Consider the following 288,358-nt stretch of genomic DNA (forward strand, 5'->3'; position numbering starts at 1 on the left):
TCAGGGTTCTTTCTGCCCGAGGCTGCGGCCTGGGTGGGTGTGTGTATGAGAAGCTCCTGGTTGCTAGGCCTGAAGCCTATCCAGGAGGCATGCTGGCTGCTAGGTCCACTTAAGACCTATCCAGCAGTTCAGGGTTCCACAAAGGAGGAGCAGCCAAGGTTAAGCCTAAAGCCTGGGGAGGAACCACGTGTGTTAGAGGCTCGGCCTGAAGGGAGCCTGTTGGTGGTCGGAGGTGAAGGAGAAGCAGTTACCAGAGACCAGTTTGGAAGGGATGAAGTTCTGAAGGAGTACCAGAGAAAACGCTTCACTAGCCAGGGACAATTAAGTAGTGGGAAAGCTTCAGTAGAGATTCATCTGGAAAAGCAACGGGTAGCTGTGAGTAAAGCTTGAAGGAGTACGGTGGGTAGCTGTAAGTAAATCTTGAAGATAAATTACAGTGGTTAGCTGTGGGTGAAGCTCAGGAATCCAGTGGGTGGCTGAGTGTCCAAGAGGTCTAATGAAAGATGGTGAGCTGAGCTTAAGGATCTACAGTGGGATACTGTGAGTTGAGCTGGAAGATCTGCAGTGGGTTGCTGTGAGTTAAACTGGAAGATCTACAGTAGGATACTGTGAGAGAATTTGTTGCTAGAAGACAGCGGTTGCTACAAGATACAGATTGCTGCATTCAGCTTAAAGGCCCTCGTTCTGTATTGCTGTCTGCCTAGTTCTATTTTTGTCTGCAGAGATTGCCTTAATTGCTATTGCATTTGCCTAAGGGTGTCCTGTGCCCTAAACCCTCTCTTCACAATGTTCCTGTTAAGAGAAATAAAACACTTTGTTAATTTTTACAAAAAGTGACTGGCACCCAATCTTTTCACCTTGCACCATACCCATTATGCCTAGTAACCTGCACCCTGAGGAGGAATGTCAGTTCTCCCTGGCTCTGGGGGTCACCATTAGGCCCTTGGAAGTCGGGGAGACCCCTACATTTTGACACCCATCGTGGTGCTCAACATCATTTTGCTGTGGTCGCCCCTGGCAACGGACTGCAACTACACAAGGATTTTATCTAGCTCCGTGGGAAAGTGGCAAGTAACATCTTTATTTCTCAGAGACTGTGTTATTATTCTTGTAAACTTTGTGGGGAAGAACTTAAGTGTCTTTTTGCTCTTGGGAGAGTGTCATCCTGGTCTTTGTCATTTTACACCAGTACTACAGGGGTTAAGGCAGACTCCATTATAGTTTTGATATACTGCTGGAGACAAGAGGGGGGCACTGAAGTTACAGAAGATCGTGTGAACCAATCCCTTGGCAGGGGGAGGAGCCATTGCTCTGCAGAGGAGGAGAAGACGCCGCCGCCGAGCGTACCACCACTGCTGATACACGTGCCGCGACACTGCTACCCAGAGGAGGATATGGTGGACTGGGAAATTTATTTTCCGGGCATCAGCCCTGGCCTGAGTGGGCCGAAGAGTGTCATTATTGATACCAGAGTGCGGTATGAAAGGTAGCCTTGTGTTCTACACTGCAGGAGGCTATGAAGCGATTGGGCTGGTATGTGCCAAGTGTTCCAGCCTAGCTATAAACTTTGGACCTGGATTATCTGCGGGCACTGCGGAGAATCACTACTGGAGGTGGTTTCGCTGGCCCTACCTCCACGGGCGCTACAGATGAACTGGGACAAGAATGTCGCCATTTTGGCTCAGGAAGCTCCTGAAAACCCTGCTGCTGTCTCTCGGCTTACTGAAGTTGCTGCTCCTTCAACAATAGTAGCTGCTCCGAAGTCAAGTATTCCAGTTATCTCCCGGGGCGGCGGTCAGGCCCACCTACATGCCCTGATGATGGAACCTCCTGGGGAGAAGACAACTGAACCTGGTAAGCCTGATGTGGGTTAGGGGAGCATGCCCGTGGGGATTGTGAGACCTGAGGCCACTAAAGGAGTAGTGTTTGGACAGTCTGTTGGTATCAGTGTGAAACGCAACCTATTCCCAGCCAAAGAGTGTTCTACTGAATCAGACTCTGATATCTTGTCCGATCGAATATCAGAACTATTTTCAGACTCCATGTCTGACAGCGATCTTAAACAACCATGTGAGCTTGAGGGGGAGGAAGTTCCCTCTGCTGTTAAAACTTTCAGCCTTAAACCTGAATTGTCAGCTGCTGCATCACCGGCCATATGACTTGCAAGTTCATTGGAGGGAGAGCAGTGGGCACACCGGGCTAGAACCCCTAAAGCTTTGCTGCCAGAGTGTTCTTCATCCAGATATCCCGAAAACCTGACACCATTGCCAGACACCAGGTTAAATTGCAAGGAGTTGTTATGCGAAAAGTAGTTGAGGAATATGAATATCTATACCCTTATGTGCCTGAAAGTTTGGAAGCTGAAATTCAATGTAAACGGGTGCAGTGGATTGATGTTGCTATTCGTAAGTGTTTGAAAAGTCCTATCCATTGTGATCTAAAGAAGTTGTCACCTAGACATGTTGGAAATTATACAAATGTTCTACAAACCTGGGACTACGACCGCTACATTAACTCAGACCATGTTGTCATCCGACGGCCCAACCAGGAGGATGTGCAACACTATATCACTACTATTGGCTCAACTGTTATTGACCCTCGTTATTATTGGTAAAGAAATGGAAAAGATGTTGAATGTTGAACCCAGTGAAAGTGGAACCCAGAGCCATGCTCAGTTTGTCGGTTTCAGTTCCACCGGAAGTTGCTCTACAGTTGAAAGAAGTCGATGTGGGGACAATCCTGCTTGCGCTGTCATTGTTGGACTGTGTTCCTGATACTAGTAGTTGGTGTGGGGGTGCTCTAAGAAAAAAAGAAAATTACATACTGGCCTGTACCTTGGAATTGCCAGTATGCCTCACTCTTCACAGAGAGATGCTGATATGCTGCCTTGGATTATCAGTATGTCATGTTCTTCATATGTGCAGAAACGCGATCTGTCCCTGGCTGGGCTAAAGACAGGCTGAGATCTGTTAATGTGCAAGGGGACTTTGTTGTTTTGGAAGAGGAAAAGTTCTTTGTGATTACAGTCCCTTGCATGTTTGTGTGGCTAAAGGTGCATGCTAAATGTAGCCATGCATACCATTCCAGAAGTTTGCTGGAAAGTTATTGACCAAGTTGCTGCACTGCAAGTAAAATGCCTATTGAACTTTGGGACTCAAAGGACCATGGCATATTTAGTTAGGTAGGATGTGCTTTGTCAACGGGACAAGTCATTACCTTCGCCTTGGATTGAATGGACTGATTTGTTCTACATGGACTCTTCTCTCCTTTTACTGGCCACCAGATGACGTGAGTGTGCCATTCTGAGTGAATCATAAGTTCTACTTCTACATGGTTCAATCAGGAGCATACCAAGCGGTTGGCGAGACCGGCGCCCGCCAGGGGCGAAGGCCTGGGGGGGGCACAAATTGGTAGGCCGTGGCACTGGGCGCAACATGGGGGGGATCCCGCACCAGTTTGTGTCACTGTGTGTCCCCTACGATCCAGCCGCCATGTTGCGCCAGCTGGCGCCCTGTGATTGGGCGAATGTGGTCATGTGTTGCGGAGGGGCTGGCCAGTGGATCACTCATACAGTGAGCGAGTGATCGATGGACTGGAGAACAAAAAAAAGAGGTGTGTGTGAGCCTGTGAGGGAGCCATCTCAGGCTGGAGCAGCCGCAGGTCAGCAGCAGTTAGGGAGAGCATGTAAGGGGTTAAAAGATGAATCCTGCAGCTGCTACTGTAGGTATTTGGCATGTCGAATGCCCTGAGGGATGGAGTGGGTCTGTGGGTGCTGCATTCATGGCAATACAGTGGGTGCTGCATTCATGGCAATACAGTGGGTGCTGCAGTCATGGCAATGGGGCGGGTTCTGCAGTCATGGCAATGGGGCGGGTGCTGCAGTCATGGCAATGGGGCGGGTGCTGCAGTCATGGCAATGGGGCGGGTGCTGCAGTCATGGCAATACGGTGGGTGCTGCATTCATGGCAATACGGTGGGTGCTGCATTCATGGCAATACGGTGGGTGCTGCATTCATGGCAATACGGTGGGTGCTGCAGTCATGGCAATGGAGTGGGTGCTGCAGTCATGGCAATGGAGTGGGTGCTGCAGTCATGGCAATGGAGTGGGTGTTTCATTCATGGCAATACAGTGGGTGCTGCAGACATGGCAATACGGTGGGTGCTGCATTCATGGCAATACGGTGGGTTCTGCATTCATGGCAATACGGTGGGCACTGCATCTGACTACTATGTTTATATGCATTATCTTTTTTCAAAAGTCAAAACAATTGAAAAGGGACTTTATTGATCAATACTTGATATACGCCTTCACAAATGGATAGAGATTCCTTTAAATGTTTACAATGTTTAAATCTACTGCCTGTGGGTTTCTGGAAATATACTGCTGTTGCGGGGTAGTGTGTGCTGAGAGGTTGATTGAGTGTGTGTTTGAATGATGTTAGTTTCTGTTTTTGGGGTATTTATGTTTTCTCCAGACTGCTTAAGCATTCATTTATTCACTGTCTGAACTAAGCTGCTTTTAATCCATCTGTTTTCTGAATCCATTTTTTATGTTGGTAACATATTCAACTGGGAATATAGAATTTGGAACTTAGAATTTAGAACTCGGAATTCCGAACTCGGAATTCCGAACTCGGAATTCCGAACTCGGAATTCCGAACTCGGAATTCCGAACTCGGAATTCCGAACTCGGAATTCCGAACTCGGAATTCCGAACTCGGAATTCCGAACTCGGAATTCCGAACTTGGAATTTGGAATTAACACGGAAGTTGGAACTCGGGATTTGGGATTCGGAACTCAGAATTTAAAATGTGGGATTTCACATTTGGATATTGGAATTCAGAACTTGGAAACTTAGAATTTGGAAGTTGGTGCTGCTGGAGAAGGCGTTGCGCCTCATGCCTGGTCTCTCTCTTCTTCCCCTGTGGCTGTCCTGCACGCTGTGTGTGTGTGTGATTTCTTCCCCCTCCCTACTGCCTCTGCAGAGCGGTAAGCCTGTGAGAGCTAAAGCGGAGGATCACCCTAAAGTGGGCCTTCCGCTCATTGGAACCCTCCCCCCCTCCGGCGCCACAATTGGCACCTTTCAGGGGGGAGGGGGGTGCAGGTACCTGTACAGTACAGGTATCTGCACCCACTTCCGGCGTAGATTCTGCAGAAGGTACGCCCCTTTCCGCAGAATCTACACCCCTTTCTGAAGGTCCCCCGCTGCCTGCTGGGAAACACACGGATCCCAGAGACAGCGGGGACCATCCTCATTGCGCAGCGCGACTCGCGCATGCGCAGTAGGGAACCGGGAAATGAAGCCGAAAGGCTCCACTTCCTGATTCCCATACCCAAGATGGCGGCGGCAGCACCCGAGAGACGATCGCGAGATCGGCTTCAGGTGCCGACATCGCGGGCGCGCTGGGCAGGTAAGTGGCATTATTTTAAAAGTCAGCAGATGCAGTATTTGTAGCTGCTGGCTTTAAAAAAAAAAAAAAAAAACGGCGGACTCCCGCTTTAACAAGACATGATAATACAGCAGCACCTTCCCTCCCTCCTGGATGTGGCAACCACATAGGATATGGGAAATACAGTTCAGAAGTAGAGCTGCACTGTGAAAGTGATTAGAGATGTGAACTACAAGAACCAAGAACACTTTGTAATAGGAGGAGAAATGAGCACGATTTTCTCCTGGACTTTTGAGAGGAGCTTAAAGCGGGAGTCCACCGGGACTCCGCGTTTTTTTTTTTTTTTAAAAAGCCAGCAGCTACAAATACTGCAGCTGCTGACTTTTAAATAGTGACACTTACCTGTCCAGCGTGCCCGCGATGTCGGCACCCGAAGCCGATCGCTCGCTCGGCTGCCGGGTCCCGCCGCCATCTTGGGTATGGGAATTAGGAAATGGAGCCTTTCGGCTTCATTTCCCGGTTCCCTACTGCGCATGCGCGAGCCGCGCGGCGCAATCCGGACGGTCCCCGCTGCCTCTGGGAGCTGTGTGTTTCCCAGCAGGCAGCGGGGCACTTGCTGAAGGGGGCGGGCGCTGCGGAACGTACGCCCCGTTCCGCAGAGAGCTAGCCCGGAAGTGGGTGCAGTTACCTGGATTATCCAGGTAACTGCACCCCCCTCCCCCCTGAAAGGTGCCGATTGTGGCGCCGGAGGGGGGGGGGATTCCGATGAGCGGAGGTCCATTTTAGGGTGGACCTCCGCTTTAATCTTGCTGCTCGGGACTGGAGCTGAAGAGACCCGTTTGCTTGTGTCCTAGTGCCTAGTTTCCCAGCCTATATGCAAGATATAGAATATATATATATATATATATTTTTATACACAGATATATACACACATACAGCATCTCACAAAAGTGAGTACACCCCTCACATCTTTGTAAATATTTTTTCATGTGAAAACACTGAAGAAATAACACTTTGCTACAATGTAAAGTAGTGAGCGTACAGCTTGTATAACAGTGTAAATTTGTTGTCACTGCAAAAGAACGCAACAAACAGCCATTAATGTCTAAACCACTGGCAACAAAACTGAAAATGCCCAAATTCAACCCAAAGTGTCAATATTTTGTGTGGCCACCATTATTTTCCAGCACTTCCTTAACCCTCTTGGGCATGGAGTTCACCAGAGCTTCACAGGTTGCCACTGGAGTCCTCTTCCACTCCTCCATGATGACATCACAAAGCTGGTAGATGTTGGAGACCTTGCACTATTCCACCTTCCGTTTGAGGATACCCCACAGATACCCGCTCAATGGGGTTTAGGTCTGGAGACGTGCTTGGCCAGTCCATCACCTTTGCCCTCAGCTTCTTTAGCAAGGCAGCGGTCATCTTAGAGGTGTGTTTGGGGTAGTTTTCATGATGGAATACTGCCCTAGGGCTCAGTCTCCAAAGGGAGGGAATCATGCTCTCTGCTTCAGTATGTCACAGTACATGTTGGCATTCATGGTTCCCTCAATGAACTGTAACTCCCCAGTGCTGGCAGTACTCATGCAGCCACAGACCAAGCTGCACTGTGGCAAGCTACTCTTTTATTCAGATCCTCAGAGAGTTATTTGCCATGAGGTGCCATGTTGAACTTTCATTGACCAGTATGAGACAGTGAGAGAGATAACACTAAATTTAACACACCTGCTCCCCATTCACACCTGAGACCATGTAGCACCAACGAGCCACATGACACTGGGGAGGGAAAATGGCTAATTGGGCCCAATTTGGACATTTTTCATGTAGGGGAGTACTCACTTTTGTTGCCAGCAGTTTAGACATTAGTGCCTGTGTGTTGAGTTATTTTGAGAGGACAGCAAATTTACACTGTTATACAAGCTGTACACTCACTACTTTAAATTGTAGCAAACTGTCATTTGTTCAGTGTTGTCACATGAAAAAAATAAATAAATATTATATATATATATATATATATATATGATTAGCTCTGAATGACAGTCAGCAAACAGGCACTTTCTTAACCACTTCCCGACCGTCGCATGCTGATGTACATCGGCAGAATGACACAGACAGGCAAATGGGCGAACTTGTACATCCCTTTAAATTTGCCGCCTTGCCATCGCGTACGCGCCGGCCGGGACCTCCGTGAGTCAGGTCATGGGTCCCGCGGACTCGACCGCTGCGGGGATACCCGCAATCGCCTCACGGAGAGGAAGAACGGGGAAATGCTAATGTAAACAAGCATCTCCCCGTTCTGCCTAGTCACAGTTTCACTGATCTCTGCTCCCTGTCATTGGGAGCAGAGATCAGTGATGTGTCACACACAGCCACTCCCCCCACAGTTAGAAAGACTCCCCATTACTAGTAAGAAAAAAACATTGTTAATAAAAATGACATAGAACTATCCCCAATTTTGTAAACGCTATCTTTTGCACAAACCAAACGCTTATTGTGATTTTTTTTTAACAAAAATATGTAGAAGGATACATATCGGCCTAAACTGAGGGAAAAAAATTTTTTTATACATTTTTGGGGGAAATTTATTATAGTAAAATGTAAAAAAATTATGTGTTTTTCAAAATTGTCGCTCTCTTTTTGTTTATAGCGCAAAAAATAAAAACCACAGGGGTGATCAAATACCACCAAAAGAAAGCTCTATTTGTGGGAAAAAAGGAGGTCAATTTTGTTTGGGAGCCACGTCGCACGACCGCGCAATTGTCAGTTAAAGCAACACAGTGCCGAATTGCAAAAAGTGCTATGGTCTTTGGCCAGCAAAATGGTCCAGGACTTAAGTCAGGGCTCGACAAAACCCGGCCGCCAGGTCGCATTTGCGACTAGATTTAGCGACCTGGCACCTGGGGCAGCACAGCTGGGGGTATCCTGTCTCCGTGGACCCCCCCGGTGTGCCAGCTTAACATGATATATATTTTTTATTCTAACACCCTAGAGAATAAAATGGTGGTCGTTGCATTACTGTCTGTCACACTGTATTTGCACAGCGGACTTACAAGTGCACTTTTTTGGGGAAAAATAATTTATTTAATAAAAAAAAAATAAGACAACAGTAAAGTTAGCCCAATTTTTTTTTATATTGTGAAAGATAATGTTACGCCGAGTAAATCGATACCCAACATGTCATGCTTCAAAATTGCGCCCGCTCATGGAATGGCGACAAACTTTTACCCTTTAAAATCTCCATAGGTGACGTTTAAAAAATTCTACAGGTTGAACGTTTTAAGTTACAGAGAAGGTCTGGGGCTAGAATTATTGCTCTCACTCGTCCGATCGCAGCGATACCTCACATGTGTGGTTTGAACACTGCTTTCATATGCGTTCGCTTCTGCATGCAAGCTTGGCGGGACAGGGCGCGTTTAAAATTTTTATTCTTATTTTAACTTTTATTTTTTTCACTGTTCTTTAAAAAAAAAAAAAATGTGTGTCACTTTTATTCCTATTACAAGGAATGTAAAAATCCCTTGTAATAGAAAAAAGCATGACAGGTCCTCTTATATATGAGATCTGGGGGGTCAGAGAGACCTCACATCTCATATTTACACTAAAATGCAATTTAAAAAAAAATGTGTCATTTGAAAAAAATTAAATAAATAAAATGTCCCGCTAAGAGCTATGGGCAATGACTTGGAGACAGGTGGGGGACTGGGGGCTATCTTCCCCTCACTCGTCTCCATGTCAGGCCAGGGACAGGTCCAGATTGCCATCACGGACCTGGCTCCTAACTTTTTAAGCTGGCTCCTAGATTCCAAGCAAATTTGTCAACCCCTGGCTTAAGTGGTTAAAAATTTAGCGGATGCCAGGTTTATTTGCAGGAGGTTTGCAAAGTAATAACAAACAGTAAATTAAATCCTTGCTGTCCGGCGCCAACTAAACAAATAGTCTCTTCTCTATACAGTGAGGGGCTGGTCCCAGTCACTCACAAAACATACGGAAAAGCAAACCTTTTTTAGTCCAACAGCCAGAGCTCCTCCCACTTAGGTTCCTTCCTGAGTCTCAAAACCAGAGTGCTGCTGTGCTCTCTTCCTAGATATTTAAAGTCCAGCTGACTGTGGACTCCAGTGGACCCGAACATCTGGACCGGAATCCAGCCTGCCACAGAGGCTGCAAAACCCGGGCCGGATTCCGGTTTAGTCCCTTACAATGGAACGAATGCAAGGTGAAATGTACCTATTATCATGTATCTCACCTTGCATACCGTCACAATATATATATATATATATATATATATCCCTCATCGACTATACAGAGAGGCAAGCCTGATCGCTCAGAGTGCGAGCATATTGATCGGCAACTTGGGTTCCTCACCCGACTAGAGACCCTGCGTCGGCTGTACTCCTAGTACTCCACCCCAGCCGGTCAGGCTGGCGTCTGTTGTGATTACAGCCCAATGCAGAGGTAGGAATGACTTCCCAGACCTCAGTCACCAGAGCAGAGTCCCTGACTGACTGGGTCACCTGAATCTGCCGATCCAGGGATAAAGGAGATATGTCCCATTGTGTCAATATCTCCTTCTGCAAGACTCTGGTGGAAAATGGGTGTACAGTACCGCTTTAAAGGAGGTCACCAAGAGGCCCAGAACTCGCATGCATGAAAGCAGCGACAACCACCTGCGGTTCAGCAATAGTTTTACCGCGGCTCTGAGAGTGCAGTTTGTTTGACGGGAGAAAACTCTTGCTTCCATGAAGTCCAGTGGTAAGCCTAGGCACTCCAGCGCTGAGTCGGTATGAACACTGACTTTTTTAGGTTCAACAGCCACCCAAATACCTGCAGGGTTGCATGGTGATCACCACATACTCCTTCAATTCTGAGGCGGAAGTTGCTCTCAGAAGGAGGTCGTCCTGTAACTTACGATTGCGATCCCGCGTTGTCTCAACAATGCCAAAATTGAAGTCAATACCTTGGTAAGGGCCCGGGATGCTGAAGCCAAGCCAAAAAGGGGGAGCCACAAACTGGTAGTGGGCTTCCCCGACTGCATTTCGCAGAACCCTCTGATGCCTGACACATATGGGTATGTGCGGGTACGCATCCTGGATGTCCAAAGATGCCAGGGAGTCCCCCTGATGGAGTGCAGCGACAACTGAGCGAACTGATTTCACACTGAGCCTCTGTACTTAAACAAAGCAATTGAGGCTTTTTAGGTCCAAGCTTGGACGTACCCCTTCCTTCTTTGGGGACTAGAAATAGATTGGAGTAGAACCCCTGGAAACTTTCCAACACCGGAACAGACACTATCACTCTGAGGTTTAGCAGGTCCCATACTGCCCCCATGGGGCCTCCCAGCGAGCCGGGAGTAAGGGCATGCTGGAAGGGAAGAGTCGTTAGTTGGTCAAGAGAGGACCTCTATCTTGTAGCCAAGGAAATCAGTTTGCAGACCCACTGGCCATATAGCCGAGAGACCCACCGGGCTGCAACCTCCCGAAGGCGACCTACCCACCCGTATGACGGGCAGGGGCAAACCTTCATGCGGTAACACCTTTCCCGCAGGCATGTTAGGCTTGCAGTTCCAGGGACGCTTTTCCTGTTGGACTAGGAGCATTTTGCCGAAGTCTCGGACTGACGGAGAAGCCTCTTTTGAGCGGAAAATGAGGGCCTTTGCCTGTGGCGTGGCTCCTTGGTCTTCCTGGCCTATGGGAGCAAGGTAATCTTCCCACCTGTGACATTCTTAATAATATCATCCAACTAGGCTCCAAAGAGCTCACCAAGGGTAAATCCGTCAAGGCTTTTTTAAAATGCCTGGTCACCACTGCTGACACTGAAACCATGGATAGGAGAGGAAACATATCCAAAGCCACATTCCAAGGTACTTACGACCATGCACTAACTGGTCTGCTAGTTCCACGCAGACAGGAGTAGCCTGCTGCTTCTCCATTTTGCGGTGCAAAGTTTTGCCCATTCAGTAAGTGTCTGAGATACAAGTGCTGTGGTCAGTACTGGTCGTATTGCTGACCCCCCAACCATAAATAAGGAATGGACCACTGCCTCGGTTCCTGCCCGTGGAATCCTAAAACACAGGAACCTCTTCTACCGGGATCGTGGTTACTTTTGTTTAACCTGGATACTGGGGGGTCTATGACCAGAGGAGCCGACCATTATTTAGGAAGGCTCTCCTCAGGGGGAAACGCACTGCCATGCATTTTGGGAACTAAAAAGGTCTGTTGTGGTCGCCCTATTCATGTAAATGAACGTGCTAAGGACCGCTGACAAGCGTCCAGAGGCACTGCGCTGTCTGCAGGCGAAGCGGTTGCAATTGCCAGGATCTCGGGGGGAAGAAACACCAGTTTCTGAAGCCATGCTAACCCTACCCTGCCTGCCACCTGTTGGGGACTTAGGACAGTGATGGTCCCACCCTACTGCTGCACCATCCTGTCCGAGTTCTGCGCTGTCCAGCTAGGTGTGCCCGTGTCATGTGTCAGCTCCCAAGTGCTTGTGAGAGAAAACACTGCTGTGCTGAGCCTCAAGAAACAGCGCTGAGGCATGAAAAACATGTTTAGGCTACAACAAAATGGCCGCTGAGCATCCAGTACAAGGGATATAATCACAGGGAAAATGGCCACGAAACTACAGAAAGATGGTTACCAACCATGCTTCTCCCTGGTCACACCAAAAATGGCCGCCGAACAATGTATGCAGAGAAGGATAATGAAACACAGGCAGAGGAAATAGCGGCAAACAGCGCTACAGCGATCAGCAGACACAGACCTCCAGACACCCAGGGGAGAGACAACAGACATCCAGGGCACAGCCAAACAGCGCAGCCCCCCACCCAAGATGAGAGCCCCCTGAGGGGGCCCCTGTCTATGTGGCACACACACCGCTCAGCAGCCCATGCAGCATCCCCCACAAGGGGGGTAGGGAAGATAGGGGCAGGGAGAGAGGAGAGGGAGGTGAGGGACCCCCAAATCGACCTCCCACAGAATGCCCAGCTGCTCAGCCCCACCGAGGCAGGGAGAGCTGTACTTACCAGTCCTGACGAGCTAGGGAATATTCCATCACAGACCCACTCTCCGATCAGTACAGGGTGGCTGCTGGCCCGGCACACTGTGAAGCAGACATCAGTAGCCCGGTCATATGTGTGTCCTGGAGCATTACGCTCACCGGCCACCCCTGGAGCCTGGGGGGCATGTCGTGGCCGACCCAGAGCGCAGCTCTGGTCTGCCCACGCTCCCTGGCCAGGCTGGGGAGACTACAAGGATAAGGGTATCCATCCTGTCACCCAGCTGGCTGTTGATAGCAGATCACAGGATCTTAATCTTGCGCAAAAAGGCAAACTTCTGCAGAAAAAAATCTACGGACCGATGGGCCCGCAGGGCGGAACTAGAGAGTTCTGTTTTTTGTAAATGTTAACATGTTCTGCCTAGTCCTCTCCTGAAGGTGGCGTAACAACCCAATGGTCAAGAATAAAGGAGCTGTGTCAGTAGGTGAACTTAAGAGAAATATTGATTTTAACTTAAGAAACAAGTGTCAGAAAAAGATTTAGACTTTTAGTGGTTAAACTTCCTGCATTTACAGGTTGTTAAAAACCTGGCAGACTGCCTGGATTTTTTCTTTACACACAGAAGTTTATCCCTTTGATCTAAAAAGGAAGAGTTAGTTACAATGTTTCATTTTAAAAGCTTGACAGACTGTCCAGATGTTTTCTTTTGACAGCTGAGTGAGCAGATAAGTCTCTCCACTTGTTACATGAAAGAATCGGCAAACTCTGCAGTAGACATGGTCATGGGGGTTGAATCGAGATCTCGATTTTTTAACGATTAATTGTGCAGCTCTATCAGAGATTGCCCGCTGTAACAGCTTTCGTTTGAATTGCCCGGTATTTCCAGGAGCTCACCATCACACAGTCCCTCCCCCTGGCCCGAAGCCTTTGATAACGTCACATGTCCCAGCATTGGACCGGTGTTCTGTCTATCAAAGGCATCAGGCCAGGAGGTGGGACTGTGTGACGGTGAGCTCCGAGATTGGGCAATTCTAATGAAAGCTGTTATAGTGGGCAATCCCGCTCTGTGATGATCTGGCCAGCTCGCTTGTTCCCCTCCTCTCTCTCTTCCCCTGGCTGGAAGAACGGCTCCCATTTTTAACCCTGCCTGCCGGCAGTGCTTCCCCTCCGGAGCAGCCCCACACTTGCCAGCAATCATTTTCCACTCAAGTAGGTGTACAGGCAGATTAACATACCTGTACGTTGCCCTTTAACAGGAGGCTTGCGGGTTCGCGCGCGTGCCTGCTGGGAGCTCCGCGATCGCGGGTCCCATGGACTCAATGTCCGCGGAGATACCTGCAATCGTCTCACAGAGAGGAAGAACGGGGAAATGCTAATGTAAACAAGCATCTCACCGTTCTGCTTAATGACACTGTCACTGATCAGCTCTCCCTGTAATCGGGAGCATGATGAGTGTTGTGTGACACACAGCCCCTCCCCCCCACCGTTAGAATCCCTTGGGACTAGGGATGAGCTCAGGCGTGTTCCCATGGTCCACGTGCACAGCCCGCCAGGAAGTCAGCGCAGCGCTGCACTAATCACAGGCAGTGAGACATTGCTCGATTTTTGCAGCCGCACATCGTGGAAATGTCTCACTGCCAGTGATTAGCGCAGCGCTACGCCGACTTCCTGGCGGGCTCTGCAAGTGGACCATGGGAACACGCCTGAGCTCATCCCTACCTAGGACACACGTAATCACTGCAGCACCACCTAGTGGTCAACTCCTTCACTGCCAGTCACATTTACACAGTAATCAATGCATTTTTAATTGCACTGATCGCTGTATAAATGTGAATGGTCCCGAAATCGTACCAAAAGTGTCCAATGTGTCCGCCATAATGTCGCAGTCCCGATAAAAATCACTGATCTCAGCCATTACTAGTAAAAAAAAAAAAATATATAATAAAAATGCCATAAAACTATCCCCTATTTGGTAGACGCTATAACTTTTGCGCAAACCAATAAATAAAGGCTTATTGCGATTTTTTTTTACCAAAAATATGTAGAAGAATACGTATCGGCCTAAACTGAGGGGGAAAAAAATTTCATATATTTTTTGGAGATATTTATTATAGCAAAAAGTAAAAAAAAATGCGTTTATTTCAAAATTTCGCCATTTTTTTTTATAGCGCAAAAAAATAAAAAAGGCAGAGGTGATCAAATACCACCAAAAGAAAGCTCTATTTGTGGGTGGAAAAAAAGGATGTCAATTTTGTTTGGGAGCCACGTCGCATGGCTGCGCAATTGTTATTTAAAGCAACTCAGTGCCGAATCGCAAAAAACGCTCTGGTCTTTGGCCAGCCAAATGGTCTTAAGTGGTTAAACAACACATTCTGTATAGAAGTATGTAGCTCACACCCAGAAGGGGACATTTGATTTCTTCTCCATACCTGAGAGAGAAGGAAAGGCTAGTATATCTGTGTGAGTCAGGGGGTTGGCGTTCATGCTCAGTATATGAGGACAGCACAGACATGGAGAGGTCGCATCTTCTCCATACAGACACATGTCCACGTGGTGCCTCTGTTGTCCCCATGTAGACGAAGCGAAACTCCCTCGTCCAATTAGAACCGCGCAAGAAAGGAGTGCCCGCCCCGTGCAGCACACGTGACCCGGAAGAGGAAGAAAAATGGCGGCTGAGAGGGCGAAGTGGTTGGTGGTGGGGGGAGGAATCGCTGGAGTCACCTGTGCCGAGCAAGTGAGAACCCCGGGTGGGGGGTTTGTTATTGTCTGTCGCCTGCGCGTGTCGCAGGACAAAGAAAGAGCAATATCAGAGAGAGAGAAAAATTTGATTATTAAAAGTTCATCTCCAGATATGTCCACATATAGACTGGACCCATTGAGGGCACAGGACTTCAGATCAGCTGTAGCAGACTATTTGGGTGCAATAGGGAAGAGTGGAACGTTGTATGGGAATTCTATTTGTGTCTGTGACACCTGAGAGGATTTCTCTTCCTGTGTCCCCCTGAGAGGATTTCTCCTCTCTTCCTTTGCCCTGTCACAAGTTCTGTTGAGCCCTTGTTCTGCCAAAACAGCCAACTCATCGAGCTCTCCAACCACGTCACTTCCGGTTATTATCCAGCATCAGTAATTGAAGATTTAGACGAGTTGGCTGTTTTGGCACACCACCGGCAGCGAATACACTCCGGTACACGACAAGTTGGCTGTTTTGATAGAACGGCTGAGCAGGAAAAAAGTTGTCACCGCCTTGGAGGTGGCCATGTTGGTTATTAGCAGGTGAACTAACAATGTCCACTCATTATATGTGGTCGTAGATTTCGATGAGTTGGCTGTTTTGACAGAACACCCTCACTAATAGTAAGCACATTCCTGTTATGACCGCTTCCCAGGATGCCATACAAATACTGGAACTGAACACTGTCACATGAGGGATGGGAGTCATTAACCCTTCATAAGCTCAAATAGTGATTGACATGGAGCTTAAAGGGGGTCTACCCATCAGGTGCTGTCCATATGACCAGGGTGATGGGCTAGGAATAGGCTCAGGCGCGTTCGGATCGCAGTCCCAACCCACCTGAAAAATCCCACCAGAAAGCCTTCATCGCACACTGCCAATCAGACAGCAAAGCATTTCCTGTCCCTCAGCTGCATATACACACGCCGTGACTAGGCTGCTCATGATTGGCTGTGTGCAGTGACAGTTTCCTGGTGGGTTTGCTCAGGTGGGTTGGGACTAGGATCTGAACACCCCTGAGCCTATCTCTAGTGATGGCATTAGTCACATGGTTTTTGCTGAATAAATGAGAGTTGGGGTCACCTGTATGTGACAGGCCAGATTGTTCTGGCTCAGAGATGAAGAGGTTAATCCTTTATTATGTAGAGAAATCATTTCCATTCTTCCACTCTCTTTCTGGAGTCAAAAAATAGGCCACCCCTTCCCGAGTGGAGTCAGGACACAGTCTTTCCCCTTGCTTCCAGCCTGGGTGGAGTCAGAACATATTCCCCTCCCCCTCTGCTCCCCTCCTGGGTGGAGTCGGGACACATTTTGTACCCTTCTACTCCTTTCCTGGAAGAAGTCAGGATACATTTCCTTCTCCTTTGCTTCCCTCCTGGGTGGAGTCAGAACACAGCCTTTCCCCCTTTGTTTCCTTCCTGGGTGGAGTTAGAACACAGGCTACCCTGCTCCCTCCACACTCCCACTGGGTGGAGTCATAACAGTTTTTCCCTCTCCCTACACTTTCCTCCTAAGTGGAGTTAGCACACAGTCCTTCTCCATCTGCTCTCCTTCTGGGTAGAGTCAGCACACCTATAGTCTGTCCCCATCTGCTCTCCTCCTGGGTGGAGTCAGTACACAGTCCTTCCCCGTCCGCTCTCCTCCTGGGTGGGGTCAGCACACCTATAGTCCTTCCCCATCCGCTCTCCTCTGGGTGGAGTCAGCGCACCTATAGTCCTTCCCCATCCGCTCTCCTCTGGGTGGAGTCAGCGCACCTATAGTCCTTCCCCATCCTCACTCCTCCTGGGAGTAGTCAGCACACAGTCCTTCCCCATCCTCACTCCTCCTGGGTGGAGTCAGTACACTGCCCTTCCCGATCCGCTCTCCTCCTGGGTGGAGTCAGCACACCTATAGTCCTTCCCCCCCCCATCCTCACTCCTCCTGGGTGGAGTCCGCACACAGTCCTTCCCCATCCTCCTCCTGAGTGGAGTCAGTACACCTATAGTCCTTCCCCATCCTCACTCCTCCTGGGAGTAGTCAGCACACAGTCCTTCCCCATTCTCACTCCTCCTAGGTGGAGTCAGTACACTGCCCTTCCCCATCCGCTCTCCTCCTGGGTGGAGTCAGCACACCTATAGTCCTTCCCCCCCATCCTCACTCCTCCTGGATGGAGTCTGCACACAGTCCTTCCCCATCCTCCTCCTGAGTGGAGTCAGTACACAGTCCTTCCCCATCCGCTCTCCTGGGTGGAATCAGCACACCTATAGTCCTTTCCCATCCTCACTCCTCCTGGGTGGAGTCAGCACACAGTCCTTCCCCATCTGCTCTCCTCCTGGGTGTAGTCAGCACACCTATAGTCCTTCCCCATCCTCACTCCTCCTGGGTGGAGTCAGCACACAGTCCTTCCCCATCCTCACTCCTCCTGGGTGGAGTCAGCACACAGTCCTTCCCCATCTGCTCTCCTCTTGGGTGGAGTCAGCACACCTATAGCCCTCCCCATCTGCTCTCCTACTGGGTGGAGTCAGAACACAGTTTGTCCTTCTCTCCCTGTATTTTCCTACTAGGTGAAGTCACCACACAGTCCTCCCCCCTCTGCTCTCCTGGGTGGAGTCACATCTGCACACACATTAATTGTTATTCTCTGTTCTTAGCTTGCACTTCAGTGTACAGAGGACAATGTCTTTCTGCTGACCGCTGCTCCACTCATTAAAGCTGCTACCAACGTGAAGCAGGTGAGAAGCCGCTAATTTACATACATGCTTATTCCTATCCAGTTGCACCCCTATAATCGATATTCCTTTCTGTGTCAGGTGTTGAGGACTCTGGAGGAGTTTGATGTGGAGGAAAAGGAAAGCAGCTCACTGGAGAGACAATACCCCAACATCAAAGTTATCAGTTCTGCTGTCAGAGAGTTAAAGACCGAGCAGCAGGTGAGCTATTTATTATTATCATTATTATTCTTATACAGGGTTTATGTAACACTAACATTTTATGCAGAGCTTTACAATCTAAAAAGGGAGAGAGTTCAGTTGCATTAATATTCAATAAAGAAGGATTAGGAAAGCTCTGCTCATGGACCACACAATCAAAAAGGGAGGGAGAGGTGGTACAAACGTTAATAGCTGTGGGGGATGATCTGATGGAGGCGGTCGAAGTTCAGTTTTTAGGTGGAGACAGGATAGGCTTCCTTAATAAATACATTTTCAGGCATCACCTAAATACATTTTTAGGGAAGGCAGACAGGGTAGGAGATAACGGGACAGAATGGGGTATGGAGTTCCATAGGATGGGAGAGGTTCTGGAGAAGTCCTGGAGATAAGCATGGGAGTTGGTGACGAGGGAGCTAGAGAGCAGGAGGTCTTGGGAGGAGTGGATGATTTGTGCAATATATTGAAAAGAGTTTGGTGATGTAGCTAGAGGTAGTGCCGTGGATTGCTTTTTACGAGGATATAAAAGACAGACAGCTTTTTGAAGACCCTCTCGTATGTTGTTGTTAGTATTTTGATTTTTATATGTTGGGCTAGTGGAATTTAGTGGGGGGATTGGCAGAGAATGGCAGCAGCCACAGATGGGTTAATAAAGTGGCTGAGTCTAGCAGCAGCATTCACGGTGGACTGGAGGGTGGGTAGGTCTGTGTAGAGGTAGGCCTGTAAGAGTTGAAGTTGTGAAGGTGGGAGATAACCTAGGAGTGAATTTGTTGTTTTGTGGTGGTGTTAGTTAAGAAGAGGCAAATTTTGGAAACGTTATGGAGGTTAAAGTGGAAAGATTTAGTTGTGCTATGGATCTCAGTGATAAAGTGGGGCATCTGGGAGGAGGAAATATGAGTTCAGTTTTAAGACAGCTTGAGTTTGACGAAGTGGTGTGACATCCATGCTGATATGTCCCTCCAGTAAATTGGTGACACATGAGGAGATAAAGGGGTGAGCTGAGGAGTAGAAGGATAGATCTGGGTGTCGTCTGTGTAGAGGTGGCATTGGAAGCCCTAGGTGGATATTAGATATGGGCTTTCGGCGTGTTTGTAATCAAAGTCACAACCCACCTGCCCGATCCTGCCAGGAAGCTCACACTGCACACTGCTAATCATGGGCAGTGACACAATTCCTGGTCTGTGCATAATATCAGGTTATGTGCACTTTTGTTGTCTCTTTGAATGTGAGCTGCAGCAGTGCCTGTGATGTCTTTTATTTATCGCTTCCCAGCAGCTACGAGGAACTTCCTCTGATCACAGAGGGAGGGTTTGATCGTGAACATTGTAATAGATAGTGTTCATCCTGAGAACTACAGATACACATACAAGACCTGTCTGTAAGGAGGAACATTCACCTTCCTGCATTTGGTTTTATTCACTGCACAATATTTTCCCCATTAACACTCAGAAAATGTATTCAATAAGGGAATGGTGATGACTCTGTGGCCTCTTAGCAGGCACCTTTGGTCTACATGCACTCCAGGGATGGCTGCAGGGAGGGTTTCCTGATGGTGGTGAGTAGAGATGTGCTCGGGCGTGTTTGAAATCCCACATGCCTGATCCCGTCAGGAAGCCAACACTGTACAGTGCTAATCACAGGCAGTGAGACATTTTTTGGTCTGCAGTGTCGGCTTCCTGACGGGATCAGGATTTGGGTTTCAAACACGCCTGAGCTCATCTCTAGTGGTGAGTGGACCATGTCTGTGTAATGTTTGTTGAAACACCCACCTGTTGTCTTCATTAGAAGCCCTGTAATAGTGTGACAATGCAGGAAATTGTTTAGGGAGACAGGGACAAATTGTTGTTGCTCTTCATGGCAGGATAACTAGGGATTCATTTACCTTGCAAAATTTAAAGTATTGAAGATGACGTTTGAAATTACATTAACCACTTCACGCAAATCGCTGTACCTGTACGTTGGTACTTTTATGCTAAATACTGTATTTTCAGGAACGCCATGCATTTCTTTTTAAGATAAAAGTGGTCTCTGTGGTGGATTCACCGCAAAATCACTTTTATCGATGGCGGGAGAGGGCCCCTCCTGCCACGCTGAGGTTGCCTCCGCCATTTTTCTCAGCCGTCGGTAGCAGTGGAGCCGATCTGTTCCTCTCCCCTCACTGCTTGGATGCTGAGTGAGGGAAAGATGAACTCCGCTTGGCTCCATAGCATTGTAGGGCGGAAGCGACTTCAAACATCACTTCCGCCCAATGCTGTTAACCGCTTGCCGACCAGCACACAACGATGTACGTCGGCACAATGGCACAGCTGTACCTGTACGGCCCCTTTAAATCGCGGGCTAGTGGGCGTGCCTGCGGGTCCCGCGTACTTAATGGTCCCAAAATAGTGTCCAAATTGGTTTCAAAAGTGTCTGATGTGTCCACCGCAATGTCACAGTCACGATAAAAATCGCTGCCATTACTAATAAAAAAAAATTATAATAAAAATGCCATAAATTTCCTATTTTGTAGATGGTATCAATTTTGCGCAAACTAATCAATGTATGCTTATTTTTTTTTTTTTTCAAAAAATATGTAGAAGAATACATATTGGCCTAAACTGAGGAACAAATTTAGTTTTTTTTTTATATATTTTTTTGGGGGGATATTTATTATAGCAAAAAGTAAAAAATATTGCATTTTTTTTCAAAATTGTCGCTATTTCTTTGTTTATAGTGCAAAAAAAACAAACAAAAAAAAACGCAGAGGTGGTCAAATACAACCAAAAGAAAGCTCTATTTGTAGGAAAAAAAGGACGTAAATTTTGTTTGGGTGCAACGTCGCATGACCATGCAATTGTCAGGTAAAGTGATGCTGTGCCGTATCGCAAAAAGTGCTCTGGTCATGAAGGGGGTAAATCCTTCCGGGGCTGAAGTGGTTAAAGATGAATTTTTACTTTTTTTTTTTTATTGCATTTTAGTGTAAATTTGAGATCTGAGGTCTTTTTGACCCCCAGATCTCACATTTAAGAGGTCCTGTCATATTTTATTTTATTTTTTTATTAAAGCGCCCTGTCCCGCTAAGCTCACACGCAGAAGCGAGCACATACGTAAGTCACGCCCGCATATGAAAACGGTGTTCAAACCACACATGAGGTATCGCCGCGATCGTTACAGCGAGAACAATAATTCTAGCCCTAGTCCTCCTCTATAACTCAAAACTGGTAACCTGTAGAAATTTTTAAAAATCGCCAATGGAGACTTTTAAGTGTCAAAGTTTGTCGCCATTCCACGAGTGGGCGCAATTTTGCAATAAGATAACTTTAAGATACTGTTATCTTATTTTTTAACTCAAAAAGTGTATTCCTTTCCAAAAAAACTGCGCTTGTAAGACCACTGAGCAAATACGGTGTGACTTAAAGTACTGCAATTACCGCCGTTTTATTCTCTAGGGCAGGGGTGCCCAACCAGTGGCCCGTTGAGCCCTCTGATGTGGCCCGCGGAGCACTCTGATGTGGCCCGCGGAGCCCTCTGATGTGGCCCGCGGCCTCCTGCTCTGGGATGGCTGGTTGGCAAGCCCAAATCACAGGTTCCTGACCCAGCATCCCAGAGCATCAGTGTTGTGAATGAAGCCAGTGGTAGAGGAAGCAATCGGTTGCATAGCAGAGCCACATAAGACGATGCTTCCTGTATAGCGCCATCTCCTGTCACAGGCGGAGTGATACCAAATGCACTCCGCCTGGAACAGCAACAACTGGCGATACCCAAATTGAAGACTTATTAAAGGTATTTTTAATACTATAATCACAGTGTATATATGGGCATATCTTTTCTGCAGTGGTTACCAGGCTGTGTTCAAACTGCACTGAGCCATAGACCTCTGTTATTACCTACGGGTTTGGTGCGCTTCCAGAAAGTGCACAACACCTGCAGGATATAATAGAATTCTATGGCAAAGTGCAGCTAACCCACAGAAAAGCCAGAGGTGCACTGCTCTGGGTAGACCACAGCACATCAGTGTGAAAGCAATCTTGGGTCCCTTTCATATGATCGGTCCGACCCAATCAGACCCTCCATTCACCTCTATGGAGCGGCAAATGTAAACAGACTTGTGTCTGTTTACACCTGCATACCTACAATCCGATCCGCTAAAAGAAAAAAAACTGTCTGGGGATCTGTCCTCTTTCATCTGGGCAGATTGGAGGGCCCATAAAGTAGAGTGGGCTATGTCCATGTCTTTGTCTGCTCTGCATATGCAGGGTGGACATGGACCTGTCATCCGCTCATTGTGGCCCGTGACTGGTTACCAAGTTGCTTAAGTGGCCCTTGCTCTTCAAAAGGTTGGGCACCCCTGCTCTAGGGTGTCTAAAAATATATATAAATATATATAATGTTTGGGAGTTCTAAATAATTCTCTAGCAAAAATAAAAGATTTTAACTTGTAAGAAAAGAGTCTTGATCCTTAAGTGGTTAACAAGGTAAAGCTTCTATGAGATTTTAATGATTGGGTTGGCTTCTACCTTACCTCTACCATAGGAAGTCTGGGGGGTGAAATTGAGTGTGGCCATGCTCAACTTCTACAGGAAATGTAGAGATACGTTTCTATTTAATTCTCTACATCTACTGATCCCTTCGCAGTTACTGTTATTTTCTTTTTTAACGTACATAAAACTGGTTAAAAATACATGTAAACAGAAACGTTTATCAGTTTACGGGAAAGCAACGGTACCCAGGTAGACAGCTGCTGTTTTATCCCTTTTTTATTCCCATGCCCTGATGAGTGTGGCTATTTAACTGGTAAAACATTTGATGGTGATCATAGGAAATAGACAGTGCCTTCTCTATCTTTTTATATGTATTTAAAAACAGATCACAACAAAGTGCTGTTTTTGCCTGAATTTTTATCAGTATGACGGTAATGAATATCAAGCTGTTACTTTAAAAATGGTAATCGGATTTAAAGAGCCAGCAAAGGTGGTACACCCACATACTGTAAAGTGTCTGCTGCAATACCCTCCCATATCTCACTATTGGTCTGTGAGACTGTCCTTCATAGTTATGGGTCAATAGTAAGGTCGGAGGGCAAAGGCTTCAAGCAGAAGTTGAGTCTGCTTATTTCTTGACTTCGTTGTTTCCTCCTTTCCCCCTTCATCAACATGCTAATTAAGTTTTTAAGTAAAACCTTTCTATTTTCATTACGCACTTTACTAGTCTATTATAATGTTGTGATTAGACTATAGTGATGTCACCACTAGATCTGTGCTTTTCTATGCAGTGCAGACAGAACATGGCTGGTGGAAGCGGGTGGCAAGATGCTTTATATCACAGCACCTTGCCTCAGGACTCCTCTTAGTACTCCCCAGTTCGGGGGCAAGCAGTGGGCTGGCTCTTGGAAGGAGTTCTACAAATATCAAATTGCCTTGGTAGAGTGATGTCAGTCTAGAGGAGTGGGTATTGGGAAGGAAAGGACTAGATGATACTGGATGTGCTTCAGCAACCAAATATCTTTCTACAGCTTCTAAAACACACTGAGAGTAGCTCAGAGAGTAGTGAAATCAAAGTAAGGATGCAGTTCGGCTCTCAACCACAGGAGCTGGTTTGGATATCTGTGCTCACCGAGTGTTGAAGCTCCCAGAATGTCAGGCTCTTGGATAACTGTGCACAGTATACGAGGCCCTTGCATTACCTATATGTGTCTCCTTGCTGTATCTACTATCTGATCACAAGGACCCTTTATTGTCCCCAATGTTCAATTTTCTGATGTATATAAACTGTTTCCAGCAAGTGATTACAGAGGATGGAAGACATTACACCTATGACAGGCTGTGTCTGTGTGCTGGAGCCAGGCCCAAGCTCATCAACGATGGGAACCCCTATGTGCTGGGGATACGTGACACAGACAGTGCTAAGGTATGTGGCCGCTGAGTGAAGCTGTGCAATTGGCTGTGTAATGGGGTAATATATGAGAGCCCCCAGTGAACAAACTTATTAACCACAAACCAGGAGTTATAACATAAATAAAACACAGAACTCTACACTGTTAGAAAAGTCCATTATCTGAACAATTAGACTGTGCCTTATTGTAAATAGCATGATTCTTAGCTGAGCAAACAAAAGATGCAGGGGAGATTTTCTTCATTGATATCTGATAAAGTTTTAATGTATACAGCATTAAGTTCCCGAAGGCCCATCTATATTGAGAATTTTTGTTTGAAACGTTGAGTGGGGGGGGGGGGGGGGGTGTAGGGGGCTGTAGAGCTCACACTTGGAATTAATTAGTGAGTTGGGGGAGAGGTTTATTTTTTTGGTTCAGAGATTTTTTTTATTTTTTTTTCAATGATGTTTAGCTAAAGTTGTATATGTAAAGCTGCTGCCCCTTGGTGGCATGGACAGGCAGTGCACATTCTGTTCTGCTTTATAGACTAGCCATAGCTTATGTATGTGTATATATAAACACACAGTGCTAAAATACATAGGACAGGTCTATAAATGTATGATAATAGTAGCAGGTCACTGTATTGGGACGTTGAAATGTAAACTCTTCTGGTGCAGAGACTGATGTGACTGGCTCAGTGTTCTCTAAATAACACTGCAGAATATGTCAAAGCTATAAAAATGTATAATTCTAATAATGTGTCACTTTGGTGGGGAAATATAACAACTTTGTCGTTCTCTCCTTCCTGGATTTCAGACTTTCCAGTGTCGCCTGGCCAAGGCTAAACGGGTGGTTATAGTGGGGAACGGAGGAATCGCACTGGAACTGGTGTAAGTGTCTCTGTATGTCATGTCAGTGCACACAGGAAGAGTTTTATACTAACAGATGTCACATTTACAGTAAACTGATTTTAATTCAGCATGTGAATTTGCCTCCTGTTGCTCTCCGTGGTGCTGTCATTTGTTTTTGACAGTTTCAGCAATAGAGGAACAACTGTTGAAATTAGGGGTGCACCGAATGGGTTTTTTGGTGCCGAAACCGATACCGAAAATGAAAAATACACTAGGCCGAAAACCGAAACCGATACCGAAACAGCACCGATACCGAAAATGACTGTTTTTAAAAAATATTTTCATACATCAGATGGTCAGAGACTGAGGACATATTACAGGAGATGGTCAGAGACTGCGGGCATGGTACAGGAGCTGGTCAGAGACTGCAGGCATGGTACAGGAGATGGTCAGAGGCTGCAGGCATGGTACAGGAGATGGTCAGAGACTGCAGGCATGGTACAGGAGATGGTCAGAGACTGCAGGCATGGTACAGGAGATGGTCAGAGACTGCAGACATGGTACAGGAGATGGTCAGACTGCAGACATGGTACAGGAGCTGGTCAGAGACTGCAGGCATGATACAGGAGCTGGTCAGAGACTGCAGGCATGGTACAGGAGCTGGTCAGAGACTGCAGGCATGGTACAGGAGATGGTCAGAGACTGCAGACATGGTACAGGAGCTGGTCAGAGACTGCAGACATGGTACAGGAGCTGGTCAGAGACTGCAGACATGGTACAGGAGCTGGTCAGAGACTGCAGACATGGTACAGGAGATGGTCAGAGACTGCAGACATGGTACAGGAGCTGGTCAGAGACTGCAGGCATGGTACAGGAGCTGGTCAGAGATTGCGGACATGCTACAGGAGATCAATGCAGCCTCACTGTGCCAGCAGCCTACCAGTGCCCGCCATGTAGCCTGCCTGTGCCTCACCAGTGCATATAAACATACACATATAAAAACGCGTGCACACACACACACACACACACATATAAAACATACAACACACATATAACACATACATGCGCACATACACACTTAACACACATACATATAAACATGCACACACAACACACATACATATAAACATGCACACACAACATACATACATACATACATATAAACATGCACACACAACATACATACATACATATAAACATGCACACACAACATGCATACATATAAACATGCACACACAACATACATACATATAAACATACATACATACATATAAACATGTACATACATAAACATGCACATACATATACATATTATATACATACATACATACATACATACACATATAACACACATACATACAACACACACAACACACAGGCATACAAACATATATAGACAGTCTTTTTTTAAAATTGGCAGCTGCAGCTCTTCATTAATCTCCATGCTGGGTACTGCACTCTAGGGGGAGGCAGAGAGCACAGCACACACTGCTAGACGCCTCTGCTTTGGTTTCACTTTCACAGTGAACATCGTGCCCAGCTCCTGCACAGCCGATTTACACATCGGCTGAGGAGACATATGCAGCCACCGCTGTGGAGAGGGGGACTTTAGAGCGAGACCCCACAGGCTGACTGCAGCATAGGTGAGGAGGGAGGGGAGCAGGAGAGCTAAAGATAGAAGGACACCCCCCCAGTGATGGGCGGCACCGGGGGCGGGGCCAAGCCCCGCCCCATTTTCGGCACCAGTATCGGCGGAAATTCTCTTTCGGCTTTTTGCCGAAAGGGCCATTTTCGGCCGATATGTTTTGGCGGCCGAAATTTCGGTGCATCCCTAGTTGAAATGTTTTTATTTTACTTTAAGTGGGAAAATACGGCATGACTCGTCTTAGGCAGTTCCAGCCCAGTTAGCCAGGTGTTAAGCCAAGTTTGCTCAGAGCAAGGGCAAAGTGAGTATGAAGGTTTCTGTTGCTATTAACCCATATGGCATTTATATCTTGAGAAAGAGAGGTTTCTCTATTAAAGGGATCATCCCCATAAAAGCACCAGTGCTGATGGGTCTGTTGACAATCCAATTGCCCAGGAGAGGTTGCTGACAAGAAGGTGCCACCTATCTGTCCTATGAGGGTAAGTAAGTGGTTGCCTCCTTACTGATGAACTTGGACCCCTAACCATTTCACTGTGTGTATGGGTGTCAAAAAGTTAATCGCAGACACATGCAATTAGAAATGTACAGTGCCTTGCGAAAGTATTCGGCCCCCTTGAACTTTTCAACCTTTTGCCACATTTCAGGCTTCAAACATAAAGATATAACATTTTTTTTTTTTTTGTGAAGAATCACCAACAAGTGGGACACAATTGTGAAGTGGAACGAAATCTATTGGATTTTTGAAACTTTTTTAACTAATAAAAAAATGAAAAGTGGGGCGTGCAAAATTATTCGGCCCCCTTGCGTTAATACTTTGTAGAGCCACCTTTTGCTGCGATTACAGCTGCAAGTCGCTTGGGGTATGTCTCTATGGCCGCGTACACACGCGGGGACTGTTCGCCCAACTTTGTCCGTCAAACAGTTTCGGCAAACAGTCCGCTCAAAATTAGCATGGACGGACATGGCCACACACGACGGACGAACAGTTTGCTGAAACCGTGCGCGATGACGTGAACGGCACGTACGACGGGACGAAAAATACGACGTCCTATACACTGCATTATAACTTTCGGCGTGTAAATCCTTTCTGAGCATGCGCGGAACTTAGTTTGACGAACAAGCCTACACACGAGGGGACTGTTCGCTGAAACAAGGTTTCAGCGGACAGTTTTTCGGAATTTCCGAAAAACCTTGTTCAGCGGACTGTTCGCTGAAACTGTCCGCTGAAAGCCCACACACGAGCGGACTGTTTGCCGAAACACTGTTCAGCGGACAAAGTTGGGCGAACAGTCCCCGCGTGTGTACGCGGCCTATCAGTTTTGTACATCGAGAGACTGAAATTCTTGCCCATTCTTCCTTGCAAAACAGCTCGAGCTCAGTGAGGTTGGATGGAGAGCTTTTGTGAACAGCAGTTTTCAGCTCTTTCCACAGATTCTCGATTGGATTCAGGTCTGGACTTTGACTTGGCCATTCTAACACCTGGATACGTTTATTTGTGAACCATTCCTTTGTAGATTTTGCTGTATGTTTGGGATCATTGTCTTGTTGGAAGATAAATCTCCATCCCAGTTTCAGGTCTTTTGCAGACTCCAACAGGTTTTCATCCAGAATGGTCCTGTATTTGGCTGCATCCATCTTCCCCTCAATTTTAACCATCTTCCCTGTCCCTGCTGAAGAAAAGCAGGCCCAAACCATGATGCTGCCACCACCATGTTTGACAGTGGGGATGGTGTGTTGAGGGTGATGAGCTGTGTTGCTTTTACGCCAAACATATCGTTTTGCATTGTGGGCAAAAAGTTTGATTTTGGTTTCATCTGACCAGAGCACCTTCTTCCACATGTTTGGTGTGTCTCCCAGGTGGCTTGTGGCAAACTTTAGACAAGACTTTTTATGGATATCTTTGAGAAATGGCTTTCTTCTTGCCAGATTTGTGCAGTTTACGACTGATTGTTGTCCTATGGACAGACTCTCCCACCTCAGCTGTAGTTCTCTGCAGTTCATCCAGAGTGATCATGGGCCTCTTGGCTGCATCTCTGATCAGTCTTCTCCTTGTCTGAGCTGAAAGTTTAGAGGGACGGCCAGGTCTTGTTAGATTTGCAGTGGTCTGATACTCCTTCCATTTCAAAATGATCGCTTGCACAGTGCTCCTTGGGATGTTTAAAGCTTGGGAAATCTTTTTGTATCCAAATCCGGCTTTAAACTTCTCCACAACAGTATTACGGACCTGCCTGGTGTGTTCCTTGGTCTTCATGATGCTCTTTCAACAGAACCCTGAGACTATCACAGAGCAGGTGCATTTATACAGAGACTTGATTACACACAGGTGGATTCTATTTATCACCATCAGTCATTTAGGACAACATTGGATCATTCAGAGATCCTCGCTGAACTTCTGGAGTGAGTTTGCTGCACTGAAAGTAAAGCGGCCGAATAATTTTGCACGCACCACTTTTCAGTTTTTTATTTGCTAAAAAAAGTTTAAAATATCCAATAGATTTCGTTCCACTTCACAATTGTGTCCCACTTGTTGGTGATTCTTCACAAAAAATTTAAATTTTATATCTTTATGTTTGAAGCCTGAAATGTGGCAAAAGGTTGAAAAGTTCAAGGGGGGTGAATACTTTCGCAAGGCACTGTATTTAACTAATACATTTCAGGTCACAGAGACACTAAAAAATGACCCCCCCTAGCAGGATGCTTAGAAATGTAGCACAAAGAGACGGGGAGTGGCCGGATGTGAGAGGGTGTGAGAGGGAGGAGTGCTTGGAGAGGTGAGAGTGGAGAGGCTTGTGATGTGAGCGGCTCTCCGGTAGACTCCTACCCCGTGCGTTGGCGTTGCACTAGCCGAAGTAAGCTTGCTGGGTGAAAGCTGGAGGACGTCGGGAAGGGCCGAGGAGCCGAGGAACGACGGAAACTTCCGGAAACGGCCGAGCATTGCCGAATACTGCCGACCACTGCCGAGCCCCGCTGAGCCCCGTCGAGGTACCCGGAAGCAGTGAGAGACGGACGGGTCCCGGGGTGAACGAACAGGAAGACAGAGCTGTATGGTCCCGAACAGCACCCGCGGAGAGGGCGGAGAGAGGCTGGGGAGAGGAGACACATCTTCAGGGAAAGTGCTTGTGTGAAACCTGGCACCTGAGACCCTCTAGGGACGGCATCGAGACACGAGGCATGAGGCATGAGGTATGAGAAATAGCTGTGGGGGGTAGAAGAACAGTAAAGTGGAGAGATAAAGGACTGATTACTGTGATTCGAAAAATTTCCCCCCTGTATAAGCTAAGGACTGATGCTGTAATTATTTCTCGAGCATGCCATATACAGGACTATTTATATATGTATTTGAAAACCTTGGTTGCCCCCTCATACAATAGTGGCCTCAGGAACACTAGTGACCCCTTTTTTTTTTGTTTCCCCTCCTCCTCCCCCCCCCCCCTGCAAAGTAAGAGACTGGTGCCTTCTTTTTCTTGGGAGGACGATGGAAAGCTGACTTGACTATACATACTTGGTACACCCAGGGTAGGAGGCCTCCCCCCCCCTCTTTTTCATCATCCCTACTCCTCGGCTATAAGCTCTAAATATAAGCTTGACCTGCTGATACCGCCTGTTTATACATATAGAGACTCCTAGTAAGATGTCAAGACGGCGAGGAGAGGAGCAGGCAGCACAGGAAAATGGGGGGGCTCAACAGCTTCGCTCCTCTAAGGAAAAGACTGCCCAGGCAGCACAGGCTGCTGCAACTAAGTTAGAACGGTATGCCCGCACCCCAGGTCAGTCCCCGGGGAAGGGGGAACAGCTGACACAGACACTGCAACAGATGCAGTCACTGCAAGTAAAATCTCACCAGGGGGGGGCGGTGGACAGGAAGAGCCAAGGACACACAGGCCCAACTATGGTCGTGGTATCAGGTCAAAAGAGCGCAAGTAGGCGCCAGGGGGTGGCTCAGAGTGAAAGTGATGCTGGCACCGGGAGTAGCCCTATGACTGAGGAGGACCCCACACTAAGGGACGTTCTGCAAGCTGTCAATGTGTGTAAAACCTCGCTGGGAGAACTTTGTGGGCAATTTAAAAACATGCAGGAGGAACTGTCATTGATTAGGCAGGATATACAGAGAACAGGGGAAAGAATGGAAGAATTGGAGACAAGGGTAAGTCAAATGGAAGATGACTTACACCCACTGAGAGAAGAGGTCAAAAACATGCGAAAGCAACTGCATAATCATAACACCGGTATGGATGAAATAGAAAATAGGCTTCGGAGGGATAACATCAGGCTGCTGGGGCTACCCGAGAGATGTGAAGGCTCCGAACAGATAAAGTTCTTAGAATCCTGGTTTAGTGAACTATTTGGAAGAGAGAGTTTTTCATCTTTTTTCTCTATAGAACGGGCCCACCGAGTCCCCTTTAAAGCTCCTCCCCCCGGGGGGCGCCCTAGACCTATGATCCTGAAATTCTTTAATTACAATGACAAGGTGACTCTGATGCGCAAGGCGAGAGAGATGGGCAACATCACATATAATGGAGCAAGGATCTCTCTGTACCCAGATTACTCACTGGAATTGCAGAGGCGAAGAGCCGAATTTTTGGAAGTCAAACGTACTTTACGGACTCATAAGATTACGTATGCACTTTTATATCCTGCACGGTTGAGAATAACAGCGCTTGGTGGTACCCAGTTGTTTGATTCTCCAGCGGAAGTAATTTCATGGCTGGAAGCAAATAAGGGATTATTGTAGAGTGCAAATAAGTTGGGGGGTGGTGGGGGTTTGAGATAATAACGCACGGGGGGGGGAGAGTCGGGGGGGTGGAGGGTTTAATTGGGGTTTGAATCTAGGATGGACAGGGTGAAAGGGGAAGAGGATAATCATTTATTCTTTTTCTTTGATGTTTTCGCTTTCACTTTTATTCACTTCTGTATGAGGGAAAAGTGGTATGAGAATAGGAAGTTGGAGGAGGAGAGGGATAGAAGAGATGAATGTTTAAAGGTCACGTGTAATCCCCTAGGGGAACACCTAGGTAGGTGGAGGATGGGGGGGGGGTGGTCGGGCGGAGGGAGAGGGGGGAGAGGGGGGAGGGGGGGGGAGAGGGGGGGGGGGGAAAGGATCAAAAAAGTCTGGAAAACCACAACAGTGTTAATGTTGAAGTTAATATAGTTTGCACACAGATATCAATTCAAAAGGGAAATCACGGGATTTATTATAAAAGAGGAAGGAAATTTGTAAGAATCTTCACTTTAAGTGAGAGTAGAATTAGTACAAGGGGAATGAAACACTACAGGGGCTTCTCCCCGATAATTTATGTGTTCGCACTTTGGTTGTTTTTCAATAATTTTGTTACTGTTCTTACACTGAGTGATGCAGGATAAAATACTTAATATAGCCTCTTGGAATGTTAGAGGCCTGGGTAGTCCAGTTAAAAGAGCGGTAGTCCTCTCCATGCTGGAGAGATATGGGATCGGACTAGCCTGCCTGCAGGAGACACATTTAACTAAGATAACAACATCGCAACTTAAAAACAGGAGGTATCAGGCTCAGTACCACTCTACTCACACTTCCTACTCGAGGGGAGTGAGTGTGATGATAGGAGCTGGGGTGAGATTCTCCTGCAGGCAGGCTAGTATTGATGAATTGGGTCGCTACGTTTTTCTGTATTGCACCTTGGAGGATAGATTGTATGTTCTGGCCGGGGTTTATATACCGCCCCCGTTTAAAATGGAGGTGGTGTACAAGCTCACAAATTTTTTGGTAGACAAGGAGGATGTACCAGTCATAATAATGGGAGACTTCAATGAAGTGCTTGATTGTCGGATAGACAGATTCCCAATTAGGTCTCAGGGGGTAGGGATAACGAGACTAAGCCAATTCTTGAAGGAGATTGGATTAATGGATTTGTGGAGGGTGAGGAACGCGAACACTAAGCAATACTCTTGCTGTTCGAGCTCGTACTCAACACTCTCCAGGATAGACTTGGTATTAGGGAATGAAGAAGCACTACAAAATGTGAGGAAGATCGAGTATATGCCCAGAGGGATATCGGACCACTCGCCTTTGATAATAGCATTGAGTACTGGTAGGAGGGAAGAGAGGATGGGGAGTTGGAGAATTAGTCCATTTTGGCTCGAGTTAATGAAAGATGTAGAAGAAGTTTTAAAGAAATTAAAAGAATTTATAATGTTTAACAAAAAAACAGCCCCAATTGATATAACCTGGGATGCATTAAAAGCATTTGTTAGAGGAATACTGATTCAACAGGTGGTTAAAATCAAACAAAAATCTAGAAGCTGGGAGGAAAGAATCAGGAAAGAAGTAATAGAGGCAGAGGTTAACTATGTTAAGGATCCAACACCTGAGAAACAGGTAATATGGTTAAATAAACAACAAGGGTATAAATCTGTGATTATAAAAAGAGAAGAAAATAAACGCATCTTTCAGAAACAGTGTAGCTTTGGAGATGGAGAGGGGGTAGGGAGAATGTTGGCTCGCCTTGTGAAAGCCAACTCCCCCCCCTCCTCCATCTCAATGATTAAGTCCATGGATGGGACAGTTACCACCAATGGGAAGGAGATAGTTGAGATCTTTAGGGCCTATTATGAGGATTTATATAGAACACGGGATCAAAGGAAGGAAGAAGATATGTTAGCCTTCCTGGAGAAAGCGATGCCCCCAACCCTTACCCAAGAAGAGAGAGAGGATTTAGAGGCCCCTATAACTTTAGGTGAACTACGCCAGGCAGTGGCCGGTATGGCCTCCCAAAAATCCCCAGGACCAGATGGGCTCCCAGTGGAGGTATACAAGAAGTACAGCGAGATCTTACTTCCGGAGTTGCTCAGAACGTTGGAAGGGGCAAAATTGGCGGGGAGATTACCTGCATCTATGATGGAGGCGATTATTATCGTGATTCCTAAAGAAGGGAAGGATCCCCGGGATGTAGCGTCATATAGGCCAATATCGCTTTTATGCTCTGATATCAAAATATTAGCCAAAGTGCTCTCTAATAGACTGAATAAAGTAATTAATAGGCTTATACACCCGGATCAGACGGGATTTATAAAGGGTAGATCAACTAGTATGAACATAAGAAGGGCATTCTTGAATATACAAACCCCAGCGGAGAGAGGAGGTTCAAGGGCCATTTTGTCCTTAGACATGGCTAAGGCTTTTGATAGTTTAGAGTGGAGGTACCTATGGCGCATCCTGGAAGGGTGTGGATTTGGACCCATATTTATAGGGTGGATTAAAATGATGTATGGAGCACCTAGCGCAAAAATAAGGATTAATGGGAATCAGTCCGGAAAACTTGAAATGAGCAGAGGCACGAGACAGGGATGTCCACTCTCCCCGTTGCTCTTTGCGCTGGCGATGGAGCCGCTGGCAATAGCCGTCAGGTCACATCCTGAGATAACTGGGTTTCAAAGGGGGGGAGGTAGAGAGGAGAGGATCGCCCTATATGCGGACGATGTTCTCCTCTTTTTGGGAGATACTGGGCAATCGCTTGAGAAAGTAATCAAAGTGGTAGAAAAGTTTGGAGGCTTTACGGGGTTATTAATAAACTGGGGGAAATCAGAACTGCTCCAGGTTGATGGCCTGAGGGATGTGACCGCATCAGGGATTCCACAAATGGAGGTAGTAGTGGCATTGAAATATCTAGGCATATATTTAACATCAGATGTTAGCCAATATGTGGATAGGAATGTGGGTCCGTTGTTGAGCAAATTTAAGAAGAACTGCGACGCCTGGAGTCGGCTTCCCCTGTCAGCGGCAGGCCGATGCAGTCTAATCAAGATGATATGGCTGCCACAATTGTTATACATACTGCATAACGCACCAGTTTGGATATGTAAGAAGTGGTTTAGAAAAATTGAAACTCTCTTCCGGGAGTTAATTTGGAAAAAGGGAAAGGCGAGAATTCGGCTGCAGGCGTTGCAGTTACCAACAGATAGAGGGGGAGCGGCGGTGCCCAGCCCTAGGAACTACTACCTAGCAGCACAGCTACAACACATGGTGGATAGCGATCAGAAAGAGGTGGGTAATTTAAATAGGGGGGGGAGGTTGATAGAAACCCCGCATGAAACCCTGACTGATGCTTTAGAGGCGAATTCCTTTAAGTATAAGGTCCCTACAATAGTAATGATGCGGAAAATATGGATAACGGTAAAAAAACGGACAGGATGCAGGGAATGGTCAGAATACACGCCCCTATGGGATAATAAGAACTTGCAGGAGGTATTGTCAGTAGGAAAAATTAATGTATGGGAGAGGAAAGGGATAACAAGACTGGGTCAACTATATGAGGATGGAACTCTGAAGTCATTTATGGACTTAAAAGAGGAATATAGCATACCCCAACAGACATTTTTCCGATATTTACAAATCAGGCATGCCCTGGAAGCACAATTTGGCTCCCAGACACCTGTACTGGACAGGACATCACTAGCACAGAAGATAAACTCGATGGATAAGTCCAGGGGGTTTATCTCGGCCATGTATGAATCATTATGTAAAAATCCTAATGGGGAAACCGACCTGGTTAAACAAAAGGAGAAATGGGAGGAAGACATAGGTGTAATGTCTGATGAACAGTGGAAGAGAGTATTGGAGCTTGGGCCACTAACCTCAATTTCCCCATCACAAAAAATATCGCATTTAATGTTGATACACCGAGCCTATTTTACCCCCAAAAAGCTGTTTAGGTTCGGTAAGAGGACAGATGCTAATTGTCCTAGATGTGGTGGCTTTGGAGACCTCATACACATGGTGTGGAGGTGTCCAAAGCTATTCCGGTACTGGGAGGAAATAGTTGAAACTATAAACAGAATATTTGGGACAAAGCTGGACCTAGATCCAGGTACATGTATACTGGGTTATAGGAGAAACCGGGGGGAAGGGTGGAATATAACAACTGTAGTTACACAATGTTTGTTTCAAGCGCGGAAGTTGATAGCGCAAAGGTGGCAGGCGACGGAAGCACCCCTATTGAGTGATTGGACCCAAGTTATCAATGAGCTGGTGTGGAAGGAAAGAACGGTATATATACGTAGGGGAAACCTCAAAGGGTTTGAGAAAATATGGGCCCCTTGGTGGAAGGGAATGGAGCACCCAATGGATTAATACTACTGCACGAGGATAGGAGTAGAAAGAGGTTAATACCTATTAATAGCTGAGTCCCGAAATAGTGACAGTATGGAGACTGTGTGATGTTTAACTGGTATAGAGGTGGGATAGGGGGGAGGGGGAAGGAAGGGAGGGTTAGGGAGATAAGAAACTGGACATGTTAGATAGCAAACCTTATTGTATTATGTTTTTTTACTTGTGTTTTTATGAAGTGTACGGTTGTTTAAAATACATCTGGATATTGTTATGATAAATTGAAATAATAAATAAAGAGAAATTAATAATAAAGAAAAAAAAAAAAAAAATGACCCCCCAGAAGGAACAGGATCCCAGAACAGGGATAATACTCTCAACTTCTTCCTCACTCCTTAACTGGGGAAGGTTTGGCACTGCGATTTCTCCCTGGAGTTTTCTGTGGCAGCAATATTAGGTGTGAACACAAATCTGGGCAATTATGTCACAGGCAATTCTGGAGAAACACTCCCCATAATCCATATAAACAGAGTAAGCTCTGTGGCAAATGGAAGACCAAATATTGGCATATGCCAGGGAATATTTGTTTTTCTAACTGGGTGAATGTATGGCAAATGTGTTGTCTAAATGGAGTGTATTTTCAGCAAATGGGTAAATGTATCACTTGGTCCATAGCAAAGTGTATTTTTCAGTCTTCTCAAATATCCTACATGTAAGTATCAAGTCCTTTGTAACATGTCAGCAGACTGCTCTATTGACAGAAAAATATTAATGCTTGAAGTTTATTCTGCTTATATTTGGTCTTCCCTGGTTCACCCCTTTCCAATCATCAAAATGCTATAAGGCTTTATGCACACGAGATGCTTTTAAACGCGTGTTCAGAGGCAGTTGGACACTTTTTTCAACTGCCCCTGAACTCATTCAATGTTATCCTATGTGTCCATGTACACAGTCTAGTTTTTTGCCGTTTTTATGCAGTTGCGTTTAACCTCATTTTCCAGAAGCAAAAAAATGGGTTCAGACGCAAAAGTTTCCACGTTTCAAACGCAAAACGCCGCTACCGCATTTTGCCGCGTTTTCATTTATAAGCGTTTTTAAAGGTGACCTATTTTTTTTACATTAAAAATCTCAAAAATGATTGCAAATTATGAAAAACCATTAAAAAATATTTTAAGCAATTGCAAGTGGACAATCCACAACTTGTGGCAAGTGACATGGCAGGTGGCAAGTGACGTGGCAAGTGGACAATCCACAACTTGTGGCAGATGACGTAGAAAGTGACCTGGCAGGTGACGTGGCAAGTGGACAATCCACAACTTGTGGCAAGTGATGTGGCAAGTGGACAATCCACAACTTGTGGCAGGTGATGTGGCAAGTGGACAATCCACAACTTGTGGCAGGTGACGTGAGCAAGTGACCTTGCAGGTGACGTGGCAAGTGGACAATCCACAACTTGTAGCAGGCGACGTGGCAGGTGACGTGGCAAGTGATGTGGCAAGCTGACAATCCACAACTTGTGGCAGGTGACGTGGCAAGTGACCTGGCAGGTGACGTGGCAAGTGGACAATCCACAACTTGTGGCAAGTGGCGTGGCAAATGACACGCTAAATACAAGTACACTGCACTCTCACAGCTGCTGCTACTCACTCTAGTCTCACAAAATTGCTGAAATAGTTAATAATACTGTTTTTTGAGCTTGGGGAGGGTCTATGATGTTAGCTTAACTAAATTATTCTAGACGCAAACGCGGTAAAACGCAGATAAATCGTGGTAAAAATCGCAGCAAAACGGGCGTTTCTAAACGCCGGTTTCAGCTTTTAAAAAACATGTGTCCAGCAGAGTTTGCATCTGTGTCTCGTGTGCATGAAGCCTAAGATGTTCAAGTAAAATCTTTCTATTTTCATTATATAACTTATTTAGACACAGTGATGTCATTACTGGGTCTCTGCGCTCCTCTATGCATTGCAAGAAGATCATTGCTAGTGAAAGGGGCCAGCAGGGTGCTGTACATAGCTTCCTGAAAACATTTTAGCACTTTGCCTTGGTACTCTTGAGGCAGCAGCTGCAGTGATTGCTGGTTTTGCAAACTGGTACAAATAGTTGTGACTACTGAAGCCTGCCATTGTAGTGTACAGACTGGGTAGCCACTGCTTTCCACACACAGCTGTCAATCTCAGCCGCAGGAATATGTCGGTAGGAATTGGGACTTAATGGGATCAGAGGTGTGAAAGGGCAGGAATTGGGGCTTATCTGAGGTGTGAAGGAATTGGGGTTATCGGAGGTCTGATGAAGCAGAAATTGGGACTGATCTGAGGTGTGAAGGTGCTGGAATTAGGGCTGATGAATTGGGGCACACTTTAGGTGTGAAGGGACAGAAATTAGGCTGGATTCACACCTATGGAGTTTTGGTGCTTTTTGCATTTTGCAGATTTGCTCTACAGAACGTGTTCCACAGGAAACCATGTTAAATGGACTGTAGTGCAAATCTGCAAAATTCAAAAAGCACAAAAAATGCATAGATGTGAATCCAGCCTTAGAGCTGATCTGAGGTAGGAAGCGGCAGGAATTGGGGCTGATCTGAAATTTGAAGGTTTAGGAAATGGGGCTGATCTGAGGTCTGTAGCACGCTAATGATCACTTGCATGCTGGATGTTTAATGCTTGTAAATTGGATGCAAAATCTGATACAGCTGTGCATAGAAAAAAAAATCGGCCTCCAGTTTTTTTTTTTTTTTTTATTCTTGTCCATAACTTTATTGAACAAACTGAAGTTAGAAGTTGATTTGCAAGTGTAACCTTTCCCCACTCTACTTAAACTACGTAAGTGTGCTATGTGTTCACTTGCAATATCTCCCTCACTTCCTGTCCCAATGACACCCATCATGGGGACAGAAAGGTGAAGTCTCTAGTGGGAGCATGTAAAGCGATTTCTACTTTGTATATATTGTATTATTGAACCGATGAAGTGGAGTCTTGTGATTTTTTTTTTTTTGAAGGTTACTGTGAGGCAGAGGGGTTGTACCAGGATACAATGCAGCCCTACATTGGCCTGCAAACTGATGAGTGATATATCTGTGTCTTACCTTCAGATATGAAATTGAGGGCTGTGAAGTGATCTGGGCGGTGAAAGACAAGTCTATTGGGAACACGTTCTTTGACGCCGGAGCTGCCCAATTTCTCATCCCACAACTGAGTTCTGATAAAGCAGAGACTCCCCTGGCCTGCAAGAGAACCAAGTATACCACAGCGCTCCCTGCAGGTGAGTGGCAGAGGTGACACAGCCAAAAGTACAAACCACTGTGCTGTAGGTGGATTAAATGATGTGTAAATCTCCTTTTTCTTGTAAAGAAAAATTGGCCCTGCTGCTGATGTTTCCAGATGTCATTGTTTTCCTCTCTAACCAATAGTTAGATTCAGAAAACAGGGGGGGGGCTGCACTAATGTATGGCCTAAGCGACCTGAGCGGATGTTCTCCACCCCACAATCTTCTGGAACATGCCACAGGTCCCAGAACACTGCAGGACCATTCACAATGTGCAGTGCAACTTACGCATGTCCAGTGACCTGTCACAGCCGGGGGCTCACGGGTAGGATTGCTGGCGCTGAGGCCTAAAGACCTGTGGAGAAAATTAGGTGAGCACAGCGCTGGATCCTGGGCCAGGTGAGTGGCTGTATATTAAAAGTCAGCAGCTGCAGTTTTTGGAGCTGCTGACTCTTAATTTTCATAAATATGACTGTAGCTCCTTCTTTAGGAAGGAACAGAAGGCTCAAAAGACCAAGAACAAAAGACACCTTTGTAGCTGTATTGCTGGATTAGTAACTTAGTAGAGACTGGTAAGTGTGCCAGCCATGCCGGGCGCTCAGCTACTCACCTTTTCCAGCTTCAGCACAAGCAGAGATCCACTACAAGGCAATCCAACTAACAGCATCAGGCTCCACCCCTACATGTTTCAGCATAGAAAACTGTGTCAAGGGGATCCTTGACAAAGGATTTTACCAATGCTAGATCAAGAAATACAGCTACACAGTTGTGCTTTAGTTTTTTTTTGTGTTTGGCCTTCTGATCATTCATTTGTGACTATATTTTTTAATGCTCCTAATAAAGTTATTTGAATGGTATCACACTACGTCAGCTTATTTTTGGCTTTCTATATGCTTCTTCTGGGATTACTAATTGAAAGGTGGAGGAGGAGTACTATCCTAATATCTATGTGTTTTAATCTTTGATTTCAGAAAGAAAGGAGTCTCGTCTGGGTAGTGCACTGGGGCCTGACTGGCACGAGGGGATGAATCTGAAGGCTGCAAAGGAAGTGAGTATACCATCATTAGGGACACTTGTCTTGTCATCAGCTATTTCTGGTGTCATCATCCTCTATATATCTTCTGCCTGCAGTTCTCCCACTGTGTCCATCTAGAGATGGAGTGTGAGGTTCAGAGGGTCCTCCTGAGTGATGAATTCAAACAGCTGAATGTCCCGGCCCACACTATCCCCCACAGAATCGCTCCAGAACACAGCGCTACTTCTGGCATAGGCAAGTATTGCGGCAAAAAAAAAATAATCCAGAGACACGTTGGGCAAATAGAAAACTGTGACCCTTAAACATACATAGAGGAAACAGTCTTCCTGTGGGCAGATTGCAAAAAGTTGCCTTGTTGCTGGTATGGCTTTCTACAATTTTGAATGAGCAATAGGATATTCCCACATATTGTCCTAGTGCCTGGATGAATACATTGTGATAGTGTCCGTTCTCATCACATTGGCTCCTCCACTCCTGACACTATCTCCGCTGTTTGTCAATATTCATCAGGGCTGTTCATGCCAACCTCTTCAACCATGCTAGATGCACATCCAGAACAGCTGATAAATAGTGCAAATGTAGCCTAATATTAATTTATTCCAAATCGCACAGAAGTCATGGTCTTTTAAACACCACATTGTTGATGTCCAAAAACAGAAACCACTGTAGGCCATTGGAAATAATTGGCTCCATAGTAACAGGTTATATTTGCACCATAGATCAGTAGTTTTGGAGGTGCATTTGACTGTTGGGGAATAAAGGAGTAATTTGCATGGCTCCACCCACTGCCCTAAGGTAAGGATAAATCCTCTTTTTTGGGTAATGTGATGGAATGAGGCATGTGAATGGTTTTCATTTATTTAGATGCTCAGTCAATCATTTTTTATTTTCTACCCAGATTGCCTCTTAAAGCCCATCTTGAATTCGACTTCTAAAAATATAAAGTTGATGGCAGGCATCACAATGATCTGCATACAACTTTGTTATTAATACCATGCTGTCTGCTTTGGGAACTCCCAAAAAAAGAAGCGCAAGTGATTAGGAAATAGCAACTTTCATCTCCAAGACACTGCTCTTGTGGGCCTATTTACATTGCCGGTGGGTTGAAGACAACTTGGAACTAAAGTTGCTGTATACTTATTGATGGTTTGGAGGCTTTCAGGGTGCTCGAGGTCTTGATAACAAAAATGTTGGTGCCCTTTTTTGCCATATATTTTACCTATATGACAGATTTCAGCAGCAAAGTGTGAAAAGATAGTGAACTATATCAGATGGCTGATTGCAATGTTTGGGGCTTTGGAGCCCTCTGTATGTGGAGTTGTTAAGGCTGAAAATGGATTGAAAGCTTGTTTTTTTACCCAGAGTACCATTAATAAGTTTTATTTACCTTATTCATTTACTCCCCTGGCTCTGGTACTCTCATCTTCCCTCTGATGCTCCAGCTGCTGTGGGTGAGCCTTCTGCATCCTCACCTACAGTGCAGAACTGCTTGTCAGAGTGTCTTACGCCCAGCTGACTGATGGTGTGGCAAAGAGAAGCGACTTTGGGGGACCATTTGCACAGAGTGGAAATAGGGTAAAATAATGGTACCATAGACAAAAATTAGCATTTAACTCTTGCAGTGTGGTGGAGTTCAACTTTGATGAAATGTTATACCCCGTCCCTTCAGTAATGGTCAATTTTATATATATATATATATATATATATATATATATATATATATATATATATATATATATATATATATATATATATATATATATATATATATATAATCTTCATCTCAGTAGTTGCTTCTTGTGTTTTTCAGTTGAATGGCCAGTTTATGTGGAACTGACAAATGGAAAACTATATGGCTGCGATTTCATCATCAGTGCTACAGGAGTGGTACCAAACGTCGAGCCATTTCTTCCCGGAAATAACGTGAGAAGCAAAATTTTTATTTTTTCCACATTTTGGTATTTTATTGAACTTCTGCACACCATATACTTTCCCCAATACACAGGAATATGAAATGCAAATAACCTTTTTCTCTAACATTGGAAATTAAATATGATTTCGGATTGAACTAATCCTGCAGTTACTGTTCTACAAAGTCATGCCTCATTGTTAGAGGTCGACCGATATGGGTTTTTCTCTGGCCGATGCCGATATTTAGAAATCATGGCGGCCGATAGCCGATATATGATGCCGATTTTTTTGGGCCGATATCTTAGGCCGATTTTATTTTATTTATTTATTTTTAATCCCCCTTGATCTAACACACCTTTCCCATTGGGGCGTTTTTCAGGCGCTTTTGGGCTAAAAATAGCGCCTGTAAAGTGCCTGCAAAATGGCTCCCCTGCAGTCTGTGTGAAAGACAGAGTGCTTTCACACTGAGGCGATGCGCTGGCAGGACCTTAAAAAAAAGTCCTGCAAGCAGCACATTTGGAGTGGTGTATACCGCTCCTCCACCACTCCTGCCCATTGATATGAATGGGCACCACTGCCGAAGCGCATGCAATGCGATTTGGCAGCAGTGCTTCATGGGCGCATTTAACCTCTTCCTTGGCCGCTAGCTGGGTTATATGTGCCCCACTAGCAGCCAAATAGCACCGCTAAAATGATGGTAAAGAGCCGCTAAAACTTGCGTTTTACCATCAACGCTCCAGTGTGAAAGCAGCCTTCATAAGTGATACAGAAAATTTCTTACATTTAAACATTTATTAAACAAAACAAACCTCCAATCAGTTTACTTGTATGTATGATTTAGATTAAAAAAAAAAAAAAAAAACCTATGTATTAAATAAAAAAAGGTAGTCAAAACTTTTGGACGAAAAAAAAAAAAATGGGCTAACTTTACTGTTTTTATTTTATTTTTAAATAGTGTATTTTTTCCCCAAAAAAATGCATTTGAAAGACCTCTGTGCAAATGCCGTGTGACATAAAATATTGCAACAACCGCTATTTTATTCCCTAGGATCTCTGCTAAAAAAATATATATAATTTTTGGGGGGGTCTAAGTGATTTTCTGGCAGAAAATACAGGATTTTTACTTGTAAGCAACAAGGGTCAGAAAAGATTTAGTCTTTAAATGGTTAAACTGAGAACTTCTACACACAGAGATGACTTCATTCATTGAAGTGTAAACATTGTATCATTTAGTTCTTTTCTTGGCAGCCTGCCCAGAGAGGAGGAAAGGGTTGCTATGATGACTCAGGCAACTCACACTGACTTCTTACAGAAGTCATTTCAAAGTCCCACTGTAGTTCTAAATCGGCTTTTTATCAGAACAATCGGCCGATGCCGATTATTTAAAAAACGGCAAATATCGGCCGATATATCGGTCGACCTCTACTCATTGTATTGATGTCAGCCTAATTTTTGTGTTGCCTTTTCTCATTTGATCCTGGTTTCAGTTTGATGTTGGAGAAGATGGGGGTCTGAAGGTGGATGACCACATGCGAACATCAGTGCCCAATGTATATGCTGCTGGTGACATCTGCACTGCGGCCTGGACGCCTAGTCCACTCTGGCAGCAAGTACGTATCGTGCCAAACAACCAAAATTAATTCAAATGATTTTGTGACAGTGATGGGAAAGTTACATAGTAGGTAACGTTGAAAAAAGACACAAGTCCAACCCATGTGTGTGATTATATGTCAGTATTACATTGTATATCCCTGTATGTTGCAGTCGTTCAGGTGCTTATCTAATAGTTTCTTGAAACTCTCAATGCCCCCTGCTGAGACCACCGCCTGTGGAAGGGGATTCCACATCCTTGCCACTCCTACAGTGAAGCACCCTCTATGTAGTTTAAAGTTAAACCTCTTTGCTTCTAATTTTAATGAGTGCCCACCAGTCTTTTTAAACTTCCTTTGCGAAAAAGGTTTATCCCTATTGTGGTGTCACCAGTATGGTATTTGTATATTGAAATTATATCCCCTCTCCAGTGTCTCTTCTCCAGAGAGAATAAGTTCAGTGCTCGCAACCTTTCCTCATAACTAATATCCTCCAGACCCTTTATTAGCTTTGTTGCTCTTCTTTGTACTCGCTCCATTTCCAGTACATCCTTCCTCAGGACTGGTGCCCAGAAGTGGACAGCATACTTTAGGAGTCTTGTAGAGCGGGAGAATTATTTTATCTCTGGAGTTGATCCCTTTTAATGCATTCCAATATTCTGTTTACTTTGTTAGCAGCAGCTTGGCATTGCCTGCCATTGCTGAGTCTATCATCTACTAGGACCCCCAGGCCCTTTTCCATCCTAGATTCCCCCAGAGGTTTTCCCCCAGTGTATAGATTGCATTCATATTTTTGCCACCCAAATGCATTATTTTACATTTTTCTACATTGAACCTCATTTGCCATGCAGTTACCCACCCCATTAATGTGTTCAGATCTTTTTGCAAGGTTTCCACATCCTGTGGAGAAGTTCTTGCCCTGCTTAACAAAGTATTGTCCACAAATACTGAGATTGAACTGTTTACCCCACCCTCCAGGTTGTTTATTTACAAATTAAATAGGATTGGTCCCAGCACAGAACTTTGGGGGACTCCACTACCCACCCCTGACCATTCCGAGTACTCCCCATTTATCACCACTCCCTGAGTAAAACTAAAGAGGCAGCAATGCAAATATAACCCCACTGCATATTTCTAACAATATATTCTCTTATAGATGAGGTTATGGACGCAAGCACGGCAGATGGGCTGGTACGCAGCAAAGTGTATGGTGGCTGACCACGTAGGGGAGAAGATTGAAATGGATTTCTGCTTTGAACTCTTTGCACATGTTACCAAATTCTTCAACTACAAGGTGCAGAAAAAGCCCAACATACATAATACATGGTACCATACTTAAAGTATATACACTTCTACAGCCTGACATACATGGCACATGTGATGTTAGGTCAATAATGACAGTTACCATGGATGACCAACGACGCACCCTCCTTACCTCTATCCTCACAGCTCCCACCATTTTCCTGACACCACACACAATTCCTATATTGCCTTTGGAATTATAATTGTAAATAGTATTAATTGTAAGGAAGTTATCCAATCTTTTTTTAGAATTCCATGTTGCCATTACTACCTCATATAGGCTAAAGTAACTCTTTGGACTGCTCCTCTGCAATGTGTGCAGAAACCTAGAATGCTCATAGCTGTACAGAGAAAAACTTCAGGATCTAATACCCATAGAGAGAACTTAGAGGTGCCTATATATACCAGCCCCTAAGTCCATGTACTTACACCTCAGTGCCAGGCCATTATGACTGGCAGGTGTCAAACACATCACAATAATACATTCATGCAATAAAACCTTCTGCTCTAAGCTCCAATATTCCCTGGATTCCTTGACTTGAGTGGAGGTCCGTGGCCATAGAGGTATTTCTCCTTGGGTGACAGAGCAGACCATGGGTATAATTTGTGCAGGTTACACACCTGGGGGTCTGTGTATAAAAAAAAAATTAGCTTTGTAAATGTGTCATCTTTGCCCCCAAAGTCACAAATAATCTACATATTGTTTGTAGTATGTGTGAAATGTCATCAAATTTCACAGGGCAAATTTAATGTTCCTTAGCATTCGATCCTAAGAGAAAATAGCCTTGAAGTGGACCTTTACTCTAAATTGACTTTCATTTTTCCCTGCCTCCTCACCCTCCCTCCAGTGTTAATTTTTTTTTCTTAGGACTAAAATGCCATTTTAGTTTTAGTCCCATTTTAGTCTTCTGAAATTGTTTTAGTTTTAGTCGACTAAAATTTCCAGTACATTTCAGTAATTGCAATTTAGTTGTAGTCATAGTCTTTTGACTAAAATTGTGTTTCATTTTAGTCGACTAAGCCCTTGTACACAGGGTCGGAGATTCCGACGGAATGTGTCCGTTCGGACCATTTTGTCAGATATTCCGACTGTGTGTGGTCTACATCGGACTGCTTCAGAGTATCCGACGGACCAAGTTTTCCAACTTGTTGGTAAAGTTTTCCGACAAAATGCTCCGATCGGACATACTCCGATCATGTGTAGAGAATTCCGATCGGACAAAGTGCCACGCATGCTCAGATCAAATTCCTACACCAAAGCTATTGGCTACTAGCGTGAACATAGTCCCGTCGTAACTAAATAACGTCATCACGTCGGATTTTCCGACAACTTTTTCTGACAGTGTGTATACAACAGTTTCGGACAAAATCCAACGGATTTGGTTGTCGGAATCTCCGACCGTGTGTACAAGGGCTAAGATAGTATTCATTTAGTCAACTAAAATGTTTTATTCATTTTAGTTGACTAAAGTAACACTGCACTCTCCCCTCTCTCATGGATGTTACATGAAAAAGTATTCATACCTCCTTGAAATTTTCCACATTTTGCCATGTTACAACTAAAACGTAAATGTATTTTATTGGGATTGTATGTGATAGACCAACACAAAGTGGCACATAATTGTGAAGTGGAAGGAAAATGATAAATGGTTTTGTTTTTTTTTGTTTTTTACAAATTTAAAGATAAAGGGGTTGATTTACTAAAGCCAATTAGAGTTTGCACTCTGCAAGTGAAGTTGCTTCAGGACTTAGTAAATGAGGTAAAGCTTTATTTTGCAAAGAATACCCAATCATCCGCAAGGGAAAAAAAAACAGCATTTTTGCTTGCACATGACGATGGAAGTCAGTAGAGCTTCTGCTCATTTACCAAGCTCTGGAGCAACTACGAAGGTAAATCCACCCTGAAGTTTTAGTAAATCAACTCCATAGTGCCTTCACTCTTTACAAATGAGCTGAATTCCTGGCCTTAAACTTTAAGGCTGAGAAAGTAGGGTCTTCTACTGAAACATACCTTGCATTTGAGTTTTTTCCATTGGATAGAGCTTGGCAGTGATTTTTGTATGGGTGAAAATCATTTCTGCATTGATTCCGTCATAAGTTTCTCATTCTATTTGTTAGTGAACAGGGAATGTCTTTTTTAGATTTAGCAGGACCCTTTGTACTCAAAATATGATTTAAGTATGACGATGCCTAAGATTTTGCACACAACAGGAGGGAGCATAGCAACCTCAGAAGCGCATTGCATGGGGCCATAACGTCAGGTGCATAGAAGCCCAGAGGTGAGAAATCTGTGGCCTCCTGTAACATTGCCTCCAGGTCCTTTTTTATGTCTGCTACTTCTAGGGCAGGCATATCAGGATCTGATTTGGGTGGAGCTTGAGAAGGAGCCTGGCATTTTGAGCCTTGGATAAAGATGCATGTTTTTAGAGCTGCTAGTTGTCTGAGGAATTGTGATATAGTTGAAGAAAAGTCTGCCGTGGTGAGGTAGGCCTGCCTGAGATAGTTAAAATTGGGTCCTGCTCTGGTGCATGGTAAGCCTTGTCACCATGATATTGAGGGCCTTTGGCAGAGTAAATATTCACCTGTGTTTGCCATGACTCCTATTCAATTAGTTTCTACCATTGCTACGGATGAGGGCATTCCTCTGTGGGGTACTCGCAGAGTAAAGTGTAGAAATTGGGTAAGTATGTCTGAGAAGGAGTAGCAACCCAGGTGTAGACTGTCCTGTCCTTGTGGCTGTAATCACCTGAGTACCTTATAAGGGGCTCTAGGTAGAAGTGAATTGTGTGACCTATGGTGTGATGCAACACGTCATCGACATGCTAAAGACTTATGGTGGGATCCAGAGGGCACATCCTCAACAGTTTGCCAGTGAAAGGTTTATGAATTTTCAGCCTGTGTACTGTATGATTAAGATATATCTCACAAAGTAAATCCACTGTTAGGCTAGGTTTACACCTGTGTGGCCATGGTTTGCACGGGCATGAGAGCCTATTCATTTGAATGGGCTGCTGTGGTCTGCGACACGCAGATAAGAAGTCCCTGCACTATATTTGAAATTGCACCCCGCACTTGAACCGAGGTTCCCAGTGCAGGTGGAGTGCCATTAGGATTAGTTTCACCCGCCCTTCTGTGTGGGTGTGGTTGTGGCTGCCGTTATTTATGCAGGTCCGACAGCAGCACCACCTGTACAGATGTGAATACAGAAGTGAATCTAGCTTTAGTCATGTAGTCCAGTGCTGCAAATCCACATCAATCAATGAACAATGCCTAGCGAGAAAAAAAACAAAAACATATTTTGCAATTGCAATTGTAAACAAAAGTCTCCCGGGTGACGTCTTTTGACCAAACATTGACATGTTCATATCTGGTCATTGACGTCACCCAAGAGACCCCACCCATTTAGAAAATGACATTTGAAGATCAGGATTTTCTGTCCAATTCTGCAATGTTGATGGAACACTCCCCTTGAATCTGAACTTTGGCATTTGCTAAATACAAATGAAATACCTATGCGGGAGCTGTATAACATGTCAAAGGATTTGTAATTTTACTCATCTTGTCCTGAGTTTTAAACAGCTCTACCACACAGAGGTCTGTCTAGCAAGGCAGGGGGGCTGAGTTTTCTCTGCTGCCAATCAATAACATGTACAGGTCTTGTCCCTCCCCAGGATGGTAAAGGGAGTAGGGGCGGACTGATTGATTCATCTCTCACACTCTGCTCTCTCCTGAGCTCTGCTGTACAGACACTTCAAGAGCCTGATACTAAGGGGTTCATTTACTAAAGGCAAATCCACTTTGCACTACAAGGGCACTTGCTGTAGATCTGAAATGAGGGGAATCTCTGCTGATTTCTGTCATGTAATCATGTACAAACAAAAATGCTGTTTTTTATCTTCCTTGCATGCCCCTCAGATCTACAGCGACTGCACTTCCAAGTGCTCTTGCAGTGCAAAGTGGATTTGCCTTTAGTAAATAAACCCCTAAATCTGTTAGATCCTTACACTGCTGGCATTAAAATACATTTAAGGCTGTGTTAATGCTTTTAAAGGTTATATTGTTTAATGGTTTGTTGTAGTATGGTCTACTACTGCAGCTAACGCTCAGAATCTTTTTTTTTTGATTAAATATATTATTGTGATTCTTCCATGTAACACCCTGTGTCCCCTATCCAGGTGATTCTGCTGGGGAAGTATAATGCGCAGGGCCTGGCTTTGGACCATGAACTGATGCTGCGCTGTACCAAGGGACACGAGTACATCAAAGTGGTGATGCAGAATGGGCGTATGGTGGGGGCAGTGCTGATTGGGGAGACGGACTTGGAGGAAACATTTGAGAACTTAATCTTAAATCAGATGGACCTGTCAGAATATGGAGAGAATCTGCTGGATCCAAACATTGACATTGAAGATTATTTTGATTAGAATCCACAATGGCATTAGAAGCAGCTGGGGATTTACAACCCATTTTTGGATGTGTGCATAAATAATTTATTTCAGAAGTTATTGGAAGTGTGCAGGACACACAGAAATGAGTGACAGGCTCTGAAAAAGAAACTGCTTTACCATGGCCAACAATTCCTTACATTAGAGCGAATTCTGATACGTTGTGATACTGAGGGACTACAAATCCCTGCATGCTCTTACTGTCCAAGGTATGAGGATATGAGCATTCAGTATTAAAGTATACGTCAAGCCAAAAACCCTTTTTCTAATTTTGGATGAAGCAGGGAATTAAGAAAATTTGTCGCCTGCGTAGCATATCAGTTTATATTTGTATTTACCGCTTCCCGTCATCTCATTAAAACAATCTTAAAACCAGAGACTTTTCTTGGGCTTCCTGATCATGTGGACGGCTGTCTCATTGATCACACGCCCATCCTATACTAGCTCCTAATTATTGGTATGTGACAGCCCTGGGGGTGCTAGACTGAGTGACACATAGTGTGTGTGTGTGTGTGTGTATGTATGTATGTATATATATATATATATATATATATATATATATATATTTTATTTGACAGCACAGAATAAGGTCCACCTCTGTACTGCCACGGATATGCCTATGGTCAGTGGGAAGGGGGTAAACATCTACATGGAGCTGAAGCCTGACCTCATTTTCCAGAAAAAGCTTATATCTGGAGGATTTAGGATCTCTGACCCCTGGGAGGAGGTAGTGTCACTAAGCTTCCCAAGGGACTCGACCTCCTTTTCCGCTGCTTCCGTATTTTTTTCAGACAAGCCTGGAACTGAAACAGATCACACCATAGATTAGCTTTGCCATCTACGATCAAATGGCATGGATCTAAAAGCTTGAAAAGTAGAAAACCTTTTACTATTTAAGGCTGGCCCTACACTAGCCATTCCCCTTTGTTCAACCCACTAGTTGAATGATAGAAAATTACTTGATTCCCCCATCCACATTGAGTGGAATCCCTCCTGCTGAGCCTTTTTCTTTTGACAGCAGGTTAAGATTTCCTCGCTGTCAGATAACACTATAGCCAACGATGCTGTTCGAGAGAAAATTTCCCAGCAGGCTTGTTGTACACAAGTTTATTGATAGAGCAACTTGTGCACAACCAGCCTGCCCCTACATGGATCGACATTCAGCCAGACCTTGCTGAACTGAATTTTGATCCATGTATGGCTGGCCTCACTCGTGAGGACTCTTTTCTCAACAATTTTTCAATACATTTATGACATAACATCTTACTCCAGTCAGCTGCAGCACAAGAACATTTCTTTTAGATGTTAAAGGAGTTTCTCCTTAGATGGCACACGAACATAAAAAATAGGGGTGCACCGATTTTGGTACCGAAACTGAAAATGCAGGAGGTCAAAAACCAAAACACAGTTTTAAAAAAAAAAGTATATTTTTATACATAATTGTATTATATTCGACTTTTTCATTAATATCAAATGTAAATTAATATGAATTTATTGACCATCATTGGTACCTTTAATGCAAGAAAATCTCAAGAAAAATGCAGTCTCTGACCATCTCTTACTTAAACACACTGCTAATAGCATTAGCAAAATTTCCATTCAGTGCGCCTCTAGCATACAGGAGATGGTCAAAGACTGCAGATATGATACAGGAGATCAATGCAGCCTGCCTGTCAGATGCAGCCTTACCAGTGCCCGGATGAGAGTGGCGATCTACCGCTGTGTCATGGAGCTGGATTTGAATTACCTGGGCCAGGCGGCCGCAGTAACAATGTCCTGATTCCTGTGTCCCGGCATTGGATCAGTGTGCCGTCTATCACATGAGGCTTTACATTGTTACTGAGGCCACCAGGACCATTCAGCTCTGTGACACAGGGAGAATGGGTCTCTGCGTGACAAGGACGATGGATGACCCCCCCACAATGTCCACCCCCTTTTCGGTACCTTTTTTTTTTTCCCCCCCGCTGATATGTTTCAGCAGCCGGGATTTCGCTGCACCTCCTAATAAAAAATTAGTATATTGCGAGCTGCTACCCTACCCATCACCAAATAACGCCCCAGTGATACATAAAAGAAAAGCCAACACTGCCTCAATAAGACTACTAGGGACTAACAGAGGATCTAGAATCCAGCAGGATATAGTGCGTTACCTGAATCCACCACCAGGCATGTCTTTCCCCTGGATCACATTGCTCACCTGAGAATAAGCGCTTTGAACTGCCTGCTGAGTATCCAACGTTCATGCAGGACCTGGAACTGGAAGCTTGACCCCTTCCCCATGAGTTCCACAGGCCAGAACTCTGTCTGATGTCATTTCCCAAGGCTTCGCTACTACCCTTTGTGACACCCAGCGCCTCCAGCCAGGGGATACCAGCAAATGTGGACATGGCAATGCCTATAAACTATAGTGGAGCCTAGCCCAAGGAAGTCCTGGATCCCCAAGGATAAAAGAGCTGAAGGGGAGCCCCTGGCCTAACCCTATTCCCACAGAGGGTGGGGCCCAGGGGGCTGAAAGAAGGTGAAATAAAAAGGTGCTCTGGGACTGACCCTAACCACTCAAGCATAGGTAAGAGGGGCGATCACCAAAAGAAGCAAGCTTCTCCTAAACTATTTTATATACAGTACTGTGCTAAAAATTTTAGGCAAGTGTAAAGAAATGCTGTAAAGTAAGAATGCTTTCAAAAATATATATTTTAATATAGGTCATCATTGGATTAGGATCCAATTCATAAAACATCCCCAAAATTTTATATATAACCAATTTACAAATATATGGGACAGTAGACCATACAAATCCTGTAAGATGTTTCACATTTTTATGTGAAAAAAAGAAATTATATACTTCAGATATTTTTTGAAAAAAAATGCTAACATGGGTAAGCATGGCATGATTATGTGACTTAACGCGGAGGGTCATCCTAAAATAAAAAATTGCATTAATATTCTTAAAAAAAAAAAAAAAGTACTTTTTTTTTTTAACTTGCCAGAAACCGCTGTTGCTAGGCAGCCTTCCTAATCTGCCTCTGCCTATTTGGCGGTGCTTCCTCATCTTCAGTGAGCTTCCCCGTTGTGTTCTGGGACATGTGCGTGTCCCAGAAAACAACGGGGCCATTCACAAAGCGACTCGCGCATGCGCAGTAGGAAACAGGCAGTGAAGCTGCAAGGCTCCACTGCCTGTTTCCCTTCATTAAGGTAGCGGTGCCAGCACCCGATCCAATGGACGGATCGGCCTCGGGGGGCCAACATCGCGGGCTCACTGGACAGGCAAGTATCCTTATTAAAAGTCAGCAGCTACAGCGTTTGTAGCTGCTGACTTCTAAAAAAAATTAAAAAATTGCGGCCGGCACACCCCTTTAACAAATGTAACACTTGTCAATATTACAAATGTTGTTTGTATATAGTTAATTATCTGGACACACTCCTGATAAAGCTGTTGTCGGCGAAACTTGTTGAGGAAAGCAGCAGTGTAGCCTTGATGAAGAAGAGAAACATTAAAACTTCTGCTGTATTTGAGAAGTAGAATTATACATTTTTAATTGTGAGTCTAAAATGGATACTTAACTACTTCCCTACCGCTGTACAGGTAATATGATGCCTGCAAGAACCCTTCGTCCCTCTGGGCAAGTGGCGCATGACATCCTGGGATTCCCTGCATTGGAGAGCGCTGGCCTCATCACTTGGAGTCCAATGTGTGTGCCCAGTGGCCACAATGTCCGTTGGGCCCCACGATTGGTTGTCACAGAGCAGGGACGTGGATCGGTGTGTTCCCATTACAGAGGAATACCAATCGGTCTCCTCCCCCTACAGTTGGAATCACTCCCTAGGACACAGTTAACCCTTTGATCACCCCCTAGTGTTAACCCCTTCCCTGCCAGTCACATTTATACAGTAATCAATGCATTTTATAGCACTGATTGCTGTATACAGTGGGGCTAAAAAGTATTTAGTCAGCCACCAATTGTGCAAGTTCTCCCACTTAAAAAGATGAGAGGCCTGTAATTGTCATCATAGGTATACCAGTGACAGCCCCAAAACATCACTGCTCTAGAGGAGATCTGCATGGAGGAATGGGCCAACATACCAGCAACCGTGTGTGAAGACTTACAGACGTTTGAGCTCTGTCATTGCCAACAAAGGATATATAACAAAGTATTGAGATGAACTTTTGATATTGACCAAGTACTTATTTTCCACCATAATAATTTGCAAATAAATTCTTTCAAAAATCAGACAATGTGAATGTCTGGATTTGTTTCCACATTTTGTCTCTCATAGTTGAGGTATACCTACAATGACAATTACAGGCCTTTCTCATCTTTTTAAGTGGGAGAACTATCACAATTGGTGGCTGACTAAATACTTTTTTTGCCCCACTGTCAATGTCACCGGTCCCAAAATAGTGTCAAAAGTCTCTGATATGTGCGCCGCAAAATTGCAGTCACAATAAAAATCACAGATCGCTGCCATTACTTGTAAAAAATAAAAAATGCCATAACTCTATCCCCTATTTTGTAGACGCTATAACTTTTGTGCAATCCAATCAATATACACTTATTGCTTTGTTTTTTTACCAAAAATATGTAGAAGATTAGATATCGGCCTAAACTGAGCGAAAAAATAATTAGGATATTTATTATAGCAAAGAGTAATAAATAGTGTTTTTTTCAAAATGGTCACTTTTTTTGTTTATAGCGCAAAAAATAAGAACAGCAGAGGTGATCAAATACCACCGAAGAAAGCTCTATTTGTGGGGAAAATTAATTTGGGTACAACGTCGCATGACCGCACAATTCTCATTCAAAGTGTGACAGTGCTGAAAATTGGCATGGGCAGGAAGGGGGTGAAAATGCCCGGTATGGAAGTGGTTAATAAAAATGTGAAAAATCTTACAGGATTTGTATTGTCTAGCACCATAAAAATCCCACATCTTTTGAAATTGGTTTATATATATTTTAACTGTCAATTTTTTTTATCAATTTCAAGATGCAAAAAATTAATGAACAGAAGAAAAAGCTAAGGGCCCATTTACAACATAGAAACGCAGTCCAGATGCGTCTTTGCATGCGCTTATTTGATGCGTTGCAGTGCATTTTTGGTGTGTTTTAGATGCAGACCAGAGCATTTCACCCTCGTTTTTTCTTAACCTTAAATAAGGACATGTTCATTCCAGCGCATTTTTGATGGTTTTTACAGTGTTTCAGTGCAGGAAAAATGCAGCATGTTATACTTTTTTTTTTCTTTCTGGAACTGCAAGCACTGGTGTACACTGTGCCATTGGAAATCATATAACAGTGATGGCGAACCTTGGCACCCCAGATGTTTTGGAACTACATTTCCCATGATGCTCATGCACTCTGCAGTGTAGTGGAGCATCATGGGAAATGTAGTTTCAAAACATCAGGAGTGCCAAGGTTCGCCATCACTGTCATATAACCTACTTTCCATGCGTTTTTGATGCAGAAAATAAATAAATAAATCACACTGGTGTGCATGTGGTGTGAACTGGCCCTAAATCAAATTCAAGGATAAGTTCACCTTTCATAAAATTTTACATCCATATTCATTTCAATCTGTAACATTATGAAAAGAACCGCCCCCGTTCTGACAACAGATATACTCCTCTCCCCCCCCAGCTGTCAAAATACAAAAACAACATCACTCATTTACGCCAAGCGTTCACCGCTGAGGGAGCCGACATGTTCCCTCTGCATTTTTTCTGGGATTGCTGGCTCCGGCACTGTAAGTGGCCAGAGCCACAACAAAGTCACTGTTCGGGCAAGTTCCAGCAGGATACGCCGGTCCTGCAGAGCGCATGCGCTGCTGACGTCAGCAGGCAGGGTCAATATCTCCTAAACCGTGCAGGTTTAGGAGATATTCTTTTTATAATAATTATCTCTTGGCAAAGCATTCTGCAGACAAAAAAGCCCACAAGAATCACACAGCTTTTCTCCTGAAAATTTGGCAGTTTTTTTATTCTCACATCCACACACGTGTCCAATCATCTCTTCAAGTACTAACAGACAAAACTCATCACCCCTCTGTCGCTTTCTATAACATATGTAAATATTCGCCCTAAAATCTGGTTCTGTACATCAGATTGTTCCAGCAGTCAATCTATAGCCTGAAATCAGCACAAGAACAGTGACAGATGATCACCACATGGACCGGTAACAACTTTGGATCACCAAAAACATACATTACACACAATTGAGCCTTTAGAAGTGAACAATGAAGACTTCTGTAAGACTCCTTTCACACTGAGGCGCTTTCATGCTAAAAAAAAGTGCCTGAAAACCTATTTTAATTAAAATTAATGAGTGCTTTTACAGCAGAGCAGTGCGCTGGCAGGGTGGTGAAAAAAAAACACCCCTCTCCATTGAAACGAATGGAAAGTGCTTCAAAAGCGCCTGAAGCTCTTCAAAAGTGCTCAGTGTTTTCCCGGCAGTTTACAAGCGTGTAAAAGGGGCCGACCAGATGATGCATACTGCTTATACCTTCCATCATAGGGGGTGCTGGGTGGGGGTAGTAGAGTTCCTACTCCTTGGAGACTGACAAACTGAAAGACTTCCTTTAGATATGTACAGTACAAGATATCCTATCAGTGAAAACGTTGAATGCAATAAAAGAATGTATAGTGGATGCCCCCTTTCCTGTGCCAAGTGCTTAGCCATCACCCGGTGTTCCTGATTAACCAGCACATTATGTTAAATGGGCATTTTGTACATAAAGAATAAACACAACCATTTATTACACAATGTGACTTATTTGAAAAAATGATTGCATTAATGCTGAAATGGTTTTTAACATTCAACAGAAAAACAAAACAAAAACACAAGGTCTCCTGAGCTTTGCATCCTTGATTCTTTGAAAAAAAGTCCGATGGCTGTCATAATTTTTCAGTGACTATTGATTAATCTGCTACATTGATTCACCACAGATCATTTCCAAAAACCTGCTGCAGTACCATCCAATTAGCCTCACCCACATCCTGCCATAGTAGAAGAATTTCTGATGTTCAACGAAAACATAGAAAAAGTCTGAGACTTGGGAATGACAGATGACTTTCCTATAATAAAAGGATCAAGGCTTTTATAAGTGTAGATGGTGAACTGCGGGCCACGGCATATAAAGGAAATCTGTAGAATATTGAGGAATGAATATCAACAGAATTCTGAGATTAAATCTAAACTGGTTTTCCTCCCACCGAGGGAAATAAAACCTTTATCTAGGATGCCTTGACTCTTGTAACAGCCAATATGGAGGACAGACTGCCTGCACTTGTTCTAGGAAATCTCCTGCAGAGTCCCCACAATTTTAATCACAGATGGCCGATTCTCTATAAGTGAAGATCTCAGTCGATGACAATAGACTCCTCTTTGAGTAATTTGACTTTCTTGGTGACTGGGCTGTCCCCAGTATTTGGCCTTTTGTGTTGAGAGTTCCCCTTTTTAGGCCGAGACTTGGAAGACTCTGGTGAACTCTTGATGAGCGTTTTGGGTGAAGATGGTGGAGATTTTATCTGCGAGGAGGATGGAGATTTTATCTGTGAAGGAGATTGTAATCAGGGTCTCAGAAACATGAGAAAACATTTAGCTCAATTTTCACTTTAATAAAATACACCTGTATAGGAGTAAATTAGGAAAGCAATTTTCATACATTCACAAGCAACATTACATCCTGACACCTGTGCAGTAACTTTTTTCTCTTTAACCAATTGAAAAAAAAAAAAAGTATACAAATATTGGATCAATTAAATCAAGTAAAAATTAACTAGTACTCTGCCCATGCAAGTCATAAGAAAACAAACATTCACATCATTACGTCATGCTGCCAGGAATGGAGGCAACTTCTGCGTAAGATAAAAGTTACCAGAGTCCTATCTTACACAAGGCTATGGACTCTCTGTGTGCCAGTGCCGATTAGCCAAGCCACATGCTACGCTTTGGCACTGAATGAAGTGTGGAGAAGCAAAGTAAAAGGTACAGTATCTCACAAAAGTGAGTACACCCCTGACATTTTTGTAAATATTTTATTATATCTTTTCATGTGACAACACTGAAGAAATTACACTTTGCTACAATGTAAAGAAGTGAGTGTACAGCTTGTATAACAGTGTAAATTTTCTGTCCCCTCAAAATAACTCAACACACAACCATTAATGTCTAAACCGCTGGCAACAAAAGTGAGTACACCCCTAAATGAAAAATGTCTAAATTGAGCCCAATTAGCCAGTTTCCCTCCCTACTGTCATGTGACTCATTAGTGCTACAAGGTCTTATGTGTGAATGGGGAGCAGAATTTGTTATTATCACTTTCATTCTCTCATACTGGTCACTGGAAGTTCATCATGGCACCTCATGGCAAAGAACTCTCCAAGAATCAGAAAAAAAAGATTTGCTGCTCTACATGAAGATGGCCTAGGGCTATAAGCAGATTGCCAAGACCCTGAAACTAAGCTGCAGCACAGTGGCCAAGACCATACAGCCGTTTAACCGGACAGGTTCCACTTAGAACAGGCCTTGCCATGGCCGACCAAAGAGCTTGAGTGCACGTGATCAGCGTCATATACAGAGGTTGTCTTTGGGAAATAGACGTATGAATGCTGCCAGCATTGTTGCAGAGGTTGGAGGGGGTCAGCCTGTCAAGCATGGTGGTGGGAGTGTGTGCTGCCGGCACTGGGGAGCTAAAGTTCATTGAGGGAACCACGAATGCCAACATGTACTGTGACATACTGAAGCAGACCACGATTCTCCTCGTTTCAAAGACTGGGCCGCAGGGCAGCATTCCAACACAACGACCCCAAACACACCTCCAAGACAACCACTGCCAGCTGCCATAGGGGCACTCATGAAAGCTCGCTTTTGAGCTGCATGCTGTGTGTCCATTGACACACAGTGCGGCTCAGCCTTGCCTCCTTCTCATTTGCTGTGAATGACAGCAGCAGGAGCAGACAGCTCCTGTTGCAGTTTCTGACCTAAATGAGGAGGGAGAGAGCCTCTGCTCTTGTGCACATCGCTGGATCGAGATCAGGCAAGTATAAGGTAAGGGGGGCTGGGGGGATGTTTTTTACCTTACTTCATAGAATGCCATCAAAGGTAAACAAAAACTTTTGCATTTAGAACCACTATAATCTTGTCTTGGGAGAACTTTGTTTCAGCCACCTTTGCTGTCCACATTCCCAGCACGGAAGGAGGAGGGGCCAGACATGACGCAGATTGCAGTGCGGCGATATTACCAGGAAGAGGGAGCAGGTACCTGGCAAATGTGACAAAAGAATCATAAGCCGCGCTAAACAAATACTAGCAATTAAAAAGACAATGTGTAATAATGTTAGAATAAATATAATACAGGGTATAGCAACCCTATATGTATACGTGATACAAAGCACATATGTGTAAATATATCAAAACCAAAACCTAGCTAATATAATTTAGCATATACATATACAGTAAGGTTTTTTAACATAAACCTCTAAAAGCAACTTAAACACCCAGTGTGCATAAATAAGTCCGTGTATAAAAACCGCCAAATTGGTTGACGTAATTGTGTGCATTTTTACTTTTTTATCTTTATAAATAAAGGGTTTTACACTATCTCGAGCCCCTCTTTTTCCCTTTATGATCTTTGGTGCCCCTGCCTTTGAGTTCTTCCTTTGGACTGCAAAGTGAAGAATCTGGGAGTGAGTCCCCTTTTTGAGATCTGTTGGAGCAGTGGAATCAGGAGGAGATCGAGGAACCCCCCCCCCCACCTTGGCTGGAAGTGGCGTTTAATTCCATAAAGCTTCGTGTGACCCTCTGTAGTGGGGGGTCATACCTATCTGGTAAGCAGTAAACCTTACCATATGTTGGTGGTGGATTGATCACAACGTTTTCCAGTTTGGATTTAACAGTGAACCTCTAGGAATATTGTGGTTTATCTATAGAAGATTCCTATACACAGTTTTACGTCAACCAATTTGGCGGTTTTTATACACGGACTTATTTATGCACACTGGGCGTTTAAGTTGCTTTTAGAGGTTTATGTTAAAAAACCTTACTGTATATGTATATGCTAAATTATATTAGCTAGGTTTTGGTTTTGATATATTTACACATATGTGCTTTGTATCACGTTTACATATAGGGTTGCTATACCCTGTATTATATTTATTCTAACATTATTACACATTGTCTTTTTAATTGCTAGTATTTGTTTAGCGCGGCTTATGATTCTTTTGTTTTATTTATCCTGTATTTATGTGACACAGTTGAGCCGCAGCTGAATACCTTCATCTCATAATATTTTTCACATATTTTTCACATCTTGTATATTCACATTTCTATATATTTTACCTTAGCGCAGTTTTTTTCCCTTTTTTTCATCTGGCAAATGTGAGCTTCCTCTTTTGGGCTGAGCTTCATTTAACTCTGTGTCCTGTGATGTACTCCAAGAAGGGATTTTTACAGATGAAGCAAACATCCTAGTTTTGCACATTGTTTAACCACTATAGTAGAATGACGGCTAGGCGGTGGTTTCATTATCCTGACTGGAAGTTATATGATGTCCAACAGGATAAGCCGCGATTGCGCAGTAATCGGTTGTGTGGTGTGTCACTCTGACACACCGAAACTCTGATCTAGGTAACGAGCCTCTGACGAAAGGCTCTTTACCATGTGATCAGCTGTGACCAATCACAGCGTGTAACCAGGAAGTGCCGGTAAACAGCTTTCCTCGGTTTGGGCCGACAGGGAGAGCCGATCGGCGGCTCTCCTGTCAGAGGGGGGTTCTGCACTGATAATCAGCGCATTAATTATCAGCTCAGCCCCCATCACTGGTGCCCATCACATCTGCCAATCACTGCCCATCAGCTGCCAGTCAGTGCCCATCAGCAAAGGATGTCAGTATCTCTTCATCAGTGCTGTCTATCATTTTATCATATTGGAGCTGCCATAGCCAACATGTTCTGAAAATGCTAATCCAATGGCTGCAACAACAAGTCACTAATTTGGGAAAACCTATACAAGGAGATTTGACATCAAGTGCTGCACACTTGTTTACAGGTCTGCAATTTTTGAGAGAATATCGGGCAACTAGTATTGTCAGAAAAGGTCAGCTTACTGCAGCCACCTACCTCCAGCTCAAAGTTGAGCCACCGTTACAAGCCACTGCTTTCTACAAATATTCCTATAGCGGTGGCACTCTTCACCTAAATTAGACAAAGCTAGTAATGAGCAACCAGGCTTTCCAGTGTAGCTCTACCTGGCACCTGTTTTCTGATGTCAACAGAACAATCACTAGGGGCCCCTTATCACATACCTTGATTGAGGTCCTCATCTGTAGGGTGATGGAATGCTTTTCATTTCTGAGCAGATTGGCTTTGGGTCCTGTCTTTAGGTAGGATATGGTGGCGTACGCTGTGAAGCTGAAGTCTTCCCTGCAGGAAAAAGGCAAATGATGTATGAGACCCTCCCTGACACTGACACTGCCCACCAGCAAAGAAGATCTAAACATGGCTGTGTTCACATATGTAAAACTCAGATCAGCCTCTGCTGTAGCCTCTCAACTCGTGACTGTGGAATTTCTCTCTTTTGCCCACAGCAGACTGAGGATTTTATCCCAACCTAGGCCAAGTCACTGGCTGGAGCTCAAAGATGGCCTTTTATTGATAAAAGGTGGAGCTATTGTGAAAATGCATGGGTTGTATATTGTGACAAGTCAGGAACTCATGTAGACCTGTAAAGTTAGTGACAGGTCCACTTAACAGTACACATTACAAAAAAAGATAACATGAGGGGTTGCATATTCACATGATTAATTTCACAAAACATCAATATTTGTGAAATTCCTAAACAAGATTGACCCCGATATAATAAAATTATAAGCTTTCTCCTCCTCACCTTATATACTTCTGCAGCAGAAGGTGGGCGATGATCCTCTCCAATTCAATACGTGGGAGCCGCGGGGGGAGGACTTGAGAGACACGCAGTTTGGAAGCTCCTTTCCCCATCCAGGCATCAATAAGCTTCAGTGGGGTGAGCTTCTCATCCATCTGATCGGCTTGTTCCAGGATCTTCAGGATGTCTCTGCAGTAATCTATCACATCCACTTTGTCATAGGCTAGACAGAGAAAAGATACTCATTAGCCCTCAACTTTCTCTCACAGTGTTTATGCGCCGTTTGTTCCATTCCATTTAAACATAAATCTCATTTTTATTTTGCCATGTTTTGTAGCTGTCTGGCCTTTTAACTAAATCCTGAGGATCGAAGCTCATCCATTTGAACTGCAGATGAATAAACAGAGTACATGCAAAAAGAAAAAGGAAGACGTTTTGACTGTACCTGTAAATTCCCTTTCCTTTGTTTCTGTTATAAAAGTTTGTAAATAAGTAAGTCTTCTCCTTCACTGATGTGACTGCACTGACTGGCAATGATGGACACTTTGGTCTTATGGCCCCCTTATTATCTTTGTTGCCTTTCTCTCTCTCTCTCCAGTTCCAGCACATCCTTCCTGAGGACTGGTGACCATAACGGGATGGCACTCAAGATGTGGCCAAACCAGAGTTTTGTAATGTGGTAAAATTATAGTTTTATCTCTCTTGAGTAGATCCCCTTTTTAATGCATGCTAATAGTCTCCTAGCTTTGCTTGCTGCATTTTGGCATTCTATGTTATTGCTGAACCTGTAATCTACTAGGAATCACAGATATTTTTCCATCCTCGGGTTTTATTGTGACCTGAGGTTCTGACAGCTGGACATTTGGGAGGCAATTTTCTCCAAAGGGAGGAAGATTGGGCTGTGTCCAAGAATAGATACAGGTACAAACATTGAAAGTTGATTATCCAGCCAAAAGGTTTGAAGGAACTGGATAGTCCTTTGGATGTCAGCAGACAAGGTCGTGGCTGAGAAGTCCTTCAATAGGAGGAGGTCATCCAGGTAACCTGTAACATGAGTGATCTGGGTTCATAAAAGAGTTATGCCCTGTACACACGACCAGTTTTCCCATCGGAATAAATTCTGAAGATTTTTCCAACGAAGTTCCAACGGAATTCCGCTGAAACGGTCTTGCGTACACGCGATCACACCAAAGTCCGACCATCAAGAATGTGGTGTCGTACAACACGTACGACGGGACTAGAAAAAGGTAGTTCAATAGCCAGTAGCCAATAGCTTCCGTCTCGTACTTGCTTCAGAGAATGTGTCTTTTTTGGTCTGTCGGAACAGCATACAGATGAGTGGTTTTCCCAATAGGAATTGGTTCCGTCAGAAAATTTAGAACATGTTCTGTTTCTAGGTGCATCAGAATTTGACATAAAAAGTCCAATGGGGCATACACACGATCAGAATATACGATGAAAAGCTCCCATGGGACTTTTTCTGTCAGACATTCCGCTTGTGTGTACGCATTATTAGAAGCGGACAAGCATTTTTGGAAATACTTGGGGTGCATAGGAGAGCCTAAATGCCAGTACCACAAACTGGAAGTGCAGTCTCCTGCAGCAAAATGCAGGACGTGTTGGAGAGATGAGGAAATGAAAATATGCAGACAGGGTTCTTGTATGTCAACTGATGCAAGAACTTTCCCTTGTCTGAGGGGAGTTTTTCCTTCAGATTTACCAAAACCATGTAGTAGAAGGGCCTGCCTGATTGCATACAAATTGAAACTCCTAAGGTTTGACCTCATATTATATGGTTTTGGTAAATCTGAAGGAAAAACTCAGCAGAAAAACTGATAGTGCGTATGGGGCTTTATGGATTCCATCCAGAATTTTGGTACAAACAAAAAACAAAAACAACCTGTTAAGGAACTTGAATTCCCCCATTTGGTTTTGGTACTGAAAATAAGTTTGAATAGAAACCTTGAACTTCTGAAGGAATTAATACAACCACCTGCTGTGCCTGAGGTGGGTGCAAACTGGTCATTAAATCTGTCTTCTTTTGGTCTGACATTGGCAGATATAGAAAGACCCCTTTTTTTTGAGCAGAGGTAGAAGTAGGAGACTTAGGCCCTTTATTATGGGGTAGCAGTACCTTTCCAACAGTTAATTCCTTGATGAATTTGTCAAAGGATTCCTTAAAGAGGCATTTGCAATCAAATGGTATGCATCAAAGACGTTTTTCACACGCATACACTTTAACCACTACAGATCCGCGCTATTGCCAAATGACGGCATTAGCGCGGACCTACATTTCCGGGACTACGTCTATTGACGTCGTCCCGGTTACGAGCGGCCTGCGCGCCCCCTGAGGGGCGCGCGCGGCGCGCTCTGTGATCGGCGAGTCCGTGAGACTCGCCTGATCACCGATCCGTGTAAGGGGTCGATCCCGACCCCTTATCACGTGATCAGCTGTCAGCCAATGACATCTGATCATGTGATAGAACGGAGCCGGTAATCGGCTATTATTCCTCCTCGCGCTGAGAGAAAAAAAAAGCCGATCACCGGCGGCCGTGATCGGGACATCAGTCCCGATCACGGCCATCAATACAAGGGACCACCTGCCACCTGCCTGTGCCCACCTGCCTCCCGCAGTGCCATCCTGAAGTAAAATAAAAGCAAAAGTAAGTGCCCCCCGTCAGTGCCCATAGTGCCCACAGTGCCACCCACAGTGCCACCCACAGTGCCACCCACAGTGCCACCCAATCTGCCTCAAAGGTGCTGCACCCCAGTGCCGCCCATCAGTGCCCAGCAGTGCCGCCCATCTGTGCCCAGCAGTGCCGCCCATCTGTGCCCAGCAGTGCCACCTATCAGAGCCACCTATCAGTGCCACCTATCAGTGCCCATCAGTCCCATCTATCTGTGGTACCTATCAGTGCCCATCCGTGCCACCCATCCGTGCCACCCATCCGTGCCATCTTATCTGTGCCCATCAGTGCCGCCTTATCTGTGCCCATCGGTGCCGCCTTATCTGTGCCTATTAGTGCCGCCTTAACTATGCCTATCAGTGCCCACCGGTGCAGCCTATCAGTGCCCACCAATGCAGCCCATCAGTGCCCACCAATGCAGCCCATCAGTGCCCACCAATGCAGCCTATCAGTGCCGCCTAATCAGCGCACTTCAATGAAGGAGAAAAATGACCCGTTTGCAAAATTTTATAACAAACTATTAAAACATGATTTTTTTTTTTTTGCATCTTTTTTTGTTTGTTTAGCAAATAATAAAACTCCGAGCTGTAACTAAATACCACCAAAAGGAAGCTCTATTTGTGGGAAAAAAATGATAAAAATTTCATTTGGGTACAGTGTTGTATGACCGCGTAATTGTCACTCAAAGTGCATCAGCGCTGAAAGCTGAAAATTGGTCTGGGACTGAGGGGGGTTTAAGTGCCCAGTAAGCAAGTGGTTAATAAAAGTTTTTTGGACTTATGTAGTACCATCAGTGTCCACAAATGGTTAAGAAAAACAACCATCAAATAAAAGCAACAATCTCCTTATTTCTCTTTCTCCAAGAATCCACTGACAAATTGAATCTGAATGCTATGGGAAACAATAATATAAGCTTGAGCTGTGGCAGAGAACCAGCTGTGCAGTCTGAATCACTATATGAACAAGAAGCATTCCTTACTCTTGCTGGCATTGCAGTTATCACACATCTTATTGCACTGTGCAGAGTCCCAGACTTCATCAAAGTGTTGAGCGATCTGGACACGTCTGCACCTACACAAGAAAAGAAAAATAAAAATCACATTATTTTACATCATTCTACAGTACACTATGAAAAAAACTTTTATAGATGCACAAAACTCTCTATGGATTGTTTAGCTTCAAATTATAGTTCAGTCACTGGAGAGTGGAAAATAATTCCACAGTTTAAATAGAGAATCGTCATTTTCAATCAATATCCAACCAGAAGTTGTTCAAACGGTCAATCCTTGCAGGGAGGATCCATGATCCGCACACATCAGTATTCAGCAGTTAATGATTAGGCCTAGCACTCATCTGTGAACGGAGGTGTATGTGCACTGTGTTTTCTGACAAAACCCTACATCACATTTCATAGAAACCACATCAATGCAGCAAGCAGCACTTTTACCACAAGTTACAGTTGTGTATGGGGACCCCACATCAGTTCACATGCACTCAGATCACCCCACACTTTTCTACGTATAACTCTGCTCCTGATGAAAACTTGTTCCATGTAATCATGTACCCATGGGGCTAAATAACATGGGCTTATATTACTTGAAATTTTCTGTACATTTTTTTAATTTTCTGTCTCTGTACATTGAACTACAGATCCTGAGATCTGTAAATAACAGGCCTCCTAACAGAAGAGCTAAAGAAGAAAAAAAGGAAAAGGAAAATGAGAGCTCCATCTCCTGGTAGGTTGTCAGAACACCAAAATATTCACAAAATATTTCACACCACTACAAATGTCTAGAGCATCTCACATAATAAAATCCTGCGTTTTCTTTTCAGGTGATACATGGCTTACATAAAAGGTTCCGACACATCCCTATAGTGCTTTAGGGTGCCTGTTCCTCCTTATTTTTCGGCACATTGCCTGAGAGACTGCCTATCATAGTGATGGGCAAAAATAAATATATAGGGGTTGGGTTTAAGAGCAATGTTCGCCAATATCTTAAAGCGGGAGTCTGCCTTTTTTTTTTTTTTTTTTTAAAGCCAGCAGCTACAAATACAGCAGCTGCTGACTTTTAAAATAATGACACTTACCCGCCCAACGCGCCCGCGATGTCGGCACCCGAAGCCGATCTCTAGATCATCTCTCGGGTGCTGCCGCCGCCATCTTGGGTATGGGAATCAGGAAGTGGAGCCTTTCGGCTTCATTTCCCGGTTCCCTACTGCGCATGCGCGAGTCGCGCTGCGCAATAAGGATGGTCCCCGCTGTCTCTGGGATCCTTGTGTTTCCCAGCAGGCAGCGGGGGACCTTCGGAAAGGGGCATAGATTCTGCGGAAAGGGGCGTACCTTCTGCAGAATCTACGCCGGAAGTGGGTGCAGATACCTGTACTGTACAGGTACCTGCACCCCCCTCCCCCTTGAAAGGTGCCAATTGTGGCGCCGGAGGGGGGGAGGGTTCCAGTGAGCGGAAGCTCCACTTTAGGGTGGACCTCCACTTTAAAGTGATGATGGGCGGATGATGGGTGCTGCAGGTGTGGGCTCCCCCAGATGCTGCACTTCATAACATAATAGACCTGGAACAGGCGGGCAATCAGACATTGAAGTCAAAGTATCTGCTCTGTATACTAGTTTGGGTGAAGTTACTCAAACTATTAAAGCCACCAGATCAGCATAACAGCTGAACATGTTTCCTTTATCTGCAATTTTGGGGGGGGGGGGGGGGGGGGGTTAGTGTAATGGTGAAGGGAAAAAATAAATTTTCTCATAGATAATACATGCACACCCGTGAAGCTTAAAGTGGATCTCTGGGATCTGCTCGCTTTATATGCCTAGGTTGAAAAAAACATTGAAATAGTTTAATGCTTTTACTTTTCGATTAAATCGCGATTTTAATTCCTGTGATTTTCACCCTATAATTCAATGGGAACACACAACATGGTAGGCGTATATGCAGGTGGAGCTCAGTGCCGTTTCTGGATTAGATGTAGAATTCTCACATAGCCAGCCTCTCAACCACATAACCTACCTGCTGCTATCTGTGTCTACGAGGGACACTACTTTGCTGATAAGAACAACTATGGGCATTTCTGACAATCAATGGTACTGTGCTGATTCCACCCACCCACAGAAGAAGCATGACGTAAGCATGCATGCTTCTCTTTTTGTAGACTTCAACAAAGAGGAAATGCATTCATCGGCTGTGAACGCTGTATAAACTGTATGTAGTATCAACTACATACAGTATTACAGAACCTTGTTGCAGCAGCGAGACATGAACTTCTAGTCCCGCTCCTGAAAAAAATCAAGTCAGTCTGAGTGCTGCACAGCTATTAACAGGAAGCCTTGTATTTTGTGAATGAATATAAGGCTTTTTCTGATATATTAAGAGATGGTGTCATAAGCTCCACTTCAGCCAATCAAAGAAAGCATTCTATTCTTTCATGATATACATCTTTTGAGCATAATATAAGGCAAATGTAACTATGCAAGTATGATATACAAAGCTTCTAGTGAATGGCAGAGTAGCCAAATTTGTTTCGGGAGCGGGACCAGGAAGTTCACATCCCACTGGCAGAACACAGCACATTACACTGTATGTAACTGATGCTACATACACAGTTTATACAGAACACACAGCCACTGCATGTTAGTGAGATTGTTTCTTTAGACCAGCTTGGTCCAAACAAACCAACTATTTAAGTTCAATAAATACTGGAGTTGCGCTTTAAAGTTTGTTGAGAAAAATAAAAATCCCCTCCGCATGATCAATGTATATTGCAGGTATTTAAACAAACGTTGTTGCAGTTTCCAACCAGATTCTGCTCTGAATTAAAAATGGTTTGTCCTTTAGATAAAGATTCTGAATTGGAGTGACGTTCATTTTAATCAGCTAGTACACTTGGGGTTGGCACTCCAAGGGCACCGCCCAATTTCACATTCAAGGTGTTCCGTGTGGGAAGTCTCTGTGAAGCCATGTGTCCCCTGGTATTAACAGAAGAAGGTAGAGATATAAATATAGAATATAAAAGCTATAAAACTTTAGCCGATAACCCGCATAAACACACCTAGTAAGGTCTTGGCAGTACTGTACCATCTCATAGAGCTTCTGCTGACCAACGTTCTCCATTACAACCATTGTACTGATTCGGAAAATGTCCCCAAATCCATAATATAATATACAGTCAGCTCGACTGTCATCCCGACCTGTGAGAAAAAAGAAAAAGACAGATAAAAAAGGTCACATAACTAGTGCACTATATAGCCAAGATGACAAAGAAAGAAGAAATGCAACAGGAGGCTTATATTATGCTCAAAAGATGTATAAATTAATTTTATGTGTAATAATTTCTAGTTTTAGGTGGCAAAATAATTTACCTGCCCGTCCACTCTCCTGATAATAATTTTCCATCGATTTACTCATCGAGTGATGAATAACAAACCGCACATCTGGCTTATCAATCCCCATCCCGAAAGCTACTGTGGCCACTACCACCTGAGAGAAATGAAAATATTAAAGGGTCAATACATATAAAAGCGATAGGCCAACTATAGGTGGAGTTCAGTGGATTAAGCTATGGCCCTAACATTGTTGCACAGAGCAGGTAATAAGCCCATAACATTTGTGGGCACATCTGTCGACCTACCAAAGCCCAATATTACTAACATACTTTGCAACAACCTGATAATACAGTGTAATAATATGACCACACCTGAATCTTATTCTCAGTCCAGTAAGTGTGGACTTTCATCTTGTCACGTGGTTCCATGTTGGCATGATATGTTCCTGCTCGAATTCCCAGTTTCTGTAAATTTATAGTGACTTGTTCAGAATCTTTCTGAGAAAAACAGTATATAATGCCTGCAGAAAAGGAGAAAGATAAAAAAAAATAAAAAAAAAGAAGAAGGATGAAACACTTCAGTAAAGAGATTTGAATTCATTTACTATGGATCTGAAACATTCACAAAAATTGTGTGGCTATTCACCTAAATTATCCCACCATGCAGATTAAATAAGAAAAATAAATACACAGGATTTACTTTGCACACATATGCGTTTAGAGGCAGGGGTGGTTAAAGAAAAAAAAAAACAAAAAAAAAAACACTGCCAGCACACCCAGGAGCAGTGGCGATTTGGCAGAAAAACCACTTGATGTGCCTAAATGATTCTAAATGCGCGTTAACGCTAGGGACTTTTAGTAGCACTTGACTGTTAATTTAATTTAATTAGTGCCCAAGCCCTTCTAAAAACTTTAACCAGATACTGATAAAAGTCACAAGACTGCTATATACTGCTAATGAGAAAAGGTATTTAGCAGTTTATATTTAGTAAAATAATTGCATTTCCATGTTCTGTGTATTGTGGGAGACCAGATATAGTGAATGAAGGGTCCTGGGTTTAGTAACACTTTAAGGCAGAATATAAAAACTGACATTCGATCTGTTCCCTGGTTCCCACTTGCCCCCCCTCATTAACATGCTAATGAAATTTTAAAATAAAACCCTTCTTTCTCCATTTTAATTACATACCTTAAAGAGGAAGTAAAGGCTATTTTACAAAAAATAAAATAAAAAATGCAACCTGCAAGGCAAAGGCATAATGAGCTAGTATGCATAGCATACTAGCTCATTATGAATAACTTACCTGAGAATGAAGTCCCGAAGCGGTCCCCCGTCTTCATCTTCGCCGCTGCCATGTATCCCGCAGTGACTTCCGGCTCTCGCTGCTCTGGCACTGTGATTCGCTGGAGCCCCGATGACGTCACTCCCGCGAATGCGCACGGGAGCCGACGCGAGCGGCATATCGCAGTGATCTGCGGCCTGCTCAGTGCGCCTGCGCTGTCTTTTTGTAAATATCTCCTAAACCGTATAGGTTTAGGAGATAATTTCTTGGACCTACAGGTAAGCCTTAATCTAGGCTTACCTGTAGGTCAAAGTGGTTTGTAAGAGTTTACAACCACTTTAATATGCATATCATGGCTGGTGGGAGGGGCTGGCAGGGTGCTATACATAACTTCATGAGAACATTACAGTACTCTGCCTCAGTGCTCCTCTCAAGGGCCCTCGGTCCTGATGAAAAAGTTGAGCTGGCTCTTGGGAGAAATTAGGCGAATATCAAAATTCCTGTCTGGAAGAATGGGTGTTACTAAGCAAGCTGTGTTTGCCCTAGGTAACACCCACATGTGATGCTGAGTCTCCATGATTGAAAGAACTGAAATCTAAGAAAGAGCTGAAACGCCAATGAGTGAAAGGGTAGGCCATGGACAGTCAGGCTGAGGAGAAAAGGGCTACATGATGCTAGATGTCCCAGCCAGTTAATGAGACTTGTTCTTTCTAACTTGAACCAGACACCAGACAGGTTCCGCAGGGAGTACAGACAATACAAATAATCAGATGGGATTCTTTTCACTCTAAATAGACATGACCCATGTTGAAAGAATGGCCTCAAAACAAGACAGCATAATTAACAAAAGATATATAATAAGCACCATCATCCAAATTTATATGAAACAAGAATTGGGAGCTTTTCTCTTTTGTGGTTTGTCTGGTGGGGGACCAGAGCTCCCAATTCTTGTTTCATTACCCATGTTGAGTATAAATTCAAACAAAGCTGTATCAGATCTCTGTCTGCATTGACAAGTACAGGAGTACCATTACCGGATTGTCCTTTGTATCGGCAGTTGACCAGTTTGACGATGTCCTCTATAAAGTCATTGGTGCTTGAAGGCTTCAGCCGAACCTGAAAGACATTGTTAACAAAACCAGTCAGTTAATTTCACAAATACAATTTTGCTGGAATCAATGATTTTGTTTTAAAGAGAGCAAACAAACACATTACTTCTATTCAGTTATAGAACCTGGGGGGGGGGGGGTCACGCTTTCACTTCCTTTCAGGGATTTCTTTGTGAAAGTAGGAGGTCTGGGATGGAATGGTTAAGAGTGGTGGGGCAGTGAAACAATAAGTATGCAGGCAACTCTTTATTACACACAAGTCAAGCCCCCCTGTGCCTCCAGTGCATTTCAAGTTTGTGTACTCCAATGACCCCTGTAAGCCTGTGCTTGCAGCGATTCCTGCACTACTGTGCCTCTAAATTTTCTAGGACCTCCATGTACTCCAGTGACCCTAGTTTCTCCATTCACTCGTGTTTTTTTGGGTTTCCAGTGTCTCCCCCTATAACTCCAGTCTCTACAGGGATCCCTGAGCAACCTGCATCATCTGGTAACTTCACATCACTATATGACTCCAGTGACCATGGCGCATCCTTTGCCATGTGCCATCCTGTGACTCCAGTGCGCCATGAGCACTTCTGTGGCAACTGCGTCACCACAAAACCTCAGGTACACGTCTGTATTTTCACCTTCTGAACTGTTTCACTGTCAGTGGATGCAGACCACTGTCCATGACAGATGAAGTATAAGCCCTGACTTGAATGCTGTTCTGGCTGACCACAGATTGAGTAGATGGGAGTCTGAACATTGTTGGGGGGGGGGGGGAAATCACTTTGGTATCAGCCAAAGTTAAACCATAGAGACCCTTCCTACCTCATAGAACAAGTTGGGTCTATTGAAAGAGGCAGTAAAGGTGATAGCCTTCTGAACACAGAGAATTTTCTGGGCATCCTTTAAGACATGGCTGGTTGCCGTCGCAGTCAGACCAATCAGAGGGGCGTTGGGAAACTGGCGTTTTAGGATACCCAGCAGCTTGTAGTCTGAAAAACACAAATAAATATTAAGTAAAAAAATAAACTAAAATTAATCTTTTCAGGTCTATTCCCAGTAGGTCTCTATAAATGTGCCCAAACAGGAACATCTAGCTGCAGGATGACGCAACTGAATGATGTGACACCTTTTTGCAACAGATGTCTGCAACTTTAATTTTATCAGCAGAATTCAAGCATGCAAACAGCGCCGCACAAATGATAAAAATAAACAAACAGATCCCAAAAACCCGTTACAATCTCAAATATTTTAGAGAAATGATGAAAGTTTCCTTTATTGCCCAGTTTGTGTGTGTGTGTGAGCCTTTAACCCCTTTTCTCTACTGAAGCCATTATTTAATTTTTTTGCACACGTTAAAACGCACATTTTAGAACTATTATTTAAAATTCCAAGAAATTCTAATTTCTGAAAGCAGAGACCCTGGAGAATAAAAAGGCGGCAGTTTAAATTTATGTCACATTATATTTGTGCTAATATTTATCAAATCCACATTTTCTTTATGAATACACTCAAACTAATTTTAGTGCATATAAATAATATAACCTTAATTTTTTGGGGAAATTTAAAAAAAGAGGTTGTGTGATGTAACAAATATACCAAACCCCAAAACTGTGTACTCAAAAAAATAAATAAATAAATAATGTCCATAGACAATGCTTTAAAACTCTTCACAGGGTGAGGTTCAGGGATCAGGGTGAAGATCATAAGGAACATTTCTACACATTCCTCATAATATAACAGATGATTTTCATTTGCATTCAAAACAGTTTTGACTAATACAAATAACACATTTTCTAAATGAGTATAAACAGCTGAATTCGGACTGGTTGCCATGAGCACTGTCAGCCTTCTTGCTCGTCGCCAATTTATATAGGCATCAACATTGGATTCCTCACCTGGTCGGAAGTCATGTCCCCACTGGCTGCAGCAATGAACCTCGTCCACTGCAATCCTTGCCAGCTGCCCTGCTTGATAGGCCTTCTCCAGCCGTGACATGAACAGTTTGCTCTTGGCAATTTTCTCTGGTGTAACGTACAGGATTTTCAGTTTTGAATTGCGGTTAATCATCTCGCTGTGCACCCACTTCACGTGTTCCTAGAGTGGACACACACACAGGAGGACATCATCACTTATACACTTAAAGTCCGATTCTATACAAGGAGTGATAACTTTATTCTTCAGTGTTTCATTCAAGAAACTCTGGCCAGACTTTTATTCTTCCACACACAGGAACAAGAGAAATTTACATTCATTCACGGAGAAGCCGTATATATTCAAGATTTATGAGCAGAGAAAGACAGATGGAAGGACTTCTATAACATTTAAAAGACTTGGGAAAGGGGGAGAATCATTACTATGGGTAATTACCCTTTAACTAGCTTCCCTCTACAGCAGTGATTCTCAATTAGGGGTTCCTTCAGCATTGGGCAATTTCTGCCTCTCAGATAAGTTCCCACTCACACCATTGATCTTTTAAACTATCTGTAGGAAGGTAATTCTTCCCACTGACCATCACACTAAAGTATCATGAGTTGTAGATTTCAAATTTTTAGCAGGGGTTCCTTGAGACTGCAGAACTATTTCAAGGGTTCCTCTGTGTTGAAAAGGTTGAGAAATGCTGCTCTAGAGCAAGGTTTTCATGTTTTATTTGTACTGCTCTAAAACTCAGTATGGAAATACAGTGCCTTGAAAAAGTATTCACACCCCTTGAAATTTCCCACATTTTGTCATGTTACAACTAAAAGCGTAAATGTAGAGATCCTTATGTTTGTGTTAGAGAACCTTAGTGAACAAACAGCATCATGAAGGGCAAGGAACACACCAGTCAGGTCAGGGATAATGTGGAGAAGTTAAAAGCAGGGTTAGGTTATATATATATATATATATATATATATATATATATATATATATATATATATATATATATATATATATATATAAAAAAATAATTATCTCAAGCTTTGAACATCTCACAGAACACTGTTCAATATATCATCCAAAAAAAAAATAAATAAATAAAAAAAAAAAAAAAAAAAAGAAGAAGGGAAAGAAAAAAAAGGGAGTATGACACGACTACAAACCTACCAAGACATGGCTGTCCACTACACTGACAGGCCGGGCAAGGAGAGCAATAATCAGAGAAGCAGCCAACAGGCCCATTGGAACTCTGGATTAGCTGCAGAGATCCACAGCTCAGGTGGGCAGCATTGATGAGCACTAATAGGTGGCACAGGGGGCATTGATAGGCGGCATTTATGAGCACTGATAATCAGGGCACTGATGATCAATGTTCTGCTTATCAGAGTAAACAATGTACTGACAGTCTTGCCAGGTAACAGCTGTCCTTTCCTCACAAAGACCCGCAAGTTTGTTTACATGTGATCAGCTGATCACATGGTAAAGGGCCACTGTGATTAGCTCTTTACCATGATCTGTGCTCGGCTGTGTCCAAAGGACACAGCAGTCACAGAGTACACTGGATGCGTGCCCCAAGGCGCACGCGGGAGGCAGGGTTCTGGGGGGGGTTGTCCAACATTGGAAGCCCGGGGGTCAAATGGAAGGGGGAGGAATCAGGGGGGGCCCTTTTGATTCCAGTTACGCCTCTGCCTGATGACATTTTCACTGTCTTCATAGTGCTCGATTATTTTGCATATTGCTAATTGTCATTAGTGCATGTGCTAAAAACGTGTTTTCTTTCTACTTCTTCCAAACTGTCTGATTATACTTATATTAAGAAAGATAATAACACATTATATATATATATATATACACACACACACACACACACACACACACACACACACACACACACACACATATATACACACACACACACACACACACTCCACCATGGCCAAGATCAAACAGCTATCCAAGGATGTCGGGGACAATACTGTAGACCTATACAAGGCTGGAATGGGCTATAAGACCAGCGCCAAGCAGCTTGGCGAGAGGGCGACAACAGTTAGTGCGATTATTCGGAAACGGAAGAAACACAAAACAACTATCAATCTTAGTTGGTCTGGGGCTCCATGCAAGATCTCACTTTGTGGAGTTTAAATGATCATGGGAACAAGCGAATCTGGTCAATGATCTCAAGGCAGCTGGGACCATAGTAACCAAGAAAACAATTGGTAACACACTGCGCCATGAAGGACTTAAATCCTGTAGTGCCCGCAAGGTCCCCTGCTCAAGAAATCACATGTACAGGCCTGTCTGAAGTTTGACCAAAATTTAGCTCTTTGGCATCAACTCAACTCGCCGTGTTTGGAGGATGAGGAATGCTACCTATGACCCCAAAAACACCACCCTACCATCAAACATGAGGCGGAAACATTATGCCTTGGGAGTGTTTTTTTGTCAAGGGGACAGGACAACTTCAAAGCATCAAAAGGGAAGATGGACGGGGCCACGTACTGTCAAATCATGGGCGAGAACCTCCTTCCCTCAGCCAGGGCATTGAAAATGGGTCGTGGATGGGTATTCCAGTATGAAAATGACCCAAAACACACGGCTAAGCCAACAAAAGGAGTGGCTCAAGAAGACGCACATTAAGGTCCTGGAGTGGCTAAGCCAGTCTCCACACCTTAATCCCATAGAAAATATATGTGGAAGGAGCTGAAGGTTCGAGTTACCAAACGTCAGCCTCAAAACCTTAATTACTTGGAGAGGGTCTGCAAAGAGGAGTGGGACAAAGTCCAACCTGAGATTTGTGAAATCCTGGTGGCCAACTACAAGAAACGTCTGACCTCCAATTGCCAACAAGGGTTTTGCCACAAAGTACCAAGTCAAGTCTTGTGAAGGGGTCAAATACTTATTTCACTCATTAAAATGCAAATTAATTTATAACCTTTTTTAAATGCTTTTTTTCTGGATATTTTTGTTGTTATTCTGTCTCCCACTTTCAAAAAAACCTACCATTAAAATTATAGACTGATCATATGTCAGTGGGCAAATGTACAAAATCAGCAAGGGACCAAATACTTTTTTCCCCTCTCACTGCGTGTGTGTATTATATATATATATATATATATATATATATATATATATATATATATTTATTATATTTACACACACAGTAATGCTCCCAAGTTCACATACCCTGGCAGAATTTATGATTTCTTGGCCATTTTTCAGAGGATATGAATGATAAAACACAACAAAAATTTCTTTCACTCATGGCTAGTGTTTGGCTGAAGCCATTTATTATTAATCAACTGTGTTTAGTCTTTTTAAAACATAATCACAACAGAAACTACCCAAATCACCCTGATCAAAAGTTTACATACCCCAGTTCTTAATATCGTGTATTGCCCCTTTAACATCGATGACAGCTTGAAGCCTTTTGTGGATGAGGCTCTTTATCTTCTTTCTCAGATGGTAAAGCTGCAAATTCTTCTCGGCAAAAAGCCTCCAGTTCCTGTCAATTCTTGGTCTGTCTTGCATGAGCTGCACGTTTGAGATCTCCCCAGAGTGGCTCAATAATATTGAGGTCAGGAGACTGAGATGGCCACTCCAGAACCTTCACTTTATTCTGCTGTAGCCAATGACAAGTCAACTTCTTGGCCTTGTGTTTTGGATCATTGTCATGTTGGAATGTCCAAGTACGTCCCATGCGCAGATTCCTGGCTGATGAATGCAAATGTTCCTCCAGTATTTTTCGATAACATACTGCATTCAACTTGCCATCAATTTTGACCAAATTTCTTGTACCTTTGTAGCTCACACATCCCCAAAACATCAGCGGTCCACCTCCGTGTTTCACAGTAGGAATGGTGTACCTTTCATCATAGGCCTTGTTGACTCCTCTCCAAATGTAGTGTTTATGGATGTAGCGAAAAAGCTCAATTTTGATCTCATCACTCCAAATGACTTTTAGGCTTGTCTCTGCTGTTTGGCTTATTGTAAGCTGGGTACTTTGCGGCATTTGTGTAGTAATAGCTTTCTTCTGGCGACTCGACCATGCAGTCCATCTGTCTTCAAGTGCCTCCTTATTGTGCATCTTGAAACAGCCACACCCCATGTTTTAGAGAGTCCTGTATTTCACCTGAAGATATTTGTGGGCTTTGTGTCCCAATTTTTTTTTCTGGCAGTCGTGGCTAAAAGGTTAGTTGGTCTACCTGACCGTGGTTTGGTTTCAACAGAACCCCTCATTTTCCACTTCTTAATTGGAGCTTGAACACTGCCGATGGGCATTCTCAATTCCTTGGATATCTTTTTATATCCCTTTCCTATTTTATACAGTTCAACTACCTTTTCCTGCAAATCCTTTGACAATTCTTTTGCATTTCCCATGACTCAGAATCTAGAAATGCCACTGCAGCACTGGATGAAAGATGCAAGGGTCTGTCAGGAGTCCAAAAACTCACTGACCTTTTATACACACACACACCAATTACAAGCAAAATATATCACAGGTGAAGATGGTTACCTTTAATAACCATTCAAACCCCTGTGTGTCAACTTGTGTGCATGTTATCAGGCAAAAATCCCCAGGGTATGTAAACTTTTGATCAGTCATTTGAGTAGTTACTCTTTTTAAATCATAATCGCAACAGAAAACACAGTCGATTGATAACAAATGGCTTCAGTCAAACACTAACCATGAGTGAAAGAAAATTTTTGTGTTATCGTTCATATTCTCTGAAAAATCATAAATTCTGCCAGGGTATGTAAACTTATGAGCACAACTATATTATTATACAGAATTATTTTTTTTTATTTTTTTTAAATGACTACTGGTATATGTTTTGGAAGCAGAGGCCTTGTAGAATAACTATAGTAGTTGCATTTTTTTTTACCTTGCGTGATATTTGTGCAACTGTTTATCAAATCTATTTTCAGGAAAAAAAATTATTGGACACAGTTTGCTCAAAGCTGCAGCCATCCACAAAATTATTGTACCCAACACAGCTCATCAGTTTTAGAGTAAACCGTGAATAATGGTCCTACGAATATTTGTCTCACTCCAATGTTCATGGCAATATACAGTATAATGTGTGGTCCAATCACTGTTTACATACATGCGTGAACCCTTTGTATGTGTTTGCATTTGCAGGTGTGCCCAAAGCAATGGGGTTACTTTTTTAAAGGTTTTTGTTAACTAAATTTTATTATATTCTTTTTCCCCTTTCATTTAACTTTGTGGGCCAACAAATCCCCTATGTGATAGCATTATGCAGATTCTCTTTATAGAGACATCAGGGGCTCATTAGATCCCCAATGTCTCCCTTTCCCTCCACTGTAGCTACTCAAGTACACACCATGATTGATTAGCTGCTTCCCCAGGCACAGCAGCCAAGAAGTGACAGCTGAGCACTTCCATCTTCACTGACAGTAGAAGAGACTGAGGGATAGGCTGTTCCTCAATCTCCCCTTTTTTAGCATCATTAAATAATTTGAGGAAGAACAGGAGAGACGGGGAACCATGGTGGGGGTTGCAACAACACCTGCACCGTAAAACCGACTCCCTTTCATGACAATAGGGAGCCAATAGAAGAAAACACTACTGCAGTCATGAGCTTGTTTTTAACCATTTATACTATAGATCAGCCATTCTCCACTAGGGTTCCTCCACAGGTTGCCAGGGGTTCCCTGTGATATGGCTGAATGACCTCCAATTTTCGGGGTGCCTGCATAGTTCCGGGACCAAGATCACCAAGCCAGCAGCAAGACTCCAACGATCTTCATAGTAATAGTTCACCTTTTTAGAAGACATTTAAAGACTAACTAACACCCTACACTTCCCCTGCCCCCATCGGTCCCCGCTGCACTTACCTCTGTGGGTGATACAATTTCACTGTCCATGCAGCCCAGTAAAGCAGTCCTATGGTTTGAAAACCATGTTGTTCTTCCTTTTCTTTCCCTAGGACGCCAAGATGGATCAGAGGAAGAACAGTATGGTATGCAAAACCCTGGACTGCTGCACCGGGCTGCGTTTAGTAGATGGTGAAATTTTATCCCCCCCCCCCCCCCCAAATAAGTGCAGCAGGAATTATGGGGGGGGGGTGTAGGGTGTTAGTTCACCTTTTGTGAATGCCATCCTTATCACTTTAAGGATGGCATTCTGACCACCAGTGTAAAGGTTGCATTCTTTCTACTTTCCACCAATGTAATGGGCATTTTTCCCCATTGTCCTTCACTTTACTGGCTTTAGTAAGGGTTCCCCAACACCTGAAAATTTATTTAGGGGTTTCTCTGGGGTAAAAACATTGCAACGTGCTGCTCTAGATAATACATCCAGAGATGCAAAGTGGTTAAATATGCCAGTGACATCAACTGATCCCATACATCATTGCTGGATTACTGACCTTACTACTTGCTGCATTCAGAGAGGTGCCAGAGATCCCCAGTCGATTGAGTACCATCAGTTGATCTTCCATCAGGGACACAAGTGGACAAATCACCAGTGTTAAACCTTAAATGAAGAGTAAGTTATGCAAAGAAAGGGCAGTTAAGTTTTTTCTATAGCAAGAGAACTTTTTTACATTGGTTGGGTGGGAAAAGCCAGACACTAACACTGATCTCCAAACTTTGACCTTTTTCTTGCCGTTAGCCGTCCCTCAGGGCACTATTTTTCCCACTGACACCATTCCTTCCACTGACACCTACAGTGATGAACCATTTCACTCACTGACACCAACAATGGGGCATTTTTTCTTCAACTGACACCAATGATGGGACACAGTTCCTAACACTGACACCAATGACACTGATATCAATGAGGCATAATTCCTCTCATTGATATACACTGTAAACAATTACTCCCACCAATACCAACGATGAGGCACTATTCCTCCTATTAATATCAAGCCCCCCTGAAGTCTGAAGGACAGTAAACCGGCCCTTTGTTTAGAAAGTTTGGAGACCCCTGTGCTACAAGAGAGGGATTCAGGGATCGCATATAAAGCACTGTGTACCAGTACTGGGAATTTAGTGACAGTGTACCCATTACTGTGAACCTATAGAGAGACCAGAGACAGTGGTGGGAATTAAAGAATGGTGAGGGCATAAAGTCTGTGCCTTTCATCTAAATGGAAAAAACAGTGCCGATCCTAAAAGGTGCAAGTCCCTTTGTTAAGAGAAACCTGCTCCATTTTCTATGCTTGTCTGTGCCAGAGCAGGAGAGCTGGATCTGCTTGCTCTGCCGCCTTTCCTAGCCTATATGCTGGCTCTGCTTGTGCAGGTTGTTGACTGCAAAGGCAAAGAGAGATATGTGTGCTGTCTAGTTTACCAACAGACAATTCCAATTCCGTAAACCAGGTTGGCCTGAGGAGGATCTGCTGCAGTTTTCTATATTGAAAACAGCTGTGATCCCTTTGGTACTTAGTATTGTCGATGGGCAAAACAGTAACCGATGCTGCAGCAACTACCAACTGGAAATTAACACATCACGGTTCCATGCACGTATTTGCCTGCACACAATGGATCATGAAATATCATCCAAAGCTTTTATTGAAGAAAGGTCCCATCACAAAGGATAAAGTGTTTGGATGTTACCTATGGGGGTCTGCATGCCTAATACAGTCTGCCTAGGAACTTCCACACCTCCAGACAGACATTCACCCATCAAAGCATTTTGATATTTGCTTCCATTAGATCAGCCCGTCTTGCATAGAGAGGCACAAAGGGTCTAAAATAGGGAATGAAATGAGAATTGAGAGTTTTATTTAGAATATTCACTAACATGTTAATTGGGTGGGACTGGGGACCAGGGAGACAAAATGAAAATCAGATTAAGATCTTAAATGAGGGGAAGTTCTGCCGATTTTATAATCCAAAAATGCTGTTTTTTTATGTTCCTTACATGTTCCCCTTGGATCTACAGTGACTGCACTTCCAATGCAAAGTGTATTTGCCTTTAGTAAATGAACCCTTAATATTTGTGAATCCTGCCACTTTAAATTGCCATCAATCCTTGACATGAAGGGCCGTACAAGCAGATAGTCTACAAAAATGGCAGATGTTGAGTTTGAAAATAATTTTTTTTCCCAGTAAAAGGAAGCAAAGCGAAAGCTTACTGGTTATATTTTACTAAAATGGAGCTTTACTTTAACAGAGATGAACAGAATGAATACAGGGGCCTCACCAGTCCATTTTCAAGAAGTTCCCTGGTCTGTTGATCAGGTCAGATGTTATGTCAGCACTCATCTCTACAGCTAGAGAACTGCTTCAAGGTCAGTGAGGATTAACAAAAACAAAAAGCGTGCTCTTTTCTTCAATCTGTAGCACAGCATTTCTATACCAGGGTGCCGTAAGAGGTCACCCAAGTTGATGCAGGCATGGGACGCAATATGCACTCAGAGTCATGCGTTACCATGATGTTGGCTAGTCGACCGCCAGCACTATAATAACCAATGATGCTCTACGGCCAGGGAACATGGAGTAAAATGTTACTATGGTACTGGCGGCCAGTGCGTCCACATCAGGGTTTCTCAAACTTTGTCTTGCACCTGAAAGATTTAACAATTTTTGTGGTGAAGAACTTTTTACATATATTTTTTATTTTAAATTTAATGTGACGGATGTGTCTGCTTTTGAGAGCAAATCAGATAGAAGGGATTGTAATTTTCTTTGTACTTTCGCTTGCTTCCTTGATTTTCATTTAACAGTTTCTCTTTCAGAGTTTCAGAATAACAGTATTTCTCCATCACTACACAATAAACAAACTTTTATGAGCATCAACGTTGAACTGGAACGGTCTCTATTATTATAATATAATTAGAGCGATCGAGTTCTCCCGAGATCTCGCACAAGTCTCGTGTTAGGAAAGAAATCAATGAATGACAGACTGACAGATTGCATTTTTATATGTTACTTTTTTAACTTTTGCAACATTGAGTTACCATTTCATTTTTCTATATGATCAAGGTTTCAAAAACGCTAGCAATTTTTAATATTTTTCAAAAAACCCCACAGCACACCTGCTGATCTCACGCGGCACATAACAGTTTGAGAATCACTGGTCCACATCATGGCAATGCATAACTTCAATCCACGACAGGCAGCATACAGGGCTGCTCCCAGCATTCAAGAGACAATGGAAGTGTGGCCCTTTCCAGACCTGCTCTGCCACCTGCCCTCTGTCATGCTGTTGAAGCCGTAAAGGTAGGATCTAGTAAGACGGGACTCTGATGTGATAAGGGGACTCCATTATGGGGGCTCTGATGTATAGGGGTGGCCTCTGATATCAAGTTAATCACATCAAGGCGGTTGTATGTATAGTTCCAGGCTCAGCAATCCCGTTAACGATAAGTAAAATTTACTTTTTTTTTTTTTAGACTGGGGTGTCTTGAAATTTTGAATACTTTTGGAGGGCACTGCGACTGAAAAACACTGCTGTAGACCATCAAGTATTGCAGCTCCAAAACAGGCTAATCAGGGACAATCCTCATTTGCAGACTCCTCAGAAACACTATTAGTTATGTAGTTATATTTTTCAAAACAAAATTTTCAATATTTCCTCTCAAGTAGAAATAAACTCACAAACCAAAACCTTGCATCATCTGTGATTTACTGTGGAAAGAGTCTAGAGAAGACTTTCTTTGAGGTAGCGTAATTTTCATCACTGTTCTTGTCCTACTGTTATATTGCATTTCAATGCTGCAAAGTAAAGACAATGTGGAAGCACCCCAAAGGACATCACTTACCTTTGGAACACACAGCCGGTAGTTGGTAGCACAAACTCTTTCCACCTCCGGTTGGCATGATGAGGAAAACATCTTTCCCCGCCATTGTGGCGTTTATGGTTTCTAATTGTAAGTTCCGAAAGGTATCCAACTGGAAAGAATTGCGCAGCTCCTCCCTAACTTTCTGCGACCAGACAAAGTCTGATGAAAGGAAATTGACAAAGTCAGTGTGGCGGTATACATGCAACACAGGAGAATTATTTCTTAAAGGGATGTTTTAGACCTACTCTGCAAAAAGTAATTCCATAAACAGAACAAACAACATTCACAGCTCTGTCCTCGGACCCCCTCTGTTCTCTATCTATACCTCCTCCCTGGGTTAGCTGACAGCCTCCCACAGCTTCCAATATCATGTCTATGCTAACGACACCCAAATCTCTCGTTCTCTTCATCTCCAATTTCCTTGAGAATCACTAGTTTATTGACAAATCAGTATGAATATCCCACTTCCTAAAACGTAATATTTTCAAAATGAAGTTTACCATTTAATTTCCACACTAGCAAATATAACCATCATGCAGGTGTTTAGATCGGTCAGTTTTTAAAAACAGAACAACGAGGTCAGCTAGACAAAATGTCAATTATCTTTTTTTTCTTTTTTGGGGGGAGAAATCCTTGTTCATAATTAGGGTCCAACCAAACTAATCCTGACAGAGAAAAGTCTAGCCACAAGAGGAAGAATCTAAACATGTGACATATGAACACTGTGACCCCTAGTATTTATGATGCATGCATATTCTTAGCCCCCAAGTGCATAACTTTACATTTATCAACATTAAACCTCATTTGCCACATAGTCGCCCAATTAGACAGAGCATTGAGGTCGGCTTGTAAATTGGAGACATCCTGTAAGGACGTTATTCCACTGCATAGCTTGATGTCATCTGCAAAGACTGAAATAGTACTTTTAATCCCTGACCCAATATCATTTATAAAGTTATTAAATCATAAGGGTCCCAACACTGAACCTTGGGGTACACCACTGATAACCTTAGACCATTCAGCGTAAGAAATATTAACCACTACTCTCTAAATTAGTTTTTTTAGATAGTTTTCTATCCATTTAATAAACCATCTTTCCAAGCCTGTAGACGTTACCTTACACATGAGCTGTGTGTGAAGAACTGTGTCATCCGCTTTTGCAAAATCCAAGTATACCACGTCCACAGCCACCCCTCTTGTCCAAGGTTTTACTTACCTCCTCATAGAAAGAAATCATATTTGTTTGACAACTTCTGTCTTTCATGAATCCATACTGTCTGTTGCTTAAAATTTTTTTTACAGCAAGAACTCCTCTATGTGTTTTTTTATTAACCACCTGCCAACCAGGCCATAGCCGAAAGACTGCAACAGCGGGGTAGTGTTTTTCTGGGCAGACGTCCATGGACATCATCCCAGAATCTTGCTCTCGTGGGCCTGTGACCACAGATGTTCAAATGACGGAGCAATCACTTGTAAAAAAAACGGTTCCTCCCTCCCCTCTCTGTACAGGGAGAGGGGAGAGGGGGAGAGATGGCAAAAGCGCTGTGGGCTGGGTGTGTAGTGCCCACAGCGCTGCTCAGTGACAGTACTCTGCCCATACTGTGCAATACTCTAGCATAAATTTTAACACAAAGAATTATTTTTTTTACCAATTTTCAGTCTTTTTTGATTTATAGCACAAAAAATAAAAAACCCAGCGGTCATTAAATACCACCAAAAGAAAGCTCTATTTGTGTGAAAAAAAGGATAAACATTTCATATGGGTACAGTGTTGCATGACTGAGTAATTGTCATTCAAAGTGTGAGAGCACTGAAAGCTGAAAATTGGTCTGGTTAGGAAGGGTGTTTAAGTGCCCAGTTGTCAAGTGGTTAAACTCTCTAGTATCTTCCCAACTATAGAAGTTAAACTAACAGGTCTATAGTTACTTGGTAAAGACTTTGAACCCTTTTTAAATATAGGCACTATATTGGCCCTACACCAATTCAGTGGTACCATTCCAGTCATTAAAGAGTCCCTAAAAATTATAAACAATGACTTTGAAATGACAGAGCTCAATTCTTTAAAGGTTCCGTGGGTGGATGCCATCTGGTCCAGGTGCTTTATCCACCTTTTTTTCTGTCTAAATATTTCTGGACCATATCACTTGAGCTATTGTTGAAGGTTGATTATTTGGGGCTGTGTTAATACCATACCCATTATGGACATGAGCTCCTCCATGCTCCTTTGTATAAAACCAAATTAGATAAAAATTACAATAAAGCTCACAAAAAACAAAACCAAAAGAAAAAAAAAACTACAATTTCGCTTTAAATTAAAGGCAAAATCTGAATGGAGCATGATGGTGGAATTCACCTTCTTTGTTCCAATTGTCTGTAGACTGAGTGCTGGTCCCGGCCTCAGCATCCTCTGATAGTGTCTGGATCTTCTTCTTCAGACTTTTCTTCCTCTGCATTAGTTCCTGCTGCCTATCCACCAGCTCCTGAATCTGCATCTCGATGGCCTGCAATTCTGTGCCGACTTCCTCCAACTCATCCATCAGTGCTGCAACATCAAAGAGAGAGATACACTGAGAGAGAGAACCATCCTCTGAGGAGGCACCTCTATCATTATTTAGGATGTCAACAAATATATACACTGACCATGAAACAGGAAAACCATTCAGCACATTCCAGCTGTAAACAGCTAACAATTTAGCACTATTATCAATGCATGTTACTGTATTAATAATGATAATGTACACTTCTCTTCAATGCTCTTTCATCTAGCTAACTCTCCTCTCCTTTTTATATTTTAGAATGGGGTGCAAAATTTTAAAGGATGCCTTGACTTAAAAAAGGTTGAGAAACACTGCTCTCCTCTCCTGAAATACTCTGCATGGCTGGAGGACTCTGCTTCTTCCTCTAACAAACTCTACTCTCCTAAAATTCTTTTGATTGCTGGAGGACTCTACTCCCCTGACATAATCTGACTGCCAAAGTGCTGTGCTCCTTCCTATAACCATTTCAATTTATCTTCAGTCCATTTCATGGAGTCTTCTAGGATGGACATATTCTTAGCCCTTGTACACACGGTCAGAGATTCCGATGGCATGTGTCCTATCGGACCGTTTTGTTGTATAATCCAACTGTGTGTGTTCTCCATTGGACTGTTTCCGTCGGAGTATCCGACGGACCAAGTTTTCCAACTTGTCCGTAAAATTTTCCGACAAAATGCTCCGATCGGACATACTCCGATCCTGTGTAGCCTACTCCGACGGTCAAAGTGCCACGCATGCTCAGATCAAATTCCTAGACCAAAGCTATTGGCTACTAGTCTGAACGTAGTCCCGTCGTAACGAAATAACGTCATCACGTTATGTACAATCGGATTTTCCAACAACTTTGTCCGACCGTGTGTATGCAACAGTTTCAGACAAAATCCGTCGGACAAAATCCAACGGATTTGGTTGTCAGAATGTCCGACCGTGTGTACAAGGGCTTACAGAAACCTGGAACAATTTGGTCCTGTCTCAGTCACTGATATTAATATAAAACATAACAATCATGGAGTCAGCTGCCATTTTTTCAGGTGGATCAGTGATCAGGTTTTGGATATTTGTCCAGCTCTGGCCCAATAATTAGCAGACCACGTACCTGACAGATCATTAGATGCCATGTTCTCTTCTGTCATTGTGTCACTGTAAGCAGAGAAGACCAAAATGTCAAAAGCGGGATATGATTTCCTTTTTAACATAGCAATGAAGCCTCCCATCCAGCCTTACTGTATATTCCATGGAAGAAGATTGGAGTAGGCCATACATTGTCCCTGTATATGGATATATGCAGAGACTAGCCTGGAGTGTGAAAAGGATGTGACCACAGCCAGAGTCCAGTGATAGTGGTCACATGAATGCAATATTTTTATAATTTAGTGTAAAGGTCCAATGGACAGCTGAGGTCCTCTACCAGGATCTACCATATTGGTATTGGATGATGTCAATGCAAGGGGTTTGCAGGCTCCGGACAATTTACAATGAGCCCCAGGGCATGTATTTTCCTCCCCTCAATCAACCCACAGTCCATAGACTGTGGATTGACATTTCCCCCAGGGACAAGGAGGGAAACGTATACATCACAATAATGGTGGTAGCTTCTTCTGCCTGCAACCCCCCTTGAGGACGAAGAGCATAGGAAAGATGGTGGCATCACTTAATTGGAAAGCTGCCAATTAGTTGTAAGGGTTACTGCAAGATGATCGAAACCTGCCTGAGAGGATCTGACTCTGAAATTGCTGTCAAAAGGCCCCTCCATGGAAATACCTACCACCCCCAATTTCAATCTGTGTGTGACTCTCCCCCTTCCTGCTAGACATAAATTGATTTGTATATTGACTTCTGTCGAATGGTCATTCTAGAAAACTTTCATTTGATCAATGGCTGCAGCCACTGATCTGTGTATTCTAACAGCAGGGTGTCCTTACTGTCAGAATAAAATGACACAGTGGGGAGGATTCCTCTATCCACCTCACTTGTGTGGATGGGAAGAACCTGTTCATTTTTTTTTCTTCCGCCCGCCGGCTGAACAATAAGAATGTGTATACTCGCCTATAGACTTATACCACAGACGCCAGGGCATCTTTTCCTTCCAGTGAAAACACCAACACGCAGGCATTTTCCCTTACACTGACCCCAATATATTACTGCGGGATAGAATGTCCACTCTTATTAAATGATACATGTGTTTTGATGAGATGTGTTGCCACAAGCTATATCCCACCCCCTACTCCACCTGGTGGGGGGGGGGCACAGGTTATCATCTTCGCCCTGGGCACTGGATGACCTTGTCCCGGCATTGCAGGTGGATGTGATGACGTCCTCGCCAGGGAATGCCAGTCTGTGCGAGGTGGAGGACTGTAACAAAGTCCTGCCTCTTAGATAGATGGAAGACTGATCCAATGATTCATAGGAGGCGGGACTTTGTTACAGTGGCGCCGGGATATTCGAATCTGTAATTGAGCTCTGTGTGAGCAGGATCCATTTAATTGGCACCGATTAGGCTGTATTTCATGGCCACTGGTAAGGCTGCATTTGATGGGGGGGAGGGGGGGTGGTCGGCGGCGGCGCAAAGTGTCACCTCCCTGAAATTAATTTTTTCAGGTTGGGATGATTGCTACTGCCATATTATAGTGTGAAGGGGGGATGGGCACAGAATGGTTTACAGGCCAATCAAGGAGGGTGCTCTGTGCCCATATAGAGCTTGTAGGATACAGATCTGTATAAGGGAAGAATGGGGGAGGGGCCGGGTCTGTCACAAGGCTGTAAATGGCATTGTGGTGTACTGTACTGGCCTACACTCATGTGAGTCAGACTGCTCCCTCCTTCCTCTATGAGCTGCAAACTCCAGACTGAAGACATTGGAAGAGCAGCTGAAGAAAAGGGGGGGGGGGGGGCATCCTGAGACCCCATCAGAGGACCGTCACTTCCTAGGACTGCCCAGCTCAGTGGTGACAGGTCCTCATTATAACAGTATAAAGAGAGGAGGTTGTGTCACCCCTGCCATACAGTCAGACTCTCCTCCATGACCCTAGTAGAAGTACCCGGTGGTCAAGCACAACACACACACATCCCTCCCTCTCCCACATCACAACTTGCTCACCTCTCCTCAGCATCCGGGCTTCTCCAGCCAATCACAACACGCGCCTTCTCCTTGGGTCATCTCCGCGCCGCATCCCGATTGGTGGTCCAGCCGGCACCGCTTTGCTCTTTCATTGGCCCTAGAGATGGCAGGGGCGAGCTAGACATTGATTGGCTAGGGAACGAGTCGCGCGTTGATTGGTTTGAGGAGCGGCGCCGCGCTGCGTGTTTCCGGAAGACGTGGCCTCCGCTTTCAACCGGAGACCGAGAGAGAGTGCGGAGAGGAGAGGAAGGCACGCCCACCGCCGCCGCCCGGACAACCGCAAACATGATCTCCCTCACCGACACCCAGAGTAAGAGACAACACCCGGGGGGATACATATTGTATGTCACCGAATATCACACAGACAGGGGCTGAAAGATACCCTGCCATTCATATACAATGTATACCTGACAGCCTGTCACCCTCTATGTCATATATCACAGAGGAGGCTCTGAGGGAATTGTATATAGAATGTATGACTAACCCCAACATCACACTTATATCATACAGGGGAGGGGGGCACCCCAATATCTATCTATATATATCACTGACCGCTCATCACCCCCTCATCTCATATACAGAGGAGAGGGGCACCCCAATATATATATCACTGACAGCTCCTCACCCCCTCATCTTATATACAGAGAGGGGCACCCCAATATATACCACTGGCAGCTCATCACTCCCTCATCTTATATACAGAGAGGGGCACCCCAATATATATCACTGACAGCTCATCACCCCCTCATCTCATGTACAGAGGAGTATGACACCCCAGTGTAATGTGTGTCACTGACTGCTCATAACCCCATAGCTCATATATGGAGGAGCACCCCAATAAACAGCAGGTAAAATAAGTATTGAACACGTCGCCCTTTTTCTAGGTAAATCTGGAAAATGTATTGAACACATGAAAAGGGAGGGGCAAACGGGCATGAAAATCCAAGATGCCAGCTGAAATCTATCAGTAATTTAGAAGGCAATCCTGTCCCATTTGAGTGCAAAATTAATATCAGCTGGTTCAGTCTCAACTGATGGCCTATAAAAAGGCGTCTCATTACCAAGGTGTCACACAAGAAACATCTCATGATGGGTAAAAGCAAAGAGCTCTCACAAGATCTTCGCAACCTTATTGCTGCAATGCATTAGTTCCAGTGAGCACTGTTGGGGCCATAATCTGTAAATGGAAGGAACATAATTTCACCCTAAACCAGCCACGACCAGGTGTTCCTCACAAGATTTCTGACAGAGGAGTGAAAAGAATCATCAGAAAAGTTGTCCAAGAGCCAAGGATCACTTGTGGAGAGCTTCACAAGGACCTGGAATTAAAGGAAACAATAAGTAATGCACTCAACCGCCATGGCCTATATGCACCCTCACCACGCAAGACTCCATTGCTGAAGAAAGAATATGTTGATGCTCATTTAAATTTTGCTGCACAACATTTAGACAAGCCTGTGAAATACTGGGAGAATATAGTCTGGTCAGATGAGACCAAAATGAAACTCTTTGGATGCCATAATACACACCATGTTTTGAGGTCGAATGGCACTGCAGATAACCCTAAAAACATCATACCCGCAGTGACGTGTGGGGCTTTTTTCAGCATACAGTACTGGCAAATTTTGTCTTTGAAGGAATAAAATGTACCAAGACATTCTTGATTAAAATCTTCTGCCATCTACCAGAATGATGAAATGAGGGTGGACATTTCAGCAAAACAGTGATCCCAAACACAAATCCAAGAAAACAAAGCTGCTAGAATGGCCTAGCCAATCACCTGATTAGTTGAATCCAATAACCTATGGAAAGAACTAAAGCTCGGAGCTCAAAGAGGAGAGGCCCACAGAACCTTCAATATTTGAAGACTGTATGGAAGAATGGGCTAAAATCACACCTGAGCAATGCATGCAACTAGTTTCTCCATACAGAGGCATCTTGAAGCTGTCATTACCAACAAAGGATTTTAATATTAAATACATTTCAGTTAGCGTGTTCAATACTTTTTACCTGTGTCATTCTATTTTATTACACGTAACTTAATTTCTGAACTTATTTGTTTTTTGGTTTCTTTGTATGGGTTGTAACCAATGTGACAATTTCATGTCCATTGCACCTTTAGAAATATATTTATCTAGAAAAATGGTGACGCGTTCAATACGTGTTTTTTTTTTTTACCCGCTATGTGTGTGATTTTTATATATATATATACACAGCTCATCGACACCCCCCCCCCCCCCCCCTCCCCATTTCACATACAGAGGAGGTCACACCCAGTAATAGATAAAAGAAAAATATATATTCTCAATGACAGCACATCACCCCCAATATTTCACATGCAAAGGAGGGGATAAAACCCCAGGATATATATTTGATGTGACATGGACACAGAGTGCATGACCCCCGTAATCGGCATCTGGAGATATATGTGATATAGACATATCACTGGCCATCTGTCCACTCATAGCACACAGGAGGATGCACCCCACTGATTGTACATCATGAAAAATAACACAGAGGGGGACATTGAGATAAATGTGTATTTGTAATCCACATATTACACTTGTCACAAGCTCTGTATGTGTCTTGGCAGCTGTCTTGCTGGTACATGTAGTCCTCCACTAGAGAGCTGGTGTGCTCTGTATATAGAAGACTTAAACTTCCTGCAGTGTCATTGTGGGAAAATAGAGGCTGCAGGACAGCTGTGCAGCATTGGTGGTGTTTTCTACACAGCACAGATCACAACTGTGCCAGTTCTCTCATGTGTCATGGACTTTTCCCTCTGTCTTCCCACGTGGGAAAAGGGCTTGTCTTTATTTCTAGAGCCACTCCACCCAGAAGTGTTTTTCTATCGGTCTTCCTATAAAATCCTTTATTATATGAACTGTGTGCCCCGTGTCCACTGTCTTTACGTCACACACTCCTTCCCACTCCTCATACACACTGCTTACCCTAAATATCTGGATACCTTTTTATAATGACAGATCAGACCATTTATTCACACACTCAATCTGTGCAATTCCACAATAAGTATTAAAGTGTGTAGACAAATGTTTTCTTAGCTTTAAATTGGTGGAAGAATGGAATCCCTGTCAGGATATAAATGTTTAAAAAAAAAAATGAAAGTATGGGGTGCCGGATCTCTTTTTGTATTAGTAGTTGCTGTTCTTGGTTTCCCTGCTAGATGACCCTTCACCTTTTCCTTTTTGGCAGTTCTGCCGGGGGAAATGGCCATAGAGTCAGCCTATATCTGAGATCTGTGTTGGTAGGAAAGCACTAAACAAGGTGTGGAAAGTTCTTTATTAGAGGGATCCCCTTCATCAAAGTGAATGATCTAGACATCTCTTACTGGACAAGTCTAGAATTTTTTAATTAGAGAGGATGTGCCCGAGGAAGAGTGTTTTCCAGAAAACCAAGTCCAGAGTATTGATGATGTGGCTACCATGGGGGGAATTTAAAGTGGTTCTAATGGCAGCTCATTCCCTGCATTAAGGTACATAAAATTGTCCCAGTAGTAGTATGCCCCGCCCCCCAAAATACCCCACCACCACCTCCCTCCTATATATTTACTTGAGACCTATCTTGATCCAGAGCTGTGCCCATCTGAAACAGCACTAGTCTGTTTCTCACCTCAGGGGACACAAAAGCAGCAGTGGGAGCCATTGGCCCTTGCTGCTGTCAACCAAATCCCGTGAGGAGGGAGCAGGGGGGTGATGCCAAGCCATGATGTGTTGGTCTATGGAGGCGGGAGCCCACATGTATACTCCCATAGCAAGTGGCTTGATGAGGAGCCAAGAGCGCCAGCGGGGGGGATCCCAGAAGAGAGAGATTGGGGCCTCTCTGTGTAGTACTGTTGCGCAGATAAGTATACCATATTTATTATTAAAAAAAAGTGCGTCTTGTCATCGATTTAATAAATACAAGTGTCGGAGACATATCTTGTCTCAACTGGAACGCAGCCAGTCAGCCTTTAAATTTTCATTTTCCAAGCTGTGTAGAAAAAATGAAAGCTAGAAGCCGATTGGTTACTATGAGTAACATCAGTATCTCACACTTCCAGTATAGTTTGTGTTCAATGTGTTAGCAGTGTGGATAATATGTCACTCTCCCTGTGTAGTTTGTATACTGAGGGGGGATTTACTAAAACTGGAGAGTGCAAAATCTGATGCAGCTGTACATACGAACCAGTCAGCTTCTAGGTTTTATTGAACAAGCTGAAGTTAGAAGCTGATTGGCTACCATGCACAGCTGCACCAGATTCTGATTGCTCCAGTTTTAGTAAATAAACCCCAGTGTATTAGTTATGTGGGTACAATGTTGCTCTTGCTGTGTAGTTTATTTAAAATGTATGAGGATACAATGTCACTCTTCCTGTATTGTTGATTGTGTGTTGTGATCTTTACAGAGATCGGAATGGGCCTGACTGGCTTTGGCGTTTTCTTTCTGTTCTTCGGCATGCTGCTGTTTTTTGACAAGGCTCTGCTTGCCATTGGAAACGTAAGTGTGGCAGTGTGGAGAATTTTTGGGATAGAGCTGATATCTTGCCAATGTCAGATGCAGTAATCCCAAGATATAATCCATATAATCTATCTGTTAGAACAGCCCTGTGCCAGACCTGAAAACAGATGTTCCAGAAAATGCATTTCCTCATTAAATATTAATCTGTCACTTTGACATTGAGACCCCTTTTACACCAAGCCGCCCCTGGCGTTAGTGGTAAAGCGGCGCTATTATTTAACCCAAGAAGAGGAGGATCGGGCTGCTCTGTGCAAAACCACTGCACAGAGCAGGTAAGTATAACATGTTTGGTATCAAAAAAAAATAAAAAATTGCTTTAACCCTAAAGTGTTACTAATGTCACATTTTGTTCATAATTTAAATGCAATATGTCTAAATATAGGTAGACTGTATCTGTCTCTTCCATTGGTTCATCTCTCAAATGCTAGCTTTTTTCTGCTATTCTTAAACCTTCTTCATTCTCCATGCTAACATAGTCACCCCTTCCTGCTCACCCCCGAGATGGATTACACATCTTTGTGCAGGCACATTCAGTTCTATGGGAATTGTAGCACACATACAGCAGAGCATGTGACTAGAAATAATGGCACTGCTCACTCTACACTAATTGAAATGCAGCTGGTTCAGCGAAGACCAGCGAGTTTCTGATCAGTGTGTGGCCATCCATGCTCGACAGAAGTCGATTGTTCAGCTTCTGTGGAAGGAGAGTATTGGAAAACTTTTCTCTCTGCTGCAGATGTTGGTCAACAGATTCATCCTTCCACACAAACGAGATGGATGGAGGAGCCCCCCACCATAAGTTGGAACTTGATCTTCTGAAACAAGCACCCATCGCTGTCAAAACCAACCAACTTAGGGTGGGGTGCTCGCCCATCCATCTCATTTGTGTGGAAGCGTGAATCTGTTAGTTTTATTTTGTGCAGCCTGCTGGCTGAATGAAACAAAAGGAATGTGAGCGGCCAGCCTAAAGCTCACAATCGATGGATCAAAACTCTGATTGTAAGGCCAGGGATCAGCCAAATTTTGATTAATGTATGGCTGTCCCCATTTGATAGAATTCGATTGTTAGATGAACTTCTACCGAATGGGAATGTTGGATAACTTTTCTTCGATCAGTGGCTGCAGCTGCTGATCAATGTTTCCTTACCATGGAGGAGCCCTACAGTCAGAATGCAATGTTTTAGTGGCGAGGATTGCTCTATCCACCTTGCTTGTGTTTTTTTTTTTTGTTTGTTTTTTGGGGGGTTTTTTTTCGATCAGCCTGCTGACGAATCAAAAAAAATAATTCATTAGTGTGGGGAGGACAAATATGTAAGGCTTGTGGACTTCTCGCTTTCCCACATAGAGCCAATTGATGTATTCTCCATAATCTAGTAAGATTCGGTGATAAAAGGAACACAAAACTTGTCTGGTTTATTCAATAGGAAAGTACAAAGGGTTCTACCGTGGCTGCCAATCAGATCTCACAGGACAACGGGGGATGTTTTCTAAACGTGGGTCTCTGGGATTCCGCTATTCTGTTTTATTGGTGAAGTTTATTTTTAGAGAAGCAAAATGATACCCCAGCTCCACTGCCAATATAATGATCTATGAACTGTGGACCAGTTCTCTAGCCAAGACGTTCAGGCCCCAAAATTCAGTACTTGAATCAGAAAAGGGCTGGTGACTCAGATGCCCTGACGCGTTTCGGCTAAGAAGCCTTCATCAAAGCGTAGCCTGTCCCCGTGTACCCATGTAACCAAATAAAGGACTTTTATTCAAGAGCATCCGAGTTGCCAGCCCTTTTCTGGTTGAAGTTTTTTTTTTTTTTTTTGTTTCATTTCTCTATGGCTTCTAGACAGTAAACTATCCTTGTCTGTCCCTATTTTTGTGATTTTGAAAGTGAGGATCTGCTGCTGTGACCTATTAAGTAGCTGTCTTGACCTCTTCTCTTGTTTTAGGTCCTATTTGTGGCTGGATTGGCCTTTGTCATCGGATTGGAGAGAACATTCCGCTTCTTCTTCCAGAAACACAAAGTTAAAGCCACAGCGTTCTTTCTCGGCGGAGTGTTTGTGGTTCTCGTTGGTTGGCCACTCATTGGGATGGTTCTAGAGATCTACGGTTTCTTCCTGCTGTTCAGGTAACGGAGGGGATGCGGTGCTGAAAGGACATTGTTTCCATATCACTTATAGGAGGGTGAGCAGAGACCAACCACTGTGTCCATGCTGCTGATGTAGGTCCTGGGAAATGTCCAAATTTCAAGCGGTCATTCTCAGTCTTAAACATGTTTAATGCCGCGTACACACGACCAGACTTTTCAACATCAAAAGTCCGAAGGAATGATTCCGGCAGACCATTCGATCGTGTGTGGGCTGCAGCGGACTTTTGATTTGCAAAAGTCTGACAGACTTTAGAAATGGAACATGTTTCAAATTTTTCCGCCAGAACTCCGCCGGACCCAGTTCCTATCGAGAAATCCGCTCGTGTGTATGCTAGTCCGACGGACAAAAACCGACGCGAGGGCAGCTATTGGCTACTGGCTATGAACTTCCTTATTCTAGTCCGGTCGTACGTCATCACGTTCAAATCCGTCGGACTTTGGTGTGATTGTGTGTGGCCAAGTCCGTTCATTCGGAAAGTTCGTCAGAACTCTGTCAGAACTCTGTCAGAACTCTGTCAGAACTCTGTCAGAACTCTGTCAGAACTCTGTCAGAACTCTGTCAGAACTCTGTCAGAACTCTGTCAGAACTCTGTCAGAACTCTGTCAGAACTCTGTCAGAACTCTGTCAGAACTCTGTCAGAACTCTGTCAGAACTCTGTCAGAACTCTGTCAGAACTCTGTCAGAACTCTGTCAGAACTCTGTCAGAACTCTGTCAGAACTCTGTCAGAACTCTGTCAGAACTCTGTCGGACCTAGTCCCTCAAAGTCCGGCTCAAAGTCCGGCCGTGTGTACGCGGCATTAGTGTTCCCAACAAAAAGGTCTCCATAATCCCACAATAGGTTCATCAAAATCTATATTGTAGACTGATTTCACAAATTCAAGACTTTTTTTCTTGTGCCAAGAATTTTAGTTATAAGCTACTTGGGGATAGGCAACCTTTCAGAGATTAACATCTAGCTGGACAACATGGAGGAAAGCAAAGCTCTCCGGGGGAGGGTGGTGTACTAGGCAGCACTCTTAAAAAATAAAATAAAAACTCCCAATGAAACGTTTTAGATGTAGTGTTCTATACCCTCCCAGCCCAGTGTCCTCTGCCCCCATTACATCATCTTCCCCCACTGTAGTGTGCTCTGCCCCCCTCCCCTCACAGGCAGTAGTGTCCAGTGCCCCTCTTCACATCACCTATTGTAGTCTGCCCCCCCATAGCAGTGCCTTCTGCCCCCCACAAAGTGTCCTGTGCCAATCTACCCCTGAAAGCAGTGTCCTCTGCCTCCCCGTCCCCCAAAGCAATGTCCTTTATCCATTTCTCATCACAATCCCCCCTACTGTAGTGTCCTCTGTCCCCACTACAACATTCTCTTCTGTCCTCATCACATCATTCTCTGCCAACCCCCCCCCCCCCCCCCTACATACACACAGAGCTGTGTAGGAAGAACCTCCTACCTGCCAGCGTGTGTACAGCAGAGCAGAGATCAGAAGACTGCATAGTGCTGGGTGGAATGTGTGACCAGGGGCTGCCGGAGTTAACAAGCTGGTGATTGGTTGCAAGGACTGCCAGAAACCAATCACTGTGGCAGCTTCCGCCCCCTCAGTCCAGCTCTATGATGCCTCCCACTCTCTGCTCTGAACATGAGTGGCGGAGGCAGAGCCATGGTCACGATCCACCTTTCAGCTCCCCACGGTCAAACGGCCGACCCGCGATCTATATCGCCCTAAATATAGTGTAGGCTATTTATTTCAGTGGAAGAAGCATTCCTTAAAGCCCAACTGAATGTAAAAGCTGACCTCCTTACAGTCTTGCTCTGTTGTACTGGCAACTCTCCTGCACTGAAATTGCTTAAGCCTAGTACACACAGGCCGAGTATCGGCCGGTTCAACAGAGGCCAGCATGTCCAACAGAAGCCGATGGAACAGGCTTACTGGGAAAACCAGCATCCGATTGACACTGGCAGCCAATGGCTGCGAGCCCTGACCGGCGTGTTTGGGTGGGCGTGGGTCAGAACACAATAGCTCAATGGGGAGATCGCTGTACTAACATCAGATAGTACAGGATCTCCTCCCGAGCTATTCAGCCCACTGGGTTGAACAAAAGAAAAACTGATATTTTGTACCAGGCTTTACTCTGATTTCTCTGCCAACTCCTTACCTGGCTGGAGGATCATCAAGTTTTTTTTTTTTTTCTTCCCTAGCCACACTGTCCCTGACCTGCCCCTTTCATTGATTGGATCTTAGTTCTTTTTTTTCATGGAGACGTGGCATCAAATGTGGGTGTTAACTTGGGCTGTCTTCCAGCAAATGCAGCTTAGCTTGGAACGCACACTCCTCTTCCAGACCCATTTCCACTCTTCGTGTTCTGATACTTGCATAACTCCTCCCAAGAGCCAGCCCACTGCTTGCAACCAGACTTAGAGCTGCTTAAAGTAGTACTGAGGCAGGGTAATGTGATATTTTCAGGAAGCTGTGTACAGCACCTTGCCAACAGGCATAATCTTCAATAATCTGCATAATTGCATAGAGAAGTACAGGGACCCTGTGATGTCACTGACTCTAAAAAAGAAAAAAAAAAAAAGTAGGTATGTCATGAAAATGGAAAGGCTGTATTTAAAATATTGCATTAGTATGTTGATTAGGGGGGAGGGGAGGGAGATGGAGGATTATGGAAGAGCAGATGGGTTCATCATATCTGCTCAGTTTTGGTGGTAATGGGCTCCTCCTGTTGCTTTAAGGCTATCAGAAAAGGGATATTGTGTGTTTTGATGCAGCAGGTTGGATTGATCATTTCTTTTCCTCCTATTAGGGGATTTTTCCCAGTGGTTGTCGGTTTCATTCGAAGAGTCCCTGTGTTAGGATCCATCCTGAATTTACCTGGAATAAGCTCGGTAAGCTAGACATGAAATTCACCAGAATTGTTGCTGTAGTAACCCTTATCTAGTCAATGAGGGACACTGTGATGTCTATCCTCTTTCTATATGTCAGGAGCACTGTTATCTCTGGAGTTATACTGTGTGTTGTAATGCCACCTTGTGACCTAGCACTAATGTGGAAACTTATGTCTCATGAAGGAATGTTTTTTTATTTTTTTTTTATTATTATTTTTTTTTGTTTAGTTGTTTTGTTCCATAAGGTTTTTGATAAACATCAGAGACCATTCGGCAGATATGGTTACATACAGCAAAGGTGGTAGAGTACAGTACCAACACGTGTTCTCAACCAGAGGATACATGGTGTCGCATAGTAGCATTAAGAGGGCCATGTGTACAACAATATACAACAGAACATAAACATAAGTGTGTTAACAGAAAGTTTGCAACCCCCCCCATAATGAAGTAGGCAGGAGTCAGGGCATATTTCACAAGAGAAAATGTCCAGTGGAGGTCCAATTGAGAGTATGAGTGATGGGGGGGGGGGATAAAGGCCAAGTATGGGGGGTATGTAGAGTAAGGGTGGGATGTGAGAGGTAGATAGGAGGGGGGGGCTCCCAGGGAGTACAAGCCAGCCCGCTGCTCAGCTGTTTGGGAAAATTAGAAGTTGAACTCATGGTTGGGACCTGAGGTATATAATTCAGGAAGAGTAGTGCTGTTTATACAAGTCTGAGTCCTTAAACAGAAACCACCTTGTCCATGTGGATAATAACGTGGACATGGTTTCGTTACTTGTATGTACCAGTTCCTCTAGCTCCCTCCATCTGATCAATGTGATGAAACTAGTCATAGAGCCCTGGTCTTAGTCGATTTCCAGAGTCTAGGGATGAGTGTTTTGGCAGCAGTCAGCAAGTGAATAGTAAGGGATCTTTTATATTTAGAGGGGTACATGTTTGTATGGTCCAAAAGGAAAGTAGCTGGTTCAAAGGGTAGGTCCAAGTCTAGTGTTTGTTGAATCATAGAGTTCAAGAAAGGTGACATCTAAGGACAGGTGTGTTAAAGTGTCCCTTTCTCAGATTGACATTACCAACAGACATCGGACACGTCAGGAAAAATAGTGTGGAGGCATTCTGGTGTACGGTACCATCAGCTGTGTAGTTTTGTAATTTGTTTCCTGAATATTGACATTAATGGATCCTTTGAGGAGATTGACATTTATATTGGACCAATCCTCATCTGTAAGATCCTACTCAGTCATTGTTCCAGGCCTCCTTTGTAGTGTCACCACCAGAGGGACTATCAGGAAACCGGATAGAATAGATCCTGAAGTTGAAGCATGTCTGAGGAAAGGCAGGGCAGCAGAGGCGTTCAAATTCGGTCAAGGTCCTAGTATGATGCTCATGTGTACTTGCATCATTTAAGTGTTGGATCTGAAAATAGATCCGTCTGGGTAGTTCCCATCTGTCTACCTCTAGTAAGTCTGGAAAGGAGTGAAATGGGTGGTGGTTAAAGAATTTGCCGGCAATAAGAAAGGTAAGTTTAGCCTTGCTTTAATTGGAGGGCAAAACACCCAGAGTGATATTTCAACAAAAAATACAGATGGCACACCTCCAGGCAGAATCTGCACAGCATCTGGCTGTTGTTACCAGGATCTTCCTTCTCCCCTCAAACCATGTGAAGCTTAAGTCGCATACAGCTGTTTTTTGTTGTTTTTTTTCCTTTTTTTATTTTCAATGCATTTTATGGCTACCAGGCAAGCAAAAAAAAAGAACAAGCTAGGTCACCCAGGCATATCCTTCACTTCACCCAACGTGACTCATTTGTTTTATCCATACGGTGGGGTTGGTCATACATCATGACTAGGACTTATTGTGGGCGGAACACAGGGTAGAGCCATTTTGGATGGAGTCACAGTTATGTCTGAATAACCTCACTTGCACATTTGTTTGCTTGTCTGGTGGCAAATGGTACACTGTGAGCGAGGAAAAAAAAAACAAGTGTGCAGCTCAAAGACTGAATGGTAATTTGGCATTTGGAAGCTGGAGGTTGGTGCACGTAAATAGTTTATAGATGTATGCAGCAAAAATAATGGTTCCTGGTTATGTATTTCAGAAAATTATTATAGATGATTCTGGAAGCCAAAAAAAATGCTGCTGTTAAGGGGAAACATAAAAGTGATATCTACTGCAATCTGTAGCGTTTGCATCTGTTTTAGTTTTTCCACATTTCCCTTTGACACAGTTTTGTTAACTGATTCTACCAGTATATCTGTTCTAATGACTACTAGGGGAGCTGCAGATCTTTTATCTTGTTCTGAGATGTCCACAATGTCTGCCGTGCTGTCTCTGGCTGCTGTTAGATAATTGTATCCCATACGATCACTTTTCAGAAATGTCTATAGCACACCACAAAAACTAAACTGTCCACACTGTGTGATGAGATTCAAATGAAGAGCTGCCATTTACAAATTTTTTTTGTTTTGTTTTTTTGACATTCAAAGCCCACATAGGCTGGGAAGAATCCACAGTAATGGTCAGTCTTTGTTTTTCCTTCTTACATCACTTTATGTATGGGAGGGGTTTCTGTCATTCCAGAGATCTGCATTTACTATACTTAAATTTTCTTTCTTCATTCTCCATGAAAGGGCTCAATTTATGTCCAGCAAATTACAGGAGAATCTATTTACAGTGATCAGCTCCTTCACTTCCCAGAGAGAATCAAAGACCGTGCAAAGCCTTGGAACATATCTGAAATCAGTGGCATCAAGACAGGCTGATTATTATGGGGGATATTGTCAGATTACTATTCAGAATATCTGTGGCAGCTCTTCAGACTGTCTCAGAAAAGTAAATTCCAGAGAGGGGTCAGACAGAGGAGAGCCCTCAGTTTTCTCATGGAAATTGAAGAGCTGTTAATTAGTGAGCAGCCTCCGTGGAGAGTTTCATGCATATTTAATGTAGGACCTCATCCTACTAGAACACCTGCTAAATGATACCTGGGTGGAGTCGGGCACATGTAGGGATTCTCACTGTGTCTCCGTTCTGGATGGAGTGGGGCAAGTGTTGGGGGGATTCTCTCTCTGTCTCCAAATCAAATCCTTCCTGATGCTCACAGAGCATCGGAAAAATCCTAAACAATATATAATTTATATTTTTAATTATTCTAATGTGAATAGTCTCATCAATGCATGTTCCTGTTTTCTAATCCTTTTATTTTTGTATTTTATATTCACAAGTGTATTTGCTTTACTGTTCATTTGGCAATGAAACTCTCAATGACACTGGTCTTATCACACCTGTCCTGTGTCAATTGAGAATACACATCCTGGTATACAGATAGTAATTGGAGGACATACAATCAGTATATGTGATATAATAGCAGAAATATAGACGCAAGATATTAAAAACCTAAAAAGGCAAAAGATTTTCAGGTGAATGTTAATAAACACTCGGAATGAAAGCACTCTGACACTAACAGTTTAGGATAAAATCCATTCCACCATCCCACTCCATAATTAGGGTGCCTCTTCACTCAGTAATGGTTCTCTCATTGGATAGTAGGGCAATAGGTGGGTGGGATTACTCCGTCCTTAGCAGTGAAAGGATATGTTCACTTTTAAAAAAAAAACTAAGAATAAATGCAAATTTTTTTTTATTTTTTATTTTTTATTTTTTTTTTACAGTTAAAGTGCATTTATTATTTCTTTTCTAAGGAGCCTACAAAGCATTGCACCTAGGTTCAGCAGATCACAGGTGCAATGTCCAGTTCCTGCAGACTCTCAGGAAAGCTGTACAGGCAGACCGTTATCTGAGAGCAGGAAGATCAATATACTACTAGAATGCTCACCAGCACCCTCTCCGCTCATTGAAAACTACAAGCTGTCAGCCGCAATGGCTGGCAATACTTGTAGGCATTCATTTACAGATAACTGTGAATAAATTACATGGTCAAGCAGGTAGAGTAGCGCACGACCACGCTGTTTTCAAATATTAACAGCGGGTGTTGGGAGAAGATCCCTGACGGGCTGTTACAGGGGGGAAGAGAGTGGAGGGAGAGCTGCAGATGCTGAAAAATGTTACATATTCCACCCTAAAAACAGATGGAGCATGTAACATGTTCCAAAAGTGAACTTATCCTTGAAGTGTACATGGGGATAAAAGTAAACTAAGTGAGCTTTCCTGTATAATAGAGGTAACCGCAGGGGCATTTTGGTGCATCCTCCTATGCTTGACTCTTCAGTATAAAGGGCTTAAAGTGGACCTGTCAGTAGCTTTACACTTATGCATAAATCCGTGAAATATCACAATATACAGCAACAGTCTATATTTTTAGGAACACGCTTTTTATCATTACAATGCCATCCTTCATCTCCTGTTCAGTGATTTTTACCTAGCTGAGATGGTGTCATTAGTTTGCTGCAACCAGGAGGAAGGTTTCCTGAGGCTCCCTTTACCCAGTGATGAGACTGCAACAGTAAAACTTTAGCAAGTCACAAGGTGAGAGGCTGCAGTGGGGGCCGATCTGTGTCAGACATTAGTGAACACCGCCAAGAACTGCACAGACACCAGGATTTTCATTAATGTGATTTCTGAGCCAGAACCTTAGCCCAGGAAATGGATATTGACCCAGAGCAGTAATGGTGCTGTCCTTCTGGCAAGAAAAGCAGGTGAAGGCATTGTCAGGGGAGTGCTGTAATCGGTGAAAGGCAATAAAGACCTGAAAGTGTTACACTGACACATTACTGAGCATATTGCACCTAACATGAATCCATATTCCTGATTGCAGGTCCACTTTAAGTAGTCATTAAGACATCTGTTAAAATCTGTTACTTTTTGAAAGAAAATGCACTCTAGATCCAAATAAAGATTTCTGACATCGGCTGCATAAAGAACAGCAGGCCAAGACTTTATGGGCCGAATGGGTTGGATATCTCACTGCTTTAGCTTTACTCTGATAAACTACATTTGGAGACATTGCCCTTCCAATGAGAATTTTTATGATGAACTTGGTTGTTTTGCTGTTGCTGGGAAGATGTAAATAAGTTCATCCCCCATTTCTCCACTAGGACATTAGGACCACCCATTGGCCAAAGTGGTTTTGGTCCCGATATTTACCCCATTGAGTTTTGGCTTGGATTTCTTGCTTCAAAAATGTCTTTATGAATTTTACATACTTGTGGATGAATTTTACCCCTGATCTTGTCTCTTTTCCTTTCAGCTTGTAGACAAAGCCGGGGAAAGTAACAATATGGTATAAGATCGGTTGTCGGTTGGTCGTTGGGCACTGCGCAACATCTATTGCAAACAAACTGAGGAGGTCACATCTGGGAGCTGTCAATCACACTAAATCCGCCTGTTACTCTCGCTCAAAGGACTGCCTCTGCCTCGAAAGTTTTGGGGTCCACAAATGTTGCTGACATTAAAGGACAAAGTTGTTTTTTTTATTCAAGATGTCACTGTTTTGTTTGGCAGTGGTCCTCCGCCTGCAGAATCTGGTTCATCTGTGGAACCTGTTTCTTGGCACTAAAGGAAAACGGGACTTTTTATTTTTATTTATAACGAAGCGGAATAAAAAGCCACACTCCTTGTGACTGGGACTGCCCATACATGAAAGCTGCGCTGGATGGAGAAATTTTTAAGAACCAGGAAAAAAAAAAGGATTTATAAAAATAAGGTTAATACTGTGTGAATAAACCATTTTTGTAAATACATCCCCAAATAATGCTTCTGTCTTTTAGTGAATGTGTCTGTTGTCTTAACTTTTTTATCTTGGATGTGTCTGTTGTCTTAACTTTTTTATCTTGGACCCAGTTCTGCCAGTGATGTTGGTAACGTGATGGTGGCCGCACCTATAACACAGATATGAGGAAGAGGGGCTGAACTCTGTTCTTCCTGTGATGCTGGTACAGTGATAGGGGGCCACTCTGACACTGTACAGTAATGGGAGCTGCTCTGTGCCCCTAGTACGATGCTATGGGAGGGGCTGGTACAGTTAAGGTGGGGGTGCATACTGAGACTGGTATGAGGATTGGTGGGGTGCTGTTCTGTGATGCTGGTACAGGGATAGGGGGCCATTATGTGACACTGGTACAGTAATGGGGGGGTCGCACTGTAATACTGGTTCAGTAATGTTGTGGGTGCTTTGATGCTGGAACAGTGATGGGGAGCCACTCCATGATGTTGGCTTGGTGGTGGAGGGAGCTATGTTGCTGGCTTGGATGATCGAGGGAGCTCTATGATGCTGGTACAGTAATGGAGGACGCTCTATGACCTGGTATGGTGATATGGGGTTGCTCTGTGACTCTGGTATGGTGATAGATGACCATTCTGTAGTGGTGTTGGTACGATGATGGGGCTGTTCTGTGGTGTTCAGACAGCAAAAGAATGGCTCTATGTGCTCTATTGTGTTGGTACAGTGATGGGGCCACTCTGTGGTGTTGCTATGTGATGGGGCTGCTCTGCGGTGGTGTTACGGTGATAGGACCACTCTGGTGTTGGTGGCCACTTTGTGTTGCTGGTTAAGTGACGGGGGTTACTCTGTAATGCTGGAACAGTGATGGTGTTCACTCTGTTATGATTATATGCTGAAAACCCATCTGTGATGCTATTATTACGGTGACAATGCAGTATGTCCACTTCAGGGCCACACAAAGGTTGTCTACTTTAAGCTTTTATTTGAAGAAATAAAATTTCATATACAAAAATGTCTGCCACATCTCCTGCTTTGTGATTAATTGTAAAAGCAGAAACTTGAGAACACTACCACTACTTTTGCATTTGAAGTTCCTTCTGCTCTGCAAATAAAGGAGCTTGAAATAGATAAGGTCTTTATGCAGATCTTAAGTAGCCACACTGGATTGTTCCCCCTGCTGGGTAAGGAACCATAAGGTATGACTTGACTGCAGATATGCTGTGTCTACAATCCAGAACATGTTGAAATGAGGCACTAGGTTCAAATTATCGATGGATGAATCAAACTCCAGTTGCTCTCAACAAAAGCAGGGTGTCCCTAAAAACAAGGGGCCCAGATTTGAAGATTTGCATGTATAGACTTTTCACGTGTCCACAAATAGTCTGACATTATAAAAGTTTTTCATATTTATATTCACAAAATGAAAACATAGAACAGTCAATGTGTTGTGTGTGTTGTTTTTTTTTTTTTTTTTTTTTTTGGGGGGGGGGCTTCAACATGTCCCCTTCTGCAAGGGGTAAAGAGTAAGTTTTTTTTTTTTTTTTTTAAAGACAGTCAGTACATCCATCGTACACTACGCTAAAAGCAACGCAGCCTGTATGCATTGTAATGCTCGCAGTGATCATGCCAACCAATGAGTCTTTTCTGAGTCACCTTCATCCAGAACAGCCTCACGGAAGAAGAGATTCTCATTGGTCAGCAAAGACCTGTGGCCGTGATGAACGCTCGCCATTATGATGTTTACAGGTTCCAGGGTTTCTAATCCAGTGTAAAGATTGTCTTCTCTAAAAGTAAGCTTTTGCTTTTAAGCCTGGTGGATAGATATGAAGACTCAAGGGTGGCACTAGGTTTAATTGTTTGCTGTATAAAAATGTGATATAACCTGAACCAAGGGATCAATTAATCTGCAATACCGCTTCCTCTACTATCCAAACGCGTCTTCTGACATCTGGGTAACTTTAAAAAGACCTTAGTTCTGATTTGAGATTTGGTGAATGTGTTGGGATACATTTTAAATATACTTACCATTGAGTGTTAAAGTTTTATGTCCATGGGGACAGCCATGCTTTTAAGTCAAGTTTGACCTGAATGAAGAAAAACTTTCTTATTCGTACAGCACAGCACACAGGCAGATTTAGAGACAGCTGAGTTGTAGGCAGATAGCTTCAGGTGATTGGACGTTGGCAATAAAAGCTGCGAGGACCTCTAGGTAGTATCTTTCAGTGTTCCATCATGCTTCTCGGTAGCTGGCTTTGATGGCCCATGTTCTAAAAGATAGGGGCCTGTCTGCTTTGGTGATTTTGTGAACAGCAGACGGTTAGTCCTCGCCATTACTTCCCAGTATGTATCCTGGTGTTCTTTCAGCCGGGACTGAATCGGCACTTGGCCCTGAGTACAATCAAGGTATAGGTAAAGATTTCAGCCTTGGCTATTCTTTTTCAGTGACCATTGGCATCACACTTGCTGGTAAATGCTTTTGTGTGGGGGGTTGAGCATATTCTCCCCCAGACATTCTCTTATGGCTCTGTTTGACTTGAATTTGATACTTTCAGCACTGCAGGCTCCTCCCTTTGAACCCATTTAGAATATCTCCTTGCCTGACCTTACTCGCAAGGTGGTTTTTCTGATTGCGATCACCTTTGCCAGGAGGGTGTCATAGTTGACTACCTTATCTTGTAATGGTGTCCTTCCTGATAGTTCACAAAGTTAAGGCCATCTTTGCTCCTCAGTCTGGGCACAGTAATGCCATTGTTTTGTCCTGCTCAGACACACCTGCGGGAACTGGTGCTTCACTCTACGGATGAGGTTGAAGCAGTTAGTCTACCTATTCTCCCCCCCCAGGAAAACCATTGATGCGGCACTATCTCCAACCCCCCCCCCCCCCCAGGAACACCATTGATGGGGAACTATCACCCCCCCCAGGAACACCAATGATGGGGCACTATCACCCCCCGGTACCCCAGTGATGGGGCACTATCCCCCCCCCCAGAACACCAATGATTGGGCACTTGTCCTCCCAGAAATACCAAAATCAGTGTTTTTCCACTGTATTTTAAAATTAAGCCATTCCCTTATCACAGCTCGGCACACAGCGCTTCTCTTCTCTCTCTGTTCCCTCGAGGCAGCAAAGCGGGCAGGCCTGAGAATACCCCGCTGACATCAGCGAGGATGAGAGAGGCGGATGTGCCTGGTCACGAGTGATGCTACAAAGAAAGCGGCTTGTACACAGGGGATTATGTAACACTTGGATGGAGGCGGGACTGACAGGCAGGGAGGAAGGTGCATGCAGACCAATGAATTGATAATGAAAATCGGCGACAACGATCGCTTTTAATCAACTAATCGTTTCAGCCCTACAACATAAAATCATACAGAAGTGATCAGAAATGAAAGAATAGAAAGAAAAAGGGGTGAAAGGAGGGTGGGTGTTGAGGGTGAAGAATTCATTCACCAGGTGGATCACAAGAGAATTTTTGTCTCGTTCCCTAGATGGGTCAGAGTGGTGCAGAAGATACCCCCCGCCAAGGCAACTTGCATCATTTGTTTGATAGTCCCTCTAACCTGGGACCAGAAGTTAGTCCACTTACTACATGACCAGAATATATGTAGGATGGGACCCTTCCTCCTCTTCGCAATGCCAACAAGTATTTGACGATTCAGGGTAGTGCTTTCCCAAATGGAAGGAACCCTGTACCAGCGGGTGAATATTTTATACCCCAATTCTTGGTATTTGCTTGCCATCGAGGAATTTTTTTTTCTTAATATGTAATGTTGGTAATATATTCAGCAAATAAGTGCAATGGCATTGCAGCCAATATAGTTTATAGTTTTTTGGGCTTTTTATATTTTAAATTTGCACTTCTGTTTGCCAAAAATAGAAGTGCACTGAATGGAAATTTTGGTACCAAAACCGAAAATTCAGGATGCACTTGGCCGAAACCGCTTTAAAAAAAAATATATATATATATTTTTATATATAATTGTATTCAAATTTTTTTATTTAATTATAAATTTAAATGAATATGAATTAATGGTCGGCCCTTATAGGCATATTTAGCGCAAGAAAAGCTAAAGAAAAGTGCAAATTGGCACTGGTCTGTTGAGCTTCCATTGTGGTGTTAAAAATCTTGCTTGCTGCCTTTTTGGTCATTAAAAAAAACCACACCAACAAAGCACCTCCCCATTAAAATGCATTGAAAACGAATCAATAGCACAACCATGTTAGGTTTTTGATGCAGTTTTTGAATCACATAACCTATAAAAAAGAAAAACGCACCATAAGCCCGGTAAAATTGTGTGCATTTTGGGCTCCGTTAATGGCACCTTTTTCTCTATCAGCAAAATGCAGAAAATGCCATTTTCGGCCAATATGTTTTGGCGGCATCTCTAATCAAAAACCAATATTTTTGTTTGTTTTAGTTATAAAGACATTATATATCACAACAGCTAAATATGTATTTTAGTGCATATTCAAATCTTAATACCATAAATAATGTGTAATATACAATATTCCAGTAGAAAATAAGGAGTTTGGCAATTCTAGATAAATTCCTAAATAATGCATTACAATTTAACTAAACCCATTCGATTTTAGTCGAATAAAACTAAAATGCCATTTTAGTCAAATAGACTATGACTAAAACTAAATTGAAATTTGACATCAAAATTAACACTGCCTGGCAACCACGGTCTTCCCGTGGGATCCAATGGGGAACACCTTGCATGTTGTTCCATTATTGCTAGTTGGACCTGTCAAGTTGTGGTTCGGGCTAACTCTGCAAAAGACAGGGTTCCTTCCTTTCTGATGAAGACCAGTTCTAGATCCAGTAGTACATAGGCTTTTCACCATCGGGCTTCTGCATTACAAATTTGTAAGTTCAGGCCTTGGCTGATGCTGCTGTTTGAGTTGAGTCTGACTCTTTTTTTTGGTTTCTGTGCGGTGTATGTTTGCCAATATTGTTGCTGTTGAACCCTTCACTCATTGGTATTGCTTTGGAACATTCTGGTTCTCCCTGAGTCTACCCTGTCCTGTACTGTATGAACATGAAAATGGGATTTTGAGTACTCTACAGGACACTCTGAGTACAGGACACAGGACATCCTCCCCTCTGGTTCTTGATTGCTTGCTACAGAACTGATGATTGCTGAGAGCAGGAGGGGTCATATATATATTTTTGCCAGTGTCCAATCATCTAAATGTACACACTATTTTAAAAGTATTGGGACAAGTGCCTTTGCACGCACATAAATTTTAATGGCATCACAGTCTTAGTCTGTAGGGTTTAATATTTAGTTGACCCCCCCTTTGCAGCTATAACAGCTTCAACTGTTCATGTTTAGGAATGTTTGACCATTCTTCCAGGAGCGCATTTGTGAGGTCAGGCACTTATTTTGGACGAAAAGGCCTCGCTCGCGGTCTCTGCTTTAATTCATCCCAAAGTTGTTCTATTGGGTTGAGGTCAGGACTCTGTGCAGGCCAGTCAAGTTCCTCCACCCCAAACTTGCTCCTACATGTATTTTTATTTTATTTTGGACCTTGCTTTGTGCACTGGTGCGCAGTCATGTTGAAACAGGAAAGGGCCATCCCCAAAACTGTTGCACAAAGTTGGGAGCATGAAATTGTCCAAAATGTCTTGGTATGCTGATGCCTTAAGAGTTCCCTTCACTAGAACTAAGGGGCCAAGGCCCAACCCCTGAAAAACAACCCCACATCATAATCCCCCTCCACCAAATGATTTGGACCAGTGTACAATGAGAGTCTGCACCTCAACCTGCTAGAACACCTTTGGGATGAATAAGAGCAGAGACTGCAAGCCAGGCCTTCTCATCCAGCATCAGTGCCTGACCTCACAAATGCGCTTCTGGAAGAATGGTCAAACATTATCCTAGACCAGTGATGGCGAACCTTGGCACCCCAGATGTTTTGGAACTACATTTCCCATGATGCTCATGCACTCTGCGGTGTAGTTGAGCATCATGGGAAATGTAGTTCCAAAACATCTGGGGTGCCAAGGTTCGCCATCACTGTCCTAGACACACTCTTAGACCTTGTGGACAGCGTTCCCAGAAGAGTTGAAGCTGTTATAGCTGCAAAGGGTGAGCCAACTCAATATTGAACCCTAAATACGAAGACTGGGATGTCATTAAAGTTCATGTGTGTAAGGCAGGCCTCCCAATACTTTTGACAATATAGTGTTTCTGCCTATACTCCAAAAAATATATTTTACAGGAAAGCCAAAAAAATCACATTTTCTAAAACCCCCTTCCCCAAATGGATCTATCTGTACGTCATTTGCTTGAAAGGGTTATACTGGGGTGATGCCTGCATCCCCTTAATGTAAAAGCCACCTTAGTGGCTGAATAGCCGTTGGATCGCTTTTACAGGTGGCAAGAGGGACCCCCCCTCCCACCACGGCTCTCTAGCTCTCCCATCCCACCTGGTGACTCGAGTGTTTAGTCAGCAGTTGAGCCGGCTTACCGTAGAGGTATTCAGAGGCCTGATCACCTCTATGGTATTAGAAACCTGAAACGACCTGAATACAGTGCATGTGGAATGTATTCACAGCGCTTCACTTTTTCCACATTTTGATATGTTACAGCAGGGATCCTCAAACTAAGGCCCTCCAGCTGTTGCAAAACTACACATCCCATGAGGCATTGTAAAACTCTGACATTCACAGACATGGCTGGGCATGATGGGAATTGTAGTTCCTGAACAACTGGAGGGCCGTAGTTTGAAGACCCATGTGTTACAGCCTTATTCCAAAATGGATTAAATAATTTTCCTCACAATTCTACAAACAATACCCCATAATGACAACGTGAAAGAAGTTTGTTTGAAATCTTTGAAAATGTATAGAAAAAAATAAAAAAATCACATGTACATGAGTATCCACTGCCTTTCCCATGACACTCAAAATTTAGCTCAGGTGCATCCTGTTTCCATTGATCATCCTTGATGTTTCTATAACTTGGTTGGAGTCCACCTGAAGTAAATTCAGTTGATTGGACATGATTTGGGAAGGTACACACCTGTCTATATAAGGGTCCCACAGTTAACAGTGCATGTCAGAGCACAAACCAAGCCATGAAGTCCAAGGAATTGTCTATAGACCTAAGGGACAGGATTGTATTGAGGCACAGATCTAAGGAAGGGTACAGAAAAAATTCTGCAGCATTAAAAGTCTCAATGAGCACAGTGGCCTCCATCATCCATAAATGGAGGAAGTTTGGAACCACCAGGACTCTTCCTAGAGCAGGCTGCCTGGCCAAACTGAGCGATCGGGGAGAAGGGCCTTAGGGAGGTGACCAAGAACCCAATGGTCACTCTGACAGAGCTCCAGCGTTTCTCTGTGGAGAGAGGAGAACCTTCCAAAAGAACAACCATCACTGCAGCACTCCACCAATCAGGCTTGTATAGTAGAGTGGCCAGACAGAAGTCACTCCTCAGTAAAAGGCACATGACAGCCCGACTGGAGTTTGCCAAAAGGCACCTGAAGGACTCAGACGATGAAAATCAAAATTCTCTGGTCTGGTGAAACGAAGATTAAATTCTTTGGCCTGAATAGCAAGCATCATATCTGGAGGAAACCAAGCGCCACTCATTACCTGGCCAATAGCTTCCCTACAGTGACGCGTAGTGGAAGCATCATGCTGTGGGGATGTTTTTCAGTGGCAGGAACTGGGAGAGGATTGAGGGAAAGATGAATGCAGCAATGTACAGAGACATCCTTGATGAAATCCCGGTCCAGAGCTCTCTGGACCTTAGACTGGGGGAAAGGTTCATCTTCCAACAGGACAAGTGCATTAAGCACACTGCCAAGATAACAAAGGAGTGACAACTCTGTAAATGTCCTTGAATGGCCCAGCCAGAGCCCAGACTTGAACCCGATTGAACATCTCTGGGGAGATCTGAAAATGGCTGTGCAATGACGCTCACCATCCAACCTGATGGAGCTTGAGAGGACCTGCAAAGAAGAATGGGAGAAACTCGCCAAAAATAGGTGTGTCAAATTTGTAGCATCAAAAATATTTGAGGCTGTTGGTGCCAAAGGCGCTTCAACAAAGTATTGAGCAAAGTCTGAATACTTATGCACTTGTGATTTTTTTCATTTTTTATTTTTAATCAATTTGCAAAGATTTCAAACAAACTTCTTTCACGTTGCCATTATGGGTATTGTTTGTAGAATCTGGGAGGAAAATAATGAATTTAATCCATTTTTGAATAAGGCTGTAAAATGTAAAAAAAAGTAAATAGCTGTGAATACTTTCAGAATGCAGTGAATGGGCAACAACTACACACTGCTTATTTACTTTTCCCTAGTTTAGTCCCTGTGTTATATCTGAATCCATTGGCTAGGACTCATTACCCAATTCTCTTCTGCTAAAAATTGTAACACAAAATAAGTAAAAAAAAAAAATTGTGACTCAAGATCTTTTTTGACAGAGAGCTGTGGTGACTTGTAACTGCCCAGCACATTCGTAGAGACTTATAAATTGTACAAATCAATGTTTGACAGGCAACAGAAGGAATACCGGGTGTTGTGTGCCCCCTGGGCCATCTCCTCCACTCTGACAGAGCCTGGAATTACTCCTGACAATACAGAAGGTCATATTATTTAGCCTCAAGTCCTTCCACCATTTAGACGCTCCGTTACATGACTCAATTGGCGTGTACTTAATTTAAAGTGTGCACCACTGATGGATGATGCTTGTGTGCAGGAGGAAATTTGTATCTGTACCTTTAATGAAAACGGAATTGTCTCAGTTTGTCTTGAAGTTGCAGTGCTGTGGACACCGAGAACGCTGAGCTGCTCGGAAAGAATTGTTTTACTTTTCATTTCTCTAACCTAAGGACAGCATTTCTATCTTTTCATTATGAAGTTTTGGAAAACAAAAATTGTTTAATTCCCTGCTTAAAATCTATCGATTGTTATATTTATTGTCTATCTGTATATCTAGCTATTATCTATTTTATCTGTCTACGGTGTATACAATCATGGCCAAAAATATTGGCCCTCCTGCATTTCAGTCAGATAATGCACCACTTCACCCAGAAAATTGTTGCAATTACAAATGTTTAGGCATGCTCATATTTATTTATTTTGTTTGTATTGGTATGACACAAAAAAGTGGAGAAACAAGAAGCCAAATCTGACACATTCCACGCAAAACTCCAAAAATGGACTGGACAAAATTATTGGCACCCTCAATTTCATATTTGGTAGCACACCACTTGGAAAAATACCTGAAATCAATTGCTTTCTATAACCATCAATGCATTTCTTACACCTCTCTACTGGAATTTTGGACCACTCTTCTTTCGCTAACTGCTCCAGGTCTCTCCGATTGGAAGGGTTCCTTTTCCCAACTGCTGTTCTGATATCTCTCCACAGGTGATCTGTTGGATGTAGATCTGGACTCTCTAGCGCTTTGTCTTAGCCCTTGTACACACGGTTGTAGAATCCGTCGGAATGTGTCCTATCGGACCGTGTCGTCGGATAATCCGACTGTGTGTGGTATGCATCGGACTGATTCAGTCGGAATATCCGTCGGACCCAATTCTCCAACATGTTGGAAATATTTCCCGACCAATTGGGCCGATCGGACATACTCCGATCATGTGTAGGGAATTTTGATCGGAACCAAGTGCCACGCATGCTCAGATCAAATTCCTACATCAAAGCTATTGGCTACTAGCCTGAATGTAGTCCCATCGTAACAAAATTACGTCATCACGTTCTGAAAGATTGGATTTTTCGCCAACTTTGTCCGACCGTGTGTATGCAACAGTTTCGGACAAGATTCGACGGGCAAAATCCGATGGATTTGGTTGTGGAAATCTCCGACCGTGTGTACAGGGGCTTAAACCATTTCTTGGTGCTTTTTGACGTGTACTTTGGGTCATTGTTCTGCTGTAAGTCCCATGACCTCTGACCGAGACCCAACGTTTTGACGATGGGCCCTACATTGCTCCCCAGAATTCTTTGGTAATCTTCAGATTTCATAATGCAATGCACACGGTCAAGACATCCACTGCCTGAAGCAGCAAAGCAACCCCAAAACATCAGTAAATCTCCACCATGTTTGACTGTAGGGACTGTATTTTGTTCTTTAACCACTTGGGATCCGCGCTATTGCAAAATGACGGCAATAGCGCGGACCCACATTTTCGGGACTACGTCTATTGACGTAGTCCCGGTTACGAGCGGCCTGCGCGCCCCCTGAGGGGCGCGCGCGGCGCGCTCTGTGATCGGCGAGTCCGTGAGACTCGCCTGATCACCGATCCGTGTAAGGGGTCGATCCCGACCCCTTATCACGTGATCAGCTGTCAGCCAATGACAGCTGATCATGTGATAAAACGGAGCCGGTAATCGGCTAGTATTCCTCCTCGCGCTGACAGCGCGAGGAGAAAAAAAAAAAGCCGATCGCCGGCGGCCGTGTTCGGGACATCAGTCCCGATCACGGCCAGCAATTTAAAAGGACACCTGCCCCCTGCCAGTGCCCACCTGCCACCCGCAGTGCCATCCTGAATAAAGTAAGTGCCCCCTGTCAGTGCCACCCAGCAGTGCCCATAGTGCCCACAGTGCCACCCAGCAGTGCCCACAGTGCCACCCAGCAGTGCCCACAGTGCCACCCACAGTGCCACCCAGCAGTGCCACCCACAGTGCCACCCAAAATCTGCCTCAGGTGCTGCACCCCAGTGCCGCCCATCAGTGCCCAGCAGTGCCGCCCATCAGTGCCCAGCAGTGCCGCCCATCAGTGCCCAGCAGTGCCACCTATCAGAGCCACCTATCAGTGCCACCTATCAGTCCCATCTATCTGTGGTACCTATCAGTGCCCATCCGTGCCACCCATCCGTGCCACTTATCCGTGCCACCCATCCGTGCCATCTTATCTGTGCCCATCTTTGCCCATCAGTGCCGCCTTATCTGTGCCCATCGGTGCCGCCTTATCTGTGCCTATTAGTGCCGCCTTAACTATGCCTATCAGTGCCCACCAGTGCAGCCTATCAGTGCCCACCAATGCAGCCCATCAGTGCCCACCAATGCAGCCCATCAGTGCCCACCAATGCAGCCTATCAGTGCCGCCTAATCAGCGCACTTCAATGAAGGAGAAAAATGACCCGTTTGCAAAATTTTATAACAAACTATTAAAACATGATTTTTTTTTTTTTTTTTTTTGCATCTTTTTTTGTTTGTTTAGCAAAAAATAAAACTCCGAGCTGTAACTAAATACCACCAAAAGAAAGCTCTATTTGTGGAAAAAAAATGATAAAAATTTCATTTGGGTACAGTGTTGTATGACCGCGTAATTGTCACTCAAAGTGCATCAGCGCTGAAAGCTGAAAATTGGTCTGGGACTGAGGGGGGTTTAAGTGCCCAGTAAGCAAGTGGTTAAAGGCCTCATTTCTTTTTCTGAAAACAGTAGAATGATTGGCATTACCAAAAAGCTGTCATTTTGTTTTGTCTGTTTACAGCACATTCTCCCAAAAAGATTTTGGCTTCCTCAAATACGTTTTAGCAAACCCTTTGATTATTTTCTTCTCTTTCATCCATGTCCAGGGAGATTACTACAGTGCCATGGGCTGTAAACTTCCAAAATTTTTGTTCCCAAATCCTCAGAATTTTTTTAGCTGCTCTTCCTCTTCCCCATGCTCTGTGTGGCACACAAAGACACACAACAGAAAGATTGTGTCAATATTTCACCATTTTAACTCATTGCCGGTGTGATTTCTATATAGTCAGCACCTGTTAATTGATACAGGTGAGTTTAATCACAAATTAAAGGACCATCACAAACTTGGAATGCAACTATGTATAACAATTTTGAGAAGGTCCAGTCTATTTTTGGAGTTTTGCGTGGAATGTGTCAGATTTTATTTTTTGATTCTCCACTTCTTTGTGTCATACAAATAAAATAAATAAACATGAGAATGCCTAGACATTTGTAAATTCAACAATTTTCTGGGTGAAGTGGTGCATTGTCTAACAGAAATGCAGGGGTGTCTCTCTATCTCTCTCTCTCCTCCCCCCCTCCTTAGTCTGTCTAATATTTATTGCCGTATATCTCGCTCATAATAACATTTTGTGGGTACTTTTATCTAGCTATCTTCGTTGTAGATCCATCGTCAATTACAACACCGCCGGTATTGGAAAAAAAAGCTCTGCTTGCCCTGAATTCTCCCATGGTCTGGCTACCTCGCCTTGTGACATTTCTTAAATGGCTTTGGGGCGGGGCTACCCAGTGACATCACCAGGTGGCACCGTCCCTTGTGACGTCACTGACCCAGCATGCATTTTTATATATTGTTTTGGGTTCCGGCAGTGGTAGCGTGATTGATGATGGATCTACAGCGGATATAAAAAGTCTACACACCCCTATTAAAACGGCAGGTTTCTATGATGTAAAAAAATGAGACAAAGATAAATAATTTTAGAACTTTTTCCACCTTTAATGTGACCTATAAACCGTACAACTCAGTTGAACAACAAACTAAAACCAAGGTAAAGGACGTAAAAATAATGTTGCATAAGTGTGCACACCCTTAAACTAATACTTTGTTTTAGCACCTTTTAATTGTATTACAGCACTCAGTCTTTTTGGGTATGAGTTGGGTTGTAGCAGAGCGTCCCAATGCGAGACGGAAAAAGTCATGTTCGGGGTTTATTCGTCTCCCAGGCTCCTCTCATACACATTCAGGGATCTCTGATCCATGGTCCAGTTCAGATCTTGGTCCTCTCCTCCAGGCCAATTTAAACTCACCTGAGACAGACAGCGAGTGCTCTTGGCATGGGAACGTCAGACAATTTCTAGGAGAGCAAAAGCTTGGTAAAAGCTTTTAAGCTGTGTATGTGGAAGCTGACCAGCTATAGGTTTTCTTGGCCTGGTAGTTAGGACCTGTAAATATTGTATCGTTAGTGCCGAGGCATGGCTAGGTTTTTGTTTGGCTATTTTTGTTCCTATTTATTTTTCTGGAACCCTGTACAGCACCAGTATATAGACTTGTATATATCGCAAATAAACACCACACTGTTTGTCACTACCTCACTGGATTTGGTATCTGTGCCTGAAAGACTGCTCATCCCAGGGAGCTTTGTACCTGCTACCTGTCCCCCAGGTTACATATGGTGGAGAATGGGGGCAGCACCTAAAGTGACTAAACATGGAGGAAATCCTCAAAAAATTGGTGTTATCCAATGCTGCACAACAGCAAATTAATGCTGTTACACAGGAGCAATCGCAGAGGCTGTTTGAACAGCTAGCCACTGAGGCAAAAGCGGACAGGAAAACCCTGACTAAGGTTGTGGAGACGCTAGCACAGTGGTCACCTGCTAAAATTTATGTTGTTGGAGACAAGCCCTCAGTCATCCATGTGGGTCAATTTCTTAACAAGATGACTGCAGATGATGATCCAGAGGCCTTTCTGCTAACGTTTGAATGCACCGCTGAGAGGGAAGATTGGCCTAAAACCCAGTGGGCAGGACTGGTCGCCCCCTTGCTTTCTGGAGAATCAGAGGTCTACTATGATCTGGAGTCAGCAGAAGCAGGAGACTATAAAAAGGTCAAGATGGAAATCTTTGCGCGACTCTATGTCACCTTGGCAGTCCCAGCACAGTGGGATCACAGCTGGTTCTTATGAGACGAGAGGCCCCCAAGATCACAGATGTTCAACCTAATCCACCTGGTGCGGAAATGGCTACAGCCAGTGTCCCTGTCTGGGCCACAAATAGTGGAGCACGTGGTCATGGACTGATTCCCGAGGTCACTACCAGTTCCCCTGCAGAAGTGGGCGAGTCAAAGATACCCCAAGTTTGCAAACAACCTGGTGGAACTCGTGGAGAGATACTTTGCTGAGGTCCTAGTCACCACCCCTACAGCCGCACAGACTTTCCATTCAAAGCCACGGTCTCCCCAGGCAAACGGTAAGACTTTCTAGGGGAAGTGGGTGGTAAGCATGGCAAGGAGATGGGGGGGGGGGGGGGGGGTTTGGTGCCAGAGCTGAAGTTTGGCATCCCAAACAAGGGAAGCTACTGCCTGTAAGCAAATCAAATTGGGGCACCAGGGCAACATTAGGTATTTCCATTGCCAGGAAATGGGACATGTTGCAGCAAACTGTCCATTGACAGATGAACCTATGCAGTGTTATGTATCTTATAAAAGGCAGTCTATGTTTGCTGCTCTTTCGTGCGCTGCAGCGACAAGTGTAGGAAAACACATGTGCGAAATGAATGTTAATGATGAGCCTATTATGGCATTGTTGGACTCTGGAAGTTTAGTGACTTTGGTTAAAGTTGAGATGGTTGAAACTTTGAATTTTCATGCAAAAAAAGTTGCTGTGATTTGTGTACATGGAGATACCCAGGAGTATCCTACAGCCCCTGTTAACTTTAAAACTGACTTAGGTACAGTGACCCATCTGGTCTGACTTGTGCCCCACTTGGTGCATGAAGCCATCATTGGTAGGGACTTCCCTAAGTTTTGGGAACTCTGGGATCGTTCCAACTCAGTTACAGTAACTGACTCAGTAGCAGAGTCAGAACTCCTGGTCAACACTGACAATGTGGGTTCAAGAGACTTCTCTCAGTGTTCCCTGGGTCTTCCTTTCTCAGTTATGGCAGGAGAACTGGAGGAGCCTGAGGAAGTCCCCACAACCAGTGAAGGTGGAGCCGTCTGCTGGCTCTGAGGCTACACTAGAGTTTTCTGACCTTAATGTGCACAAGGAAAACGTTGGTACTGAGCAGAGAAAAGACACTCCCATTGCCAGGGCCTGGGAAAATGTAGTAGTGAATAATGATGTACCTGTCGAACCAGGGGACAGGCCCTGTTTTCCTTATTTCAGCAGTAATGAGGATTTACTGTATCGTGTATATAAAAAGAATGATGAAATTGTTGAGTAGCTAGTGGTCCCTAAACCATACAGACAGGTGGTGTTGGAACTTGCCAATGGGCACTTTCTAGGAGGTCATTTAGGGGTTGAGAAAACCACTGAAATGGTGTTACGCTGGTTTTACTAGCCAGGATACAGAAAGATATTGTGAATTATTGTCAATCCTGTCCTATGTGTCAGATGACGGCTCTACTACCCCACTTCCGAAGTCCTTTAGTGCCCTTGCCCATTATTAAAGTGTCCTTTGAGAGGATTGCAATGGAACTTGTGGGTCCACTCCCCAAGTCTGCCTGGGGTCATCAGCATATACTTGTAATTATGAGTTATGCCCCGAAGCAGTTGCCTTATGCACCACATCTGCTAAGAACATTGCCAAAGAGCTGTTCATGCTGTTCAGTCATGTTGAGATCCCTAAGGAGGTCCTTACAGACCAGGGCACCCCATTTATGTCTAGGGAGCTGTGCAAGTTATTTAAGGTGACGCAGTTGCAAACCTCTGTGTACCACCCTCAAACTGATGGCTTGGTGGAAAGCTTCAATAAAACATTAAAGAGCATATTAAAAAAGGTTGTTGACAAGGGTTGAGAAAAACTGTGACTTCCTGATTCTATACTTGATGTTTGCCATCAGGGAGGTTCACCAGTCCTCTACGGGGTACTCTCCATTTAAATTACTTTATGGGAGACGCCCTCTGGGACTCTTAGACATAGCCAAGGAAACCAGGGAGGGGGAGCAGGCACCCCACAAAAGTGTCATTGAGCATTTCGCTCAAATGCAGGACAGGATTGCAGCAATCATGCCGATGGTAAAAGAACAATTACTGCAGGCCCAAGCAGCCCAACAGAGAATATACAACAGGGGGGCCCAACTCGTATTTTCTCACCTGGTGACAGGGTCCTGATGTTAGTTCCTACTGTTGAGAGTTAGTTCCTGGCTGGGTCCCTTCAGAGTAATTGAAAGAGCTGAGGAGGTCAATTACAAATCAACCAGGTAAAAGGAAGCCCAAATAGATTTACCACATAAACCTGTTAAAGTCCTGGATAGACTGGCATTAACTGTGAGCTCCCTCCCGGTAATGCCTAATGGTACTGAGTCCCCTCTGATCCTTAAGGTCATGATTCCAGACACCCTGTCATATTCCCAAAAACAGAGAGAAGCTGGAGAGTTCCTGATATGGAATTAAGAGAAATTTTCAGAGTTACCTGGAACTACTTCAGCAGTTCAGCATGATATTGTTACTAAATCGGGGGTCCATGTCAAGCTGAAACTGTACTGAATTTTCAAAGCTAGAAGAAAGGACATCAGTGATGAAGTTAAAAGGATATTGGAGCTAGATGTCATTGAGGAATCCAATAGTGACCGGTCTAGCCCCAAGCTTAATGCAGTGACAACGTTTGACACGTACCCAATGCCCAGGTAGATGAACTAGACCGACTTGGCAAGGTCCACTATCTGACCACTTTGGACTTGACAAAAGGTTATTGGCAAATACCCCTGACTGGTAGCGCCAAAGAGAAGACTGCATTTGTGACCCCGGAGGGTTCCTTTCAATATAAAAGAGTATTTTGGGTTGTAAAATGCCCCTGCGACATTTCAGAGGGCCATGGACAGAACCCTAAGATCCCACTGACTGTATGCTGCAGCCTATCAGGATGAAATAGTGGTACATAGCACTGACTGGGAGTCTTACTTGCCCCATATCCAGGCTGTCCTTGATTCCCTCTTCAAAGAAGGTTTTACGGCAAATCCAAAAAAATGTGCCATTGGTTTAGAGGAAGCCAAGTATTTGGGGTACACTATTGGCCGTGGTGTCATAAAACCTCAAGTGAATAAAATAGAAGCCATCCAGGAGTGGCCACGTCCCGCAAAAAAAGAAGCAGGTCAGGGCCCTTCTTGGGATTACAAGGTATTATATAAGGTTTATCCCAAATTTTGCAACTATAGCTTCCCCGTTGACAGACCTTACGAAAGGGAAAGATTCTGCAATGGTGAAATGGTCCCTAGTAACAGAGGAATCTTTCCAAGTCCTGAAGAAGGCTCTTTGTACAAAGCCAGTACTGTATTACCCCAATTTCTCCAAAGACTTTTTGGCTTTTTGCCTTTAATGTTGCTGTAGGCCTCTTGGCAGCCTCCCTGACCAGTTACCTTCTTGTCTTTTCATCAATTTTGGAGGCACGTCCAGTTCTTGGTAATGTCACTGTTGTGCCATATTTTCTCCACTTGATGATGACTGTCTTCACTGTGTTCTATGGTATATCTAATAATACCCTTCTCCTTAAGACTAGATGGGAGGCGGACATGGGGGTCATCGAGGACGCGGACTGGGAAACTGCATTAGATGCTCCTAAGTTGGTCTCCCCTAAACTCTCAGACAGACAGACTTACACACCTTTACATGCTACACAGGTCATATTTAACCCCTAGGCGGCTGTCCAAATTTAGACCTGGCTACGATCCGTCCTGCCCTAAGTGTGGCGATCCCCAAGCCACGTTCTACCATCTTCTTTGGTCCTGCCCCGAGCTGCAGGCTTACTGGAAACAGATTGTTGACTTCCTCCATGACCAAATGGGCTCCCCGTTGACGCTCTGTCCCCGCCAGTGTTTGTTGGGGATTCTCCTTGTACCCGAAGAGACAAGAATTCTGACTACCTTCCTGCAAGAGACTCTATATCTTGCCAGGCTGCAGATAGCCCATACCTGGTTGAGCTCAACATCCCCCACTGCCTGGCAATGGAAGGCGGCTGTTAACGCCACTCTCCCCTATAAAAAGTTGCTGTATACACATAGGGGCTGCCCGGGCAAGTTTGTTAAGATATGGGATAAGTGGGTGGGGGATCCGGATACGTGTACAGCCCAGTGCAACCAGTAGCTATTATGCCCCCTAACCTACTAAGGACCGGCCTGATGAGACCTGTTGACCCCCGTAGCTGAAGGAGGGGCTCCCGCCCCAAGATGATGGTTCCATGTCCCCCCCCCCTCTGAACAACCTTACGCAACCTGGGCTGTGAATTTGCCTGTGACTCCCAATCTCTGAGGTCCTCTCTTCTCCCCCTCCCTGAACACATCGCACTACTCTTGTTAATGTACTATTAAACTTGTAAACAACTAACTGTTTTCTCAGCCCATGCTATTGTTAACAGCTGTTTTATCCGTATATTTAGTGCATGTTGTGTTTCTGCAATCCTCTGTATTTTTTCTCATGCTCAATAAACGTTCCTTTTCAAAAAAAATAATACCCTTCTCCTGACTGATACCTTTTATCAATGAGATCCTTCTGATGCTTTGGAAGCTCTCTGCGGACCATGGCATTCTCTGTAGGATGCGACTAAGAAAATGTCAGGAAAGACCTACTAGAACAACTGAACTTTATTTGTGGTTAAGCAGAGGCACTTTAAATGATGTCAGGTGTGTACTGACTCATATTAACATGAGTTTGAATGTGATTGTTTAATTCTGAGCACAGGTACATCTCCAGTTATAAGAGGGTGTGCACACTTATGCAACTACATTATTTTAGTTGTTTATTTGTATTTCCCCCCTAAAAGATTTCAGTTAGTTTTTCAATTGAGTTGTACAGTTTATATGTCACATTAAAGGTGAAAAAATTCTGAAATTATTTATCTTTGTCTAATTTTTTTACATCACAGAAACCTGACATCCATATCCATTGTACTTCGGGGACAGTTTTTTTTTTTTTCATTTTTTAATAAAGAAATTGTTTAAAAATGTTGTACTGTCTTTATTCACTACTACGCTTTTTTTGGTAAATGGGTAGGGGTATCCAGATTCTGATAAGCCCCCCTGCCTGCAGACCCCCACAACCCAAGGATAGAAGAAAAATGGATGTGGAAAAATACTGTCAAATTCTTGAGGAAAATCTGCTGCCCTCTGCCAGAAAGTTGTGAATGGGAAGAAGGTTAACCTTCCAACATGACAATGACTCCGCACACAGCAAAAATGTTCACACATTGGTCAGAGGAGAAAAAAGGTGATTGTCCTTGCATGGCCAAGTCAGAGCCCAGACTTAAACCCCATTGAAAATCTGTGGAATGACTTGAAGACTGAAGTCCACAGTCACCATCAAATTTAACTGAACTTGAACAGTTCTACAAAGAGGAGTGGGCAAATATTGCAAAGACTAGATGTGCAAAGTTAGGAGGGACATATCTCAACAGACTAAAGGCTGTAATTAAACCAAAAATATGGTTCAGGAAAATACTGTCATAAGGAGGGTGATCCTTTTTTTACAACTCTGTAATTTTGTTTGTACATTTTTTTTCTAAAATGTTTGTGTTGTATCTTTTACTTGGCTATTATAATTTGCACTAGTAAATACAGCTGGATAAAACAAAAACTGTGTCTGTTTTCATTTTAGTCTGCAAAGCAACAAAATGTGATTATTTTAAAGGAGGGTGATTCTTTTCTATACCCACTATATCTGTCTGTCATTTTATTCCTGTATTTCTCTCCCTCGCTCATAATAACTTTTTGTGGTCACTTTATTTTATCTCTCTCATAATAACATTTTGTGGTCTATGTATCTATCTAACCATCACTGTATTTCTCTTTTTCTCATAATAACATTTTGTGGTCTATCTATCGCTGTGTGGCTGGCCATACACTATACAATTTTATTATTCAATTTTCTTTAGATTTACCTTCAACTATGTAGTGCAAGGGCCTGCCTGATTGCATACACGTTGAAAGTGTTTAGGTTTGACCTCATACAGTATTATATGGTTTTGGTAAATCTAAAGGAAAATGGAATCAGAAAATTGTATAATATATGGCCAGCCTATTTCTTTCTCTCTCTCATAATAACATTTTGTGCTCACTTTATCTATCTATCTATCTATCTATCTATCTATCTATCTATCTATCTATCTATCTATCTATCTATCTATCTATCTATCTATCTATCTATCTATCTATCTATCTATTGCTGTATCTATCTATCTATCTATCTATCTATCTATCTATCTATCTATCTATCTATCTATCTATCTATCTATCTATCTATCTATCTATCTATCTATCTATCTATCTATTGCTGTATCTATCTCTCTCTCTCTCATAATACCATTTTGGGTCTCTCTCTCTCCTCTCTCTTTGTGGTCTATCTAATGCTGCGTACACACGATTGGAATTCTCGTCGGAAAAAGCTCTGATGATTTTCCTGATGGAATTTCGCTCAAACTGTCTTGCCTACACGCGGTCACACCAAATTCCAATTGCCAAGAACGCGGAAACGTACAACACATACAACACATACGACGGGACTAGAAAAAGGAAGTTCAATACCCAGTAGCCAATAGCTTCCATCTCGTAGTTGAATCTGAGCATGCATGAGTTTTTGCGTGTCGGAATTGCATACACGCGATCGTAATTTCCGATAGAAAGTTTTTACATCGGGAAAATTGAGAACACGCTATCAAATTTTTGCTGGCGGGAATTCGGCCAGCTAAATTCTGATGGAGCATATACACGGTCGCATTTTCCGATGAAAAGCTCTCATCGGTCTTTTGCTGGCCGGAATTTTGATCGTGTGTACGCGGCATAAGGTCTATCATTTATATCTATCTCTCTATCCATCGCTTTATTTCTCTTTTTCTCATAATATTTTGTGGTCAGTTTATTCTATCTATCATTTATTTCTGTAGCTCTCTCTCATAATACTATTTTGTGGTCACTATCTATCTATCTATCTATCTATCTATCTATCTATCTATCTATCTCTGTATTTCTCTCTCATAATAACATTTTGTAGTCACTTTATTCTATCTATCTATCTATCTATCTATCTATCTATCATAATAAAAATTTTGCGGTCACTCATTTACAAAAAATATATTCTGACAAGTTTCTGGTATTTTATTATACACACACACTTTGACAGCCATCCTAATTTGTCTTCTTGTAACATTTGTGTGCCCTGACAGCCAGCTAAAGGTTTTGTCCTTTGGAATGTTATAATAAGAATCTGCAGTGTTATCTGAAATGATATCTAGAAAACAGTAACTGAAGACAAATCAAACCTATCGCTGATGCAGACGGCGGTGCCTTGAAAAGTGAAGTCATCGTAAGGGCTCTTCTGTGTTTGCTTTTACAGTGAAATAATTTAGAACTAAAACCAATCTGATTTTGAATGCAATTATACAACATCCATTTTTGTTTACTTTGTGCAGATCTTGTTCTTTGGTGAAATCTGTCAGATTTGTACTTAATTGCAGAAATTCTGTAACATTTCCCGGTTTGATATGTCCCTCTGTGGTTGATAATGACTGGAGACCTCCGCCGTCTTGTTGGCAATCAGCGATGACATCTTGATTTACAATCATTTGACCACATCCAGTCTCATTAAGTTCATCACCTTTAGCTTCCAGCTGTGGGTATTGATCTCCGGCCTCAGCAGTGACGTAGGTATCGAGGAGTTTGATCTCTTCAAAGTATGGAACATTTCACTGTCTATCCCTCAATCATATCGCCCACTCTAAGGAGATGAGAAATCCCTGCAGGAGGACCCATGGTTCCACCTCTTCCAAATCAACAGCTGACAAGTGGTCCCACCAGTCTGAATGAATCCTCAGGACGCGAGAGGGGAGGGAGGGCTGCACACAGATGATTTAAAACCAGATTTAAGACCAGACCCAAATAGAGGTGTCATCATCCACCAAGTCTCAAGAAGCAGCCACCTGAGTCAGCCAGAACATGAAGGTAAGTGCTCTAGAATCTGCACGTTTTTGGGGGGTAGAAATAAAATAGAACTTGTTTTATTCTTGCTGTTCTTCTGAGGAAGGCGATGCCGGCAATTTCCCCAATGCCATGTCTTATCCATTTATATTCCCCAGAAAATTATTTTAGGAAATATTTCAGGCTTTCCTTTTTGGCTTGATCATGACTGAAACATTTGTAAGTTCATTGCAAAACTCAATGATACATATTTTGCTCTTGTGATATATATATATATATATATATATATATATATATATATATATATATATATATATATATATATATATATATATACACACACATACAGTATATATACTATATATATATATATATTTTTTTTTTTTCCCCAGAGAGTGATCATTTTGTAAACCAGGCTCTTGAAATTTGAAAACAGGAGGTTTCTTATATAGTTTACCATTTTTCACAATAAAAAATTTAGAAACATTTAGGAATAATTGTATTCAGTATAAAGAATTCAGCTAATATTCCAAGATTTTCCTTCCTGCACAAAGGTCAGAAAAAAAAAATTGAAATTACAAAGAAATTTTAATGATCTCAAAAGTTGTTTTTGGGGAGTTTTTTTTTATTGATGCTAAATTGCACGGTAGAATTTATTTATTTATTTACACATAAGGTACCCCACTGCGGTACAGTTATTTATTTATTTATTCTATTTTTTTAGAGGGGATTTGAGATCAGGGCCAGTTGTGGTCCACATTTTAGGTAGCGCCACTCACCCCATTTACTTTTATACAGCAGGGCTCTATTTAAAAAAAAAATCCAAAATATATTATAAATGGGACAGGGAGGATAATCCATCCATCTTTATGACCTACAGGTTATCCAAAACCAAAATGATCAAACATTATTATTTTATTTATTATTAGAACACCGAGCCAGTCACATCAGTCTGCACCAGAGGAGCTTACACTTTAATACCCCCACCACAGTCACACAACTGTTATCATTATATTTATATAGCTGTTGTACAGAAAAGACTGAGCAAGTCAAAGTCTTTGCAGCAGAGGAGCTTGCACTCTAATATCCTTCAACAGTCACTGACCATAGTGGTGTACAGAGATCACTGAGCCAGTCACATCAATCTGCACACTAGAGGAGCTTACACTCTAATATCCTACCACAGGCACACACTATTATTACACATTTACATAACTCTAGAATATTTTGCAGTACTGTGCAGAGAATGCTGAGCCATATACATCAGGCTCAACAAAAGAGGAACTTACACTCTAATATTCTACCACAGTCACATGCTATGATTATACATTTATATAGCTCTGACATATTCTGCAGTGCTGTACAGAGAACACTAAGCCAGTCACATCAGTCTCTGCACCAGAGGAGCTTACACTCTAATGTCCCCACCACAGTCACACACTTTTTTTATATATATATATATATATATATATATATATATATATAGCTCTGACATATATATACCTTAGTGCTGTACAGAGAACACTGAGCCAACCACATCAGCTGCAATATAAAACTTGATTGGAACAATATGGAGAATATTTTATTAATAACAATTTTTTTTATCCAAATATTTAAGCCAATTGTATTGGATCTTCAGAACTGCATCTAGTCACATCTGAAGATGTAGATGTGATTTAATCACTGCTGATTTAACAGAGTTCTGAGTAGCATGTCTCAAAAATAAAAGAACAGTTTAGTCTGAATAGGTGACAAGTGACGTTGTCTGATGTAGTGCCCTGCTCTGTCACTGTGCTGTGCTGTTACACAGTGCCATGTTCTGATATAGGTCAATACCCTTACACCGTGTCTGCTATTGTGCTGTACTTTTACATAGTGCTCGTCTCTGACATAGTGCATTGGTCTCACAGTGTTGTGCTCTAACAATGTGGGACATAAACATATTTTTTTTACCGCTGTGATCCAAATTTTTATTAAAGGGGGGCTTTAGTCAATCTCCCATTGTATGTAGGAACATAGCCACCCTTTCTTGCTTGCTACTGAGATGGGCTAGGCACGATAGACTATGGGCTATGGCATTTGTAGCATCCATAGAGCAGTTCCTATGACCTCATCTGATGTGCACTGCTCATGCCAAACAAATTAAATTGAGGGGGATAGGGAGAGGTTCGGAGGAAAAAAAGCACAGTAAGAAGTGATTTCATAAAAAATAGGTTACAGGGCCATTAAGTTGTAGATGTGTCTATTATTTGTGAAGAAAAAGGATATTGTTTAGTGTCACTTTAAGTGATCCCTTTATAGGCTGTTAATAAAAATGAAGGTGCAAGCTCTTGAGACCTTCCATCAAGCATTATACAATTCTGAAACCCAGATATTTATACAGAGTAAGAAAGAGAAGCAATTACATTCTACAATAATACAATACAACTTATTGTTTCTTGACAAGTTTAAGAATTTCCTGAAGTTAGGACTGAGGAAGGACCAGCAAGTTTGCAACTGTAATAAGTTTGCCATTTAAAGCGGAGTTCCGCTTAAAAAAAAAATTAACAGTAAGCAGCTACAAATACTGCAGCTGCTGACTTTTAATAATTGAACACTTACCTGTTCCAGGGTCCAGCGATTGGGGGGATCGAATCCCCGCTCATCTTCTCCTCCGCTTGGCGGCACCGGCATTGTAACCGTGGGTGCCCAGCTGTGGCTTCACAGTCGGGCACCCACTGCGCATGCTCGAGCTGCACCAAGCGCTGTGACTGGCTGCACAATCATCTGGGACCTGTGACGTGTCCCAGATGATTGCCTAAAGGGAGAGGGGAGAGGTGATCTTACTTCCGGCGCCGAGGTTGCGCCAGAAGGAAGTGGGAGCTGGAACCCTCTGAAAAGAGGGTATCTGCTCCCCCCACCCCCCCCCCAAAAAAAAATGCCAAATGTGGCGTGTCAGAGGGTCACCTTCTCTTAAAGCGGAAGTTCCATTTTTGGGTGGAACGCCGCTTTAAGGGAATCATTACATCTCCAAACATGAAATATTATATGATGGGTAACATAGTACAGTACTGTACTACTTTCGGGGACTGGCTCACCTAATCAGTCTGTCCTCTGTGTCCTCAGGACAGTGGGTGTCGAGCGGCCTGCACCCTCCTTCTGATAATGTCCTCCTCGGTTATCCCTCCCTCTGGGTCTCTGCCACAGGTAAGTGATCACTGTGTGATCTGGCGTTTTTTTTGTAGCTGTCTAAAGCAAAGTACACACGATGTGAATATCGGACAAACGATCGTCTGTGTTTTTTTCTTTTTTTGCAAGTTAGTCTCATATTGAAAACGGGTACTAAAGTTGACAGAATACTAATTCAGAAGTGATGTAATGTATTGTAACTGTAATGTATTCTGTTGTATCTAAACATGCTTGGTCTTGGTCTTCCGGGTTTTTTTCCGAACGAATACTGTACTGATTAAACAAAAATTGTACAATCTAGTATCGTACATGAAAAATTTCATGTTTTTCCCTTCAGATACTTTTAGCCCTTGTACATACGATCGGACATTCCGACGGAAAATGTCCGATCGGACTGTGTTGTCGGATAATTTGACTGTGTGTGGGCTTCATCTGGCTTTTTCCGTTGGAATGTCCGACCAACAAAGTTTGAGAGCTGGATATAAATATTTTCCGACAACACGATCCGATCGGATTTTGTCCGATCGTTTGTAGAGAATTCCGATCAGACAAAGTGCCATGCATGCTCAGATCAAATTCCTAGACCAAAGCTATTGGCTACTAGCCTGAACTTAGTCCCGTCGTAACTAAATAACATCATCACGTTACGAACGATTTTCCGTCAACTTTGTCCGACCGTGTGAATGCAACACCAGTTTCGGACAAAATCCGACGGATTTTGTTGTCAGAATGTCCGACCGTGTGTACAAGGACTGAGATTAACTTTCGTGATCGGCTCTCGAAAGCTGTGCACTAACGATCAGATTATTGTACGATCGCTTTGAAAGTGATATTTTTCATCCAATTTTCTGATTCTGTGTACTAGGCATTACCTGTATGTGTATCTACTTTCTATGTCTCTTCTCCTCCTGCTTAGAGCCATTTTCAGAGACGTAACTGGACCCCACAGGCCATGCTGTACCTAAAAGGAGCACGTAAGTCACTTATTTCCTGTCCACAGCTTCCATGACAGTGTAGAGCTTGAAACCATCCAACGTGTCTGTGTATAGGCAATAAATACCCCCCGAGGCATGACTTCGGTGCCATCCTATTCATTCATAATCAAAACTGCAGATATTTTCTGCCATCTCATAGAAACTCACAGTTACCGCCAATCAGAAGCTGGTGAAATTTTTCATTCAAAACCAAACATTAGTAAGAATCTGTCCTCAATTGTGCTCAATTATATCATAGTGCTGTCATCCTTTTGGAATAACTGTGTGCTGCTATTCATTTGTATTCCCTCCCTGTCATAGCAGACATGTTAGGCTGTAAGACCAGGTTCACACTGTTCCCTCATGAAAGTCGCAAATTCTACGTAACTTAGAAGCAGCTTCAGGGAATGCTTGTGTAATCTTCCTGTAATGTCCGATCCAAATCGCATCAATTAACCACTTGCCCACTGGGCATTTAAACCCCCTTCCTAACCAGACCAATTTTCAGCTTTCGGTGCTCTCATATTTTGAATGACAATTATTCAGTCATGTGACACTGTACCCAAATGATTTGTGTCATTTTTTCACACAAATAGAGCTTTCTTTTGGTGGTATTTAATCACCGCTGGGTTTTTTTTTTTTTGCGCCATAAAAGAAAAAAAGATTGAAAATTCTGTAAAAAAATGCATTTTTCTTAGTTTCTGTTATAAAATTTAGAAAATTTGTTATTTTGGCCAAAATTTATACTGCTACACATCTTTGGTAAAAATAACTCAAATTGGCGTATATTATTTGGTCTTTGTGAAAGTTATAGAGTGCCAATCTCTGAAAATTGATCACACCTAAAGTACTGACGGCCAATCTCATTTCATGAGACGCTAGGAAAGTACAAATACCCCCAAATGACCCCTTTTTGGAAAGTAGACATTCCAAGGTATTTAGTAAGAGGCATGGTGAGTTTTTTGAAGTTGTAATTTTTTTTCACACAATTCTTTGCAAAAGAAAGATTTTTTTACTTTTTTTCCCCACAAAAATGTAATATTAGCAGGTTTTTATTTTTTTCCCACACATGGCACATGCATACCACAAATTACACCCCAAAACACATTCTGCTACTCCTCCTGAGTACGGTGATACCACATGTGTGAGACTTTTACACAGTGCGGCCACATAGAGAGGTCCAACATGCAGGAAGCACCTTCAGGTGTTCTAGGAGCATAAATGACACATCAAATTTTCTGACTACCTCTTGCACTTTTGAAGGCTCTGGAGCACCAGGACAATGGAAACGCCCCAAAAATGACCACATTTTGGAAAGAAAACACCCCAATGTATAATCTATGTGGCATATTGAGTCTTTTGAAAATTACATTTATTCTACACGTTTTTGGAAAATGTGGAAAGAAAATTAAAACAATTTTTTTTTTTTTACACTAAATTATCCATGTATACAATATTTCTAACACATAGCATGTGCATACCAAAAATTACACCCCAAAATAGATTCTCCTACTCCTCATGTGTATGGTAAAAACCACATTTGGGAGACTTTTCTACAGCCTGGCCACATACAGAGTTCCAACACGCAGGGAGCACCATCAGGTGTTCTAGGGGCAAACATTTCTCAAATCTAATTTGACTACCAATTACACTTTTGTAAGGTACTGTAGTGGCATGGATGAGCATGAATGGGGTTGGATGAGCCGTGGATGGAGATGGCTGAGTATGGTTGAGCCATAAATGTGGATGGCTGAGTATGGAAGGGATGGCTAGGTACGGCTGAGTATGGCTGGGTACAGCGAAGTATGGTTGAGTACGACTGGGTATTGCTGAGTATGGCTGGGTATGGCAGGGTATGGCTGGGTATTGCTGAGTATGGCTGGGTATTGCTGAGTATGGCTGTCTACGGCTTGGTACAGTTGAGTACGGCTGAGTATGGCTGGGTATTGTTGAGTATGGCTGGGCACGGTTGAGTATGGCTGAGTATAGCCGGGTATGGCCGAGTATGGCTAGGTATGGCTGGAGGTGGATGGGATGGCTGACCATGGATGTATGGATGGCTGAGCATGGATGGATGAGTATGACAGAAGGATGGCTCAGCATGAATGGCATGCCTTCAAAACATTTTGAGATGGAAATGAGGGACACCTACTAACAAACGTGTATAGGCATAGGACACGTCTCCTGCCGCACCCCCTTAAAGGAGAATTAACCAAAAAAATGGTTAATTAAATCCAGAAGGGCTTTTTTTTTTACCACTACTATTCCTTTATATTGGCCTTTAATATGTACAAATGCAGCAATTTAGAAATTAGATGAAAGGTTTAGCACTGGGAAGCACTTTTTGAAAGATAAAAAGTGCATTTTATATACAACCATACCTCACAACTTTTTGAGATGCGAATGAGGGACACCTATCAGCAAAAGTATGCAGACATAGGACACACCCCTTGCCACGGCCCCTTAAAGGAGAATTGTACAAAAAAACAAGATTGGTTAAACCCACAAGTGCTTTATTTAACCACTACTGTTCCTTTATATTGGCTGATGGAATTTACAAATGCAGCAATTTAGAAATCAGATGAAAGGTTTAGCACTGGAAAACACTTTTTGATAGATATAAAGTGCATTTTATATACAACTATATAGATCAGACCAAAATGAGGGACAAATGAGAAGGAATGAGTGACATAGGGACATTGCTCCAAGTCAGGGACATTCCTTTAAAATCAGGGCTAGTTGGGAGCTATGTGGATTTATAAATGAGGCTGCAATGGGCACAGAGCAGCGCTGTGGGCACCACAGATCCAGCCCACAGCGCTGCTGCAACCAATCTCTCCCCGCTCCGCTCACACTGTACTGATTGGCACAGAGAGGGGAGAGAGGAACCGGATATGACGCCAGTTTGTTTACAACTGATCGCTCCATCATTGGACGGAGCGATCACGTGGTAAACGGCCGCTGTCAGCGGCCATTTACTATTATCCATGATGCTCCTGTGATTCTCCCATGTGCGCGCCCCAGGGGGCGCGATTCTGGGAGGATGACGATGTACACCCTCCCAGAGTTATCAAGCCGTGCTGTAGCCATCATTCGGCTATGGCCCAGTGGTTAAGTGGTTAATATGAGGATCTGGCTTGGATGCGACTTCCATTCAATTCTTTGGGCTGAAATCAGACAGAAGTCAGACCAAAATAGTGCAGGAACCTTTTCCAAAGTCAGACCAACACAAGTTGGACCAGTTAAGATGGCTCTCATAGGGAAACATTGATTTATACATGGCATGTGACATATGCCCTCAAAGCCGGAATAAATAAATACCTAACAGAAGTTGTTCTGTCTCCTGCCCAAGTTCAGGGTTGATAACTTACACAATGTCTTGGCTAATGGAGGGAAAAGGTGTTAAAGTGGGAGTAAACCCCCTGACTTTTTTTTTTTTACACCTGTAAGGGAAAAGGCATAATGAGCTAGTATGCACCACATACTAGCTCATTATGAAATACTTACCTTAGAACGAGGTGCCGGCATCTCAATCGGTCCACGCCGAGGGAGCTGACATGTTCCCTCGGCATGTCTTCCGGGTAATGCGGCTCCGGCGCTGTGAGTCACTCCCACACATACACGGATCTGGCGTCTGCCGGACTTTCAGCCTAGAATCCCCTGTGCGCATGCGCCACTGAAGTCAGCAGCTCATTGCAAGGGTAATATCTCCTAAACCGTACAGGTTTAGGATATATTCTTTTTACCTACAGGTAAGCCTTATTATAGGCTTACCTGTAGGTTAAAGTCAAACATTTGACTATACAACCACTTTAACAAATCCTAGATTCTTTTTTTTTATGTAAGCTTGACAACACCGTTGTTATGTAACAGTTATTTATAGGAGTCCTATGGTTCTTTTTATAACATCAGAATTGTAAAAACAGTACAAACAATAGTTGTATTTGACAATCCAATATAAGATTACTTGAAAAATCTCCTTTCATGTTGTGAGTTCTGCCTGTCTGCTGGTCATCTCTTTCCTCAACTTCCTGGATTCCCCACGTGCTTTGCAGCTTCTCCTCTGCTGCTTAAAGTGGTTGTAAACCCTTCTGTGTAACTTGTACCTACAGGTAAGCCTACCTATAGGTATTGTAAATATCTCCTAAACGTGTGCCGTTTAGGGCATATTTACCTTGTAGTGTGCCAATGACGTCATCGGTGCATACGCTGTGAAGAAACGGCTCTCCGTGCCATTTCTTCACTAGCCAGTGCCATGACTGACGACTCCGACTGGTGACTTTGGTCAGTCACAGAGCCGGAGTCCATGGCCGTGGGAAGGAAGAGGGGCAAAGAAGGATGCGGCGACACCAGCGGGGACAGAATCGGTATCGTTTGCAGGTAAGTGCCGCATAATGGGCTAGTATGCGATGCATACTAACCCATTATGTTTTTACTTTGCAGGGGAAAAAAGAGGAAGTAAAACCCACTAGGGGTTACTTCTCCTTTAAGAGGAACTGCAGTCTGCTCACATAATATGTAACAAAACATCTTTGCCATTCTGAAGCTTCCCTCCAACCACTTTGCATATTATTTTATAGATACTGTGATTCTGTACTTGCCAAGTATTCTGCAGAAATCTCCCTCCACTGAGTCTGGCTGCATCCATTTTAACTGAGGGCGGTTGAAGCTGCTGCCTGTTCACTTCCTGGATTTACACAGAGACCCAGAGGCACACCTCCAGCTCTGCAGCTCTCATTGGCCCTCTTATGATTCATTCCTCCCTCCCTTCCTGGCAAACTCTCATGAGAGTGAGAGAGAGAGCTGTGCATGATGTCATAAGCCTAGGCTAATGACCAGACAAGAATCAGGAAGTGGGCTGTATAAGGTATTTACTGGCAGAAAAAAAACTTTTTACTATCCAAAGTTAAAACAACAAGGGCAGAAGATTTAATAGATAGAAAGTTGAAAAAATTACCGATGGTCCGCTTTACTTTCAATTTCTAAGGACTACATATCCCATGGTACCTTCCTGCCTCCAAGCAGTGATTTCTGTGTTCCGTCTGATTTTGTAACATAAGTGACATTCCATCACGGCCATCTTGGCACACCCCGCACTCGGCCACACTAAGCCTACGGACTGAACTCACCAAGCAGACATCTTTTTACACCCACCGAAATCTTGCAATTCACACTTATTTTTACCAGTAAGCTGAGCTTATATCGTGAAATACAGTATTTAGAAGTCCCTGACACTGTTTTGATGTTGAATTTTAAAAGCAGCGGAAAGCCTGCTGATCTCACAGGTTTGCTAACGTGACAGAACACTGCTGCTTTTAAAATTCAACATCAAAACAGTGTCAGAGACTTCTAAATACGGTATTTCATGATATAAGCTCAGTTTAATGGTAAAAATAAGTGTGAAATGCAAGAGTTCGGTGGGTGTAAAAAGATGTCCGCTTGTTTTGATTGAAAATCAGCAAGTCGATCTCATAGCCAGTGTATGGATCAACCTCAGCATGTCATGGCTGCAAAGAAGAAACATTTAAATTTCTTGCCTGTTATAGTGGAAAATATGGTTGGTTTTTTGTTTTGTTTTTAGTAACTCTGTACTTGCTAAGAAATGTTTTGTGTAGCAATGATTAATGTGGTCTAAATCTTTTAGAGAAAGTGGAGTGCTCCTTTAAGTTCAAGTGGAGCCCTCCACCTCATTAACTGTGCTGTGATTGTGCATTGCAGAGGGCCGGCGATTCATTTCCGATGAGACTCAGAGGAAGGATCTCTTTGACAGACTCCAGCTGGGTAATTCTCCTTATCTTCCTCCTAATATTGTACAGAAGAAGCCAGTGACTGATCTCATTGTCTGAGACGCTGATTGGTTGTTGTCACCAAATCCGCATTTTGCTGTAAGGGTTTTAGAAACCAGAAAAAACTAAAGTAGAACTTAAAGTGGTTGTAAACCCTTACATATACCCAGTGAAGTGACTGGGATCGGGTGATACACTGAGATTAAACAAATCATCCTACATAAGTTGTACCTGTTTATCTGCAGCCCTCTCTTCTCTACATCCATTCAAAGTGCAGAGTTTATCAACCTGTCTGGGAGTTTATAAAAAGGGGACAGAGAGCTGAAGTTACACTCTGCAGAGCTCAGTGAGGAGAGCTTTGAGAGCTGATTGGAAGGAAGAGCCCCCCCCCCCTTCACACAGGACACAGGAACAGAGCTGAGACTGTCAATCAGCTGGAACTCCCTCTTCTGTCACCATTTTTCTCTTGGTGTCAGGAAAACTTGTCAGAAGTGATTCATACTGACAGCAGAGGAACAAAGCAGCAGACAGAAATTACACTTAAGCCCCGTACACACGAGAGAACTTATGTCCGACAGACTTCCGAAGGAGTTCTGCCGGAGTTCCGACAGAGTTCTGACGGACTTTTCGACTGAGCGGACTTGGCCACACACAATCACACCAAACCCCCGACGGATTCGAACGTGATGACGTACGACTGGACTCGAATAAGGAAGTTCATAGCCAGTAGCCAATAGCTGCCCTAGCGTCGGTTTTAGTAAGTCGGAATAGCATACACACGAGCGAATTTTTCGGAGGGACCGGGTCCGGCGGAGTCCTGTCGGAAAAATTTGAAGCATGTTCCATTTTCTAAAGTCCGTCAGACTTTTGTGAATCAAAAGTCCGTTGCAGCCCACACACGATCGAAAAGTCTGACGGAATCATTCCGTCAGACTTTGGATGTCGAAAAGTCCGCTCGTGTGTACGGGGCTTTAGTGCTCTGAATTGAGACAAGTACACACTATAAAGAGATGTGCTTTGTTCATATTTCATGTCTGAGGTTTAAAACCACTTTAAAGTGATTGCAAAGGTGTTTTTTTTTTCTTTTTAAATAACAAACATGTTATACTTACCTCCACTGTGCAGCTCGTTTTGCACAGAGTGGCCCCGAACCTGCTCTTCTGGGGTCCCTCGGTGGCTCTCGCTATTCCTATAACTAATGCATCCCCTCTTGGGAGATTTGCCCTTGATTCCTGTTTCGGTGACAACCATTAAACGTTTTTTTTGCCCTCACTTCAGAATTTAGAAATAAAAACCAGGCAGAGGTTATAAGTCCACTCCATCCAAAACTAAACAACCTGATTAGTACAACAGTGATCTGTGTCATCTGAAAACACTTGCCTCTGTGACACAGTGGAGGAGATTTACTAAATCGGGAGCACACGGAATGTGGTGCAGCTGTGTATAGTAACCAATCGGCTTCTAACTTCAGCTTGTTCAATTAAGCTTTGACAATAAAACCTGGAAGCTAATTGGTTACGTCACCCCCAAAGTAGATCTGCAGATAACTCTATACATGTGACAATCCAGCCGTAAGATATCTTGTGATTATGTTTGATAGTTTGTTTGATGGTGGCATCAATCAGCAATCAGATGTAATCAAAATGTTCAGGGTAACAGAATTTCAATGTAGATACAGCAGATGATTTTATTGGATAGTGTATGAGGTAATCAATAGTCAATGCGTGTCAACTGTCATTGCCTTCAAATGTGAGATTCATATTTATTACTGGGCTGTTTTTTTTTTTTTTTTTTTTTTTTTTTAGAAAAGCCTCACTTGTATCATTAAAAAGCCATCCTTATGCTCTAAAGCAAACAGTGAAAAAAGGTAAAAAATACCGCTCTAAAGTGCATAGGTGAAAAATAAATAGAAGAGCTGCTGCTAAAACTATGAGATACACATAGAACAAATACAATAAAACAATGTAGCAGCGCTAATAAATGTGAGAAAAATGATCAAATGAGTCCAAAACAATTTGATGTGTCTGAAATGAACAACTGAATGTGGCTAGGATGAATATTGAAGACCCAGTCCAAAAGGGCACATATGTGAATGCTGACCAAAACACCGCTTGACGGCAGTGCACCACCACATAGATATGCGCTTACCAGAGGCAAGCTATAAGAGAGCCTGCAGCTAATACCCAGCCAGGGCCTTGTCCACAAGGAAGTTGATGTCATACCACCAGCAGAGGGAAACCCGGACCACACTCCAAATGGCTCAAAGATCGAGCGTCAGCCACCAGGGGTTGGTAAAGATATTGCCCAGAAAATAGCGTTTCATCATCAAAAGACGTCGTCTCGGGGATGACGACATCTTTCGATGACGAAACTCACGTAGGGAGGTGGTGGACGTACTGACGTCATCTCAGTGACAGTTGTTTGCTTGCTGGCTGGCCGTTTTTACATGTTTGTTTTTATCCTTTACATTGTTAGTGTACTACTTTTATTGCATTAAATCGTATTGTGGTACAGTCTGCACTATGGAGTTCTCTCCTTTATTTTCTGGGTAATATCTTTACTAACCCCTGGTGGCTGACGCTCAGTCTTTGAGCCATTTGGAGTGTGGTGACATCAACTTCCTTGTGGACAAGGCCCTGGCTGGGTATTAGCTGCAGGCTCTCTTATAGCTTGCCTCTGGTAAGCGCATATCTAAATGGTGGTGGTGCACTGCCGTCAAGAGGTGTTTTGGTCAGCACTCACATATGTGCCCTTTTGGACTGGGTCTTCAATATTCATCCTAGTCACATTCAATTGTTCATTTCAGACACAGCAAATTGTTTTGGACTCATTTGATCATTTTTTTCACATTTATTAGCGCTGCTACATTGTTTTATTATCCTTATGCTCTGTGGCTTTGCCTAGGCTGACATGATGTCATTAGTGTGCTGCAGGCAGGAGGAAGCATTTCCTCAGTTTCCAATCCCACAGAGATCAGAGGCTGCAGCAGGGACTGATCTATATCAGACATTTGTGAGCACAGCCAAGGACTGCAAAGACACCATGATAAACATGATTCTGCCATCTTTGAGTGGGCATCTTCATCCAGGAAGTGACCCAGGGTGATCGCTGGACAAAGATGGCACCGTTCTTCTGTAGAGAAAAGCACATAAAGGGATAGTACTGTGATCTCTCTAGTAATAAATACCTGGAATTGCTGCACATTGGTTCTCTCTCCGATGGCACACAGAGATTTTCAGGGCACAATCTTTGTTTTTGCAATAAAGGAAAGAAAGAATTGTATTCTGCATGTGTATGATCTGGATCATCGGTAACATTGTGATGGGTGCCGTGTGGTGGGTTGGATGATGGGCAGGTGTGTTATGTGCTTGTCTGTGGGTGCAATAGCTCAATATTTATTGGTGGACCAGCCCTGTAACCAGTGAATGTTCTCTTGTTCTAGAGACCCGCAGTCGGAATAGCAGTCCCATCACCATATCGGAGGCGGCAGCCATGTTTCTGAGCTCTCTGCAGAAGGCCCAGGAGGAAGGTAGATACATCTTACTTTCTTCCAAAGAAATTACAAATGCTACTTTCACTATGACACAAGAGGGGCCAAATCTTGGAAACACAAAAACTGATCAACTTTGTAGCTTTAAAAATAAAATAAAACCGTGAAGCCAAATTAGGAAAAACCCTCCTGAGCCCAGAATAAGAGGGGCAATCCAACATTCTCCTATAACTAAACTGCTTCTAATATTTAGATAGGAAACAGAAATTTGGAAATGCATGTGAAGCCACTATGCTGCCTCAATATGGACCTTTCAGGAGCATTCTGATAGGATTTCCATCACCCAGCATTCCCTTTACTATTACCAGCACCTCCAGAAAGTGGATGGAAGTTGGGGCTCAGGTTTTTTTTTTTTTTTTTCAAAAAGCGTATTTTTTTTCTTGCAGGGTGTCAGCAAAGCAAACCTTTTCATGTAACCTCCACTTTAAGGAGGAAATGGGAACCACCATGATATGTCTGCTTTTAATGTTCTCATCGATTACATATATACTATATTGTCAAAAGTATATGCCTGCCTTTACACACACATGAACTTTAGCATGGATGAGCGAGTTTGAGGTGGAGAAACTTGACTGGCCTGCATGGAGTCCTGACCTCAACCTGATAGAACACCTTTGGGAAGATTTAGAACAGAAAGGAAGACAGAAGCCAGGCCTTCTCGTCCACATCAGTACCTGACCTCACAAATGCGCTTCTGGAAGAATGGTCAAACATTCCCATAGACACACTCCTAAACCTTGTGGACAGCCATCCCAGAAGAGTTGAAGCTGTTATAGTTGCAAAGGGTGGGCCAAGTTCATGTGCGTGTAAAGGCAGGCGTCCCAATACTTTTGACAATATAGTGTATGTCCTACACAGTAACTCAGAGCGAGGGAGCACAATTGGCAGAGGTGCCTTGATGTGGCTGTGCAGTATCACATGTATTTGCAAACAAAAAATTCTGTAACCTAAAATTGTGAATTAAAGTGCTATTACATTTTTATGAAAGTGGTATTAAACACAAAAAGAAAAGAATAATATATTGCAGGTTACCAATCCTTAAAGAGAAGCTTCCCTCAGCTTATAAAAAAATGAAAGGTAGAAGTTACTGAAATGGGTGGCAGGGAATTTTGTAATCTAGCACAGGGCTTCAGTGAAGGCCCATCCATACGGGGCACAGGGGCGCTGCTCCCCTAATACATTTTGTTTAAAACAATATTTTCTGAAAATGAATAAAAAGATACTTAAAGAGGGATTCCACCTACAAAAAAAATATTAAAAGCCAGCAGCTACAAATACTGCAGCTGCTGACTTTTAATAAATGGACACTCACCTGTCCCAGGATCCAGCGATGTCGGCAGCCGAGGCCGATCGATCGCTTGGCTCTCGGCTGCTGCCGCCACCATTCTAGGTGAGGGAATCAGGAAGGGAAGCGAATTGGCTTCACTTCCCGGTACCCTACTGCGCATGCGCGAGTCGCGCAGCGCAATAGGAATTGTCCGCGCTGTCTGAAAGGTGCCAATTGTGACACCGGAGGGGGGGAGGGTTCCGATCAGCGGAGGTTCCACTTTAGGGTGGAACCCCGCTTTAAAAAAAAGAAAAGAATCAGGCGGATACCTGAAGAACTTGATTGAAGACTTGATATGATTTTGTGCTAAGAAGTAGCGATAGCCTGCAAAGTTCCCTTTGAATTTGGGGTTTTTGAAATCGCCACATCGATTCAGAGTGCTCCGTAAATTTGGAAGCTCAGTTGCAAGGAAGAGAGGACAATGCAGGCAGCTTATTCTGAGGGTTACAGGGCACATTTCATAGAATGCCACTCCATTATTGACATGTGTCTCACATGCACTCAAGCAACGTTAAATATAAATGACATAAAAATATTGAAAGTAACCCCAAGCCAGGGGTCTTACCCTCCAACAAGGAATGGAACCGCTATAAGAGCTTGTTCACACATGAGGTTGGGGGGCAGTAAACCCTCCCCCACCCCTATGGGTTACCTCATTTATCTGCAGAGGCAGTGGCTGGGGTCTACACATGCTGCATGCTTCCTGGCCGCAGCAGGAATTATACCCCCTCTCACTTTTAGTGGGTATAGCACCTGCTGAACATTCCTATTCTAATGCAGGATTCAGGGGGTTAAAGCAGGCAGTGGGGAGGCAATGCAACACCTCCTCACTGCCTGTAAAATGCTCTCTGAAGAGCGACCCAGACACGGATCACGCTTTACAGAGCAAAACTAGTGTGAACAAGTCCTAAGAGTACACTCTGCTCACAAATGCGAATGCACTTCCAGACCTGCTGAGAGAGTATTGGCATCATTAAAGCTGGCCATACACTAGTAGAATTTCAGTGGAGAATTTTCATTTTAAGAACATTTATTCATTTTTGTGATCTTTAGTGGGGTCAAGTCGACATTTGTTGAGTGATGAGAAAATTTGGAGCAGCAGGATGGAAAAATTTTCTGGACTCAATGAACTTCTAATGCCCTATACACACAATCGCAAATCCCACCAGCAAAAGTCCGATGAGAGTTTTTGGTTGGAAATTCCAACCGTGTGTATGCTCCATAGGACGTTTGCTGGCAGAATTCCCGCTAGCAAAAGATTGAGAGCAGTTTCTCTATTTTTCCAACGGCAAAAATTCAGATCGGAAATTCTGATCGTCTGTAACAATTCTGACGCGCAAAATTCGGAAACAATTTGACGCATGCTCGGAAGCATTAAACGTAATTTTCTCGGCTCGTCGTAGTGTTGTACGTCACCGCGTTCTTGGCGGTCAAAAGTTCTTTTGTGTGACCGTGTGTATGCAAGCCAAGCTTAAGCGGAATTCCGTCGGAAAAACCATCCAAGATTTTTGCGACGAAAACTCAGATCGTGTGTACGCGGCATAAGAGCGAATGTGGTTATTGTTCAGGATATTACATTCACACCAAAATCAAAGGTTTTAACAGAAAAAAATCAAAGTTTTTTTTATAGCACTTTCAAATTCATTTCTCAAGTCATTGAATGTGCTGATGAAAATTTTCATGTGAGTTTTCATATGAATGTGGTTTGAAAACCTATGAAAGTATGACCAGCTTCACTCCCCAGCCTCCAGCTGAAACAGTAGTTAAAGAGATACTAAACACAAACTGTTTAATTTACATTGTCCCTTCTATTTCTGTGTATGGATGATGGCACTGTAATTATTTGAATTTAAAAACAAAACATCTAATTACCTTTTTCCTAATTGATGTACAGCTGTCACGTGACCCAGTACTTTCCCAGCCTGTCTGCAGGGAAACATAAACAGGAGGAGCTTCTAGTCCTCTGCTACTGGTCACATGTTCAAAATTTTAAAAAAATACAGCCTTTGGAATACAGAGTAAAAATAAATAAATAACATCAATAAACAGTTTTAAATTGTCTTACAAGTATATATTTGAAATCAAATCTTATTATTTTTTGGTAATAACATGGTGTGGGCAGATTTCTGCCAGTCACAGGCTGTGTCATGCCAATCCAGCCTGTGTCTTAGACTAAGAGGGAGGTGAAGCCTCCATTAATCTACACGTAATAGCCCACCCACTTTGTGTTTGGCTGGTTAGTGGGCATTAAGGAGGAGGGAGGGAGCGGGCTGTCATTTACCACTGTGTATACTCCCACATGTGTGAATCTATAGCCACATGGCCTTCTCAGATGTGATAGGGAGGCAATGCTCAGCATAGAAACTCACTGAAAACTGAGCATGTGCAGAGCTTCCAACTCTGCAAAATCTCTAGCTGAATTGGGGACAAGGATAGAAGGTGGAGATAGAGAGCAGGAGGATCAAACACATTTTTTACATAATACAGAAAACAGATCTCATAGTGACTGACTATGAACAGCATGTGTTTATTTATAGTTTTTATGATGTGGGTTTAGTGACACTTTAGGTAGAGTGATCATTTCATATTTTGTCAGTTTGAGGATCACTCAGCCTTTGTGTAGCATTGTGATTCCTGAAATATTGTTTATTTAATTTTAAATTTCTAATACACATTTTTCTTCTCCCTGATGTGCAGCTGAAGATAGTGCGGTGGACCAGGCTGGTTATTTACCGGAGTCACTGTTCAGTTGGTGAAATCACTGCAAGGAGCCCTGAAGCCTGCTGACTACACTGCTCCTCTATGTGAAACCACGCCCCCTTCAGCACCCGTTGTAATCAAGCGCCCCCTAGCGGGCACCTACCCAGCTCTAATCACTCAACTGCAAACTCTCTACCCTGTACAGAATATTTCATTTCAGAACTCCTGATTTTCCTTCTCTTTGTTTTAACAATCATTAAACTCTCCAGCCAGGAAATGATTGTAAAATATAGAAAATGTATTTTATATCAGCAGAAATGTGAGAATAAATTTCATATCAGCTGTTTGTTTACATTTTGTCATCAGATTGTTAATGACGGATTTGGGGGATCGTCTGCAGGTTAGTGGGTGGTCATGCACGCCTTTAGCAGTTCTGAAACATTCACAATGTAGGGTTGTGGTTTGCTGCCATGAGAAGGCATTAGTCTGATAATTTTCCATAACTTCAGAATTGTATATGGTAGAACTGTTGTTCAACATAAAAAAGATACTCCCTTGTAGAATTTTGTGATTCCCCCTGCAAATTATACTTAAAGCGGGAGTCCACCGGGACTCCGCGTTTTTTTTTTTTTTTTAAAAGCCAGCAGCTACAAATACTGCAGCTGCTGACTTTTAAATAGTGACACTTACCTGTCCAGCGCGCCCGCGATGTCGGCACCCGAAGCCGATCGCTCGCTCGTCTGGCGGGTCCTGCCGCCGCCATCTTGGGTATGGGAATCAGGAAATGGAGCCTTTCGCCTTCATTTCCCGGTTCCCTACTGCGCATGCGCGAGCCGCGCGGCGCAATCCGGACGGTCCCCGCTGCCTCTGGGAGCTGTGTGTTTCCCAGCAGGCAGCGGGGCACTTGCTGAAGGGGGCGGGCGCTTGCGGAAAGGGGCGTAACGTACGCCCCTTTCCGCAGAGAGCTAGCCCGGAAGTGGGTGCAGTTACCTGGATTATCCAGGTAACTGCACCCCCCTCCCCCCTGAAAGGTGCCGATTGTGGCGCCGGAGGGGGGGGGGATTCCGATGAGCGGAGGTCCATTTTAGGGTGGACCTCCGCTTTAATACCTGCTGATCCTGCCAGAGCTCTCTGCTGTATGTAATTTCCTGCTAGAGGGTGACAACGCTAGGCCTCCTCTTTTCAAAATGGCAGCGTTATCACCCTTACATTGGATATGTCCGGAAAGGACTGCCTCATGACATGATGATGCTGGGAAGGAGGCACTACTGTTGTCTTCGCTGATGGCTAAGCTATTAGCATCATCCGCAGCACCCAAATCCACCCACTTCTGTTCTGCACAGGCTGATTCTGCACTCAAAGCTCCTAGGTGCCATGGCTGGTAACAGCCAATAGTACACACCTGATTTGCAAGGGGAATTGTACAGTTCCTTTAAAAAGTATTCAAACCCCTTGAATTTTTACACATTTTGTTATGTTACAACCAAAAATGTAAATGTATTTTACTGGGATTTTATGTGATAGACCAACACAAATTGGCACAAAATTGTGAAGTGGAAGAGAAATTATAAAATGGTTTTCAACATTTCTTTACAAATAAATATTTGAAAAGTGTGGCGTGCATTTGTATTCAGCCACCTTTACTCTGATACCCCTAACTAAAATCTAGTGGAACCAATTGCCTTCACGGTGCACTGTTCAATCCATCATCCGAACATGGAAAGAGTATGACACAAATGCAGCCTACCAAGACATGGCTATCCACCTAAACTCACAGGCTGGGCAAGGAGAGCATTATTCAGAGAAGCAGCCAAGAGGCCCATGGATTCTCTGGAGGAGCTGCAGAGATCCACAGCTCAGGTGGGAGAATCTGTCCACAGGACAACTATTATGCCGCATACACACGACCGGACTTTCCGGCAGACTAGGTCTGAAGGGATTAGTCCGTCAGACAATCCGATCGTGTGTGGGCTAGTCCGATCGTTTTTTGAAAAATAAATCCGATGGACCTAGAAATAGAACGTTTCAAATCTATCCGACGGGCTCAATTCCGATGGACTAAAAAACGTTCATCTGTGTGCAGTCCAAAGGACCAAATACGACACAAGGGAAGCTACTGGCTATTGAACTTCCTTGTTTAGTCCCGTTTAAGTCATCACGTTCAAAACTAACACACTTTCGAATGGACTTAGTCCGTTCGTGTGTGGGCAAGTCCGTTTGTTTGGAATGTCTGTTGGAACTCAGTCGAAAGTCCGTTGGGCCTAGTCTACCAGAAAGTCTGGTCGCGTGTACGTGGCATTAGTTGTGCACTCCACAAATCTAGCATTTAAATCCCAATAAAATACATTTACGTTTTTGGTTAGGACATGACAAAATGTGGAAAATTTCAAGGGGTATGGATACTTTTTCAAGGCACTGTTATTTACCCATGGCCACAAACTTACACTGGTTGCAACTTGCACAATAATCCCGCCTCCACCAGCTCCATTTCTGACAATTTTGGGCAATGGGAAATACAAAATTATGATTATAAAAAGACAAGGGACTTTTTTTTTTCGCTTATGACCTATACACATGGTCGGACTTTCTGACGGAAAATATGCGATCGGATCGTGTTGTCGGAAAATCCGATCCTGTGTGGGCTCCATCTGCTTTTTTCCGTTGGAATTTCCAACATGCAAAGTTTGAGAGCTGGATCTAATATTTTCCGACAACAAAATACGATCGTTTAAATTACGATCGTGTGTAGACAATTCCGACGGACAAAGTGCCATGCATGCTCAGAATAAATTACGAGACAAAAGTTATTGGCTATTGCCCTCTTTATAGTCCCATTGTACGTGGTTTACATCACCTTATTCTGAACGATTGGATTTTCCAACAGCTTTGTGCGACCGTGTATATGCAAGACAAGTTTGAGACAAAATCTGTCAAAAAAAATCTGACGGATTTTGTGATCAGAATGTCTGACTGTGTGTACAGGGCAATAGACAGCTCTAGAAGGATTTAAAATGTACATTTCCAGTGTAAATGGCCACTGTTATGAAATGCCTATAGGTATAGCTCTACTTTAAGTGTTTGTCCAGCCAAAAATGCAATGACTTATAGCCATTCAGTGGCTTTGTCTCTGTCATTACTCTTTCACATTTGCAGTAATGCTTACCACCCTCTGAAAAGCAAGCCAAGATGCCTTACTTTTCAGAGGGTGGTATAGCAGCAGCTAGCAGGTGTAACGAAATATTCGGTGACTTATCACAGTTTTCTACGGAAGTGACGTCCATCTTACTACACCCCACACTAATCCACAGTAAGGATACACTAAGAAGGGGGAAAGTGGACATGTTGTTACACCCACCGGAGTTTTGCATTTTCGATGTATTTATAACAGTAAAGTGAGTTTCTATAGTGAAATACAGAACTTAGAACTCCGTCTGACTGCTTACATGTTGAATTTTAAAAGCAGCGAACTTCTGTCAGATTAGCAAACCTGTGAGATGAGCAGGGTTGCTGCTGCTTTTAAAATTCAAGATCTAAGTAGTCAGACGGAGTTGCAAGTCCTGTATTTCACTATATAAACTGACTTTACTGTTATAATTACGTGTAAAATGCAAAACTCCAGTGGGTGTAACAACATGCCCACTTTACCCCTTCTTAGTGTATCCTTACTGTGGATGAGTGTGGGGTGTAGCAAGATGGCGACGACGGAACGTCACTTCCGTAGCAAACTGCGATGGGCCTCCGAATATGTCATTACACAGGCATTCAGGAGGCAATATTGCTGCCTTCTGATGCCTGCTTTGTTTGTTTTTTTTACTTTTTTTTAAATTTCCAAATAGAAACTTTACATTGTGGGGCTGCGTTATAACTGAGAGCCAAGCATTTGGCTCATGTTTGCAGTACAACTCAATGAGCAAGTTTGACAGGCTATGCCACCTATCAAATGTTAAAAATGCCCTGAAGCAAAGCATTGCAAATGCGGCATCTGTATGAAGGAGCCCTCATTGATTTTGTAATTCTCAGGATTCGCTGGTCAAACTCCTGGAATAGCGCTGCTGTACTAAGACAGAAATAAATGGGCTGCGGGGCCTATTTTTCTGTGTGTTCAAAATGAACCTCAGCCCACATCATAACATAAATTTCAGCACACTGCATTATGATGTGAATAGGCCTTCAGAATTTCTGCTAAGAACTGCATCAGATGCAGCCAATTGTGAAGTCTTTGTGGTTTTGTTGAAACATTCCTGGAAATCTTGAAATGTAAAAAGAGGAGAAGCACAACGCATTGAACACAGGAATGTCTATTTACTACAAATATACAATCATGGAAGAAGTCACCCTACCCATTACACATCTACACTACAGACATCACAAAACGACTGGTCTCTGCCCAGCCACTCGGGGTGCTGTATATTGTGTGCCACCATGTTGCAGGCCCTCTCATTTGCACAGGCAGATATATTTGCTTCTTGCTGTGTGATATTTCAATTCCTGTACTCGCCGTGCTTCTTCTTCCTCCCGCGCGGCACAGGGCCCACACCAAATGACGACTTAATGTTCTGACGATCCCTCTCTGCTTCTTCATCCTCATCATATCTCACATCCTCATCCTCGTCTTCATCCTCGTCATCACTAGAATGAGGACTGGACGGTCGGGAGGTGGCTGGTGAGGGGGGAACCGAGGAAGGTCTGGGGAAGCGGAATCCATCCGTCTGTAATAAATAATTAGAAATGTATGGATTTTACGTGGAATACAGACAACTCTTTTTTTTTTTTTTTTATGGAAAAGTTAGAGCCTTATGCCCCGTACACACGTTCCGATTATCGGACCACAAAAGTTGCTTTCGGACAGATCGTTCGATAATCTGATCGTTAGTACGCAGCTTTCGACAGCCGATCACGACAGTCCGTCCAACCAAATCCGAAGGGACAAACAGGAAAACTTTGGTCGGATGACAGCCCATCGTACGACAATCGTGTAGTCAGTACAGTATGCGTCCGATAAAAGTAGTTCAATAAACACCACGCATGATCACAAACACAAAAATAAACCAGAAGCACACACGGGTCACACGTATTTGACATCATTTAAAATACGTAGCTACGCACAACGGAAGATTTTTCCAGAATCGTACGACAAAAATCTTACACACATTTTGCACTGTTGTATTCGATCTTAGTTGTATGCAACAAAATGTGAACGATCTGTCGTACGATAATCGGAACGTGTGTACGAGGCATTAGGTTTTTATTGCTGTCAGTGTCCCTACTGAGCAGAATTTTTCTTTACTTCCTGTCCCTGTGACCACACAGGAAGTGAAATTAAACCCAAAAGGGGACATAGACATAAAGGACAAATTTAAAAAAAAAAAACACTTTTTTATCTCTGTTTCTTTGTAATTTATGAATTTATGTTTATCAGTTGGTCTTTTTATCATCCTTTCACACTGGGATTGGATCTTTCATGGATAATGCTAAATAGCACAACTTCGTATAATGGCTGTGAGTCTATTTTTACATTTCTGCTATGGGAGTGTTCTGCAATAAATTTGCCAAGAGTAAAAATTAAATGAATATTTTTTCACTTTTGTGCTTTTTGTTAAATGTGACAATTTAACAAACAAAGCAATGTAAAAAACAAGAAGAAAGGACTAAATGCCCATTTTCACTTGCATTTTGATGCCCATTTTTCAGCATGCTAAAATGTGTCCATCTTTCCCATAATAAAAAAAGTGTTTCTTCCCTTCTTATCTCTGCAGTGCAGTGCATATTAAAAAATATGGCTTTCTTTTGTCTAAAGACCCATACACACGATAAGAAATTCTGCCAGCAAAAGTCGGATGTGAGCTTTTGGTCAGAAATTACCACCGTATGTATGCTCCATTGGACTTTTGCTGGCAGAATTCCAGCCAGCAAAAGATTGAGAGCAGGTTCTCTATTTTTCAGTCGGAAAAAGTTCCGATCATAAATTCCGATATTCTGTACAAATTCCGACGCACAAAATTCCTATGCATGCTCGGAAGCACTGAACTTAATTTTCTTGGCTCGTCGCAGTGTTGTACATCACTGCATTCTTCACGGTTGAAAGTTCAGAGAACTTTTGTGTGACCGTGTGTATTCAAGCCACGCTTAAGCGGAATTCCGTCGGAAAAATCATCCAGTTTTTTCCGATGGAATATCCACTCGTGTGTACCGGACATCAGTGTTTTAGTACTTTGGGAGGCCCATAGACATGGATAGAAATGCATCTAAGCATCCTAACATGTTGTAATTTGATGCATTGGCAATAAGTATTATGCCGTGTTCACACAACTTTCCGGCAGACTAGGTCCGACAGTCCTCCCGACGGACTTTCGGCAGACTTCCGACTGACTTTCCGACCGCACGGACTTGGACACACACAATCACGCCAAAGTCCGACCGTGATGACGTACGACCGGACTAGAATAAGGAAGTTAGAAGCCAGTAGCCAATAGCTGCCCTAGCGTCGGTTTTCCCCGTCGGACTAGAATACAGACGAACTGATTTTTCGACCGGACTCGAGTCCCTCGGAAAGATTTGAAACATATTCTAAATCTAAAGTCCGTCTTATTTTTCGACAGCAAAGGTCCGTTGAAGCCCACACATGGTCAAATTGTCCGACGGATTCTTTCGGGCCTTTGCTGTCAAAAAGTCCGGCCGTGTGTGCATGGCATTAGTAAGCTTTGGTCATTGCTCATAACCCTATCTACTGCAAATTCCAAATAACAAAAAAGTACATTGAAAATACACTTTAAAACGCATGCTATCGCAAAAATGAAACCCATGTTGAAGCATAACAACACACAAAACTCACCATTATGACCATGCATAGACCTAAATGGGTCATTTATGCTAATGGTTAGAAAAGTGACAAAGAATATTAGGAAAATAATATTGAAAGTGGTCCTAATGCCTAAACCAAAATGTTGCTAAAAACAACAGTAAAATCAGTCTGCATATGTAGTGAAGCATGTTTGGTATACTCACTGTGGAACCTAAGGGGCAAATCCTCTGCATTGTGTAAAAAGGCTGCTTGATCCTTTATGCACAGATCCTCCCCTGCCTGCACTCTCCCCCTGGACGTCTGGATAAGGCAGAGCCTTTGGAGTCAAGCTGCACATGCTTAGTTTGGTGTGTATTGCTAGAGAGGCATGTGATCAGCACAGGGCCAATCGGCACTGCCCAAACATGTCCAGACAGAGGATCTGGAATCATGCAGCATCATAGGACAGCTCAGTGCAATATTAAAACTCCTCCTATAAAGCTTCACCAGGAACTGATAGAAATCACAAGACTGCTACAGTATATACTGCTGATGAGAAAGGGTATTTAGCAGTTTATATTTACTAAAATAATTGCATTTCCATGTTCTGTGTACTGTGGGAGACCAGATATAGTAACTCCAGTGGCCTCGGTATAGTAACACTTGCGTTCCTTGTATTAAGGTAAAAAAATGTTTAGGCATCAGCATCCCCTCTCACCCTTCTTTTACTTACCTGAGCTTTCATTTGACCCAACCCTGTACACATCTGCAGCTCCTCCCCCTTCACTTCTGGGTCTCACTGGTTTTTCTGAGATACCAGGAGCCATTGGCTTCTGCTGCTGTCAATTAAAGCCAGTGACTACGGAGAAAGGGTCAGGGCTGAGTCCCGCTGTCTGTGTCAATGAGCACATACAAGTTCCCTAATTGGAAACGGCTTCCCATGGGGGCACTGGACATAGAGGAGGAGCCAGAAGCGCCAGCAGGGAACCAAGAAAAGGAGATATACATCAAGCTCCCATAGAGCTATCATGGATTCACCCATGTCCGCCAGGCACAAACTGAATGGGCATGCACAGATGTCAAAAACCTGACTTCCATCCCGTTAAGCTCTGATTTAACAGAGGATCTGGTCATCAATCCCCTGCTATTAGGAGAGGGCCCGGCTCCATATGAAAGAGCCCTTACTTTGTATCTCTCTATCTCATGCCTGAAAAATGTTTATAGACAATGTTACTGTGTGATAAAAAGTATACCTCACTAAATGCAAAAAAAAATGACTTACAGGTAATAAATGATAAACTGGTAACAATTAATAAAATGAATCAAACAGTCCCCAGTGAAAAAAAAAGGTGCTTGTGCTAATGAAACGATATCCAGTGCTGTGACTTAAATAATAATTGGATGATTCCGTGCTTCTTAAGTGTTTTAAAGTGGTTGTAAACCCTTACAAACCACTTTGACCTACAGGTAAGCCTAGATTAAGGCTTACCTGTAGGTCCAAGAAATATCTCCTAAACCTATACGGTTTAGGAGATATTTACAAAAAGACAGGCACCGCTGTCTACGGGGCATGCGCCATAGACAGACCGCAGATCACTGCGTTATGCCGCTCATCTCGGCTCCCGTGCTCATGCGAGGGAGTGACGTAATTGCAGCTCCAGCGAATCACAGCGCCGGAGCAGCGAGACCCGGAAGCCACTCCGGGATACATGGCAGTGGCGAAGATGAAGACAGAGGACCGCTTCGGGGGCTTTGTTCTCAGGTAAGTTATTCATAAAGAGCTAGTATGCTTTGCGTATGATTATGCCTTCATTATGCCTTTGCCTTGCAGGTTGCCTTTTTTTTTTCGTAATAGCCTTTACTTCCTCTTTAAATAGGATGCCCCCCTAATAGATGTGCACTCACCCCTGGGAGTGGACCAACTATCGCTAGTTAGGTCAAATGCACGTGTGGGGCGACATCTATGGATATCCTCTGGACCATTGATTGGCAGCGGTAAATGTTCCTCATATAAATAGATATAATAGAAAAAGCCTCATTGCGCAGTACCGTTGATAAAGAGCTTTTTATTCCCAAAAATATAAAGGTATTGAACTCACATGTATGAGTGCCTAATGTCCTGACACCTGGAGTTACTTATACCTGCTGTTCACTCCGGGTGCCAGGACATTAGGCACTCATACATGTGAGTTCAATACCTTTATATTTTTTGGAATAAAAAGCTCTTTATCAATGGTACTGCGCAATGAGGCTTTTTCTATTATATCTATTTATATGAGGAACATTCACTGCTGCCAATCAATGGTCCAGAGGATATCAATAGGGGTCGCCCCACATGCGCATTTGACCTAACTAGCGATAGTTGGTCCACTCCCAGGGGTGAGTGCACATCTATTAGGGGGGGCACCCTATTTAAAGCACTTAAGAAGCACGGAATCATCCATCTATTATTCAAGTCACAGCACTGGATATTGCTTCACTAGCACAAGCACCTTTTTTTTTCTCACTGGGGACTTGATTAATTTTATTAATTGTTACCAGTGTATCATTTATTACCTGTATGTCATTTTTTTAGCATTTAGCGCGGTATACTTTTTATCATTTATTAATTGTTTACACCAATTTCACACTGCAGCTGCTTTAATTATGTGGTAAAGCAATTTGTTTTCTTTATCCATATTAACACATACATGAGGTTTTTTCACTTATTTTCATCCTTTGGCGCTTTGGTTCAGTTTCATATTTTTTTCACAATGTTACTTTGTATCTCTCTATCTGAACAATGTATATAAACAGAAGGATAGGGCACATTATACAGGCCCTGTGTGCCTCCGTGAAGTTTTTTAGTAGTTTGTAATAATAATGTAATAGTAATGTAATAATAATAATAATAACAACCGGTCTCCACGGCTTTATAAAGTTGAGTTTTGGATAGGGTAGAGATCAGGTTATTTTTTGTTGTCTCTGTGCTGTTATGGAGATTTCTCTTCATTTCCTGTCTTGTAGACTCAACAGAAATTGAGGGATCGACCCCAATGTGAAACAAGTCCAGTTGTCACTGAACACGTGTCCTGATTGGAATTATGCCTTTAACTTCAATCACAATTCAAACAAAGCTTTTTTGCCTATACTTCTCCTGTGGCTCGCTGGCGTACAGTTCGTTCTGTACTCCTGTAATCTGTTTTCAGCTCACAGCTGGCTAAAGCCCAGAACCCTGGACCGGCAGCTGGCTAAGCCTCTCAGCGCTTCGCTAAGAGCCTGAGTCAGCCATTCTTGCCCCCTCCACAGCCCAGTCTTCCAGTGAGTGCTGGAGAGGCAGAGCAGAGAGCCGATGACTAACATTTACAGCTCTCTGCTCAGAGCAGAGGGGGAAAACTGTGTGATCAGCATTGTTTGACCGCTTAGTTGATCTGTCAGTTCTCACTGCAGAGCCGACAGGGGACAGATGCAGCATTGGATCAATGCTGCATCCTCCTATATGAGTATAATGTTCATTTTGTTTCAAAAGCCAATACTTCTCTTTTAATTTCTATAATGTCTTAGATTTGTTTATATCACATTTCACCAGTATGATGCTAATGTGGTGAAGGGGATTTTGCATCCCTAAAATAATCTTTGCTGCATCTTGGCGTGTTACAATAAATACATACAGGTAAAATGCCCTTCCAATATCTGCTTATTTGTTTACAATGACGCCCTATTCACACCTGAGTGCTTCGTAGAGCGAAGCTCCAAAATGCTCAACATTCAAAATCCCATGTATTTCAATGGTGGCTGTTCACATTTGTGGGCCTGGGCTCATGTAGCTGGACACCTAATGCTCCTAATGGGCACTAGTTGACAAAAAGGATAATGGGGAACTGGACAAAGTGCAGAGAAGGGCAACCAAACTGATAAGGCATGAAGAAGCTCAGCTATGAGGAACGATTAGAGCAACTGAATTTATTCTCTCTTGAAAAGAGGAGATTACTGGGGGGATATGATCAACATGTAAAAATATATAAATGGTCTATATAATGAACTTGGTGTAGAATTATTCACTTTAAGTTCATCGCAGAGGACAATGAGATGCTGTTTAAGTCTGGAGGAAAAGAGTTTTAACCTCCAAATACGGAAAAGCTTCTTCACAGTAAAAGCTGTGAAAATGTGGAATAGACTACCTCCAGAGGTGGTTCTGCCAAGATTGTTTTAAATAAAGGCCTGGATTCTTTCCTAAATACACATAATATAACTGGATACTAATTAATAGGTAAAGTTAATCCAAAAAATATTTGATTGCCTCTTGGGGGATCAAGAAAGAATTATTTTCCCCCACTGGAGCAAATTGGATCATGTTTTATTGTTTTTTTTCTTTTCTTGCCTTCCTCTGGGTCAACTGTGAGTACAGTTACACAATCATGTATACAGTGGATTTTGATTTGTGTGTGTGTGTTTTTTCTTTTCTCGGTGAGTTGAAATGGATGGACTTTTTCTTTTTTCAGCCAGAGTAACCATGAGCAACATTCGAGGCAGAAATGGGCATTTCTAACAAAATAGACTTGATTGGAAAAGTCTGAATTTGCACAAATTGAGCGTTTTTGTACATTTCTTCCAGCTGTTTTTTTTTTTTTTTTTTTTTTTCCTTGTAATGCTTTCCATTAGCTAAAACAAGAATGACTGAAGCTTAAATACGCATGTAAAACAGTTGAAATAAACTTCTAAACCACAAAAACGTGAAAACGCTCAACAAAAATATGCCTTAAAACACCTGAAACTCTCCCTGCTCAGGTGTGAAGGTAGGCTAAGATACACAACATTTGAAAGCTATGGTCTTTGTTCATAGTATCAGCCCCCTCTCCCCTCAGCCATCTGAATCTATTATAAAGTGGATTATTTCTTGTTGAGTTGCGCTCTCCTCAGCCTCCAAAACCTAGAAAACATAATTTGCATCCTTAAATCCATCTGTCACTTTTATGACCCACTACATGGAAGTTAATTGGCGTTATAGCCGCTTTAGTGTATATGGTAAGTTATGAGCAGCTGTCAGTGTTGAAGCAATGTCAGCACTTCCCCTTCGCACACCTTTTATGATATTATTGATCTGGACACAATAAAATGATATTTACAGGAGAGATAAAGAAAGATGGAGTCGGGGCTGGAAGACAAATTCCTGAGCTGAATTCTGATTTGCAGAAGTTTCAGTACAGCAGAGAGGAAGTCTTACTATTAACTGATGACCACAAATTGCCTAGTAATGTGACCTATATGAAATTGAATAGTGGAAGGGTTAATCTCACCTGGTGGTGGTGGTAGTGGGGACAGCATCCTGCATTCCAAGTGTCTCTCATTTTATCTTGGCATTCATTTTCCCCACATGGCTGCCCTATTTCTGACAGTACCTTCTTCTGATTGCCCCAATATCTGGGGCCTGTGTTCCCTGGTTCTAGCTCTGCCCCCTCTCTGAGCTCACTGCAGATCTGCCCTCACACAAATTATGAACTGCATGACATATAAAGATCTAAATTATGTAATTATCGGTTCTAAAGGCACGGTGCAGAGTTCTGTGTATCCAGAAATTGGTGTATATATTCCGGTACTCACCTTTGGCGGTGCGCTAGGCTCCATCTCAAACTTGTCTGGAAACATTCGGCAGAGAGCCAGGTGACGTGCATGCATGTAGAACTATAAGAGATGAGAAAAATTGCATAAGAACAGTAGATGAAAAAGTACACCCAGCATACAGGACAAGAGAATTGTTACTGTGCAAAGTCCATACAGAATAAGAACCATAGGTGTGAGCAGGGGGTGTGCCGGGTACACCCTAATCACCAGGGTTGTCAACCGTGCAGTGTCTGTAAAAAGACTGAGCCTACAGTTGCTCTGCTGCCTCCTTAGCCAACAGCAACAACACTGTACACACCCCCTTTCCCAGTGTGCCTTATTTGACTTTACAACAGGAGGTGTCGGCAGGTGGAGCAGGGAGCAGTAAACAAAGCCTGCAGTGTGGGATGGACTTCAGCCTACCAGGAAAAGGTAAGCTGGGCTGAGCACAATGTAGTCAGCACACATACATACACATGCATGCATTTATGTGTGTTTGAGCTATGGGGTGCACACCCAAATGCAAAAGGCTGAGCACATCTATGATAAGAACAGATACTGAGAATTACACCCAACATTTAGGGAAAAGAGAAGTGTTAAGCAGCCCATAGATAAACTCGACTATCTTTCCTTCTACCACGGGTGGAAGGAAGGAAAATTGCTTCAATGTCTCCCCCCCCCCCCCCCACAGCGCTATTGTTTTCTGCCAGCAGGGCACGCAGGGAGCCCTACTGGCTGGCAGAAAATAAGGATTACTGCTAGCAGCTATAAAATATAAAATACATTAATGTAGCGCTGACCCCCGATTGTGAAAATATCTCACATTGGTGCTGCTGCTTTTTCTTTCACATTTAGTTTGTGTTTACAATTTTTTTCACAAGCGCATTTTTTATTTCAGAACTTTATAGCATGCAATCTTTGAGTGTAAATACTGTGAATTACTCCCAGCATACAGGACAAGAGAAGTGGTACTGTGCAGAGTCCTTACATACAGAATAAGAACAGATACTGAGAGTTACACCCACCATACAGGACAAGAAAAGTGGTACTGTGCAGAGTCCATACATACAGAATAAGAAGAGATACTGAGAGTTACACCCACCATACAGGACAAGAGAAGTGGTACTGTCCAGAGTCCATACATACAGAATAAGAACAGATACTGAGAGTTACACCCAGCATACAGGACAAGAAACGTGGCACCATGCAATGATTTCCTGTTTGTCTAAATGAAAAAAGTGAGAGAGCTGGGCAGCCAGGTAATACAGGTTGAAGTCGGGTAACGCTGCGCCGCCCAAGTCGGTGGGACGTTTTAATACCTGCCAGGACAATTTATGTCGGTTCCGCCCCCACACGAAGGAGTTAATGATCGCTTCAATGTCTTTAAAGGTTCGAAGGGGTAAATATATGGGGGCATGCCAGAGGACATATAAAAATTGAGGGAGTATAATCATTTTTATCAGGTTAATACGGCCCATTATCCCTAGGGGGAGTTTAGCCCATGTTTGTGTTTTGGTTTTAAGGGTCGCAATTAATGGTTCTATGTTAAGCCTAGTAAAGTCCGCGGGGGAGCGGGTAATCATAATACCCAAATATTTCAGGGAGCTCACCCGGATAAGGGGGAAGGAGGCCTGTTCCGCCGTGGGAGGGCCAAAGTCCATGGGGATAATCTGGGATTTATCCCAGTTAATGCGTAACCCCGAGTAGTCACCGAATACACTAAGGGTGTCCAGGGCTGCCTTTAGAGATGGGCCAGAGTCTGCAAGGTACAGCAGCATGTCATCAGCGTAGAGACTAAGTTTGTCATGTAGCCGACCATGCCGCAGTCCTCCTATTCCAGGATGCGTACGCAACGCGGAGGCGAGGGGCTCCACTGCAATCGCATACAGGAGGGGCGATAATGGGCACCCCTGACGCGTCCCCCTGAACAGGGGGAAAGCCTCCGAGACCCTACCATTAACAAGAACCCTAGCGCTAGGGCTCTGGTATAGCAGGCGTATCCAATTGGTAAATTTGGGCCCGAAGCCGAATCTCCCAAGGCAGCCCCATAGGTACCTCCACTCCACGGAGTCGAATGCTTTGGCGGCATCCAACGACACCACCACCCTGGACCCCATCTGATCGTGGGTAGCCTGCAGGTGCATATGGAGTCTACGGAGGTTATGTGCAATATTGTAGGAGGGCATGAACCCTGTCTGGTCCGGGTGAATGAGGGTCAAAATCACCCCATTCAGCCGGAGCGCCAGGATTTTGGCAAGGATTTTTATATCCAATTGGAGGAGAGATATCGGGCGATAGTTTTCCGGGAACTCGGGACTCTTGCCGGGCTTAGGTATCAGTACGATATATGCCTCGCGCATGGTCTGTGGTAAGACACCAGTGGAGTAGATGTGGGAGAATAATTCCTGCAGTCTAGGGAGAAGTGCCGCCCGGTATGTAGTGTAAAATTCAAGGGGCAGGCCGTCCGAGCCGGGGGCCTTGGAGGGCTTAATGTGAGAAATGGCATTGGATATGTCATCTTCAGTAATGGGGACCATGCAATGATTTAATATAAAGAAGAAGTCCAGAAATTAAACACTTACCCGGCCCAGATATCTCCAGTCTAGCAGATCTGACAATCGTTCTGTTCGGTTTCTCTGGATTATTCTCTGGCGTCGGGATTGTTGGCAGAAAGTGTACAAGAACTGGGTCAGCTGGTTACATGATTCATCAGGAGAGCGGAACCTTCGATCCACAATGTAAATCCCTGAAAATGAGGGAAGAACCAACCTTTACCATTTTCATATTCACTATTTCCTGTGATTATTTGCACCTTTTGGGTAGGATGGTTTTACATGAACTGGGTCATGCTGGTATTTGCTTTGTATTTAATATGCGGAATGCTCCACTTTCCCTGTTCTCCTGTTCAGCAACTTGGCAGCAGTCTCTTGTAGTTGCTAATAACACTGTAGTGGACGACTCTAGCAGTCTCTAGCAAGAAGGCTGATGTTTCTAGTACCACTGTAGCAGTGGCATGGCATCAGTTTCTGCAGTCTCTAGTAACAAGGCATCAGTCTCTAGTCTCTACTTATCCTGTGATTTGGCTAAAGTCTGCATTGGTCTCAAGCACTTTGATCTATAGTACCTGCAGCATTATCCAGAAATCTCTATTAACACTGCAGTAGGCTCCAACAAGACATCAGTCTCTACTAACACTGCGTTGGTCTCTAGAACTTAGAAGTGACAATTACAGGAGACTCTAAGCCCTTGTACACGCGGTCGGAGATTCCGACAACCAAATCCGTCGGATTTTGTCCGACAGATTTTGTCCGAAACTGTTGTAAACACACGGTCGGACAAAGTTGTCGGAAAATCTGACGTGATGACATTATTTCGTTACGACGGGACTATGTTTACGCTAGTAGCCAATAGCTTTGGTGTAGGAATTTGATCTGAGCATGCGTGGCACTTTGTCTGATCGGAATTCTCTACACATGATCGGAGTATGTCCGATCGGAGCATTTTGATGGAAAATATTTCCAGCAAGTTGGAAAAGTTGGTCTGACGGATATTCCCGACGGAAACAGTCCGATGCAGACCACACACAGTCGGTATATCCGACAAAACGCTCCGATCGGACACATTCCGACGGAGTCTCCGACCGTGTGTACAAGGGCTTACAGTCTATTTGCAACACTGCAGCAGTCCTAGCTACACTGCAGTTGTCTCTAGCAGTTTCTTGTAAGAGGGCATCAGTCTCTAGTAAAATATTATTGGTCTTCAGCAGTCAGTAGTAACACTGCAGCAGTCTCTAGTAACGTTTCAGTAATCTCTCAGCCTCTTGTGACTTGGCAACTCTAACTATACCGTAATTTGGCAAAAGTCTTTAACAGTCTCTTGTGATTTTGCTGAAGTCTCTTGCGTTTTCTCGTAATGTGACACCAGTCTTTAACAGTGTCCTATAAACTGGTTGCAATCTCCTGTCTTTCCTTCTCCTATTTCATTATTTCAACACATTTACTTCTATGTACATGTAATCAATAAACTGCTGAATAAAGCCACAAGAGGTCCTGAGAAGATCCTGGTAACTCTGCCAAGCCATCATCCCAGTAAGAAACTTCTCTATTCTTCCAATGCTGAAAGTTGAAAGAGATTTCTATGAAGGTTCCGTTGAATGCTCAGAGCAGAAGCTATGATGCCACCTCAAGGCCTGAGAGTTCCAATGAACATCGAGAGAGATCTGATGTGCCAACCTAAATACCTAAATTACTGAAGAATTACTTCTTTGTCTCTTTGCAACATCAGTTCCAGTCTGTCTGTGGATACTAACTTCTGTCTTTACCAAGAGGCAAGCTTTTTGGGGTGGTGGGTCTCTTCTGGCTACATGGGTAGGTACAAAATCCTTGGCAGTGTTTAGAAGTTCAGGAAATTAACTTGAGGAGAGAAAATGATGCGGATGTTGTACAAACTGGAAACTTATGGACATCTGCAAGGCTTTTGCCCTAAATACAAGAGAGAAGTTTCTGTTTTGCTTAAGGCCGCGTACACACGGGCGGATTGTCTGGCCAACTTAGTCCGCTGAAACGTGTTTCAGCGGACAATCCGCTCGTGTGTGGGCTTCAGCGGACTTTTTCAGCGGACAGTCTGGCGGACTAAGTCTTTCGGAATTTCCGTAATACAGTCCGTCCAAACTTGGTTTCAGCGGACAGTCCGCTCGTGAGTAGGCAAGTTGGACGGACTAAGTATGGCGCATGCTCAGAAAGGATTTACACGGCCGAAGGTTGCATTGCAGTGTATTGGACGTCGAATTTCTAGTCCCGTCGTACGTGCCATACACGTCATCGCGCAAGCTTTCAGCGGACTGTCTGTTCGTCGTGTGTGGTCAAGTCCGTTCATTCAAAAGTAGGACAGACTGTCTGTCGGATTGTCTGACGAACTTAGTTGGCCAGACAATCCGCCCGTGTGTACGCGGCCTAAGACTATTTTTATTAACTTAAAGACTGTCACATTCTTCTTATCCTTTCATGGACATTTGCTATACAGTTGAGATAACAGTTTAGATTAATTACTCATTGAGATTCATTATTCATCCATTATTATTATTATTATTATTATTATTAATAATTATTCATTTGGATTCATTATATGGTTATATGTTAATTCATATCTACTGCTTAATCTGAACATATGCCTTATCTGGCCTCCAACAGGTCATAAATTAGTGTATATCAATGGATCAATCATAATAGTTGAAATCTGTGGCCTTCATCCGGAAGTTAACAAGAGCTTTGAACTTAACGGAAAAAAATATGTTAAATAGGTACATCTTTTTTTCCCCCTTTATCCTTTTTATATCTTGGAAATAGTTGAAAACTGTAATAATCCCAGAATATTTTCTAAGCAGATTAATTTCACATCTATAAACAAGAATTTTTCCACAATTTGAGCCCAGGTTTACACTGAGCTGCAGGAATGGAGCCATGCGAGTTCAGCTGAACTCGCACGATTTCACTCTCACATGTCAGTCCCGATTTGGCCGGCGATTTCACAGACATCTGTGTGGGTTTCTGCATAGATGTCAATGGAAATTGCACCCCAAAATCGCAAAAAGTAGTACAGAAACTGCATTTTGAAATTGGAGCAGCATCGTACCGATTAGGACGGTGCCATTGCCGGCAATTGACGCCAATTTGACATGTCAAATCGCATGTCAAATTGCATCAATGATACTTGAGATCTTAAAGTGGTAGTAAACTGTATGAAAAAAAAAGTTTCCACCTGCAAGGCAATATCGTAATGTGCTACTAGTATGCACCGTATACTAGCACATTATGAAAGACATACCTTAAAACAAAGCCCTCCAGTGGCGTACTGTCACTGCTGCAGAGGCTTCCACCTCCACCCTGTCTTCCTTCCGGGTTTGCGGGCTGTGGTTGCTTGAATGGCTGAGCCCTGATGACGTCACGCCCGGTTGGCTGCAGCACACAGCTCTGAAGGAACAGGGCGGGTATGCAGTTCCTTCAGAGCGCATGCGTCGGTGACGTCACTGGCTGCTGCACACTAGAATATCTCCTTAACAGTGCACGTTTAGGAGATATTCCTTTTACCTACAGGTAAGCTTTAATATAAGCTTACCTGTGGGTAAAAATAAACAAGAGTTTACTACCACTTTAAATTTGAACTCTAGGCACAAAAGCTTCCCTTAAATTAACTCCTCATTAGCCACAAAGGATATAAGTTCACTTTGTGTGGACCAAATGCCTTTATAAGCCCAGACATTACTTTGTAAAAGAAGTAGTGACATCATCATGCTGTACAGAGAGCAGAGGTGTGGGAGAGATCTAGAAGGCCCCACACACTAAGGCTGGGCGGGGTCTCAGATTGCGGTGAAGTCACATCCAGCCCATGGAGCGCACGCCATCGCGGTGCTTCCAGGTTCATTTGATCATTACCTATACAGTTATCAAGTGAGTGTTATCAATGTGAGTATATTTTTTTAAATAAAGCAGTGTTACACTATGGAAGGTTCCCTTTCTGTTCATACACATACTCAGAGGCGAGTTCTTCTATTTCCGAGTACACATGACCAGACTTTCCGGCAGAAAAGGTCAGACGGAATCATTTCATCTGATATTCCGATCGTGTGTGGGCTTCATCTGACTTTTCTCTTCAAAAATTCTGACAGACCTAGAAATAGAAAATGTTTTAAATCTTTCCGACGGAATCAATTCCTATCGGGAAAACCATTTGTCTGTATGCTATTCCGATGGACCAAATACGACGCAAGGGCAGCTATTGGCTACTGGCTATTGAACTTCCTTTTCTAGTCCCGTCGTATGTCATCACGTTCGAAACGAATGGACTTTGGTGTGATCGTGCGTAGGCAAGTCCGTTTGGTCGGAACTCCGCTGAAAAGACCATCAGAGTTTATTCTGACAGAAAGTCCGGTCGTGTGTACGTGGCATTAGTGTCATAAAAAGCAGTTTAAAGGGTAGAAGGTAACAGAGGAGAGAGGAGCTGGAGAGAAGAAAACATCTCTGGAGTCCATCTGATTCGCTTGACTCTTTTTGCTATAAAGCAGAGATTCAAGCGACTCACTTTGAAATATTTACAAATTTACACTATTGAGCACTTTATCTGTGAAAAATATGATCATGTAATATTAATTTTAGTGCATTTTTATTTTAAAATGTTTATTGCACTGATTTATTGGTGAAAAATTATGTGGATAGCGCTGTGAGAATGTACATAGATGCTTACGGAAAACTACAGGTGGTGGCAGAGACAAGACCAGTCAACCTGCACAAGGACAGAGAGTAGCAATGACAAGTCTTTATTACAGGAAACTTCTGCACAGGAATTGCAAGTTTCAAACTGGATTACTGCACAGGTATGGAAGAAATACACAAAGAACACCAAGATTCAAGTAAGAATACATATGACTCTTGTATTTGAACAATATGTGCTTATACCTGGGTTAAGTTTTAAATTCCTATTCTGCCCCAAAAGCTCCCACGTGGCATCAACCTTATAAAATTCAGATGTTTTTTGAATTTTCTGTATATTGAGTATTTTCTTACCATAAGCAGCCGGGTCAGCAACGTGCTCCTGCATGAAACTGCCAAATCCAGATAGGTTGGTTGTGACGCTAGGAATACCCATCACCGTACACTCCGCTGGAACATGACAAATACAGCACAGGTAAGTACACTGGGGTAGTAGAGGTTATCATAGTTTAATTAAAATTTTTATTACTATTATCAATGATCTATCTGATTGTCTTCTTAAAATACCAATTACCTGGCTGTCTGTGGCTTCTGCCCACCACAAGCATGCAGCAAATAATGTCAGTATGGTGTCAGAACGCCCGATTTGCATATTATCTGTTGTGGGTCAGAAATGTGAAAATGATAAAGGAATATTGTGAAAGTCAGGCCATTAGCAGTTTTAGAGGAAGAGCTCAGGATTTGCTCTGAGGTCTAGGTCAAGGGTCCCTTCACACCCATGTGTTGCAGTAATAGTAACACATGTTTTATCAAACTTCAATGCATGGTAACGTGTTGCACTTTGTACAGTGCTGTTGCAATGCCATTCCTGTTAGCATTTGATAGTGAAGCACTCACAGATCTGGTCTCTAATGGAATGAAACAGGATGGTTAATCAGTAAAACCCACCTGAACTGAATGATCCCAGGACAGGGATATGTGAATTGACAGCTCATGCTACACAGTGAAAAGCCTTGTCTCCCCCACCTTGCGCTGCAGCTTAAATCATCTTTCTGCACTTCAATCAGTGATGGGACAAAGTTCTTTAGCAATCAAGGAAAATATTCCAAACTGTGCACTCCCCTCTCACTTCATCAGCTATGAACTACTTTAGCAGCATAGGTTGCGTGCCCTGACATTTTTGTACCCCTCTTCTGTTGAAGTGCCCAAGTTTCCTCTTCTGCCGATCACTCAGAAATTCTTCACATACCTCTCAATTCTCAGTCTGAATCCTTATCTCTGTCACCAGCTTTACTTTCCAATAACAAATTTACATTCACCTCCAATACATAGTTACATACATTGAATAAAGACACCAGTCCAACCTGAGTGAGTGTGGGTGCCTACAATTGTCCCTAACCCTGTATATTGTGTCTCATTAAGATGCTCATCTATTATATTATTATTTATTTATGGTACCCATATAGCACAGTCAATTTACACAGCACTCCACACATACATTGCACACTCACATTGGTCCCTAACCACAAGGAGCCCACAATCCAAGGTCCCCCCAATTCACATTCATATACTAGGACCAATTTTTGGACAGAAGCCAATTAACCTACCAGCATGTCTTTTGGAGTGTGGGAGGAAACCCACGCAGGCACAGGGAAAACATGCAAACTCCAGGCAGATAGTGTCCTGGCTGGGATTCCAACCAGCAACCGTTTTTACTGCTGGCAAAAGTGCTACCCACTACACCACTGTGCCGGACAATTGATCCACATTCACTTCCTTGGCACCTTTCTACAGTCACCATCATATAATAGAATACTTGTTTAGATAAAGGACTGCTAGCGTTAGGGAACAGAGCAAAGCAACTAAGTTAAAAAAAACAGAAGGGGTCCACTCTCTTCTAACCATCCTGTGCTTCTTCTTATTCCAGGAGCCCCACCAGTGCACATTTTTATCCCAGGAGCCCTACCTGTACCATTTTTCATTTGAGGACCTTGCCTGTGTGCCCTTTCTTATCCTGGGAACCCACTGAGACACTTTGTATCCTGGGAAAAACACCTGTGCCTCTATAATCCCAGGAGCTCCCCAATAATCCTTCTTATCTTGGAAAACCCAACTTTGCTCCTTCGTAGCCTTGGAAATCCACCTGTACCCCTTCTTATCCTGGGAAACCCACCTGTGCTCCTTCTTATCCTTAGAAACCCATGTGTACTCCTTCTTATCCTGGCAGACTCACCTGTACTCCATTTTATCTTTGGAAACCTACCTGTACTCCTTCTAATACTTGGAAATCCACCTGTACTCTTTCTTATCCTTGGAAACTCACCTGTACTCCTTCTTATCCAGAGAGACCCACCTGTGCTCTTTCTTATCCTTGGAAATCCACCTTTACTCCTTATCTTTGGAAACCCACCTGTATTCCTTCTTGGCAAATGACAATCTGCAAATGGTGGCAGGTGATGTGGCAATCTGCAAATGGTGGCAGGTGACATGGCAATCTGCAAATGGTGGCAGGTGACGTGGCAAGTGACAATCTGAAAATGGTGGCAAGTGACAATCTGCAAATGGTTGCAGGTGACGTGGTAATCTGCAAATGGTGGCAGGTGACGTGACAAGTGACAATCTGCAAATGGTGGCAGGTGACGTGACAAGTGACAATCTGCAAATGGTGGCAAGTGACAATCTGCAAATTGTGGCAGGTGACGTGGCAATCTGTAAATGGTGGCAGGTGATGTGGCAAGTGACAATCCACATCTAGTGACAGATGATGGTGGCAAGTGACATGCTGAATCTGGTGGCAGGAGATGTGGCAAGTGACACGCCCAGGGCTCCCACTGATTCTGCATTATGGTGAGTTGAACCACTTTATTATATATTAGAATGTAACAATAGAAAAAATGCGCTTCGATCACCCTGACACCATATCAACCATGGTGCCATGATGATTGAAATGCCAACACCAGCCTTTGCCCGCAAAAAATTGCTTACCACCGGCTTTCTGCAAAAAGGTTGGTGACCGCTGCTATGGGCTCTAGCCCCACATCTTTTGCAGACCTAGCAACGCCCATGCAGAAGACACCTTTCAAATGGATATTTTATTAATGTGAAAATCTTCACCATTTGCCAATTGATTGTCCCCTGTACTGTAGAGATTTCCCTGCTATAAATTATAACTACCATATTAATGTGCACTGAGCTGATGAATCAATATTGTATTAAATGAAATGAAGTGTGAGGAATTAGTTATTAACAGGGCTAAGGAATCTCCATCACCTGACTCGGCATCAGGATTCCTTATTCAGAGATGGTGACAAGGCAGGACGGGAAAGGGAATCCCAGTCAGCAAAAAATTCAAACCGGTATAATGTCTGCAAGTCTCTCCACTTCTCTCTTTGTTCAATGGTGTCTGTGATTGGAGTGGGGATATTAAAGTGTATACCTGTGAGCTTCCGCGCTCTATGTAAAATAGGGGGAGGTAAAAACAAAAAGCAGCAGCAATCACTATGTGAGTGGACTCTCAATGTATGAAAATTTAAAGACGGGGGGTGTGTGCGCTTGCTTATTAAACCCCAAAATAAGAGAAAGACAATCTTATAAAAACAATCTTATAAAATAACCAAGTGTAAATAAATGTGAGAATATGTGGACCATCAAAAGTGATCAATAAATAAGTGGGTCAACTCAAACAGTTAAAAATTGCGGGTATGTGCAAGGACTGGTTAAGATTACTACGTACATAGAAAGTGCATAAAGCGTGTGCATATAATACTCAAAACAAATCAGTGAATCACAGCAATAAAAAAATAAAAATAAAATAAAATGCAATATGATGCAAATCATATATGTGAAACACAATCGTGTCAGTGCATCAGACTAAAGTGTCCCAAATAGCATAAAATATAAACATGCCACTTAAAAATAGATAAAAAATCGCAGCACAAAAATGCATCAATCGGGTTAAAGTGCAATGTGCCAAACGTGAAACGATCCTCTGGTGGTGATCCGTGCCAGTGGTTGTGCTATCACTAGATAATTACCTCCCTGCTGCGGGATTAGGCAGCGAAACAGACACACAGGGCAATCAGGAAACAGAGGATGATCCAGGTGATGGCTGTACAATGGAGTCTTGGAGATGACACAAATATATCCAGTTTCCTTGTGTATGGTCACCGGGCTCAAAAGGATAAACCGAGAGATACCGCCATAGTGTAGTATTTTCAAACAAAATTTTATTAAAGATAAAAAATAGCTACTCACAAGGGGATGTACATATAAAGCACAGCAGACCGCCGAGCAACTAGCCCGGATGTAAACGTCACTTCCGGCTCCTACGCGTTACGTCAACAATAGGACTTCAACTGGGATAGTCAGTCAGATATCCCAGTTGAAGTCCTATTGTTGACGTAACGCGTAGGAGCCGGAAGTGACGTTTACATCCGGGCTAGTTGCTCGGCGGTCTGCTGTGCTTTATATGTACATCCCCTTGTGAGTAGCTATTTTTTATCTTTAATAAAATTTTGTTTGAAAATACTACACTATGGCGGTATCTCTCGGTTTATCCTTTTGAGCCCGGTGACCATACACAAGGAAACTGGATATATTTGTGTCATCTCCAAGACTCCATTGTACAGCCATCACCTGGATCATCCTCTGTTTCCTGATTGCCCTGTGTGTCTGTTTCGCTGCCTAATCCCGCAGCAGGGAGGTAATTATCTAGTGATAGCACAACCACTGGCACGGATCACCACCAGAGGATCGTTTCACGTTTGGCACATTGCACTTTAACCCGATTGATGCATTTTTGTGCTGTGATTTTTTATCTATTTTTAAGTGGCATGTTTATATTTTATGCTATTTGGGACACTTTAGTCTGATGCACTGACACGATTGTGTTTCACATATATGATTTGCATCATATTGCATTTTATTTTATTTTTATTTTTTTATTGCTGTGATTCACTGATTTGTTTTGAGTATTATATGCACACGCTTTATGCACTTTCTATGTACGTAGTAATCTTAACCAGTCCTTGCACATACCCGCAATTTTTAACTGTTTGAGTTGACCCACTTATTTATTGATCACTTTTGATGGTCCACATATTCTCACAGATATTAAAGTGTAAGCTCCTCCAGTCCAGACTGATGTGAATATGTAATGATAATAGTGTGTGACTGTGGTGGGTCTTTCGAGTGTAAGCTCCTCTGCTGCAGAGAGAGGTTGATGTGACTCAGTGTTCTCTGTACAGCACTGCTGACTATGTCAGAGCTATATAAATGTATAATAATAATAATAGTGTGTTACTGTGGTGGGGACATTAGAATGTACATTTTTGTTTATTAAAATCTCATACAACTTAATAAAAACATATTTACATCTATACAGAAAAAAGAGTAACTGCGGAATAAATCAGAATTGTATAAATGTACAACACTTAAAGTGGTTGTAAACCCTTACAAACCACTTTGACCTACAGGTAAGCCTAGATTAAGGCTTACCTGTAGGTCCAAGAAATATCTCCCAAACCTATACGGTTTAGGCACACTGAGCGTGGACTCCTCGATAACGAAGATGCCGCGCGTCTCGGCTCCCGTGCGCATGTGCAGGAGTGACGTCATCGTGGCTTCGCCGAATGACAGCGGCGGAGCTGCGAGACCCACCGAGAAGATGGATGCGGCGGACTATAGGGGACAGCGGTGACATCGATGGCTCCTGTGTCAGGTAAATGACACATAATGGGCTACTATGCAATGCATAGTAGTCCATTATGCTTTGCCTTTGCAGGGAATGAAAGAGGAAGTAAACTCATCAGGGTTTACTTCCTCTTTAACCACTTTCAGACCGGACCAATTTGCTGGTCAAAGACCAGACCACTTTTTGCGATTCGGCACTGCGTCGCTTTAACTGACAATTGCGCGATCGTGCGACGTGGCTCCCAAACAAAATTGACGTCCTTTTTTTCCCACAAATAGAGCTTTCTTTTGGTGGTATTTGATCACCCCTGCGGTTTTTATTTTTTGCGCTATAAACAAAAATAGAGCGACAATTTTGAAAAAAACGCATTATTTTTTACTTTTTGTTATAATAAATATCCCCCAAAAATATATAAAAAAAAATTTTTTTCCCTCAGTTTAGGCCGATACGTATTCTTCTACATATTTTTGGCAATAAGCGATTATTGATTGGTTTGCGCAAAAGTTATAGCATTTACAAAATAGGGATAGTTTTATAGCATTTTTATTAATAATTTTTTTTTTTTTTTTTTTTACTAGTAATGGCGGCGATCAGCGATTTTTATTGTGACTGCGACATTGTGGGGGACCCATCAGACATTTTTGACACATTTTTGGGACCATTGTCATTTATACAGTAATCACTGCTATATAAATGCAGTGATTCCTGTGTAAATGACACTGGCAGTGAAGGGGTTAACCAGTGGGTGGCAGTGTAGGGGTTAAGTGTTCCTAGGGGGGGGTTACTAACTGTGGGGGGGTTGGGCTTTCATTTAGTGAACACTGATCTCTGCTCCAATCACATGGAGCAGAGATCAGAGTCACTAGTTGCTAGGCAGAATGGAGAAATGCTGTTTACTCGGCATTTCCTCCATTCGGCCGCTCCGTGAGACGATCGCGGGGATGCCCGCGGCGATTGAGTCCGTGGGTCCCGCGACCGGACTCACGGGGGTCCCGACCAGCGCGGGAGCGCGCCGATGGCGGCGCGCTCCCGATGGCGGCGCGCTCCCGATGGCGGCGCGCTCCCGATGGCAGGGCGGCATTGAATATTGGACGTACCTGTACGCCAATATGCCTGCCCGTGCCATTCTGTCGACGTACATCGTCGTGCGCTGGTCGGGAAGTGGTTAATAACCTCTTACCGCGTTCAATACCACCTCTATGCCGATGGCACCCAAATCATTCTCTCTACTCCAAGGTCCTCGAACTGGCGGTTGTAGTTCCGCAACCAGCTGTTGCGGAACTACAAGTCCCATAATTTCTCTGCCCATAGGAGTCCTGCTTTTAACTGTCAGCCTTGCAATGCCTCATGGGATTGGTAGTTCCTCAACAGGTGGAGGGCTGCCAGTTTGAGACCCCTCTTCTACTCCTTACTTCACCCCTTCAGTCTCCGTTCGCATTACTAACTGACATATCAGCATGAATATCACATCACTTTCTCAAACTCAATCTTTTTAAAACTGAACTCATAATCAAGATCAATAATGCCACTATCAATCTTTCCCCTCACGCCAGGATACTAGGTGTAATCCTCGACTCTGACCTGTCCTTTCAGCCCCAAATCCAATTGCTGTCAAAAGCTTGTAGACTTCTCCTCCCTAACATTTCTAAAATTCGCCCCTTTTTAAACCTCCAAGCTACTTATTCAATCCCTTATTATCTCTCGCCTTGATTATTGCAGCTCCTTACTCATTGGCCTACCTCTTTATAGGCTATCCCCTATTCAGGTTATCATAAATGCTGCTGCCAGACTTATCTACCTTACCAACTCCTTAATGTCCACCACCCCTCTCTACCAATCCCTCCACTGGCTTCCCATCGCCCAACACATTGAATTCAAAACACTACCAACAGCATACAAAGCAATTCACGTTAACTACATTACCAATCTTGTCTCCAAATATCACCCAAACCGTCCTCTCGACTCCTCCATAGACCTCCTGCTCTCTAGCTCCCTTGTCTCCTCCTCCCATGCTCATCTCCAGGACTTCTCCAGAGCTTCTCCCATTCTCTGCAACTCTCTACCTCAGTCTGTCCATATATATCCTACTCTGGCTGCCTTTAGGCAATACTTGAAAATGAATCTCTTCGGGGAAACCTATCACGCCTCCTTCTGAACATTTATCACTTTCATCAGCTCCCCCCCAAGTTATAACTTGTTGTACTACTTGTCCCATCCTATTAGATTGTAAGCTGTTATTAGCAGGACCTCTTGTATTTTATTGTATTGTAACTGTACTATCTCGTTTTATATTGTAAAGCACTGAGCAAACTGTTGGCGCTATATAAATTCTCAATAATAATAATAATAACAATAATAATAGTGTGTTACTGTGATGAGGACATTACAGTGTAAGCTCCTCTGGTGCAGAGACTGATGTGACTGGCTCAGTGTTCTCTGTACTGCACTTTGGATCATGTCAAAGTTATATAAATGTATAATAATAATAGTGTGTAACTGTGGTGGAGGCATTACATTGCTAGCTCCTCTAGTACAGAGACTGACACAGATGGCTCAGCGTTCTCTTTACATCACTGTGAAATATGTTAGCACCATACCAAAAAATAACATTCTGTATACATTATCTGTCCATTTGTATAAAGAGAGAACAAGTGATATAATGCAAGTTTATATTATTTAAAAGGGTTGTAAACCTTTGTGGTTTTTCACCTCAATGCATTCTCTGCATTGAGGTGAAAAACCTCTTGGAGTTCAGCAGCCCCCCAGTGTCCCCGTTTTATTTACCTGGACCCTCTTTTTCTCTCACCGGGGAAGAGCACACCAGCTCTAGCCAGTGTCTCGTTTCCTGATTGGATAGATTGATAGCAGCGCAGCCATTGGCTCCCGCTGCTGTCAATCAAATCCAATAACACGTGCACTGAGGGCAGGGCCGAGTCCGGCATTCGTGTCTGTGGGCGAATTTGCGTCGGGAGCGTGCCTGCATGGTAGGAAGAGAGCGGGAGAGAGCTTCTCCTAGGGGATTATCTGATGCAGGGAGGAGCCACGAGAGCCGCCGAGGGACCCCAGAAGAGGATGTTCGGGGTCACTCTGTGCAAACGAGCTGCGCAGTGGAGGTAAGTATGACATGTTTGTTATTTTTAAAAAAAAAGATCCGTTACAATCACTTTAATATGGATTATATTTATGCCTATTCTACTTTAAAGAGGACGTCAACCTATTATGTAAATAATAATAATTTACATAAACAGACTATTAAAAAATTTTTAAAAAACATTTGAAAAAAAAATTTTTTTTACTTACCCGAAACGCCTGTTGCTAGGCAGTCTTCCTAATCTGCCACTTCCTTATCCATGGAGCTGTTCCTTCTCTTCATCCCTCTCGTGGTGTTCTGGGAAATTGGGCACGCTGTCTTCTGGGACCTGTGTGTGTCCCAGAAGACAGCCGCCCACTCACAAAGTGCTGCGCGACTCTCGCATACGCAGTAGGAAACGGGCAGTGAAGCCGCAAGTCTCCACTGCCGGTTTCCCTTATATAGAATGGTGGCGCCGGCACCCGATCTGATGGACAGATCGGCCTCTGGGGGCCGACGTCGCGGGCTCCCTGGACAGGAAAGTGTCCTTATTAAAGTCAACAGCTACAGTGTTTGGAGCTGCTGACTTAAAGCAGGGTTCCATCCTAAAATTGAACTTCCACTCATCGGAACCCTCCCCCCCTCCGGTGTCACAGTTGGCACCTTTCAGGGGGGAGGGGGGTGCAGATACCTGGCTAAGACAGGTATTTGCACCAACTTCCGGGCATAGACTCCCACGGGAGTCTATGCCTCTTCCTGTCCCCACGCACTGTCTGCTGGGACACACACGGGTCCCAGAGACAGCGCGGACCATTCCCATTGCGCTGCGCGACTTGCGCATGCGCAGTAGGGAACCGGGAAGTGAAGTGCAACGCTTCACTTCCTGATTCCCTCACCTAGAATGGCGGCGGCAGCAGCCGAGAGCCGAGTGATCGATCGCTCTCAGATGCCAACATCGCTGGACCCTGAGTCAGCAGCTGCAGTATTTGTGGCTGCTGGCTTTTAATAATTGTTTTTACAGTGAAATCCCTCTTAAAAAAAATATTTTCAGCTGGAACACCGCTTTAAGCTGGGCACACATGTGCAGATCTTATTTTGAATGCATGATTTGATATCTAGGTAGGGGGTCACTCAATGGGTGTCCCTAAACAGGGGTTTTGGGTCATTCACAGTTTATAGTTTATATACTCACCAGGTGTATATCCCCAGGGCTCATAATAGGATGGGAAGACTCCCAGATGACACCCTCGGACAAACTCCTCATAGTCCATTGGTAGGAGCGGGCTGGTGGAAGAGAGGAATTCTGGGTGCACAATGACCTGCGTGATAGAAAATGCCACATACAGTATAACTCCATGGTCATAAATTGTAATTGTCTGCTATGGGTTACAGCGCAGTACAATGACAGGTCCTCTTCCCTGAGCACTTCAGTAAACCAGCCATGTATTATATTAATGAGGTGACTGGAGGATAATTCATTTGCTTAATTTGCAGTCAATGATTGCTGGAACATGCACTCTATTCATCTCCCAATATTCTATATTGAGTGTGGGACAGTAGAATTAAAGGGACAGGATAGAAATGAATATACAGCATGGAGGCAAAACGTCAAATGTAACAGCCTGGAACGTTTTTCCCTATTCTGACCAACATGAGAATCACTTCTGTGCATCTCACAGTCATCTGTCATTTCTAAATATCTGCCCAAGATCCACATTATTCAGCCTCTGTCACATGCTCCAGCAATCCAATATTCATTATACGAATTGGGATTTATATTGATATATTTTCCTGTCTATATAAGTGGGCAGATAGGTCTGGAGCTTTTAGGAAGTGATTGTTAATATCCTGAATGAGAATTAAATAGAATTTCCTGGATCATTGGTCACATCATTACACATACTTATCACACTGACCTTTACTCTATCCGTCCGACTGTTAAACAAACCAAGTCTTCTGACAGTGTTGAGGATCGGGTCCGCCGAGTCGTCCACCATATTGTGTGTCGTGATGGGGGGCAGCGACTGGCGCTGTGATGCAAAATACAGAGAGAAACTTTAATAACGCTGCAGGGAATATTCAGCACAGTCACACATGTACTATATTTAGATGAAAAAATAATACAGGACATTAATGAAGACAGCTAGGTGTCCCAATGCAAAATATTACTAGGGATGAGGGCTTTAATTTCCAGGAAATGTTAACAAAAATAAGATTTCTGCAAAATTTCTATTTTTTATTCTTAAGTTCTAATAGTTTTTGTTGGAAGCGATGGAGAAGCTTTTGCAATTAAAGGCGCATTATTGCTGTATTTTTGGTGAGTGCACCCCCGAAGGGGAGAATTCCTTCACATGGTGAAGTGTGCGGTAGAAGCTGTTCTCTACAGATCACAGCTATAATAGACTCACATATGAACTATATATGAAATCTTGTCATCCATTTGGATTTGACAAAAGTGCTGCTGCAATATTTTAAAGGACTATACATTTATTGTTTTTTAGTATTGCAATTACAATATATATATATATATATATATATATATATATATATATATATATCTCAAATACGTTCTTCTGTATTTTTTTCTTTTCATGCATTTGTTTTTCTGATGAATTTTTAGAACATAAAATACGTTTCATTGGCAGAACATGTAACATAAGTACGGGGTAGGAGCGGTAAGCAATGACATACAGCTGAATTTGTAGCACAGGTACTCTTAACCACCTAAGGACTGAGCCTCTTTCTGAGATTTGTTGTTTACAACTTAAAAACTGTTTTTTTTTTGCTAGAAAATTACTTAGAACCCCCAAACATTATACATTTATTTCTAACACCCTAGAGAAAAAAATGGCGGTTGTTGCAATACTTTCTGTCATACAGTATTTGCGCACTTTTTTTGGAAAAAATACACTTTTTTGAATTAAAAAAATAAGACAACAGTAAAGTTAGCCCAATTTTTTTTTATATTGTGAAAGATAATGTTACGCCGAGTAAATTGATACCCAACATGTCACGCTTCAAAATTGCGCCCCCACTCGTGGAATGGCGACAAACTTTTACCCTTAAAAATCTCCATAGGCGACGTTTAAAACATTCTACAGGTTGCATGTTTGGAGTTACAGAGGAGGTCTAGGGCTAGAATTATTGCTCTTGCTCTACCGATCACGGCGATACCGCACATGTGTGGTTTGAACACTGTTTTCATATGCGGGCGCTACTCATGTTTGCGTTCATTTCTGCATGTGAACTTGTTGGGACATGGGCACGTTTAAGGAAAAAAAAATTCTTATTTATTTGACCTTTTATTTTTTATTTTTACACAGTTTTTAAAAAAAAAAAAGTCACTTTTATTCCTATTACAAGGAATGTAAACATCTCTTGTAATAGAAAAAAGCATAACAGGACCTCTAAAATATTAGATCTGGGGTCAAAAAGACCTCAGATCTCATATTTACACTAAAATGCAATTAAAAAAATCAATAAATTATCATTTTAAAAAAATCATGTAAAAAAAAAAAGGCCCTTTAAGAGCTGTGGCAGCAATTGTATGGAGACGGGTGGGGCCATCTTTCCAAGATGCGATCGCCTCTGCCCACAGCTCTGGTAAGCGGCGGAGGGCACCGGATCGTGGTGGGGGGGGGGCCCTCTCCTGCCTCTGATATAAGTGATTTGCGGCGAATCCACCTCAGAGAACACTTTTATCTTGTAGCGGACTGCCCGCTGAAGAAGAGGATACCAGGGTTTTGGCAGCTAGCTGCTGCCATAACAACGATAACCTCCTTCAAACAGCTGACGTAAAGCTGACGTAAAACTGCGGCGGCCGGTCCGTAAGTGGTTTTAACAAAGGAATGGTTGAGTTAGAAGCACTCTACACACAGTATTCATTGTATTAAATTGTACTGTGACATCAGACATTGCAGTGTTCTGCCAATCATGGAATGGGAATATTGAGACAGGAAGGTAAGACAAGTCCAGTGAAAAGAATGGAAAAGGAGAAAAGAAGAAAGGAGAAATAGGAGGAGGTAGTCCAGTACCTAAGTAAATACCATCAATAAATTACAGTGGGCAGACAGAAGTTCCTTGAATAATGAAGTAGTAGAAAGGGGTCCCAAATTTCAACGAATTTAGGATATCCCTCATACAAAGTAGCAGTCAGTTCTAGTCAGTTCTTCCATTCTCTTTAGTAGCTGAATTTTTTTGCACCCATTCACAAAGCTTTTTTATTTATTTATTTATTTTGTGTTTACTTAAAGTACACTTTACTTTCCATTTAATGAAATGTGTAGTTTAATTCCAGGGCTATACAATATAGAGATGTCAACCTGGCAGAGTCCTAATTACTCTAAACATATTAAATGATCTTACCAGGTCATTCAAGAATAATTAATTTTACTGTTTATTTAATTTTAAAATTTACTAAATCTACTTTAAACATTATTAATACCTTATCATTATTATTTAAGTATTTACCAGTTATTGTTTCAATCCCTTACTGTACCCCTAATAGAGAAGAGGACACAGTAAGCTACCCTTCAGTTATTACTTTAAAACATACACTTTAATATATCTTTCTGATTGTTTGTAAACTGACCTGTTTATCTAATCTGGCATACTTTGATATTTGCTAAAATGTCATTCTGTAAACTGTTATAAACTTTGAATAAATTTTGTGAAAAAAAAAATAGAAATGAAAGGCTAAAACACTTGTGTATAGATATAAAAAACATTATAAATACTTTTTCCCCCCTTTTTTTTATAAGTAATTGCTTTTTGCTTTGTTTTTTAATGTGAAAAACCCCCACCAAGTAACAACAAAACACAAAGAAATATAGATGATCACACCTGTGTGGAGTATATCGCCCGCTTCATGATGGTCAGGTCATCTCTGTCCAGGATCTTGCTCAGATCAGGAATTTCTCCTCTGAAGAGAAGATTTCATTATGTAACAAAACAAATAAATAAAAAAATGCAATCAGGTATCACCCCCCCCAACTACACCTGGCCATACCCCTTCCTGCTATTACAGACCCCCCTATAAACTCTACTGGAAGTTCAGATCCTGGCAGAAGAGGAGTACTGGACTGCCAGGGGGGAGCCTGTCCCGCGGGTTAACCAGAATTGTGAACTCTGTTATAGCTGGTCCTGGTGACATCCCAGGGGAAGCAGGTGACCAAATATTTCGTTCGGGAGAAAAGATTTTGATGTAAGTTTTTGATAATTTGCTACATTGTAACATTTTTATTTTATAATATTTCCAGCGCATATACAATATTTCTGTTACTAGTATCACTTTGAAAGTGTTTATTGCTCTGGTAATATAGCATTTATCGCTGTAGTATACATTTTGTCTTTGGTTTGAGGTTATTGTTAGGAGTTAAAAGTAAAATTGGCACAAAACAAAAAAAATAAATTTTTTTTTACATCAAATCTGTTCACTGTTGTTGTCAGGCTTCTTTCTTATCAGGCTACTGGTAGCTCAAGGAGCACATCTTGAACAAAAAAATCCCCCTATATAAATGGGATTATAAGTGACCACCAACAACACACACAAATCAAAAACATGAATATTTTATTAACAAATACAGAACAAAAGATACACATAAATACATTAAAACCAGAGGGACTACTAAGCAAACAATGTCCCAATGGTGTAGCAAAATGTTATAAACACATAATTACATAAAAAAAAAAAAAACAATAAATATTAATCATAATCTAAGGTGATGACCCCACACCCGACGCGTTTCTAGTTGCTGAAAACTTTCCTCAGGGGTGAAGAGCAAAAAGTTGGGTGGTAAGTTGATAATTCTGAGATATTAAATCAAAGATAGATGTATTGGGACCATTACATACAAATGCCTGTCATTGGTTTGTGTGGCTTTGTCCCAGACTGGTATTTGGCCATGACTACTTCCCTTTTGGTCCACCCTTCCCAATCTTCTGTGTAAAGAAAGAACGGGTTGCACAAATCTGTAGGTGCCTCAATTCTCATATACAAAAGGTTTTACTCAAAATAAGCAAAAAGCCTCAATAGGCTCAAGATTTGCAAAGAGAATGTGCCCGCAGGAGAGACTGAAACCAGGGGCTCGGCAATGCGGCCCATAGATTAATTGACAAGTCACAGAGTGTTTCCATGTATATGGCAAAGGGATGTAGCCACATCTTACTCCATGAATCCACAGTAGTACAAAGTCCCCTGGCCGCAACCTGTGTGTATCAACCACGACTCAAAGTGAGAGTACAAGCTTCAGCTACAGTCCCCGCCCATTGACCATGCCCCACTAACATGTTTCACCCTGATTGGGTTTAACCAATGGAGCCCAAATAGGCTGAAATGCATCAGTGGGGCTTGGCCAACGGGGTAGGAGTACTGAGTCTGTAGCTGAAGTTTGTACGTTCACTTTGAGACTTAGTTGATACTCACAGAGTTAGGCCCGGGCTTTGTATTACTAAGAAAAAAGCTTCCATTTGAGAAATGAAACAAAAGAAGAGAGAGATAGAAGGTGTATTCTACTTGTATTTAAATATAGTGAAGCTGATTTACTAAAATTGGAGAGTGCAAAATCTTGTGCCGCTGTGCACGGTAGCCAATCAGCTTCTAACTTCAGCTTGTTCAACTAAGCGTTGACAATAAAACGTAGAAGCTGATTGGTTTCTATGCAGAGCTACACCAAATTTTGCACTCTCACATTTTAGTAAAATGAACCCCATTGCATTTTTTTTATTTTATAAAAAAAATTGAGGTTAGTGTCTTCTTAAATATAGAATCGACCCCAATTTATTTTTATTTATGTGTGTTTTTAATGTTTTTTGTCTTAGGTCCATCAAGTCTGCCCATTTATACACAGTATATACTGCATACAGTAAATATACAGTATATATGTACAATATATATATATATATTTTTAGTTTTTTTTCAGTTTTTCCTATTTTTTTCTTTTGCATGAGTATATAGATCTATGTTTGCCCCAGCATGTTTAAGTCCACTTACTGTTTACTGGCTCACTACCCCCACTGAAAGTCTATTCCAAGCATCAACTACTCTTTCGGTAAAATATTACTTTCTGAGACTTATTTTGAACTTTCCTTCTGCTAGTTTGAGGTCATGTCCCCGTATTGTTAATCTTAGCTTCATACTGAAAATATTGCCCTCCTGAACCTGATTCATCCCCTTCATGTATTTAAAGGTTTCAGTCATGTCCCCACTCCTTCTTTCCTCAAGACTGTACATATGAAGGTCCTGCAGTCTCCCTTGATATGTTTTATCCCTCGGATCTTTCAGCATCTTTGTTGCCCGTCTCTTGACTTGTTCTACCTTGTTCAATATTTTTGTGTTGGTATGGTCTCTAGAACTGAACAGTAAAGTATTATATTATATTATATTATATTGTATTAACCCCTTGCCGATCAGTGCACGACGATGTACAATGGCACAGCTGGGCAAATGGGCGTACATGTACATCCCCTTAAATCGCAGCATAGTGGACTCGATGTCCGTCGGTGGCCCACAATCATTTCATGGAGCAGCAGAATGAGGAGACGCCTATGTAAACAAGGCCTTTCCCTGTTCTGCCTAGCAACATGACAAAGATCTACTACTCCCTGTCATCGGGAGCAGTGATCCCTGTCATGTTCTAGTGAGACAATCCCCCCTACAGTTAGAATCCCTCCCTAGGACACACGTAACCTCTTGATCACCCCCTAGTGTTTAACCCCTTCCCTGCCAGTGTCATTTACACAGTAATCAGTGCATTTTTATAGCACTGATCGCTGTATAAATGACAATGGTTCCAAAATAGTGTCAAAAGGGTCCGATGTGTCCGCCATAATGTCACAGTCACAATAAAAATCTCAGATCGCCACCAATCAATCGATCAATATACTGCGATTTTATTTTTATTTTTTTTACCAAAAATATGTAGAAGAATACATATCGGCCTAAACTCAGAAAATTTGTTTTTTTATATTTTTTTGGGGGATATCTATTATAGCAAAAAGTAAAAAATATAGTTTTTTTTCAAAATTGACGTTCTTTTTTAGTTTATAGCGGAAAAAAATAAAACCACAGAGATGATCAAATACCACCAAAAGAAAGCTCTATTTGTGGGAAAAAAAGGCTGTCAATTTTGATTTGGTTCAACATTGCATGACCGCGCAATTGTCAGTTAAAGCGACGCAGTGCCATATCGCAAAAAGTGCTCTCCTCAGGAAGGTGGTAAATTCTTCTGGGGCTGAAGTGGTTAATAAAAAAAAAATCTCTAAAAGCTTAAATCTTTAATATTTGTCGCAATTCAAAAGTAATTTAAACCTTTTTATATTAGCGTCCTTCATTGAAATCATGCCTGGTGATCCTGTCATAGCTTTGTGTTCAGGCACTTCCTGTTATAGGATTAAAATGCTTTGTATCTCAATTGTTCTCCTGCATTGTCACCACCAGGTAGGAAACTGCAAGTGTCTGTTTCAGCAAACATTACACAAGCATGGTCCACTATTGTCACAACCAGTTAGCCCACCCCAAGAAATGCCATGCTGCCATTGCTAGAGTGCATGTAGACAGGAGGTGGCTGTAAAGAAGTTGCAGGAGATCAGCAGCACTGAGATGTAACGAAGATTGAAAAAAGGAATTTCAGGAAAACAGGAATTAATGAACAAATGGCAAATGTTTATCATACATAGAGCACAGAGGAAACAAAATTAGGGTTTACATTTACTTTTTAGAGATAGATGAGGAAAAAGACTGAATTTACTGTTATACGTACTTCAGCAATGCTGCATACAGTTTCTTCCCAAACTTCTCCTTCACTGCCTGAGCTGTGTCCCTGGAAAAACACAACAGAAGTAATAATAACCCTTTCATGACTAAGCCTATTTTTGGAATTTGGTGTTTACAAGTTAAAATCCATATTTTCTACTAGAAAATTACTTGGAACCCCCAAACATTATATATATTTTTTTAACAGGGACTCTAGAGAATAAAACGGCGATTGTTGCAATATTTTATGTCACACGGTATTTGCGCAGCGGTGTTTTAAATGCAACTTTTTGGGAAAAGGGACACTTTCATGAATTAAAAAAAAACAAAACAGTAAAATTATCCCATTTTTTTTGCATAATGTGAAAGATAATGTTACGCCGAGTAAATAGATACCAAACATGTCACACTTTATAATTGCGCGCACTTGTGGATTGACGACAAAGTACGGTACCTAAAAATCTCAATAGGCGACGTTTTAAACATTTTTTACGGTTACCAGGTTAGCGTTACAGAGGAGGTCTAGTGCTAGAATTATTGCTCTCGCTCTGACGATCGCGGCGATACCTCACATGTGTGATTTGAACACCGTTTACATACGCGGGCGCGACTTCCGTATGCGTTTTCTTTGCTTTGCGAGCTCGCGGGGACGGCGGGCGCTTTACATTTTTTTTTTTCATTTTTTAATTTATTTTATTTATTTTAAAATGACTAAATTGTTTAAAAAAAAAAAAATAAAAATTGATCACTTTTATTGCTGTCACAAGGAATGTAAACATCCCTTGTGACAGTAATAGGCGGTGACAGGTACTCTTTATGGAGGGATCGGGGGTCTAAAAGACCCCCCACCCCTCCTTTACACTTCAGTGTATTCAGATCGCCGAAAACGGCGATTCTGAATACCGGATATTTTTTTAAAACCGGCGCCATTGGCAGCCGAGTAAACGGGAAGTGACGTCATGACGTCGCTTCCGTGTTTACTATGAGGAGACTGGAACGAAGCCGATTACGGCTTCGTTCCAGTTCCTCCCCAGCGGCCGGAGGCAGCGCAAGTTGAATCGGTGCTCCCGATCGAACGGGAGCACCGGTAACAGCGGCGGGAGGCGGCGGGAGGGGGGACGTCCCCTCCCGCTCCTCCGGCATAACAGCCGAGCGGCTTTTAGCCGCATCGGTTGTTATGGCTGGATAGCCAATCGCCCGCTGAACAAAACGGTACCGGGATGATGCCTGCAGGTGCGGGCATCATCCCGGTATACCCCCCGGAAGCCGAGTACGCAGATCTGCGTACGCTCGGCGGGAAGGGGATAATAATGATAGTGTGTGACTGTGGTGGGACATTATGCCCCGTACACACGGTCGGACTTTCCGACAGAAAATGCGCGATTGGACTGTGTTGTCGGAAATTCCGATCCTGTGTGGGCTCCATCTGACTTTTTCCGTCGGAATTTCTGACACACAAAGTTTGAGATCTGGATCTAAAATTTTCCGACAACAAAATCCAATTGTTTAAATTCCGATTGTGTGTAGACAATTTCAACACACAAAGTGCCACACATGCTCAGAATAAATTACGAGACGAAAACTATTGGCTACTGGCCTCTTTATAGTTCCGTCGTACGTGGTTTACATCACATCATTCTGAACGATCGGATTTTCCGATAACTTTGTGCGACCGTGTGTATGCAAGACAAGTTTGGGCCAAAATCCGTCTGAAAAAATCAGATGGATTTTGTCATTGGAAAGCCCGACCGTGTGTACAGGGCAATAGAGTGTAAGCTCCTCCGGTGCAGAGACTTATGACTGGTCCGCGTTCGCTGTACAGTACTATGGAATATATCAGAGTTATATAAATGTTTATTAAAAATAATAATGATAATGGCTTGTGATTGGACATTAACCCATTCCTGCTGCCCCCTACTGGCCCGTTAAGAGGTTCTAAATGCCAGGAAGCGGAGGCGAGCATTCCAATCACGTGACCATCGTGATTGGCTATTACAGAGGTCACATGATCAGAAAGCTCCCGATCACATGTATGCATTGGGAGCTTTCCGGTACCTGCCGGTCTCTGTACAGGGCGCGCACACTCAGCACAGAAAGATGTTTACATGGGGCCGCATATATTCGCCCTTTAGTGTTAAAGGCCACCCGCTGAGAGGCCGCATAAATAAGCACAGATAGTGGGAAGAGGTTGAAATATAAGCTCCTCTGGTACAGAGACTCATGTGAATTTCTCAGTGCTCTCTGTACAGCACTATGGATTATTTCAGAGCAATATAAATGTATAATAATAATAATATTAATAATAATAATTTGTGACTGCAATAGGACATTTGAGTGTAAGCTCTTCTGGTGCAGAGACTTATATGACTGGCTCAGTGTTCTCTGTACAAGATACCACAACACAAAATAAGTGGAAGAGTCCTCACCAGAGCTGTTTCCTCACTGCCTGACCTTTCAGTGTCTCCACATTGAAATTATTTGTCTTTGTTGGCATTATAAAAAACACCACAACAGTCACATCACTTCGATGAACCTGAAAAACAAGGAAGAGGTTCTAAAACAATTGGCACACTTTACAATGTGGCCTTGTGTTAAGTCCTGACATTTGAAGGACAGAGATTGAATAATTCATCAACCTTTTATGGGCCCTGGATCGCTCCTCCACTGTGTTCCCAGCTCCTCCCATCAGCCCTGGCCACCATAAAATGATCTTTTTATCATTGTTAGAATATACATTTATGTTGAAAAAATTCAGCAGGTGGGGAAGAGCCGGGTACTGGAGTCCATTAGAGAGTCAGGAAGCATACAGTGTGTAAAATAATTATTATTTAATATTATTTTGTATATTTGCCCACTTACAAAGAAATGAAGGGTCTATCACTTTTATCGTAGGTGTATTTTAAATGATAGAAAAAAACACATTAAACAAATGCTATAAATGAAATTGCAGCTCAGTGAGTAAAATAAGAATTTGACCCCCAAGCAAAACATGACTTGGTACTTGGTGGCAAGCACAGAAGTCAGACGTTTCTTGTAGTTGGCCACCAGGTTTGCACACATCTCAGGAGGGATTTTGGTGCTCTCTTCTTTCCAGATCTTCTGTAAATCCTTAAGGTTTCTTGGCTGTCTCTTGGCAACTCAAAGTTTCAGCTCCCTCCATAAATTTTCTATAGGATTAAGTTCTGGACACTGACTAGACCACTCCATGACTTTAATGTGCTTCTTTTTGTGGCACTCATTTGTTGCCTTGGCAGTATAATTTGATCATTGTCATGCTGGGAGAGCCATCCATGACCTGTCTTCAGTGTTCTGGCTGAGGGAAGAAGGTTCTCATCCAAGATTTTACAATACATGGCCCCGCAATGCGACAAAGTCCTTAGTACCTTTAGCAGAGAAACAGTCCCTAAGCATAATGTTTCCACCTCCGTGCTTGACTGTAGGGATAGTGTGAGCTGATTGATTGCTACCAACTACTGAATGACATACACTATACAGAGATCGAGATTTTTTGGAAGCACTGTTAAGCATTTCATCAAGAACTTAAGAATTATCGTGTTTATTCATGTTTTTGCACTGGACTTTTGAAACACCATCTCCTGTGGATACTTTGTTAGGCACTCAACTCACTATTTTATGTTTGCATTACATTATATTCCACTTTATGTATTAATATATATGATATAGTTCTCTTTACTGATTATTTAGGAATCATTGTTAGATTTAGCACAGCTCCATTAATATAATATTATACTGTTGATGTATGTGGTGACACTACTGGAGTTGGCACCTCTATCCATTTGATCACTGTACACATTTTGGTTATTTTATTTTTCGAATAACATTCACATTATTAATCATACACTGAGTAGCGCATACATTTTGTTCTGTATTTTTGGTTGATATTCTGTCTCTATCATTTAAAATACACCTATGATAAAAATGATAGACCCTTCATTTCTTTGTAAGTGGGCAAACCTGTAAAATCTGAAGGGAAGGGGATCAAATAATTATTTTCCCCACTCTATGTCTACGATGATCTTATTCATCCAGGTCATGGTATAGTATATCTAATATTAGTTAGGCACATTCAAATGGCCTTGTTCTATATAATGCTGAAGACTTTGCATAGTTTATTCAAGATATTACTTACGTTTAATAGGACTGAAAAAGTGGCTTGGATAAGCTACAAAACATCTTTACATTAAAAATCAAGTCTACTACAAGAAGCATCAAATATCTTTTTTAGGTGTACTGACCCTCCCTTTATTGCTGGTTGGAAATACGAAATAAAAGGACATCTTTATTTAAAGTAAACTTACTTAGGCAATATAAATAAAGCATGCAATAAAAAATTATGTAAGCAGATATGATCTTCACTGAAATCCTGTCAGGGCTGGGCTCCTGCTATTTATTAGCAGCTCTTTTCTTTCAGGCTCCATTCACACCTTGGCATTGCGTTTTGCGGGCGGAATCGCCGCGATTCTGGCTGCGATTTAGAAACACCCTTGTGATCCCCGCTATTTTGAATGGCACCAAATTTCGGCACGATTTTGCCGTGATTGTCGCACGACGAATCATGATAAAATCATGGTAAAAACACACAAACTAACATCCGCAGAGCACCTGACACCCAAAAGAAGCTCTTGTGCTTCTTTTGGGCGTCCTGCGATTCTGCTTGCATGTTTTTAATGCGATTTTACCACAATTCATCTGACACCAATCACGGCAAAATCACGCTGCGATTTGGTACCATTCAAAATAGCGGAAGGGTGTTCCATGATTTGTGGCATTTCCGCTTACGGCGTTTCCACCCACAAAACGGAATGCCAAGGTGTGAATAGAGCCTCAGTACTCAGAAGCTGCTCAGCTGTCAGTTAATTACCAGCCACTCATTGTTTCCACAGTGACTCATCCGGTTACCATTACCTGCCTCATTCGTCTAGCCTTCACCCATGCCCTTTTTGGCTATTTAACTGATTCTGGTATTTGATCACCTCTGTGTTTTTTATTTTTTGCGCTATAAACAAAAAAAAAATGAAAATTGTGAAAAAAACACAATATTTTTTACTTTTTGAAATAAAAAATATCCCCTATTTAAAAAAACAAAAAAAAATATTTTTTTTCCTCATTTAAGGTCAAAATGTATTCTTCTACATATTTTTGGTAATTTTTTTTTTTTAGCAATAAGCGTATATTGATTGATTTGCACAAAAGTTATAGTGCCTACAAAATAGGGGATAGATTTATGGCATTTTTATCATATATTTTTTTACTAGTATTGGCGGCGATCTGCGATTTTTATCAGGACTGCAAAATTGTGGGGGACAGATCGGACACTTTTGACACTTTTTTGAAACCACTAACATTTATACAGTGATCAGAGCTAAAAATATCCATTGATTACTGTATAAATGTCAGTGGCAGGGAAGGGGTTAACACTAGGGGGCAATCAAGGGGTTAAATGTGTGTTCCCTACATGTGTTCTAACTGTATGGGGATAGGACTGACTGGGGGAGGAGACATATCGTTGTTCCTACTTAGTAGGAACAAACAATATGTCTCCTCTCCCCTGACAGAACAGAGATTTGTGTGTTTACTACTCACCCGCTTCCGCCACGTCCCTCACCTTGTTGTGTCACTGCAGCATCATCAGCCGCCCCATAAAAGTGAATGGGACTGTGTGTGAGTCAACAGCGGGTCAGAGGAGGAGCCGCTACGGGACAGAGATGACAGTTGCTCTTTAAAAATTATGATTTAAATTGAGTTGATCTAAATCAAGATATTTTACTAGTGATTTAAATCATGATTTAAATCGTGACATAAATCGACTTGATTTAAATCAAATCCACCCTGGTATCGCCATACTCAGAGCGAGTAGAAGAATATATTTTGGGGGTGTAATTGCAACTTTATCTATGCCATCTTAATTTTCCAAACTATTGTGGGCAAAAAATTGTACCATCAAAAAACTCACTATGCCTCTCACTAAATACATCTGACTGTCATCTTTACAAAAAGGGATCATTCGGGGGGTATTTGTACTGTCTTGACATTTTAGGGCCTCAAGAAATGAGATAGGCCGTCAGTACATTAGGACTGATCAATTTTCAATGATATGTAGCCTAGCTTGTAGATTCTATAACTTTCACACAAACCTATTATCATACATTTATCTGTATTTTTTTTACCAAAGACATGTAGCAGAATACATTCTAGCCTAATATGACAAAATTAGATTTTATTGGATTGCTTTAAAATAGAAAAAAAATTTTTTTCTAAATTTTCGTTTTTTTTTTGTTTATATCACAAAAAATAAAAAAACCCAGTGGTGCATAAATACCACCAAAAGAAAGCTCTATTTGTGTGAACAAAATGATTAAAACTTAATTTGGGTACAGTGTAGCATGACTGAGTAATCGTCATTGAAAGTGCGAGAGCACGGAAAGCTGAAAAGTGTTCTGGGGAGAAAGGGGGTGAAAGTGCCCAGTATTGAGGTAGTTTTGTTCATTTCCTCCATGCCCTTGCTTAGTCTATGATCTCCAGTGTGTTCCTTTGTATGACTTGGCCCGGCTGACATCTCTTCCGATGCCTTTTCCTGTTTTTTGCTCCTTACTACGCTGACTTCTGGCTTCCCGACCCTGGTTCATCTGATTACCTGCTCTGGCATCTAAACCCTGGCATCAGTTTTTTAATACGTTCCTGTACTATGTTATTTTTTGCTATTTTATTAAAGGTGTGATTTTTAACTGTATTTTTTGTCTACGCCTGGTTTATGGTTCCTGACAAATCCACATGTAAAATTAATCAGTAAGCAGCTGAAGTTATGTGCAACACTTCTTGTAATAGTCGAGCCTGGTCCCATCTTTTACTTCCAAAGCGTCTCTTTTGGCCTTTAATGTGATGGGACGGCGTCAGGGACCCAATTGGGAGGTTCAGGAGATAGTGTGGAAAAGCTCTGCACATAACTAACCTATCTAAGGGATGTTTTTTCCCCTCAAACTATAAGTACAGTGAACAGTTGTTTGGGCCAATCTGAATTTAACATTCATAATTTGGAGAAGATGATTAATTTTTTTTATCTCAATCATTTATCCTCTGATTTCCATGGAGGACACGCTCACTTGCACATGCTCGCTGCTTTATACATTCAATGCACATTTGATGCCCTGAATATAAAGGTTTCAGCTTCAAATTCCTCATTTGCATTCGCTGGTATCTAACCTTCCCATAATGTGGAAACTTAACGCACAGATTGGCCACCACATACAGTGGATCTAAGGCAGTGAATGTGCATTGAATAGCCACCTCTTTTCAACTTTTGGCTTTATTGTTTGTTTTATTTGTAACCATTAAATATTTGAAGAAGAGCCTGGGTCTTTTATTCCTTTTGTTTGTATTGATACATTGTTATATTCTGCCCCACATCCCGGAGATTCAGAAGACATAGTGGTGATCTGTCTGAACACAACGCAGTCTGCGTCACACAGCCAAGGGTGCTGTGCGTCTTCGTTGAGGGATCTCTCTGTCCTGCGCACTGATTATCTTTATGATTCTCCCCTCGGGTCAGTCTTATCACTGTGGCCTCTTTATATATCAAAAAAGCCGGTCTCGTGGTGGAAGGCAGGATCCTTAAGTATCCTGTGCTGAGTTTTATTCAAACCATAATATTATTGACTGGAAAATCTGCATTGTATTTCTTTTGTGATGGAGGACACAGGCTAGTCACTTCCATACTTGCCCTAAAAATTCCGCTATGAATGAAGATTTAAAAAAAGTCAAACCAATAAAGAGAAAAATCTGCAAGCACTACAATAAATCTCACTGATCATCATGGTATGTCTAAGCCAGCAGCAAAATTGCTTTGGGCCAGATCTGGACAGAGAGAATAACAATGATAGATGGGTCACTGGTGTTGTGTACAATCTATTATACTACATTTTTCTATAGCTTCATTCACTATTCTGTACATGTCACAAATAGGGAGGAACAAAGCAATCCTCTCCAAAATACATTGGCAATGAGCTTTAAATACCTCCTGAGGGTTACAGAAGCTCTTTTCACATATCCTGGACCTGTTCTTGCTAACTCTAATAAGGCCCCTTTCACATGGACCGTTCAGTTTTTTAGGCGGACCTGAACGGACGCTCCATACAGGTTTATGGAGTGACGGATGTCAGCGGTGACATGTCCGCTGACATCCGACCCGCTCCGATCCGCTAAAGTTTGACGGATGGAAACCCTATTTTTCCATCCGTCTGGCGGATCAGATGAAAACAGACTCTATGGCCTGTCTTCATCCGAACCCCCATAGAGGAGAGCGCGTTCTGACAGGTCAGTCCCTGAACAGTGTTCAGAGACAGACCAGTCATTTGCCTGCTCAGCGGGCCTGTAAAGCGCCTCAGTGTAAAAGCAGCCTAATTCTAATGGTAACCCTAAAGCTGGCCCTATTGTAACAATATTATTTCACAATCACCTTTAGAGTTATCATAGTGAAGCCATGCATTCAAATTTTATCCAATCAGGCAGACCTTTGTACTACACATTATTGTCAGAAGAAGATTGTATATTGAGATAATGGCAAGTATTGTCAGTTAAAGTAGCCTTACCTCTAAAAAGAACCTAAACCATTTGTTTGTTAACAAAGTAACATATGAGACATGACCTTCCTCTCATGGCAATCACATTCTTGTTTATCATAGGGTAATAAGGCCAATTTCAACAAGAAGGGCAAAATCTCCAGTTATCCTTTTGTCTCCACAGATGTCCACTGCTGGGATCAGAGCCGCTAAAAAGGCAGTACAGTCAGCCCTCCTGTACCAGGCCCAGGTCCCATCAGTTCAAACTGGCGCCCCGGGCACCACTGACTTATTACCAACTTTTGTGGCACCCCGTGCAGCTTTGCTGGCTTCTCCTTTTTCTTCCTCGTGCTGCACTGCAGAGGGATTGGTATCTGCATCCCCACCCCAATGCTGTCTGGGTTTTACTTTGTGCCCCCCTCTCCTGCAGCACTGCCAGCTTCCCTCCTCTCCTGCCAGCTTGAGGGCAAACAGGGGGATGTTTCAGAATGGAGAGCAGGGGGTGTGCAGTAAAACCTTGGATTGAGAGTAACTCGGTTTGAGAACGTTTTGCAACACAAGCAAAATGTTTTAATACATTTTGACTTGATAAAAGAGTGATGTCTTGATATACAAATAGCATCATGTCACAACTGAGTAAAAAAGAGAAGAGAGGCACCTCTAAGTGTAGCAATATGGTTACATTTAAGAAAGGTACAACATTTAGCAACTCACATGGTTGATGATTAAAAGAGGCACATCTAAGTATTTTGGGCATCCAGGTAAAGCTGTCCACATAGACCATCCTCCGCACCACCACTGACATCATCTCTTCCACACTGCGCTCCACGAGCACTTTAAGCCTCTCTTTCAGATCGCTATACTGCAGGGTAGTCTTTCCAGTCACGATTGCAGGCTGACAGCGGTGAGAGCCGGTGGTGTGGAGGACGGTCTATGTGGACAGCTTTACCCCGGATGCCTGCATACTTAGATATGCCTCTTTTAATCATCAACCATGTGAGTTGCTAAATGTTGTACCTTAATTAAATGTAACCATATTGCTACACTTAGAGGCTCCTCTCTTCTCTTTTAGACCCCTTTCACACTGGGGTGCTTTGCAGGCATTACAGCGCTAAAAATAACTCCTGCAAAGCGCCCTGACACAGCCGCTGCTGTGTCTCCAGTGTGAAAGCCCAGAGGGCTTGCACACTGGAGCGGTGCACTAGCAGGAAGGTAAAAAAGTCCTGCTAGCAGCATCTTTGGAGCGGTGAAGGAGCGGTGTATACACCGCTCCTTCACCGTTCCTGCCCATTGAAATCAATGGTGCAGCACGGCTATACCGCCGGAAAAGCGCTGCAGCAGCACTTTGCGGTGGTTTTAACCCTTTCTCAGCCGCTAGCAGGGGGATAAAACCACCCCGTTAGCGGCTGAATACTGCCGGTAAAGCGGCGCTAAAAATAATGCAGTTTTGCCGACGACGCTCCCACCCCAGTGTGAAAGGGACCTTGTACTCTGTAGCTCCTGCTGGATTTTGCTTCTAATCCCCTCTAGGCTTACCTGTAGGTCAAAGTGGTTTGTAAGGGTTTACCACAACTTTAAAGATTAATTCCCCACATTTGTGGCTTTTTAAATCACAATTAGTGTCTGTGTATAAATAGTCAATGAGTTTGTTATTTCTCAAATGGATGCACTAAGCAGGCTAGACACTGAGCCATGAGGAGGTAGAAAAGAACAGTCAAAAGACCTGCGTAACAAGGTGATGAAACTTAATCACTTATTAAGAAGTGGAAAATTAGGGGCTTTTTTGATAGCAAGCCAAGGTCAGGTAGACCAAAAAAGATTGCAGCCACAACTGGTGGAAGAATTGCTCAGGATATAAAGAAAAACCCACAGGTAAATACAGGCTGCTCTCCAAAAACACAACATGGTTGTTTTTAAGGGGCACAATTCAATGATACTTGAACAAAAAAGAGCTGCATGGTTGAGCTGCCAGAAGGAAGCCTTTACTGCGCCAATGCCACAAAAAAGCCAACGAGGCATGTCAAGGTGTTCTTGGGCATATTGTAACCAGGCTTTTTTGTGGAATTTGTACAGAAAATGCTTCTTTCTGGCAACTTGACCATGCAGCTCTTTTTTTTTGTTCAAGTATCATCGTATTGTGCTCCTTAAAAACAACCACACCATCTTTTTCCAGAGCAGCCTGTATTTCTCCTGAGGTTACCTGTGGCCTTTTCTTTGTATCCTGAACAGTTCCTGTGGCAGTTGCTGAAATCTTTCTTGATCTACCTAACCTTGGCTTGGTATCAAAAGATCCCCAAATTTCCCACTTCTTATTAAGTGAGTAAACAGTACTGACTGGCATATTCAAAGCTTTTGATATCTTTTTTTATCCTTTTCTATCTTTGTAAAGTTTAATTACCTTATTACGCAGGTCTTTTGACTGTTCTTTTCTACCTCCTCATGGCTCAGTGTCTAACCTGCTTAGTGCATCCATGTGAGAGCTGACAAACTCATTGACTATTAATAAACAGACACTAATTGTGATTTAAAAAGCCACAAATGTGGGAAATTAACCTTTAATTGCAATTTTAACTTGTGTGTGCAACCTTCTGTGTCTGTACCAAGGCAAAATATTCCAGGGTATGTAAACTTTTTATCAGGCCCATTTTGGTGATTTCTGTTATCATTATGACTTAAAAAGTATACAAAAAATAATGTGATAATAAATGGCTTCGCGTGATTGCTATCCTTAACTAAAAAACAGTTTTTTGGCATGATCAGTCATATTTCCAATATTAATGCTAAAATGTCACAATTTCTGCCAGAGTATGCAAACTTTTGAGCACAACTGTACAAGTGCTTTGGATTACATGAATGTTTCCGGAACAAATTATGCTTTCAATTCAAGGTTTTACTGTATATCATATTTTCCAGCCCCTTCCTTTCCTGAATGAACACAGTGAGCGATTGGCACCGATCACTCACTGTCCATAGTAAATTGGGTTTACTATGCTTCAGTTTGTGAATGAACAGAGAGCCTCAGAGTGCTTTTATTTACTGTCCAGTGCAGCTGAAGCTGCAGAGAAAGAGACTGGGAAATCTCTGTCCTCAGTCCCTTTCTCTTTCACCAAAGGCTGTTCACCAAGGCTGTTAAAAAAACAAAAAATAAAAATAAAAATAAAGGAGGGGAGCTGTCAGATAGGCTGTACGGGGCCCTGTAATTTCTAACAGCAGCCCTGCCTGGTATAGTACGAGGTGGAGCCATGACAGAGGATCAGACTTACCCGTAGAAGAAAGTTGAGCCTGGAAAGAGCCTCCAAGAAAATGTCTGCCCCTTTGTTGGTAAATTCATATCGGCCGGCAATGAAGAAGAAGAGAGTCTTCTCCAGATTGAAATCTAGATGTCTGAACAGAGGAAGTAAAATAAATACAATTGCATCTTTATTCGATTCATCCTATGGATAACAACAGATGTAACCATATCTTTATTAGATGCATTCTATGGGTAAGAGATACAACTATATCTTTATTAGACTCATCACATTGATAAAAAGTACAAAACTTTGTACATTATGCTTCACAAGACCTGAAATTTATAACAACTCAATTTCTTTGTCTCAAATCACTATGATGTAGGGTTCATGTTTCATGTTACAGACATCTCCAGGTTGCTATATTTGGTGGTGTTTGTGACCCAAGAACATGATTTGGCATCCTCTGACATAGTAAAATATTGGGGGCACAGTGTCGCCCAGAGCTACAGAGGGAAAAGTTTTGGAAGTGCCTATTCCAGATGATTGCAAAATGAGCAAATAGTTTAGCCAGGCAGTGGGGATAGCAAGTAAAATTGTTGGGTGTATCACTAGACTGATCACCAGCAGGTGAAAAAAGTGGTGTAAGAAACGTAATGTACAGTGTTAAATAGGGATGGGCGAATGGTTCAGGACGAACATTGGCTGTTCGCACATTTGTCGAACAACCAAATTATAGGGGCATTCAACCTTTTGTTCGGCCTGCTGAACTACCACAATGCACTGAGCCACCGCACAGTGCATTGAAAGCCCTGATTGGCTGAAGCAATGAAAGCTTTGCCCAGTCAGGGCACATATCACTGTCAGAGCCATGATTGGACGCTGTCATGATGACTCTTTCCAATCAAGTCTCATTGCTGTTAGTGCCGCCCCACACCATAAAAGTATTCTTTCAATAGTGGCCATTTTCAGTGTGAAATCGGCATGGAGTGAGAGAGAACAGGGCTCTGTTCAGTGCTATTAGACAGTTAGTGTGCTATAGTGTGCTATTCTGATTCTATTGTCAGTGTGAATATCAGTTTAGTGTGAATGTAGGGATAGTTAAGTGTGAGTGTAGTGCGACCATTCATCTTTACATTAGTGTGAATGTAGGGATAGTTCAGTCAGTGTAGTGACCGTTTAACGCTGTATCTTTCAGTGTGTTATCTTCCGTTTAACACAGTATAGTTCAGTGCGTTATTGAAAGTTTAACACCATATATTTCAGTGCATTAGGTGCCATTTAACTCAGTACATTTCTGTGTGTTAGTGCATGCTTAACCCAGTATATTTCAGTGCGTTACATGCCGTTTAACACAGTGCATTTCTGTGCGTTGTTACACGCTTAACGCAGTATAGCATTATAACATTCAGTGCGCTATTTTCCATTTAACGCAGTATAGTTCAGTGCATTACTGCAAGTTTAATGCTGTATATTGCAGCGCGTTACCTTCCGTTTAACGCAGTACAGTTCAGTGCATTACTGCAAGGTTAATACAGTATATTTCAGTGCGTTACCTTCCATTTAACGCAGTATAGTTCAGTGCATTACTGCAAGTTTAACATTGTATATTTCAGTTTGTTACCTTCTGTTAAATGCAGTATAGTTTAGTGCGTTACTGCAAGTTTAGCGCCGTATATTAGAGCGTGTTATCTTCCGTTTAACGCAGTATATTTCTGTGCATTACTGCACGTTTGACGCAGTATATTGCAGTGCGTCAGTGCAGTTTTACTGCAGTATAATATCAGTGGAGTGTGTCTGCATAGTGAGTACTCAAGTTAAAGTGGACCAAACATCACTTTCCATTGATTAAAGTACATACACATACACAGTTCCACATCTGTATTGAATTTTGTTAATATGCACCCCCCCCCCCCCCCATCATGTCTGGGAGGACAACAAGGAGAGGCAGATATTCCCGTGGCACTGTGAGGGGGCCAGAAGCATATGTGTCCCTAGGTAAAGGTGGACGTGGTTAGTCCTCAGGCATGGCCTAATTTCGTTATGCAGAGGGCCATCAGTACCTGTGTGAGTATGGCACAAGGACAGGCTCAAGCCAGTTTGGCTTTTTTTCCCCACACCAATGGCTGCTCATAAAGGATACATGCACTGTACTGTCACCGTTTGAGGAGGCCACAAGGCATGCATCAGTGACACAGTCTTGGATTACCAGCAGCTATGAAGCCCATGATGGCGATGTCACTGATTAAGTGTGTTGGGATGTGGAATCTCTTGAGGACTTCTAGGCTGCCTAGTGTTGGAGGTGTTGATTTCATCTAGAATAATTTTTTGGTGTAGGTTCCATGGGCACAATTAACACCCAAAGAAAGACCAATTTTTCCGCACCTGTTTGACAAGTGCATATCATCGCAAATTTTGACAGCAAGGCCAATTCTTGCTTTCACCAAGAGCACCTCTATAGGGTTACGGTTTGAGCGACATCCAAAGAACAATTTTTTCGCACCTGTTACTTCTATCCAAAGTCTGTGGAAGAGACACCAGAATTTATCCCCAAAATCTGTAATCTTGTTCCCAGTGCACTACATTGTGGCCTCATCATACAGACTAGCTCCGGAAGCCGTTGCTTACAAAATAAAGAAAGCTTGCAGGGAAAATGTCATTTTTTTGGCTTTATAAATGCAATTATTGCTACAGCAGCTTCTATACACAGTACAGATGTGCCACTTTACGGGTAGACTAAGGGGACCACCCAGGCATGATATTAAAAGGAATTTTTAATTTTTATGCTTTTACTTTAAGCATCAATAAATCACTGCTCATTTAAAATAAAACATTTTACAAACTTGTTTTCATTGATACATGTCCCCCAGGGCACTACTCGGACCCCCATAACCATTGTATGCCCAATTACTTGCATATAAGCCTTTAATATCTGCACTTTTGATTTCTCACTTTTGGGTCCTATAGACTTCAATGAGGTTTGTTATTCCGAACTTTCGCGATGTTCGAAAGTTCTGGTGCGAACGGAACAGGGGGTCGTTCAACTATATTGAGGAAAGGTGAAGGGGGAACATTATGGAAAACTTTAAATATGGGGATATTACCTCAAACTAGCAGGAGGAATGTTAAAAACTAACCTTAGACAGTATTATTTTATAGAAAGAGTAGTTCAGACTTCCAGTCACTACATCATGTATTAGATTGTATTTACTCAGGATATAAATTCACAAAATTGAAAGTGAGAAAGATTTAAAAGTGTTTCACATTATGAAAGTCGCATGACCCACATCTCTATAGCTTCTTGTTGCTGTAAAATGACAGTCACAGAAATATGTGCAGTATCCACTCAGACTCCAGTGCCAACATTCACAGCTATGTCCTATTGGCAGTCAGATGATGAAGTCTCACTCACCATGCTGCATTCTGTGCAGTGCAGAAAAACTGAAAGATGCAGCAGTGACTATGAGGCCCCCATGTAATAGCTGTAGCATGCAGACAGAGACAAGAAGAGCAGCAGAAGATTCAAGCTGCTTGCTTCTGTGTAGTGACACTTTAACCTTGTGATAAATACCCATAGAAGTGGCCGCGGATGAATTCCTGGATGCGAAACTTGTACATGGCGTGCAGGTTCTGGAATTCATGCATGGCGGAGAACTTCTTTATGTTTAATCCATTTGGAGTAATGACATCTGTAAGAGGAAATGTGTTACTGTAACAACATGGCACTATGTATGAACACGACAATATGTAATGACACAGCACTATGTATGAACATGGTACTCAGTGGCGGCCTAGCCGTAGGGGGTGCACGGGTGCCACCCCCCATCCATGCGGGCACCTTATCTACATGTGGGGCACCTGGACACATGGATTGCAATATTTTTTAAGCACATAATTAAAGGCTGAGGCTCTAATTGGCTTAAAAAAAGGGTGGGCTCGGGGTGCAGAGCACTGCGCCCGGAGCCCACCCACTTGTGTGACAATAGCGAATTAGTATTCGCTATTTGTTTCTGATTCCCCTCCCAGCCAATCAAGAAGCAGTTCCTGAGACCCGATTGGCCAGGGAGTCTTAGGACATGAACATGGTACTACAGTATGTATGAACATGATACTGTGTACGAACATGGCACTATGTATGAACACGGCACTATGTATGAACACGGCACTATGGCACTACGTATGAACATGGTGCTATGTATGAACACAACACTATGGCACTATGTATGAACACGGCACTATGGCACTATGTATGAACATGATACTATGTATGAACACGGCACTATGTATGAACACGGCACTATGTATGAACACGGCACTATGTATGAACACGGCACTATGTATGAACATGGTGTTATGTATGAACACGGTACTATGTATGAACACAGCACTACTTATGAACATGGCACTAGGTATGAACATGGTACTGTGTATGAACACAGCACTATGTATGCACATGGTACTATGTGAGTGTTTTTTCTGGTGGAGTGTCCAGCAGCTGTCTCAGAATTCATGTTAACTGTCTCTTTGCTATGTACCGACACACTGCAATCTTTAGGGTAAATAATCTAAGGCCGCGTACACACGGGCGGACTGTCTGACGGACTTGGTCCGCTGAAACGTGTTTCAGCGGACAGTCCGCTCGTGTGTGGGCTTCAGCGGACTTTTTCAGCGGACAGTCTGGCGGACTAAGTCTTTCGGAATTTCCGTAATATTGTCCGTCCAACTTTGGTTTCAGCGGACAGTCCGCTCGTGAGTAGGCAAGTTGGACGGAGTAAGTATGGCGCATGCTCAGAAAGGATTTACACGGCCGAAGGTTGCATTGCAGTGTATTGGACGTCGTATTTCTAGTCCCGTCGTACGTGCTGTACACGTCATCGCGCAAGCTTTCAGCGGACTGTCTGTTCATCGTGTGTGGTCAAGTCCGTTCATTCAAAAGTAGGACGGACTGTCTGTCGGATTGTCTGACGGACTTAGTTGGACAGACAGTCCGCCCGTGTGTACGCGGCCTAAGAATCAATTGAACTTGTCTATTGTGGTGATTGATTAATTCTCATCTCCTTTTTGCCCTTTATGATCAAAGAATCAATTATCTTTTATGACTTTGGCCTGTGTCTCTGGCTGGTCTGGTTTTGACCATTCCCCTCAATTCATGTGTTCCGTATCAGTTCCTAATTGGTCAATTGCTGAATCCTTCCCTGCCACAACTCCCTGTAAATTTAGATCAGCTTATAGGGGAAGTCACTGTCCGGGCATTTTTCCTGGGTGAGTGTTTTTTCTTCAGAAGTGTTCAGCAGTTTTTATAATTTAGTTTAACTAAAGCAGCAAGAAGATACAACAAAGAACTCTGCTCCACAGTGGACTGACTGCAAGCAAACCAACATCTGGAAAGCATCTCTTACAAATCTGATTCCTACTCCCTCTACCCTTTAATATGCCCCCCTCTATTCTTCTTTCTCATATTAGTATCCTCTGTTCTCAATTTCTTATTTCTTTACCATTCTTCTCCACCCCAAAGCTTGCACTTTACATATCACCCTCACTTCTACCCTCTCCCTACTAATGTTCACCTCTTGCAAATATGTAACCCACATGCTGCCCCAAACACCAGAACATGGAAGTATATGCACTTACAAACATCCCAGTCCCATTTTACCTTCCTCACCATCTTTCTTCTCCTAATCTCTGGGGATATCTCCCCTAATCCTGACCCCACCCCCCCTTACATGGGACCCTCCTTCCTCCAGCAATAGCTGCAATACACTCAGTTTAACCATTGATCCAACTGCTCCCCCCCCCCTACTTCTCACATGCCCTCTGGAATATCCCCTCTGTTTGTAACAAGCTCAACTCTGTCCATGACCTTTTTGGCTCCCACTCCCTTAACCTACTTGCAATTATAGAAACCTAGCTTTAAGCATCTGCCTCTCCCACAGCCCTCTCCTATGGAGGCCTCCACTGGACTCACTCACCCAGACCCAGTGGTCAGAAAAGAGGTGGAGTTGATTTTCTTCTATCCCCACTGAGCACCTTTAAAGTCCTTCCTACCCCACCCTCTCTATCCTTCTCTTCTTTTAAGAGTCACTATATTCATCGGTTTTCTCTCATTTCTCTAAGGATTGCAATGATCTTGGTGATCTATATCAGCAGACCTATATCAGGACCAGTGTCACGCTTCCTTGATGACTTCTCTGGCTGTTAACCTACTTTCTCTTCCCTAAAATACACACTATCATTCTTAGTGGTTTTAAAATCCCTATTGATGTTAACAGCCTGGCTACAGGGCCGGCATTATCATGGGACCCGGTGGGACCATGGGTCCCGGGCGGCACATTCACATTCAGGGGGGGCGGCAAACTCCCGCCCGCTAGCCAGCCCGTTTCGTCAGCACCAGTGCTTATTTCCCGGGGACCGATCGGGCTTGTGTACTCCCACTTCCTGGTGACTGGAACGCACGATAGAGCGGATGTGATGTCATCAGCCAGAAATTATGGCACGTTGCCTCCCATGTCTTGCATCATTTTGATGCCATCACGTCCACCCTATTGTGCGTTCCACTGCTACCAGGAAGTAGGAGTACACAAGCCTGATCAGTCCCCTTGAAATAAGCAGTGGAGCAGGTGCAGTGTATATCTCTCTCCTCCCCTGTCCAGAGTCCCTTCTTGGTCCAGACATGACAGCCACTACAGTGGGCATCAGGGCCGCTGTTAGAAATCATGGGGCCCCGTACATCCTACCTGACAGGGCACCCGTCGACCCAGTGGCAGGCGACGTGGCAAGTGACAAGCTGAATCCGCTGACAAGTGACATGGCAAGTGACAAGCTGCATCTGCTGACAAGTGACGTAGCAAGTGACTCAATGCATCCACTGACAACTGACTGGGCAAGTGACAAGCTGCATCTGCTGACAAGTGATGTGGCAAGTGACAAGCGACAAGCTGCATCTGCTGACAAGTGACGTGGCAAGTGACAAGCTGCATCCGCTGACAAGTGACATGGCAAGTGAGAAGCTGCATCTGCTGACAAATGACATGGCAAGTAACACACTGCACCTGCTGACAAGTGACATGGCAAGTGACAAGCTGCATCTGCTGACAAGTGACGTGGCAAGTGACAAGCTGCATCCGCTGACAAGTGACATGGCAAGTGAGAAGCTGCATCTGCTGACAAGTGACGTGGCAAGTGACACACTGCATCTGCTGCCAAGTGACGTGGCAAGTGACAAGCTGCAGCTGCTAACAAGTGACGTGGCAAGTGACAAGCTGCAGCTGCTGACAAGTGACGTGGCAAGTGACACACTGCATCTGCTGCCAAGTGACGTGGCAAGTGACAAGCTGCAGCTGCTGCCAAGTGACGTGGCAAGTGACAAGCTGCAGCTGCTGACAAGTGACGTGGCAAGTGACACCCTGCATCTGCTGACAAGTGACATGCTGCATCTGGTGGCAGGAGACAGTGACATGCTGCAGCTGCTGACAAGTGACATGGCAAGTGACAAGCTGCATCTGGTGGTAGAAGACGGTGGCAAGTAACACGCTAAGGGCTACCACTGATTCTGCATTATGGTGAGTTGAACAATTACATTTTATATTACAATGTAATAATAGAAATAATGCGCTTCAATCATCTTGACACCATAACAACTATGGTGCCGGAATGATCGAAACACCAACACCAGGTGTTTGGAATAGTCCAGAGCCACATTTTTGTCCCAGTCCAGCCTTGGGTAGAGCACTCACTGCCACACCCACAAAGTGGACTGCCCGCCTATCCTCTCTGCTGCTATCCCCCCCTCCCGCATTGCTGCAGACAAATGCCATGTCTGGACAAGAGGCAGAAATTGCAGGAGAAAGTCAGCTGTCGAGCTGACAGCCAACAGTGTGAAGGGGGAGGAGACCCTATGTTGGAAAATGCATCGCTGGAGGCACGACCAACACTGTAAGCACCACATCTGCCTCTGACTAAACCCCCCCCCCCCCCATCACCACCACCGCCTCTGACTGAACCCCCCCCCACCACCACCATCACTGCTGCCTCTGTCTGAACCCCCCTACCACCGCCTCCTCTGTCTGAACCCCCCTTACCGCCACAGCTGCATTGGACAGAACCCCCTCCCCCCACCACCACCACCACCGTTATTTGTAAATCTGACTTCCTGATACATTAAATTTTAGCTTTAATCGTCATATAAAATAATGGATATGGGGCCTTTTGGTGGGCATGATTTTCTTTTTGGGGGGGCAGCATTTCATTCTTGGTCCCAGGCAGCACAATGTCTTGGGCCGGCCCTGCCTGGCTACATCTAAAATTTTCAACTTATCCATATCTTTTGATCTAACACAATGGACAAAGTCCTCCACTCACTCTAATTTTAATACCCTTGACCTTATTTTCTCCCATCTTTGGACTTCTGGCACCCTCACCAACACCCCCTTTCCCCTCTCTGATCACAACCTCATCAGTTTCACAGTATCCTTGTCTTCAACCACCTATCCCTCCAAGCAGCAAACAACTGTAGAAATCTCTAATCCTTCTCTTTTCTAATCTGCAACTGACCACCTCTGTGACAAAATCGCACCCTGTCCTGCCCTGGCCATCTGTCTACAACAGTTCACTCTCATCCACACTGGACTCCCTTGCTCCTCTCACTACACAAAGTATCGCGCCTTGACCATTACAAACTTGGCAGACTGACGACACCAGAAATCTTAAGACATAGCCATGCACTGGAGCGATTGTGGAGTAAAACCAATTCCCAGCAAGAATTCACCCTGTATAAATCTGCTTTCTGAAAATACAGTTCCTCCCTCCATGCTGCCAAACAAGCCTACTTTGTCACTCTCTTTAATAATCTGTCATTTAGTCCTTGTCATCTCTTCTCTACATTTAACACTCTACTTTCTCCACTACCAGTTCCACACAGTAACTCATTCACTGCTCACGAGATTGGCAATCACCTCAAAAACAAGTTTGCAAGCAATTTGTGGGGGCATCTCCACTGCACAGACATCTATTCCACTTAACATACCCTGTACAAAACCACCCTCAACACTTTCCCCTTTTGAACTTGCTACTACTAAAGAGGTCACTAAAGTTTTCTCAAAAAAAAAGCCCACCTAACCACCTGTCCACTGCACCCCATTCTTGGCCTTTAAAACTGTTCTCTCCTGGTTCTCCTCCTACCTATCCTACCTATATAGCACTCCTTTAGTGTTATCTATAACTCTGTCTCCTCCTCTCCACTTACTCTTTCTGTAGGGGTCCTCTAAGTGCTGTACTCAGACCTATCCTCTTGTCCATCCATACCACCTCCCATGGTCACTTGTTAAAAACTCACATGGTTTCCAGTACCATCTCTATGCTGATGACCAGGGCCGCCATCGGGGGGGATAACCCGTACGCATGTAGGGGGAACAGGCGTCCCAAAGGACTGGGCCCCAATCAGGGCTGTCTGTACTGTGGAGAAAAAGGGGCAGCTGCTGTGGGGCCGAAAGCAGCTGCCTCTTGAGTCCATGCCAGTGGCAAAACTACCAAAATGACCAGAATAACTGTCTCGATTTAGTCCCACCTGTAAAAACAATTGGTTGTTAGGCCTATCTAGAGTCCTAGAAACCAATCAGGTGCATGGAAGCCCACGCATTCAGAGGAGGAGGATGTAACTTCCTCTTCTACCTCTAGTGCTGTACTTTCCCGGCTTCCTGCTGACAGCGGAATGGGCCAGGAGTCTGAGGGGACCTGTTGCCTGGACTGGATAACTGCTGCTAAGCTGACTGGCTGGAAGTCTGAGGGGGTCTGCATGCTGTCTGGACCGGGAAACTGCTGCTGATGTGAGTGAGAGTCCTGGGAGGGAAGTGAGCAGAAGAATCCGGTGATACTTGCAGGGAGGGGACAGGGATCACATAGGTGTATTCTAGAGGGAGGTAGAACAGACTCCCCCAGGTCCTAGAGCTGTGTACACTGACTGCAACATCACCCCCTCCACAGAGATGTGGGGGGTGGAGGTAGACCACTCATTTCCACACAATCCACAGTATCTGTAGTATTTTTGCAGTTTCTGACCATCTCCTGTTGTACGTCTGCAGTCTTTGACCATCTCCTGTAGTACTTCTGCAGTCTTTGACCATCTCCTGTAGTACTTCTGCAGTCTCTGACCGCCTCTTGAAGTACATCTGCAGTCTCTGACCATCTCTTGTAGTATGTCTGCAGTCTCTGACCATCTCCTGTAGTATTTCTGCAGTCTTGGATCGTCACCTGTAGTATGTCTTCAGTCTCTGATCATCTCCTGTAGTATTTCTGCAGCCACTGATCATCTCCTGTAGCATTTCTGCAGTCACTGATCATCTCCTGTAGTATTTCTGCAGTCTCTGATCATCTCCTGTAGAATTTCTGCAGTCTCTGATCATCCCCTGTAGAATTTCTGCAGTCCCTGACCATCTCCCTTTAGTACATCTGCAGTCTCGGATCATCTCCTGTATTATTTCTGCAGTCTCTGACTGTGTCCTGTAGTATTTCTGCAGTCTCTGATCATATCTTGTAGAATTTCTGCAGTCTCTGATCATCTCCTGTAGTATTTCTGCAGTCTCTGATCATCTCACTTTAGTGCATCTGCAGTCTCTGATCATCTCCTGTAGTATGTCTGCAGCCTCTGATGAGAGCTTATGATGAGAGCCTGCCTTACTGACTGCTCACTGTGGACTGGAAACAAGTTGCCAGATATCGCATTCTTGGTAAATTGATTAACAATGTTGCTGGATTGGGGCATGTGCCCACATCCAGCACTGTGACTGTCTCTTTGCTATATGGAGATGTCTCTTTGCTGAATATATGGGGATCCCTCTTTGTTGGATTGGAATGCCTCTTTGCTGGATTGGGATTCCTTTTTGCTAGATTAAGATGCCTCTTTGCTGAATATATGGGGATGCCTATTTGCTGAATATATAGACCTGACACTTTTCATTCTCATATTTTAAGTTGTAGAAGTTGGGATGACCAGTGGGCAGACCTAGTGGGGCGGCCAGTGGGCGGGGCCCTGGAGAATGTTTGTGGTCAGGCCCAGGGGGCCTGCTGATGACACCTAAAACTATTTCTCTACTCCTGACCTCAGTACTTTAGGCTCCTCTCGCATTACTAACTTATTAGCTGACATATTAGCATGGATGTCACACCACTTCCTCAAACTCAATCTTTCGAAAACCGAGCTCATAATATTTCCTCCTGCCCGTGTCCCCTCCCCTGACTTCTTCATCAAGATCAATAATACAACTATCAGTCCCTCCCCTCATGCCAGGGTACTAGGTGTAATCCTGCACTCTGACCTGTCCTTTCAACCCCAAATCCAATCATTGTCTAAATCTTGTCAAATAAAACTAAAGCAATTTCCAAGATAAACTTACCGACCAGCCTGTGACCAACCAAATTTACCTGTCTAACAGTATGTGCTAAAAACAGGGGTTTAGTCATGCAAATATATGTGTAAGCTACAGGACCCATCAAGCGCAGCACCGATTCCTCTTATTACTATATTTCTTTTGCCGCATACACCTGATCAGAATTCCGGACAGAAAAAGACAGATGAGAGCTTTTCATCAGAAAATGCAACCGTGTGTATGCTCCATCGGAATTTAGCTGTCCGAATTTCCGCCAGCCAAAAATTGATAGCATGTTCTCAATTTTCCCGACGGAAATTCCGATCGCGTGTATGCAATTCCGACACGCCAAAAATCACGCATGCTCAGATTCAACTACGAGACAGAAGCTATTGGCTACTGGCTATTGAACTTCCTTTTTCTAGTCCCGTTGTATGTGTTGTACGTCACCGCGTAGCTTGAGCCGAATTCCTTTGGAATTCCATTGAGAAAACCATCAGAGCTTTTTCCGACTAGAATTTCGATCGTGTACACGTGGCATTAGTGTTGGAACTTTTTTAGATGTCAGCAGCTGCATTTGCTTTTTAACTTATTCTTTTCACAAATAGAAAATAAAGAGAGCGGGTCTAAAAAAATCGGAATAGTGATGGTCCGTCTGGCTGCCTCCCCTATCCACGTGTCCGGCCCCCTTATCTACATATCAGTGGCACCGGATCATGAATTCCAATGCAGCGGGGTGGTTTTTTTTTTTAAGCACTTGATTAGAGCCAGAGGCATTGCACTCCAAGCCCACCCAGTTGTGTGACCATAGAAAATAAATTTTCCCGCCAATCAGGAGGCAGGTCTGTGAGACCTGTTTCCCCATTGACCAAAGCGTCGGATGCCTAGTGCTTTGGTGGAAGAAACACGGCGGACGGAAGCTGGAGGAGCAGACACCGGACCTGCCATGAACGCTGCCCGCATTCCAGAAGAGGACACCACAGCCCCACCACGCAAGCAGGTAAGTGGCAGGCCAGACGGGGGGGGGGGGGGTGTTGCTGTGCCACACCACTGAACCTGAATATGGGTATACAAACTAAAAAGCTTAAATATGAAGCAAAAACAGCTAAAAGAATATATATTTATAAAGATGAATACATATAATTTCAAATACAAATCCCTATCCCATCTATGGTTAAGGCTAAGAGGGATGTGGATCTATAATCTGAAAAACCTCACACTCTAATATTCTACGGTATTTATCCCCACCATGTGTTGCCAGCAACACTCTCTCAACACAATTAAAGCTGAAGGAACTCATGATGCCTTTATGCGATACATTTTTTTAAATACATTTATGTACAATTGTATATAGCACCCTCTACCATAGGTAGGTGCTAGAATAGGATTTTTTGCTAGGGAAATTCAGTATAAGTAAATTTAGGCAGGACTATGCTTCAGGCTAGGCCTGTCTGTTTTGATCTTGGGGCAGGGAGTGGTTAGTGTAGCAGTGGGTGTGACCACCTGTACTTCAGTGCTGAAGCACCTCCCCTGCTTCCAGGGAGAATTTTCTGGAAGAGGGGCAGGGCCTAGAACTGGAGTGGCAGGCAGCTCATGTGGGAGCCCTGACCAATCCCCAACTAGAATTGGCAGGGGGTGGGCCTTCTATATAAGCTGAGGTAACAGGCCACTGGGAGGAGTTGTCTATCAGAGGAGAAGTGGAGAATGGAGTACTAGACAGCAAGGGGAGGCAATCCCCATAGGGGGGGGGGGGGGTGCTGATCGCAGGAGGAGGCCCAGGAGAACTGTGAGGGAACTTCACCTTTACACAGTCATTGGTAAAGTCCTCATCTTTACACGGTCATTGATGAGGAGTTCCTGGAGCAGAGAGGCAGGAGAAGCTGTCAGAGCGTACAGTCCGGTTAAATTTCTTCATCATGGACTCGGGGCAGAGAAAGGTCGGTGAGTGTAGGACAGTGGAGTGCTGGATGTGGAGACATGTCAGGGAGTCTGTGAGGGAACTTCTCCCTTACAAGGTCATGGGTGAAGTCGTCATCTTTACACGGTCATTGATGAGGAGTCCTGGATCAGAGGAGAGACTGTGGGGAATAAAGAGAGCCCGCAGCAAGACAGAGAAATAGGCGGAGGGCGGGCATGACAGGGTTAACTGGGGAAGACGTCCTGTGTCCTGAAGGGGCGTTGCCATGCAGAGGCTGGGAGGGGAGGAGCAGTGTTAATGTGTTAGAGTGGGCAGCTCCTCCCCTCCTCAGTCTGCAGGGAAACGAGCTTGAGCTGGGAGCTGCAACATGGCGGCCGTGGAGGACCTTTTCGCGCGGCTGAAGGCCGAATCGGCATCCCGCGGTCCGGGATGGCTTGAGGCGAGGCTGGCGGCGGTGCTGGGTGAGGTACCCCCGGTGGCCGAGCGGGAAGGTGGCGGGCGGGCGCGAGCGCGGCGCTCCCGGCCGCCGGCTCGCTTTGCACCGGACCCCCCTTCCCCCCCCGACCTGGGACACTTGGAGGCAGCGGCAGGGATGGCAGGGGGCACTCAGGCCCGCCCGCGAAACGCGCGGCACGGCCTGCGGAGCGGCCAGGGGGGACTGTGGAGCTGGGGGACCATGGAGCTGGTGAGAGCCAGGTGGGGGGGGAGTGCTGGAAGTTCACGGCCGGTGGCGGACGGGAGCAGGAGGCCCAGGACTGTGCGGAGGGCCCCACCTCATGGCCTGGAGACGGCGGGGGCGGGGCTGGCATCGGGGACGCCCGGGAGGATGGCTGCCGGGCGCAGGGGACTGTCGGCAGGTGGCGCTCCTGGGGTTGATGGTCGGCAGCCGTCCCCTGCTATGGGACGGCGGGCTGTGGCGGACGGCGGAGAGACGGCGGCTGCCTGCAGTGGTCTGGGGCGGCACTGCGATCGAAGGCAAGCTGGCCCTGGCAAGTCCTCGCGGAAGTCGGCAGGCGGATCTGGCGGGTTGCAGAAGACCAGGGAGCTCCGCGGATCCCCGGCACCCAGTGACGTTTCTGATGGATGACAGCCGGCAGGCGAGGCGGAGTTGGCGGACGTCCGCTCGGAGGGAGAATTGTCACAGTCGGAGGACGAGGAACGGCACAGCATTCCGAAGGCAGTGGACCCGGGACCCTCGGCTGGTGGGACTCCATCCAGGCAACACGGTGAGTCCGCTTATGTTTGTTATCCTATGTCTGGCGATGTGGGGGGGAAGGCGGGTGGGGGCCGGGTGGGTGCGGGGCGGCCGGAGGGGGCCGGGCCCATTGCGCCGACCGCGGCGGTCACGGACCGCGGCGGTCACGGACCGCGCGGCGGCGGATGAGGGGTTGAGAGGTTTTCTGGCGGGTTTGAAGGAGCTGGTCCATCGGTTCGAACCGGGAGTGGGCGGGGCTGGGGCCCCGGTGTCGGCTTGGGTGGCCCCCGGGAACGGGGTGGACGTTGGGGGGCGGGGGGGGTCGACGATGGGGGCTGCGGAGCCAGCGGCGCCTGCCGCCGTAGTGGCTGCGGTGGCTGACCTGGGGGCAGGTTCGGCACCCGCTGGGGGTGGGACGGCTTCGGAGGCCTCCAAAAAACAGGACTTGGTCCGTTTAGCGGATGCGGCGAAATGTGAGGTATATGTTTGCTTCGAGGGGCCCCTCGGGGCTCATCTGAAGCCTGAGGTCCGCGAGAAGATCTGGAAGGGTGAGTATGTGGAGATCTTCGCCCTGCTGCCGCTGGAGAAGTTCAATCTGGATAGGGTGAAGCCGGAGGATCACAAGAAGGAGGATGAGGAGAAGCGGCGGTACAGGCTCATTCCCAGGACGTTTACCAATTGGCTGCAGGCGTTCGCGATTTTGGCTAGTGTGATAGGCGAGAGGAACCCGGAGCACTGCTCGGCGCTGTTTTGCTACTTGGACGCCGTGGGAGAAGCCTATCGGGTCTACGGGGGAACGGCATGGTTGCGTTACGATGAACAGTTTCGTCAGCGGAGGGCGATTCGCCCGTCCTTACGTTAGGATCATAAGGACATCAGTCTTTGGATGCGCCTTATGACTTCAGCGCGGTCGACTGGCCAGTTTTCCAGGCGGGGCCGGTGGGTCCACTAACCCTGGACAACCGGCCACAAGGAAAAAAGGGGTGTGTTGGCAGTTTAACGAGGGGTCCTGTAGGTTCAGGGGGTCGGGCAAGTACAAGCACGAATGCACTGGCTGCGGTGGGGGTCACCCTTCGTCCCGCTGTTTCAAGCAAGGAAAGGGCAAGTCCGGTGATGCGGCTGGAAAAGGGGAAAACTCCGGTGAAAGTGGGAAAGATGCTGCCTTTTCTCGATAGGTATCTGGATCGGGAAGCGGCGCAGTTGCTGGCCCGGGGGTTTGCGGAAGGTTTTCATATTCCGCCACAACTGGGGGTGGCACCCCCTTTGGCTCGTAATCTGCGTTCGGCGTTGGCTCACGCCGAGGTGGTGTCTGCGAAACTGGAAAAGGAGGTGGCTTTGGGGCGCATGAGCGGCCCCTTCCCGACGGCGCCCATTCCAGATTTGGTGGTGTCTCCCTTGGGTGTGGTGCCCAAAAAGGAGCCTAATAAATTTCGGCTCATTCATCATCTTTCGTATCCAAAAGGGGGATCGGTGAATGATGCTATTGACCCTGAGATTTGCGCGGTGTCTTATACGTCCTTTGACGCGGCAGTCTTTTGAGTCCGGAAGTATGGGAAGGGGGCATTGATGGCTAAGACCGACATTGAGGCGGCCTTCCGGCTGCTCCCGGTCCATCCGGACAGCTTCCGATTGCTGGGTTGTCATTAGCAGGAGGGGTTCTACGTCGATAGATGCCTGCCCATGGGATGTTCCATATCGTGTGCTCTGTTTGAGAGGTTCAGCTCTTTCTTGGAGTGGGTGGTGCGGGACGTCGCGGGATTGAACTCAGTGATCCACTATCTGGACGACTTCCTCTGCGTGGGCCCGCCTGCTTCGGAGTTGTGCGCGATACTGTTGGCTACGCTGGAACACGTTGCGGACAAGTTTGGCGTTCCCTTGGCTCCGGACAAGACGGAGGGCCCGCGGACGGTGTTGAGCTTCTTGGGCATTGTGCTGGACTCGGAGAGGATGGAGTGTAGGTTGCCGGAGGAGAAACTGCGGGCGCTTCAAGCGGAGATTCGCGGGATGTTGGGATTACGCAAGGTTCAACTTAGGCCGCTGCAATCGCTGCTGGGTAAGCTGAACTTTGCGTGTCGCATACTGCCAATGGGGAGGGTGTTCTGCCGACGGCTGTCGGCCAGTACTGCTGGGGCCACCTCGCCCAAGCACTATGTGCGCTTGGTCAAGGCACATAGGGATGACCTTGCGACGTGGCACGCGTTCCTGGCTAATTTCAACGGCAGGGCGCTGTGGATGTCGGGCCCGGTCAGCAACTTTGATCTGGAACTGTACACGGATGCGGCGGGGTCGGCGGGCTTCGGTGCCTTTTTTCAGGGCAAGTGGAGCGCGGGGCCTTGGCCGACTGCGTGGAAGGAGGCGGGCCTGGTTAAAAACATGTTGCTGCTGGAGCTTTTTCCGGTGGTTTTGGCGGTCGAACTGTGGGGGGAGGCTTTCCGGAATCTGAAGGTGCGCTTTCATGGGGACAATTTAGGGGTGGTGCAGGTGATCAACAAGGTGTCGGCGGCATCACCGCCGGTGGTCCGGTTGCTCAGGCACCTTGTGTTGCGCTGCTTACAGTTGAATGTGTTTATTTATGCTGTGCACCTTCCAGGCGTTGAGAACGTCATCGCTGATGCTTTGTCTTGCTTCCAGTGGGACAGGTTTCGGGAATTGGCACCGGGGGCGGAGCAGCAAGGGGTCCCTTGTCCGGAATGGCTGTGGAGGATTGTCTTGGACGAGTAACGGGCTGGATACGGCGGTCGGTGAGCGAGGCGACATGGTCCGCATACAGCAGGGTGTGGAGTGAGTGGGCTGCGTTCATGCAGCAGGCCACGGGGGGTCAGGAGGAACAGGATCTACGCTTGTTGGTTGCTTATTTTGTGGCCAGGAACTTTGAGGCTGGGGTGTCTGCGTCCGGGCTTACTAAAAAATTAGCTGGGTTGGCGTTTTGGTTCAAGCTCAAGGGTTTGCCGGACGCGACAAAGGATTTCTTGGTCAGTCAGGCCATGAAGGGTTATCGGCGTTCTCAGGTCCGGAGGGATTCTAGGCGCCCGGTTTCGTTCGAACTTTTGGGCCGGTTGTTGGAGCAGGTGGTGGGGGCCTGTTCGTCGCCATACGAGGTGGTTTTGTTCAGAGCGGCTTTTGCTTTGGCATTTTTTGGGGCTTTGCGGGTTAGCGAGCTGGTTAGCCCATCGCGGAGCCGGCAGGGTGGTTTGGGCTGGGACGCGGTGGTGTGTGAGGTGGACAGGCTGTCCATCCGGGTATGCCGCTCCAAAACGGATCAACAGGGCAAGGGCAAGTCGGTGCAGGTGGTTGCCTTGCCGGGTTCGCCTTTGTGCCCGATTGGGTTGGTGCAAAAATTTTTGACGGTTCGCCCTGCGATCCCCGGGCCATTTTTGGTGCATCAAGATGGGCAATTTCTCTCGCGTTTCCAGTTTTCTGCGATTTTTCAGCGATGCTTGCAGGCCGTGGGTTTGGGGGGGCAAAAGTTTTCCTCACATTCCTTCCGCATTGGGGCGGCCACTGAGGCGGTCCGGTGGGGTCTGGATGAGGCGGCGGTTAAGCGTATTGGGAGGTGGGAATCCAGGAGGTTTCGGTTGTACGTTCGCCCTCATTTTTTGGTTGCGTGAAGTGGGTGGGGGATAAGTGACTGCTTATTGTTGATTGTTGGTTTTTTCTTTGTGTTTTGGTATGTTTTTATATTGATGTTGGGGGTATGTTTTTTTTTTCTTCTCTTCCTTTTCTTACAGGCGGCCGGCCGGGCAGGGTGTGGATAGTGAGCCACTCATATGTTTGTTGGGGGGCTAGACGGGGAGATGCCCGCCCGGAGGGGCGCCAGCTTGGGTTTTCTAGGCAAGAGGCATTGATACGCTGGCTGGGGTTGCCGGGCATGCTGTGGGGCAGGGCGGTGTCGGAAGTCCACCGTTTTGCCCGCTGGGACGGGCCTCCGGATGTGCTGGTGCTGCACGTCGGTGGCAATGACCTGGGGGTCAAGACCATGCTGGATCTCATCAAGGAGATCAAGTTCGATTTTTGGCAGCTACGCCTTGCTTTTCCACACATGGTTATTGTGTGGTCTGACATGGTGGCCAGGACAGCATGGCGGTTCGCAAGGTCGATAGACCGGCTGAACAGGGCCCGAAAAAAGGTCAATAAGGAAGTTAGTGGTTTTGTGGATGGAATGGGGGTTTGGCTATCCGGCATCTTGAATTGGAAGTGGACACCTGGCGCTACCTGAAGAGGGATGGGGTTCACCTGAACGATGTGGGTACCGATATTTGGTCCCTGGGGATCCAGGACGGGATCCAGCGAGCTGTGAGGGTGTGGCAGGGCATGCAAGGGTAAGGTGTTCCCCTTGCTTGCTGTGGCATGTGGTTGGTCTGTGCAGATGAAGGATTTTACCCCAGGGATGGAAGAGTTCGGGGCCTATCGGTGTTATAGTACCCGTCGGTTGGTGATATAGCTAACAGTAGTTTAGCTACAGTGGGTGATCAGGTGCACTGCGGGCAGTGTTTGGCCTCTGAGCTAGTTTGTCAGCTTGAGGTCCGTTATAGTTTGGGTACCGCAGTGCCGTTAATGGTTTATGGTGATTGGTGGGTTATCCTAGCACAGACCAACGGGGAGGAGTTGCAATGTAGGAAGTGCCTTACTACCTGATTTAGTTATGTTAATTTATGTTATTTATGTTAATTGTTTGAATATTTTTGATAATAAAGATAATTGGCTGCTACGGCCATGTTTTACTCCAGATGGGTGTGGTCTCAATTTCTGGGGTAATAGATGGGGAGGGGCGTAGCAGTTTTTTAAGAAGGAAAATGTTGGGTCAGTAAGTCACATCAGTTATACAATAGTCATGTCAAATCGATGCAGCCCGAGGGTGCAGGATTTGCAAACTGGGCTAGCTGGGAACAGTAGTCTATTCAGAGTGGGTTCTTTTGCATACAGAAGAGGATGTGACAAGCAACATAATGTGATACAGAATAAGTGTGTGCAGGAGGTTAGGATTCCTGGGCGCAATAGTCTGCAGGCGTTACGCAGAGTAGGAGCAATAATCTGTGAGGGAACTTCATGTCTACACGGTAATGGATGAAGTCCTCATCTTTACACGGTCTTTGATGAGGAGGAGTTCCTGGAGCAGAGGGACAGAGGAGACACTGTAGATGTTATACACGCATAGTGTGACACTGTAGATGTTATACATCATTACTTCAAGGCTCAAACAAAGCTCTAAATCTATAAAAATTATGTCAAAAATGCTCTGATCTATGGACATCCCATATACCCTTACCCTAACCAAGTTATACTCACAATAAACAAAAAAAAGCAAAAGACTGTTCATTGTCTCAGATGTGATATATGGAGGTCTGGCAACAGGGTGAAATGGTGCATGTTAAGTTACTAGTGGCAACCACATATGCCTATAGTGCACTTTTTTTGAAGGTTTTGAAGGTCGCCACACCATACCATAGAGCCACCTCCACCAGCCAGGTACAGGGGAAGAGGGAGGACTTTCTGGGGACACTAATGTAAGGAAAGGGCCCTCTGGGGACATTGATGTAAGAGGGGGCCCTCTGGGGACACTGATGTAAGAGGGGGGCTCTCTGAGGACCCTGTGTAAGGAGGGGCTCTCTGGGGACACTAATATAAGAGGGAAGGCTCTCTGGGGACCCTGGTGTAAGTGGAGGCTCTTTGGGGACCCTGGTGTAAGGGGGGGGCTCTCTATGGAGAACCCTGGTGTAAGGGGAGGCTCTCTGGGGACCCTTGTATAAGGGGAGGTTAACTGGGAACCCTGATGTAAGGAGGGGCTCTCTGAGGACACTGATGTTAGGTGGGCTCTCTGGGGACCCTGATGTAAGGAGGGGCTCTCTGGGGAGCCTGATGTAAGGTGAGGCTCTCTGGGGACCTTGATGTAAGTGGAGGCTCTCAGGGGACCCTAATATAGGGGGAGGCTCACTGGGGACCCTGATGTAGGGGGGACTCTTTGAGGACACGGATTTAAGGGGGGCTCTCTGGGGACCCTGATGTAAGGGGAGGCTCTCTGGGGACCCTAATGTAAGGGGAGGCTCTCTGGGGACCCTAATGTAGGGGGAGGCTCTCTGGGGACCCTGATTTAGGGGGAGACTTTCTGAGGACACTAATTTAAGGGGGGCTCTCTGGGGACCCTGATGTATGGGGAGGCTCTCTGGGGACCCTGATGTAAGGAGGGGCTCTCTGGGGCCCTGATGTAATTGGGGGATTTCTGGGGACCCTGATGTATTCAATAAATATTGTTTGTTTGAGCCTCCTTCTGTTCTATATTGTTGTACTTATTCTTTGACTGTTTTGTTTAAATGAGGGAGGATTGTATTGGGAGCACTTAAGTGTTAGGTGTGACTGTGTGGCAATGGCAAACGGTTTACATAGCTCACGGCATCATGGGTCAGGTAGAGGGCACCATAGCAGAATTTTGCTTAGGGCCCCAGGGAGGTCAGGATCGGTACTGGCTCCTGTAAAGTCAAGTTGCAAATGGTACAAAGAAATTGCTCCTCCGTGGCTTGTCTTATCACAGTTCGCGTTGTATGTCACTGTGTAGACTGTGTGATTCCGTCGATCTGGGATTCCTAAGACTCCTTAGCTATTGTGCATATCCTTGGGGTATCCAATGCTTTTGGGCGGGTGGCACTGCAGTGACGCCAATGCAGTGTCTCCCTTTTTTGCATGGATTACATGGAGGTTTGTAGAGACTTCACAGGCTGAGTGCTTTGTTCTTGAGGCTCACCGGGCATTACACAGGAGGTGGTAGCTCAGGTGAACCTGTTCCTTGTTATTTCTCAGCTTAACTAGTGTAATTTCCTCCTCATAGGGCTGGCTACCTTTGGCAATCTATCCCCTCTTTAGTTTATCATGAATGCTACTGCCAGACTCATCCATTTTACCATCCGTTCAGTGTCCACCACCCCTCTCTGCTAATCCCTCCACTGGCTTCCCATGGCGAATAAAATTCAAAACATTAACACATAACATACAAAGCCATTTACAACTCTGCCCTAAGCTACATCACCAATCTTGTCCCCAAATATCACCCAAACCGTCCTCTCCGCTCCTCCCAAGACCTCCTGCTCTCTAGCTCACTTGTCCACTCCTCCCATGCTTGTCTCCAGGACTTCTCTTCAATCCTATAGAACTCCCTACCCCAATCTGTCTGCTACTTTGTCCACTTTTAGGTGACCCCTGAAAACTCATCTCTTCATGGAGGCCTATCCTGCCTTCAGCTAATAACCAAAGTTTTATTTCTCCCATCAGTTCATCCCTCACAGTTATTATCGTTTATTCCACCAGCCCCTTCCTAATAGATCGCAAGCTCCCAGGAGCAGGGCCCCCCTAACTCTTTTGTATTGCATTGTTATATTGCTGTATTGTCTCCTTTTATATTGGAAAGTGCTATGAAAACTGCGCTATACAAATCCTGTATAATAACATAACAATAATAATGTAAGAACATAGACACTAGGTTTGAACAAGGTTCTATGTATAAACATGGTACTATGGCATTACGTATGAACATGATACTGTGTATGAACATAGCACTATGTATGAACACGGCACTATGGTACTATGTATGGACATGGTACTATGTATGAACACTGCACTATGGCACTATGTATGAACATGATATTGTGTATGAAGGAAACAGATTCGGAATGACCTCCAATCATTCTAGGGACTTTATATGAACGTATGCCTCAGTGAGGCCGATCGTTCCATCCCTGGGACTTTAAATGAAACTGTGGCCTGGTAAGGTCACATATTTGCCTTGTCATATCAAAAAAGGGGGGGGGGGAAGAGGAAGGAGGTGGGACTTTATATGAAGCATGTGGTTGCAAAAACAATAAGTTGGTGAACATATTGGAATTTTTATTGATTGCCCAAAAATATAACTGAGCATAACAGATGATGATAGATGATAACAGATGATAGGCACACATATATATAAGGATGGGATAAGAAAACCCAAACCAAATACCTGTTGACTACTCCATAGTTCATGTGGTGATGTGTGGTACCAGGTATGGGTTTGGTTTGGTTTGGGTTTTCTTATTCCCATCCTTATATATATGTGTGCCTATATCATATTATTTAAGCTTAACTTTTTTTGCCAACAGATACACCTTGTGCTTGCTCCTGACGAGTGGCCTCTCAGCCACGAAACGCGTAGAGCTGCCATATATTATACTTTCAACCCATATTAATTGAATACCAAGCTCACCTCCAATATTTTATTACCATGGGACCAAGCAGCTCATAGGTTTTGCAGGTATTACTGGATGCTACTGCTCAAACCCAATATACGTTCCGGTGAACTTTGGAAGGTTTTGCTTGCCATAGCATGTGCTATTATTCATTTATGATCTGATGTACCATATTACTGTATTTGTATTTTTATGATAGTATTGTTATATGTATTCATCTGTTATGCTCAGTTATATTTTTGGGCAATCAACAAAAATTCCAATATGTTTACCAACTTATTTGTTTTTGCAACCGCGTGCTTCATATAAAGTCCCACCTCCTCCCCCCCCCCCTCTTTTGATACTGTGTATGAACATGGAACTATGTATGAACACAGCACTATGGTACTATGTATGGACATGGTACTATGTATGAACACTGCACTATGGCACTATGTATGAACATGGCACTAGGCATAAACGTGGTACTATGTCTAAACATGGCACTATTTATGAACACGGTACTATATATGAACAGGGCACTAGGTATGAACATAGTTCTTTTTATGCCACAGCTCTATGAATGAAGATGGCACTCCGCTATATACAGTATACGGTACCATATATGACTATAGCACTGAACATATTAAAAGTTCGATATAATGCTGAAATACTGAATACTGAAGTCACTTTATGAGACAACGACTTCTTGTATTTCCTTCCTTGTAGCTATGGAGCAGCTATTGTGCAATCTGGGACCTGACATCCTCATATGCAATGGGGTTGATTTATCAAAGGCAAATAGACTGTGCACTTTGCAAAGTTGTAGTTGCTCCAGCTATATTTCCATCATCCAACCATGTGCACGTGAAATGCTGTTTTTTTTTTTTTTTCCTTGCACCTGATTGGGTATTCATTGCAAAGTGAAGCTTTACCTCATTTACTAAGCTGTGGAGCAACTACACTTGCAGAGTGCAACTTAGGGTTTCCACCTGTCTGGGATTCACCCAGACAGTTCGGGTTTGGAATCATGCGTTCGGGTTTCAGACCGCCTGAAACCCAGACACATTATTCAGACCAGACTATGGCTTTCCAGCTGGGTTGCTGGCTGCAGTTGTGTAAGCCGAGAGTGTCTGTTACACTCCTTTTCACACTGCCCAAAGCCAGCACTATATATGAGCCCTTTCCCCTCTTCCCACACAGAGGGGAGAGGAGAAAGGGCTTGATCTGCTCCTCTTCCTCCCACCACTACAACTCTGTGTCTGCCCACACTCCTGCAGCCTTAGCTACATCTGGATAAGAGGTGCTGACAGCCAAGGGATGAGTGAACTCACCATCCATCCCTGTCTGTGACTGAAGTCTCCCCCCTTCTCTCTCCTGCCTCTAAGTGAGTACACTAAGGTAAAAATCATGGTTCTCAGAGTTCCCCTTTACACCAGAGGCCACAGTGTACTCCCTTACATCAGAGTTCTCAGTGTTCCCCCTTAGATCAGGGTTCCCAGAGCATCCCTTATGTCAGAGTCCCCAGAGTTATCCCTTATATCAGAGTCTGCAGAGCCCCCTCCCTACAGTGTAAGGGAACTCTGAGAGTTCAGATGTAAAAGTGGAACTCTGTGGACACTGATTTAAAGGGGGACTCTTGTGATTAACTTAATGTCAGACATCCCAACCTGCAAAAACTCATTTCAGGGAGATGACGCTTCACGCCGGTGCTGACTCCATCGACTGGGCACACATCAGGGCACGGGGCACACAGTGGGGCATGGGTGCACACATCAGGGCACATCATGGAGCACACAGCAGGGCATGGGGCACACAGAGAGGCATGGGGCACACAGCAGGGCATGAGGCACACAGCAGGGCACAGGGCACACAGGGGCACTGGGCACACATCAGGACATGGAGCACACAGCAAGGCATGGAGCACACAGTAGGGTACACATCATGGGGCACAGATCAGGGCATGGTGCACACAGCAGGACACACAGCGGGCATGAGGCATACAGGAGGGCACACAGCAGGGCACATCATGGGGCACACAGCAGGGCATGGGGCACACAGTAGGGAACATATCAGGGCACACAGCAGGCATGGGGCACACATCAGGACATGGGGCACACAGCAGGACAGGGGGCACACAGCGGGACACTGGGCACACAGCGGGGCACACAGCGGGACACTGGGCACACAGTGGGGACACTGGGCACAACAGGGCATGGGGCACACAGCAGGGCATGAGGCATGCAGGAGGGCACATCATGGGGCACACATCAGGACATGGGGCACTGGGCACACATCAGGACATGGGGCACACAGTAGGGCACATCATGGGGCACACAACAGGGCACACAGTGGGCATAGGGCACACATCAGGGCAAAGGGCACACATCTGGGCACAGGGAACATCATGGGGCATACAAAAAATAAAAACTGAGCCAACACACAGAAGCACCTGGGGTGGATGGGAGGGAAGGAGGGGCCGGCGGGGAGGAGCATGCCATGAGAGGTCTCAGCGCAGCATGGGGCACCAGCATGGGATGTGTCTCCAGATCTCCCAGGCTCTGTCCCGCCCCCTCCCCTGGCCACAGACAGAAGACAGAGCAGCTCGAGCGGCCGTACTCCGGCCACTCGGGTTGCTCTGTCTGTGGATGAGTGACAGTCCCAGCTGAGAGATCGCCCGACGCTCGCGGGTGTCTGGGAGCCCGCAGTCGAATGCAAGAGGCTCCCGCGACTCGCGGGAGACTAGAGAAGTCTGTAATGTGATTAATATATGTATAGTTCATACTATAAAAAAAGATTGCTGTGCGCCGCTAAAGTGTTTGGGTTTAACTTGAAGAAAGGTGGCAACCATAGTGCAACTGCACTTTTCAAAGTTCACACTGTATTTACATTTAATAAATCAACCTCAATGTGTTTGTGGCTTATGCTTTTCTCCTATGCTGGGAGCAAGCAAAACTTCCATTGCATCATGTGAACTGCGTTTTTCCTGGTTTAGATCTGCTCAGCTATGACATGCAGAGGTGAAGAAGTGGCTATATGGAAATATATAGCATTTCTATATATGCATATACTTAGACTTTTTCCAGTCAACTGATAAACCACAATCTTTTGGGATCCCCTACTCCTGCAGTAATGTGTGACTACATAGGAGGTAACAACACTTTTAAAGTGGAGTTCCAGCTTGGGTAAAAAATGCTGTAGCTGCTGACTTTTAATATAAGGACAATTACCTGTCTAGGAAGCCCGCAATGTCGACACCGGAAGCCGACCCGTCCATCGGCTCCGGGTGCAGGCAACATCATCCTTTCTAAGGGAAAGAGAAAGTGAAGCCTTGCGGCTTCACAGCCTGTTTCCTGCTGTGCATGCGTGAGTCGTGTGGTGCTTTCTGAATGGTCTCGTCATCTTCTGGGACACATACAGTGGTGTGAAAAAGTGTTTGCCCCCTTCCTCATTTCCTGTTCCTTTGCATGTTTGTCACACTTAAGTGTTTCGGAACATCAAACCAATTTAAACAATAGTCAAGGACAACACAAGTAAACACAAAATGCAATTTGTAAATGAAGGTGTTTATTATTAAAGGTGAAAAAAAATCCAAACCATCATGGCCCTGTGTGAAAAAGTGATTGCCCCCTAAACCTAATAACTGGTTGGGCCACCCTTAGCAGCAACAACTGCAACCAAGCGTTTGCGATAACGTGCAATGAGGCTTTTACAGCGTCCTGGAGGAATTTTGGCCCACTCATCTTTGCAGAATTGTCCTAATTCAGTTACATTAGAGGGTTTTCGAGCATGAACGGCCTTTTTAAGGTCATACCACAACATCTCAATAGGATTCAGGTCAGGACTTTGGCTAGGCCACTCCAAAGCCTTCATTTTGTTTTTCTTCAGCCATTCGGTGGTGGACTTGCTGGTGTGTTTAGGATCATTGTCCTGCTGCAGAACCCAAGTTCATTTCAGCTTGAGTACACGAACAGATGGTCGGACATTCTCCTTCAGGATCTCTTGGTAGACAGCAGAATTCATAGTTCCTTTTATCACGGCAAGTCTTCCAGGTCCTGAAGCAGCAAAACAGCCCCAGACCATCACACTACCACCACCATATTTTACTGTTGGTATAATGTTCTTTTTATGAAATGCAGTGTTCCTTCTACGCCAGATATACTTGGACACACACCTTCCAAAGAGTTCCACTTTTGTCTCATCGGTCCACAGAATGTTGTCCCAAAAGTCTTGGGGATCATCAAGATGTGTTGTGGAGAAATTGAGACGAGCTTTGATGTTCTTTTTGCTCAGCAGTGGTTTTCTCCTTGGAACTCTGCCATGCAGGCCATTTTTGCCCAGTCTTTTCCTGATGGTGGAGGCATGAACGCTGACCTTAACTGAGGCAAGTGAGGCCTGCAGTTCCTTGGACGTTGTTGTGGGGTCTTTTGTGACCTCTTGGATGAGTCGTCGCTGCGCTCTTGGGGTAATTTTGGGCGGCCGGCCACTCCTGGGAAGGTTCACCACTGTTCCATGTCTTCGCCATTTGTGGATAATGGCTCTCACTGTGGTTCGCTGGATTCCCAAAGCTTTGGAAATGGCTTTATAACCCTTTCCAGACTGATAGATCTCAATTACTTTCTTTCTCAATTGTTCCTGAATTTCTTTGGGTCTCGGCATGATGTGTAGCTTTTAAGGATCTTCTGGTGGACCTTACTGTGTCAAGCAGCTCCTATTTAAGTGATGCCTTGATTGTGAACAGGTGTGGCAATAATCAGGCCTGGGTGTGGCTAGAGAAATTGAACTCAGGTGTGGACAACCACAGTTATAGTATGTTTTAACAAGGGGGGCAATCACTTTTTCACACAGGGCCATGATGGTTTGGATTTTTTTTCACCTTTAATAATAAACACCTTCATTTACAAATTGCATTTTGTGTTTACTTGTGTTGTCCTTGACTATTGTTTAAATTGGTTTGATGTTCCGAAACACTTAAGTGTGACAAACATGCAAAGGAACAGGAAATGAGGAAGGGGGCAAACACTTTTTCACACCACTGTACAGGTCCCAGAAGGCGATGGGGAGAAGGAGGAGGGCACAGTGGAAGTGACGTTCCTTGTCGTGGCGCCGTGGGCCGGAAGTCCCGACTAAAACCAATGCTTATACTTACAAGGGAGTTCAATTTTTGCCTGGAGCGCCATTTTAAGAATCAGCAATTCTGCCCACCGGTGTCTCTGCCCCACCTCCTGTCTGCTCTTTGGACTACGAGTGACATCATTGGTGGAGGTCTTTTCCTCCTTCTTGCAACCATCATGTGTGGCAACCCAATATACATACTTTAAGTCAGGGGTCTCAAACTGGCGGCCCTCCAGCTGTTGTGAAACTACAAGTCCCATGAGGCATTGCAAGGCTGACAGTTACAAACATGACTCCCACAGGCAGAGGCATGATGGGACTTGCAGTTTTGCAACTGCTGGAGGGCTGCTAATTTGAGACCCTTGCTTTTAAGTAATATGGGAATTTATTTACTTTTGCAGGACCCAAAATTGATTCACCAATGACTGATCAGATTTTTGACTGTAGATCAACTTACCGGTTTTCCTCTTCAGCATATGTTCAGCCTCAATGCCGGTGATCTGTGATACTGTGCTGAAGACGTGAGCGCAGTGGACGGATGCACGCTCCATGCAGTAACGGTGATAGATCTGCCGCTCTCCAGCCTCCTTATCAATATCGAACTTTAGCAAAAGAAACATAACAGAAAGCACTGATAAGAACATTTGGATTTACAGTTTATGACAGATCATAACTGGCGGCAAAAGCTGGCCGGGTGCTGAAAAGGGGCAAGGGCTGGCCAGATGCTGAAGTACCCCTTTCAAAAGCCTTCTGCCCAGAAGTAAGTAGTGAACTGGCTTTTTGGAGGAGTTATGCAAATATCAAAACCAGTGGCGGCCGCTCATTGGGGGTGCATGCGTCTGGCCCCTAATCTACATGCAGGGTGCCAGACGCATTGGATTCCAATAGAGTTGTTGGTTTTTTTAAGCACATGATTAAAGCCAGAGGCTCTAATTGGCTTCAAAAAAGGGTGGGCCTGGAGTGCAGAGCCCTGCACCCTGAGCCCACCCTGTTGTGTGACAATAGTGAATTAATAATTACTAATGTCTTCCTGTTTCTCCTCCCGGCCAATCAGGAAGCGGGTCCTGAGATCCCACTGGCCGCGAGTCTTAAAACTCCATTGGCTGGGAGTACGAAGACTCGATTGGCCAGGAAGAGAAGCTATGGCTGGGACACAGAGGAAATGGAGGGTGGAAGCCGCTGCCGCAGCTGTGACCTGCATGAGGTAAGTGCAGGGCTGAAGGGGGTCTGACAAGCCAAAGAGCGAGCGCGCCAGAGACTGGAAAAGGGGGGGGTGTGCGGTAGCGGGCTCGAGCTACGGGGGGGAGGGTTAGTGTGGGGTGGTGGGCTGGAGCGATGGGGGGGGGGTGACTGTGGTCCCCGACTGATGGAGCACCAGCCACCACTGATCAAAACGCCTTGATGGGTGAATGTCAATCTGGAGGAGTCTGCATTTCTAGGCAGGCTGTATTTTTTTGAAGCTCATCCTAGGTAGCACCCACATTCGATGCTGAGCCTCCATGAATGGAGGAACTGAAATCAATTGAATGAAAGGGGAGAGCCAGGGAAAGTCAAGCTTGAGAGAAAAGTGCTAGATGATGCTGGATGTCAAGCCAAGAAATGGGACGGGCACTAACTGGCATGCTGCAGCTTCTAATGCACATTGTGAGAAGCTCACAGTGTGCAGTGAAATCAGAGTAAGCTATTTCAGTACAGGAGAGGAGCCTGTACAGCTGTGCAAGGCTGAAGGGAAGGCTGGAGTTTCAGACTTTCTGAAGTAGATTGAACTGGATTGAATTACCAAATAAATGTAATGTGGAGATCCCCCCTCCCCCCACCTGAACGCCTGACATTTACAAGGCAGTAATACAGAGATGATGGCGGATTGCGCTCATCCTACGCTGGACATTTTTGGCTCTGTTACTGCACTTTCTGACAAATGTTAAGATATCCATTGTCCTAATGAGGGTGTCTGTGCCCAAGAAAGGTCAGCCGAGCCCAAAGGCCACAAAGGTGGAGGCCGAGGAGGCAGAGGGAGTGGGTAGGTGGGGGTCGTCGCCTGTTCAGGGGAGCGCTCGCCATGTTCTACCTTGTGCCGCGAAGGTCAGACAAGTCATTTACTGCCTGGGATGGGGTTGCAGCAGAATCGCCCAGAATTAACCTTTAAAGGCCGACCGTGTACAAAGGGCAGCTGCTGACATCCTTCACTCCGCATCTGACTAATACCACGTCTGTGAATTCTGGACAGGAACAAATTGTAGTAAATACCCTCCCCCCCCCCCATTCCACAGACACAATGGGGGCACTAATCTGTCAATGAAGATTTTATTTTGTCAAATAGTTGATGAAAATCAGAACAATACCGATTGCGGAGAGCCGAGCAATCCAAACAGCAAAACAATGTCTAAAAACTGATATTAAAGTGTGTCTAATGCCTGAACATTTTTTGTTTTAGTTTTAGATTGTGGAAAGTTTGGAGCCCCTGTCATGTTTTTTGGTGTCTGTGTCCCCGCTGGAGGGATTCTGCCTCTCTATTTGTCCTGGTGTCACCAAGACAGGAAGTGATGGGAAATCCAACATGTTACTGTCTTTCCAGATCAACAAGTTAAAGGAAATCTTTAAATTTACACCTGTGCACGTAACGGTTTTTCCTCTACGGACTTATTCAAACTGGTGCAACATGAAAGTCGTGCCACTTTGCTCTGCGACTTCCGTCCAACTTCCATGCAACTTTAATGAACGGGATCTGATTTTTTATCTGACTTTGAGATGAGTGTGACTTGTCCTTTGACCAATGAAAACAATTCTTTTTGTTCTGGTATGGATGAAAAAACCTCACACCAAATTTATCAAGAAAAACTGGCATGGGAGTTCCACACCCCCCCCCCCCCCCCAATCAATACCAGGCCATTTGGGTCTGATATCTATCTTGAGGGGAAACCCATGCCAAAATAAAAAAAATAAAAAAACAGCGGGAAGTCCCCCCCAAGACCGTACCAGATCCTTAGATCTAGTATAGATTTTGAAGGGAAACCCCATGCCAAAATCCATACTAGACCCTTATCCGAGCATGCAGCCTGGCAGGTCAGGAAAGAGGGGGTGAGCCAGTGCCCCCCCCCTACTGAACCGTAAGAAGCCACATGTTCTCAACATGCGGGGGTGGGTGCCTTGGGGCGGGGGGGTTTAGTGTGGTCTTGTGGGGGACCCGACGCTGTTTTTTTAAATTTTATTTTGGCGTGGTGGGGTTTCCCCTTAAAATCCATACCAGACCAAAAGGATCTGGTATGGTCTTGAGGGGTTACCTGAACCGTACGAGGCCACATACTCTCAACATGGGGGAGTGGGTGCTTTGGGGCTAGGGGGCTCTAGTGTGGTCATGAGGGGGACCCCATGCCATTTTTGAAAAACTTTTGGCGTGGTGTTCCCCTTTAAGATCCATACCAGGCCCGAAGTGAAAAAGATTTTTACCAGTAAAGTGAGTTTATATAGTGAAATACAGTACTTAGAACTCCGTCTGACTGGTTAGATGTTGAATTTTAAAAGCAGTGAACTTCTATCAGCAAACCTGTGAGATGAGCAGGCATGGCGCTGCTTTTAAAATTCAACATATAACCAGTGAGACGGCGTTCTAAGTACTGTATTTCACTATATAAACTCAGTTTACTGTTAAAAATGAGTATAAAATGCAAAACTCCAGTGGGTGTAACAAGATGTCCACTTTCCCCTTCTCAGTGTATGCTTTCTGCAGAGAAGTGCAAGGTGTAGCAAGATGATGACGACGGAACGTCACTTCCGTTACACATTCTGACGGGTTGGTGAATCCGGCATTGCGCATTCAGTGGGAAGCCAAATGTGATGGGTCACCATATGTGACGAAACACCGGACCTCATGCAAGAGAAATTTCCCCTCACTTCCTGTTGTGTCTCTGGCACAGGAAGTGGAGGTGACACTCCCCAGTAGAGACAGCCTGACAGAAGTTTTTATCCATTCCCTACTCCATTCAAAACTAACAAGGAAAAGCATTAGAAGCAGTTTAATCATATTTTAAGGTAGACTAGTAAATGGACTCCATGTTTTCTACATCTGGAAATAGCTGATATAATGCTGTGATTTTGAGCACAAGACATTTCCCTCACACATTTGGTGCAGTCTGTGAGGCAGATATCACCATGCGGGGATGCCAATGAACGATCTAGAGGGTTAGTCAGACAAAGTGTTACATTTTGGTTCTAAGTGGAGTTTGATGATGTACTCCTCTGGCTCCTATTATCTCTTCCTGTCTTATTTTCCACCTATCTTCACTGGCTTCCATATTATACAATAAATGTACATATTATAAAAATTAAATATCATTACATTATGAATTATATTAAAACTATTATAAAATAACTAAAATATCCAACAGGAAGGGAGTTACAAGGTCTTTATTGACAAAAAATAAATAAAAAATTGCAAGAGACTACAGAAACTGTAAACGACAGCATCCATCAAACACTGAAATATCATGTCCCTTTAAATGCCCATTTACTGACACGCTCATGTTCCCTGTGTACTCTGCTATGAATTTCCCACTAATGTGCTGGTAATATGGGAACCAAGCGTACAGAGTACAATAAAATGTGCCCCCCTCCATGAAGGACTCCTTACCTGGTCCAGCCGGTTATAAAAGTCCACATTGGCAGCACAAAGGTATCTGCCCAGCAGGGTGGCATGGGTGGTAAAGATTGTGGCAACAGGAAGCTTCCGATTTCTACAAAGAATCAATCCAGCTCCGGCCTGCCACTCGTGGAAATGAGCAATAATGTTGGGGCTGTCCTGGAATTGATCCGTCAGCTGCAAAAATCACAAGCGATTATTCATACAGTGGCACCATATACCATCAGAGAATGTGGGAAATATATATAAACGGTCAGTAAAATAATTCTATGACTCTCTTTAAATTCTCCACCTTATAAAATTTTGACATCAAAAAATTTGCGCTAAAAATGGGGACAAGCAGAAATACTGGTGAAAGAGTGGTGACCCAGTGATGCCTTAAAGTGTCTGTTACCCCAACATTTCATATGCTGTACCATGTACTTGTATGAGAAAGTATCCTGTTAGCTTTCTATTGCTTCTTTTGTGTAAAAATCCTTGGTGATCCTGCCAGTCAGCCGGTTTTCCTATTTCAAACTGACCACGCCAGGGCATGGAAGCACATCTATTCCAGCATGGTCAGTTTTCTTCTTTGCATTCTTTGTGGTAGCACAGCCTGTCTGTACTCCAATGGTCAGACTTGTGCTGAACCCCCCCCCCCCCCCAGTCAATCACTGGGAGGATTAGTATACTGCTGTTTCTCTACCTCCTGCTGTCACACTCCCTGCAGTTTCTACCCCACCTCTCCAAGCCCCTTATACATACCTCCCAATTTTTTGAGATTGGGATGAGGGACACCTATTAGCAAAAGTATGTAGGTATACTAAAATTAATTTTTTGTTAAAAAAAATGTAAAAAGACCGAATTTTAAATTTATTTATTTTTTTGTTATATTTTGTTAGAAAATTTTAAAACAGGTAATTTTTCTTCTTCATTGATGTACGCTGATGAGGTGGCACTGATGGGTGGCAACGATGCGCATTGATGGGTGGCAATAATGGGCACTGTTCAGTTACACTGATAGGCAGCACTGCTAGATGGCACTGATTGGCACCACTGGTGGGCATTGATAGGTGGCACTTGTGAGCATTGATAGGTGGCACTCATGGGCATTAATAGGTGGCACTGGTGGGCACTGGCAGGTGGCAATGGCAGGTGGTACTGGCAGGGGGTACTAATGTACAAAGATGAGGTATAATTGCCCCTTCCTCTTCGGGACTGATGTCCGTTGCAGATGAGCCGGTGATCGGCTTTTTTTTCTCCTCACGCTGTCAGCGTGAGGAGAAAAAAAAAAAGATTACCGAGCTCTTGTTTACATCATGTGATCAGCTGTCTTTGCCTGGCAGCTGATCACATGGTAAGGAGCTGGGACCGGTCCCTTACTCGGATCGGAGATCACCCGAGTCTCAGTGACTCGGTGATCCCAGCCGCGTTTCGCTAGATAGAGGTAGCTGGTGGACTTGTATATAATGGGACTACTCACATTCCCCTTTGGGGGGGGGGGGGGGGGGTGCTAGGCTCTGAAACAGCCCTCCAGTAGGTATGGACCTCTCATCTTGTTTCTGAACTCTGGACTCTGTTATCTCTGATTTGCATTTCCACCTGGGAGGACGACCTGCACCTTGCATTTAATAATTTAGTAAACCTATGCAAAGAGACTTTGTGTGTGTACTGCTCCTTCATTTAAACTACATGGGGGCTTCTCCTGGAAACTGCCCTGGGCGTCATGGGTCTAGCAAGCATACCTCCCAACATTTAGAGATGGGAATGAGGGACAGTTATTGATGCTTTCTATGTTCTGTGGGAGACCAGATATAGCGAATGCAGGGTCCCGGGTTTAGAAACACTTTACGTGTTTGGATGAAAACATTGACAAATCATTGACCAGATGGGCTGCACTGCCAGGTTTCACCAGCAGGGGGCACAGCAGATGTAATGTTTTACAGAGCGCCTGAGAATAACGGGGGAGTAGCTGAGTAGGAAATATATACCTCCCAACATTTTAAGATGGGAATGAGGGACACCTACTAGTAAATGTATGTAGCCACAGGGCACGCCCCCTGCCACACCCCCTTAAAGGAGAATTAACCCAAAAAAGGTTAATTAATTCCACAAGTGCTTTTTTATCACTACTATTTCTTTATATTGACTTTTAAAATGTACAAATGCAGCAATTTAGAATTTGGATGAAAGGTTTAGCACCGGGAAACACTTTTTGAAAGAAAAAAGGGCATTTTATATACAACTATATAGATCAGACCAAAATGAGGGACAAATGAGTAGTAAAGAGGGACAGAGGGACATTGCTCCAACTCAGGGACAGTCCCTCCAAATCAGGGACAGTTGGGAGCTATGGAAATATATTTTGGGCAGACAGACTCTTGAATCAGATAATGGAATTGTTAGAATATAAATTGATGAATTTAAGTAGCAGTGTACCTCTTTCAAGAACCACGCCACCAGGGACCCAAATATTAAGGCATCATTGGCCTCACGGTCATGGAAGGGAATTCCTATATTGCATGCCTCCCAGAAATCCCCTTTCCAGCGGTCCAAATTCCAGGCAGCTGAACCGATATCAAACAGCACAGTGTACGGGCTCCCCTCTATGAGCCAGCGGCCGAAATACACCTGAGAAAGAGAGAGGGGAGGGATAGAGAGTGTGTGTGCAAGGTGTGCCACCATTCCATAATGTTATTGCATCAGAAATATATTAATGATAAATGAAATAGTATACTGTGTGATATGATATATAATAGTTACATACTAAAGTTCAAAAGAGACACATGTCCACAATAAAAGGCAAAACATAAAACTAAACAAGCTGCATCCCCAACACCTTAAACCTGTAATTGATCCATAGGAAGGCAGAAAAGCCCTTATAAAAAAAATGTGATCCAGAAAGGTAAAAAATCCTTCCTGAACCCCTAATGTCTATAAATATTACATGAATCAACAATCTACAATGCTATTTTTCATAATCAATAATAACCAGTTATATCTGAGCATTTAAAAACACACCCAGACCATTTTTTTTAAATAATGTACACAGCATTGGCTAGACCTTGCTAATGAGGCAATCTATTCCACATTTTTTACAGCCCTTACTGTAAAGAAGCCTTTCCATATGCAAGGATTAAACCTAATGCCTCTTGACGCAAATAGTACCCCCTTGTACCAAGGGATTCTGCCCTTCCAAATCCAGGCATTATCACTTTTCTCACTGCCCACACATGACTTCGTGTAGCTTGGCACCATAACAAGCAGATATTCCATACATATTAACAACAAACGTGTAACAAGCATGCAGACACTGGTAAAATAATCTCTCTAGATATATGAATTTTTAGTAATTCGTGCAATTCATTGCGTTCCAAATTCGTTTTTTGCCGAAATTCAACAAATTCGTTAATTCGGAAATATTCAAATTAACAAAAACCCGTTTAACAAACTTAACCGAAAAATGAAAATTTGGAAATCCAAAAATTTTAAAATTCCGAAAATTCGAAAATCCGAAAATAACAATGAAAATCTGAAAGTTCAAAAACCTAAAAGTTCAAAAATCCGAAATAATAACTAACTAACTAACTACCGTAATAAATAATGAATTAACTATTAAATTATAGGTATTGGAATTTCCTTTCAAATTTGACTGTTGGTGGACATAACAAATACGAATGGAATTCAACAAATGAATAATAATAAATAATAATAATTATAAAAAACTTTTCTATTATTATTAATTTGTTATGTACCATTCATTTAGATGCGGCATTTGTTATTTGGATAATTCAGGGCTACGGATAAATTCGTATTTGTTACGTTCATAAACAGCCAAATTTGAAAGGAAATTCCCATAGTTTTTATTAGGTAGTTTGTTATTATTTAGAATTTTCGGATATTGGAATTTTTGGATTTTGGAATTTTCGGATTTTGGAATTTGCAAATATTCGAATTTATGAATGTTCACTAACACAAAGCCCAGCCCCCCACAGTTAGTAACACGCCCCTAGGAACACTTAACCCCTACACTGCCACCCCCTGGTTAACCCCTTCACTGCCGGTGTCATTTACACAGGAATCAGTGCATTTGTATAGCACTGATTGCTGTATAGATGACAATGGTCCCAAAAATGTGTCAAAAATGTCCAATGTGTCCGCCATAATGTCGCAGCCACAATAAAAATCGCTGATCGCCGCCATTACTAGTAAAAAAATTTTTTTATAAAAATGCCATAAAACTATCCCTTATTTTGTAAACGCTATAACTTTTGCGCAAACCAATTAATAATTATTGTGATTTTTTTTTACCGAAAATATGCAGAAGAATACGTATCGGCCTAAATTGAGGAAAAATTATATATTTTTGGGGGATATTTATTATAACAAAAAGTAAAAAATAATGAGTTTTTTTCAAAATTGTTGCTCTATTTTTGTTTATAGCGCAAAAAATAAAAACCGAGGGGGTGATCAAATACCACCAAAAGAAAGCTCTATTTGTGAGGAAAAAAGGACGTCAATTTTGTTTGGGAACCACGTCGCACGATCGCGCAATTGTCAGTTAAAGGAATGCAATGCCGAATCGCAAAAAGTGGTCTGGTCTTAAGCCAGCAAAATGGTCCGGTCTGAAAGTGGTTAAAATCTGCTATGTGTTAACTGTATTCTAGTTTGGATCAAATCCTACTACCTTTCAAACCCATCCCGAAGGCCTCACTTCCATCCAAGCTCACCCCTAAGGCCTCATGCACACTGGACGTTTTTTAAAGTGGCTTTTCAGGGCGTATAGCTTTTTTTTTTTCTCCCTCTAAATGTCCCATGTTAGCCTATGTGGTTGATTTACTAAAGGCAAATAGACTGTGCACTTTTGCAAGTGCAGTTGCTCCATAGCTTAGTAAATAAGGGGGAGCTCTGCTGACTTCCATCATCCAATAATGTGCAAATATGCTGTTTTTTTTATTTGTTTTGTTTTTTTTCCTTGCATGTGATTGGATATTCTTTGTAAATGTAATCTTTGGCTCAATTAGTAAGCTTTGGAGCAACTGCACTTTGCAAAGTGCACAATCTATTTGCTGGCGGAGTCCGCTAAGCAGATCCAGCCCGTGTGAAAGGGGCCTAAAGCATAGGTTGCAACTTTTTTTACTTGTGTAACAAATAACAATGATTTGCAATGCATGTTCCTGAGGAATGCATTTGTATCAGAAACAGATTCTTGTTTTTGGGCATTTCACAATAGTGTTGCAATTTGTGCAACGTATAAATGACAGACCTTGGTGAAGGATTGTGGACATTGTGGGTAATTGGATCAGTGTCAAGAAGAAGACATAATAGGATTTCTTGACTTTTCATTGTATTTATCCTCTGAAAATAAAAACTCTCCAAGTGTTAAGAGGGACGTAATCCTTTGAGAGCGGATTAGCATTGTGGGAGATTTCACTACCTGGCAGCCTTGAGCCTGCAGTGCATCCATTGCTTTCCTGATGGCCGCCATGGGGGGGTCACAGAGCTCCACCTCCGTCTTGACGTTGTGATCGTAATATGGACCCATCATGAAGTAATTCTCCCCCCATTCGTCTGAAGTAATCTTGGCTTTAGACTGGATCACCGTGTAGATTCCTCCAACTATAGTGAGGCACAGAAAAGAGCAACATAGATCTATCGCAATGTAATCATATGTTTGTTTGCAAAAGAGTACTTGTCATCTCTAGAAAAAAAAGGCATAATATTCACAGCCTAACTGAGTTCCCTTCAAAATGTGCAGAAAACAGATACATCAAAAGGCGCGGTGCAGATAACTGGATCCTCAAAGGTTGATGTGATAAGGAGGCAGCGGGATGGCATGTGGAGGAGCCGATGCCCTCCATTTCTCCTCCTGCAGTCGCTAAATGTCTGCTGAAGCGAGAGGAGGGTTCAGCGGTGCATGGAGGGATTAGTTCCTCTACATGCCACCGCCCTCCTATCCAGGCATACAGGGGGGCGCATGGGCCCCCCTGGGGCAGGGAGCCGGGTTGCAATGGCGACCCCTGTATATACGCCCCTGAGACCTAGTGTCCCAATTGGAAGATTTCCCCTCTATTACTTTTCTGGGGACGACCAAAAATTTTTTTTTTTACTTTCACTTTCAATGATAATGGTAAACAGGACAAATAGATAGGATGAATCTATCCAAAACTAAAAAAAAAAATGTTGCCTTCAGTTATACTTTAAGCCGTGTGACTGGTATTTTCATCTCTCATTGGTTCTCCTTGCTGAAAATAATAATAATAAAAAGCCATATAATTGAGCCCATCATTATTAATATATGGCTGTCTCTACTGTGTCCAAGTGATAGGGACTCTTTGTATAACGTGCATTTAGACCAGAACATTTCTGGATAAATCTGCCATGTGATTTTTCTGGCGTTTAAACCCCCTGGGTGGTCTTACCACTGACCCAATCCAAAAATTGGAAATACTTTATGTACAGATCCACTACAGTTTTTGTATGTTCAACAGGAGAACTCTGCAGAGGTAACCAGTTAATGCAGTTATGTCATAGCTCCCAACTGTCCCTGATTTTGAGGGACTGTCCCTGATTTTGAAAAAAGTCCCTCTGTCCCTCATTCCTCCTCATTTTGGTCTGATCTATATAGTATAAAATGCACTATTTATCTTTCAGAAAGTGTTTCTCAGTCCTAAACCTTTCATCCAATTTCTAAATTGCTGCATTTGTAAATTTCAAAAGCCAATATAAAGGAATAGTAGTGGTAAAAAAAAAAAAAAAAGCACTTGTGGGTTTAACTAATCATTTTTTGGTATAACTCTCCTCTCTGCCAGGGGGTGTGTCCCATGACTACATATTTTTGCTATTAGGTGTCCCTCGTTCCCATCTCAAAAAGTTGGGAGGTATGGTTATGCACACATTTAAAAAAAATTAGATTTTTTTTTAATAAAAGCAGTGTACAGTAAGTCGCTGAATTTGACCTGGTATCAGCCTCTGGCAGTCCTTGTACATTAGTGATCAGACCAGGAGAGGGAGAAGTGGCACGTTGAACCAATCAGATGTACTGTATGTTAAATTATAGTGTAGCGCTATAAAAGAAAAGAAAAGTAACCTATTTATAACTACTTAGTGATATAACAATATTATATAAGTGTCAAACTTAAATAACATTCATAAATGATGCTTCTCAGAATACACCACACTTGCATAGAATCATGAAAAAATAAAGTGAAATGAAAAAGATCAAATAATGTGAAAAAATCCAAAAAAAAAAAGTCCAAAAAATGATATACAAGAAAAAGTCTCTTATTTAATTTAAATCCAATCCACACGTGAGAGGGAAAGAACCATCAACCTTCTTCTTATGAAGACCGCATGCAGACACCCTGTGGCATTTCCATCACCAAATAGGATGTAAGCTTACCAGATTGAATGGATCCAAACGAATATACATTCGAAGGATCACTCAGGCTTTGAACACTCTTATATAGAGCTATCCGACATAAAAGACTCTCCAGGGAATTTTCAATCAAGTACTCAAATGATGAGAAAATCTTCCGCTTTAAAATCCAACGCACATTGTAGAACTCATACGGAAAGAAAATGAGGGCCACAATAGTGTAAATCCGTTTAAAAAACTTTAATAAAATAAGTAATGAACTTACATGTATCCAATGAATTAAGCGATTATATCATATAAAAAACAGAGCTGCAGTAGGAGTCCCGACGCGTTTCGTCCTCAAAAGACGTCATCTGGGGTACTACTCCACTGCAGACCACTTACTTATATACTGGACATACCAATCTGGGCGAAAATTCAATCTGCCTGTGTCACCGCATGTTACTTCCGGTTTGACATGGCGTCCGGCGTGCGTTCCACACCTCGTTGCCGTGTTATCATATAAACGACCCCATAATCATATGTCCCGAAATATTGAGAATAAGACCTTCCATAATTAGTATCACAACTGACTTTAAGATCGCTCTATGACCCAGAAAAATAAGTATTTAAAGACCGCGACGCTATGTACTAAACGTCACTTCCGGGTCATGGGTAACAGTAAACTAATCAGCCAATCAGAGGGGCGACCCAAAGCCACTCAGACATCACTTCCGGTCTACGCTGATGTACTGTATGCACATGTGCTAGCCACACGCTGCACCTTCTTTATCCAATCACAGGCAGAGGGGTGGGGAGGTGACCAGGCTGTGCTGTATAACTGCAGCATAGAAAAGTCAGGTAACCAGCCACCTCCTTTGCTGTATAAATCCCAGAATGTATAAAAAGAATATAAATGCTTTGGCAAGTAAAACAGCATCCTTGTAAGTAGTTTTTCTGTGCATTTATTTGCTCAACACAAAAAACAACATTCTCACATCTCCTGCATTGTACACAGAGATCCCAGCTTCGTTTTTTTGCATTGTAAAATCAACACTGATTTTTATATTTTTTTGTATATTACAGCCTGGATGTATTTAAGCTCTGATTTTTTTTTTTTTTTTTTTTAACTGAGTGGTATCAATGATGCAATTATTTTTGTAATTATTATCACTGACAATGGCTGACCTGAGGTGAAAGGTCAGGGTCAGGATGAGGATTTAAGTTGAGATTTAGCACCTTACTTAATATTAGCTATTTGAGTGTGATAAATGTGTGCTGAAATATCGCCTCCAGTATCTGTGGCAGTGCAAAACACTTGAGCATAATAAAAATTCAGCCATGTGCAAATTATTTGGTGGTTAGCATTCATGTGACAAAAAATTTAACAAGGGTATTGTGCCATTAAAGGCAGCCAAGGTAATGTTTTCTTTTTTTTCACAAGAAGAGCCAAGGTAATGTTTAGAGGTGGAAAAACATGTCTCATTGTTAGCTTCTGAACTCTGTGTCTTTAAACTGAGAAAAAAAAAACATTCCCCTCTGGGTGATCTGTGTACATTACAAGGATTATAACAACCTTTGTTGCAGATTCCTACCTTTTATTACTCAGAAAAAATCACTGTCTGTTCCTCTGTGCGGGTCTAACCGGAGTGGCTTCATAATTATCAGTCAGCTGTGCAGCTGCAGAGCACTAATGAAGAAAGCTGCTGGGCCTGCACCCTTTAGATGTGTTCCTATTGGGAGTATCTCACCAAAAAATTAATTTTTGTTGCAGAGGATGCCTGAAATCTGACTTGTATCTAAGGCAGACTTCTGGGAAAATTGGTGAGCCAATCACACAAGCAGGAAATTATGTTTGCGTGGAGTGGTCAGTACACACTCTGTACATAACAACTCCAGGTAGCCATATTGCATTGCATTTTCAGAAAATTACAGCGGCTGCAGATTGAAAGGGAAAGGTCATTTTTAATAACATTCAATTACAATATGACTTGTGTCGCAATTGTATATGCTATATGATTTATTTTTATTTTTTATTTTATTCCCACAAAAGTGGAGTTACCCTTTAAACACTTAAATACAGGGCACTCATACCCCCTTCCTGCCCAGACCATTTTTCAGGTTTCAGTGCTCTCACACTTTAAATGACAATGCTACACTGTACCCAAACACAATTTTTATAATTTTTTTCACACACATGGAACTTTCTTTTGGTGGTATTTAATCACCACTGTTTTTTTTTATATTTTTTGCTATATATAAGAGCAAAAAGTTTGAAAAAAAACAAAACCCTTTTTTTAGTTTCTATTATAAAAGTTTCCAAATAAGCAATTGTGTTTATAAATTTGGGCCATAATTTAAACTGCTGCATATCTTTGGCAAAAATAGCCCAAATCAGTGTATAGTATTTGGTCTTTGTGAAGGTCTACAAGCTATGGTGCCGATCATTGAAAATTGACCACGCCTGATTACACCTGATGGCCTATCTCATTTCTTAAGGCCTTGAAATGTCACAACTGTACAAATACCCCCAAATTACAGCTTTTTGGAAAGTAGACAGTCCTAGGTATTTAGTAAGAGGCATGGTGAGTTTTTTGAAGATGTAATTTTTCCCACAATTTTTAGGAAAATTAAGAATTTTTTTTTTACACAAAATTGTCATAATAACAAGTTATTTCTTACACACAGCATATGCATACTGGCAATGACACCCCAATATGCAGTCTGCTATTTGTCCGGAGTATGGTGATACCACATGTGTGAGACTTTTATACAGCCTGGCTACATACAGAGGCACAACATCCAAGTAGTACTTCCAGGCATTCTGGGGATATAAATTACACATATAATTTTCTGACTACCTATCACAATTTTAAAGGCCTTGGAGCAATAGGACAATGGAAACATCCACAAAATTACCCCATTTTGGAAAGTAAACACCCCAACGTATATTCTATGAGGCACAATGAGTCTTTTGAGCATATCATTTTTTTTCCACACGTTTTTGAAAAATGTGCAAAGAAAATGAAAACATATTTTTATTTTACACAAAGTTGTCAATCTCTAACATATTTCTAACACATAGCATGTACATAGCAAAAATGACCACCTAAAATACATTCTGCTACTCATCCTGAGTTTGGCCATACCACATTTGTAAGACTTTTACACAGCTTGGCCACATACAGAGGCCCAACATGCAAGTAGCACTATCAATCGTTGTAGGATCATACATTTCACATCTAATTGCCTGACTACCTATCATATCTGTGAAGGTCCTGGAGCACCAGGACAATGTAAAACATCCACAAAATTACCCCATGAGACAGGTACTCTGGCACTCTTATGGGCTGCAGATAAGTACTCGGTTTCTCTGATGGGCTGGAGACAGGTACTCAGGTGGGCTGGAGACAGGTACTCGGGTACTCTGATGGAGTGGAGACAAGTACTCAGGTACTCTGATGGAGTGGAGACAAGTACTCGGGTACTCTGATGAGCTATGGACAGGTACGCGGGTACTCTGACGGGCTGCAGATAGGTACTCTGATGGGTTGCAGATAGGTACTCTGATGGACTGGTGACAAGTGTTAGGGTACTCTGATGGGCTTGAGACAGGTACTCAGGTATTCTGATGGGCTGCAGATATGTACTATGTACCTGGGTACTCCAATGGGCTGCAGATAAGTACTCTGGGCTGCAGATGTGTACTCAGGTACTCTGGGCTGGAGACATTTTGGGGGAAATCTGGGTACTGTGTTTTGCACTGTAATTGGTAACTTGCTGTTACCAGATCTCCTCCTCACACTGGATCAGTGTGTGAGGAAGAGACCCAGTAACGGCGAGTTACCGCCGTTTGCTGACATTCGTGGTAAAGAGACAATTTCATTGGCTTTTTACCCTGATCACACCTCATCCCCGATCACTGCATGAGTAGGGAGAACGAGGACAACACATGTGACCGGCTGATTGGACACAGCCTGTCACGTGGTAAAGAGCCGTTTTCATTGCCTCTTTACCCTGATCGGGGATGAGCTTTGTCCCGAGGGATGCGCCTCATCCCTGATCACCGCAAGCGGCAAGTACGGGTGGGCATCATGGCGAGGAGAGGTTCCTGCCGGCGTCATTTTACAATGCGCCAATAGGCTAGTGGTTAATACATTGGGGTTGATTTACTAAAACTGGAGAGTGAAAAATCTGGCGCAGATGTGCATGGAGCCAATCAGCTTCTAACTTCAGCTTGTTCAATTAAGCTTTGACAATATAAATCTGGAATTGGATTGGTTTCTATGCAGAGCTGAACCTGATTTTGCACTCTCCAGTTTTGGTAAATCAACCCTATAGCCTTTTCACAAGTGTACATCAAGCACAAGTGGGTCATCACCGCACTGCAAAGAGACTTGTAAAGTACAGAAAGCCAAATTTCACCTTTCATCAGTTTAGCGCAGTGAGAATAATGTCATCTATTTGAGGGTTAATGGCACACCATTATACAGACATAACCCTTCATAACATCCTGTGAGGTTATACTGCCACCTAATGTCTATATGAGGTAATACAACATCTCAGACTGGTTATTCATTGTGTACCCTGCACGGTGTCCATCTATTGATCAATCGGAGGACCTGACCTCAATGTACTTTGGCTCCTGACTTCTCTGCAAACTGGCTGATGTTGTCAATAACTTTTACCCCTTCATTTCAACTTTTCAGTCAATAAACTGAGAAATGATTAACCAACCGGAGCCACAAAGGGAGCCTCCTCCAGACCTGCCAGGTGAATAAAGATGAACCCCAGGCAAACAGATAAATACACAAATGAAATACATATATGGCAGTTATTTTATCTACAAAGGGTTTGTATTTTTGTCCTTCCAGTCCTGATATTTATGTAGCTCTGCCACCAGTACAGCCCTATCTGATTTTTCTTTGCTGCATTTGTTTCTCTTTTTTTCAGGCTAAGAACATTTTCAGCAAGTACAGAATATACAAAAAAAAGATAGCATTGTTTTTGTTTGCGTTAACTACTAACCCCATCAATCCACCATGTAATGGAGATGATCAAAGGCAGACATGTTTAAAGAATATGTAAACCCAACATTTCATGTTCCTGATATGTGCCTGCTGTACCATGTACTTATATGAGAAAATCTCCTGTTCTCTTTGTATTGCTGCCTTTGTGCGGAATCCCTGGTGTTCCTGTCAGTCCCTATTAAAAGCTTACCATGACCACACTAGGCATGAGAACACACAAGTGGGCAGTTCTCTAGCTGTGCTGGGAGCTCAGCCTGCTCTCCTCCAAAGATCAGACTTATCCAAAACAAAAACAAAAAAAGTGTTTTACCTTTTAGATATATGTTAGTGACATCTCTCTGGATTGAGCATCAGAGTCACAACCATTTTATAAGGATATTTAGTCCAAATGTTCTTATTACTATTTACTTAAGCATTCATCCTTCATTCTGTATGGGGAAAACACTTGTAAAAAAAAGCATTCTGCGAAGCTTGCCAAAATGACCCCAATGCATTAAGGCCTGGTTCACACCTATGCATTTTTTAGTGCATTTTCAGTTTTGCAGAAACACGCTACAGTCCATTTAACATGGTTTCCTATGGATGTAGTTCACATCTGTGCATTTTATGGAGAGGGCCAGGATTTTTTTTTATGGTTCCATAGACTTCAATGGTTTAAAAATGTGTATTGCAAAATGCAAAATGCACCTGCAATATGCAAACTGTAACCTGCATAGGTGTGAATCAAGTCTAAATGTAAAGGTAAAAATTCAGAAACATTTTTGAAATGAGATGCTTTAATAAGCCCTAATCACATTGGGGCATAAACTGCATCTTTGCTGAGCAAAAGAAGAAAACTATCCAAATCTGCTTCATTTTTCTGAACACGTTGCAGAGAGAAAACCGAAATCTGTTTGCCAAAGGCAACTACACAGTTTCACGTGTGGTACAATTTAAATGGAAAACATATCCCCATGCAACTTCAGGCTCTTTCACACTGGCCTTGAAAATAGGTGGATGGGTACATACTCTCCAGTGTAAGTTTTCTTGTACACTGGCAGTAATGCTTACTGCCCTCTGAAAAGCAATCTGCAGTGGATCACTTTTTAGAGAGTCGCATAGTAGCTAATTGACAGGCATTCACAAAGTAATCCTGCTGCCTCCTGTTTTTTTAAATCCCAAGGGAGTTTTTGTAGTAAAAAAAAGATTGTAGCAGAGTGTTTCCCTCACATTTGCAGTGTGCTCCCATTGAACTCAAAGGGAGAGTCTGACAGGTGTTAAACTCTGCAGCAAAATGCCACAGTCGCAAAGGCATTGTGCCATATGTACGCCCTGTCAGACTGCAATGCATAGGTGTGTGCACGGGGTGTGCCGGATGTTCCTGGGCACACCCTAATCAACCCATGCACATTAGCATTAGCGCTTTGTGTGCCAATGTGAAGATAGAAAAGATCTCCCTCTTACCATCTCTGCCATAAGAGAAGTACTCATACTCTTCTCTTTCACTGTGTCAGCAGGGAGATCAGTGTGCCAGGGTCATGTATATGTAGACAAACACACACATGTGCTTTTGAGCTTTATTTAGGGTGCACACCCTAATACAATAGGCTGTGCACACCTATGCTGCAATGTTACCTTGTTTCCCCGAAAATAAGACCTAGCGTGATTGTCGGTGATGGATGCAATATAAGCCCTACCCCCCAAATAAGCCCTAGTTAAAGTCCTTGTAGGTCTTATTTTCAGGGTAGGGCTTATTTGCGGGTAGGGCTTATATTGCAGCCATCACCGACAATCACGCTAGGTCTTATTTTCGGGGAAACTGTAGCATTTTTGGTGGGTAACCTCAGCTTGTTCAATTAAGTTTTGGTAATAAAAACTGGAAGCTGATTGGTTTCTATGCAGACATGTGACTCATTTTGCACTCTCTAGCTTTAGTAAATAAACCCCAAAGTGTCAAATGTGGTCATTTCCCATTGTCTTTCTGAGATGGGAACAAGGGACACCTGTTAGCAAAAGTATGTAGGCATAGGACACACCCACTGCCACGCCCCCTTAACCACTTACAGGCCGGAAGATTTTCCCCCTTAATGACCAGGCCATTTTTTGGGAAACGGCACTGCGTCGCTTCAACTGACAATTGCGTAGTTGTGCGACGCTGTACTCAAACAAAATTGATGTCCTTTTTTCCCCACAAATAGAGCTTTTTTTATTGTATTTGATCACCTAAGCAGTTTTTATATTTTGCACTATAAACAAAAAAAGAAAGACAATTTTGAAAAAAACAACAACATATTTTTGACCTTTTTCTATAATAATTATCCCAAAAAAATGGTTTCATCAGTTTAGGCCAATATGTATTCTACATATTTTTGGTAAAAGAAATCCTAATAAGCGTATATTGATTGGTTTGCACAAAAGTTATAGCATCTACAAAATAGATGATAGATTTTTGGCATTTTTATTTTATTTTATTTTTTTACTAGTAATGGCAGTGATCTGTGAATTTTTGCAGGACTTTGACATTGCGGCGGACAGATCGGACACTTTTGATATTTTTTGGGCAAAATTGAGTTATATAGTGATCAGTGCTATGAAAAAGCACTGATTACTGTATAAATGTCAGTGGCAGGGAAGGGGTTAACACTAGGGGCGATCAAGGGGTTAAAAGTGTCCCTGGGAAGTGTTTCTAACTGTGAAGGGGGGGGGACTGACTGGAGGAGGAGAGAGATCGCTGTTGCTAATCACTATGAACAGCAGATCTCTCTCCCCTCCCCTGTCAGGACGGGGATCTGTATGTTTACATTGACAGATCACTGTTCCGGCTCTTTTTTCCGCAATGGCCAATGGCCGGCGGACATTGAGGCCGTCAGCCACGCGCATAGGGTCCCCTGCTGTGCAGCGGGCGCGCTCCATCGGCATGCGTGCACCTTCTATATCTCTAAAAGGAGCTGGCGTATACCTACGTCGATTTGCGGGAATGAGCCGACCTGCCGCACTATAATTATGGTGGCTGGTCAGAAAGTGGTTAAAGGAGAATTATAGAAAAAAAAATATTAGTTAAACCCACAAGTGCTCTACTATTCTTTTTTTTTTTTTGGCTTCTGAAATTTACAAATGCAGCAATTTAGAAATCAGATAAAAGGTTTAGCATTGGGAAATATGTTTTGAAAGATAAAAATTTACATTTTATATACAACTATATAGATCAGACTAAAATGAGGGACAAATGAGGAGAAAAGAGGGACAGAGGGACATTGATCCAAATCAGGGACAGTCCCTCGAAATCAGGGACAGTTGGGAGCTATGCTATAAGTATGGTAAAGTATTTTTAGGGGTTCATTCACACCAGATGCACTGGGGTGCATTTGTGAGCGCATGCCCAACTCATGTCAACCAAAAAATAATGGTTCCCTATGAATGCAGTTCACACAAGAGCATTAATTTGCTTCCCATTTGCCCAGCATGCACTACTTTTTCCAGCGCAGTGCAACGCAATGTGTTCAAATGCACTCAAATATGCACAAATGTGAATAATTGCTACACACTGCAGGGCAAATCAAGGCAAAAAAACACGTGTGAAAAATGCACACAAACACAAACCTTCTGCTGTCAATTTTGATTGGTGGTTGTGTGATTATGGCAGTTTATATTACTGACCCTGAACAGGGAGTAGAAATCTGAGCCTAAATGTGCAGTTCATTCCCATGCCAAGGTGTTGTTCTGCCCCTCCACCCCCTTTTATTTACAATGGTAAGAGCACTGCCCATGGTCTCACATACCCATAGTTTTATACACTATAGTTTTAAAAGTATTGGGCGCCTGCCTTTACACGCACATGAACTTTAATGGCATCCCAGTCTTAGTCTGTAGGGTTCAATATTGAGTTGGCTCATCCTTTGCAGCTTTAACAGCTTCAACTCTTCTGGGAAGGCTGTCCACAAGGTTTAGGAGTGTGTCTATGGGAATGTTTTATCATTCTTCCAGAAGCGCATTTGTGAGGTCAGGCACTGATGTTGGAGGAGAAGGCCTGACTCGCACTCTCCACTCTAATTCATCCCAAAGGTGTTCTTTCGGGTTTAAGTCAGGACTCGCTCATCTCATCCAAACTCGCTCATCCGTGTATTTATGGACCTTGCTTTGTGCACAGGTCCAAATCATTTGGTGGAGGGGGGATTATGATGTGGTGTTATTTTTCAGGGGTTGGGATTGGCCCCTTAGTTCCAGTGAAGGAAACTCTTCAGGTGTCATACCAAGACATTTTGGATAATTTCATGCTCCCAACTTTGTGGGAACAGTTTGGGGATGGCCTTTTCCTGTTCCAACATGACTGCGCACCAGTGCACAAAGCAAAGTCCATAAAGACATGGATGAGCGAGTTTGGGGTGTAGAAACTTGACAGATCGTAACCCGATAGAACACCTTTGGCATGAATTAGAGCAGAGACTGCGAGCCAGGCCTTCTCGTCCACATCGGCGCTTGACTACACATATGTGCTTCTGGAAGAATGGTCAAACGTTCCCGTAGACACACTCCTAAACCTTGTGGACAGCCCTCCCAGAAGAGTTGAAGCTGTTATAAGTAAAAAGTGTGGGCCAACTCAATACTGAGCCTTACGGACTAAGACAGGGGTGCCATTAAAGTTCATGTTCATTGTAAAGGCAGGTGTTCCAATACCTTTGACAATACAGTGTATTTTGTAGGTGATGCACACCAAATTGGCTTCCCTACAGATGATCACTGTAATTTGCCAATGATCACCTGAAAAAGCAGTGTTTCAAAGGCATTACTTTGTCAAAAAAGTCTATTGGCATCTTCAGTCCTTACTTTCGTGGACAAAGAGAAAAGCACTGCTTGCAGTTGTCAAAATGATAAAAAAATAAAAATAAAACATCAATCCTTCATAACAGAGCCTTTTTGGTATTGGGTCCAACAAAATACCCCTGGTGACAGTTAACGGGTTAATCCTAGATCCCCCTGATAAAAACCAGTTTACCGACCTTTATTGGTGACTTCCCATGAGATCTCAAAGAGGAGAAGTTCCTCAATAGGCAGTTCCTCTTCATCCCACTGTGGCAGGCCATTCAGAGAAGTGACAGACAGGGATCTGCTCAGAGGCATGGCAGCACAATCCACAGACTAAATATTCCCTATGCTGATGCGACTGTTGTCTCTTTCCCGTATTTTGGCCTCGCTAAGACATAAGAGGATGGAGACAGGCCCTCTTTATGGGATAATCCCAGGCTTATTGCTCCACTACCTGACACAAAGCATTACACACTTGCAGTCAAATCCCTCTCTGACTTGTTAAGTGGACAGATCCTGACTGATCAGAGGTCACCTGACAGCCAGAACGCAAATCTTCATCTGGACAAATGCCAAACGCTGGAACCTTGAATGGTATCAGCAGTCAGGGAGAACAACCGCCCCAAGCAATCATTAGCCAGGAGTGCCCACCTGCTGGATTTCAAGAGTTATATAATATATTGATAGTCAGAATATTTACTGTCAGAGCAGTTGGTGATGGTAAAAATAAGGATAAGCCAGGTTGGAAGTTTTCATTTCCTTGAAATTTCAGTTATAAAGAAAAGATTTTGTCAAAATGCAAAAGGGAAAAGTGAAATGAAGGTGTTTTGAAGGTGTGCTGGATTTAAGGGGACCATTCACAATTTTCTGTGTCAGCACAGTGTGGTGCCATCCATTTTTAATGCCACTTCGATGCACTGACTTATGCCCTGTACACATGGCCGGACTTTCCAGCAGACTAGGGTCCGACGGACTTCCCGCCAGAATTCCAGCGTATTTCCGACGGACTTTCTGAATGAACGGACTTGCCCACACATGATCGGACTTTCTGGCAGACTAGGTCCGCCGGACTTTCCGGCGGAGTTCCGTCAGACTTCCAAATTAATGGACTTGCCCACACACGCACTAAAGTCTGTTCATTTTGAATGTAATGAGTTAAGACGGGAAGAGGCCCTTGTCCTCATCAACATGGGGGCAAGGTGCTTTGGGGTGGGGGGCCCACAGGGCGCCCTCCTTCCCCAAAACACAAACTCCCCATGTTGAGGGCATGCGGCCTGGTATGGCTCAGGAGGGGGTGCGCTCGCTCGTCCCCACCCCCTTTCCTAAGGGTCTGGTGTGGATTTTGGGGGGACCTCCACGCTTCCCCTTAAAATCCATACCAGACCTAAGGGCCTGGTATGCCCCTGGAGGGGCATTCCCCCTCGTGCTCGCTGCAATAAGAACATGTGTTTTTCCTATTGCAGTGAGCGGGAGATGTACAGTACCCTGTCACTGAGAACCAGCGGAGTTCCGGTGGGAAAATTTAAAATGTTCTATTTCTAAAGTCCGTAGGATTTTTGGCAAGCAAATGTCCGATGGAGCCCACACACGATCAAATTGTCCGACGGATTTGTTCTTTGCTGTCAAAAAGTCCGGTCATGTGTACACGGCATTAGGCATCGCAGCTCCAATGCACATGCTGTTTTTCTTCTGCATTAATGTGTGTTGCAGTGCAGTGCACCACTACGCATGGTAATGTACAGTCAGATTTTTTTTTTACAATAATTAAATTGTAAATGATCACTTTTGATGTTTTAAATCCATGCTGTAAATGGGTTTACAGTGCATTTTAATGGAAGTAAATGGAGGCGGTTGCAAAGTGTCAATGCCTGCTGAACTCAGCATGTAGAGTTATTTTTGCTTTGCCGCAATTCATGGCAAGGCTAGCGCTGCCATCTGTACACACCCATCCACTCCCTTTTATAACAATTATGAGTGCCATTACTAGCAAAAACATGACCCAACCTCCTGTTTGCAATACCTGTGTGAATTCCATAATAGGGATGAATGAATCTACCTGGGTTCAGTTCACCGATTGTGAATCGTGCTCAAACTTTGCAGTGAACCCTTTTGAAGTCTAATCTCATTATTTATTTCTGGCCATTTTTAGGTATTATATTTCAAATACAGCCTTATGCATTGGCATTCTTCCTTAGATACCAATCGGGGAAAAAGGCATGGAAGGAGATAGGAAGAAATCAACTACTGTAAAGCCTGCAATAGATGGAGCGATTTTCTTTCCTGCAACCACGGGAACACTTACTGTGTTCATCAGGGATTCATTCCTGTGAAGCTATTGTGTTCTCCCATCAAGGCCAGAAGAACACACAGTGAACACAAAGTGATTATTGCTAGGCCGCCTTGCAATAATCGTATAAAAATCTGACAGGCTGATTGTACCTAAGCTGATCGATTGATCAACTTTGGTACATTCAGTCTGCCCATACATAGTTCCAATCTTGGCCAGTCCCTGCTGAACCGGCCGGGATTCAACCGTCTATGGCCGGCTTAAGTCTGTGCTCTTATAGCAAGAAACAGTAGGGGAAAACAGAAGGAATATACCAAATTCTACTGTAGCATCCTTGTTCCTAGAGTAGGGCTGCAGGTAAATTTATTTATGCTGGGTGATAGTCAGCCTGGCTAATTGATAGTGTTTGTTTAAGCATCAAATGACTTCTGCATTTTTTCTGTTTTTATTTGTGGCTTCTCCCTTTTGTCAGTAGGTGGTGCTGTTGCCTTTGAAATAGGTATGATGAGCTACAGTATATGCAAGGGATTGATAAATATACTTTTTTCAGCCAATCATATTTTCTGCATGCTGGGAAAAGCTATTTAATGGAAAGTCAGGTGACGAGTCAGTTCTTCTCGCCCAGGGCTCAGGCCTGGGTGGATGTGTGATACAGCTCTTGGCTGCTAGGACTGAGGCCTATCCATGTGGCTGCTGGCTGCTAGGCCTAACCAAGGCCTACCTGGGTGTTCAAGTTTATGTGGAGAAAAGCCTACCAAAGATCCAGTAACAGTTCTAGATAGATGGAGTTCTGAGGAAGCACCAGAGAGATGACCCTCATTAGACCTCTAATGAGAGATCTGACTTAAAGGCAATTTCAGGAGGCTATGAAGTGGCTGGGACAATTTCAGAGAGAACTTATCCAAGGGAATCAGTGCATGAAGCACTGAGAAAAGTTCACTTACTAGAGGAGACAGCCTATCCTACAAAGTACAGATGTGCTGGTTCAGCTTAAAGGCTCTTTTTCCGGTACTGCTGTCTACCTTACCTCACCTATTTTTGTCTAAGGAGTCAATCTGCCTGTTGCTGATCATTATTAAGAAGTGTCTTGTACTTGATCCCCTCTCTTCCACATTTTTCCTGTTCTGAGAAATAAATGTTTCCATTGTTTAAAGCAAAAAAAATGACTGGCGCCCAACTTCTTTCTTGTTCATCACCCACCATGCCCACAAACCTGCACCCTGAGAATGTATGTTTGCCATCCCAACCCCCGGTAGTCACCATTAGGCTCCTGGAAAATCGGGGTAGGCACTACACTACCTAAACAAGCTGATATGACACTAATCTAATAGGCGTTACCATAGAACAGAACATTAGTAACATGAATGCATTACAAAGGAATAACAGAAAATAACATCACAGGTGGATCATAGCAATATCTACCTGAAATCTTCAGATTTCACTGTACAACATGACATAAGTCCATATAGATGACTTGTCCTTGGACCTATAAGATAAAATAGAGAAAGAACAACATGCAATGGAAGAAATACATACATGTGTGTAGCAATACCCCCACAGGAGTCGCTGGTTAAGTTTGTTCTTCCCGTTACTCTGCCTCTCAATCCCAGGAATGGCCTCAGCCCCTCTGGCGCACCTGGCAATGTGATTAATAGAATACCACAGTAATGACACACTGACACAGTTCAAGTATTTATGTTTTTTTTTCAATTTACTTAGGCAGCAAGAACTCAAAATGGTATTGGTCAGCCAGATCCCGTATAAACAACCAGGATTTGGTTGAAATGATTTTTATAGTGCTCAAACAAATATGCAAATAGCCAGCATCAATACAGTCAGTGACAGATAATCTGTAAATACTTTCTTCAAAACTATTGAGTACTTGTAGATATTACCAATACCAGTGGCGTAACTAGAACCTTCAGGGCCCCGATGCAAGAAACCATGAAGGGCCCCCTTGAACCCCAGCCAGGGCCCTTCCCACCGAGTCTGGTGGTGGAACTCCAGGGCGTGGTCACCGGTATGACCTTTGTGAGCCCTGTAGTTCCACCACTAGTATCAGTAGTTTTTTTTATTATTTTTTATTTCATTTTTAGGTGCCCCATTGGGGGACTGTCCCTAGGCAGGATGGGGTCCTTTTCTCCAGGGAAGATGAAGTTACTGCCCCCAGGTGAGAAGGGGTCCCTGTCCCCAGGGGAGGTGGGGGTCCCTGTCCCCACGTGAGAAGGGGTCCCTGTCCCCAGGGGGAGATGGAGGGGTAGGCCGCACACTCATCCATGTTGGCCTGGGCTCCATCCAGTGTGCTGGACGGGCAATCAGCATATCTCCCAGAAAGACCTTTCATCATCAGTGTATGACGGGGGAGGAGGATGGCTGGCAGACAAGCCTGCAGTGTCCTCCGGGGAGCCGGCTCTCATAGGGCTGCACTGCATCTGTGTGCTTAAAGTTTGTTTACCCGGGAGAAGTATGCAGTGCAGTGTGGGCCGGACTCAGGGGGGGCGGGACTCTGGCTGGGGAGAATAGACATCGGAATGAGCGGCAATGCATGGAGCAGGAGAGGGGTACTCTGAGGAGCCGGCTGAGGACACAGGTCATGCGAGGAATGCACAACTAGAGAACAGCCAGTGCGATAGTCGAGCATGGAGCTCTGCTAGTCACCCTCCACCTCCAGCCACCCGTGTGCATGGTGCACTGGTACCCCTAGCTGCCGGCTATATGTAGAGGGGGCTGCATGGGCCCCCTGCATCACAGGGCCCAGTTGCGGTCGCAACTGCTGCACCCCCTATAGTTACGCCCCTGACCAATACTAAAGGGGAACCCCAGGCCAAACTATTAACCGTTAACTCTAATGTGAGGTCTGACTTAAAGGCAATGGTATAAGGGCCCTTATAGCAGCAATGACAGTAATGTCCCTATTGCACATCTGATGGTCTTCACCAGCATGGAGGAGCTCATTAACTTTTATCCAATAAGTGTTCAAAGTAGGTTCAGTAAAGTATTCCTAAGGTAGAGATGTCTGTGCAAAGTGTCAAAGTGAAATTGTGAGAAAGGATTTGTAAAGGTGGGCGACTACCCTATCACCAACGACCAGGCTGATTCGATACCTTCCGGACAGTAGCTCATGTAGCGACACTCGTGCAGCGGATCCGCCGTATCGATCTCCCGATGTGAAGCTCAGTACACAGGTTGGCAGACGACCAGAGTGGTGCTGGATGGATGTCAGATGGACAGCAAACAGAGCCTCTCATCTGGGTTGGTACGTGGTAGGCTGCAATCTCCCTCCTACAGTGACGGGATGGTGTCCACATGAGGGGACCCAGGATACAAAGAGCCTTGGGCCTAGTCTGCTCTATTTTAATTTAATTTTTAGCCTCTTGTTTTTAGATTTTATTGATTATTATTCATAATAAAATTCATTGTGTAGTTTTATGCTATTTTTAGCACTTGCTACGCTATTTATATTAAAGCGGGAGTAAACCCGCTGATATTTATTTTATTTTTTTGACTTGCAAGGGAAAAGTCATAATGAGCTACTATGCACCCCATACTAGCTCATTATGAAATACTTACCTTAGAACGAGGCCCCAACATCTGGCCCGATCCACGCAGAGGGAGCCGACATGTTCCCTCGGCGTGTCTTCCGGGTATCGCGCTGTGATTGGCCAGAGCCGCGATATTGTCACTCCCGCACATGCGTGTGGGAGATTTCTTTCCGGCAGGGTCCGGCGTCTGCCGGACTTTCAGCCGAGAAACCCCTGTGCGCACGCGCCACTGCAGTCAGAGGCGCATTGCGAGGGGAATATCTCCTAAACCGTACAGGTTTAGGAGATATTTTTTTTACCTACAGGTAAGCCTTATTATAGGCTTCCCTGTAGGTTAAACTTACAAAAACGACTATACAACCGCTTTAAATTTTAAATATCCGGTTTTAGTATATTTAAAGAAAGCTGTCACACCCAATCAGGTTCCTCTGATGAAGTCACGTGCTGTGACACAACGCGTAAGAACTATTGCGCGTGACCGGAAGTGACGCAAAGCTGTCTATATCGATTTTTATGGCTTTTTAAATTAAATTTCACATTTTACAATTTACACGATGAGAGGCCTTTCCTTTTCTCCTTACTATATGTGCCACCGATATTTTTACTGATCATCGCTGCCATTGCTGCTCACTCCGCGGACCATCACTTGAGCCACCGATTGGATGGAGGGCTGACCAGACGACCGCATCTGGGCATCTGAACGTTCGGGAGTTCTTTTTATGTCTATTTCACCTGCCGATGAGGTAAGCGCTCTGTGAGCTCATTATCAAAGGAGGATTTCATAAGGAGCATTTTGCAAGAAGCACTTGCTGTGATGACACATGAACTGCAAGATTTTATTGTTTATCTAGGACTCATTTGTTTGAACTTTATACATTTATATATATATATATATATATATATATATATATATATATATATATATATATATAGCTTTTTAACATTGTATCTATTTGGATTATTAATTATCACGGGGCTTATTTATCACTTTTTTCATCACCTGTTCACTGGTCATGTCATGTATGTGAGAAGAAAAGGAGGGAGGGGTCAAATTGCTCTTACAGAACTAATAGCCATATCCCTGTTTAATGAGAGTCCTGGTCAGCTTGGCATTGTAATCCTAATGCAGCAGCCACCAGTGATGTAAGTAACTCAATTAAAATAAACGGAGTTACTTAACGCAGTTACTTTAGAAAAAAGTGGCGTGGGGGTCCCCCCAAAGTCCATAGTAGAGCCTTATCCGAGCACGCAGCCCGGCTGGTCAGGAAAGGGGGTGGGGACGAGCGAGCACCTCCCCCTGAACCGTACCAGGCCACGTGCCCTCAACATAGGGGGGGGGGTGTGGGACTGTGAGATCATAAGGGGTGGGGTCAGGTGACATCACCCAGTGACCCCCCCCCCCCCCCCCTTATGCCTATATAAGTCTTTGCAGAGTTCTGGGAGTCGCAAATCCTTGTCTGCTGGTGCTGGTTTCTTCTTTGTGAGGAAGAAGAGTGGTGGACTGAGACCTTGTATTGATTACAGGGGTTTCAATTGTTTCACGATTAAGAATGCCTATCTGATTCTGTTCATTACGGAATTATTTGACCGCCTCAATGGAGCAACGTTTTTCATGAAGCTTGATTTAAGAGGGGCATACAATCTTGTGAAGATTAAGGAGGGCGACAAGTGAAAATCTGGGTTTAATACCAGAACAGGCCATTATGAGTACCTCATAATGCATTTGGCCTTTGTAACGCACCAGCAGTTTTCCAGGAATTTATTAACAATGTCCTCCGAGATTTGTTGCAGTTATATGTGGTGGTTTATCTCAATGATATCCTCATATTTTCCAAGTCCCTGGAGAGCCACCACACAGATGTCTGTCGTGTGCTTTAGAAACTAAGAGAGAACAATCTCTATTGTAAACTGGAGACGTGCGAGTTCCATTGTGGACAGGTTAACCACTTAAGCCCCGGACCATTTGGCTGACCAGAGCACTTTTTGCGAATCGGCACTGAGTCGATTTAACTGACAATTGCGGGGTCGTGCGATCTGGCTCTCAAACAAAATTGGAATCATTTTTTTTGCCCACAAATAGAGCTTTCTTTTGGTGGTATTTGATCACTTCTGCGGTTTTTATTTTTTGTGCTATAAACAAAAAAAATAGCGCCAATTTTGAAAAAATGCATTATTTTTTACTTTTTGCTATAATAAATGTCCCCAAAATATATTTAAAAAAAAAAATGTTTCCCTTGGTTTAGGCCGATACGTATTCTTCTGCATATTTTTAGTAAAAAAATAAAAAATAAAAAAATCGCTATAAGTGTTTATTGATTGGTTTGCGCAAAAATTATAGCATTTACAAAATAGGGGATAGTTTTATGGCATTTTTATTAATAATTATTTTTCCGCCATTAGTAATGGCGGCGATCAGCAATTTTTATTGTGACTGGTTATTATGGGAGGACACTTTTGGCACGATTTTGGGACCATTCACATTTATACAGCGATCAGTGTAATTAAAAATGCATTGATTACTGTGTAAATGTAACTGGCAGTGAAGGGGTTAACCACTAGGTGGTGCTGTAGGGGTTAAGTGTGTCCTAGGGAGTGATTCTAACTGTGGGGGGAGGGGCTACATGTGACACAACACTCCCAATTACAGGGAGCTGTGATCAGTGAGAGTATCACTAGGCAGAACGGTTTTTCCCCGTTCTTTCTCTTTGTGACCCGATTGCAAGCCACCTCTTAAAGGGCAACATACAGGTAAGTGATTCTGCCTGTTTGCGCCCTTCTGCCGCAGTATATCTACGTGAGGTGGTCGGGAAACGGTTAAATGCCTGGGTTATGTAATTTCCACTGCTGGTTTTTTGATGGACCCAGAGAAACTTTCGGCAGTTCTACAGTGGCCCCGACCTGTGGGTTTATGTCCTCTGCAGCATTTCCTGGACTTTGCCAACTATTATTGGAAGTTTATTTGTAACTTCTCATCTCTGGTCAAGCCCCTGACTGATATGACCAGAAAGGACGGTAACCCACTGTGTTGGTCTCCGGAGTCCATTAAGGCCTTTGAGAGTCTCAAGGCTGCCTTTGTTTCTGCTCCTGTGTTGTCACATCCTGATCCTACATTACCTTTTATCCTTGAGGTTGATGCTTCTGAGACTTCTGTCTACTGGCTACTTTTCCAATAAATTGTCACCTGCGGAGTGCAATTACGAAATTGGTGACAGAGAGCTGTTGGCGATCATTTTGTGCGCAGTTGGGAATTCAGCTTGCTTTCTCCTCTGCGTATCACCCACAATCTAATGGGGCAGCAGAACGAGCTAATCAGTCCTTGGAGCAATTCCTACGTTGCTATATTTCTGACCATCATAACAACTGGCCAGACCTATTACCGTGGGCAGAGTTTGCTCACAATAGTACCTTGAATTCTGCTTCCTGATTATCCCCGTTAGGGATGAGCCGAACACCCCCCGGTTCGGTTCGCACCAGAACTTGCGAACGACCCCCGCGTTCGGTACGAACGTTAGAACCCCATTGAAGTCTATGGGACTCGAACGTTCAAAATGGAAAGTGCTAGTTTTAACGGCTAATATGCAAGATAGTGTCCTAAAAAGCCGCTGAAGACGTCAATGACGAAACGCGTTTGACGGAGTTACGCCTATTACGTTAGTTCCGTTCGCTGGAACGCAGTTGGAGTGCAAGCCGCAGCTGCGTATCTACCGAGCGGCTTCCACGTTCGGATTGATTTTTACGCTAGAAGGGCTCTATCCCTGGGGGACTTACATAAACTGGAGTGACCATATGCAACAGGGTATATCCTGGTACATTGTTTCTAAGTGGTTTTTGCACTCTTAGTCCTTTGTTTTTTGGGATATAGTGCCATTAGCTTATGGTTGATTATTTTTCTCCCAGCTTGGTTCTAGGATTTACTATCTGTTTTCCTGGAACGTCACCATTTATTTATATATGGGGGCTGAGTGATTTTTTAGTGGACTGTATTTCCATATCTTGTCTCAATATATGAGATTTGTTTTTTCCATTTTTTATTTTTATTTTTATGTTTTTATTGTTTTATATATTTTTGTGGCAATAAATAGATTTTTTATACAAATCACACTATGAAGGCTACAATTTTTTTCTTATGAGGACATATGAAATCTCCCCTTGGTTGCGATTGAGGAGCTGGATATCGGCAGGGATTGAGAAATCTCTCTCCGGATGCGATTGAGGAGCTGGATATCGGCAGACTTTGATCTCAAGGCGAATTACCCCTGCAGGGGTACATTCTTCTGGTGAGTGGGGTACCTTGTGGGGGAACACAGAAGTCACGTTCAAGATTGCACAAGAAGCACTAAAGTCACTTTTTTTGCACTATTGAAGATTTTTTTTGGACATTTGGACACTATTTTTGTATTTCTATTCTTATTTGCATTTTTAATTTTTTTATTTTTATTTTTATTTTTTGTTTGTTTTTTATATATATTTTTTATATTTATATATATTTTTTCATTATGGATTGTTTATTTAACTTGTTGGCTAATTGATTTTTTCTTCACCCGCACTTTTTGATGCACTTTTTATATATATATAATATATTTTTTATATATATGTTTATACTAGCATTTTGCACTTATAGCTTGTATATTTAAGTTTTGACTACTATTTCATAAGCACATTTATATACGCCTCTTACTGGGAAGTTGCTTATTTAAATATATTTTGGTGTTAATGCGATTTTAGGCAATATTGCACTTAGCAACAGATACACATATACAATTGTTTGTTTTTTGTCTGTTGTTGTTTGGTTTTTAGTTCTCTCCTTTCTCCTTCGTTTATTGGATCTATCGGTCAATCTCAGGAATTAATTTCCAGTAGGAATATTGCTGTTGTTTGGGACATTTTAGTAGCTTGTAACTTGGAAAATCGCATAATAGTAGCACTCTTTGGCATATACCCCTTTTTTAGTATATATATATTTTTTAGGATGAATACATGATCTATTCGGGATTATATATATAATTTTTATATATACCGACCTTACTCTGTAGGGTGTGGCTGATACACATTAGACTATCTTTATGATTGTAATAGATTCTAGTAGGAACTGTTTTCTGTTGCCGTTTTTCTTGATCCTATTGGAAACAATTAGGATCTTATAGGATTTGAGGAATCCCGGCAGAAGGATTTCTCTTCACTCTATTTGTAAGGAGTTTTATTTGTAGGTAGCGCCAACTACCCCGGTTACCATATTGTTCTATTTTTTGGAGGAAACCCCAATTGGAGTTTCTCTCCTTGTGGGTGGCAGCAACCTAGTGATACAATTAATATTTGTCTGTAGCCATTGTTATCACTATCCTTTTTGATTTCCAACCCCCACCGTTGTTTAGCGCGGTTTTCTTCTTTTTTATACTCAGTGTCCTAAAAAGGGTTTGGGGACCTGCCTCCTGCCTCAGGGGACATGGGTCACTGCAAAAAAAAGTTTTAAAAACTGCCGTTTTGGCGGGAGCACTGATTTTAATGACGATTAAAGTGAAAAAAAAAAGTGAAATATTCCTTTAAATATGGTGCCTGGGGGGTGTCTGTAGTATGCCTGTGAAGTGCCACGTGTTTCCCGTGTTTAGAACAGTCCCTGCACAAAATGACATTAAACGGAAATAACACCATTTAAAACTGCTTGCGGTTTTAATGTTATATCTGGTTCCTGCAATATGGTTGAAAATCATTGAGAAACATGGCATGGGTAGCCCTCCCTGCCCATTACCAGCCTATTTGGGTCTTGTACGCATATTAAGGGGAACCCCGTACCCATATTAAAAAAAGGAAATGCGTGTGGCCCCCAGGCCCTATATACTCAGAACAGCAGTATACAGGCGGTGCAAACAAGACAGGGACTGTGTAGGTTTGTTGTGTTAAGTTGAATCTGTTTGTCATTTTCAACCGGTACATTTTTAAAGTGTAGCTCCAGTCAAAAAAACTATTTTTAAGCTTTTTGGAAAACATAGGGAAGGGTTATCACCCCTGTATAATTTGTTTTGTCGTCCATCTTTTTTCATCTCACTTGCTGCTGTCTCCTTGCGTTTGCAAGTAGGAGATGTTTGTAAGTTGGATGTTTGAAAGTAGGGGCCTGCCCTATATTATAGCGGTATGTACTGGGTACAGAGCACGCAGACAGCACGCACTATCTCCTAACACTACTGACTGCAAGCTCTTTTTACTGGTTACATGTTTTGAGTTGCAGAGGAGGTCTAGGACTAGAATTATTGCTCTCGGTCTAACATTCTCGGCGATACCTCACATGTGTGGCACATGCGAGCACATGGGGACATGGGCGCTTTAATTTTTATTTTATTTTTTTATTGTTCATTTTACTTTATTTATTTTAGTTTGACATTTTTTTCCCCAAAAATATATTTTTGATCACTTTTATTCCTATTACAAGAAATGTAAACATCCCTTGTAATAGGAATATGGGGTGACAGGTCCTCTTTACAGTGAAATCTGGGGGGTCAATATGACCCCACATCTCACCTCTAGGCTGGGAAGCCGGAAATAAAAAATAAAAAAAAAGATTCTGGCTTTGATCGTACTGGCGAGTTGGTAGAAGCACCGGAGGGCGGTGAGGGGTGGGGGGCATCTATGGCTGGGTATTTCAGGGTATCACCGAGTATGGCTGGGTATCTCTGAGTATGGCTGGGTATGGCAATTTATGGCAGGGTATTACAGAGTATTGGCGGGGTACTACAGAGTAATGGCAGGGTACTGCAGAGTATTGGGGGTACTGCAGAGTAATGGCGGGTACTGCAGAGTATTGGGGGGTACTGCAGAGTAATGGGGGTTACTGCAGAGTAATGGGGGTTACTGCAGAGTAATGGGGGGTACTGCAGAGTAATGGCAGGGTACTGCAGAGTAATGGCAGGGTACTGCACTGCAGAGTAATGGCGGGGTACTGCAGAGTAATGGCGGGGTACTGCAGAGTAATGGCAGGGTACTGCAGAGTATGCACTGGTATTGCAGAGTATTGGCAGGGAATTGAGGGGTTAAATTCGGTGAGCAGCGATGTGGGCACTGCAGATGCAGCCCACATCGCTGCTGACACCGATCTCTTTCCCCTCCGCTGTACCGATCGGTACAGAGAGGGGAGGGAGGAACCGGCGTCATAACATGACGCCGGTTTGTTTCTAAGTGATCACTCCGTCATTTGACGGAGCAATCACGTGGTAAACGGCCGCTATGAGCTGAGTTTACCGTGATCCGTGATGCGGCGGTCACGGATGCTCTCGAGTGCGCGCACCTCGGGGCACGCGAGAGCAGAATTCTGGGAGGCCGTTAATTAACGGCCTCTCAGAGTTAAACAACCGCCCTGAAGCCGTTAATCGGCAATGGGCAGTTAAGTGGTTAAAGCTAGATCACTAGCTATATAGGTGAGGTGAATATAGTGGTGTATACTGCAGTCAGGGCACAGACAACAACCACTACACAGCAGCAAGATAGGAAATCAGCCAAAAACGATTGGTGTGTACTGTGTTGAAGGTACACAGAACACCCACTGCTTCAGATGCTAAGTAACACACTACAGGAGGCTGCCTCAAAGGCGGCCTTATATAGTGTGGGGCGTGCACTACACAGCCTGAGCTATGATTGGCCACAGGCAGGATGCCTGTGGCCAATCATGGCTCTCCTCGCTGCCGGCGCTGTGATTGGCCAAGCATGCGGGGTCACAGTGCATGCTTGGCCAATCATGGTGCAGCAATGCACTGCGCCACCGCAGTGCATTGTGGTCCGCGCGCGCGTCACTCGAATTTTGACGCGAGCGGCCAAAACGTTCGGAATTCGCCGAACGGCCGAACAGCCAATGTTCGAGTCGAACGTACGTTCGACTCGAACACGAAGCTCATCCCTAATCCCCGTTTATGGCGTATTATGGTTTCCAAACTTCCATGTTGCATGACTCGTTTGTTCTGCAGAGTATTCTTGCATTAGAGGAGCATCTCCGTGGTCTTCGTTCTACTTGGGCACAAGTCCAGGAGGCTTTGCGACATGCTAATGATAGGTACAGACTCCATGCCGACCGCAGACGCTTGCTTGTGCCTTCCTACCAGGTTGGGGACAGGGTCTGGCTGTCATCTCGCAAACTCCGACTTCATGTTCCTTCAGTGAAGTTCACACCACTGTTTATTGGGCCTTTCCGTAATCTTTGCAGGATTAAGCCAGTGGCTTAAGCATTACACCTTCCTTCTAATATGCATATTTCAACGTATTTCATGGCTCCTTATTAAAACCTTTTGTCTACAACCACTTTACCACCTTGGTGCCACGTCCTCACCCTGTATAGGTTGAGAACCATGAGGAGTATGAAGTACAGTCCATTGTTGACTCCCGTAGGTTCCGTGGGCTCATACAGTACCTGGTGCATTGGAAAACATACAGTCCGGAGAAACGCTCTTGGGTCTTATCCTCCGACGTACATGCCCTTGTCCTTCTCCGTGATTTCCATAGACATTTTCCCCTCAAGCCTGGTGGTCCTCCGAGGGGGGGGGGGTCGTTGAGGAGGGGGTACTGTCAGGGCTGCCCTCAGCCCTTCCTTCTCTGAGCTGGCTGCTCATCTGTCAGCTAATTGCCAGCTCCTATCTCTCCACAGTTACTCAGATGTTGATGATATCCTGCTCGTCAGTCCTGCCTACTTAAGCCATCCAGTCCAGAGGAGCTCTGCCTTTCACCTTGGTCAACATCACAGAAATTATTTCCTGCGAACCTGTTCAAGACTTGCTTTGCTGACATTCCTTCTGGCTTGCTGTTCCACTACATTGATCCCTGACGTTTGGCATGTTTGACTATCCATTCCGGTTACTGAACTTTGGCTATGTTTTGACTACGTTTGTTTTTTTTACTTTTATTATTAAACAAGTGGGATTTAACTGTACTTCTGTCTTGGCTTGATTTCATGGTTTCTGACACTGCTTCTCTATTTGTATCCAATCTGGCTTTTCAAGTCTGGAGTACACGGTGGAGATTTGTGCTATTCTTGCTGCTTGGAAATACCATAATAGGCGTGGCAGTCCTAACCTCCTCCGTCCTAAGTTGGAATAGGGTTTTTTGGGGTAACCTGTGGCCTGCCCTCCCCCCCAGATGAATTTGTTAACTTTCCTTTGGAAAGATTTTATTGATCTTTCCTTATATTAATCGGTAGGGCTCTGAATAGGTAGAGCAGTCTGGGGAGGAGTGTCATTTTTATGGAGAGTGTTCTCCCCTAGCCCAATTCCTCATATCAGACTCCAGTTTCTGGTATGCGAGAGGGAAGTTTGTTGAGTACAAATGTTCTATTTTATCAGTGAGAGTGATCCCAATTCTATGGAGGAGTCACTCCATTTGAATTTGAAAGCACTTAGTAGGTATGCTACTATTTCTGGTTTCAGGGAAATGTTGAGAGCAGGGGATTTAGCGTAGTTTACCCTTAGGCCCAAGGTTGCTGTAAATTCGGTCAATAGTTTGCAGAGATTGGGAAGGGAAGCAATTGGGAAAGTTATAAATAGCAGCATGTCATCGGCGAACAGGCTGCATTTATGGGTTTGTGAGCAGCAGGTTACTCCCTGGATATTAGGGTTGGAGCGTATGGCTATCACCAATGTTTTTGATTGCAATAGCAAAAATTTATGGGGATAGGGGGCATCCTTGTCTGGTGCCTTTGGCAATGTTAAGGGTTTTGATGTTTTAACTTCCTTGGAGGTGAATCATAGCTTTCGGGGTGGAGTAGAGGAAGTGGAGAATCCCTATAAAGCATTGGCCAAATCCCCATTGCTCTATTAGGGTGAATATGTAAGGCCATTCGACCGAGTCGAAAGCTTTATGTAGATCAAGGGATAAGAGCATTCCCTCTTGTTTGGGGCCTTTGTCCCAGCTAGACTGTAGAAGGGATACAATGTCTATGGCCATTCTGATTTGGTCGGGCCCTTGTCTACCCGGAATAAATCCCACTTGGACCTTATAAACGTACCAGTTAATGAAGGAGGCTAGACGATAGAATTTTTGTTAGTATTTTTAGGTCATTATCTATAAGGGAGATAGGTCTGTAGTTCTCCACTTTCCTCCTGATTTTTGTTCGGTTTGGGAATCACTGTTATGTAGGCAATGTTGAGTTGAGGGTCTAAGGGGGAATCCCTGGGCTTTTGCATTGAAGAATTTTGAAAGGAGAGGGGCCAGGGTGTCAGCAAAAGCCTTATAGTATGGTACTGATAGACCATCGGGTCCGGGGGCTGAGCCCTTCTTGAGGTTTTTGATGACATCCATTATCTCCTCAACTGAGAGATGGCTTCCTCCATTACATTTTTATGTTCTGTGGATAGGGTCAGTAAGGGGATGTCTCTTAGGAAGTTGGAGATAAGTGGGCCCTTATCTATGGAGGTCGTGCAGTAGAGTTTGATGTAGAAGTCATGAAAAGCTTCAAGTAATTTGTTGGGGTTGGCTGTAGGGGGTTGACCCGCTAACCTGATTTTGGGGAGGGAGTGGGTGCAATACTGTGGTGAAAGTCTAGTGACTAACATGGAACCAATTTTATCTTTTTGTGAGTAAAATTTGGCTCCGCTCCAGCGGATGTATTTCTGCGCTTTTGCAGTTAGTGCCAAGTTGAGCTCTAATCTGGTTGCGTCCACTTGATATGTTAAGGCCTTAAAAGGGCATTTCTTATGTTTAATTTTTAGGGTTGAAAAAGTTGAATGATGTCCATCTGTCACTGTCTCTTGATTTGGGTCACTAATCTGATTATTTTGCCTCTAATGGTGACTTTGTGGGCTGCCCAAAGAATGTGGGGGGAAATGTAATCTAAGTCATTTAATCGGAAGTACTCTTTTAGGGAGTCGTCTATATCTTTGGTTTTGAGGGGGGTTGCTAAGGAGCAATTAATTTAGTCGTTAGTGTGATCCTGATGTCCTAGTAAGGGCTTTTTGTAGGGAGAGCAGAACCAGTGAGTGGTCTGATCAGACAGTGTCTATAAAAGTTGCTTTTTGTGTCAAGGGAATGAGTTTGAGGGGAACTAGGATATGATTGATCCTGGCATAGGACTGTTGGGGGAGGAGTAATGAGTATAGTCCCTTTTTGTGGGGTTCAGTTCCCTCCAAATGTCACACCTTGAGAGTTAATAAGTCTTGCTACGTTGAGACTGGTCTTAGTGGGTTGCATCAATTGGGCCACGGGGGGTTTCGACTTGTCAAGCCCCTGGTCGAAAGCAGCCTCCAAGTCCCTGTCAAAGATTACCATGCCCTCCAAGAGGGGATTCAGGGTTTTGAAGAGGGATTGTGCCTTGTTGGAGCCTAGTAGGATATAATAGAGTATAGTCTCCCCTATACTGTTCCTTTAACTAGGAGGAATCTACCCTCCAGGTCTCTATAGTTGGAGATGGGGAAGAATTTACTCTCGCTCGAGATTAGTATTTCAACCTCCTTAGTCTTGTTTGCTGCGTTCACTAGGTAAAATATTGGGTAATGCGCGTGAAGGAATTTGGGAGGGTGTATCGAGCTGAGAAGGATGTCTCTTAGAGCATAACTATGTCTATTTTTAGGGAACAATAGTTTTCAAATGCTTTTCTTTGTTACCTGGGGGAGTTTAGTCCCTGAGCACTATGTGTAGCTATCTTGAAATCTGTCCTTGTTGGGTTGGGGTTAGCCATGGGAACAGAGGGTTGGAATGCTGATAAAACTACCATGAATCCACCATGAATCTACCACCACTTACCCATTGCCATCTTCTCCGGTCGTGGGATAGAGCTGAGTGTAGGGTGAGTTTTGATCTGTGACTGGCTCCACATCCTGTTGATTGGCTTGAGAGAGATAGTTAGAAAAAGGTGGGAAAGGAAATGGTAGACAAAATAAGAGTAGATGTCTTCTAGGAAGACCAATTGGGTCTGGCATGTAACACTCCTGCCAAACTCCTACCGATACACATCGACTGCATCAGGAGGGGGCCGACGACCCATCCCACAGAAACAGGGGAAATTTGTCACTATGGGGTAGGTGGAGTCACAAGGGGGTCTATATGATACTGTAACATTAACCACTTGAGATCCGCGCTATAGTCAAATGACGGCTACAGCGCGGATCTCAATTTCCGGGACTACGTCTATTGACGTCGTCCCCTTTAAGAGCTCCCCGCGCACTCCCGGGACCGCGCATCGGGGAAAATCTGTGTTGGCCGTGTCCCCTGGACACAGCCAATCACAGATCGCTGTAAACGGCCAATCACAGCGGCCTTTTACAGCGCGATCGCCGCCTCCAATGGGTGATGATCTCAAATGTAAACAAATGAGATCATCACCCATTGCCGAATCTGTCTCCTCACACAGCGATAGCGTGTGAGGAGAGAGATAGTGTGAGTTAAAAAAGTTGATTGTTTTGTGCCATCTGTTGCCAGATATACCCTGCCAGTGCCCATATATACCCTGCCAGTGCCCAGATCTACCCTGCCAGTGCCCATCTCTACCCCACCTGTGCCCACCTGTGCACCGCCAGTGCCCCATCTGTGCACCGCAAGTGCCCGCCAGTGCCCATCTGTGCACTGCCAGTGCCCGCCAGTGCCAATCGGTGCCCATCTGTACCAATCGGTGCCCATCTGTGCCTCAGCAGTGCCCATCTGTGCCGCCTCAACAGTGCCCATCTGTGCCGCCTCAGCAGTGCCCATCTGTGCCCATCTGCTGCCTCATCAGTGCACATCCGTGCAATAAATCTGCACATCTGTGCAATAAATCAGTGCACATCTGTGCCGACCCATCAGTGCCCATCTGCCGACTCAGCAGTGCCCATCTGTGCCGACTCAGCAGTGCCCATCTGTGCCGACTCAGAAGTGCCCATCTGCCGCCTCAGCAGTGCCCATCTGCCGCCTCAGCAGTGCCCATCTGCCGCCTCATCAGTGCACATCCGTGCAATAAATCTGCACATCTGTGCAATAAATCAGTGCACATCTGTGCCGACCCATCAGTGCCCATTTGTGCCACCTCAAAAGCGCCCATCTGTGCCACCTCAAAAGCGCCCATCTGTGCCACCTCATCAGTGCCCATCAGTGCTACCATGGCTAAACATGTCTTTTCCGCTGAGGAGGCGTACCAAATTATTTCCACGGCCGACGAGAGCAACAGGGAGCTCTCCTCTTCAGATTCCTTTTCAGATTCGGATTCTGAAGCCGACATAAATTATGAGCCAGTCCTCAGCAGTGAAACACTGACTGAATCCGAGGAGGAGGATATCCGGCCCATCAAGCGAAGGCGTTCTAGTGAGGCCGTGCCGTCCACCAGCACCGAAGTGCCATCCACCAGCACCGCAGTGCCGTCCACCAGCACCGCAGTGCCCCAGCAAGAAAGGCCAAGTACCAGTGGGGTGTCATCTCAGCCCCAAAGGGTTAGGAGCCATGCTGGCCTTCCCTATGCCCTTCAGAACCCCTTGTGGCTTCCTCCTAATTCAGGAGAGGCCAATGTTCCCCCTTTCACCGCCCAGCCAGGAGTCCAGGTGGACACGGAGAATTTTACGCCAATAGATTTTTTTAATTTAATTTTTACGGAGGATATGTTATCGTCAATTGTGGCCCAGTACAACCTGTATGCACAACAATTTATTTTTCAAAATCCGACCTCTTATTATGCCCATCCCTACGAATGGAGAGACCTAACGGTGGAGGAGTTCAAGGTTTTTTTAGGCCTCACATTTAATATGGGACTCAATAAAAAAAATCAATTACGTACCTACTGGTCAACCCACCCCCTCCACCACTCACCGCTCTTCTCCGAGGTAATGCCCAGAACCAGGTATCAGATGATCCTGAGGTTCTTACATTTCAGTGATGATTCCCAGTGCCTTCCACGAAATGATCCAAATTATGACCGGCTTTACAAAATTAGACCAATACTGAATTATTTTTCAGAAATATTCCCCAAATTGTTTACCCCGGACCAACACATATGTGTGGATGAGTCCCTTATTAAATTTAGTGGCAGGCTTAGAATGAAGCAATTTATGCCCAGCAAAAGGGCCCGCTATGGGGTGAAGGTCTACAAATTATGCGACCGAGCCACAGGGTACACATATTCATTCATGGTGTACGAAGGGAAGGACACCCAGCTGCAGCCTCCTAATTGTCCGGACTACTTGGGATCCAGCGGAAACATTGTTTGGGACCTCATATACCCCCTACTGGATAAAGGCTACCACCTGTATGTAGATAACTTCTACACATCTCTGCCCCTGTTCCACAACCTTCACCGGAAGAAGACGCCAGCATGTGGCACCGTAAAAAAGAATCGGAAGGGCTTTCCTCAAAGTCTAGTGAACAAGAAGCTGCGAAAAGGAGAAACCGCAAGTCTGAGAAACAAGGAGGTTCTGGCAGTGAAGTGGAGGGACAGAAGGGATGTGTATATGTTATCTTCTATCCACAACGATACCTTCATGGAAATCCCCAGAAGGAATGGCCCCGTAAAGAAACCCAAATACATTTCCGAATACAATTTGTTCATGGGAGGAGTCGACTTCAACGACCAAATGATGGAACCATATCTTGTCACAAGACGGACATACCATTGGTACAAAAAAGTAGCAATTTATTTTTTTCAATTGGCCATTTATAATTCCTATGTCATTTACCGCAACGCCACCCAAAACCCCAAACGTTTCTTTGGCTACCAGGAGGAAGTTTTCACTGCCCTTATTTTCCCAAACGGCCCACCAGAAAATATCCGATCAGACGTTGTTAGTCGACTCTCCGAGCGCCACTTTCCCGATAAAATCCCCCCCAAACCAACAGGCCAAAGACGTCAAAAAAGATGTAAGGTGTGTACCAGAGCAGGAGTCAGAAGAGACACATCTTATTATTGTGCACAATGTCCTTCCCAACCAGGCCTCTGTATAGGCGACTGTTTTCGGCGTTACCATACTTCAATACATTTTTAGTGAAGTATGGTAAACATAATCCTCAGTTCCTGCCTTCATACACCTTCACACCCCTTATGCCACTGCCTGCTCTGTAACTGACCCTGGCTTGTTATTTGACCACTCTTATGCCTGCCGATTCTGTACATACCGCTGCCTGATCTGGAACTGACCCTGGACTGTTCTTCGACCATGCTTCTGCCTAACGATTCTGTACATACCTCTGCCTGATCTGGAACTGACCCTGGACTGTTATTCGACCATGCTTCTGTCTAACGATTCTGTACATATCTCTGCCTGATCTGGAACTGACCTTGGACTGTTTGACCACGATATTTGCCTGCCTCTTGGACTGATCTTGTATTCTGCAACTGGACTAGTGGGATTCAACACGGGGTCTCACATATGTGAGGGGCTCCAGTATAGTTTTTCTGGAAGAAGAAAACAATTTTCTTTGTTTTCTTATTCCTAGATTAGGGTCTGGAGACTCGGAGGCTTCAAAGAGATTTGGGAGGGAGAAGCCTCTACCCCTATCCCCATTCTGTCCTGAACGAGGCTCTACTTCTGTCTGCTGCCTGTAGGACTTACTGCCATCATGCCGCACTGACCACACCACAAGGACCTGCCTACTACCAGGACCAATATTTTTGGCACTGCTGACATCTCTGCACTGACCCTGGACTGTAATATGGACAGTATCCCTGCCTGCTGCCTAAAAAACTGTGTTCGCTGTTGCTGACCAAGTCCCTGCCTGCTGCCTGGACCAGTGATATCCTCCTGTGGACAACTGCGCTTCTAAAACCACAGGTAATCTTTTCTTTACCCTTTGCTCAGCATAATGTATTTGGGGGTGTAATTCTTGGTATGTGCAGGCTATGTGTCCCTGGAACGCCGACGGTGTTTCTTGCATGTTGCGCCTCTGTATGTGGCCAGGCTGTGTAAACGTCTCACACATGTGGTATTGCCATACTCAGGAGGAGTAGTAGAATGTATTTTGGGGTGCTATTTTTGCTATTTAAATGCTATGTGTTGGAAATATCTTATAAACGGACAACTTTGTGTAAAAAAAAATGCGTTTTCATTTTTTTCCACATTTTCCGAAAACTTCTGGAAAAAAATGAACCATTGAAAAGACTCATTATGCCTCATAGATTATACGTTGGGGTGTTAGCTTTCCAAAATGGGGTCATTTTCTGGACGTTTCCATTGCCCTGGTGTTCCAGGGCCTTCAAAACTGTAATAGGTGGTTGAGAAATGAAATGTGTAATTTATGCTCCTAGAATGCCTGAAGGTGCTACTTCAAAATTAGGCCTCTGTATGTGGTCAGGCTGTGTAAAAGTCTCACACATGTGGTATCGTTATACTCAGGAGGAGTAGGAGAATGTATTTTGGGGTGTTATTTTTGCTATGTAAATGCTATGCATTGGAAATATCTTATAAACGGACAACTTTGTGTAAAAAAAAATGCGTTTTCATTTTTTTCCACATTTTCCGAAAAACTTCTGGAAAAAAATGAACCATTGAAAAGACTCATTATGCCTCATAGATTATACGTTGGGGTGTTAGCTTTCCAAAATGGGGTCATTTTCTGGACGTTTCCATTGCCCTGGTGTTCCAGGGACTTCAAAATTGTAATAGGTGGTTGAGAAATGAAATGTGTAATTTATGCTCCTAGAATGCCTGAAGGTGCTACTTCAAAATTAGGCCTCTGTATGTGGTCAGGCTGTGCGAAAGTCTCACACATGTGGTATCGTTATACTCAGGAGGAGTAGGAGAATGTATTTTGGGGTGTTATTTGTGGTATGCACATTCCGTGTGGGAGAAATAAGCTATTACAATGAAAATTTTGTGGAAAAAAAAAAAAAAAATCGTAATTTTGCAAAGAATTGTGGGAAAAAATTACAACTTAAAATAACTCACCATGCCTCTTACTAAATACATTGGAATGTCTACTTTCCAAAAAGGGGTCATTTGGGGGGCATTTGTACTTTCCTGGCTTGTTAGGGTCTCAAGAATGGAGATAGGCCTTAGTACATCAGATGTGATCTTTTTTTGCAAATCTTTATGATTTGCACCATAGCTTGTAGACTCTATAAATTTCACACAGATCATATAATATGCAAAAATTTGGGTTATTTTTACCAAAGATGTGTAGTAGTATAAATTGTGTCCAAAATTTATGAAGAAAAATTGCTAATTTGCTAAATTTTGTCACAGAAACGAAGAAAAATTCATTTTTTTTCAAAATTTTCGGTCTTTTTTCATTTATAGCGCAGAAAATAAAAATCCGAGAGGTGATCAAATACCACCAAAAGAAAGCTCTATTGGTATGAAGAAAAGGACAAAAAATCATTTGGTTACAGTGTTGCATGACTGAGTAATTGTCATTCAAAATGTGAGAGCACTGAATGCTGAAAATTGGTCTGGGACTGAGGGGGGTTTAAGTGCCCAGTAAGCAAGTGGTTAAACAAACACAGCTTATATTAATTTTTCTAATGAGTAGCGGGTACAGATAACTGTATATAACACAAAACGAAGAAAAGCATTATAAAATGTAAGAAATAGATGAGGATTTAACTCTAAAGCTTTCCCTAGAGCATCCCCTGTAAATGTGGGGGAGACAGAGTGCTCTGGAAAAGAACCGGGTGTGCTCATGGCATGTGGTTACCCGTTTCACGTCCCTGAAATCAGGCACTCTATGATCCCCCAAGTCAGTGGGGACTCCGGTTTCCTGGTCTCCCTGTGGTTACTCACGAGTGAGGTTGGGAACTTGCGAAAGTGTGGCCCTAGACTGTACAACAACTAAGACCCTGAGTATTGCATCAGAACTGTAATTGCTTTCAAGATGCTTTGTAGTGCAAAGTGGAAAGTCTCTTTGTCACGTTCTTGATGTTGCTCATGTCCTATGGCGGTAGAAGAACTTGGGGTTTAGAAGAAGGAGGGACCAACAGTTCGGCAACGTGAGTTAGGAGCATGAAGCTCCATCAACAGAAGGGACTACTGTCCTGAGAAAGAAAAAGTGCCAGAGTGCGAGCTGCAGACTTAAGGTGGCCTGCCATCCTTGAATTTCTTGGTCCACCCTTTGTTCCAGAGGGGGTAAACAGGGCTTGCCGGGGAGGGTCGTTTGGTGGAACCCGCAGATGCAGTGGAAAAGTCCATGGGTGCTTCCTGCGATATTAGCTTGAGATGAAAGAAGAGTTTCTCGCCGTCCGGTAAGTTAGAGAAGGAATGTGCCTTGCCCTGAATAGAGAATTTCACGACAAATGGTAAGGCCCAGCGGTAGTAGTTTAATTAAAAAACCCAGGGGTGATCAAACCACCAAAAGAAAGCTCTATTTGTGTGAAGAAAAATTACCTAAATCTAATTTGCGTACAGTGTTGCATGACCGTGCAATTGCCAGTTAAAACAAATAACAAGAAATACTCTGGTGTTGAAGGGGGTAAAATCTTCCGGAGGTCAGGTGGTTAAGTAGTTTGTATGGGCCAACCTGTCATTGGCTGAGTCAAAGATCATGACTTCATCAGCCCACCTCTCCAACTTAGCTAATGAGAGGAAGCTTTGTATTCACTGATAGAATACAAAGCTTCCTATGAATAGCTGAGTGCCACTCAGTCTGATGCTATTTTGTTTCGGGTGTGAGAAGGGAAGATCTCATCTCATACCCGAACCACAGTACTGTATACTGTATGTAGCTGAGGCTATATACAGTTTATACAGAGCGCCAAGCGGGCGCACATGTTAGTGAAGGAAATATATGTTTGTTTGGGCCAGCTTGGCCAAAACGAACTATTTAAAAGGAAAGTAAGCCTGGACATCAGCTTTAACTGTTTTCTTAGGCTTTCTTTGCTTAAAGGTCCATAACCACAAATCGCTGGTCTTGGCTTAAAGGACTACAGTTAGCCTGTGGAAGGGTCTGAAAATACAGAAAGGTAGCTATCTGTCTGACCTACAGAATCTGCATTAGCCTGTGACACAGGTTAAAGATACTACTAAGTTATATTAGTTATATATACTAAGATAAAGTTACTACTGAGCAGAGGCAATTGTTGCTGCTATTTTATGTAACCTCTTTCCTAATTTCTCTCTTTGGACAACTGAGCCGGTGGCATTGCTATGGGGGTGTGGAGCCAGAGGGGTGACACCATCAAGTAGGTCAAGAGTGATATCCGAATGTGATGGTGTCACCCCCATTGGTGACATAGGGTGCTGGAAGAGGGTAGGACCGTCTCCCCTCCCCCCATGACTCCATCACGGCTCCACCACCCGTCGGTCGCCACACTCATCTCCGGACACGTGCAGCGGTCATGGTGGCGCACAGGGAGATGAAGTAACCGATGTGTGGTGCTGGTCAGTTCTTTTAATCAGAGCAGCCCTAGGCTGGTTGCCTCTTGTCAGGAAGGGTCGAGGGGAAGGGAAAAACTCCTTGTATCCAGTCGCCACTTCTACTCCATTGTCTGCGGCATGGCCGACTATCTGTTTAAGGCAAATAGACTATGCACTTTGTAAAGTGCAGTTGCACTCTGCAAGAGCAGTTGCTCTAGAGCTTAGTATATGAGCAGAAGCTCTGCTCACTTCCATCACCCAATCATGTGCATGGAAAAAATTTGGGTATTCTTTGCAAAGTGAATCTTTACCTCATTTACTAAGTTCTGCAAGTGCAGCAACTGCACTTGCAAAGTGCATAGTCTTTTTGCCTTTAGTAAATCAACCCCTCTGTGTTATGGGGGTTATTTACTAAAGGTAAATCCACCCTGCACTACAAGTGCACTTGGAAGTGCAGTTGTTGTAGATCTGAGTGGGACATGCAAGGAAAATAAAAATACAGCATTTTTGCTTGCACATGATTTGATGATAAAATCAGCAGAGCTTCACCTCATTTCAGAGTTTCCCCTCAGATCTACAGCAACCTACAGCAACTGCCCTTACAAGTGCACTTCCTAGTGCACTTTAAGTGCACTTGTAGTGCAAAGTGGATTTGCCTTTCGTAAATAACCCCCATAATGTATAGTATTGTGTAGCCCTGGTCCCAGTACTTAACAATTGAAAGACTGCCCACTGCACATGTACGGCGGGAGGGTGGCTCTATTGCACAAAACAATGTGCCTGTATGTCTTTTCACTTAATAGGTACTGTGCGCACGTGCACATGTGTGGGTCCCGCAGACTTGATGTCTGCTGGCCACCTGCAATCGTAGTAAAGAGAGGCAGGACGGGGATCTGCCTATGTAAACTCCCAGTAAGTCCACTCCGCCCACAGTTAGAAACACTGCCCTAGGACACACTTAACCCCTTGATTGCTCCCTAATGTTAACCCTGTCCCTACCAGTGTCATTTATACATTGATCAGTGCATGTTTTTAGCATTAATCACTGTAATAATGTCACTGGCCACCAAAGTGTCACTTGTGGTCAGATTTGTTCGTCGCAATGTCACAGTCCCACTAAAAATCGCAGATCGCCGCCATTACCAGTAAAAACATAAAAAATAAATAAAAATCCATAAATCTATCTCCTATTTTGTTACCGCTATGATGTTTGCACAAACCAATCAATATACGCTTATTTTGATTTTTTTATACCAAAAATATGTAGCAGAATACATATTGATATATTTTGCATATATATTGAATACATATTGATGAGTAAATATGTTTTTTTATAAAAAAAATTTTGGATATGTACTATAGCAGAAAGTATAAAATATTGTTCTTTTTTTCAAAATTGTCGGTCTATTTTTGTTTATAGCGCAAAAAATAAAAACCGCAGAGGTGATCAAATGCCACCAAAAGAATTGTGAGAAAAAAAAAGGACATCAATTTTATTTGGGTACAACGTTGTATGACTGCGCAATTGTCAGTAAAAGCGATGCAGTGCGGTATCACAAAAAATGGCCCGGTCATTAACCACTTGCCGCCCGCCATATAGCAAAATGACGGTGGCAAAGTGGTTTCAATATCCTGACCAGACATCATATGACGTCCAGCAGGATAACAGCCGTGGGGGCGTGCATCTGGGAGATCAGTGGTGCGGTGTGTCAGTCTGATCACAGTGTAAACAGGAAGAGCCGTTAATTATCGGCGCAGCCCCCCCCCCCAAGGATACCCACACTGGACCACCAGGGACACCACTAGGACCACCAGGGTTGTCACCAACAGGTATGCCACCCTAGACCAGCAGGGATGCAATCAGTGCCCACAATGAATGCCAATCAGTGCCCACAATGGATGCCAATCAGTGCCCACAATGGGCATCACTGATTGGCAGGTGTTATTGTTTGGCACTGATTGGCATTCATCTGTACCATCAATTACTGTACATCAGTGCCACCTATCAGTGCCCATCCATTCCCATCTGTACCACCTATCAGTGCCCATCTGTGCCACCTATCAGTGCCCATCTGTACCCCCAATCAGTGCCCATCAGTGCCGCCTTTCAGTGCCCATCAGTGCCACCTATGTGTACCCATCATGCTGCATATCAGTGCTACCTATCAGTGCCGCCTATCAGTGCCGCATATTAGTGCCTATCATCAGTGCCTATCAGTATCACCTCATCAGTGCCACCTCATTGGTGCCACCTCATAGGTGCCCATCAGTGCCGCCTTATCAGTGCCCATCAGTCCAGCCTCATCAGTGCCCATCAGTGAAGGAGAAAACATACTTATTTACAAAGTTTTGTAACAGAAACAAAAAAAATGTTTTTTTCAAAAATTTTCGATAATTTTTTTATTTGTTTAGCAGAAAATAAAAATCTCAGAGGTGATCAAATACCAGCAAATGAAAGCTCTATTTGTGGGAACAAAATGATGACAGTGTAGCATGGCCACGCAATTGTCATTCAAAGTGAAACCTGAAAATTGGTCTGGGCAGGAAGGTGTATACGTGCCAAATATTGAAGAAAATCCTTCAGGGGCTGAAGTGGTTAAAGTGTTTGTTAACTCAAATTAGATCGCCCTAATGCCGCGTACACACGATCAGACTTTCCGGCAGACTTGGTCTGGCGGACAATCCGCCGGACTTTGCAGCGGAGGTTCGCCGGACTTTCCGAATGGGCGGACTTGCGCACACACGGTTGGAATTTCCAGTGGACTATGTCTGACGGACTTCCCGTCTGACTTTTGGCGGAGGTCCGACGGACTATAAACATAAACGGACTTGCCCACACACAGACTAAAATCCATTCATTTTGAACGTGACTCCAGGTATGACGGGACTAGAGAAAGAAGTCAATCTCGCCGTTTTCATCGGCAAGATGGACACCTTGCAGGCCCCGTCACCTGGTATGGATTTTAAGGGTAAAAGAGGACAAGGGCCTCTTCACGATAACCCTGGCCATTGGTTTCGGGGTCTGCCGGAGCTGTCTAATAAACTACTTTAAAAACCTGTGTAGTGTGTTTTTTTATTGACACTTTTTCCCCCAGGTGAATGGGTAGGGGTACAATGTACCCCATACTCATTCACATAGGGTAGGGGGTCGGGATCTGTGGGCTCCCTTATTAAAGGGGGCTCCCGGATTCTGATAAGCCCCCCGCTTGCAGACCCCGAAAACCTATGGCCAGGGTTGTCGGGAAGAGGCCCTTGTCCTCATCAACATGGGGACAAGGTGCTTTGGGGTGGGGGGCGCTTGCTCGTCCCTACCCACTTTCCTGACCGGCCGGGCTGCGTGCTCGAATAGGGGTCTGGTATGGATTTTGGGGGGACCCCCACGCCGTATTTTGGGCATAGGGGATTACCCTTAAAATCGATGCCAGACCTAAGGGCCTGGTGTAGAGTACCCTGTAGCCGAGAACCAGCGCGATAGGATCGCACTGGAAAAATTCTAGCGGGCAGGTGCTGTAGTTGCCGTTGTGTCGTAGTTTTAAATCTAGGTCCGCCGGACTTTGGGGAAGAAAAAGTCAGCTGGAGCCCATACACGATCAAATTGTATGTGGCATTAAAAGGTATTTACATGCCTCATTTTTAGAAAAGACTTACTGCCTATAATAGAGGGGCTGGCAGTAAGTTAACATGTTGAGTTAACAAACATTTTAATGTGCTAACTTATATAATGTAGCGTAGCTCTGGTCTTTAACAGTCATTGCGCTATGATGTACAGTGTATAGTATTGTGCAGCTCTATCCAGTACTTGTTTTATAATTTGTAGTATTTTGTACGTTGTAGCTTTCATTGCTTTTTTTTCAGCTTTTCCTTGTGATGTCAAGAAAATTGTACATTGAGAATGACTGTCAGGCAGCTGGAGCGATGCCTAATTCCTGTACGCATAATAGAAATGCATTAACTTCATGACAGGTATTGCTCTGTATAATGACACTTAACAGTTACATTGTTTTTCTTTTCTATTAGATGTATGGAGCACACCAGAAATCTACCATCTGGTTGGAGTAAAGTAGGAGCATTTTAAGTTTTGTGTCCGCTATTTAGTGTCCCGATGGATCAATCTGAAATAAAGGAGTCTGTGTGGAAGTGTGTGGAAGAGCAGCTTTTGCATGTGTTATGATTGCTTTGCTGTACTTTTTCCAAGAATAAAGTTTTTCATTTTTTTGTACAGTCTCTATTTATAAAGAACAAAATACAATGCATAAAGTTGCAAACAAAGTGCTTCATATCACATACATAACCACAATAATGGATGATTACGGAGGTTGACTCATCACAAACCATATAAATCACTTGTATTTAGAATTATGTGACACATTATTGGAATAAATAGGGATAGCCGTGGTGGCCCGTCTATATGGGGCGTAGGGAAGCCTCCCCCTAATCAATGTATTCGGCCCCTAATCTATATGCAGGGCGCCAGAAGCATGGATTCCAAAGGGTTTTTTTTGTTTTGTTTTTTAGAAGCATGTAATTAGAACCAGAGGCTGTAATAAGCTACACAAAAGGTGGGCTCGGGTGCAGAGCACTGTGTCCCTAGCCCACCCAGTTGTGTGACAAAAGCAAATATTCATTGTTGTCTTCCTGATTCTCCTCCCGGCCAATCAGGAAGCAAGTTCTGAGACCCATCACCCCATTGGCCAAGAGGAGAAGCGATCCTATTGACCGCCGAGGAGGAGGAGGGAGAAGACACAGGGGAAGCTGCCATGAAGCCCAAAAGGGGGAGATGCAGGGTGAAGCCGCTGCCCACGACCTAGATGGGGTAAATGCGGGGCCAGAGACCGACCAGGGGGTGCCTATGACCCGCCCTACCGACTGACCCTGGGGGGGGGGGGCCTGTTACCCGACCTACCACTAGCCATCACTGAGGAATGGATAGATTTAGAAAATACATATCTGTGATTCCATATGTACAATTGATGGAGTAAAAAAGAAAAAAAGGGAAGTAAGTGGGATAGATAAAGGTGGTACATGTTAAAGTTATTGTAAAGGCTAATTTTTTTCTATTAAAATAACAAACATTTTATACTGACCTGCTCTGTGCAGTGGTTTTGCACAGGGCAGCCCAGATCCTCCTCTTCTCGGGTCCCTGGCTGGAGCTCCTGGCCCCTCCCTCCTGTTAAGTGTTCCCACAGCAAACAGCTTGCTATGGGGGCACCTGAGCCAAGCTGAGCCACCCCTTCTGTCTCCTGATTGCCAATAACTGAGTTTGATTGACAGCAGCAGGAGCCAATGCCACCGCTGCTGTGTCTCAGCCAATCAGGAGGGAGAGTCTCGGATGGCCCAGGCACTCGTGGACATCGCTGGATAGAGATGGGGTTCAGGTAAGTATTAGGGGGGCTAAGGGGGGCTTCTGCACACTGAATTATTTTTATCTTAATACACAGAAGGCATTAAGATAAAAAACCTTCTGACTTTACAACCACTTCGGTCACGGAAGGTTTTAGCCCCAATTTCTTGCGATGAGGCACTGCGTAACTTTAACTGACAATTACGCGTGCAACACTGTACCGAAATAAAATTGATGTCTTTCTTTTCAAACAAATAGAGCTTTCTTGTGGTGGTATTTATTTACCTCTTCCGTTTTTATTGTCTGTGCTATAAACAAAAATACATTTTGAAAAAAAAAACTATATTTTTCACTTTCTGCTTTAAAACACATCCAATAAAAAAATGTAAAAAAACTAATTTCTTCAATAATTTAAGCAAAACTTTATTCTGCTCCATATTTTTACTAAAAAAAAAAAAAAAAAAAAGTGTATATTGATTAGTTTGCTCAAAAGTTATATCGTCTACAGACTATGGGATATATTTATGTCATTTTTATTTTATGCAACATTGTGGCAGACAAATCGGACACCTGACTGACACTTTTGACACTTTTTTGGGAACCAGTGACATTATTACAGTAATCAGTGCTAAAAATATGCCCTGTCACTGTACTAATGACGCTGGCAGGGAAGGGGTTAACATCAGGGGCGATCAAAGGGTTAAGTGTGTCCCTAGGAGGTGCTTGGTAACTGTGTGGGAGATGGTCTGACTGGATGAAGACAGAGATTGATGTTTCTGCTTAGCAGGAACACAAGATCTCTATCTTCTTCCATGTCAAAACAGCCTTGTTTACATGGGCAGATGGCCGTTCTGCCTCTGTGGGGAGCGGACCTGCTGATTGGCTCCCCCTCTGTCCAATCAGGGTGCTCGTGCCCCCACTGTCTGTTGCACAAAAATACATACAGGTCGTTTCGCGCAATAGAGCCGCCCTGCCGCAATATATCTGCAGTAGGTGGCCTTTAAGTGGTTAATGTATAACTATAGGCAAACATTTTTTTTCCCTTTTGAATAGAGGAAGGGAGAGTTATAACTCCTGACAGATTTTTTTTCGCCATCTATGTCAAATTGTGGAGATTTCCCTTCACTTCCTGTCCCATAGCCAAATGGGAAGTGAGAAATCACTGCAAATTAAAGGAATTCCCTGGGGAGCCCCAGGTCACCAGAACTAGTGAAGATTTCCCTGTTATTACTGTTCTGGGGACAACCCACAATTTGTGATTTTCTCTTACTTTCACTTTCAATGATAATGGTAAAAAGGACAAATAGAGAGGGTGAACCTCCCTAATCGGGGCACAGACAGCAAAACACTGACAATCGTTCTAATCCCTCTGCACGCTATAAAATACGAAAAAAAAATGTGCCTTTAGTTATACGTTAAATTATGAAAGGGCCTCCCTCCTGTGTCCACAGATCTCTGTTCCTCCAACAATGCAGTTCCAATGAAGAAGGTCATGACATTTAGCTGAAACAGAGAAATAGAACAAGATTTTCTGGAATTTTTAACGGTTACCCTATCTAAAGCAATTAGACTATCCATGCATTCAATATAATTTGACTTTGATCGCCTATGTAGCTATTAGTGCCTGAGACTGTTTCCAGTCTACTGGGATGCAACTCCTAGCAGTGTTGAGAAGGTGTGGAGGAAGATATTGTGATGCCGTAAAAAAAAAAAAAAAAGAAAAGAAAAAGACCAAGGTCATACGGTAAATGGTAGACAGTAAACTTTTGAGCAATTTCTTTCACTTTGGTCCAGAAGTCATGGAGTGCTGGACACATAGCTCCCAACTTTCCCTGATTTGGAGGGACTTTCCCTGATTTGGACCAATGTCCCTCTTTTCTCCTCATTTGTCCCTCATTTTAGTCTGATCTATATAGTTGTATATAAAATGCACTTTTTATCTTTCAAAAAGTGTTTCCCAGTGCTAAACCTTTCATCCAATTTCTAAATTGCTGCATTTGTACATTTTAACCACTTGACAACTGGACACACAAACCCCCCTCGTGACCAGACCAATTTTCAGCTTTCATTGCTCTCACACTTTGAATGACAATTACTTGTGTCATGTAACACTGTACCCATATGATTTTTTTTGTCCTTTTTTCCCACAAATAGAGCTTTCTTTTGGTGGTATTTGATCACCTCTGGGTTTTTGTTTTTTTGCGCTATAAATGAAATAAGACCAAAAATTTGTGAAAAAAACACATTTTTCTTTGTTTTTGTGATAAAATTTTGCAAATTATTAATTTGTCTTCATAAATTTTGGCCACAATTTATACTGCTACATATCTTTGGTAAAAATAACCCAAATTAGTGGATATTATTTGTTTTTTGTGAAAACAAGCTGTGGTGCAAATCATACAAAATTGTTCACATCTGATGTACTGGTGGCCTATCTCATTTCTTGCGACCCGAACAAGCCAGGAAAGTACAAATACCCCCCCAAATGATGCCTTTTTTGAAAGTAGACATTCCAAGGTATTTAGTAAGAGGCAATGGTGAGGTTTTTGATGTTGTAATTTTTTCCCACAATTCTTTACAAAATGAAGATTTTTTTTCCACAGAATTGTCATTGTAATAGGCTATTTCTCTCACTTGGCATGTGTATACCACAGATGACATGCCAAAATAAATTCTGCTACTCCTCCTGAGTATTATGATACCACATGTGTGGGACTTTTCCACAGCCTAGCCACTCAGAGAGGTCCAACATGCAGGGAGTGCCATCAGGTGTTCTAGGTGCATAAATTACACATCTAACTTGTTGACTATTACACTTTTGAAAGCCCTGAAGCACTAGGACAGTGACACTGACGTGGCACTGATGACAGATGGCACTGATACGTGGCACTGATGACACGTGACACTGATGACAGATGCCACTAATACATGGCACTGATGACACGTGACACGGATGACAGATGGCACTAATATGTGGCACTGAGGACAGATGGCACTTATACTTGGCACTAATACGTTCCACTGATGACAGATGGCACTAATACATAGAACTGACACGTGACACTGATGACAGATGGCACTGATACGTGGCACTGATGACACGTGACACTGAAAACAGATGGCACGTGACACTGACAGGTGCCACTGATGACAGATGGCCCTGATACGTGGCACTGATGACAGACTGCACTAATATGTGACACTGATGACATGTGACACAGATATGGCACTGATGGCAGATGGCACTATGTGGCACTGATGTGGCACTGATGACAGATGGCACTTATACGTGGCACTGATGACAGATGGCACTTATATGTGGCACTGATGACAGATGGCACTGACAGGTGGCACTGGGACAAATTGCACTGACAGCTGTCACTGGGGACAGGTGGTACTGGGGACAGATGGCACTGACAGGTGGCACTGGGGACAGATGGCACTAACAGGTGGCACTGGGGACAGGTGGCACTGGAGACAGATGGCACTGACAGGTGGCACTGGGGACAGGTTGCACTGGGGACAGATAGCAGTGACATAGTGGGACCTTTATTTATTTATTTATTTTTACCTACTAACGGCCGCTGCAGCCGTTCATCTCTCCCTCCTCACATGCTGTCTGTTTGAGGAGGGAAAGCCGGCGATGAGAGATGATCTCATATGTTTACATATGAGATCATCTCTCATTGGGCACGCTGATCGCGCTGTAAACGGCCGCTGTGATTGGCCGTTTACAGCGATCTGTGACTGGCTGTGTCCAGGGGACACAGCCAGTCACAGAACTTCCCAGATGCGCGCAACACGGAAGTAAACAGGAGGACATCCAGGGACGGCCTTCCCGGCAATTGGCGTCTACGCTGCAGCCGTCTTTCGGCTATAGCGCGGATGCCTAGTGGTTAAAAGCCAATATAAAGGAATAGTAGTGGTAACAAGAAAAACACTTGTGGATTTAATTAACCTTTTTTTGGGTTAAGTCTCCTTTAAGGGGGTGTGGCAGGGGGCCTGTCCTATGCCTACATATGTTTGTTAGTAGGTGTCCCTCATTCCTATATAAAAATGTTGGGAGGTATGTGGACATGACCAAAAATATGTAGGATCATACCTGGGGTTGAATTGCCTCTCCAACATAAGTCAGGGGTAGAAGAGAACATAGCATGTAAACCGTGAAACACGAGGCATCTTGTACCAGTGAGTAAGAATCTTATAATCAGATTTCTGATATTTTGTGCACTTGGATGTTTTGTGAGTATAGTATTATTATTATTATACAGGATTTATATAGCACCAACAGTTTGCGCAGTGCTTTACAATGTAGACGGGGGACAGTATAATTACAATACAGTTCAATACAGAAGGGACAGGAGGGCTCCGATTGTGGAGCTTACAATCTAAAGAGAGTGGGCGGTGGTATAAAAGTTAATAGCTGTGGGGGGTAAAGAACTTTTTCCCTTTGTATAGGGGTCAAATTGTGTAAGAGGCCTGGAGAAGAAAGAATAAATGGAGAAAGGCAACAGAAGAAGCATTTAAATCACTTCAGGAAAACGTTGTACTGTCGTAATGGGCTTTGTTGTTCACGTTTCCTTTCAAATGGTCTGAGAGGTCTGGAGAAGAAAGAATTAATGGAGAAACGCAGCGGAAAAATAATTAAATTAACTTCAGGAAAACAAAATCTGGGCAATTACGGAATTATTTACACATATAAGGCCAGATTAGTTGCCAAGAAATACTTCCAGAAATTTGGAGATGAAAAACTTGCTCCTGTCATAAAACACAACACTCAATCATCAGAAGGCTTCTAAGCATTGCAACCGAAAAGAACAGACAAGTGAAGCACCGAGATGTCAAAGCCGCTTTCCTATACAAACACATTCAGGAAGATCTCTACATGGAGCAACCACCAGGGTTTGAGCAAGGACCCTTGTTTAAAAGAGCATCTATGGCCTTAAAGGGTAACTTCACTTTTGTGGGGGAAACAAATTGGTAAAAAAAACAAAATAATTTAGCATATACAATTGCGGCACAAGTCATATTGTAATTGGATGTTATTAAAAATTAACTTTCCTTTTCAATCTGCAGCTCTGTAATTTTCAGTAAAATTCAATGCAGTATGGCTACCTAGAGGTGTTCTGTACACAGAATGTTTACAGAACGCCCCCAGATATATAATTTCCTACTTGTGTGATTGGTTCACTGATTTTTCCAGAAGTTAGCACCAAGATACAAGTCATATTTCAGACATCAACCGGAAATAAAAATGAATTTTTTTTCGTGAAATACTCCCAATAGGAAATCACGTCTAAAGGGATGCAGACCCAGAAGCTTTCCTCATTAGAGCCCTGCAAATGTAGCAGCTGATTGATAATTATGAAACCACTCCCAATAGATTCACTTTCCACATTGATACAAACAGTGATTACTTCAGAATAACAAAAGGTAGAAATCTGCAACAAAGTTTTTTAAAATCCTTCCAATGTACATAGATCACCCAAAGGGAAATGTTTTTTCTCAACAAAAGTAGAGTTACTCTTTAGGCAATCGGCAAGGACGTGGATTGAGAAAGTAAATGAAGTACTCACGAGAGGGATTCCCAAGGAGCAAAAGAGATCCCTGACTCTAATCAAGAAGACAGATAGGTAAACATCCAAATTTATATTGATGACATTATAAGAATTATTTTGAACAAGATAGCTAGTCCACAAGCTGAAACAGAACTTTCAAATTAAAGCAGTAGTAAACCGCAGAAAAAAATTCCAACAAAATGGTCCTCTGCAGGATAATAACATAATGTGCTAGTATGCATCGCTGTCACAGCTGACAGTGCTTCCATCTTCAGCCAGTCTTCCTTCTTGGTTCGTGAGCTTCGGCTGTTTGAATGCCCAGCTGTGATGATGTCACAGCCGTGGCAGGGCACACACCGTCCATTGAGTGCGCAGTGCACATGCTCCAGTGACGTAACCGGCTGCTACTATAGTAAATATCTCCTAAATGTGCATTGTTTAGGAGATATTTACTGTACCTGCAGGTAAGTCTTATTTTAGGCTTATCTGTAGGTACCAGTAGACCACAGGGACTTTACTACCACTTTAAATGCTAGGGAACATCAGCCACTATCTTGGAATCCAAATAGAGAAGAAAGAAGGTGAAAGTTATCTTCTCAACCAAAGTAAAAGAAAAATTGCCAAAATCTTGGAAAAGATCCACATGCAAGATACAAAAGAAGTAAAGAAACCCCATAGAACTAGGCTAACAAATGAGCAATGAGGTAGAACTCTTGCTACCCAACAATGATATGTTCCACAGAGCTATTGGAAGGCTGCCATACATTGCCACTGTGACAAGATCAGACATAGCTGCAGCAGTGGGCATACTCTGTAGACAACTTTTAGCACCCTGTCAGCGCTACTAGAATACAGTAAAAAGGGAGATATGGTACCTAAAGGGAAAAATTTGGATGAAGCTATGGCTATCAGCAGCCTTAGATCACAAATGTATATGGTATGTAAATGCTGATTGGGCCAGGGACCGCACAGGATGCAAATCTAGTGGTTTTGTCTTCCAATATGGGGAAGGAACTATAAGTTGTTATAGCTGAAAGAAAGCAACTGAAGCTGGGTACGTTGCAGCAGCACATGCATGTTAAGAAGCAATATGGATTCATCAACTTTTATTGGACCCTGATGTAGATATGTCAAAACCCATTCCCATTTTCAAAGACAACCAGGGATGTATAATGGCATGTATAAAGCTACAAACACAATCAGAAAGGGTCATTCCTAAGACCAAGCACATCAATGTTAAATATCATCTGCGTAGGAACAATCAAGAGCAAGGTATTATCGACATTCAATATTGTCCCTCAGAAGAGATGACTGCTAAGTCATTGTTACAGGAACATCCTAGACTTCAGAAGAACCCAAATGTCATATAACAAAGCACATGATGTTGAGAAGGAGTGTTGGAAGTACAACAGCATGTACAATGCACTCCGAACTATAGATGGCGCTGTAGTGAAATACTGGTGTCTGTGTGTTTATATATGCTTGTATATTTTGCACAAGGACTTTTTTTTTTAAATCTCTGCTCTCTCCTGTAATGCTGTTCTGACATACAGTATGTATGATGTTCACCTATGTAAGTAAAGCTGAATTCTACCTTCCTCAAGATCTCAATGCCTAATCTTATCACATAACCAACAGGCACGTCTACTATAGTAATTGTGCCTGGTGCAGTGACGTCAAAATATCCATTTCGTCCAATCAGAGACCACTTTGAATTCATTGAGAAAATGCAAAGCATTCTCTGAATGGCACCCATGTTGAGCAAGCTACCTCCATTTTTTAGTAAGCAGCAGGGCAACCACTCAGCACAGGACTCAGAAGCCTGTGGCAATTACTGTAGTGGTACAGGGATTTCTAGCTTCCATGGGGTTCCCACGTGTATGGGACATATAGCACATACTTAATTGCCATACCAAATCTACAACTTTAAGTTGCTGTTTATTTTAGCCGAATTTTGTTGCAATATTTCTTTGAAATTCAGCTCTCAGTAACCACAGTTGGGTTTAAAATATGGTAAGTGATTGTTTTTGAACAATCTCACTAACTTTATAAGTGACTCACCAATGATTCTATGTATAAAATGTTCCCCCGAATTTTATAAATATTCCCCATGTGTTTTGTTATATAGTGGTGATACGTGTATTTACTGGCGACAGACTTTGGATGTTCTGAATTTTTTATGATGATAAATAATTTTGTCATTCAACTTAATTGCCATACATTGATCTTTATGTTTTTCTGGCTGCTGAATGCCCAGGTCTATCAACATCACTCAGAACAAACTGCGCCAAACTGTGTTTTCATTGACAGCTATGAACGCATACTGTGGGAGGTGGAATCTTTGTGTCACAACGCTTCTGTCTCATCGGCACTTTGCGATCCCACGTTCAAACTTCCACCACTTACGCTGAGCAAAGTTCGCAGATTTACGTGAAATTACTGTGGGGAAATTGCTTTTTGTTTTGACGTTTCCGACTGTTTAAGTGCAGAATGGCAAGTCAGATATTTTCCTTTCAGCTCTCCCCCTTGTGAGCATTTAATGACGTTATAAACATTCTGCGCTGTAAAATTAAGCTTTATCTTCCCAAAACAGACAAATAAAGACACCAGGAATTGGAAAATAAAATAGCGAGTTTAGTGAACCTGGACGCCAGTTTCTCAGCTTCCACCCGAGCCAAAAGGCCAAATATCTCCCAGTGCCGCCCAGCCTACCTATAATTGATTCAGCCTAATTAGTGTGAATATTTCCCGGGATGCGGACTCTAGCAGGCGTCTGTCCAAATGCATATTTTTAATTTAACGGTTAAGTAAAGTGTAATTATTTTTACTGTCCACAGTGGTCCCATGGCAGTCCTGAGATCTCACCGTCAGTTCAGCTGCATATTATTGAATGGAAACAGATGAGGACTTTTTGTTTTGTGAAAAGACTAATAATTACAGATTCTGTTTAGTACGAGGCACAAGTTATTGGTGCGGCAAGATGGCTGCCTCAGAACCTGCACTCCATATCGATAGACAAGCTGACACTGCTGAACACTAATGAACATGGTTGAGGCCAGGCTGAAATTAGTTTTATATTATATAATGCCTTGAAGCCAGGGGATCGTCTGTAATCCTTTTATACTTAGGGGTTGATGTACTAATGGCAAATAGACTGCGCTTTTGCTCCACAGCTTAGTAAATGAAGTAAAGCTTCACTTTGCAAAAAGTACCCAATCACGTTCAATGAAAATGGCAAAAAAAAAAATGAATTTTTCCTTGCACATGATGGATGATGGAAGTCAGCAAAGCTTTTGCTCATTTACTAAGCTCTCGAGCAACTGCTCCTGGAGAGTGCAACTGCACTTTGCAAAGTGCACAGTGTATTTGCCTTTAGTAAATCAACCCCTTATTGTGCAGCCCTTGGGGCCCCTGTAGTCTGTGTTTTCCTTACCTAAGGGATAATTTCTTAACCATGGACAAAACACCAAAATTTAGCACCACATCCATCAGCTAGAGAAGTATTAAAGTATTTATGGGATTTTTGAGGTGCAAATACTAGTAAATAGATCCAAGGAATTATATTTAAAAGAAAAACATTTTATTTTAATATGGGTAAAAACATATTTAAAAACAGTTTTACAGAAAGTACATGTGGTACATTCCTTATGGATACAGCAAGATTGATGTGGTTCCCAACATGTTTCACCCTCAACCTGGGCTTTTTCAGGGGTAGCTGTCCAAAAGCCTTCTAATAGAGACATATATATATATACACACTATTATCAATATAGAGCATTTTAACAAAGCAAAAATTGCAAAACAACAAAACAGTGCAATATACAGGTAATCAGATAAATAGATGAAAAGTATGGACTACAATTGTAATGAACGGCTATTCCCTGCTTCTCTGTATATCATATTGTCCCTCTAGTGCCCAGTGTTACTAGACTGACATCATATCCATGAGCCCAAACAAAGGGATTGTGGGACTAGTAGTTCCATCAGATGGCTATTCATTCGCCTGCATGACTATACAACCAGACTATATATCCCAGGGATCCTTGCTATCACCAGAGAGATTGCTGGGTAGAGCTATAAAAGAGACCAGAGATCCCCCCATGCTTTCTTCCTCCCAGGCCTCGTGTTTGAAGGATCTCTCCATGCAAGGGGAGTGAGGTCGCGGCCTACCACGTGGTCTACATTTATCTGAATTGACCGAGAAGGGGTCCAGCGTTGCCTGCTGTTCAGGGCTTTTTTTCTCAGAGAATAGGTGTAGGACCCCCCCCTTCCGAGTCGCTTCTCGTTTCCACCCCCTAGCCACCACTGAGCAACATTCCTGGGTTTCACCCCCCTTGACATCCCAGTACTGCCCCTTTTAGAAAATACAGAGCCAAGTATAATTTTGTGGTGCTAAGTAATTTGTATGGAATTTGTTAAAGATAGCAAGAAAAGTAGTAAAATAGATTCCCCACAGCCAGCAGCAATAGACCACCCCACTCCCCAGTAACAATAGATTTGATCAAAAACAATAGACCCCCCAGCAACAATGGACCCCACAACAAAATACCACCCCAGCAGCAACAATAGATGCCACCAGCATCAATAGACACTCCAGCAGCCAGCAACAATGGACCCCCCTTTTTCAATAGTAGATCTCTTCCAGCAAGAATAGATCCCCCATCGGCAACAGTAGACCTCCCAGCAACACTAGACCGCCACTCAAAAATAGATCCGCTCCAGCAACAATAGATCACCCAGCAGCCAGCATTAATAGACCCTTCAGCCCACCCCAGCACCCCTTGCTATTCCACACAGTACATTCAGTGCTGAAGGTGCCGGAACTGATTTCCCCCACGTTCCCACTGAATAAAAGCCCTGTTGCTGTTCATCGGACATCTGATCAGCACCACCTCTACAGTGCAGCAACCCACACTTTGTGCTCAGCAACAGGTAATCTTTGCAAGTGGGTCCACAACCACGATGTCCATCCGGGATTTGATAGCTGGAAGGGATCAAATTGGTCTGGTCGTTGCTGAGAGGGTCACTTCCCATCTTTGCAAACCTTTCCTTTGTTGTTTCACTGGAACACTTTGCACAGACAGCTTTACTCATTGCTACTTAAAGGGCCCTCATACCATCCATGTTTAGCTTCATCTCTAATTAGGATCAAAGGTTAAACAGGTCGGCCTGGCTTTCTCTTTTTAGAAGTATTGCCAGAATTGATACTTATCTTCTGCTTATCCTTTCAAGTTACTTTCAAGTGGTACTCCATTGTACATATGTGTATATAATAATCTGTTGTGGCCAACTGCTTTAACTGGCATTTTATTGAGGAGTCACTCAACTGGATTTGTGCTGTTATCACAAGATCAGTTGAACCATTACCTCCTTTGTGCAACCATATCTTAACTGACGTATTCCAGTAAACGTTAACAGAATATAAATGTATTGAGTGTTGTCTTATTACTTAAAGGTGTTGGTAAAGAATGGTGCTGGAAAAGCCAACCAGAGCTATCAGAGACTTAGGTTTTACTCAGGACAGTTACCAACTCCTGTAGGCGAAGATGACTTTGAAACCTGGATGAGTCAAGCTCTGCAGGCCATGGAAAGAATGGAGTGTTCCAAAGGCTGTGAAACAACAACGGCTCAGTGAGAGTCTTCGAGGCCTGGCAGCTGATGTGATTCTTAATCTGAGGATGGGAAAGAAAACTTGTGTTGCCATGGACTACATAGATGCCCAGTATGCTGTATCTGGAAGAGTTGAAACGATAGCAGATCCAAAGTATAAATTCAACACAATCCACGTGGGAGGCCGCTTCAGTAGCCGTGGCTGTCTGGGCAGGAATCAGTGAGCTCAACTGGAGAGAAGCACTGTTCTAGAGATCTCGGGGAGTGAGTACACATTCGAGAGAATAGAAAGTGGTGGAGAGCTCTGGCCCCAGGGCACCGGGCCTACATTTTAGACACGGTAGCTGTATATGACTTGGATCAAATCTGGGTGCTACTGGAGTGGCAAAAAGAGATACCTGTGTGTTTCCAGAGGGAATAGGTACGCTTAGCCAAGGGAATAATTGCTAGAGTGATCCTGCTCAAAGTGGGGGGAAAGCCCACTGAGCAATAGCCCCCATCAAGAGCTCAGGAAAAGGGCCTAGTATGGGTGGGAGCCGACCCCCAAGGGGCCAATGTCCCTCCTCTCTTTTTACATGGATATGAGCTGGCTAGTTTGGTAAAGAATGGTGCTGGAAAAGCCAACCAGAGCTATCAGAGACTCAGGTTTTACTCAGGACAGTTACCAACTCCTGTAGGCGAAGATGACTTTGAAACCTGGATGAGTCAAGCTCTGCAGGCCATGGAAAGAATGAAGTGTTCCAGAGGCTGTGAAACGACAACGGCTCAGTGAGAGTCTTCGAGGCCCGGCAGCTGATGTGATTCGTAATCTGAGGATGGGAAAGAAAACTTGTGTTGCCATGGACTACATAGATGCCCTGTATGAGCCTTACAGAAACTACTCTTCCCAAAACCGACGGGAAACTTCAGGAAACCTCAGTGAAGGAGCTAGTTGAAAGTCACGAAGGAAAACTGATCTCCAAGGCAAAGAGAAGATTTAAGCCCTTGTACACACGGTCAGACATTCCGACAACCATGTCCGAAACTTGTGTTGCATACACACGGTCGGACAAAGTTGTTGGAAAATCCAATCGTACATAACATGATGATGTTATTTTGTTACGACGAGACTACGTTCAGGCTAGTAGCCAATAGCTTTGCTCTAGGAATTTGATCTTAGCATGCGTGGCACTTTGTCCAATCGAAATTCTATACACACAATCGGACAAAGTCCGATCGGATCATGTTGTTTGAAAGTTTTATAGCCCAGCTCTAAAACTTTGTCCTTCGGATATTCCGACAGAAACAGTCCGATGGAGCCCACACACAGTCGGATTAAGTGACAACATGGTCCGATCGGACATTTTCCGTCTGAATGTCCGACCGTGTGTACAAGGGCTAAGAAGAAAAAAGGCGCAAGCCACTTGTTGTCCCTCCCCTTACTTCAACAAAGGAAAGACCTAAGAAAAAATGGGACACAAGCCATCTGTTGCCCCTTTCCTTTCCTTGCCAAGCAAAACAAAATAAATTAAACCCTTGAGGAAGGAGAACCGGAGGCAATGCACACCTTACTGAGCAAATAGTTAGACCAACTCTGCTACTTCCAAAGGGGCTGATCAGGGCCCAGACCATAGAGTCACCAGCTGGGAATCTATCAAAGAACCTAGTAGGGTCCCCCCCTATAGTCTCGATGCAAGTGGAGGGAATCTATACTCAAGCCCTACTGGATACTGCTGTATAGAGACTTTTATCACAAGTACTTGAAGCATATCCCTTAATGCAAATTTGAGGTGTTAGAGATTTGGGGCATAGGCACCCAGAAATGCCCATACCATGGATACATACCCATCAAGATAACTTTTGATACTTCCTTGGCTGGAAAACCAGAGAATTTTGATACGTTGGCTATTGTCTCCCGCCGACCCCCTGGGGCAGGCCGAAACTCTTTGTTGATAGGCACCATCACCAATCTTGTGAGGAGACTACTCACTCCACTGGCCCTAGAGGGCGCTCCCATAGGGAAGATCCACCCTCAGCTGCAACAGGCCTTTCAGAGAGTGTTGCAGGAGAAGAAGGCCCCCGATGAAGGAGTAGGAAGACTGTGGCGATTGGATGTACACGAAAGGGTATTGCAGCCAGGCGTGAGGGCCTGCTTGAAGGCCACTTTTAAGCTATCATGGAACCAGTTAGGCCCGTATGTGGTGGTGGAAGCCGATTCAGCAGAAGATGTGGGAATAGAATTGGTAGACCGGCAATTATACCCACTAGGGCCCTATTGAGAAGCAGGGGGTCGAATCCCTGTTAGTGTGAGGAACATCACCAGTCACCCGATTAGCCTGAAGCCTTGGATGGTAATAGGGAAAGTGAGTGCTGCCACCCCAGTGACAGGGAATGACCTAGTGCAGAAGGACAGTAGAGAAGAGACCACTGTCCATTGCCCATAATTACCTTTGGGATGGAAGGTGAAGATTCCCAACTAACCTAAAGCCCAACTAACCTGATGGGAGAAGATTTTCTCCAAAGATGACTTTGATGTGGATTCGGCCAGGAGTGCCCAATATTGAATTTGGTTAACTGAAAATAAACCTTTTTGCAAAAGGGCCTGGCGAATCCCTTTGTGTGATCTGCAGAACCTCAGAGAACAGCTGGCTGAGCTGAAGAATTCAGTGGTCATTAAGGAATCCAGGAGCCGTTATACCTCCCCTATTGTGGTAGTGAGAAAGAAGAATGGGTCCCTCCGGATGTGTATCGACTACCGAACCCTGAACAGAAGGACTATCCCAGACCAGTACACAACCCCCCCTGTATAGAAGAGGCTCTGCAGTGTCTATCATGGGCCAAATGGTTCAGTGTGCTGGACCTGAAGAGTGGATACTACCAGATACCCATGCATATAGATGACCGAGAAAGGATTCTTCCAATTTGACTGAATGCCACAAGGATTAGCTGGGGCCCCGCCACTTTTCAGAGATTGATGGAGAACACTGCGGGTGATATGAATCTGGTAGAAGTACTAGTGTACCTTGATGATATTGTGTTTGGCAGAACGTTGGAGGAGCATGAAGCTCGGTTAGAGAAACTTTTCCAGCGGTTACAGACAGAGGGGCTGAAATTGCTGCTAGAAAATTGTAATTTCTACCAGACTTTGGTTATGTATCTTGGGCATGTGATCTCAGCTGAGGGGACAGCTATGAACCCTCAGAAGTTGGAGGCCGTTACTTCCTGGCCCCACCAAAACACTGTCACTGAATTGAGGTAATTTCTGGGATTCTTCTCTTATTATAGGAGATTTGTGAAGAACTTCTCAGCCCTTGTACACATGGTCGGACATTCTGACAACCAAATCCGTTGGATTTTGTCCGACGGATTTTGTCCGAAACTGTTGCATACACACGTTCGGACAAAGTTGTCGGAAAATCCCATTGTACATAACGTGATGACGTTATTTCGTTACAACGGGACTACGTTCAGGCTAGTAGCCAATAGCTTTGGTCTAGGAATTTGATCTGAGCATGCGTGGCACTTTGTCTGTCAGAGTAGACTACACATGATCGGAGTATGTCCGATCGGAGCATTTTGTCGGAAAATTTTACAGACAAGTTGGAAAACTTGGTCCGTCGGTTACTCAGACGGAAACAGTCCGATGGAGACAACACACAGTTGGATTATCCAACAAAACGGTCCGATAGGACACATTCCGTCAGAATCTCTGACCGTGTGTACAAGGGCTTACAGATTGCTTGACCGCTGAATGAACTCTTGCAGAAACAGATCGATGGGAAACTACAGAAAGCCCAGAAAGAAAGGCCCCAGGAGGCCACGTGAATCCATTCAGAAACAATGGAGGGTGAAGTGCGAAAAGGCTTTTGAGCGACTAAAAGTGAGTCCTGTGGAGGCACCAGTGCTGGCTTATGCGGATCCAGCCAAGCCCTATGAACTGCATGTGGATGCCAGCAGAGATGGCCTTGGGGGAGTATTGTACCAAGAGTCGGAGGGAAGACTCCACCTGTAGCTTTTGTGACCCAGAGCCCCCCCCCCCCCCCCCCACACTATCCTGTGCACAAATTGGAGTTCTTGGCTCTAAAGTGGGCAGTGGTAGATAAGCTATGTGACTATCTGTACCCTTTGACTGACCTACTAACCATGGTCAAGTTGGATGCCACTGGACATTGGTGGTTGGTCGCTCTGTCTGAATTTCCTTTCAGTCTGAAATACCGGCCAGGAGTGGGAAATCGGGAAGCTGATACCCTTTCCCGAAGACCCCATACCAGAAAAGTTGGGTCCATTTGCCTCTGGAAAGAGTGTTGGCTGTGTGCCAAGGAGTAGAGCATAAGCACAGAGGGGCAATAGGAGCTGAAGCTGTGAGAGTCACTCCTGCTAGAGTGCCCAAATATTACTGTGATTTGACACAAGTGTGCAGTCAAGAATTGCCTCAATTGACAAGAGAGCATATGAAGCTGGATCAACTGGAAAACACGTTGGGAAATCTTATGAAGAAGTCCCTTTCTGTTCGAGACCCTTAGATGCTGTTGAATAGTTCCATTGAGGGAGAAAAAGTAGTTTATAGAGAGTGGGAACTAATGCGATTAGAGGATGGAGTCATATACCGGAGAGGCCCATCTGAGGAGCCAGAGGGTGTTTCCCAACTATTCCTCACTGAGAAACACTGACTAAAAGTGTTGACTGCCCGTCATGATGATCATGGTCACTTAGGCCCCGACAGAAATTTCAAGTTAGTCAGTGATAGGCCATCCACGAGAGCTGAGGTGGAAATATACTGTCGCTCTTGCATCAGGTGCATTCAGAGAAAGACCAATGGGCCATCTCCAGAGTCAGGGGCTAATGGAGTTGGTGTCCATTGATTTCTTGCATTTGGAGCCTGACTTGAGTGGATGGAGTAATGTAATGGTTGTGAGAGATCATTTCACCTGCTATGCTCAAGCTTTTCCCACTAGGGATCAGCAAGCCAGTACGGTAGCAAAAACTCTAGTAGAGAAGTTCTTCATTCATTGTGGGCTGCCTCAACTCCTACACTCAGCCCAAGGTCAGGACTTTGAGCGAAAGTTATTCAGAAGACTATGTGAACTCTTATGCCGCGTACACACGCTCAGACTATCCGGTGGACTTAGTCCGGTGGACAACCCTCTCCGCCGCACTTTCCGAACAAGTGGACTTGCCCACACACGTCCGGACTTTTCCAGTGGACTATGGCGGGGGTCCTCCGGACTTTTGAAATGAACGTACTTGCCCACACATAGAGTAAAGTCTGTTCATTTTGAACATGACTCCAGGTAGACGGAACTAGCGAAGGAAGTCAATGTCACCGCCTCCATCGCTAGCCCCGTCACCTGGTATGGATTTAAAGGGAAACCCCTACACCGAAAAAAACAGCGTGGGGGTCCCCTCCAAAGTCCATACCAGACCCTTATTCAAGCACGCAGCACGGCCGGTCAAGAAAGGGGGTGGGGACGAGACTTACCTTCGGCCCCCCCACCCCAAAGCACCTTGTCCCCATGTTGATGAGGACAAGGGCCTCTTCCCGACATCCCTGGCCGTTGGTTGTCGGAATCTGCAGGCAGGGGGCTTATTGGAATCCGGGAGCCCCCTTTAATAAGGGGCCCCTAGATTCCGACCCCCCATCCTATGTGAATGAGTATGGGGCACGATGTACCCCTACCCATTCACCTGGGGAAAAAAGTGTACATAAAAAAAACACAACACAGGTTTTTAAAGTACTTTACTAGACAGCTTCAGGGGTCTTCTTCAAGGGTTTTCTCACCAGGCTCTTCTGCTATCTTCTGTTCTTTTGCTAGCGGAGGAGCCCGGCTTCTTCGTCGTCGACGCCGTCCAGGGGTCTTCTTCAGACTTCGGGGGTCTTCTTCCATCTTCGGGGTCTTGTCCCGTTCTTTGGTTCTTCTTGCCGGGCCTCCGCTATCTTCTTACAGCTCTTTTACTAGCATTGGCCTGGTCTTCTGTTGCCACCTTCTTCTTCTCCTTCCTTCCGATGCTAACACAACGCTCTCTCCGGCTGCAATGACAGGGACGCGTTAAAAATTAACAGACTTTTCTCCGTGTGTGGGCAAGTCCGTTCATTTCAAAAGTCCAGCGGACTAGCACACAGAAGGGCGGATTGTCCGCCGGACTGCCGAGTCCGGTGGACAATTTTGAGTCAAGACTTCTTTCAAAGTCCGCCGGACTTTTGGGAAGAAAAAGTCTGCCGGAGCCCACACCCGGGCTGATTGTCCGCGAGACTCTGGTCCACCGGACCAAGTCCGCCGGATAGTCCGATCATGTTTACGCGGCATTAAGTATAAAGAGATCCAGGAAGCCTATATGGTGCTTCTCCTGAAGCCTGGCAAGGACCCGCTGGAATGCTCCTCTTATCGCCCTATAGTGTTGCTCAACATGGATCTGAAGATACTTGCTAAAGTGCTAGCATCAAGATTAGACAGGGTTATTTTGACCCTAGTGGATATTGACTAGACTGGCATGTCAACAGACACGAACCT

General features: G+C 43.7%; 5 protein-coding genes across 6 annotated transcripts; 3 read left to right on the forward strand and 2 right to left on the reverse strand.

The window, feature by feature from the left end:
- Nucleotides 1–14,991: 14,991 nt before the first annotated feature.
- PYROXD1 (pyridine nucleotide-disulphide oxidoreductase domain 1) lies at nt 14,992–49,366 on the forward strand. The gene is made up of 12 exons (XM_077468683.1): nt 14,992–15,116; nt 17,744–17,824; nt 17,903–18,022; nt 23,777–23,905; nt 24,687–24,760; nt 38,534–38,703; nt 39,678–39,754; nt 39,838–39,976; nt 41,553–41,665; nt 43,141–43,263; nt 44,399–44,536; nt 48,720–49,366. The coding sequence occupies exons 1-12, from the start codon at nt 15,048–15,050 to the stop codon at nt 48,966–48,968; spliced, it is 1,482 nt and encodes a 493-aa protein (XP_077324809.1). The 5' UTR covers nt 14,992–15,047; the 3' UTR covers nt 48,969–49,366.
- Nucleotides 49,367–55,720: 6,354 nt separating this feature from the next.
- On the reverse strand, nt 55,721–87,696 carry RECQL (RecQ like helicase). Its single transcript, XM_077468682.1, has 15 exons — nt 87,565–87,696; nt 85,564–85,607; nt 84,284–84,472; nt 81,910–82,089; nt 78,571–78,677; nt 72,157–72,355; nt 71,084–71,250; nt 70,199–70,280; nt 68,254–68,402; nt 67,919–68,036; nt 67,609–67,747; nt 64,529–64,620; nt 60,866–61,085; nt 60,285–60,402; nt 55,721–56,532 (listed from the first exon to the last, which is right to left on the reverse strand). Exons 2-15 carry the CDS (start codon nt 85,598–85,600, stop codon nt 56,341–56,343), a joined length of 1,989 nt encoding a protein of 662 aa, XP_077324808.1. The 5' UTR covers nt 85,601–85,607; nt 87,565–87,696; the 3' UTR covers nt 55,721–56,340.
- Nucleotides 87,697–87,728: 32 nt separating this feature from the next.
- GOLT1B (golgi transport 1B) lies at nt 87,729–102,815 on the forward strand. 2 transcript variants are annotated; one of them, XM_077468685.1, is made up of 6 exons: nt 87,729–87,895; nt 91,991–92,082; nt 94,044–94,222; nt 97,042–97,123; nt 99,606–99,637; nt 102,323–102,815. In XM_077468685.1, the coding sequence occupies exons 1-5, from the start codon at nt 87,871–87,873 to the stop codon at nt 99,612–99,614; spliced, it is 387 nt and encodes a 128-aa protein (XP_077324811.1). In that variant the 5' UTR covers nt 87,729–87,870; the 3' UTR covers nt 99,615–99,637; nt 102,323–102,815. The 2 variants fall into 2 exon arrangements, with proteins under 2 accessions (XP_077324811.1, XP_077324810.1); XM_077468684.1 differs by lacking the exon at nt 99,606–99,637 and having other exon boundaries at nt 87,730–87,895.
- Nucleotides 102,816–124,010: 21,195 nt separating this feature from the next.
- Nucleotides 124,011–142,232, forward strand: SPX (spexin hormone). Its single transcript, XM_077468686.1, has 6 exons — nt 124,011–124,399; nt 127,481–127,561; nt 128,460–128,517; nt 134,236–134,298; nt 137,746–137,832; nt 141,878–142,232. The coding sequence occupies exons 1-6, from the start codon at nt 124,394–124,396 to the stop codon at nt 141,934–141,936; spliced, it is 354 nt and encodes a 117-aa protein (XP_077324812.1). The 5' UTR covers nt 124,011–124,393; the 3' UTR covers nt 141,937–142,232.
- Nucleotides 142,233–146,162: 3,930 nt separating this feature from the next.
- On the reverse strand, nt 146,163–240,866 carry GYS2 (glycogen synthase 2). Its single transcript, XM_077468688.1, has 16 exons — nt 240,519–240,866; nt 228,593–228,774; nt 225,595–225,786; nt 223,168–223,353; nt 218,998–219,142; nt 194,338–194,455; nt 190,800–190,920; nt 181,387–181,493; nt 178,968–179,027; nt 175,051–175,129; nt 172,125–172,238; nt 171,401–171,527; nt 161,801–161,896; nt 156,824–156,987; nt 154,242–154,322; nt 146,163–146,589 (listed from the first exon to the last, which is right to left on the reverse strand). Exons 1-16 carry the CDS (start codon nt 240,637–240,639, stop codon nt 146,362–146,364), a joined length of 2,121 nt encoding a protein of 706 aa, XP_077324814.1. The 5' UTR covers nt 240,640–240,866; the 3' UTR covers nt 146,163–146,361.
- Between the last annotated feature and the right edge of the window lie 47,492 nt (nt 240,867–288,358).

The sequence above is a fragment of the Lithobates pipiens genome, unplaced genomic scaffold (genome assembly GCF_037356315.1).
Source record: "Lithobates pipiens isolate NorthernLeopardFrog02 unplaced genomic scaffold, aLitPip1_a1.2 Scaffold_8, whole genome shotgun sequence".
NCBI classification, from domain to species: Eukaryota; Metazoa; Chordata; class Amphibia; order Anura; family Ranidae; genus Lithobates; species Lithobates pipiens.

Bases quoted from the DNA above. Each gene is read 5' to 3' on its own strand.
- PYROXD1 (XM_077468683.1), top strand. From the start codon at position 15,048: ATGGCGGCTGAGAGGGCGAAGTGGTTGGTGGTGGGGGGAGGAATCGCT. The intron at 18,023-23,776 runs GTGAGCTATTTA...AACTGTTTCCAG, and splicing joins AGTTAAAGACCGAGCAGCAG to CAAGTGATTACAGAGGATGG. The intron at 44,537-48,719 runs GTGCAGAAAAAG...TCCCCTATCCAG, and splicing joins CCAAATTCTTCAACTACAAG to GTGATTCTGCTGGGGAAGTA.
- RECQL (XM_077468682.1), bottom strand. From the start codon at position 85,600: ATGACAGAAGAGAACATGGCATCTAATGATCTGTCAG. The intron at 71,251-72,156 runs GTGAGGAATCCA...TGTGTTTTTCAG, and splicing joins GGGACATGACTTCCGACCAG to ACTACAAGCTGCTGGGTATC. The intron at 61,086-64,528 runs GTAAGGAATGCT...TTCTCTGTCTAG, and splicing joins TAACTGCAATGCCAGCAAGA to CCTATGACAAAGTGGATGTG.
- GOLT1B (XM_077468684.1), top strand. From the start codon at position 87,871: ATGATCTCCCTCACCGACACCCAGA. The intron at 92,083-94,043 runs GTAAGTGTGGCA...CTCTTGTTTTAG, and splicing joins CTCTGCTTGCCATTGGAAAC to GTCCTATTTGTGGCTGGATT. The intron at 94,223-97,041 runs GTAACGGAGGGG...TCCTCCTATTAG, and splicing joins GGTTTCTTCCTGCTGTTCAG to GGGATTTTTCCCAGTGGTTG.
- SPX (XM_077468686.1), top strand. The intron at 127,562-128,459 runs GTAAGTGATCAC...CCTCCTGCTTAG, and splicing joins CCTCTGGGTCTCTGCCACAG to AGCCATTTTCAGAGACGTAA. The intron at 128,518-134,235 runs GTAAGTCACTTA...TGTGCATTGCAG, and splicing joins GCTGTACCTAAAAGGAGCAC to AGGGCCGGCGATTCATTTCC.
- GYS2 (XM_077468688.1), bottom strand. From the start codon at position 240,639: ATGCCTCTGAGCAGATCCCTGTCTGTCACTTCTCTGAATGGCCTGCCA. The intron at 225,787-228,592 runs GTAGTGAAATCT...TCTCTTTCTCAG, and splicing joins TGCAGGCTCAAGGCTGCCAG to GTGTATTTCGGCCGCTGGCT. The intron at 146,590-154,241 runs GTGAGTACCGGA...TATTTATTACAG, and splicing joins AGCCTAGCGCACCGCCAAAG to ACGGATGGATTCCGCTTCCC.